This window comes from Chanos chanos, chromosome 2 (genome assembly GCF_902362185.1).
Source record: "Chanos chanos chromosome 2, fChaCha1.1, whole genome shotgun sequence".
NCBI classification, from domain to species: Eukaryota; Metazoa; Chordata; class Actinopteri; order Gonorynchiformes; family Chanidae; genus Chanos; species Chanos chanos.
The window spans coordinates 37,566,164-37,851,341 of NC_044496.1; the positions used below are offsets into that span (position 1 = coordinate 37,566,164).

Here is a 285,178-nt window from a genome sequence, read left to right on the forward strand (position 1 = left end):
GCTGCAGCAGTCCATACACACTGAGTGCTGCATTCTCTCCTTCTCCTGCTTGTCAGATTTTCTCTGGCCTCCACAAGGGCTCTGAATGTCCTCAAAATGTTTCTTGGCATGGCCATTTACATACCTTACATAAGACATGTTCAGTCTTTAGTGCATGAGATGATGATTCTTATCAAGCACGCATATTCACACACAAGACACTTGAGCCACAGCTGAAATCTTGTTGAAATCTTAACTGATATAATTTATACATACATACATACATACACACACATGCATTGTTTATCCTAAATAATACTAAAACAAGTAATGCTTTGGGTAAAGGGTTACAATGTATGTTCTATCTTATTTCACGAGTTTGTAATTTTGTGTGCAGACATTGGAGTTTACTGCAGTTACTTTTATCTGATGGAAGCAGTGTCCTCTATTGATCTGCTAGGCTACAGCTGCTGTAGAGTTGTATGAGGATAAACACAAAAGACTGGTTTCTTAGTGCCGCCAGTCTCCAGCTGGGAAATCAGTGCAGGCTACTTTAACCCTTATCTGACAAACTAGTGTAGCCGACACACCAGGAAGTGAGACACTCAGGAAAAACATTAAGGAAGTGCACCATGTCGTCTAACTGAGACTCACACTTAAATGGCATCAGGTATCTAAAACCTGCTCCTAGAAAAATCTGAACCACTCCTGCGCACCTCATAAGTTTCCGGGAAAACCGATTTCTCAATCAAATTACTTTCACACGATCAGTTTTCAAAAACTTGACCAAGATTACTTCTACCTGAAGACAAACGAATCATTACACAATGACACTGGAATAATGGCCACTTAGTTTTGTTTTTGTTTTGTTTTTTTCTGGACATGCATAGTTAGAAAGATATGAAACTGCGAAGTCAACAATTACTTACAGATATAGGTAAAACATTCTGGTGGAAGAGTGCATTCCAGCATGATGGGATTTAGCATATATTGCTATGTATTTGTCCAGTCAAAGTAAGCCAACACTTACCTTCCACAGTGGACATTCAAACAGGCGAGGCACACCCAAGGGCTTTTGTTCGACCGGCAAACTAAAGAGAAGGATAAGGAATTGACTTGTGTCTGGTGTCATAATGGTATACTCCCTTACAGAAAGATATACACAGTTCATCTTAATGACAAAGAACACAATAAAGGACAGACAAGTTGTGTTAATCTGACACTTTGTGTGCTGTTGAATGTCCTTATAATATAAAGATTCAGCAATAAATGAGCAAACCCACTAAGAATTATTAATAAATGACTTAACCTCTGAGTCTGTTTTTAATCTAATCCCTTGACTGCATGCTGTGGAAGAGCTTTGTGCTAATTGCCTTGATCACCTTCTCTCTCAGCACACATTGAGCATCTGAATTAGCTGTTGCTAAGGAACAGTCAATTCTCATGAATGCTGGCCTGTGCGTGACAAAACAAATGTGGAAAAAGTCAACACAGGGAATCTGTTTGCACCTGCCTAGTATGTAGGCCTACGAGATAAAAGAACGAGAAATGCACAAACGACCCTGTCTTCAATACACAGCCTCATAACTGGAATATAAATTAAGCAACTGTTTTACTCATTTATTTTACTGGAATTGAATTGTGTGCAAGGGTAAAAAAAAGATGTTATTACCATTCTTGTCAAGTATATTTGCTGCTTGTGTCTTGTAGCACAGGCTATAACCATTCAAATATAAAATTGGAGACACTAAATACTCGAACTTCACTAACACAAACTTTGGGTTGATTATAATGTAGCACATGGTTGGAGAGGATGTAATTGTGAACTAATCATTAAATCATTAAATCCGTGACAGATGAAACACATGATATACTGTTTGCCCCCATGAAAAAGAGGAAAATGTTAATTAAGAGCAGACGCACTTGCAAATTCTGACACGAGTTAGGAATCAAGCCTCGTTGATCAACACTACTTTAGAGACCATGAGGTGTGCTAACGTTAAGCACCTTTGTTCCTGTGTACATATGCGCTTTAACAAATATGGAAGAGAATAGAGCAGCTACAGGAGCATGACGTGTAATAGACATATATGTGTCGAGTTGACCAAAAATGTAAACGTGGGCTTCCTGCAGCATAGCTGAATTTAACGAGCTAGCTAAAATAGCTAGCTTCGTAGGATAAATGGGTTTCAACGCGATTTTCAATTCAGCTTATCGTAATCCTGGCTACCTTTCTGCTCTCAGTGTCTCAGCTTGGAAGAACATCATCTAACGTGGATATTTGTCACGAAGCACCAGCAAACCACATCACCAGAGTTGCCAAAGTTACACATTGAATTGTCGTTCGACTGGCTCGGTCAAAGTGAGCCCACATGCCCACAAACATTTAACTAATGCTATTTCTCTTTGGCTATTTCTGACCATGCTAATTTAGTAATTAACCATTAGCTAGTTGCGCCTGTCACTATTACTTTGTAAACACGTGATAACTGCATTCTGTAAGTTAGAGGTTTCGACGACCGGTGTTAATATCGGTTGCAATGTTACTTATGTTTTGCCTGTATTCATTGTAGTAACGTGGATTTGTTTAGCAGCAAGAGTTTCTGTAGTTCAGCATAGCCCGCCAGCTAACGAGAAACTAGCCAACATTGGGGTAGGCTAGCCACGTAGCTGTCTAGCTAAAAATGTCGAAACTGTGCAAAGACGCTGAGGTGAGAAACACAGAGAGTGTAATGTAGGCAAATACTTAACTTACCGCTACAGCACCACGTCGAAGGAGAACCATTCGGGAACCGGGATATGTCCATAACGACACACACACTGGAGTTCAGATGAGGGCACTCCATTACTTTAGTTAACTACTACTCATTAAACAATCCGCTAGCATTAGTCTTGTCTGACCGGTGAGTTCTAGTCTGAAGTTTAAATTATGTTGGTTTTGAGATCAAGAGCCGTTTGGGCAAGTAAATTAGGCACTTGTCGTTAGCTAGCGCTAGCTATGTTAGCCGACTATAGTGCTGTACAGCTCAGGTCCGGGGTCCGATGTTTCTCTCTGTTTTAATCTCTCAGAAGTGTTTAAATGTAGCACCTTCTTTGTCTCAAACCACACCGATGGATATAAAGCGATGACACCTAAGGAACAACCCAGTTTTCCTTTGCAACTGGGTTGACTCAATTTGAGGTCTAAACGTCCAACTCCAACAGGATGTACTATATTGTAGAAAGGACGTTATCTGCTTTAGTTTGAGGAAATAGTAAAACTTGAAGCGCAACTAAATGACGTCAACGGTTGAGTTGGCGGCCGCGAATTACGGAATTTGTTAAGTGTTGTTTACAGTTGTTATACACCGTTTATTTTGTGTATTGTTTGTTTCATGTTATAGTGAAACACTGAATCAGTCTAACAGGACGTTTTGATTTTTATACATAAAGACATGATTATGACAATTCTAACGACAGAAGACCAAAATAAGTCGTAGGCTACATTCTTAATGCCTGTCGCCAAATTCCAAATTCTTGAGAAATACTCCCAAATTTCTTTCTCTCTCTCCCTCTCTAAGTGTTAAATTAACCCATAGAGAATAAGACGCCTGACATTAGCTTGTGTTGGTAGGCTAGGAGACTAATGTGAGTTTTTCTCGTTTTACTTTATATCTACTCGTGAACATAAGGTTTAATAAATGTATATGTGTGTGTGTGTGTATATATATATATATATATATATATATATATATATATGTGTGTGTGTGTGTGTGTGTGTGTGTCTGTGTATACATATATAGGGAGAGCTAAAATCAGTCTTACCTTCCTCTCAACCTTCAAAAAGATGGTAAGCAATATACATGTATTTTATTATTAATAATAATAATAATAATAATAATAATATTTTATTCTTTATTTAATATTGAAAAAACAGTAATCAAGTGTAAAGGTTTTTTTTTCAGTAAGAATCTCATCACAGAGTCATATGAAATGATAACTATACAATTCCACCTTTGAGCCACTGAGGAAAAATTAATGATCATTTAGCGAGCCCCAGTTTACTTCTTCTTTTGAAAAGGTGAACGTGTCAAGTCTGAATTACTCTAGCCTTAGATCATCAAGCACATGGGCTCTGATTTAGTGGCAGATAAAGACAGATTTTTTACACATATATTTTTTTAAAGTGGGCCTCTGAAAATGGTTCAAATTCACACATACTTAGATCTGACTTCAAGACTATTTTACAGTCTGCATATTCGACAGTATTAGTCTGGATATTCAAGTAAACAGTTTGACAGTGTACACATCTTTTTTTTTTCTTTTTGGCCTGTCTGGCACACAGTATCATACTAGCCACGTGTGGTTTACAGACTTGTAGTACACATGCAGTGCAAGTATCCTGTAGATAAAATGCCGCCATTTCAATTGATCATTCAGTTTCTCTTTATGACATCTCAACTGCATCCGCCAGAGGAGTTTCTCGAGCGGCTCCTTTTCCACCTTCCTTGTGTTTTTTGTTAGCAGGTCTGGGTTAAAAAAAAGAGACGAATAATGGAATGAGGGAAATTAAGGAATGATTACTCCAAAAAATATTAAGACAAATAGTTTGATCTAAAAGGTTCACTTGACACACATGAAGCTCCATACAAAAAAAGCGTCCTTACTTAGCTTTCACTGCCACGACAATCACAACGATAAGGATTATGGCCCCTAGAATCCCAAAGATCACTCCCAAAATCAGGGCTGCAAGGCAAAAAAAAAAGGAACAGTTTGTGAAAACATCTATCAAAATGTCATTAAGATCTATTTCAGTTTAAATGTCATTATGTACAATGCTTACCAACTGGGGTGTCGTGTTCTAGCTCCTCGGGCTCATCACCATCAGCTGTTAATAACGCATTAATGACAGCATAGTTAGGATCATGGTGTTCATAAAAATTATGATGAATAAACAGCATTATGTTAACTTTTACATGGTGTGTCAGGTAAACAGCTTATAGTTCTGATTATTTTTCACAAGGGATAAAATTAAGGTTACATATTTGTGTGCTGCTGGGTTGTCCCTGCTTAGATGTGGAGGTTCTCTGATTGTTATGAACAAAGCAGAACTTCTGCTAGAACTACATAGACATAGAAAGCCCAGCACACATGTGTTTGGCTTTTGAAGAGCTGCACGTAATAGGCCTACACTGAATACATTTAAACATGTGGAATGTATCCCATGCGAGCTCCTGGGGTTAAGTTATTAGTTCTTACTAAGTTATTCTCAGGATGTAATCTATTGATCATTGATGACTTTATGTAATACTGACCAGACTTGCCAGCACATGTGGCATTGCATTGCTGAAGGTCAAAAAAACGGTTTCCATTGCCATTACAACCAGTCCAGTAGAATGATTTGCATTTTTGATGAACAGCATCATAGTAAAAGCGTATGTTAGTGCCCAAACAGTCCCCTGCTGCTTTTTTGAGGAGGCAACTTTTAGACTCTAGAAGAAAAAAAAAGTTTTATGTTCAGGTAAATGACGTCACATCCGTAAAGTAACTTTGCAAAAACAGTTTAAGTGCTCATCTCAGGTGTTGTAACATTTAAGATTAGCCAGTGCTCGTTGTCATTTTTTGACCACAAGATGGCGCATTCTACAAGCACATGTTAAATTAAAGTACATGTTAAATTAAAGCGGAAAGCTATACGCCCAAGGAATGGCTTTTCTGAGCACCTGGCCTGTGTTTAGAAAAGTTAAACTGTGATATAAATCCACAGACCTTATTCATAGAGAGGCGAAGTTAAAGGCATGTAAAAATGAAAAGCATTAAATGTAATTGTTTATTCAGAGGTTATATCAGAGAGAAGCCATGCAGTGTTACACATCATCTGTCATCTGTTGGAGTAGGGATGTAAGTTTCTGACATAAGAGAAGAATGATTCCCTGTCTATGGAAGGATCAAAATTCTTGTTTTGTGCAATGTTGTAACATTTTAAACTATTGCTGTTTTCTCCTACTCTTTATGCCAGTGCTCTTCATGCCATTATTTAGTAAGACACAAAATTACAAAATCATTTTCCCATAGGGCGCTATTGTGGGTTTCTCGCGCTTATGATATTTACTTATATTATTTACTAAGGTTTCATTAAGCAGTTGGTCATAAATACTTATCACTGTATTGGTTTTACACTGTAATGCTTTATTAAGAGGGAAGACATATATTCACCATCCATGGGATAGATCTCTTCAGCTTTAGATGAACAGTTCCTCATGCAGTATTTCTCAGAGGTGAAGCGGTTTCCATTTCCACCCATTCCAAAGTACCTGAACAGTTCGCACTTATCTGTAGAGCTGTTATAGTACATGTAGATCCGCAAGTTATCTCCTGTTCCCTGATCACTTGGCTGATCACAGACAGCTATAAGTTGTGAGGGATACAGAATACAGAAAAATTTTAATATTGCTAACTTAAATGATCAGTTGTCTGATCATGTGTCACTTTTGTCTGTAAAGAAAGTTGTGTGCAGAGGTCAGAAATAATAGGTGCAATTCAAGGTTTTCATTACCATAATATAGTGCATAATATAGTGCATAATATAGCGTAATAGTGTAATGACACGCTACATGAATATTTTACAAATTGCATTTTTCCGAGTGAGCTTCTGCACTGCACATACAAGTGCTCTCATCTGACTCGAAGTTGGGCCTTTTATATGTCAACTGCAAACAACGAACACAAGAGGCAAAGCCAGATTCTGCCCCAAGTTCTGATCCGATTCAGAAGAGTGTGGGGGCTGGTATTGTATCTCACTGTAACACTGCTAAGAAGTTTATGGTGTAAGAAACATTTACTGGGGTGAAAACTGAGTCGGCATGATACCTCAAGAAAACTAATGTTTAACTAGTTCGTTGAAAGAAATGGTCCACACCTAGTTTTTATGACTGTTGTAAATGTGTATCATTTATTACGATGGAAACAACCCATCCTCTCTTCCGTCTCCTTGTCTTCTCATTACTTTCAAACCAAAAATAGTGGAGATTCATTTGACAACTGCTCCGCGTAACTCAAAGCCACTCCCAAGATCTCTATTAAGAATGAACTGGATTCCGCTCATACAGTTTGCACAAAATTCTTCTTTCTAGAACAAATAATCTCTCACGGACCAACCTCATTTCAAATGTGTTATGAGTTCTTGCTAATATCATTTTAATATGAAGCTGGTTTAGTCAAGTTGTTTAGATTTAGTTATGTTTTTCCTGACTGAATCTGAAAAAAAAAAATGTAAATTAAGATTGATCTATTCTGAAGCATTTGTTGATATTGCCCCACCGGTTTGCATCATGTAGAGATAAGCTAATGAAGCATACATTCATATTTGTCCATTTTGTATTTAATTTTTACTCTCCTTTTAAAAACTCTGCATAATTAACAAACCAGTTGATCGTCTTGAATTCAAATTAAGGAAAATTGTTGACAATGCATCCATTTACTGAAACCTGTACGATTATGAGAAGATAAGAAATATGTAATAAACAGTACTCCCATTTATTCACATATTCATGTTGTTGCACCTTCAATTGCAGTAATGATGTTAAATGTTACTGTGTCCACCCATATAATTTGTGTGGTAATATTTTCTAAATACGGACTTCTTCTCTTGTCCTTTCATTCCCCAATTCGCCCCAGACAGCCAGTGTGTATTTGCACTGGGAAGTAGTTTGTCTCTAACATTAAGTACTGCTATTATGGGCAAAAACTTTTACAGATACACCAGTCTTATGGTAGTAACCGTTAAAGAAGGCTTAGGTTTCACACTCACAGGAAGTTCAGGTTCAGTCTGTCTATCCTAGCTGTTAATAACCTGTGCACTCTGGGTAATAGTGGTACCATAAAAAATTCAAAACTAACCTTTGAACTCAATGCTCGGAAATTTTACAAGTCTCAGTTTAACTCACTTGAATTTTTTTGAAAAGTACACTTATTTGTACATTAATTGTAAACACCTTGTTTATATCATTATCTAGTCCTTTTTTCCATTTAAATGTGTTGTTATCTAGTCTGAATTCCTGAAATCACATTTTTGTTTCTAATCATTCATGACACCCACAAGAGGAAGATGGGAACAAAGAATTATACTCGAAGTAAGATAAATTATCTGGCTAAACCTGCACCAACAGATGAATATGAACACAATTATTCTTTAATGGGAGACACCTTATCTCAGAGATGGTCGATCGTCCCATTAATCATAGTCAAGCCTTACTTTTCATCCCAGTTTAACTTAAAAATATGAATGGAATAGACTGAAGTAGTATGGAATCAGTGAACTTACGTGATCGCTCACTCTGTGTCTGAGAAAAGACGAGAACAGCAAAAATAACTGAAAATAAGAGGAGATCCCGCATGGTGGTCTGTGCTGTGCTGTTTTTTTTGCCAAAGTAAATGAAGATAAGTTTACTACAAAGCAAGTGGGTGGTGTAGAACGACCTCTGCTCTCTCTCTCTCCCTCTCTCTCTTGCTCTGTCTCTCGATAAGGGAGGTATGATTCAGGCCATTACCTGAACATTAACTGTCTTCGCACTGACATAATCTCAAAGCGGAATACCATATTTGGACGTCAGCCATCACAAAGGAAACCAGTACATTTTTAAATGCAAAATTCAAGGGGAAGATGAGCAGACATGCACACATATTAACATATATGTACACATGCATGTTAACTTCATGTTTATGTAAAATCACTGTTAAAAAAAAAAACAAATATGGTTAACTCAAACGTCAAATTGCACGTTGTGTTGGAGAATACCACTCCCTGTTACTCATTGGTGGCCATTTACCAGGCGTGTAATAGGACCCTGCCTATCTGAGGACAAACTGACATAATGTAGCGGTGCCCTGAGTTATTCAGGAGTTGCTTATGGTGACGTCTGAAGAAAAAAGAGGCGCATATTCCTGTATGGGCACAATCAAACTCATGGCAAATTGACTGAACAATGCTCGATTTTCACAGCACAGGTGTCAAAACTTATTAAACAAAGATCTCGCAGCCCAAAAAGGGTGCCTAACTGTAAATTGTTAGTCGCAGGATTTTAAGCTTTCCTAAATAATGAGGGGTATTCAGTCATGGATTGCCAACACTTTTTAAGCATATTTAATAATATTCTCTTATTAAGGCAACAGTTTTATTGTGCAGTTTTTGCGGGATATTTTTGATTCACCATTACTATCATGACATTCACCAGTGGCCCATAAAATATGAACAAATCATAATTTGATGACATATTTTTGAAGCAAAAAAAAAAGAAAAAATTACCTCAGGCGCTTCTCGTGAATTGTGCAGAGATGTGAGGTGCTTTTTTCCCCCACCACTGTACAAATGTAAAAGGTGAGATGTGACTCGTGTCGCTACAGCTATCAACCCAAAGGGTTTATTGCGGCATTTGACTTAACAAGCTTCAACTTCAATACGAAGGTTAAAAGTGCACGAAAAGAACGTGCGCACATCCCGTGTTCTGGTTGTTCGCGGTACATGCGACCTACTCTATTCCAGCTTCGGCTAATCGGAATAAAGGCTGATTTGGGGCTCATTGCACTCATTAAATACATGTTATCAACACGAAATAAATCTACCATGACTCTCTCTTACAGACATTGTTGTTTCATGCTGGCCACATCAAAAGCGCTGGGCTATATATGCAACTATTCATTCACTTCAATTTAAAGTCAGTTTAAAGATAGAATAAAGGCTCTTTCTTCGTCATTATCCGAACGCACTTGGCCAGTGTGTAACCGCGGGGACATGCATTTGTTTTAGTTGCACTGGTGTCGGGCTGCACAGTTTAAACGAGTACAAACGTGATAATGACTCCGTTACGAAAACTTTTAAACTTTTAAGCGACTTCTTTTTTTCACGCTGCATAACGTAAAACAGTTGAATTGCAACGTCACGCTCTTCCTTTCTTTCTCTTTTTCTGTCTTTTTTCGCACGTTACCACAGTACATTCCACCTGGACTGCTTTACCTTCGTGGAACAGACCAAATCGAACCTCAAGTTAGCTGGGTTCGGGATGCAGTAGTATGCCATCATGTCTTTGACGTCATCGTTGGAAAGAAACGAATGTGACATGCTTACTATAAAAGCCGGTTGCGAACGCAGTGTAAATGAGACTTCTTTTAGAGGGCTTTGAAAACGGATGAAGATGGTCATTAACCACTTTTCAAATCTGCATTTCTCTCATTTTTTATTTTTATCAACGCTCTTTGCCGTCTCTCCATCTCCTTCAAATGGTAAGCGTTTCTTTTTTTTTCTTTTAGCTGATGTGCCAACTTTTCATGTCAGTGTCGTACCACTTTAAGATTGGCTAATCATACGATGTTATGGAAGTAGGATGAAATGTCTCCTCTTCGTTATGAACTTTTTATCAGCTGAATGCAGACGTTTGGGTGTTTTTTTCTGTGTTGTTACTTCTACATCTGAGAATGAGATGACGGCTCTGTACATCATGAACATATTTTAAGTTAATTATATTTTGATATGAAAGAAAGATTTGTGATATTGTCATCTGATATTTAAACTACATTTTTTTTTACAGTAACCATGGAGACATGGTTGTGAGAGAAGGCATCCAGTTTAGATTACTGCAGGTCTGCAAAGGCGGGAAAGAGTTTAATAATATTGAAAGATGTTTACGCCAAACACGTTAGTTCTAGGCATGAGTCATCACTCATTTCAGTAACGTTTGAAACAATCAGTAATCAGTAAAATAAAAGCAAATCACTCCACATATCAATGCATAAAGCAAATCAATTGTCATATGAGTACTATATGGACGTGCCATAGTCTTAAATCTACAGTAAAATGTGTAATTTGCACAGATTCTGTCTTTATAAAATGGTAAAAAAAAAGGGGTTCATAGATAAATAGCTGAAAGCTCCTGTCAGTGTACTCTGTTGAGTACTATGCAATACTGTTATCATGTCTCAGGATCCTATCTGAGCTGCAAGATTGAATGGGAAACAGCGGCCCCCAAGGCAGAGGCAGGGAGAGGCTGGGTGTGTATTGTGAACGAAAGGGTGTGTGTGTGTGTCTGTGTGTGTGCGTGTGCATTTGTGTGTGTGTGTGTGTGTGTGGCAAATCCCTAGGGGCTTCAGAACAACATCCTGTTCATAAGACCCACTGCTCACAGAGGCAGCACATATTAAGAATATAATTGTTTTCTGCATAATTGCTGGAGAAAAATGTCTAATACTGCATTAACAGTTCCTTTCTAGCCTCATCCCAAAAAGCGTATTTTGCATAAGCTGTATAAAGATTCTGCATCTGAATAGCTACATTTCTGCATGTTATGCCTGGTCAGCGAGTGTTGACTGAATCTGCTATGAAGACACAGTTGTGAGTCTAAGCCCATTAGACAAGAATTTCCTCAGGTGTGGGCCAATCCGGTGTTTTTTAAGCTGCGAGGATATCATCACCTTCCTTGTCTGTGCCAGTGATAATCAATGATTATTGCAGTTTCATAAAAAGCATTTTCCCCCATTCTGAGAGCTTGGGAAGTATTGACTGGATTAGCTGACACTGACCAGTAGAGCAGGTTTCAGTCTGCCTCAGGCGGGTCTACAATGGAATGCATTATTGCCAGTGATTTAGGGCTTTAAGTGTCTACTGCTATTGATACAATCTAATTAGATGTGACTTACAGCACCCCCTATCCTTAGATATGATCATTAGATAGATTTTCTGTTACCCTATCATTTATGGACAGCAATAGTGTCAAAATAATCCTACAGCTTTTTTGTTTGTTTGTTTTCTTTCAGGGGTCAAATGGACGTATAGTGGTAAGTACACATGGGTTTGCATGGGTTTAGGCAAGCTGAAGTATCCAGCACAAGGGATAAGTGATATGTGTTCTCTGTGATAATGACAGGGAAAGCCGGTGCATAAGGTGTATATGTGGATATCAGGCTCAGGTTTCTAGGCATAACCTCTGATGCACCCATTGCTCTCTCTTTCTGTCTCTCTCTCTCTCTCTCTCTCTTTCTTTCTTTCTTTCTTGCACATGCACGCGCATGCACACACACACACACACACACACACACACACACACATACATGCATACACACACGCGCGCACGCACTCACACAAAAAATCTCACTGCATGAGAGCTTGCAAAGACTTAATTCCTTAAATAGTTCTTGAGGAACATGTGAAGAACACACTGTTCAGGAGAACACACAGAGTCCTGGAAGTTGAGAGAGAGTCAGCTGCGCTTTCCATGCTTCTGACTACGACCTATTCTAAGACCAGCGCTTGAACTGTTATCGACAGGATTGCGAGTATGCCATTCCAGAGTGGACACAGCTTGGCACTCACAATAAAAATGAGTAGCTCTTGAAGGAAAGTGACCACATGCTAGGAGTTTGACCATGATTTGACCTTATGCTGCCTCTTCGACCTGAAATCTATCCTTTTACTGTGCATGTGATTCCTGCCTGGGGTCTTGCTCGTAGCTGTAGCAGTAGCAGCAGGTCACGTGTGCTGGTGAAGCGCCCTGGGCTTCTGCCTCTCTGGCTGTGTGAGGAAGTCACTTAAATTATAACAAGCTCTTGCATAAACGTACTGAGCATTGTAATACAATACTTCTCAGATATGAATGTCACAATAGTCCCAAATTAAAGAATGAGTAAACATATAATGTATCAGTTCATTTTTAACTCTTAACATTTAAACAAAACAATAGTGACATCTCAGGGTGTATGAGAAATGTCAAGTGTCTCACAACATTTCCGGTAATTAGCAGATTTTACATTAAAATCAAAGAAATCCTCCCCCGCTAAACTAGCCCAAGGTGTTTCTATCCTCAGCAACAGGGTGTTTAAAGAATGGAATGAATTCTTAGTTCTAGCTCTGGAATTAGATTGCAACACAGGTGTTTTCCCTGCCCCCATCTAAATGTAATACTGAAGTTCTTTATCAAAACTGAGCTACTGGTTCCTCATATGTGGTACTGTCACTCCTTGCAGTGGAGTCAGTCTTTGAGATCCAAGACAAAAACTTTTTCGATGCCCAGTTCAAGCAGGTACCTTTTATTTTTGGCAAACAATTTAAACAAAGCAGAAGATAATGTGATAGAGACCCAGTTGTAATGATTTTTATTTTGAGAAGTGAATTGTTCCCCTGACATTTTTATTGTAATATGTGTCTATAATAAAGTAGTGGTAAATGTGCTCTCTTTAATTTGTCATGCTCTGTCTCGTCTGGACTAGGCCTATTGTACGCTAGTGTAATTTTCCCATCTCTAAAACAGTCCCCCTTTTGTCATGTGAGTTATATTTGTGACACAATTTTCATTGTGGTTTTCAATGGTGTTGCAAAACGGTGCTGTCAGCTGCTACGGTTTATCTAACTGACTTTTATTCTCCTCTACATTGTTATCGCACAGAGTGAAACGACTTGTTGCAACACTTGCTTTTCAATCATCAGTTTCAGTTTAATGAAGCAAATGGTCATATTTAAAATCAAAATTGGCAATTTTTTTTTTGTTTGATGTGATGTCAAAAGGATGCTGTTACTACCGGACTGCTGATTCTTTAAAAATCATTTCAGGGTATGCACGGTAAGTTTTTAAATAGAATATGAGTCAGCCAACAGAAAGAGACTGTGCCAGTGTGGAGCATGAAGTGAGCTGGGGCGGTTGTGCGTGATGTGACAGAGACAGAGGCTGACCACAGGGGTTGAGAATTAGCTGAATGTTGATAGCCAGCCCCACAGATAAAAGGATGCTCGATAACGCAGTAAGGCTATCAGCTTCGTTCCCGTCAGATGTCGCCGGGGCATGTTTTCTTCTGTGTGACTGCTTTGCCCTCAAAACCTTTGGCATTCTCTGCTGACTCCAGCTGAGTCAAGCTGCCTCTCTAGCTCTCTGTGTGGTCAGGGTGATGACAGAGCTCTCATTGCCTAGAGTCAGAAGAAAAAAAACAGATCAAGAACAGTGTGGCGTCACACCCGGGTTCTGATATTTGAACGAACTCCACCACAGCAGCAGCTACTTTCTCGGTGTGTATACCATCTACCTGAAATACCCCTAGAAAAACCAGTGGAGAAGTCAGAGATGTTCTCTGACAAGACTTTATGATAAGCCAGGCAAAAACGTCTGATGATGTAATTTTATCCACAGCTTCATCTGCAGGGCAGGTTTATTTCATGTGTTGTTCATTGTTGCTTTATAATATTTCTTTTTTAGAGTGCCAGATTCCATCAAACCTCATATTTGTTAATGTCAGCTGCTCTAGCTTCAGGCTGGAGAACAATATATAATTTCTCACCACAGAGTTGAGGACTGAAGCCGTTGACTTCTCATGACTAAGTAACTGGGTGCCAACGGTTAAGAGCAGTCAAGTTATGCCAGGGAATCCCAGGGGATGGCTATAGGCGCCAGCTGGGATTGTAGTGGCGAAACTGGTTCCAATTAAACCAGCAAATGAACTGGACAGTGAGCTGCGTGTGTCCCTAAGAGAAATGCTGTTTCTTTTTTTATAACGATGCATCGCCTAGCCTTAAGTTTGTGAATTTCCCTCAATGAAAGTTCTGTCTCTCTTATAAAAGGCACTTTTTCGAGGGCTATCCAGACTCAAGCATTCTCTGAGGAATTCTTCCGCTCTCCTGTTTCTTTTTGAGGCTTCATATCAACATTTTTGGATCCCTGCTATTCTACTCTTTAGAGCCATTACAGTCTGAAAATTACCTTAAATGTCATACCAACAAAAATGAGCACAGAGTAAAACAAAGCTGAATTTGGCTACAAGAGTGATACAAAATGGATACCTGCTCTCATATATAACTGAATTGTGTTTTTTTGTTTGTTTGTTTGTTTTTTGCTGTTTACAAATAAGGCATTGTGCGTTGTTATGGCGACTGGCAGGACATCTCAGAGAAACAGTGCCCATTTTGCTCACTCATCATTACAAAGAGTTTTGGATTCACACTGTATTGACTTGGACTTTCTCATCTGACAGACAGCTGTATTTTTAGTACATCAAGTACACCTCAAAGTTTCAACTAGAAAATTTCGTCTCAAGATTTTAGATATAGATATGCTTTCAAGACACTACAGAACCAAAATGTCCATACTTCTTTTGTAGTTCAAAATCCTTACAGCTGATTGTAAATGTGAACTCCTTCTGTTTCACATAAAATTAGCAGAGTTCATGATCAGTCATGGTGTGCCTTGTAGATGTCAAATTTAAATGACACAAATGTTATTGTTTGAGGTTATGGGACTATAATAAACAGATGCTACACATAAATCAATGTTTTTGAGGTTTTTTTTAGAGAAGCTACTACAATGCATTCGGTGCCAGCAGAAAGAGAGAGAAAGAGAGAGAGAGAGAGAGAGAGAAAGCATTTGAACACTGCCACTGAGAAAACTGAGAGAGAATCATTCCATTCTTTTGGACTGAATGAGGGCAGCAAAAATGAGCATGTGTTGGAGGAAGTGGTCCCACTGCGAATGTTGGAAGCACATCTCTAAACATTTTGAAGTGAATCCCATGTCTTTTCACAGAAGCTGACACCTACTGACATCAGACATCATAGAACAAACGGTTGGAGTCCCAGCTTATGTCAGTGACCCAGTAGGCAGTAGCAAGAACCCATAAAAATGACCATGGTTAAAGTCAAAAGGATTCAAATGGGCTGCCCAACATAATGTGGCTTTTTTGGTAAACTGCGAATTACTCAGACCTTTAATTTGGAATAGTTAGCAGACTCTCTCTCTCTCTCTCTCTCTCTCTCTCTCTCTCCCTCTTACTGTTGCATAACTAACTGCAGGCTGTTCTTCACACTCTCTACTTCAGACTGCTACCACTGCAGGGTTCAGAAACCAACGTCACGCAGGTCAGAGCTTAGTGTGCAGGAACGGAGTTCCGCTTGTGTACCAAAGGCCTGACTCACCAACAACTGTGTGCACAATTTTTGTTTGGCTTCTGCAAAACCAGTGGCATGATCAATCAAGGAAATTTTCATGTATTTGTCATTTGGTTGGTTTTGCACATTGTGTTGTAATGTCTACAAATGATGTTACTGCATTTAGCGCATACATTGATTGGAGGTACAGGTTTAATTACAGCAAAATTAATGTTCATCTCATGACAGTCATACTAGTTTTTTTCCAGACTGGGATTAAGCCTAGTTGTAGGCTAAGTTTCATTCTGAATGGAGATACATGCATTCTGAATGCAATAAAAGCCAGCGCTAGACTTAGACATTGCCTGTGAGATCAGCCAGAGAACTGAAAAAGTGAGGTTTGGTGTAGACATATGCATGGGTTTGAATTGACTTCTGGAAAATCACATATACTGAATTGACAGGAGTGAAACAGGAGGTTCTGTTGCTGTCTCCACATTTGTCTTTTGATTGGATCCAGGGCCAGAGGGAGAACACCATTGGTCCAAGCACTATCCATTCTGTGGGGGAGCCTTCCAGTCTCCCATTGACATCCAAAGAGATTTCCTGCAGTATGATCCAAACCTGCTTCCCATTGAGATTCAGAACTACAACCTGTCCTCCAGTGAGCAGCTCACACTAGGAAACAATGGACACTCCGGTGGGTGACATTTTCTCTGAAGTTACTATGGGGGTATTTTTACTGCAATGGTTGCTATGGTCGCAAAATATCAGTCTCATGTACAAATTACGTTGGCAAATATTACACATAGAGTTTGTTATTTGAAGCAAAAAGCTATGTACATATCCCAAAAGACTTAGTTGTGTGAGCTGGATTGAGGTAAATGATAAGAACCAAGAAGAATCCTCACACTGGTTAATGTCCTCCACTGCATATACATGAAACAGGACAAAACCTTGACCCAGCTGTGTCTTCGTTCTGACAAAGACTCAAAACGTGGATCAAAACATTGTTCTTATTCATCGTGGAGAACGTTAACCAGTGTGTGAGCTTCTTATTCCATACCACCCTCTAGGTGTTATTGGAAGAAAATTCTTCGACACATTGCAGGAATGTTATCTTAAGAATCAGGGTATACAATTAAACATTTACTTACTTAATGGAGTCTTGTTAACTGGCGTTCTTTTAACATATCATTTGGGGAAGATAGTGTTCTGTAAATGAAGGAATGTGTCAGACATTAAGATAAAGAGGGGTGTGTAGTTGTATCATGTCTGTGTTGTATAACCAGGGTGTCTCAGTGATGCCACTGGTCCTGAAACCACTGGAAAATGTTAATATGTCATATAATAAGATTTGGTGCAGTCTAAATGGAAACATGTTGTTTTATAAATGGTGTAATTAGTGGATTGTTTCATGTTAATCTAATAGGGACATATGCCACCTTCCCAGAAACAGTTTCTTTTCTCTAGTTTAATTTCTAGGTCAGGATACAGAAAATGATAGTTGGACTGTCTCTGTATGTGAACCACAGTCATTTTCGGTAATCACATACTTATTATAAGAATTGTCCGTGAACTCGAAAGTATCTATCGTCACATATTTTGGTCGGGAAAAGTATGGGGGAGCCTTAGCTTCGCAGGTAACATGCCAAAACTACAAAATAATGTCTTACCTCACTTAGTGGTTCTTTCAGTTGTATTTTTAGTCATGTTTCAAGTGTAGACTTGTTCTTAAACTAAGGTCTGTCTCCACAGACATAAAGTAATATGACAACAAGTAATGTGAAGTAATGCGAAAACAAGAGTCTTACAATTGACTCCACAGATTTTTAATGGGTGTTGTTTTTCTCATATGTTGTCAGATAGCACACATTTTAAGCAATTCCATCACACGCAGTGGGCAAAACAGTATGAGAATTCTGTGTGACTAACTGTGTAAAGAGCTAATGATTTAGGCTGTACTTTCTTAGACCTCTGCTGAAGCCCTCTCTGTATTGCATATGGGTAGCAGTGCGTTAAGACCAAGGCGGCTTGCAGTTTTGTGGCTTCCCAGAGCACAGCTGCACTTCTGAAACCGTCGAGAAGATTTTGAGTTAAAACCTACGTGGAGAGTGATCCTCACCAGGGTTCTGTCAGCATTCCTCTCACTAATCTGAGGGGTCTCTGGGATGAATCTCTTCACTGTTATCCACGGCACCATTGACGGCTCTGAGAAGACCCTCACGTATCATACCTATAAGACGTTTCCTTTTTAATCCCCCCTTTGAAAATGCAGAACTCAGACATGAAATGCTGAGTAACAGAAATGCATCTCTGTCCTTTCCTCTTATACCATGTGATTCCCTTTAAGTTCCAGCTACATTATGCATTGTTTACATTATTTACAGCTCTGTATGCAGAGGTAATCTGGTCAAGGGGGAGAGCTGAGGGTACATAAATGTCTCTCATGAAAAAACAGGCACTCTGACCGTGTTAGTGGTTTGAACTTCTTGGTCGGATGTGAATTTGTGAATTTGTCCAAATCTCAGCCTCAGGACTGGGCTTCAGACACTCCCCGCAACTGACCACAAAGGAACGCATTAGTGACACTTATGTTTTATGATCTCAATGTGGAGGTTTGTCCTGCCATTTCTTATACCGGTGGTATTGTGTGTTTGTGTGTGTGTGTGTGTGTGTGTGTTATGTTTGCAGTTCAGCTTTCCTTGCCCTCTAGTATGTACATCTCCAGCCTGCCTCAGCGATACTCAGCTGCGCAGCTCCACTTCCACTGGGGCTCCTCCACTCTCCCCTCAGGTTCTGAGCACACCATAAATGGCAAACAGTATCCAGCAGAGGTACAGCGCATGTGTACACACACACACACACACACACACACACACACACACACACATGCACGCAAGCACACCAAAGTATCAGTTATCAATTCCCAAAAAATGCTACTGCAAACACTTGGCTTCTTGCTAAGCTGAGGGACTGGAGATTTTTTCTTAATTATAAGAGTTCCCTCTCTCTCAGTCTCTCTGTGAGTCACACACACACACACAAGCACAAAACACGAACACACTCAAACATGCAAAACCAAGATGCTGGGAGCTTATTTGAATGTCATCTCTCATCTAAAAGCATGACAGCATATGTTTTCACTTACTGCGTGCTGTGATACAGTATAGTACCTGACTGTTCACACGTAACACAGCCTGATGTAAGACTCCATAATGACTGTCACCCTGCCAAAAATAAGCCAACAGATCATCCTGCGGACCATTCTGGAACTGATGTCTGACAAGTTGTGTGCGACATGCGCGACCAAAGTGTTTGAGAGTGCCACTAGACTATCTCAAAAAGATTTCAACCAACAGCACTGCCCTTTTTTTCTGTAGGTCAAATAGTTGAAAAAAGCACACACCCTTTGGTAGAGGCAGAGACAGCTGGGTGCGCCTTTCTGCATCATAACTGACTGCTCATTTTGCGTCTGGTCTTGCGGCTCGGACGCGGGGTTTTCTCATCCCTGTGTTTTACTGACAACTTTTGACTGCTTTTAGAATCTTAAACAATCACAGTTAAAGGACAGAGGACACAGGCATTTGTGTGCTCATCAGTGTCTCTGTGGGCACAGGGATCAGAGGCAAATTCATGTACATCATTTACATACATTCATATTGTGTGCATGTGTAAGATCAGTAACTTCACCAAGCCTACTGGGTCTCTTATTCACATATGTGTCCTCTCTTACAATGAGAAATTCATTTATGGATATTTATTATGTATTTATTATAACACTTATTGTTTTAATTTAGCAACTGTGTAATCATATGGTTGTTCAAAAATAATTTATGCATTATGTGTTTACCACAGTAAACAACTTCATTATGCAAAGTTGAGAAGCAGTGAGCCAATATTACAATACTCAAGTTTCAGTAAAACCGAAAGACATATTTTTATCACAAATATTTGCATATTTTCATGTTCATTTTCTCATTTGGCTAAAAGTGAAAACTTTCTAATAGAAGAACAGCTAAGGGGCATTTCTGTAGGACAGTCTTGATTTCTGGCTTATGGTACCCAACTAACTTCCAAACTAAGTTTTCCAACTAACTGAGAAATCCTGCCTGTGTTGTTTGATGTCTCTGGCATAATTATGTGGATAATAGAATAATAATGCCAAACCCATCATCTATTTTTGATCATATTCCCATACATCTGAACAGAACATTAACTGAAGACTTTTTCTTAATTAAAGAAATGAGACATGACTTTAGATCACTGTGTTAAAACAATTCATATATGGTTACGGACAAAGGTATGATGCTGTTCTCTGCGTCGCTGTCCGCTACTTCATTTAGGCTGTAACCTATCTCTCTTATTCATCCATTCATCCTACTATGGGAGGTCGGAGAGAGTGAGAGCTCTGTAACTGGTCCAGCGTGTTTCTCGGTACACGTTGAATCCGGAGGGCTTTTTCCACTGTCTCCAGACTCCCAAACCACACGTTTATTTCCTTGAAACTTACGTCTCTAGGTTGCACTGCCTTGAAGGAGCTAAGTCAAGTTCGAATGCCCAGCTCCCAGAAATAGAGGAATTGTCCCCCGTTTTCCCATCACAGGGTCCACACCCAGTCTTTAACTGTCTTTTCCAGTACATAGCATCAAAAAGTTGCCGTCCCCGAAGCAACGCTAGCAAAGCCACTGGACGCATTTTCTTTTTTTTTTATGCAATTGTGTCAAATTACCTAAGCTGGTTTTCCATTGGTATGCTCCTCAGCGTAAGTCCTTAACCTTGAGTTAAGTGTGAAAGTATCTAGAATAACACCTCCCACCTCCAAATCCATTATCACCCACGTAAAGAGCTGTCTGCCAGAGAATCTATTTACAGCAAGTGTGGTTTTGAAGACAAAATGTTTAACAGTGCAACACCACAAAAATAAACCTTCAAGTTGAGGATTAATTGCGTTACAGCACATAATCACACATTTATTTATTTATTTATTTATTCGAAATTCTTTCTAGATGCATGTGGTGCATTTCAACTCCGATAAATATCCCAACATTTCTATGGCTATGGACAAGTCTGATGGCCTGGCAGTGCTGGGAGTCTTGATGGAGGTAAGGGAAAATGATAACGATGATGATGATAATGATGATGATGATGATGAAGATGATGATGATGATGATGATAAAGGACAGAAACATTCTAATACTTCTGTGACACAGCTGGGTGAATTCAATCCTGCCTTTGACCAGTTCCTCAAGTACATCAATGGTATCAAGTACAGAGGTAAGTTTTCAGTCTTCATTTTCATACTGTCTCTCTGAATACATCTGCAATATACTGGAACATGTCTGTAACAGACGGTAATATTAATTACTGTAAAATCATCTATTATGTTTTTTTTTTTATTTTAATTTGAATCTTTTCCTCCTGGAAAATGCCATGTGTCTGTGTTTGACCTGCTAGATCAGAAATTGCAGGTTCCAGCCTTCAATATCCGTGAGCTGCTTCCGTCCCGTCTGGATGAGTATTATCGTTACGATGGCTCGCTGACTACACCACCCTGCTACCCCAGTGTCCTCTGGACAGTGTTCAGAAGACCTATCACCATCTCACCCAAACAGGTCTGTCTGAAAATAAGTTTGCTATGTTACAGCTCACAATGGCTAGAACACAAGTAAGAAAGCTAATTTCTTTGGCAAGGATTCAACATAATGCTGGTCAAACAACCAACATTAATTCTGTTCCTTTTTATGAAACTGGTTCATTAACAAATCAGACTCAATTAGACTAGTATTAAATTTAAACAGAGGGACGCAGAAGAGTGTAAGAGACACCATGATGGTTGTCTATTTTTATTGATGTCACGGTGTCTTCACAGTTCCAGACACTGGCAAGCACAGTGTATTCTTCTCATGCACAAGAGTCTGCTTCAGTTCCTCTCGCCGGAAACTACCGGAAGCCACAGCAAATGGACAACAGAGTGGTCTTGGTGTCCTTCCAGGAGGGTAAGTACCCTGTTGCATGCAGCCTTGCCATGCTGTGCTAGCTATTAGATGGCTAAACTACAACGCTTAGACAATGTGGCTTTTAGACAAAGTTTGGGCTGTGGTTCGAAGCTGCGAACTCAGTGGTTATTCGGACTGTCAGGCTGGCTTTTGCTTGTATAGTATCACCTGCTTATGGTTGCTGCTTAAAAACTATGAGACATCCACCCTGTGGAACCGCTTTCTTTAATCACTGTGTTGATGGACGTCCTTCTTCCATGAAAGAGCCCCACTGTTTCTTCAGAACAAATGTTAAAACTCAAAATTAGATAGTTCTAAGGATGTGACTCTATCTTATGTACCCTGGTGTTAGGCAGTGGTGGTTCACCACAGAAATACATGCTCAGTGCTATGTGCTTTAGTGTGAGAAAAGTTCTCTTGCTGCTGTCATCGCCAGGGAAACTCACCAGATGTAGTGGCTTGGCTATGAAAGATAAACTTGGCCTTTGTATGAGTGTTCAATCTGCCAAAATGTTTGCCCGGCCTCCTTCTTCTGTCCGTCATTTTTGCTTCACACCGATATTTCCTCTGAGGCTGAAGACATGCATGTCTATCTGCTAGCCGCAATTGGTTTGCATTATGGCTTGCATCGCTACTGCTTGTTAAACCTGGTCCATGAAACGCCATGAAAGCAGTCCAAGTCAGAGACAGAAGATTTCTCTTAAACTTGTGTCTGTGTAGGCCGAGGGCTGCATGGTACTCTCACAGAGTCCTGTCCTGTCCAGAGAAGGAAAGTCATTCATCAGCTGCTTTTGGGTGACCTAGCAGACCTGGCTGATGAACGCCTCCACCAGCCTCTGCCGATGGATACATATAAGGCCTCCGCAGCAAACCAGCAGGCAAACAAGAAGAGTCATCGCAGCTGGAGTCAGGCCACACAGAAGCAGCAACAGCAGAAGAAACACAATCCCTCTATCTGGAAGAATCCTCAAATTAGCCGCTATGTGAGGAAGAGTAGTCTGAGTTTTGTCTCCTTGGAGGAGAATGTCTCCTATCACCTGAAAAGATTTAACGCTGAAGACAAGCTAATCCAAACCTTGAGGGATGTTGCTTCACTTGAGCTGAATCTCAAGAGCTACCTGGACTGCAAATCCCATCTGAGCCCCCAAACCGTCAGGCAGCTTCTCCATGGCAGACCCTCAGATGAGGCAACTGAACTGTACCAGTCTCTGACCAAAGCCACGCTTGGGCAAAGGAAGAGGCCTGTGATACAACCACAAGGCTTAAAGCTGAACAATGCTCAGAGCACGGTCCACAACAGCCACAGATTTCAGCATGCAGAACGGGAGGATTAGAGGTCACCTCAGACAGAAACACAGCTCATGTTTCGGTGTCCGTTTCAGATATACTCCAAGACAGACTGACTGACCATAGTAAACAGGGCCATACCTTATTAGTTTTCTCTCAGTATACTGGGACTTGTAGCAATATTACAAACGGTAGCATGGCAGTTGGAAGTTCTATGTGATGCAACTGCATAATCAAATAAGAGACAGTATAATTAAAACTCATGAGCTGTTTCCAATGTTAAGCTTATGAAAAAGCCCCCCCTTACCATGCTGGTGGAGGGATACTAAGGGTGGTGAACAAAACACTAGCAGTGACATTTATTTTCCCTACAAACATGTACACAAAAGAATTTAACGCATCACAAAACAGAGTGTGGCAAGGAAGCACAAGGACTCGTACAGACAGCTTCACAGACCTCAGGAAAAATAAACTAAACTCTAATAAACGGCACTGTAAGACCCCACAAAGAAAAAAATTAAACTGACTCATAAACCGACACAATAAACAGCGAAACAAAGTCTTCCAGGGATCTCTCACTGTGCTTTCTAAACAAGTCTAAAAAAAAAAAAAAAACCTAACAAATTTCAAAAAACACTTTCAGTCAGTCAGTCAGACATTCCAATGCAAAAGTAACCATTTTGCAACCAGTGGTTAGATTTTATTCACAGCAGCTTTAACTGAAATTATGATGTTCCAAAGTAAGGACATGATTGACCCAGTCTCTTCTCTACCATTGCTTGAACAATACTGTCTCAAACTCTGTAAATGATGTCGTTTTCTTTTTTTTTTCTTTCAACTGTTTTTTTTTTTCACTTTTATCACTGTCTTTGCCCATACTCTGCGAGAACAGTTAAGAATCTTGAAATGACTCAGAATCTAATAAAACATTCCTCTGGTTCTGTTTACTCTTTAGGCTCAGACCATAGGTTTATATGGAGGATAGAAGTAATTCTGTCTGTGCCTTTGTTTGTCTAATGATGCCACATGCTCATCAGTACTAAAATACAGTTGAAGACCTGAGACTTGCTGCTCATATGATAGACTGTTTACATTAATGAATACAATATACTGCATGGTCTGTTATTTCAAGTGGATTTTGGAACGTTTCACACAATCACCATTCTTTTAACAAAGAGATTTTTGGAGGCCTTTCGCATTCCAGTAAACTGTTCTGTACTGGGTTTGACAAGGCCATATCTGTTCTGGGCCTTTGCATGTCTGGCTTGCGTAGGACCATGTAAGCCGAGCATTTAAGTGTTATAAATATATATATATAATGACTGCAAAGAAAAGAACCTTTACTGGCAAGATTTTTTTTTTTACATTTTATTGGGAAAATGTCAGTTCTGTGTCGAAATAATTATATATTGAAATGGTTGTGACCTTGCAAAATGGAAAAGGGTAGTCTAGCATGAATTTGAAAAAAAAAATAAATCAAAAAACACTTAAGTATTTAAACAATCCTGCTGCATTTTTTTTTAGCAGACTGTGCGTCTGTTTTGAGGTATGACTCCAGACTAGAGCAGAAAGCAGATGTTAGCTGACACAGATTTTTTTTATGTGGAATCTCTTGATCCTATGGAAAAATAAAGACATTACGTAAAGCATATTAACTCTAACAGTGTTTATTTTCACCATTGGTATGGCACAAACAAATTCTTTTATTTTCCTAGGAGAGAATGGTGTTACATGAATATCCATTGTTAAATTTCATTCTCATTTTATGGGTACAGAAAAGTCAATGTAAAAAGCCATTGTAAATCAGTCATTTTTATTTCAGTTAATGAATAGTTAACAAATATTGAATTACTATACTACTGCACAGAAAATATGGCATCATTTGTGCAGAGCGTGATAGATAATTTAAAAAAAAATGAAGGATTCAAACCTAATTTATTGATATTCTTGAGGATTATGATAAAAGTTGTTGTACATATTTGAGGGCACTTGTTAACAGGGTTATGTGTTAACAGAGGACAGCCTTGTCTTTATTTCCCCATCATTCTCTCAGGATTTTGGGGCAGTGTAATGCCATGTACAGTGATCTCTGTGAACAAAGACATCAACTGATAACTAGCATCATTTTCAAAGTAATGCCAATTACATCTCAAATGATCCTGCTACCAAAGAGTTTATATATCTCACACTGTTTATAATAGAGAATGAAATTCTCTAATATATTGGCCAACATTGGCTTGAAGGAGTTCTATATGGTAAATACTACTGGTGACAGAGTTAGATTATGGCTTTGTTTGAGAACACACTAACACTGTCTTTTTCCTACTTGAAGGCATGGTTTTATGAGGTCACTTCTATGTCTAGCGCGGTATGCAAAATGTATGTTTGTTCTTACCATTTCTCTGACACTGCATCTCCTTTCCTCCCTTCTCTCTCTCTCTCTCTTTCATCTAAGGTGACTTTACTTGGATAAGCTGGGGTATGTTGTACTCTGCAACACCAGCAGTTCTTGGGTGTTTGTGTGTGTGTCTTTGTGTGTGTGTCTGTGTATGAGTGGGTGTGGGTTTATGTCTGCATGGTTGCTATTTTACCCCTGGCTAACTGGCTTGTGTTGCCTCATACTAACACGCCAACCTCACATGAGCCCAGAGATGAGTAAGATAAATAAGTGACGTCTGGCTACTGAACTGCATCACGGTGACCCCTTCTCTTTTTTCCTTTTTTTTGCCCACAACGTAATTGCTCTTTTTCATCCATCTTCATGTATAGACAGATCATGTTTTGGACTCATTTTGGACTTATCCTTGACTTCTAACCTTGATCTCTAATTCTATATTTGACTGGCTTTCTCTGAACATGACTGAAATCTCAAAACAGAACTACTAGCTTCATTCTTGATGTCTTGTGTACATGTTTTTGTCCCTTTCATTTGATCGCATTGAATGCTTGTCGTTTTGTTGTTTCATGCATCATCTGGTGCTATTTTACCAAGCAGGATCTCCCAGTAAGTCAGATAACTCTAGTAAAGACACAAAGTTCTGAGGGAAAGATGAGCAGCATTCCTGTCAGACTGTTCTGACTATTCGGATGTCTGCTTTAGTAAAATTGCCCAGCTAATTGACAAATCTCAAATGCTGAGTGAATTGTGGTCTGAGGACTGTGTTTGTGATTTTTCTTTTCTTTTCTTTTCTTTAAAAAAAGACATTGCTGGCTCACCGTTTAAACAGAGAAATCCTTTTTAAAAATCTTAAAGAAAACATTAACAAGAAGCTGACTGTTGAGGGTGTTTATATTGTGCCATAACACTACATTATTAGATAGAAGGTCTAACATTTTTCCGAGAAGTCAACTGCATGTATGTGATCGTTTGTTGATTCAGTGATTAGAACTTTCTATATTTAGTATGAGATGTTTATATTGGAATGACAGCTAACTTTTTATTTCTTGTCTCCTCTGCAGTTATATAATAAACTGTCAATAATTTAACAGCTACACACCCACACAAATGCACACATAGGTGTTAACTACTGAGTTCTTTTTTCTCAGGTCTCCTGGTTTCTATAGCGGTGGCCACAGTTATGGGCCTGATCATTATTGTGACACTCATCTGGTGTCTTGTGAAGAAAAGGTATGTGGGAACTGTTTCAGAAATATGATTCCTCATTTTCAGGGCTGTGTTAGTGCCACTACATTTCTACTTAGAGCAGTAGAGCATGTTAGCTTGGTATATGTGATCATTTTCGTCTTTACTAAACAGATTTCTTTGGCACAGATATTTGTTATCTTGTCTATATCTTTGCTACACATAACTTCCCCTCGAGTTCTTTAAAATGGAAAAAAAAAAATTAACTGACAAAGTGAGACGGACAAACAGGAAATCTAAATTTATTAATGTATGAATTTTTAATGTGTGAATTTTAACCTCAGGGATTTGTCGTTTTTATTTATTGTATTTGCATATTTATTTATTCCCCTTTTTTTCCGCTGGGAAGTCAACCTCAGGTCATAATCACCAAACTTTATAAGCTAAACTTGGCAAAGTAAGAGCAAATGTGGAGACAGAGATGGATGTCTGTCAGACAAAAACCCTCATGTGTCACTTTATTTTAACAACAGAAGACGTTTATGACTGGTGGACACATAACTAGCAGACTCACAGTGTGTCAGTATCAGCGTGACTGACAGTCAATCTCTTTCTTTTCCCTAACTGAATCATACAGACCAATTACTTTAGAGTTCACAGTGAGAGCAGCATCAGCAATACTCATGCCATGGGCTTCATCTGCCAACTCGTCACAGCAAATGCAAAGCAAAGCATTATGATGACTTAAATGATGATGCTCTTTTGATACGTCATGTCTCTGTTTTGTATATGGAACAGACAGAATGCATTATATCTGACACGTGACACACAGATGGCATGAGAAGTCATTGCACAGTTTTATAAAAGTGTTCTTATCTATCTTAAATGCCTTGAATATTTTAAATTCAAACATCAGTTCAACCCCAAAAGCAACACTTATACATATGTAGTGTGTGTGTGTCTCTCTCTCTCTCTATACATATGTATGCATGTATATGTGTGTGTGTGTGTGTGTGTGTATATATATACACACATATGTGTGTGTGTGTATATATATATATATATATATATATATATATATATATATATATATATGTGTGTGTGTGTGTGTGTGTGTGTGTGTATATTTCATGACATTTTGTAATGCGCTGCTTTCAGATCCAACAGAGACGAGGAAAAGAACATAGCAGATGGCTTCACACCTGGGCTGAAAAAAGAGAAAATTTCCAGGGTATAGCTCATTCTATTCTTCCTATATCTAAGGAAACTTCAGTCTTCAAAAACAAATCTGGAAAGTTCACATTGAGGAGAACCTGGACCAAACAGCATAAATCTTTCACACTGGCGTGACTAACGAGCCGGTCTGGAAGTTCCCGCTTGGTTGCATGCATATGTATATATTTAGATCTGTTGGGATAAAGTGTGCATGGAGCTATCGTGACTTAAGGGCACGATTGTTTTTCCTTTCTTTTTCTTTTTTTTTCTCCTGCCATATTGCAGTTGGGTTTCCCTCTCTGATTTGACATTGACAGCAGCATTCCGAGCTTGAGATGTTCCCAGGGGAGAATGAGGAGAAAGTCGTTTTCACACGGTATGTTTTTCCATACCGCAGAACGCATCCCTGTCATCTCCTTTGTTTATTACCCATGGCCTTTGCAAAGCTGAACAGCGGCGACTGTCGACAGAGTGCCGACAGAGACTGCGGGGCAAACGGACCAGAATTGTCTTTGTGGTCCGCTCGCTCCATGACATCTGTGTCTGTAGACTGGCCAGCCGTGGTGGAAAAGTCCAACCACTGTCCAGGGAAAGCAGACATAAGGCTTCAGTGCAGATCTACCAATGGGCAGTGCTGGTCAAGATGGATAGTTATGGGAGTATCCACCCTGTATTTACTGTTGTGCGGCCGTGCATAGTGTAATAACGAAAGAGCACAATGCTTCATGCAAATGGAGCCACACACTTGGTTCCCACTGAATATCACTGAGAAAAGACCATTGTTTCTTAGATCAGTCCGTAGGCTGACCCTTGACCCCTCTTTGTCTGTCCAATCATGGGACAAACGCCCAAGCTCTCCCGTTGATCTCTATGACTAGAATGTACCTACAGTAGATGAAGTAGAGTCACTAGCTCACAGAGTTAGCATAAGACCTTTAGGTTGTAATACAAAAATCTCCCGTCCCTTTGACTTTTACTGTCAGAGTATAAAATAAATATATCTAAATGTTTCATTTAACATGCTGCTGTACTACTTTTCAACCAATAGTGATGTTAAATACAAACTACACAAAGAAAACAGCAACTGTAGTAAATCAATGCAAGTGCTTGATCTTGCTATTTAGCCTTAGTTTAGACTTTTTCTTTAGTACTTAACCCTTTTGTGATCTTCCCATTTTTGCTTCTCAGAGAGGAGGTAATGAAAGAGCACATCATTATGACAACAGGTTTTCATGTACACAATGTGTATTTCAGTAGTCGTGTCACCCCCTAAGACCTGAGTCATTTGATACAGCTTTGTGAAACACTGTCTCCACAGACATCCTCTCATAGCCATTGTCCTAATACTGCTGTAAATCCCCATACGATACTTGTAAAATGTAAACTATACTATATTGTGAGATGTAAATTAACTGTATTATCTGTTTTGGAAACAGATAGTGATTGAAAATGATCTGGGTGAATATATAATTTATGTCAAATAATCATCTGTGAAAATTGTGAAATGAGCACTGTGAGGGGTTTACTTATATGTTTTCCTTTTTTTTTTGTTCTCCTTTTTTGTTTGTTGTTGTTCATCGGTGATATAATTTTTAATGACTCTCCTAAATGTAGTTGAGACGTAATGTATGTCATGTTGGTTGTGTCAAATATTAAAGTGAATAAACAGATTGTATGGATGCTCTATGGGCGGCTGCTCTTTACACCGATATTCATCGTTGACTTTCGGCATCGTTAAGCATTGCTTTACAATTCTGAATGATCAAACACAGTTAGGTCAACATTTTATGTCCTCCTCTGGACTTCACCCAAACCGTTTCCTCAGTCTGAAAAATCTTAGTACTGGTTATGGATGGATGACATTTGAGTTTTCATCCAAATCTGTCCTCACAAGTTGCAATTGCTTAGAGGCAACCACCACAGGCACTTTGATGATCTTAGACCAAAACATAATCAGCGATATGAAGCAGATGGTGTTACATTTGCCTCTGAGGACAGGATGCTATAGAGTTAAAGTTTCAATGTTTTCCAAAGGGTAAAAGCCATGTCAGACAGAATATAGCACCAGTATCGAAGCCAGGCACATCCTCAAAACAAACTCAGGCAAATACTGTCCGAACAGATTTAGTAAAAAAGTTCATGGTAGGACAGTGTCAGAATGCAGCAAGCTCATATCTGGGCACACCCCATTCACTTCATTGCAGCTCTCAGTTATTAAAGACATGTTCAGTGAACGCAACATGCCTGAATGACAAAAAGTTTAAAAGGGCATAGTTTGTTGGATCGTGTAGCAATAACGTAATCAGTGACTGCTCAAGATATTTCAGTGCAACATTCATTTGTCATGTCATAGTTTTTCATGTGCAAGTACTGTTCACAGATCAGGCTCAGTGTAGTCTTATGAGAAACTATTCTAGAGTCTGTGCAAGACTTTGAGCCCTTTGTGGTCAGTAGCTCCCGGATTATGTAAAAAAAAAGGCAACAACAACGGCATTCTGTAAATGTTAGAGATGCCCTTGTTTTTTGTTTGTTTGTTTGGCTTTTTTTTTATTCTGTAAATAAAAAGTCACCTATTTTCTACTCTTGAAGGAAATATTACATGAGGCTGATATAGAAATATAAATAACATTTGACCATTACCACCAATTGTCCTCTGAAATTTTAAGTACAGTCATAAATGAACGGAACCCTGTGTAGTCTATGCTGCTGAACAGATGTAGTATGAATAGGTATGAAAGATATGAACGGTCTTCTATGGTCAATCTTCTCTAAAACGAAACCAAACGTAATTTAACGAAGTGCACAAAACTTTAGGATTAAATCAGCCCAACTGTGACACCAGTCTGGGGTGTCTTCTCTGAAATTCAGAAGATAAATTCTCAGAATGAAATGTAACACAAGAATCGTCAGGCATGTTATGGTTGTGAGAACTGGCCCCTGTATAAACAACGAATCTGTGTCACATTCGGCCGTAGTTCAATTTATGTTTTACAGTTAAAGCTTTTTCTCAGAGAATCACTGCTGACTTCACATGAAAGCGACATGTATTAAGAAAAATATCTTCACTAGGCAGCAAGGGAAAACATGTCATTTACTTCTCATTTGTTGTCTCTTACAATAAGTCATCTTTTAAGTCTCCAGAAATAAATTTCTCATTCAGACTACCACGGCTTTTTGCACTGAAAGTGTACTGACTGAACAAAGCTATGTATTTGGTAACGTACGTGAAATGACATCAAAGTTCAGAAATTCTCAGCTACAGTTCCGAAACTGCTTTGACCCAGTACTACCGTAACTGATTTAGTTTGTCCACAGAGTGCTGAGCCCTTGGATTTCTGGAGGTGTGCTGGTGCTTGAAATGAACATAAACGTGGGGTTATGCAGATCCAAAGAGCTTTGGAAGCAACGGTCCAGTTTACAGTCGTGGTACTACAGCGTCACCTATCGAGTAAATGATCTCATCGACGAGGACAACAGAGTTATATTTTACTTCCGGGTACACGCACACACTTGCAAAACACAAGTGAATTAAATTGTACTTGCGCTTCTGTTCATTCAATCCAGAATATTTAGTATGTATCATCAACCCGTGCTGAAGAACAGACGCACTCTTTTGGAACGTGCTGAAAAGTTCATTTCTGATGTATATTTCACTGACTGCAATCTCAGAGGAAAGTAAGTTACGCTTGCCGTCTGCAAGATTTATCTCATACTATAGCTAATGTTAGATATGCAGCACACTAATCCTTGTTGTCCCACCGTTAATAGGTTCCAAGCCTTTGCATTGCATTGAAAAATTGCACGTTTTCATGTGTTTGTATGTTTATACCGAGTTAACTTAACCGTCACGAACGTGGAAGACTTTGCCCTGCATTTTATTGAATGGAATTGCTCCTGTTCTTCACACTGATGTCCTTTACTGTTCTTTCCTTTTCACAGACTGTACGGAGATACGTGTCCGTTGGAGTCTATCTCAGTGTTTCAGTCCTCAAAACGTATTCCATTTGCAGAGGCTGTTCAGCAAAATTTCCAGCCATGTAAAGTTGGTGATAGTTTTGGACCAACGTAAGTAACCTACATATAGAACGTCTTGACCTTCAAGCTACGCCTCACCCGTGCATGTGTACTCTAACATAATATTCTATCATATCACATTGTTGCTAGTAGTCTATTCATTGCATAACTGTGAGCTACACAATTAGCGTACTCAAAAAAGGCCGTTGGTTATTATGTCATAGGTGGTGGACATGTTGGTTTAAAGTGACTTTAGAGATACCTAGAGGCTGGAAAGGAAAAGAGGTTCACCTTCGATGGGAGAGTGATGGAGAAGGAATGGTATGGAGAGATCAGCAACCTGTTCAGGTGAGACATCAGAAACATCAATCAAAAACACAATCGTGTTGCATCGCAGCTCAGTATTACTGGGCAACAGGCATCCTCAGTTTGTCATAACATTAAAAAAACACTGACGATAGAAGTCTGACTATCATCTACAGTACGCTGGTCACACTTGTTCTCAATGCTGCATCGTTTTGCATGAGCAAACGCTATTTTGTATTTACAGGGATTAACAAAAGAAGGTGAGAAGACCAGTTACATTCTGACTGAGAGCCTCAGAGAGGATGAGCCTCACAGGTCTGAAACTCTTTGAAGTGAACCCCTCAAGGTTTAGCAAGTTTTTTATTTAGTTACAAAGCCCCTGTTCACATTTATGGTATGAGGTATACCAGTGACTTCTCATTTGTTTTCTCGTTCTTTTTTTGGCTGCAGTATCACCCTCTACGTGGAGCTGGCGTGTAATGGGCTGTTTGGGGCGGGGCAGGGCTCCATGATCGCTGCTCCAGACCCAAACAGAAAATACACTCTTCAGAAAGCGGATCTTGTTGTGTTTAATCGTGATGTCAGGGAACTTCTGACTGACTTTGAGATGCTGGTGGATATTGTCAAGGTATGACGTGGATGATTTGAGGAACTTCAGTGTGTCGCATTTAACTTACAATAAAGCCTAGGTTCAGTCAAACTACCATAGAACTGCATCACGGTTTTCATAGTAATTCTTGGAAAGATGTGCCAGCACACGTGATTGACTGATTAATTAATTTGGACTGCTTTGCCAGTTAGTATTAAGGTTGTATATCCACTGGTGGTTCAAGCTAAAGTTTTTAATTCTGAGGCGGATGTCATAACTAATAGCTGGTTGGCTTTTCTCTTGGTTTCGCCCAGTTGCTGGGTGAAGGAGAGCAGCGTGGTTACCAGGCGTTGTTCACAGTCAATGAAATGGTGAATGTGTGTGACCCAGCCAATCCCAGCTCATACCCCACAGCACACGACTTGGCCCAGAGGTTCTTCAGCCAGAGGAATGGAGAGAGCCAGCACGTCGTTCATGCCATGGGCCACTGTCACATTGACTCAGGTGTGAACCTCTCTAGATACCAAATACCAGCCTCTGGAATGTAGATGAATTAATTTGGTTTTTTCTTTTCCTGTTATACAATATGCAGGTTTAAACAGTCTGGCCATTATACAAGTACCTGCCCTGAATGTTTTAGACTCAACTACTTGATATATTTGAGTTTGGTCTAAAAACTGGATGAAAGGTTCTGTCCACTTATAATGTGAATCACTCTCTTGGCAAGATATTTTTAAGTTACTGGGTTGTTGAAGTGTAGGTTTTTTTTTTATATAGGAAATTTATAGGCTATATTAAAATATGTATTTTTTAGAATTGTCTCAGTATTGAAAATATAATTCCAGTATTTTCATACAGTCTCAAAGAAGTTCTTTATTTTTTAACTTTAACTGTTTTCATTTGAATGACACTTTAGATGTAACTTTATAAGAAGACAATTTGTTTCATTCACTCTAATGTTGCTCTGGTGTCTCTCATGCCTTCCTTAGCCTGGCTCTGGCCTTACGAAGAGACCATCAGAAAGTGTGCCCGTAGCTGGGTCACTGTGATTCGTCTGATGGAGAAAAATCCAGAGTTTGTCTTCACCTGTTCTCAGGTCAGTTAGTGCTCACCTAAATTGTAAATCTCTTCCCATTGAACTTAATTGGCTGATACATCTTAAAGTAAAAAAAACAATGACAGTGAAGTATCTAAACATTCTGTGTGTGTGTGTGTGTGTGTGTGTGTGTGTGTGTGTGTGTAGGCTCAGCAGTTTCACTGGGTGAAGAGCTGGTACCCAGGCCTGTACTCGCAGATCCAACACTATGTTCAGAAAGGACGGTTTATCCCAGTTGGAGGCACATGGGTGGAGATGGTAATAATTTCATTCATATATATATATATATATATATATATATATATATATATATATATATATATATGTGTGTGTGTGTGTGTGTGTGTGTGTGTGTGTAATATAAATTTTCCATTTTCTTTCTTCATTAAAGTCACAAACATGCTATTAAAAAAATCCTAATGAATTATAAAATTAATTTTTGCAACAGATACATTTTCTATACACTTCAAAGGTTTTTATTTTGGTCTTGTTTTGTTCTTTCATACAGACTTTAATTGCCATAGTAAATAGATTTAGCAGAGGTTCTATGAATAGAGAATGCACTGCTCTGACTTGTTTCAGGACGGGAACTTGCCATCTGGGGAGTCCATGGTCAGACAGTTTCTAGAGGGACAGACTTTCTTCAAAGAAGAGTTTGGAAATTACTGCAAAGAGGTACAAAAACAGACAACTACGTACCCATTAACTCAAATGCAAAGTCTGAAGCCATCAGGTTTTTCTGAATGTAAAAAAGAATCTCCATACAGAATGTCATTTACCGTACGACTCGGTCCATTAGCAAAACCGACCCAAAGCATATTAGTAGTATATTGTAGTTACCATAGATTCTCAAAGTACAGTGTACAGATGTGAAAGTTTACAATTCCGGCTTGTTCAATTAGCAATATAACATCAATGATAAGCACTGATGTTCTGTGTTAATAGTGATGCACTACAGGGTGTTTTACCGTACCTGTTTGTTCTCTCTTCCTCTAAGTTCTGGTTGCCAGATACCTTTGGATACTCAGCTCAGCTCCCTCAGATTATGCGAGGATCTGGCATCTCCAACTTCCTCACCCAGAAATTGAGCTGGAACCTTGTCAATACTTTTCCAGTAAGAGTGTCCCCTCACAAATAATAACTGTTCATTATCTCATGTTAAATTTAGAGTCTGTAAAAAGATTTTGTTTATTTCTTTTTTAGCACAACACATTCTTTTGGGAAGGCATCGATGGCTCACAAGTCCTCACTCATTTCCCGCCTGGGAACTCTTATGAGATGAAGGGGAAAGTCGAGGACGTAAGTGAACCTTTGTATACGATGTCGAGTGTTTCTCAGTAACAGTCTTGTGAACGTTTTCGAAGTTGTGCTAAACCAACACTAACACACCTGTTTCATCTTATTTAATACTCTCCAGGGTATATTATATTTTCATACTCAATTCTTGATGATTAGATGGCGATTGAAGCCTTAATGGTTCGACAAGCAAAGTATATTGTGTAACTAGCAGCCCATGACCTAAGGGTCAGAGAAGCGGGCTTGTGACTGAAAGGTTGCCAGCTGGATTCCCAGGACTAGCAGGACCAACATCCAACATCCATGGCACTTAACCTCCAAATGCCCCCTGGGCACAGGTGTGCTGCCCATTAATCCTGCGCCAAGAGGTTGTGTGTGCTCATTACTGGTGTGTAAGAATGGGTTAAATGCAGAGGTCAAATTCACTGCTCACAGTGTGTGTTTGTGATCACAGAGATTCAGTCTTTCAGATTTAATCTTTAGTGTTTAGAAACAATGAAATGTTATATTACACCACCTAGTGGCCATGTGGATCATTACACATGTTTTTTTTTTTGTTTTGTTCTAATTGCAGTTAACAAACACAGTGAAGAACAACAAGGACAAAGGACGGGCCAATCACAGCGCAGCGCTCTTTGGATTTGGAGATGGAGGCGGTGGTCCCACACAGCTCATGCTGGACCGCCTCCAGCGGGTACAGGACTCAGATGGCCTGCCAAAGTCAGTTCCTGCCCCACCCCTTTTAAATGACACTGCACCCACCATTAAAAATCTCTGAGCCCACCCTCAGTCTAGACAAAACACAGTAAAACACAGGAAACCAGATGTCCCCCCCACCCAGAACCAACGAATGACACATCCTGTGTTACTGTTCTCAGTGACACATTGTTGAACTTAAATGGAATTCTGAAAGGATGAGATTTGACTGAATGTCTTAATACGTCACAAGCACGGCACTGTGCACACCCATTCTTCATTTTCAGTGTCAGTTAACGTCCTGTGGGATCATATTCTGGGCTGAATAATTTCTTACTTTGTTAAAATCTTCCTCTTACTCAACCTCTCACCAGGGTCAAGATGTCTAGTCCAGACAAGCTTTTCTCAGAGCTGAAAGCTGACTCAGGCCTGCTGTGCACCTGGGTCGGTGAACTCTTCCTTGAGCTCCATAACGGCACGTACACCACGCAGGCCAAGGTTTGATTACTCCTTTTCCAATCAATGTTTACTGTCATCCCAAAAACAGTTGCCTGTGGGTGAGAGGAAAAATAATCTGACTTGCCTGAAATTACTCCTTCATTGTCTTCTTGGAGATTATCCTCCAGGTTTGGGAGAGGGGTGGGGAAAAAACTGTCCTGTGTTTGTCTGTACCTTAAAATATTTATGTCTGGGGTTAATACAAAATACATCCTGTTGGGGCCAAATTTTACTACTCAGCAGTGGCTCTTTTGAAACCATGTGTTTACTTAATAGTATTGAATATTATCATATATAATATAAGCACTGATTAAAACTGAATTAATCAGGATATGATGGATCAGTACACCTCAGTCAGTATCAAGTATGAGATTCTACTGAATAGGTTCTCATCTACGCAACAGGTTGTTTCGTTACATGTGGTTGGGTCGTTTTCCTTTCAGTCATACAGTACATTTGTGTCGGGATGGCTTAATCACCTGAAAGATTATTTTTGCCGCATGGCGTTTAAATACAAGTCTTGTTGCCGACAGAGTGCTGTCAGTTCTTTATCACAAAATTTCTTGTTGTTTTGTGTTGGGGCTCAGATTAAAAAGGGGAATCGAGAGAGTGAAGTGTTACTCCATGATGTGGAGGTAGCAAGCTGTTTGGCTCTGTGCAAGAGTCAGGCTTTCTCTTACCCTTCCCAGAGACTACAAGAGCTGTGGAGGTAAGGTTATAGCACTACTTCAGTGGTCAAATAAGTTAACAATGGAATAGTTCTCAGGCCTCATATTTTCAGTCAGGGCTTCGTTTGGTTTTTCCAAGGTTCAAATTTAAAATCCCATGTTACTGGATTTGGTACTATAGCTAAATTGCAGTGCAGTTGCTGTCACACTGAATGTTTGATATTTAAGAAGAAAATATTTAGTAAAATAAAGTTCTGACTACCGGAACTGTTTTATCTGCATTGCAGGCTACTTCTCCTGAATCAATTCCATGATGTGCTTCCTGGCAGCTGTATTGAGATGGTGGTAGATGATGCTCTTGAATATTATCAAGGTACATTAATGCATCAATAAAGCTTTTTAGTTCCACTCAGATTCTCCAATAGATTGGAAATCAACTTCCAACAGTTTCTTCCTGTTGAGGAAGGCTTTTTCCCGTAGAGCTCCTGGCATTCTAATTACGAACTGTGTGAAACAAAAGTAAACAATGAAAGCTGTCATGTTAGTATTTCAGCTGGGCTTAACTTGCCTCTTTTATTTTATTTTTGGATTTGATTTTTTCTCTCAGAGATCCAGAAGAGTGGGATGGGGCTCTTGCAGGCTGCCTGTGTGGCATTGCTGAGTCAAGGCTCCGGTACAGCAGTGCTCAACACGCTGCCATGGGACCGCACCGAGGTCGTTTCATTATCAGAGGAGAACACTCAGCCGAGACTGGGTAATTTCCACAAAGATTAAAGGAATGATTTACTGAGATTCCTTCAAAAAAAGTGGTTTAATGAAGACTCTCTGTGACAGTTTAATGAAAATGTAAGAGTTCAGGAGACAAAGGATAAATCTGTAGTATATGCCTGATCTCCATCTGTCTTTGAACAGTGTTGGTAAAAGCCCCGAGTGTGGGAATAGGGTGTATTTCAGACTCCGTCCAGCCTGTATCCCCGGTGTCTGTGACAGTGCAGGTATTGTTCTCTTAGTTCTTTCTTATTTTAGTAAGCTGTTATTCACCATGTTTGTCGCCACACACAACAATATGACTCACCCCTTTATTACATACAGCCTGACGGAACCATCCGGATGGAGAATGGGATATTGCAGGCTGTTATTGACAAAATGGGATGCCTAATGTCCCTGCTTTTAATGGAAAAAAACAAGTGAGGTCATCACAGTGATAAAGCTCTTTTTTTACGAGAGAAAATAAAATTTGCTTTTAGAGATATAATATTTATGGTAACCACTTTTGGTATGTCGTGTTTCCAGGGAAACTATATCTGAGGGCTGCCTGGGGAATCAGTTTGTTTTATTTGATGATGTCCCACTGTACTGGGATGCCTGGGACGTGATGGATTACCATCTTCAGACCAGGTGAATGACACCATTCTCCGTTTCTGCATGTTAAATTCCACACAGTCTTCTGTGCACTTATGTGACTGGCATCTCTAAGTCTCAGACTGTGCCAATAGGAAACCAGTCGTGGATGTGGTCCAGCCCACTAAGGTTGTGTGTTCAGGTGGACTTCGGGGCAGTGTCACCTTTACACTCAGGATCAGTGGAAAGAGCACAGTCACACAGGAGATCATTCTGGATGCCAACTGTCCCTACATCAAGTTCAGCACACAGGTAGACAAAGAACACAGCCTTCTAACAAATGGCCTGGTCTCCAGACTCACCTTGGACTAAACAGGCTCTTCAGTCAAAATGCAGTTTAACCAAAGGGGAAGTTTGAAGTGATCCCTACATATCCAGCAACTGAATGTTACATTTCATTTCTGATTTCATATGTGAAATCGTTAGACTTCTGGACTTGAAATTGTTTGTGGAACCATATGCGAAGAGGAAAGTTGTTATCTTTTTCAGGTGGATTGGACAGAAGCTCACAAGTTCCTTAAAGTTGAGTTCCCAGTCCGAGTACGCAGCCCAAATGCCACTTACGAGATCCAGTTTGGCCACGTTCAACGACCCACTCACAGAAACACCTCCTGGGACTGGGCCCGTTTTGAGGTACCGATCAATGAACGTAACGCAATGAACATAATGCAATGAACATAACACAGTCAGTGAAAAGTGTAAAAGGGTGTTATTATGTTCTACATATTTGTTGTGATGCATTTGTATGAAAGTTCTCAGAACTTTATACTAAAATAATTGTGCATTTCAGGTCTGGGGGCACAAGTGGGCTGATTTGTCAGAGCATGGCTTTGGAGTGGCTCTTCTAAATAACAGCAAATATGGCTACTCCATTCACCAGAACACCCTGACGCTCTCCCTGTGAGTTAGCTTTATGTTTTCTAAAAACACAAAATATGCTTGCAACCGTCAGCTTTTCTTTTTGGAAACATTTGCACATTTCGAAACCATCACTGAGTGGGTTGTTTGGTTGATTTTTCATTACCACAAAGAAGAAACTAAATGTGGACACACTGAAGGCGTATTTTTCTTCCACAGGCTGCGTGCCCCCAAAGCCCCAGACGCCAATGCCGACATGGGACATCAGCACTTCACCTACGCAATCATGCCACATTCAGGTGCGTTTTAACCTCAATCCCCAAACCACTCTAAGAGATTTCATCAGAAACCACACTAAAAGGTTTTTAATAGAAAACTGCCTCTCATCTAATCACAGACTGTGTGGAAATGTTGTCCGTGTGTGAAGGCTCTTTTCAGGATGCAGCGGTCATTCAGTCTGCCTACAACCTCAACTTTCCTCTTCGGCTCATCCCAAATGTCAGCCTGAGCGATCCATGGAGTGCGTTTTCTGTCAGTTCAACAGCAGTTATCCTGGAAACTGTAAAACAGGTATTTTCACAAGAAAGTGACCTTGGAATAACCTTTTATTCCACCCGCACTGCCTTTACTGACAGACCCTCTCTTCCAGGCTGAGGGGAGGAAAAATGCATTGGTTGTTCGGCTGTACGAAGCTCACGGGAGCACTGGTGCTGTTATTTTGACCACCACTCTCCCTGTCCATGAAGCTTGGCAGTAAGTTTGCTCACTTTTCCTCAGTGCAGAATTATTCCATTGTTCCTAAAGCAGGACTCTCTAGCTCCAGTTTTGTATACATTCCTGTCATATGACTGAACTTTCTGTGGTTATGACAATTAATGGGCAAGTTGTACTAAGAGTGTCTGTTGTGGGCTAGACTGAAAATAACCTACCCCAGGAGTAATGTTCAGAAACATGAATACAACAGAAATGAAAACTTGTTTTCTTTTTTGTTTTTCAGCTGTGATTTACTGGAGCGTGCTAATCCCGATCTTCCAGCACCAATCACAGCCTCTGGGATCAATTTGAATTTCAAACCATTCCAAATTGTATCACTCCTCCTTTTCCTGAAGTGAAAACAAACACAGAAACCTTCCGTGTCTGGGGAGGAAACAAGAGCTTTTTATCAGGACTTCATGATCAGGACAAAATCACAGACTCTGAAAGTTTACACCACAAAAAAAGTTTTTCCAACAACAAATGTAATTGGCCTCTTGAAGGAACCGATTTCTTAAATGTTGTCTGAAATAAAATTTTACCAAATAATTTAACAAATGTAGACCAAATGCAACCTAAATTGGCATTTTCAGCCGGCTAAATTTGTGTTTTTGTATAATCTTGTAACACATCTGTTTCCAGACTTTGGTTAAAATTGCATTTACCTGCTACTGAATCAGTTCAAACCAACATCATCACATTGTTTTAGTAATGACATTTTATTTCAGCTTCTTTTTTTTCTTAAAAACAGTGAGTCTTGTAAACAGACACAGAGGTAAAAAAGTTTAAAAACAGCTGCAATGGTCCCATGAAACGAAGAAGAACCATTTTTCTTCCATTCCTGAGTATGTAAATTGAAGTATAAATTGGCCTTAGCTATTTCTTCTCAAGCTCCCGGCTATTATTCGACCACTTTTTCTCTGAGGCTCTGAAACAGACAACAGAAACAGACTCCATAAAAAGCTTGACTAATAAAACAGATCTTATTTTTATAATGGCACACACTGTAACTGGGTATGCGCCTTTAAAAAACAATGTGAATTTGTAGATAATCATAAAGACTAAGACAGACACTCAGATTTTGGAGGTGTGTATTCCTTACCCGCTGTGCTGCTCTTCCTGCGAGCATTCGGTTTCTTTTTGGCTTTAGGCGTGCTCACATCCTGTCCAGTCTTAGCTTTGATCTTTTTTGTAGATCTGTTCTGCTTTTGAGGTGCTTTACAGCAGTAAAGTAGTTTTTATGATTAAAAACAAAAAAGACAGACATATCTCAGTGCGCTGTGGACAAACTGAGGGTAAAGAATGCTGTATTCGAACAAAAAAAGGAAATTTTCACCTGCTGAGCTGCTTTTTCTGCGAGTTTTACGTTTACCGTCATCTGTCTGCTCTACCTCCGGACTGTTTTTCTGCCTTTTTGGCACAGTAGGTCTTTTTGTCCCTGTTTTAGGTTTGACTGGCTTGTCCTTTGAAAGGCTGTCTGTGCGACTCTTTTTTGCTCCCTGGTGAGAAAAGAGGATTGCAAAGGATTAGTTCCTTTATTAAAAGAATGGGACTTCAATGTTAGGTTCTCTAGACACAATGTCACTGTACCTTCTTTGTGTCTGTGTAGTCATGGTCATCTTTCTTTATTCTCCTCTTTGCTTTTGGAGACTTAGAATCTTAACCAAAAAAAGGTGACCAGTTATTAACAGTTCCACAGATACTTCACATATTCATCTATCAATTTTTTTTCAAAGCATCTTACCTTTAGGGGCCATTGGACCAGCTTCCCCCTGAAACATACATTAGAGGGAACATAAGATATGTGATTCACTTTTCTGTACGTTGATAAAAACAAAAGTACTCCATTGTCTCTGCTCTAATCCTCTTGGGTCTCCTCTAATGTAGGAATTGAAAGAACACAGACTTATCGATTGCATTTTCTGACCTTAAACCACATAGTTCTCCCATTATGGTCTCTCAGTGAGTTCATTCCATCCACATAGTAACACTGCAGCCAAGCCTCAAACACTGAGTAATCTGTCTTTTCTGGGTCGTAGCCTTTTCCTCCTAACACAAAGAGAAGTAAAACAAAGAAAAAGTGTGAGTAACGCCTGGCATGACCATTTTATATGCTAAATTAGTACTATGGAACTGGATTTCATTTCTTAATGATTTCCCAAGAATTATTCAACACTTGTCTCAAGTTTATGAGAACTCCGTGCAATCAAATGTCACATTAAATATGCCCACTCCACTGTGTACCAACAGCACAAATGGGTCACACCTAGTTTAACCACCTCCAGAGGCACAGTGTGACACAGAGAGAGGAGGTCTTGACTCTCGGCCTTCAGATTCTTTACTCCTCCTTTATGTGATGTCTGCATGCAACAGAAACAGAGCATTACTGTAATATAAGTGATGAAAGAAAAAGAGCAAAACAAAGCCAACCACATTCCCTCACCTCCGGTGGCTTGACCTCCTCTTTGATAGCCTTTTTGTTCTCTATAGGAACAAGTCCTTCTAGAACAGTCCTTGCCTTTACAAAAGGGGGGATTTTCAGTCTAAATAGAGAACACAGGCAAACAGAAACGTTATTGTTTGGGTTAATGTGTTTCTATGTGATTAAGGTTTGAAGGTCAAACTAAAAGAGAAGACATTATCATCTTTGATGTATTGTGCTTTTACTGACAAAAAGGATGACTGTTCTGCAAATTAAAAATCTTTTTTTTTTCCACAGGAAGTCTGCCCATGAGACCAAAGCAACAGCCTATGAAATGAAAGTTTGCAGTGATGAAAGAGACGTTTTGCTTAATGTCAGTTGTTCACCTGTATAAGATCTCTGCCCGCAGGTAGTTACCAATTCCGTTGAAGTATTTCTGATTCAGGAGAGCTTCACAGATGGGCCTATCAAAAGCTTTGTCTGACAGGTTAGACAAAACATTCTGCCTGTTGGTGAGAGAGAACCCTGTTTAACTCAAGAGCCCTTATAAAGGACCTCAATCATGGTGCAAACTCCCATTACCAAACAATATGATGAGTGGAAAAGATATAAAAGGTCAAAAAAGAGGAGCGTCTTTATTCAGTTAGATAAGGTAGTGCTGTAGGGACTGGATGTTGACACCACTCTGTACAGCACTTCAGCATTAAATATGCATGTCACTGTAGTTCTGATAAGTGTAACAGTTTGATTAGATGATGCCTAAAGCTGCCCAAACATCACAAAAAAGGTTGATATATAACTTTCAGGGCATACCTGAAGTCCTCATACTCAAACATGATACAAGGGCCTCTGTCTGCTTGCCAGGTTCCATTGGGTTGCCAGCTGCCAAATCTGCGTGCGTCAACAAAACTGAGAACTCTGCGCGGCTTTTCATTGGTGTAGAAGCGTAAATGAGCATGCTTGGGCAGCTCATCCTCGTTAGTAAACCTAAAAAATCCTGACATCCCAAAACGCAAGACCACATCCATAGGCTCTTGGTTTTGAACTCCCTTGACTTTTCCTTTGCTGTCGTCATTCTTAATGGGTGTGAGCGTGAGTCGAACTTCCTTGCCTCTGGATGTAGCGGTGATGCGGTACTCATCACAGGCAAAGTCCACCGCAGGACTTTTACTCACCTCTGACTTTTCCACACATCCTGAAAACACCAAACCTTCACACACCCTGTTCACAAACAGACTGGCCAAATGGAGTTCTGGACCCTCGGGCATTGTGTTTTGTCAGCGAGAGAGGAATCTAAACAGAATGACCGTATACAGTAAATTACAATACGGCAAAAGACAATGCCTCATCAGTACTAGAGACAAGACGCAACATGAGATAGGCTTCCCTCTAATGCAAGTGTTTGTTCCAGCCCTGATGAAACACATCTGACTGCAAAAATAGTTGAATGAGGTTTATGTGAGTCGTGAAGGTGGTACATGAGTCGTGACGGTGAACAAGCGTAGAAAAACCCATAGCAAATAAATATATATTCCTTGTTGAGCCTCAAAAGACATGCTGTCTCATGTCCTGTTAAATATGCAGTGATCAGAGTACAGGCCGGTACACCCTGTAACTGAAGTAGAGTAAGGACGATCAAACTTGAACCGAACGTGTTCAGTGGGTGCTCGTTGGGACAAGACCATTTTCTGAAACATCAGTTTTGAGGACTACACAAGACTCCACAGTTCACGCAAATTCATAGCATACCTGAGTCAAATGAGCAAAAGCTTGTCGATTACAGGAGTTACCTGGAAAGGCGTGTTATCGGTTCGCTGAAATAAAGCTGCAAAGCAATGCAAACTTTTCCTTGCCCATGAATAGAATTGAGAGGGCCTTGCGCTATGACCGTGGCACTATGCAGTACTGGTGCAGTGGGCATTTAAGAATGCATCCTTTTGTAAATGAGTCGTAAGAAATGTAATGAACTGATCCATTAAATCTTTAGGGCGCTCTTATGAAGTGTCTTCTTGGGTGTTTACATATATTTATGACCGCATATCTGAGACATGCACGGTTCATAACAGTTTATGATTTATCAGAAAAGTACAGTCGTAATTTGACATTCTTTACGAACACGCTGTTAAAACATTGTGTAACGTGCAGCTGCAAACATGTAACCCAGCATGTAAAATCAGTGCTTATTGTAGTATTGTTCATGACGAGTGCAAAGCTTGCAAAAGAAAAAAGAGCAATGCAAATTGAGACGTCAATGCATTTTGTTTAACCCTGACTATTTCTTATAAGTTGCCGAATTTTCACTTACCGAATCGCTTTAGCTGTTTTGATTAAGTTCAACTGCGAGTTATATCATCAAACAAGGAGGCGTGACATCGGTTTTTACGAAACGGAAACTGGTGGCCGATGGGACGTGTAGTTCATTTGTAAAAGCGTCCGTCAAAATCATGGGATTTTAACACTTAGATATTGCGCACTATTCGCTCAAAGAATATCACATTTCTGAGAAGTTGGGGTTAAATGCCTCGGTTTTCGTTGGAGATACGTGATGGTCTTCATAAGGTTTTCGGACTAAATTTAATTAGGTTTACCGAGTGTCAGCGAATCAGGATTGTGAATACTACAATATACAATACAACTGCACACACGCACTCGCTCAATAAATGAAACTCCATTAAGTATGACACTGCACATCCTTTGAGGCTAGAGTTAATCAATAAATGTAAAGCGTGTCCTGTCATGTGATTTTGTTCCAATCTAAACCCAACAAACTTGCTTCAACTGAATCAGGCCATCTGTGCTGCCCACATACTGGGTGCAAGTGTGGGGCACTGGGGCTGGTAAAGGATAAATTCTTCAGTAAAGCAGATCTTCAGGAGGGCAGTTTCCAACTAATGATTTACAGATGTACAAAAACAATGTAAAATGCTTCCACATGGATTCACCTGTACATGTTACCAAAATATCTCTGATCAGTTTACTTCTTTCACAAACATCCTCTGGATAAAAGCACTGCAACTGGTATATCAGTTAAACCCCCTGGTTAAGCAATATTCTTAACAACAAATAAAAATCACATTTATTAATCTCTTTAACAATATCAGTACATTAGCATACATATTACAACAAGATGCTGAAACATTTTAATCTGAGAAATTAATATTGTTGACTGGACTGGAAGCCACACTTCTATCTGTTTTCTGACAAATGTGCTGTTCATATAAAAAATTTTGGTGCTGTGAAGAGATGTAATGATACAGCACCATTCACCTTCATCTTCGTCAATTATCAAAATGATCACATTACATAAGAGTATGAATACTCTTTCATTCTAGATTAACAGTGTGGCGGAGTGTTTCACTCGAAGTCCATTAACACAACATATTTACAGTAACCACTCATCAGATCAATTTATAGGTTCAGTGCAGTGCATTCATCATGGCTTGAGCTTGTTTGAGTTCTGAAAAAATAATGGGAAAAGAAAACATGTTACTTAATCTCACAAGATGAAAAAAATAGATTAATATAATCCAACTATTATCTTACCCTCGATTAAACAGGTAAGATTTAAAAAAATGCATTCAGTGAACAAAGACTCGATATTTCAATCATTACTCACCAGTGAGTAGGACCCTGAACTTGTCTGCTGTCATGGAAACAACAGTAGTTTCTGTGGTGTCTGACTCTGCCCCCTGAGCCTGAAGCCGTAGTTGGATGGTGGGTTCATTCACTTCCTTCAGCTCGCTGGAGCTCAGTGTGTAGTCCACCCTCCAGGACACACCCTCAAGGCGACCCACTGCAACACAGAGTGTCAGCACCCATGTCCTCTCAGGATCAATTTTTATCATTACATGATGGAAATAAATAATGACATACTCCATCTTTAAGGATCTATATACCAACTAGTCAAACATAATTCCTTTAGAAAGTGTCTGTGATAGCGTGCATGCAAAGTCCTTATTTTTTCACAGTCTTTGTGAATATGGATTATTCTATGGAAAATTCAAAACTGTGTTAACATTACGGGAAAAAATTGCTTTGCTTTATGGCTGTGACTCTTTGAAGGAAAATATGTCTCATGACTATTGTCATGATGAAGTATTAATGTTATTGGGACCTGTGCTTGCTTAATTACTAAATGATGCGAAATGTATCGGTGTGTTACAACAATGATCATTTATTACGTGGAAGACAAGGCCTCTGTGTGTCTGCACCACGTGGGGAGCGAACACCAAGTATCCTGTGTTCCATGAGAAAAGTTATCTCATAAAGCCCCACACATGTTTTTGGACTTGTTTGTCTTACTGTATGAGTTCTTAACTTCAGTGAGGACTACACTTCACCTCTGAGGTGAGCTTCTCCCATGATCATGTAACAAAATGGAAGTGATTCATTACATCTGAAGGACATTCTTTGGTTCAATTTTGTGTGAAAAAACATCATTGGAACATGAAAACTAAATCTGTATTTCACTATGTTCCAGTACTTACAGCGCAAACTACTGTCTCTTAGTTTCTCCTGCAGGGCAGAGTGCTTTTCCTCATATGATTTACACAAGCCAGTTGTGTGTTCTGGAAGACACATAATGAATCAGAATGACTGGACAAGTCTAAGGCCAACAAATATTTTCTTAGAAAAACAGGTATAGTGTAGTGCATCTATGGTGATTACCTCATTCATTTTACATTTATTCGATTAGCTTTTTCCGGACACGCTTATTCAGAATAACTTGAGTAACTTCCTAAGAGGTTGCTGGCCTATAGAGCAACCATGAGGTTAAGTGCTTTCTAAAGATCACATTAACAGAATTTGGACTCAAAAACTTCCAGTTACCAGACTGTTTATTGAGTCATTAACGCCTCATTTAAAATAAGTATTAAATCAAGCTGAAGCACATCGATGCGTAACAGTTAAATGGATAAAACTTTTAGATACATGTAAATGCCATTTTTCAATTTGTGTAGTGCTTTGCCGGTATGCAGTTGTAAGATCCCTAGAAATTTGACTTTACCTTTAGGTAGACCCAGTTGCTGGAGTTCACTAGAAAGCGATGCACTATCTACATCATGCTTAGCTGCACTGGAGAGAATGAAGCTCAGTACAGCAATACTAGCCTTAATATCTCCAGCCTCTGGATAAACAGATAGAAAGTTGACTTTATTAGTCCCCGCAGGGAAAATAAATCGTCATGGCAGCCAGATACCTTAAAATACAAATGACAACAGGCACACAAACACAGTGTCTAAGGTGAATAAGCAGAAAGACAAATGAGTGGATAAGTGGAGTTATTGACTGACAGTTATAAATAAGGTGCAGATTAACGCATGAAGGTTAATAACATCCAGATACAGTCAATAATCTAAACAAACAAACACACACACACACCACACAATTGTAATTAGAAATAACAGTACATCTGGGGTGAAAACAAGTTGAAAAACTGAAGAGATTATTCTGAGTCTTAGAAAGCCTCCATGTCAAACATGTTATGCACTAAGAATTTTTAGTTTCTGTAGGAAGACACAGGTAGAGTACACAAAGTAACTTACCAAACTTTGCATCAGAGGTTAGCTTTGTCACCTTGTCATACTGGAAGGAAAAAAAAGCAAATGGTTTACATATATATTTGTTTTATATGTCACAGACATGTAAAAAATGTTATTTCGTTCACTTACATCAATGCCTTCATCAAGAAGATCTTTTATGACTTGAACACAGAGGAGTTTCATCTTGACACTGGACTATAAAGTAAACAGCAGTTTAAAGGTTGAGTTTAAAAGGTCGCACAGTGATTACACATCCACAACGCATGCATATACACTCCAGCCTTATTAACTCATTTTTTTGTCCGAATTCATTACTGAAGGCTACTGCACTGCAACAAATTAGTTACAGGACTCCACTGAAATGTAATCGAACAAAAATTCGGCGTAATGTTGCCTTGACAGCTAATAATCAGTCTTCTTCTGTGAATATGACAACACGTACTTGGCTGGTTATGGACAACATTACTGGACTGTGTATTTATTATACTTGCTAAGCACAAGATCAAACATGGCAATGTCAAACTGAATATTATATTCCAATAGCTAACTTAGTTAGCTCCACAAATGCAGAACAAGCTCAAAAAGACAATGCTACTTAACTATTCTTGCTAATGTGCTGATTTCAGCAAGGACCCAGTCTGGGCAATCCAAATCTCCACAAAAACGAAATCGCTGAACAGGACAGAGAGGGACAAAGAGAGAGAAAGAGAGAGAGAGACAGAGAAAGAGTTTTTTAAATTGATGGAGCAGCTTGACTCACATAGGATATCGGATGACATGCTTTAAAACTTAAGCTATCTCAGCTAGGACACATTAGCTACGCAAATTTGAATTTAGCAAATTACACATAGCAATTATTTGTACAGTGTACAGTTAGTTTCAGAACGTAGCGAGTAAAACGTCTGGAACTCTAAAATATGAAGAGTAATGTGTTTACTACCATTTTTTGTCGTCTTCTTCTTTGTTGTGTGGAGTTACGGTGCAACGTATTACTTCTATGTATGATGCTGCCACCTATATGATGGAGGTATTCAAAACACAAATTTACTTAATAAACGGTGAATGGAGGCAAGTTCGTATTAACAGTGGTTCTCAAAGTGGGGTCCCTGGATCCCTGGGGGTCCGCGAAAAAACTGCTATAAACTATAAAACTGTGCTGTATCATTAAAAAATGCATATGTACCGATGGGGACCATTTGCGCCAGTAAAACAAACATATTTAACATATTGAGCATACTGAATAATAGAAACTCTGATATGACTGTGACTCTTCACATCAATCTGTTATGAATCACTCACTTCACTCAGGGCGCAACAAACCGCTCCTGCTGCTGCTAAGCTTGGCCTATTAGCCAGCCGGCGAGCATGGAGAAATATTTGAGCCAGTCCACATCCTCAAGTGACGCTCAGCCCAACCTTGCTAAACTGAGAAAATATGAATTTGGTTTTACAGAGAGCAGCGATGGGAGACCAAAATGCGTCACGTGTCTACAGGTGCTAACGAACGAAGCCATGACGTTCCAGTGGCAATAGTTCCAATGACATCTAAGAGTACAAATGATAGTAATCTGTGTTATTATGAGGGGGTCCTTGGGAAATGTTCTTCCCTGTAGGGTGTCCCCGGCCCTAAAAAGTTTGAGAAGCCCTACATTATAACACATGCCTATACGTCTTTGTTACATAATGTCAAGTGAAACAAAACGTCCATCTGCCTCAGGTGTTTAATATTTTATTCACAGCCCTGTCACATTTCTCAAAGAGGTCGCGCTCCTGTAACATCAGCTTTGTATTTCAAAATTATAGTAAATGCAGTTACATGGACGAGGGGCTGTCTCGACCACAGACTTATCTGAACGCTCGATCAGTTCTGAACATCAACACTCCTCCCCCCCCCCCCCGCTCCGGATGGGCGGTACGCAGTACGCAGTCTCATAGGTAAAGAGCTTTGCATTGTCGGAATGATCGAAACGACCACTACCGTATGAGGACTCTTGAGTCATGAAGTGCTCGATGTAATAACATCATGGGATTTTTGTGGCAGGTGTCGCTTTATGTAACATACAATTTTTTGGTTGTTTGTTGCGACGCGATCGACCCCAGACTAAACTTGTACCAAGGTAAAGTGGAGTTTTATTCTGATTCGTCGTTTGTCGTTATATTTCCCCATTCTTTGCACGTCCTTATATTGTTACTATTTTGGAGTAATATTTTGGGTAGTACTTTTTTATGATTACTGTTCTTCAGTTCATTTGAAATATCAGCGTTCAAGTAAAGATGTGCCTTTACTGCGTATTCGAGAAAAAGGTTTAATTTCAGCTGCATTGCAGTCGATCCCGCGATTTATGTACAACTAGACATTTAGCTAATTTTATTAGTAAAATTGTTAGTTTCCTAGAACCATTTGCTGTATGAAAATGAAGTAACATTAAATATAGTCCTTTTAAGCTGGTTTGTAAAATTTGGAGAATCTGTGCTCAAACTCTTCTTTTTTTTCTGTTGTTTTGTAGATGTCCGCCTCACGTACAACAGAACCTTTTATCATACGGTTTTCTTTCACGAAGAAGGCTCCGATAGCTTATTTGTTGGCGGACCAAACTTTGTGATCCAGATTGATTTAAATCAACGTGAAATTGTAGAGGTAAGTGGCTTAGATATATAGGAAATCATATGAATTCGTATCATATGACTTCTTTTTTAAAATGTTATCTTTTAAATTCGTACAAGAGTTATTTTGTCCTCTCCTGTTCAGCGAGGATTATTTAAAATGACTTAAATTTAACTTCAACGTAGTCTCTGAAAGTTCATGTCAGGTTCAGTCTCTGTGTATAAACAGGTGTGCGCGCTGAACCCACAGGGGACGGAAATGGCAGGACACTGCTGTAATAATATCAAATTATATTTGTCCAAACTGTTTCCATTTTAATGCTTGGCTCTCTTTACAGCACATCAATCTGACATCAACAGAGCGTTCATGCAGCGAGGTTAGTTTTCAATCAATTTTACATTGTCAAAATGTCAGCCAAATTCCTCCGATCGCTATATTTGTTACCCTGTTAAGGATATCGTCTTTTGAACATTTCTGGATTTTCACACGAGGCACTTTTGTCTTATGAAGTATGCGTGTTGCCTTCTCACAGAGTCCTTGTGAAAATGTGATCACAGCGATAGAGCAATTCCAAGACTGCTTGTTTGTTTGTGGCACCAATGGTGAAAACCCACAATGTTGGAGGCTGGTGAGCAAAACACATAAAATGTCACAAATATACAGTTAGGACTGCATTCACAATCTGTGCACCAGACTCTATAAGCCAAAGCCTGGTCACAGTAATTGGGGTGGCCTAGTTAGTCTCAGTGTCTAGACACTTAGTCTGTTTTTTTGTGGTTGTGGCATCTTAAATTAGGTTTTAGACACAGAATTTTCTTTTCTTTTGTAAAAAAGAAAGTATTCATATACAAGTATTCTTTTGTCTTTTCTCTTTTCCCTTTTCTCTTTTTATGAAGTATCCTGAAGGAAAAAATTACAATACTGAACCTGTGAAGAGTTTTGAAGGCACTGGTATATCCCCACCTAAATATTGGCAAAATTCAATATCTCTCACAGCAGGTATGTGACAGACCTAGCCATATGCTAAAATAGACAATAGGCTGGCTTCAGACTGCTAAACAGGCTACTTCTCAAAGTCATCATGTTTACAAATAGTCATTTGTTTGATCAGAGATTATTTACCACTTTTCCAATACAAGGGCTCATCTCAGCTCAATTACACACCTGTTTAATGAAGCCTACAATACACACTGGTAAACCGAGGCCAGTGATCATCATCTAAGTATGCAAATTTGCAATAAAAGGATAATAGTTTCAAAAATGCTGTGATAGAAAGCATAACTCCCCTGAAAATGGGATGTTGTTGTTTGCCAACGGTTGCCAAGGATGTTTGTTGTTTGTTTGTACACCTGTCATTTGTTTTATCAGAGAGTGGTTGGTCAGAACTAGTCTGTGTTGGCTCATGTCTTTCTTTATTGTTTGAACTGTTTGGACAGATGGTGATCTCTACGCTGCAGCCCCTCTGTATAAAGATGGAACCTCTCTTCAGTTTCGCAGGCAGACTGGCAGAAGATCCAGCATGTGGATGTATGACAAATGGGTGACAAGTAAGAGGAATTCATGAACTACAATATCTTTTTACTCCTAATGTTTGGAAAATTGTTCTGGAAATGGGTTTGGAAACGGACTTATGCAGGAATAAACTGAGGGCAGTGAGGGCAGTGGTGCTGGGCTGGCACAGAAACAGTCTTCTAATCAGTCTTCCTCTGTTTTGCTGGTTATCAGCAAACTGAATTGCCCATTGGAGAGAAGTGTTGTGCCAACCACTCAAGACAGCCTCAAACTTAGACTGAGCTCTTTAACAGTGAATGCTTACTGTACAATTGACTAATGAAAACATCCTTTGTCCTGCACAAACAGTACTGCACAGTTCAATCAGCATTTTTCAAGGTGAATTTACAGCAGCTGGTGTGATATCTTGCTGAGCTCTGTGCTCTCAAGGGGTCTGACATCACATAAAACCTTGATACAAAGCAGAAAGTGATATGGATTGTGTGGACTGTAAGATCACTGAAAGCTGTAATTTCATTATTTTTCTTTTTTGGCCGTTTGCCAGTAAATCACACCCACAATATCCTCCTCAGTCTAACAGAGAGATTTTAAAGAATGTCTCCTTTAACATGTAAAGTCAGCATAGTATGGCGTCTTTCACCGTAGAAGCTGTGCAGTTTTCATCATACTACAGCACAAACCCAGAGGAGACTGCAGTCTATCTGCCCACGGCCTGTCTAAACAAGTAACTGTCTGGCTGATTAGTAATGGCTGGCAAGGAGACAAACAAGAAGAAGGAGCGTTGGGGATCATTGACTGTGGTTTGCTGTCCTAGCTCTGAGGGGCCTGTAGATTCATGCTTACCAGTAGATTTTAGAGCAGATGTGGCTTCATGACACCTGATGTTTAACACTTGGAAGACATACATACACTTTTAATACACTGAAGTACTGTACCTTTTTAGAACAAAGTACCTTGTTTTATGCTGGAGATGCAAGTATTTGAGATGGGCTGTTCAAATTTAAATTACACATTGCTAACTGGTTAAGGGAGTAAAGTGTGAAGAGAGCATTATGTTGAGGTTTTCTAGCTGCTGTCCTTCATACTCTGTCAACATATTATGTTTAGTTTAATCTGCTTAGCACCAGTGTTGAGCTGATTAACCTTAACCATCAAGTACTGGTCAGATCAGGGGTAATAGCAAAAGGCTATAGAGCAAACACTCTATCAAGTAAGCTCTCAGAGTCAGAGTAAGGAAACATTGGTTAACTGTGCGGATGACCTCAGCGTCACTCAGTTTCTCTGCAAATATTTTTTTCATCTACAGACCCGACCTTCATCTCTGCTTTCCTGGCCAAACGTACAGAGGACCCAGAGAACGAGAAAATATATGTCCTTTTCCGTGAGAAAAATCCAGACAGCAGCCCAGAGGCTGACCCCTGGATATCCAGAGTGGCACGAGTGTGTAAGGTGTGTCCATGATTAGAGGACAGATATGAACCCTTCCCCTTTCCCACTATAAATTAGAAATATGAGAGCCTGTGACTGTTTAATACAATGTGGTGTTTGTAGTTGTTAGCACAGGTCACCCCCAAGACTGTTGTTTTCTGTTATGGCTGATACTCGACACTCAGTATCTCTCCTTGCTGCTGGTAGACTTTAATAACCTTCCATGGTCCCACAGTTATTTCAGTTCCTTTTCTTCCATCAGTCTGACTGTTTTCTAATATTAGCACAGCTATTGACGCTATCCATTCACGGTCTGTCTAATGGTAGGAAATGACTTATTTTTGAGTGATAGGCATGAGAGAGGTGAGTCATGCTGTGGAAGTGGTGGCTGAGGGCTGAGTAAAACTGGGACATAGGAGTCTGTGTCTATTCTAAAAATGATTTTCTCTCTTGTTTATATATAGTGTTCTTGCATTGCTCATCTCTGATGCATTTCATCCATCATGTAATGTATGGACCACAGACAGAGCACATATAACGGTGCACAAAGGTGTAAACAGCCACTTCTTGTTTTTTTTTTTGGTTTTTTTTGGAAAAGCCTTGCTGGAGAGCTTCATTTGTTTTCTGTTTTTTCTAGGCTCATAAGCTGCTGTTGCAAAAAAAAAAAAAAAAAAAAAAGCTTTTATTTGCACAGTTTGTGAAACTGAGAAACTGGCCTAACAGTTCAATTATTGGAGTAAGACATTTTAACCTTAAAACAAAAGTAATGTTCATTTCACCCACTCGAGATGACGATAACCCAGTGCAGCTGGGCTTGCTTTGAAACCCTAGATCTCAGACACAGAGGTCAAATTTGGTTCATGCAGTGATGGAACTGCATGTCTTATCATGATGGTTATTTTACACCGCAGGTCGATGAAGGTGGATCTAAGAGATTGTTTCAGAATGTCTGGACGTCCTTCCTGAAGGCACGGCTAGTGTGTGGGATCCCAGGAGAGTCCCTGTACTTTAACCGTCTTCAGGATGTCTATGTGCAACACGGCAAGAACTGGAAAGAATCTCGAGTCTACGCTCTCTTCACGAGTAGTTGGTAATTGCGTTACCTGTACATGTAACTGCAGCTTCGACTGAAAGGCACAGGAAAAGAAAGGCTACTGCCGTACTGATCTGGGCAGGGGATGTGTGTGTGGCTCATTCTTGTTCTCAAGGCCTTGTAACCTCAGATAACCTTCTTAACAATAAGAGAAGTTGATCTCTTTCATTTTTGGTTCAACAATCTGATTCTCTGTGTTGCCCTTTTCATTTGGAAATTTGATAAAGACAGAGGTTACAGCAAAGAAAATCTGTTTTTATACAGGTCTCTTGTTGTGTTTTGATATTTGTTTACCCCTGTCTTAGGAACTCCACTGCTGTCTGCATATACTCATTGGGTGACCTCGATAAGGTTTTTGAGAATTCTTCTTTCAAAGGCTACAACCATGAGATCCCTCACCCAAGACCTGGAACAGTAAGCAATTATACAGTGAACTTGATCCCTTAAAATCGAATAGTTGAAAGCATTTCTGGGTGTTGTAACTTTTTGTGTCTCTCTGTTTTAAAGTATTATGTGTGAGTAGTGATAAACCAGAGTAAAGGTGGAGTATGTGCCATTTTTTCAGGCCATGGAAATGTTCTGTCAAAGCCATGTGTGGAAAATATGTGTATGCACTGGAACCTTCTGTTTATCCCAGACAATTTCCACACAGACATTTCATGTGGATCGTTGTCATAACGTTGTCTATTTTTTCAGGCTGCATCAACTGTCTGCCAAATAGTTTAATGTGATGTTCCACCACTGATATTGGTCTCATAGTCATTTATAACACACACACACACACACTCACACACACTTACTCACACACACAAACACACACACACGCACACACACACAAACTCAAAGCCCTTGGTTAATGCTGTAAAGTTGTATTTAGTGAATATCTTCTCTATGTTTCTCCACCAGTCTCAAGGGCCTTTGATCCGTAAAACAATGGACTATTGTCTCCCCTGTCACCATTTCTTGCTGGCATTGTATTCTACGTGAAATAGCTTTAGCGGATGTTGCTGGACATGTGGAGTTTATTTGCTGCAAAGAGAAATATTTAGAAACACTCACACAGTCAAATCCCACAAGGCGCCCACATGCACTTGACAGAACAAACATGCGTTTTACCCTGTTTTGTATCATGGAATGCTTTGAAGGAAGACTTTTTAGCAGGAAAAGCTGGTGTGTTGATGTTTGTTGTAATGAGGTAGTAATTTGAAGGCAGTATTGATTTTTCTAAAAAAGCTGGAGCCATTTGTCCTCTTCTTTGTTTGGGTTTTTTGCTCCAGTGTGTTGAGAACAGCAAGGCTCTGCCCATTTCTACAATCAGTATCATCCGGGATCATCCAGAAATGACTGACTGGATCCAGCCCATTCACAAAGAAACTCCTTTCTATACAAGCAACAACAACTACACTAGGATAGTGGTGGATAGAGTCCAGACTGCAGACAAACACATGTACAATGTGATATATCTTACCACAGGTATGACTTCTTTACTAATATTGATTTATGACTCATGGTACTACTGTTTATCTCCACTGAGCTGTAAATAATTTAGGGAGAATGTTTTGTTTTGTTTGTAAAGGAAATGACTTCAATAGCCATTAGCACACTGCAGATAAATCACACTCTGTTTATTTCATGGGATATAAACATGAGAGCTGATAGCATATACCTGAAGAAAGCAATGTTACTTACTGGTAAACATCCACTGTATTTCAAAAGGGATCTAGAGGGGCTATTGGTTGTGAAAGCGTGCATGTATGAAGGCTGCAAGCACGCATATTCTGAGGGAAACACGCACTTTATCATGGTTTCACTAATGCAGAGCAAAGAGAGTTTCACCACCCCCATTTCCTTCACTTTGCAGTCAGACACGTTCATTTTAAAAAAAAAAAAAAGGTGATGGTGGTCTGTGCTTTACCGCATGTAGTTGATATCTAAACTTAACATAGCTCGATGCTTTCCTCAGATTCTGGCAAAATACATAAAATATTGGAGAATAAAACAGAGGCCTTTATCATCTCTGAAACCCAGCTTTCTGAAGACCGTGCTCCTGTACAGTCTATGACATTAGACTCCAAAAAGGTGCATCTTTAAATCTTCAAACATTTTTTTGGAATAATAAACATGTCAGTATTGCAGTATATCACTGTGACCATTTGAGGTTTAGTACTTTGTACAATGAGTTACTTTCAAAGTGTGTTGTTTTGTAATGATTTTCATTGGTTTCTTTTTTTTTTCCATCATGTCCAGAGAAAACTGTTTGTTGGATTCTCTGAGCAATTGTCCATGATGGACTTGCACAGATGTCAGGATTATAACACATCTTGTGAGACTTGCGTCCTTTCCCGTGACCCCTACTGCGCATGGGCCGAAAACGGCTGCACCCATGAGATACAGTATGTTTGACGTATTTTATTTTCTATCCTATAAATACAGAAAGTTCACAGCAAGGGTTGTTTACGTATGTATGTATTTATTTCTTTACTACAGAGGAGGAATTCAGAATATTGCCACTGGTGAAACATCCATTTGCCGTAAAGTATCAGGTACGTTTTTTTTTTTCCCCACTCCACTTTAGAGAGAGGGACAGGATGCTGCATGGCTTATGCAACACTAATCTTCCAACCTAACTCTCCCTGTTCTTCCTCAGGATCAACGAGGCGCAAACGGGACACGCTGTCCCCTTCGCCGGAGCCTCGGAGAGCCAAGCACTCTGTTCCTCTGGGTTTCCCGTTTTACCTGACCTGTCCCATGGATTCCCATCATGCTTCATACATCTGGAAACACAACGAGCAGAGCAGCCCTTGCCAGCAGAGTGGCTCCAATTGCCTTCACCTCATTCCAGCCGTTGCAGAGACTGACTATGGCAGTTATGAGTGTGTATCTATGGAGCGTGACTACACCAGGGTAGTGAGAGAGTACCAGGTTGAGCGTCAGGTCGAGGCAAGAAGTAGTCCCTACTCCTACAGTCAGAGCAATGTTTCCGGTCTCAGGGTGCAAAGAACATGGGTTATTGTTGCAGTGGTGGCTTTGCTCATTGTTCTTTAATCTAGTGAGTTTAGAAATCTTTGCCGAGTGCAGTAATTCTTTGTACCATCTTTGAGCTTTTTGCTTTGGTCTAAGCTGATTTAAAACCATCTCTAGACGGGTTGGACAGGGAAGGTAAATATTTGGAATCCAACTAACATTGAGGTTAAGTCAGAAGAGCCGTTGGTCTTTTGTGGCTGTGGTGTCTCTTCCCAAGGCTTCACCTCTTGTCTTGTTCCCCAGTGTCAGCAAAAGTTGTCATCTACCTTCAGTTCAGCATGCTAAAGGGCTTAGCAGTTGTTTGCTTCTAACAGTTTATTTTGGTACATAACCCTGAACAGCAGTCTTTGTTGTTTATGTGAGGTCCACCTAGACCCAGAATGTGTTTTGTATTTTTAGAAGAGGCCAAAAATACACCCAGTTTCCTCCAATTCATTATGATAAACAGGACAGTTCCCAACAAGCCCAAAGTCAAATTCAAAAACAAACTATTCTGCTTCTAATTTATCAATTAAATTTTTTTTCATGCATCAGTGACTCTCCTTGTTGGCCTACAGTCAGAGTGGACCCTGGGATTGTGGGTTGCTCGTTGAGATCAAGGCTGGTCCCATATTTAAAATAATGGAGGGCACATTCCTGTTAACTGTTAGCTTTCATCCAGCGAGCATCTAACCAGGAAGAGTAATAGTAAAAACACAACTGTGACATAACATGTTTTTCTTTATGGGAGGAATTCTAAAACAAGCTGAAGTACTTCTGGGTGATAGACTTATTACCAGGGTGTTGCCGCAGACTTGTATACATCTAGGGTTGACTGTATCGAGGCGTGAAGGACACGGTGTTGCTAAGGGCCAAAGGAAATCCCTCTCACCTAAGGAATTTCCTTTTTTTCTGTTGGGAATGTGTTTGGGACAGCTGTGAGAATCTGTGATGGGAAGATTTTTGCGGGGTGATACTTATAAGGCAATTGTATGTAAATGTTGGAAAAGACAGTTTATAAATTTGGAGTAAAAAAGACAGTTTGTAAATTTAGAGACAGTTTATAAATTTAGAGTAAACCGTCTTTTGCGCAGTTATTTTTTTTTATTATTTGTTTTTAGGAAGGAACACGTAACGATAGGAAAGGAAGGTAGGGAAGGCGCCATAGCCTTAGACTTGGAGTCTTAAGAGGTTCCTCGGCCTGAGCGTGTGTGTCAAAAGAATAAATATGAAGTAGTGAAAAAAAAACGCATGCATTGCAACATCGGGACATTTTTAGTTACAGTGTGTGGGTCTTCTTCCCCTTTTGTGTTTTCAGTACCATACGAGGGGGGAAACAAGCATGTCGTTGAAGGGAGTAACTGAAAGTTTAAGATTTGTGACATTGTTTTACTGCGTCATAGCTGACCTGCACTACTTCTTTTTGCTACATCTACGCACTTTCTATAAATGATTTGGCTCTGGAAAGCATTGGCATTTCACTCTGGCAGTGTGTGTAATGGTAGGGGTTGACCAAGGGCAGAAGAAGCTGAGGACTTCTATTAAATAAGAGTGAAATGGCATTCTGAGCTGGGCACCCTGCAGGATGATTAATAACTGCAGGTATTCACTGCAAGAGTTTTTTATTCATTGTCGACCCTGCTTTTCCACAGCTGAATTTTATTTAACCTGTGTATTCAATTTATTTATGAAACTTAAATTATTCTACAATTCATTTATTTCTTTTGAAATAGGCTATTGTTTCCACTGCTGATTTCCACTGGCACTTTCTGAAAGTAATTGGTCAGAAGTTGCCTCTGACCATGAAGTTTAAAAAATGCAATCTGTACTGTTTGCACATTTCTGTTTAAAAAAAATATCATACATTTAGTGATCTGTGCCTGTATCGGTTCATAAATTAACACAATGGACACTGCCCTGAAACTCTCGGTTCCACTTCTTTGGAAGCTAACTTTCATTCTAGCTACTCCCCCAGGCAAGTGGCTTTGATCAACAGCCGGGGCAGGCTGAAATTACTGCAGTTCATAGAAAGGCTTGAATTTTCTTGCATACAGATATGGAATACTGAATTGAACCTATGTTTTATGTATTATTGATTAAGAGCATTCTATGATGGTCACTGTTAGATATGATAGACAGCTACAGAAAAGCTTTAAATGTCAAAAAAAAAAGCTTCCCTAGGTTTTCATGTCATCTGCTGGATGTCTTCACTGTAAAAACTGGACCAGGCATGAAAATATATCCAATGCCTTATCAGTGATGAAGTAAAACAAAAGATAGAAAGCATATTTTTTATAAATACTTATGAGAATGATATTACAGTTTTGTTATGGAATACAGATATATTTATAAAAAACTTTTGACAGCAAATTCATGTTTTTATTTAAAGATGCAGATTTGATACTGTTATAACCATAATAAATGTATCAATATTGTCAAGTTGTTTTTCAACCAACATGGCTATGTAAAGTGTTCTTGAAAACTTAAAGGCCTAGAGATACTATCCGCTATTTAGACCCTAAATTAGAAACCATTTCTAATAAGGCTTTCTGCATCATCATCAGTTTCTTTTTTTTCCTCAGAGGTGAGAAGTGAGAAAATGGAACATATCCATTCAGCTGTAAATATTTAAACACAGTCCATTCAGAGACAAATCAATTATTTACATGGGCTATTGATGCAACCTGTTTCCGTGATGGAGTTGCACACAATGGCAACATGAAGAGCGCCTTAGATGGAGAACATGCAAAGCTGTTTACTGTAACTGCTTACCGAGACATTTCCAGCGAATAGCAATTCTAATACTCAAATGACAAAGACAACAAAGGTTGTCATTGATATGTCCCCTGCCTTCAGTATTTCCCAGATATCTATTATGACAACTGAATTTGCAATGCATGCTGCTAAATGTGTGCTGTAGAGAGGCATTAAAGGCTTGTGGCTCCTGCACTTAAACTATTGACTTCTTGGACTTTTCTGTACCTGCCACATCACTAGTCTCTTGTCTCTGTGAAATGCTCCCTCCATTTAATGCTACTGACTTGTTTTACATGAAAAAAAAAGTCTTGCATCATGTGAGGACCTGCCCATGTATTCAGTTGGTATAACAAGTGGAAATTCAGGGCTGGTTCAGGTTCTTTGTGCATGATTAAGGACTAATTACAATCCCTTGTGTGATGAGGATTAGGAATGAAAAAAGAGCTAACACAGTTACAGTGCTTTGCCAACAATATCATTGTTTCATATTTTTTCTACCCACTTCAATTTATTATCTGATACCCATAACTCAACACTAGATAATAACTGAGTCTTGTCAGACTATTGTTACTGTCCTGCTGAAAGAGATATGCACATGGGAAATATGAAACACAGCAAGGAGGGAAATATATATGATGTAAATCATCAATATCTAGTAAGCAAGAAGGAAATACGGATATTAAAAGTTACCAGTATCCTCATTAAGCTTGCTTGCATTTCTTTTTGGGTATTTCTAGAATTTAATATGTCAACTAGGTACCCCATCCTAGATTTGGGGATATGTAGCTAAACTCTAAGTCTATATCTGTGCAAAATTACATTTCTGTTTTGTGGGAAAAATATCGCTTTGCATCATGACTGCAACTTTTGAAAGGAAAGTATGTCTCATGACTATTATCATGATGAAGTATCAGTATTATAGGGACCTGTGCTTGCTTAATTACTATATGCTGGAAAAATGCATCTGTGTGTTAGAACAATGAGCATTTATTATGTAGAAGACAAGGCCCCTGAGTGAACTGTGTGTCTGTACCACCTGGGGAGCAAACACTAAGTATCCTGCACTCCTTAAGTAAAGTTATCTTGTAAATCCCCACACATGTCCTTGGACTGGTCTGCCTTACTGTATGAAAAGCTCTGCACTCCTTAACCTCAGTGAGAACTGCACTTTATCTCTGAGGTTAGCTTCCCCCATGATCATATTAAGGTGAATGATTCATCACATCTGAAGTTTATTGTCTCTGAGAATTAGCAACTCTCATTACAGGGAACTCCAATTTTCCCTTACAGTTTTTTCTTTCATCCTGAGCTGAACCTCTTTTTTGAAATGCTAGCATTTATTGTTGTTGGAACTTATGATACCCACTGGGAGCACAAGTAGACACAAAGGTACAATGCATCATGGTTTTGTTTATGATGGTGAGGATGGTGGTTGTGAAAACACAGGGGACTATGTAATGTGGAAGATTTTTTTCTTTGGGAAGATCCCAGACCACTCAACCTCACTAAATCATCACACACGAAAGGCCATATTTGTCTGTCTGAGATTGGAGCCACGTCTCGTCCGGTCTCAGCTGTGTTTCTAATTATATATACTATGCATATGATTTATACAAACACTATGTTTCTGGATAACACAGGCAAATGTTCCAGGGCTTGAAACACAGGAGGTACTTAGGAGGAGAAGTCAGTGCCCTATCACACTCAATAGAAACCTCTCTTGTGTAGGCTATGTAATATGCTCTGGCTGGAGAACCCCAAAACCCAGAATTTCCAAAGGAGGACCTTATCCTCCTTAGCCTTAATCTGGAGCTAACAAAGGCTCACTTCCTGTGTTTTTAACGTGACCTTAGTCTCCCTGTCACTTAGGCTAATTAGGCTGGGACACAGTTGACTGGACAAGGATTAAAGGCCTTATTGCAGATCCTTGCAGCGAGGAGCCGTCTGTGGGTAGTGTGTCAGACTATGTCTCATTTGCTGTGTTGACATATGAACAGTGTGCTAAGTGTGCTGAGAGATCCTTTTAATAACACTCCCTCCCATTTCAGTCACCTCCTCTGCTCTGGTTAGTGTCATGACTCAACAAATTCCTGCTCTGCGTAATGGTATTACATCAGTACCACAAATCCTGCATTTTTGATATAGTGCCCCAAGATATACACTAAATATAAATGAATCATCACAAAAGTTTAAAGGAAAAAAAAAACTTAAATGGCTTGTATGTATCAAAACATTCCAAACACCAGCAGCTGCTATACAAAAAAAAGGGGAATGTCTTATTTTTATCCCACTTCCTGAAGGCAATACAACAAAGCTGATCCTACTTAAAATAGCACAGCATTAAACTTGGTGTGGCAGTTGCTGTGTCATGAGCTTAGCTGCGGTTTATCTGTAGCTTAAAACGGGTGCGGCCAAACTGGTCATTTTAGGAGTTTAACAAAGCAGTGGTAAGAGTATTCAGTATGGTACCATAAAAAATTATTGCTAAATGTACAGGTCGCCTGTTAAAAAAACAACAGCTGTTTGAGTCAAAGTCTTAAAATATCAGACCGTTAATGTAATTCACTTGTACTCCACCACAAGATGAAAAACATTCAGTAAAAAAACAAGAATACAACCAAATCTTCATAAGATTCAGTAGCGAGCTCTTGAAGACACCCCATTACAAAGCGGGCACTTCTTTAGCAGACATTTCCTTTTAATAAGGCCCAGGATGGTCTTCTGTGCAGCCTTTTAGTCCTGAGGTTGAGGAACTTGTAAGGAACTAACGAGTTCAAGAACTATCCAGAACCGGAACTACTTCAATGGCACATGCACTCAGCTTGGCAGTAGCTAGGCCTCTCAACTTGGCACACGTATACACACAATCCCTAACTAGTTTTTGTACATCCACATCAGAACTGCAACACTCGTTCAACTGAAAGACCACCCATGCTGACAAATAAGGAACATTTTAGAGATTTTTTTTAGCAAATTACTGTTTACCTTTATACTACATAATTTATGACGCAATACATGATGCATCTTTTAAGTGAAGTGGAGCCAGGTGCAGTGTGAGAACAGGCATTGCAAATCACAGGAGAAACAACATAAAGTGAACCAGAGTCTTTACTGAAACCAGAAAACTAGAATCAAATACTGAGGATGAAAACCTCTACAATGAGAGAAAAAGCTATAACTAAGGAAAATACTTGCGAGCTTCATGAGTGAATATTCATGTCTAAAATCTGAATACACAAAGGTCAGTCCAGAACTGAATAAGGAAGATTGTTAACAGAAAGATTTAAACAGGCAATGAGAAAGAGAATGAGAACTGAGAAACAATAGTCACTAATCTCAGTTCCAGGGGGGTATTCCAAGTGCGTGGTTTAGTGATTAACCCGGCTAAATTAACTCAGGGTAAGTAGTCCACCTCCTAATAGAGGAGCCCTATGGCTCCCCTAGCAAAACAAAGCCATAGGGCTGTTCTGTTAGGAGGTTTACTACTTACTCTGAGTTAATTTAGCCGGGTTAATCACTAAACCACGCACTTGGAATACCCCCCTGGAACTGAGATTAGTGACTATTGTTTCTCACAAAACCATATACTTCGAAAACCCTCCAGGTGTAAGTGATAAGTCTCCAGTTGCTGTGGAGATGACATTATCCTTCAGGATTCCATGGTGACATCACTCTGTGGAGTTCTGAGGCATCCCCTAACGTGTGGCACCCTCTAGTGCTTGCAGATGGCGTGATGTACCTTTCTGTACCAAATGGTTCAAACAGACCAGCACAGCAGTTAGGAGGTATTCTAGCCCATTCTTCTAGACTTAACTGTTTCTTGTATATTTATGGAATGTATTGCTTGAACAGCCTGCCTTATAAATGTGTCTTCCTAAAATGTGTCATTTCCTCTGCTTGAGCCACTCTGTTGTTGACTTACTCCTGTGTTTTGGCTTTTTTTGAGTTTTAGATCTCAGACAGACACCCTGACATTCTGCAGCAGAATTTCCTGATACTTGGAGTTCATTGCTTCCTCAATGACTTAAAGATGTCCAGGCCCCGAGGCTGAAAGGCAACCCCACACCATTACACTTCCACTACCATGGTTCATAGTTGAGATGAGGTTTTAGTGTCGGTATTCAGTGTTTTGTTTTATCCAAGCATAACACTGTTTGCATTTACCAAAAAGTTCAACTTTTGTCTCATCTGTCTGCAGAACATTCTTCCGGTAGTGCTGTAGAACATCTGAGGAAAGGTTTAAGAATTAAGACAGGCAGCAATCTTTTTTTTTTTTTTTTTTGGAGAGCTCTGGTTTCCACTGTGGTTACCTCTCATGAACACTGCTCTTGTTCAGTGCTTTCTTATAGTAGACCCATAAACGTAGATATTATCAGTGTGAAAGATGCCTGAACATGCCTAGCTTTCAGCCGAGGGCTCTTTGTCTCCTATATGAGGACTGTACAACATGGCCTTGCACCAATCTTTGTACGACACCCACTCCTAAGGAGGGCTGAAAGGGTGATGAATTTCTTCCATTTGTGAACTATGTACCTGAGTGTGGTATGATGAAAGCCAAAAACTTTAGAAATCCTTTTGTAACCCTTTCCAGTGTCAAAAGCTTCAACAACACTTCCTCTGAAGTCCTCTAAAATATCCTTTGATTTGGCTATAATGCACTTCAACAAAATTCTACTGTGAAGAGCTGGTAACAAAAATGATGTGTTAATATGAGTGGATAAAACGTAGATCAGATCTCTTTTCAAGATGTCTTGATCCTGGAGTCTTACATACTTTTTCCATTCATGACCTTGACTGTTTAAACAGTCAAAAAAGATGTGCAATGAAATATGTTGTTTGTGCTTTTTGGTGATTAAGACTGTCCTTATTTTAGTATCATGATTTAGAACAAGATCAGATCACATTTTAGGAGCTATTAATGCAGATATCCAAATCATTTCACAAGTTTCTTCTTACAACTGTAAGCCAGGGAGGGGAGAGTTACCACAGACATCAACAGTTATGTTTCAGATTAGGATCTTGTCCAGAGTTTTGATCAGAACAAATTGTGCACCAACATTCTTTCTTGGGGTTGTTTACTCACTGAGTTAAGGAAGAGGGCAACAACACAAATACAAGTAGGATATGACAAAGAAAATAAGACCCATGTCTGTTTTGGTAGGTGTTGATTCATTTTCTAAGTGACCATGTTGATATTCTTGTTCTTTCTAAGAACATACTATACGATGTAGTCTCAGAGTCTAGGGGAAGACATGGCTTTTTGAGGAATAGGGTTGCTTTTTTAAATTCAGTTGCTGCCATATTCAAAACTTGCTGCAGTGCATGTACCAAACCACTGCTATAATTTTTGCACAAAAACATCAGGAGGTATCTGTGAGATGATGTCTATAGCTTCTAAAGACAAACAAATGAAAAAACATTAGGGATACCTTTAGATGTTGCCTTCATATTACTGAAATACTGCTCTCTAACAAGCCAGTTGCCTTGACATCACATATAATGAAGACCTTGGAGTGACTGCTGCTCCATCTCCTTAGACTCCAGATCCACCATGCACTCGACCCACTGCAGTTTGCTTACCAGGAGAAGTTGGGTGTGGAAGATGCCATCCTCTATGTGCTACATAGGGCCTACTCTCACCTGGACAAGGGGAGTGGTGCTGTGAGGATCATGTTCTTTGATTTCTCCAGTGCTTTCAACACCATCCAGCCCCTCCTACTGAGCGACAAGCTGACAGAGATGAGGGTGGACCTGGTGACTTGGATCATGGACTATCCACCTCTGCCCCTGTCTTGTTGACCTTTTACACTTCTGAGTTTAAGTACAGCTCTTAAGTCATGCCACATGCAGAAGTTCTCAGATGACACTGCGATTCTAGGGAGTATTAGGGGTGGACAGGAGGGGGAGTGCAGGAGCATAGTGGAGGACTTTGTTAAATGGTGCAGGTCGAACCATCTGTAGCTGAACATCTCCAAAACCAAAGAGATGGTGGTGGACTTTTGAAGGCCCAGGCCCCATCTGCTACCGATCTCCATTAAGGGAGTCGATGTGGAGGTGGTCAGGACCTACAAGTACCTGGGGCTGCAGCTGGAAGATAGACCGGATCGGTCAGCAAACACTGATACTCTTTACAGGAAGGGGCAGAGCTGGCTCTGTTTCCTGAGGAGGCTGAGGTCCTTCAACATCTGTAGGAAACTACAGATGTTTTACCAGTCATTTGTTGCCAGTGTTCTCTTCTACGCTGTGGTGCTGGGGAGGGAGCATTAAGAAGGGGGATGGTATGCGGCTGGACAGGCTGGTGAGGAGAGCTGACTCTGTGGTTGGCACGGAGCTGGATTCCCTTATGTCAGTGGTAGAGAGAAGGACCCTAAATAAACTGTTGTCCATCATGGACAATTACTGCCACCCCCTGCACAGCACAATCACTAGGCAGAGGAATATGATTGGTGGCAGACTGCTGTCTCAATCCCGCTCAACAGACAGAACTGAAAAAGTCTTTAGCTCCCAGGCCATATGGGTATTCAACTCCTCCCAGATGGCAGGTTGCAACGGACTATTAGATGTGATGCTGCATCTCTGTTGCTACCCATGCTCACCTGCATTCTGTCATTAGGCTGCTGAACTGCTGGTGTAAGATTATAGTATCATCTGAACAGACATGGTTTAGGACAAGAGAACTGTTGAACCTGATGGTCTTATTACCATAGTTACAAAGAAAGCTTCACACCTCTGGCACCACATTACAGTTGGAGCCAAGAGCAACTGATTAAGCAAAATACAACCGGTAATGGGCAAATGGCAACAACCACAGACAAAAGGGGCCTTTAGCATTAACACCAAGATTCTGATTTGCATTATGCAATATTGTAAACCTATTGTCTGTTGCCATTTGTTTCATGGTATAAAAGGCCGATCACAGTAGCAGTTCTCTGAGTTAAGCTTCGCAGGCAGAAATACTGCTGGACTCCATCACCACCAAATAAAGCTTTTCTTCAAGCGCGCTTTTGGTCTGGTTCGTTTACTTGTAAAATTACAAGAAAATCCAACATTGGTTACTAGCTATGTTAGCCTTACGTACATTTGTTTTGCATGTTTGTGTACATATTTATCTTCAGTTTGTATTTTGTATTATTCACAGTAATTAGGTGCCAAGCACAGAAGGTGCAGGCACCTATTGTAATTGTTAGAACTCTTCACTATTGTTATTGTTTCTGCCATGGGAGTCTGTGGTAGCCCATAGAACCCCTTGGATGATTTTTGATGAAATTTGACAGTCTATCAACGTGCCAAATTAACATGCCAAGGTATCCAGGCATCAAATTTGGGGTCAATCCATGCATACCTGTAATGCCACCAACAGGACAAATTTCAAGGTACATTTTTGCTTATAACTTCTGAACTGTTTGTACTAGAGTTGTGATCTGTTTTTCCTGAATCCTTGGGTCTTGATGAGCCGAATGCACCCATTAGCGTTAATTTCTGCCATAATCCATTTTCTGCCTTTTTGATTTTATCGAAAAACCTACTTTTGTAAACTAGCCCTAGACTGTTGATCCCATCCAGAGAGCAGTCCGACCAAAAGTTATCAAAAGAATTTTGCTAGGACAAAAGATATAGCCGCTGTCATCCAATGAAATTCGATGGTGAAGACTCCAAAACAGGAAATGAGCTATATCTCAACCAATGCTGGGTTTGATTGATGCCAAACTTGGCATACTCAATTGCCAGGGGGAATAGTGAGTACCCACCATGTCTCATAAAATTTGGCCACATGGGGGCGCTATACCAGAAAAACGGTGAAAAACATATTTAAATACTCATTACTTTAGAACCAAAGCAGAAATTTCAACCAAACTCCTTGTACATTATCACAATAAAGGCTCTTAACTGGAACATTATGAAACCTTGGTGTTGGCTATTTTGCTTTTCGGCCATCTTGGCATTACTGATTTTCAATGGGTTTCTGTGGCAGCCCATAGAAACCCTTGGTGGATTTTGGTGAAATTCAGCACCCTCATAGAGCACAGTCCAAGTATCGAGGCAATACATTTTGGGTCAGTCAATCATTGCCTCTAGTGCAGGGGTGGGCAAATCCGGTCCTGGAGGGGCCACGGTCCTGCTGTTTTTCTTGTCGACCAACTAAATACAGTCTCTGATTGGCTGAGGAGCATGCACACCTGTTTTCAAAGTGAGAATCAACAGGTAGCTAAGAGGTGAAAACAAAACGGCAGGACACCGGCCCTCCAGGACTGGATTTGCCCACCCCTGCTCTAGTGCCACCAACACACCAAAGTTCAAAGTAAATTATTGCTTGTAACGTTTGAACCGATTGTCCTAGAGTTGTGAACCTTATTTCCCCTGAATCCCTGGGTCATGATGAATTGAACAGACTCATCCACTGTACTGGATTTTCAAAAAACCTACTTTTGCAAACTAATCCTAGACCTTTTACTGTATAACCATGAAATTTGGTATTAACTATCAAGAGAGGGTTCTGACAGTGGCTGTCAGTGTGTCTGTTGACCCTGTGATAGACTGGTGTCTTGCTCAGGGGTTGTTCTGATTAGCTATCTGCCTAATTCTTATATTATTCTTAAATTCTTATATTATTCTTTCATGGTTAATTACCTTGCATTGGCACATAATCTATCAGAGTGACAGCTCTCTGTAGTGGCTCTGGTGGCTAGACTATCATTTCACTGCTGATTTTTTGTTATTCTTATGTGTATTGGTGTTCTGTATGTGTCATATAAGCTACTGGATGCCTAAATTTCCCTTGGGACTACACACATCACCACCCTGGTGAAGAAGGCAAGGCTGCACTTGTGTCACCTCAGAAGACTGAGGAAATCTCTACAGTGCTGCAGAATGCTTCTACACTGCCACAGTAAAGTCTGTGCTCTCTGGGAGCATCACCACCAGGAAGGGCAATTGCAACTCTCTGGACAGGAAAGCTCTTCACGGAGTGAGCCGGTGTGCCGAACGCATCACCAGTGTAGGTCCAGGACATTCACCACCCCAACCACAACCTGTTTCAGTGACTGCCCTCTGGCAAGTGTCTCCGCTCCACCATGGCCAGGACTGAGAGGTTGAGGAGGAGCTTCTTCACCCAGGCCATATGGATCATAAATACTCATTAAACCACATAACACACATCCGACACATACTCTGCACCGATTTTGCACACTGCATTTTTGCACACTACATCTTTGCAACACCTTTACTTCACAACTGTTCATACACCTGCACCTTTTTGCACTTTGAATCATTTGTAGCACCTTCATTACAACTGTTTATACACTTTAGTGCAACTGTTCATACACTTACAACTGTTTACCTCCCTGTACATAGCTTATATTGTTATTTTTATTTTGTTTATATTCATATTACTCTTATATTGTTTCTCATTACCTGTATGTAGCTTTATATATTTTTCTCTTTTTCTTTATTTAAATTTATATTGAGATTTAGCTTTATTTTCACACAGTTACCAGAGTTTTTGCAATTCATGTCACTGCCATTGTGCTTGTACAATCAAGCATGTGACAAATAAATCTCTTGAATCTTGGATCAACAAAGTATCTATCTATCTATCTGTCTATCTATCTGTCTATCTATCTATCTATCTATCTATCTATCTATCTATCTATCTATCTATCTATCTATCTATCTATCTATCTATCTATCTGTCTATCTATCCAGCTGTCTAAACAGACTGCTGACTGGCCCTTTTGATTTTGTTTTGCTTTGTTTTTCTTTGAGCACCAGTGAAAACTAACCATCTGTTATATGAAATATATTAAGTGTTCAAGGCTTGTGTATTTCTGCTATTGTCAATCTGGATTCAGTCTCAAGTATGCATATCAGGTTAAATCTGACTACCTTTATTTAAGAACTCAGTCACATATGAAATGATCTTAACATGGGCTGTGGCTCAACCTCACTCTTATTTGTCAGATGATTGATAATGTTTACAATTAATTTACGTTTAATCTTTTATTTTTGCCATGGGGATGTGATGAGAAGAAAAGAAACACTGTTTTGAAGTGGGATAGTTAAAAACATCACGTGGGGTTTTGCTCAAGACAAAACTTCAAAGAAAGGGCCAGAGCACACACAGTTGGCCACCCAGACAGTGATCTGTTTTTGCTGTCTCATTTCCTTCCTTTCTGTTTTGTTTTAAATACAAATTCTCTCTGAGAGAGAGAGAGAGAGAGAGAGAGAGAGAGAGAGAGAGAGAGAGAGAGCGAGAGAGAGAGAGAGAGAGAGGGCTTATGCCATCTAGGTTACCGCAGGTGGAATAAGTCTCCACTCATAAATTGGCTCTATCTGAACCTACAGAGATAAGAGCCACCAAATAGGCCTAACTAATTCTGCAAAAGATAATAAAAGCAGGGCATTTTCCATTTAAATCTGTGACTATGTGCAGCACAGTCAGATAAATACTCATTTTAATGCATATACATCAAACCTTGTCCCAATGGAGTGTGAGAAGCATGCTACTGTCAAATGCATATGTGTCATTCTGAAAAGCCTCATCTGCACAAACCACAAGTAATAACACTGCTGAAGTTGCATGACTTTGTACTGAACATGGCTGAATTGCACTGCAGACAATTATTGAAAATGCTGAGGACCTCTTTAAAATCGTTGCCACTTGTACGTATAGGCTCACAGAGTTGCATGATTAAAATCTTTCTGTGCTTTGACCAACCCGATTCAGTTTATCAGCTTTTTATCAATCCCCTCATTTAGTAAAACGTGTGAAAGCAGAGCGAGCAAGACTTCCTGTAAGAGTCCCACGCGACAGGAGCCCCCCGCAAATTACGCTCACATTCAGGTTTGACAGAGCATGTCTAGAGCTAGACACAAGAGGGCAGCAACGAGCCAAAAATAAAATATGATTTCAAATTAATCATATTAAGCAACAGGGTATTTACTTACCTTGTATTTACTTGTGTTTAACGAATTTCCTATAAATTCGTTGGAAATGTAATAACACAGAGGATGTTTAAAAAGCCTTTGAAGAGTGGGTTAAAAGATCTCTTGAATAGAACTGTTCTATGGAAAGATTCAGGTAAAAAGGTTGGTATGGGCAGTTTGCTTGTACGCATAAGTAGCGGTATGATAGAGTCCCCGGTGAGAATTCAAACGGAAAACTGTTTAATTAAATATACTAAGTGGACGTGAGATGGTCCGTGGATAAACACCATTAAAGCTCAATTTTGCGTACGGGAGAGCAAAAGAAATGTGGAGGCTTAAATAGGCCTACGTAAAAAATACGCTTTGTCATTAGGCAAAAACACCATTCATACCGAAACAGAGTACATAAATTTCTTCGTAATTTAACCTGTTGTTCAAACAGGACTATTAAGGCTCTTTGACAGGACTTCTTACCTCTTCTACTTCCTTTGAAAAATAGTTCTTCTCTGCCAGTAATTTCTAAATTCTAGCTTTCACCCTCGTTTTGTTTATTAATTAACTTCATATAAAAGGATTTTACAGGTTTATACGAAGAGTGCCTTCTCAGGATTTATTATCTTGAAATCTCTCTATTTAACTCGAATTGTTCCCCCTGCATTTAACTATAATCCGTATCCATATGACACTGAACAATATATTACAGACCTTTAATTAATTCCACACTGAAAGTTAAATTGTTCCTTTCCATTTGAAATCAAGCCAGCGAAAGAAAAAATATTTGTCCTATCATTGTTTTCGCTCATATTTTACGTTCTCGTTCAGCTGAACTGAGAATCAGTTTAATAAAAGCGAAGCCAACATTGGCCTACTAAACGTCTTAAAATGAACCGACGCTTGGAACCCTCGGTGTAGCAAATTACTCAATGGCCTCAGCCAACTGACTCGTCTCTGTTCTGTATACTGACAAAAAGCCACGTGTTTTTGACTCCATTTACAGCTTTAGGAATCCAAACAGGATAAATCGGCCTTTGACGATAAAGTAGGCCTACAATATGTTAATACCGCGAATCATGTCTCCTGAGTATTTGGTATCCCGCACCTGTCTTATATGGTGACTGTGGGTCCACCTAAATAAGTGAAGGAATATCAAAATAGATCCTGATGAATATAACTGCTACAATTTTGGACAGAGACAAAACGGCAGTCGAAAGAAATCCTATTGCGCTGTCAGCGATTTAGGGTTTGTTGAAAACTGGCAGACGTATGTTTGAACCATTTAAATTCTTTCTTTCTTTCTTTCTTTCTTTCTTTCTTTCTTTCTTTCTTTCTTTCTTTCTTTCTAATACTACTACATAGAAGAGACAGTCGCGTATAATATTTTGATTGCCCTTCTATTATTACTTTGATTAAACCACAAAGAGGACTATTTGCGTTTCTACGATTTTTCCCCTCTCAGATGATAACCAGTAGCCTAACAGTTTAAAACTTTGGTGGCGTTATATAATAGGGATGTGTGTCATATGTGTAATTGTGTTAGAATTAGTAGTACTGGGAGAAATATCAATAAGATATTGTTTTGGGAAAGGCCGTTAACCTATTATGATACGTTCAAAGGCTTGATGAATAATACTGATTCTTTATTATTGGCTGATTCTCTCTCACGCGCCAGTGGCATACGATTCCTTCAGAACCCAAACGAACGGTCGCGACATAGCACATATAATGTGAACTGCACTGACTGCGACAGAGAAGGAAAAGGTTTTACATTTTATATATTACCACATCAAACAACCTGCTTCTCAAATTTCATCGGATCTTTTCCTGAGATTGTCTCAAGTTTTAATTACAACACCAGCCAAGCAAGGAGGAGAGATTATTTTGAGGAGCACAAAATAATGAATTAAACATTAGTATCTAAATTATAAACATTCCTCAGGGAAAGCAAAGCTCCTGTAGCTTTAATACTAAAGTAAAGGGAGAGGCTGCGCGTTCACAATCCCTCCCCTTCCACTATGGAGGCGGGAACGCGCAATGAATTCTGCTCAAACTCGATCGCAAGAGAACAGCCTTTGGATTGCTCAACATCACACGGAGACTAAAATGTCTCATCTGCCGTCCATCAACAACAATTTCTTCCTAACTCATACAAGAGGATTCACTATGTATGGGGACTATTCTTCGTGTGATCACTGAATATTTGTATTCAATTTCATTAAGTGTGCTGTCGATCTAAATTGCGGGGAGAGGAAGATTTCATGCCCAGGTAAGGTGATATTGACAAGGGCAGAGGTTAAGCACAACCATTGTAGAAGTAAAGTTTGTTGGTGTTGTTCTTTGTGTATGCGGACCATACATACAATTACCGAATCGACAACATCATTGATGCTTTATTTGAAACTTTGGAAATGAATTCACATTTATATGGGTGTGAATTTTATACGAACACGTTTGCAAAAACCTGTAATTTAGCAAACATGTGTCCGGTCTTAAAGACAATTAAAGTTTCTTTGAAAAACGGCACATATTGATGATTACGAACTAATCAGCACTATTGATATGGACCATATGGACCACAAATGAATGTGTGAGACTTTGTCCCAAACCGTCCAGCAGGGATCCAGCAGCTAGATTCGGGATAAGATGAGCCCAGATAATAAAAGCATTTCTCTCTTTCGGTTTTAATCAAAAGAATAATGTCTTAATGAGCTTATAACAAAAGAAGCGCATGGCGTTAAATAGCAGTTATGCTGTCTCCTCAAGTTCATAAATTTGATCGCTCATAAACAATTAAGTTGTTCCAGTTCAGTATATATGAAATGAAACGTATTTAGCTATCTGAAGGCGCCGGGTACACACAGCGATTTCTCAAGTTAGACACACTGTCCGCATACGGTTTGCATGGGCTTTTTAACAGCTTCAAGAGCGCGCAGTTTCCATATTGTATATCCCTCTAGTGGAATAGACTGATGGATGGTGATAATTGAGAAAAACACTTTTCAGCTCGTTAAGAACTGTTTGACTGCAATGATCACAGTTCTGTGCATTCTGTGACCAAGATCTCTGTGTCCTTCAGTGCTAACACAGTAGCCCACATTTACACAGATGATAGCAGGAGGTTAGAGGTCACATTGTTTCCTAAAGTAGAGCCTGCATTGTGCTCTTTGAAATTTGTATCTAAGATTTTCTCAGCATGCAGAACACTGACAACTGTGTTCTTTCCAGGTGCTGAAAATGGCGACTGGGTACCTGCTCCTCTTTGCTTTATGGACTGCAATGACTAGCATTGTCAATTGCTGCCCTGAGCAATGCACTTGCTCGGATAAGTACGCCCATCACTTTGCTGATTGCACATACAAAGACCTCCTGGTGGTTCCGGTGGGTTTGCCTTCCAATGTGACCACCCTTAGCCTTTCGGCTAACAAGATCAAAGTGCTGAAATCCAAAACCTTTATTAACGTCACTCAGGTGACCTCTCTATGGCTGGCTCATAACGAAATTGTAACCATAGAGAGAGACACCTTTGCCCCCATGATACAGCTGAGGAATCTGGACATCAGCCATAACAAAATTGTTAATTTCCCCTGGGAGGACCTGTCTAACCTCACTGCATTACAGCTTCTGAAAATGAGCAATAATGAAATGGTGAATCTGCCTAAGGATGCCTTCTCCACCCTCAAAGACCTGAGATCGCTACGCATTAACAATAACAGGTTCACGACCATCGTACAGGGTACTTTTGATGCTCTAACAGCCATGTCTCACCTTCAGATTTATAATAACCCGTTCACTTGCTCCTGCAAACTGGAGTGGCTACGGGATTGGATCACTGAGGCCAAAATCTCCATCCCTGAGCAGGAATCTATTGTATGCGAAGCTCCCGCCCACCTGCAAGGTGCACTGGTCACGAAAATGCCCAAACTGGAATGCAAGATGCCAACTGTCACCATAACCTACCAGCCCAACATTGAAAACACAGACCTTTATGAAGGAAATTTGGTCGTTTTGAACTGTGAATCTAAGGGGAGCCCTAAGCCTCAGTTAAAGTGGGAAATATTTGCTGGAAACCAACAAATGAAATTTCCTTTGCCTGTTGTTGTTGAGAACAGTGACATTCCCATCAATGGTGCACCCACCAATACCAGATTCCTGGTGTTTCAAAATGGCACCATGATCATTCCTCGCATGAGTAAAAAAGAGGAGGGCAACTACACTTGCTCTGCTGTTAATGAAATGGGCAAAGCAGAGAGCAGAGTCAAACTGGTTGTGCTGGGCACTCAGAAACATGCCATTAACTCTGTGCTTGATGCAAAAGCAGGCATACATCCACCTGTAAACAAACCTGGGTCTAAGGGTTCCAAAAACAATGTCATCACTTGGACCAAGTCCGAAGAGAAGACCAAAAGCATTCCAACTAGTTCATCTTCTGTGACTGGGAATTCTGAGCAAATTGATGCAGGATCTGCTAATTCACCTTTTGCCAGCAAGTGCGGTATAAATGATGGTACACAATACATATCTAACCATGCTTTCAACCTGAGTTTGGATGAGCTCAAACAGTACACATTTGATTTTGGAGTGATTGCTCTGGAGGTGTCAGAGACAGAGGCCAAAGTCCAACTCAACCCTCTGCAGCTGGCCAGAAGCAAAGCTAATCTACATCTCAGTCAGCCACAAGACCTGGAAATTGTGAACAAAGATGGTTTTAGTCTGTACCAAAACCCGGTCAAAAAAGCCACTCTGGACATGTTGTATCTTTGCGTAAGCACGGGAAATGGGCATTCAGTGGTTCAGTGGTCCAAGATAGAAGATGGTGTAAATGCTTATCGTTTCCAAGGCTTACAGCCTGGTACCAACTACACCCTCTGTCTCACCTATGGAGGCCAGGATTGTCAGGTCCAAGTTGTCTTCACGACTAGAAAAAAAATCCCATCTTTGCTGATCATTTTAGTGGTTAGCATTTTCTTGTTGGTTTTGGCTACCGTGCCCTTACTTGGGGCCACCTGCTGCCATTTGTTATACAAGTACCAAGGCAAGACCTACAAGCTGATTATGAAAGCTCAGAACCCAGATCAGATGGAGAAACACATAGCAACTGATTTTGATCCAAGAGCATCTTTCGTGGAATCTGACAAAAATTTCGACGCTAGTGAGATTGGAGATGGTGAGGGTGATGCTGAAGGCGAAGAGGGAGACGGGGAAGAAGTAGAAGGCAGCGTCGTTACGGAGTCCATTCCTGGCTCGCAGTCCAAAACTCAGGAGGAATTCGAAGTGGGCTCTGAATATAGCGATAGATTGCCGCTTGGCGCTGAAGCGGTGAACATCAACGAGGAAATCAACGGCAATTACAAAGAGCCAAGTCGTTGAGCTACTCTTTGCTAAGGGTCAGTGTGTAAAATAGTTACTCTAAATCACATTCCAGATCAGGTAAATGACCAATTATTTCACGTCATGTTAAGATAAGCCCTGATAAAGGTGCTTTTTTTATTTACCTCAACACTTTAGCAGTAAATGTATACCTATATGACTTGTCATATAACGTAAGATTTATATATCTTATGTACGATTCATTTTAGGCTGTGTGCAGACCGAACAGGATTAAGCTCGAGATAACTTGGAAATTAATTGATCGACGAAAAGTGAACTATAAAGAAACGGCTCCACTTTGCATTTAAGCATCTACTCATTCGAATCACGGTAGCTGTCATGAAAGCCTGAAATGTTCATTTTAAGCAGGGCGTCAAAGTGGTCACTTATCTGTTTCAGCATGTTTCGATGCTGGACAGCGACGCTAAAACGCATGAGTTCGTACATTGATTGTTGTTTTGTTCTTCTGACACCTGAAAGGACTTTAACTGTTGTCACAATATGTGATATGTGCCTGAAAAAATAGCAGGCCACTTTCAACTGACTTTGTTAAATGTAATGTGAGATTTCAAATGTGTGACCGTAATCTCTTTGACGATCGATGCGTGATATCCTTTCGCCTCTTTGGACTGGCTCTGAGCGTGTCCTCTCTCTTTTCTGAGATGCTTGTTCGTGGCATGTCACACATAAGTATTTTCATGTGTGTTTTATTAGATTATAGGTCGGTAGATATTCTCAATGTCGATATGTGATGTAAGCCCAGAAAAAAGATGTTCTCTTTTTATAAATATAGTCCGTTTCTACCAACCTGCGCACAAGAGCGTAAGGCGACATCGAGTGTCCTGTATATTGACGCATAGTGAGTTGTTTTGTGGCCAAGTGTTCAACTCTGTTGTAAAAATCTTCAGACCTTTTAAGATTTTGATATGATTTTATGTACGTGACCTTAATAAAAATAACGAAAAGCTGAACTGAATTACTCCGTGGTTATTGGATATAAAACGTAACAAAACTCGTTTCCGTTTGTTTTTGCTGAAAATGTGTGCGAGTTTAACAGAGTGCCTTATATTCATGAGTGTTGGAGGATGGAGATTTAGATTTGTTTTTAAAGAATATACTCACATCAAACGGTAGGCTGCTGTGGAGTTTTCTAAAGGGCGTTGGCCGGTTTAGAGGAAACGGTCCAGATGTTGTGAAGCACATTACTAAATCGCACAGAAAAACACGGTTTGCGCTGTTTAAAATTTTGTTTTCCTTTTTTTCATTCCAATTTTTTTTCAAATATCCCACATTTTACAAAACAACGTGTTGATAAAAGTATTGCCCACTTCCCCATTTTTATGGTTTGGAAACCGCGCATTAGTGGTTTAGATTACCACTTCCTTAAAGTTATCCGTCGCACAATGTAAAACAACGTCTGTCTTAACTGTATAGGTCTGTCGAACATAATGTGTAATTGGCCTTTTTAAACACACACTAGTCTCTAATGTAATTTATCTATGATTTTTTTATTGCGTGTGTGTGAATAAACTAACCTACGTGTTAGCGGTCGTTTTTTTCTGAAGATTTCGAAGTCTGTTTTCTGGCCAAAGGCTGCTTGCAAGGCCGTTAAATTTCAGGAGTCATTGTCAAATGAGTGTTTTCCAGCTGAATTTTAATATTCCTTGACCACAAAGCGGTTAAGCCACCTTTTCAACAGCCGAGCGTTTGGACAAAACTAAGCATCGGAGTTTCGAGGCTGGTTCAAAACCAGCTCTTGAGTACTTTTGTATTAAAAAAGTAATTTTATTTTTCTGTTTGATGAGCATAATTATAATTAAAATATAATAGTTCGTTTAAAGCTGAAGCAACGAAAAACAAACCGTATAACAGGCTTACTGTACATTCTGATAGGCTACCTTCGCAGTTAAAACAGATCTAACTGCATTTGTTACAAGTATAAAAATTTAATTAAAAAAACACTCTGTTAGAACACCGAAAATGTTGTTTCTCCACCTACGACAAGCCACTATGGCCAAAAAAGGGAGAGAAGATGTCAGCAAGGCTTTATGGATGATACGCAGGCTAAAACATCAGTGTAACGATGTTGCGGTAGCGCTCTCGGAGAAGTTCGTACTTGTAAAAAAATAAAAATAAAATACAAATGTTCCTAGACCGACGTGTTTCAGGTCTTAGTCTTTAATATATCTTTCATTTCAATCACAAATAAATTCATTCATTTTTACTCAAAAGCAGCATGAGGCATTTCTGAAGTTATGTATTATGCCTGTTCAGAAGGATAACAGGGTATGAAAACTACGAGTCCAACGAAGAGGACAGTGAAGCGGCCCCAGTGGTGTAGGCTACATTGTAAGTAGGTTCCATTTTCTTTAGGTTAGGAATGAAAAACAAAAACATGCTACCACCATATGATAAAATTACAGTAGATATGACATATAAACTCTCATATCAGACAGGGTCAGCCCATAATGAATACAAAATGGCCTACTTTGTCAGTACATTTCTTATTTTAAAACTTTCTTCACCACTGGTCCCAAACCAGTGCAAGCCTGGAAATTAACATTTTCTAAATCTTCAAAACATCACATCCTGTACATTCATAAATAGTCAAACATTCTAACCTTGCACAATTGGTTAGACAGGAGTTCAGTGCCACACTAATTTCCTGATGAACTAGTATTTTCGGACAAGAAACGAGACAAAACCACTTAGAAACACAAAAGCAAGGCATGGTCAATCCACCCCCCACCAGACAAACAAACAAATAAACAAACAAACAAACAAACAAAGAAACAGGCTGAGTTAACTTCCTGAGGCACTTAGCTGGAAGTGCACTTATCTGACAGTTCAGTTCTACACACAGACATGTAATACTATCTTCATGATCTGGCCACCAAGTTCCAACATAATGCAGTGGAGGCCTAATGGGAGGGAGGGGCCTCTTTCTCCATGGTCTTACTGTCAGTTCTCAATTGGAGGCACCGCTCTCTGCCTCTTTACTGGCCTCCTTAATGCTGGACTCCTTCACACTAGCTTCTTTTTTGCTCCCCTCTTTAGTGGACCGGTTGAGGGTCCCATTCAGGAAGCTTTCGGAACTCTGGCGCTGGAAGTGCTTCCTGGAGCCCACAAGAGATGGGTTGTTCACCAAGGTGTAGAGGAGCTGCCAGTGTCCCCGTGCACGTTTGGCGTTGGACACTTTGTTTTGTTTCTTCTCCTGCTGAACCAACTGGATTCCTGCAAAATGTTTTGGCATGCTGCTTAGTCAGAACACTAAAACATGTAACATCAACCCAGCAGTCCAAGTACAGCAATCTGGTTTATGGGCAGACAATAAGGAATGAATTTTACTTAGAAAAAGAAAAAGAAAATCAAGATTAACTCCATGATGTCAGGAGCACTTTATGGACTTCTCATTTTAAGTGTGTCTATACAGAAAACACTGTGCATTGACATTACGTTACTGCTGTGATATTAGCCATTTGGAGGATTGCATCTTTTGTTAAATCCACAAGAGTCCCATCCACTGCAATGCAGTGGTTGACTGAAGGTCATTGGAGACCTACCAGATTATCATAGACTACACTGTAATAACAGTAAGACACAATCTAATCTTTTGAGCACAGTTGGACCATATTGAGCATGCCATTAACACTATGAATGCTTAAGCCCTCTGGGCAACATAAATATGAAACAGTCAATTAGAGCAGTCCATCTGTGTAATCCTCCGGTTCTATCACTAATCTGCCCAGTACAACAGTCTTGTTCATGGGGAATTATTATTGCATCTTAACACAGGCAGAAAATTCCATATTCTAAATTCTCTTAAATTTATACAGAAGAAAAATCAAACCTTACCAAATTTGTAGATGTCCTTTGATGCAAAGAAAGATTAATATGCTTTAATTTTCAAACATCAGGTCTAAATATTCAATGCTGATTATTCACCATCTGCCACTAACTCCCTCATGTGCAGACAGCTGTCATCACCCTCCAAAACTGGATTATTACAAGAAAAAAAAACCCCTCTTCTTTTTTGTCTCTTTTCATACAGATGGGAAACAGGGAGTCATGTTTTTTTTTTCCTAACAGATTGCTCAGGTTTGGCTGGAATCATGTGGACGGTGAACTGAGGAGATGCTTTCACTACATGAACGCAGTTGATTAGTGTATGATAGAGTTGAGTGAGGGCAACAGTGAGGCCATGAAGAACTGCTGCACATTGGGACCCAATTTATACTGACAAATTTAATCAGGACGGATATGAACGCTGCATGTGACTTGGTGTGATGAATCAATTACATTTTCACCAAGGTTGGCCAACTGCCTGCAAACACTCCCTCGGTACCCCCGGGAGAAATCAAACACTATAAAAACTGCAACAACCTTGCATCTAAAACTAACATTTATCTTCCCCAGATCAGTGTCATGCCGCCAAAGGTTCAACCAGGAACAAATGATGATACAGAGCGTATTGCTTTATAACAGGGCTATTCTGTCTGATAGATGCAATAATCCTTCTGCTTTTTCATTTATTTCTCCACCAGCTCATATCACTCATTAACTATCACGGCAAATGCTTGTTTACCAGGTGCACTACTGCAGAAAAACACAAAATAGCAGGACTTCTTGGCCAAAATGAGGCTTGAGATTAGAAAAGCCCTGCTTTATGACTTAGTTATGTAGGGAAAGGGGACACAAACCTTCCTCAATGTCGCGGATCCTCTGTCCAGAGCTGCTGTCTTGGGTGATACTCTGCAGTAGCAGTCCACAGAAGGCCTTCATGACTGGATGCGACTGGCTAACCTCAATCTTCAGGTAATGAGCATAGCAGCGGTAACCTGCAGAGATTCACAGGGAGGGAATGATGTCAGTCTCACTGAGTCAAAAGCAATCACAGCTAAGATTACTACAGTGCTGCTATCAAAACGCTATCACCCCTAATGGTGATACTGCTGCGGTTACATCTCATAGACTGCAGAGCAATCATTCACATTGATAGGGAGGGTGCTCCGATGTAGCTTATCTTTGGAAGAAGTCTAAAAAGAATGTTTCTTTGAGACCAACTTATCACAAAAGAAAATATATGTATGCCTTATATGTGTTTATTTTATCATTTCTTTAAGTTAGATTGTATAGTGAACATTTCAGTTAGAGATTATCATCAATGCCCATATTTTAGGTCATAAAACTGATAATTTAAAGAAAAGCAGGAAACCTCACAGTAGTGTTTGTTTGTCACCTGCCCTTTCTTGCACTGAGGAAATAAGTCTCGTTATAGATTCAAAGATGGCTGAGCAATAATTCATGGCTTTATTTTTTTGTGTCTACTGGCAGAGTGAGCTCCCATTTGATACCAAAGCGTATATTCATTTTTTTTGTTTTATCTATGAGGACACTGCTGTGCTTACCTACCACTGGACAGCAGAGCAAGGCTTAAGAGAGACCATTGGTCAGACCTTAGCTATAGGTTCAAGCCTGAGCCATTGGCTAACTATTCCTATGACTATTCCCTTATCCACTCTTTTTCTGGTAATTTATATATCTGTAGCTATTAAGTTCTCTCCCTATGTAAATATATCAACATTATTATCAGTAGTGTCAAAGCTGAAAAGAAGATTTGTTTCACCTGGGTCGAACGGCTCCACATTGCGGTTCATGAGGCTGATGTCCATCCGACCAAAGTGGACGATGTTGAAGAGGGCTGTGATTACCATCCTCCAAATTCCCAGCAGCACACCCAGCAGAACATTGACTGGGAAGAGTAGGTATGTGAGCAGGAAGAGGCTGCCTCTGTAAAAGACAGGCAAACGGAGGAGCTTAAACCTCTTTTATGAATATCACATACTGCAGAATATACGACAAACCACTTTAGATTCGATTTATAAAAGCCTACAGTTTATTTTAGCCTCAACTGTAGTGCTAAATCAGTATCATGGTTAGTAAGTGGTCAGGGTATTCAAAGAGCACCAGTAATCACTCATATTACTGGCTTCGCACTTATGTGGTATTTTAACACTGGTGAATGAAATTAGCAAATCGGGCCCATTGAATCAAATAATACCTCAGTGACAGTGCTCTGCGGCAGCCAATAGTCGCATATACCTGTTATTCAAGTCTCGTGTCCCAGCATCCTTTTTAATGAACAAGAATCTGGCAGTCAAGTGCTGAACGAGCACAGCCAAAATCAGCATCAGCCAAAAGGGCCTGGAGTGGAAAACAGAGAGTATCATGACACTTACAGCAGGGAGGGGATCTGGAAGAGTGGTTTCTTATGGATCACAGTAAGTGAGTTTTTGAACACGAGGGCCCAAGAACCTTATTCAAGTGCCTGCTATTCAATGAAAAGTGGATACTGCTGTTGACTAAGCAAAAGTCCCTTAAAATGTGTGTGTGTGTGTGTGTGTGTGTGTGTGTATAAAATGGACATAAGATTAAAATGTCATACGGTCATGACTTGACCAACATGCAAAAGGCGGCAATGGCTTATGTCAACTCAAGTCCACTGAATTCTTTTTTTTTCCATCATCATTATCATCATCAACAACATCAACATCGTCATCATCCTTTGTGACAGTGACGACACTCACCACATGCTGCCAATGATTTTGAAGAGGATGAGGTTCTTGCCGTGGAAGATGGGGATGAGAACGAGGAACACGGCAAACAGAATGCAGATGAAGAACACCAGAGTCTGAATGATCATGCCTGAACACACAGACGTGCGCAGTAAAACAGTCATACACACAATAAACCAATCATACACGCAGACACAAACTGAACCCTCAGTCCTGGTACATGTTCTCACACATAAACACTGACTATGTCTTTAATGCATTATAGATTGTCTCTGGCTCAGCAGTGCTTATCAGCTCTGATCAGCAATGTCAATAAACATCACAGAAGTGGAGCCAGCAAAAAAAAAAAAAGAGAAGGACATGAGGGTGATCTGAGACTTGTCTGATGAGGGAACGTGTTGTATCAGCAATGATTATGAGTAACTGAAAATTTGTCCATAGTAAAATAAATAATTAAAAAAATAATAACATCAAAAGTAAATATGCTCTTTGAATGTTTGGACGATCACTTTGTAATCTAAAAATGCATATCTCCCTCTCTCACATGAATAAAGAAAAAAAATGTTCTCAGCGCATTACATTTAAGGCATTACATTATTTTATCACACAGAAATGCTTCCAGAGCTGGAATATTAAAATACAAACTGTCACACTCTCTTTAGTGAAGGAGAAAGAGTAAAAAAAGAGGCATATTTAGTTGTCACTTTAAAAAGAGAAGGAGAGAGAGCATTTTGAGGCAGTTTCTTTTGTGGAGAGTTAAAAGCAGGCTTACTCAGACAGATGAATGCAGCCTGGTAGCTGGTGAAGCCCATCCAGCAGACCAGGGCTGGACGAGATGGCCTTATGCTCCTCTGACAGTTATACACATTGTAGATGTCACCTCTATACAGCCCCTTCAGATTGGACCTGTCAAATGCAAGAAATAAAGAAAGAAGGAAGGAAGAAAAGTGCGTAAGAAAAATAAATATGATGGAGACGTCCTCCATTAAAAGCTAATCAGAATAAAATTGCTAGGCATTGAATTAAATGATCTATTCAACCTACAACCTCCATTTAAAAAATCTCATTATTTTTAAATCTGGTATTATTTGGAGTAATTACCCAATTTCAATTCAAGATAATGGCTTCTTCTACGGACAGAAACAGCTATCTCTATTATGACTGTAATAACCACGGTGATGAGTCACATTCTGATTATCAAATCTAAATAAGGGCTCTCTGTGTGTGTGTGTGTACATGCATGAATGCACGCTTTTCAAAGACAGCCAGAAGCTGAACATTTACAAATGCATCACCCTGAATAAGACAAGGCATTTTTGTTTTTCTACATTTAACTTTACTGTATATACGTAATGGATTTCTGTGGCTAAAACTCCTGCTTAAGCTTCCTAAGTGGCTATTATATCATTTAACTTCATACATCAATACACAGAAACAAGTCTGAGAGTAATTTTACCTAATACTCCAGGTTTGTGGTAGTGTACAGTACTACATAGTGTATTGTTTAGGTGCTTCTAAAATTCCTCACTGGCAGTCAGTTAAAATAACCTTGACATTTTTTAAAGTCTGTTTTTTTGCGGATCTGCACGAAAGAGGTCAATACATGTGAGCATCTCTTAAAGTTACAGGTCATCAAAGGTTTAAAGAGTAAACCATATACCACATGAGCCATACAGCATATTTTTGGAAACTGCTGCTGCGTGAGCAGATTATCCTGCCTCAGTCTGCATTTTTAGACTCTATTTTCATCCTCACCTATGCAAGACCATAGACCTCATTAACATGGCAAGGTTGACCAAGCAGGACAGGGTCATTGCTGAGACGTAGCACACTGCGAAAACAGAATCACATGACACATGAGTTAACAACCTGTGCAGCAAGGATCACCAACACCTTAAACTCCCAGCACTCAGTATTGGTAGATGGAACGAGCCTCTCCCCCTGCTACGGTTCACTGGTCGGCTCCCTGCTGACTCCTTCATGACTCACCTCCTGCCAAGCCGGTTTTATGGGGTACAGCTCCACACATATGGGTTTAGGGAGGAGTGACAGGGGGGCTATGCACTAAATATTGGATGAATATAGCGAACTGTGAGCACCATGTCTTCCAATATGCAGGCTGACCCATGCAATTAGGCCGTTACTTAATGAAATCAGACTGCATTCAGCAGGTGCTCAGATGCATGTATGCACTGAAGGCTGCTCTGGCCACATAAATCAATGATGGTTTTTCTGCTTTGTCATTTTGCCAATATCCCATTACTGATTCATGATAGTTGTGTGTGTCAGAGACAAAAACAATCCATTCTCTTCCATATGGACTTCAGATTCATGACATGCAGAAAATGTGTGTAGTGCGAAGGTCCAGCACTTTCAGGACTTACCCTCCACACACCACATGTAGTATACCACAATCCTGACCACCTCTTGTCGATCATCAGACAGAATAATGTTGAAGCCAGCTAAAAGAAAGGCTATGTCCTCATCCACTCCTCGACGGGCAATCTGCAGAGTTGGCACAACCCCAGTGACCAGCAAAAGTGCCATCTACAAAAGAAAAGGAAAATCTGAGATCATCTTGAAATTGCTATGGTGGTACATATAGAAACCCTGATGTAGTGACTGGTCATGGAGACACAATGAGGCTTGTATGTCATAAGCTAGGAAACACTTCTGTAATACATTTGAAACGTTATCTCTAGATAACACATGATCGTGATCAGTAGGCGATTTGATATTTGTTAACAGTGGTCACTGACAGTACTCCATAAAGTATATAGGGGGATGGCAGGTTAACAAGGGGGATGCATTTTGGTCATTTTGCTAACAAGGGGGATGGCATCCCCCCTTATTCCCCTACAAATCGCCTGTTGATAATGATATCATCAGTCTAGTAGTTGGTTTTATTTTTGATATTTGTCAGCCACATTTAACATAGAGAGACTGCTTCAAACACATTCTTTTGAGTACTCCTCTCTGTGTAGTAAAGAATGGGGCCATGATGTAATCACTGGCCATAAAATAACACCCTATGACTAAAGGTGTCTGTACTATAAACCTTAACCTATCTTCAATATTGATGCTTTGAAAACGTCTTATGATGTTTTCTGTTTCTTTTCTTTAGATTTTTTGTTGGTGTTCATCAGACATGTGTAATATGGAATGATTGTTTCAAACAAGTTCTTTTTGAGCACACATCACGGCGTTGTATGAACGTACGCACCTGGTAAAGAGCGATAAATGCCACGACCAGAGAAATGGCCAATTTCAATGGAAACCTGAAAACTGAAACAAGAGGCAGTCCACAATCACCAGCCATAAACATATAAAGATACAGATAAATAAGTTTTGTGAGAAACCAAAACCAGAAACATCCACACACTCCAACTGTCTAGGTGGCCATAGTTACCTTCCTCTGGTGTGTAAATATAAGACTTCACAGCATCAGAAATTCTCTCAGACAAATTGGGCTTGGAAGAAGTTGAACTGCAGGGAGAAAAAAGGAATCCACAAATTTAAAAAAAAATCAGTTCAACCAACTTTTCCCACTTGGTTTTGCATTAAATTGCTGACAACTTTCCTTTTCCTTCCCTCGTCATGCATATGAGGGACTGTTTTCCTTTTATACTGTACAACCAAACTTACTAATGTAGCCACAGTGTCTTTTCCTTACATTATAGCATCTTTCCCTATGTAATCATTGTTAGGCAAAGACCCATAGAAGTTTCCACAGAGGAGGAAGTGCCTACTCACGTGTCAGTGGATTAGGATTATGACAATTCCAAATGACCTTTCTCTCATTCACTGTGCATTTGCATAATTGAGATGTGTATCTGAGTTAGGTGTTAGCTCATTCATCTGGCCCGCAGACTGACACAGACTTTGTTGAATTGTTCAGTCATATGATAGCTCCTAAATGCTATCCTGAAAGATCTTTGTACGTAGGAGTAATTGCCTTTCCTGTCTTCTGTGATTATTAGTACTTGATTTCAGTTGGCTGCGATCCAATGGAGAGAGTTTTAGGAAGTATCTCTTCACTCTTGGTCAAAACAAGTGGCTTCATGCCAACTGCTCACTGTTGAGTTCTCATCATGGAAAAAAGGTTTTCCTTTCTTTTCCTTTCCTCTATGAGTAAAGGTACATTTACCTACATAAGTTCCTGGATTTCATCTTCATGACATTTAAATTTAGTGTATCGGGCTTTCATAAGGTGAGGGAAAATCCATTTACAGGCACCCCCACACACATTGCTATCATTTGAAGCTCAATTCATCTTTACATCAACAATGCAAATAAGCCACGTGTTGATGTCTGACCTGGCTTTGGACGGCTTTGTCTTCTTCAGGATTTTCTTCACATAGTCTTTGTAATAGCTGCTTTTCAGGTCCTGCAACAAATATACATCATGTATGAGAAATATATAGGCATTGTGACAAAACTGTCTGTTTTGAATCTGATCTTGAGTACTAGCACTTTGAGGAAGTGTGCACCTGTAGGAAAAAATAGAGTCGTTAAGTTAATCACAGAGTGTCACTTCTGTTCCAAACTGTTACATCACAGACTGAGAGCAAGACAAGTGAAGCAAAGCATTGTCAGAGATCTCTGTGGGGAAATAACACAGAATTTCTAGAATCTAATCTGTAGTGTGGCATAAACCATTCACATCAACCTGCTTACAAGATTAAAGGTTCTGGAATGCCAGTTTGGTGTTTCAGTTTTGTCCTTTCATTTTTGCTAGTGAAGAACCAGACTAAACACTATTCTGTCACCCATGAACTTGTATCCATTGCACCTGGCACTTAGCTGTGTATTGGGTTTTGAGCCATTCAGCATTGGGTATATTTAATACCATTTTTTTTTTCAACTCATTGCTATGGGCCTTCAAGCCCTCAACATTTTTAGTTCAGCCCTGCTCTAGCATGCCACACCATATTCGTCTACCTGGGAACGGGTGTTAGAACGTTGGGCTAAATTGAGAAAAGACAGAGAAACAGTCAGTTTAAACAGTCATTCATCATTCATTGATGTAAACACCTCTAAAATGGCTGGGACTTAAGCACATTCAACATCTCCGGCATTGACGTCATAGGCTCACCTCAGTGGTATTGGATTTCTCTGTGCTCTTCAAACCCTTGAAGAGAAGCAATGGATACTGGAAACTGAGGAAGGCCAAGCAAGCGATTTGAGGCAGACTGGTAAACAGAGAGTAGTACTTATAGATCTGCAAAGAAAAACAAAACAAAGACTCATTAGATCCTTCAATATGGCAACATAAAACAAGGTTTCCAAGTCACCTGGACAAGTTAAGTAAACATGCTGTCAAAACCTACAGTGATCAAAAGGACAAGAGATGAGGGATATTCCTACTAGACAATGCTGACTTTGATTTAAATAACCACGTAATTTTTGGAAGGAACAGACATGGGTACTAGCCTGTTTACACTGTATAAGTGGCATCATGAAAAATTAGGAGAGACAAAAAAATAAATCAAAAACTCAGGTGCCAAAGAAATCAGATAAAATACCTCCCAGGTTTTCAGAATACTTCAAATAAATCAGTGCTCTGGCTTTTGATTTAATAAAAAATAAATGCTACTATGCAGGCATATCCTTTCTCAACAAATCATGCGTTATATTGGCCAATCAGATAAACCTTAACAAAAATTTCTTTTTTTGGCTCCTGTACAATCCGAGAGCTTTATGACCATAACAAGCTTAACTGTCCAGAGATCCCTATGGATTTGTTTGCATCTGCCAGACTGGTAAGACAGTCAGAACTGAGCCAGATTTTTAAAGTAAGAAGAAAAGAGTTTCAGACAGTTAAACCTGTGTCTTTTCTTTCGTGTTGACAGAATCTAAACAGATTAGCTGTAACAAAGCAATTCCACTGGGATCAACCAACAGCAGAACAAATCCTGTTGAGGCTTGAACATCCATCTCAAGACTATGACCAGTGTAAGACTTGGGGGTAATGAGATGGGAAAGAGGATCATGAACTCCAGCTGGGTGGTACTAATGACAGACTAATACAGATGTTGATATACTGCAGAAAAAAAGACTATCTGAACCCTGCTTTAGCCCAGTTGCTGGTTCCGTTAAAATGTTTAACATGAAGTGTTGCCAACTGAAGACCATTACAGAATGGCTTGGGAATAAGAGAGGGAGTGATTCACAAGGCAACTGATGTGACATTCTTCAAATATCCCTTGTGTAAAAACAAATTGTAAAAAGCTTTTAAAAGGGACTCTAAGACAAGGGTGTCACTGTCCTCTATATCCCGTAATGCAGTTTTTCATATCCTGCACAGGCAACCAAATGGACAGAAATTCTTTGCTCTACCCCATCAATAAAACACACAATAAGGCTTTTTTGCCAAACAATATGTTCTTAACTGTTTAAATCAAGAGTGGTAGCACTATTTGGAAATGTTATTTTGGCCATTTTGAAGATGTGGTTTGTAGTGGGTCACCAGGACTGAATCTGAGAAAACACAGGGCCTTGTACATACTGTATGATAAACGTTTACCTGAGGGGTCTTGGGGCAGTCAACCTTCTGCCATACGAGTATCCCAAAATGTGTCCATGACAACAGGCTTCCCAGGACATAGCCCACCTGGTTATGAAGGGTGCCACAGGCCAGCAGGGGGTAGTATAGAGCGGGGTAGTAGAACAGGGATAGGATCAGCCAAGTCTCTGAGGTAACAAATAACAAGAAAGGTTGTCAGGAAACTGAATGCATTTTTAATTATTTTTTCTCCCACAAGTAATGACAGTGGTCCATTGACTGTATTTGCAGAACGTCGACAGGTGAATTTGTACGGTACATTGTACTAACAAGTGCCTAGCTCTTCCTTCACTGTTACAGGGGATTTGCTGAGATAAACATCTCTTGTTTGATCCAGCCTTACAGTTGGGTTAATGCAAAACTGTTATCAAAACACCATCATTACTATCAGCAACTTATCTGTCAATGGCAGCATTTCTCAGTGACACTGTTCCCAAGAGTAATGTTGTTTGTGATCCTTCAGCAAGACATTACACGTGACAAAGAGTGAACAGACCTATGCCATGTGCACATTATGCTACTGGTCCTCTCAGTAAACTCTGGACTCTGTATCCACATGCTCAGATAAGCACCTATTACAGCAGATTATTATGCAATGCAAATACAGAGACTGAACCATTGTTTAGGCCCCATATGTAAAAAAAAAAAAAGGCAGACTCAATAATCCCATTATACAACAAAACTAAGAATAGCTGACTATCGGAATAAAGAACAAAGAATTAAAAAAACAAAACAAAAAAAACCCCATCACATTGAAGGAAGGAAAACTTTTTCTCTCCGCTAGTGTTTAAATGGAATCTGTTTCTGGATGTGTGCCATGTATTGAAAAGAAAGACTGTTCATTTGATAGCTCCAATACCAGGGTGACTCACGAAGACCCTCCTTTAATATCTCTCCAAAAAGTCTGCTTCCCAGACTCTCCGGTGGTCCCTGACGCCTGAATAACATGCCAGGAGATGTGAAGGGTACTAGAAAACTATTGTACAGTCTCCAGATGCACACTCGAATGTTCCCCCAATACAGACCACAAAAATAACAGTCATTCACATTAAAGTCTCTCCTTGAGGCATTCATTCATCACAGATTTTATGGGACATCTGTTGTCTCCTATCAGAAGTTTAGACCTGTGTGGAAATGAATGGCCTCCTTACCTCTGTGGTGTGTATCCTTAGTGAAGGGAAGTGGGTTAGGGGACATGACCAATCCAAAGAGTTTGCAGAAAAGTACCCCAAACACAGCTACTGCTAGGCCTTTGTGCTGAGTATGATCCAGGAAATTTACAGGGCTAAGGAGAAAACAAATTGGAACTGTAAACTGAATGTAACCAGCTGGTCCAGACAGCCTGCAAACTTGTCAAGTGTCTCAAAATTAGCAATTACCCATGCATAGACCTGTACACATATCTCAGGCCTAATCTGACACTCCTGATTCCTTCCTTTCCACAAACACAACTAATTCAGCTGACAGACATCTTTATGATCTTCACCAGTTGAATTGAGTATGTTTGTGGACCGTTAAAGCACAAGAATGCATTGCTTATACAACTACATTACATTCTCCCTGAAATATAACATGTACCTATGAAGTAAACAAAATTACATTTAATATGTGTGTTGTTGTTTTTTTTTAAATGAACAATGTACAATTAAGAAATGGGATGACAGAAAATAGAATGACTGCGGTTGGAACTAGTGTTCATTATTTAGCGGTATCTAAAACTTCAAGAGTGAGTGTGGCTACTGACAGTGGGTCCCACATAGTTCAAACTTCCAGAATCTTCCATTCCACTGTTCTGTCTTTTCTGGTTGGAGTTATGGTTTCATATCTAGATGGATGAAAAAATTCAGGCTCACCTGAGTAAACCAAGAGCTCCCTTCTGACTGTCACCCATTTTCTGTCGTCTGGCAAGGACAGCCAGAACCAGCATGATGACAAGCTTGGGAAAGAGGACACATCTTAGTCAGCTTCCATCTGCCTGCTTTCTCACTGCTGCTCTCAAATGCCTTAGCTAACTCGTTTAGATTATGAGAATATTCCAATGACCCTGAATATTTTGGAGATAAATTTCTCTCCTCTTCCACTGAGGCTCCCAGAACACTGTAGCACTTGCACAACATTTACCACCAAGCTTGTAAGAACCCATACAATGTTCTGGGAATGTTCCCCACTAGCTGAGGGTCTACATGGGTCCAATGCAGCTGTTACCCCTCTGTCCTAATCCATCTCTGACCTCATTAACCCATCACTTGTCTATTTAAGACAAAAGGGATAGAAGCCCACATCAAACGAGGACAGAGGCCATTTCTCCAAATGGTCTCCACTGGTTCTGATGCGGATGTATCCCCCATTAGTTGTGTTCACTGACCAGCAACAGATGGGTCGGTGACCTTGCCATGACCTGTGACAACTTTGGTGTTAAGACAAGGCAAGAGGATCCCAAGTCATTACATGGGTCTGTCAGTCACTTACCATACAGCTCTTTTTAAATGGACATCAAAGGAGAGTAGAGGCAGGCAGAGAGGGACATATGTATGGGAATTTGGTGGGAATTCTGATAGTTTCAACACATTGTCAAGATGAGTGATAAAGTAGCACCTTTCCCTCAAATGTCGTGCACATCAAAGTTGTTTGTTTTGCTGACTATATATAGTGTTTATGAACAATGTCTCAGAGACAATCTAACATGCAATTCTAAAAAAATTGAGTATTATGGGCAGTGAAACTTATATCACTTGACACTAGGAACATTTAAACCAGTCCCAGATAATAAATTAAGTCCTTCAGATACACAAGAGGAGCAAGTGACCAGACATGACTGGTTTAGGTATGTGGATGATGACCTATATCAGTCAGTCAAAGTGAGAGAGAGAGAGGGAGAGAGAGAGATAGAGAAAGACAGAGAGAGAGAGTGTGTGAAAGAGGGGTAGAGAAAGAGAGTGAGAGAAAAAAATGCATGATATTACTGCACAGTAATTCTGTCAGAGAACACGTGGGCTGGAGAGTGAAAAATCTCAGACACAACTCACTGATATTGCAGCGATGCATATGTGGTATAGTCTGTCATCAGCAGTTGGGTCACACGGTGGAACGATTCTGGAAATTTCACAAATACAGAGGACTTATCATAAGCTGGTGAGATCCAGAGTGATTACTCATAGCATACTAGAGTCACAGAGAGGGGAGCACCACCTCCACCACTCCCCTCTCTCCCTTCTTGAGTCAGAGGGCCGTTTGTGAGAGGAGCACATTCACCACTGAAAACTCAAGGCTCAGATTAGGGCATTTTAAACCGATTGTTGCTCAATGTGACTGAAGAAAACAACACACGATCAAGCTCACGTTTCTTAAAAGAAATGCTGGAATGTTTCGGAGACCATATCATCAAGTAAAGACAGGATTACTTTGACTCAAAGTAAAGGTTAATGGGGATTTCAGGCTAAGTAGACAAACCAAAAGAATTGTGAAATTTTTTTAATGTACTGAATACACATTTTAGCAGAACAGCTTGGAGTTTGGTCAAAACTAACTTTCTGTTGTAGGGCTATCTGCGGAAGGGATCACCACTGTTACATTTACATGAAATCTGTGTTGGTCAAGATATTAAATCTAAACATTGCTTCAGAGGAGCTAATACTTGTGTATATCTGCATTCTCTAGGTCTTACTTATGCTTTGAGCGGCACCTGTAGTCTTGTTTCTATTGCATTGCCCTTTGAGCTGATATTGAGTGGTGAGTGCCATGACAAAGATCAGGCCTGATGAGATTGAGCAAAAAAAATTCTGGAAACTGATATTGTTCATATGTCTGAGCTCAGGACTCAGATTATCAGCTTTCTGCAATTGAATACTCTTTTTTATTTTCTTTTATCTTTATCTTCAGTCAAACATTTTCTAAGCAAGTTATGATAAGATTTTCTTTCAAAGAATTTATTTCAATTTTTTGCGTAAAATGAAAATAACAGAACTAAAAAGTTTCGTAAAATGGAATGTAAGTCGACGTTACTTACTCGACAGGGGGCTTGGTAGGCAGTGCATTTTCATACCAGTCTGAGTACTCGTAGTAGTCACTTCCAGTGTCTTCAGTCATTGTGCAGGTTTCACAGTGTATCAGGCAGATCCAGTGTCTGAGAGAGCAGTGAAGGAGAGTGGTTTCTGACTGCGCTGGGAGAGGCGACTCGGCTTCCTGATCAACTCAAAAAACAAAACAAAACAAAACAAAACAAATCCTCCAAAGTTGCGGTTGTACTCATGCAGTGGAGTCCTCTGTCACCCCGTGGTGTGTCTCACTTTCTTACTCCTTCTCTTCAGATGCCCTGTTGCTACTGTAGCAGAGAGCTGTGAACGATGTGACAGGTCCTAACTGTAGGTTGCCACCCCCAAAACTTCTCCTCTGTTCAGGTCTTTTTTCAGATGAGGATTACCTCCACAGTGCAGAGCTGAGGGAGGGAGAGAGAAAGAGAGAAGAGAGGGAGAGGGAGAGAGAGTGAGAGGGAGTGAACGTGTGAAAGCAGGGAGAGAACCGTTCCAGACAGGGGCAGCCAATCTGCCCTGCCACCTGCAGCTTACCGGGATTAGATTTGCTTCCAGGGGGCACCTTATCGTCCCTGTGGCTGGGATGAACTTGAGCAAGACCACTGGCCTTATAAAAGCCAACCTGAGTGGAAGTGTGTGGGATGGCAAAGCACAAATCACAGCCTATCAGGGAGTTACACTTTCCACAAATGATAACATGGAAATTCATGGAAATGATAACAGGGCTCTTCCCCCTCTAATATCCCAGCTATCTGTCTATCAAGGTTTCCAACGGTGGAAATGTAAAAGTGGAAGAAGAGGGTAACTTTAGACCACACACGAGCATGCTTACACACACACACACACACACACATACAGAGACCATCTGCAATACAGCTGGGGTACGTATCTCTGTGCCATACCACTCCGCACCTTGATCTGATAAGACATGCTGAAATGTTTTATCATTCAGGTACTTTGTCTGGGGCTAAAAGATAAAACAATTAAGATAAAGGTGAACTCACATACATAACAATACATATCATGACTTTTTACCATATACACTGAAGACACCTGAGTCCACTCACAGCTGTGTCCTTACTAGCTGGCTAGTTCGGATAGGTTTGGTAACCAGCAGCTTCTAAATGACTCAGCATGTGGTATTGTATTTATGGTATGCCTGAGACAACAGATCCTCCAGAGCATCTGAGGCCAGTTACAGATCTGTCCTACACAACATAGAATGAGAATGATTTCTGAACAGGGTGGAGGGATCACAATACATTATTTAAAGTCTGTGTTGGTACTCTGTTGTCATAATTGCAAGCTCTGAACACTAGCACTTTTCTTTATTTTTTGTTTTGTTTTTTTTTTGTTTGTTTGTTTGTTTGTTTGTTTGTTTATTCAGTCAACTGTTCTTACTTGTAATTTGGTAATTTAAGCTCCGAAAGTCAAAATTATGATCTCTGTTTATGATATTAACAAAAGTCAAAATACACTGAGTACATATCACGGTACATATCACTTGATGAAAGGAGACAGTTTTGCACAAGTTAAAAACTGTCATTTCTGTGATTGCCTTCTCCACCCCCCTCCTAACAACCCTTTACCCCCACCTTACTCCCAATGCTCAATGTTTCGCAATCTAATGCCAGCGTCAGGGATGGATAGTTTCTCTAATTATGCGGGGATTACAGTCAAAGATTGTTAAAAAGAAAAAAAAACAAAAATCCATTCTTAAAACTCCTGAGAAAACACAATGTCTTGGGGATTGGAGGGGTGCAACAACACTATGAGTCAAATTCAAGCCTTTGAGGGGAACAAGGAGCCTTGATAAATAGAGGTTGCCGAACAAAGAATGCTTTGAAGAGTTCTAATTACATCACTGAGGTGGTTACGGCATTTTGCCAGACAGGTCTTTTTTGTTGTTGTCTTTTTTTTTTTTTTGGAATCCAGTTAACATTTGGCTAAGCCAGACTCTGGCCTGGGGCAACCTCTTTTTCTCTTTCCCTATAATGTAGTCTATGACATAATATATAACTTATTTTCTGCACTTCTGATCAGTTTGTAGATCTGTTTAACCATGCTCAAATACTCAAATAACCACCTCCTCTCGGGGTACGTTAAACAACATCTAGCTGTGCTATAAGTCTGTGAAGGTGTTGCCTGATGTTTAGAGGCAGTTCTGACCTTAAAAGATACTCATCTCCGGTTGTGGCTGCAGCAGGTTCACAATATATACACATACATATACACACACAAGTATATATATGTGCTGGATTGTCTCAGGGGCGTCTTTGCACGGCCTGCACCTGGGGTCCTGCCTGGTGCTGCCGTGGTCAGTGCCTCTGTGCTATCCTTCAATCCAGCCTTGTCCAGCCACTGGTAGGACTTCTCGATGTCAGCCACTTCCTCTATTTGACGGTGGTACATGCCGTGCAGGGGCTTGTCCTTCCATGATGGTTCCTGCTCCTGGTCTTCTTCCTTCAGAGGTCCAGGTGTGAGGCATCGAGTCTTAGGCTTCCATGTTGTGCAGAGGCAGGATATCTGCCTGTAGTAGCATGGGACTGCTCCCTTCTGGGGATCCTTCAGGATCAGGACTGTCCTACCTTTGGTTAGCCATTCAGGGTGGGTCCCATCCATTATCAGCTGGTTCATCTGTGCAGCCAGGCGCTCATGGAGTGAAGTTAGCTTCTTTAGCCAGTAGGCATGGATCATGTCAGGGTCCAGTGCCATCCAGTCTTTCATACCTGAGACTATTTCTTGGGTGTCTGCCACTGTTCTCAAGTCCACTAGCCACTGAGCACTGGTGTTGTGTGATGCCTCTTTCTCCTCTTTCTTCCAGTGTTGTTCAGTCTCCAGCCTTGGTGGATCTACTCCCTTGTTATTACCCTACCACTGACGATGGTGCAGTGGAGAACATCCAATTTATTCTCCTGGCTTCTTCTATTTCTGAGGTGTACCTCTTCAGGTGGACAGAGCTGCAAGTCTTTGCTTGGCAGTGTCTAGGGCCTCAGTTATGGACAGCTTGTTGTACTTCTCTGGTAACCCTTTCTTGCTTTTGCCTTTCTGTAGTTCTGATATCTGACTAACCTCCAGTTGCTTCTTGCGGATATTGGAACATTGATCTACTAGTTGTTTCAATGTGAGTGTCGATGTTGGGTTTCAGTGTATCCATAGGTCCCACATCCTCGCCCCTCTCGCTGGGGTTACTAGTGTAGTAGCATTTCAACAGTTCTCTATAGGCCCTTTCAGACCAAGCAGTTCTAGGGTCTCATTCAATAGGAACTACCCCCTAGGGAGCTTCCCCTAGAACTACATACGTTCTAGGGCTTTTTTTCTGTTTGCATTCGCACCACTAGTAGGAACGCTGAAGTGACGTAAGCCGACCGATGGTGGTATAGCAACGTCACACTAAGAGCTGTTGTTTATACGGCTAACCAGGGTAGCTGCACATTTTTAAGTTCAAATTTAATGGCTTTTAAAACCTTTTAAATACATCTAAAAAGAATACCATTACTGTGGCAAAAGAAATCGACAAACTAGACTACAGTACACACAATTGTTGAGTTTCATTGAATTTGAACGACAGAAATATTGAGTGCACATTAGATAACATAACCTTCTCATTAACGAAAATAAAACTGTATGGAAATAGACCAAGTCCAGTCCAAAAAAACATCCCCCTGCATTTACCACTGCAGTAGCAGTGAACGACTCGATGGGCATAATACTTTTCGGGTGTGAGCATAGCGTTTGTGCCTGACGCTTGCTCGCATCATTGTGTTTTTGGTTTTGTCCTTTTTCCCTGCTGCGAAAGCGCCTTATTTTCTGCCCTTGTCCATGAAGGACTTACTCTTGTTCCAGTAGCCAACTTCTCATCAGGTTGCCCAGGTTCCTCAGCACCTGACACAGACTTTGTTGACCCGGGCCAGTGGTTAACTCTCATTGGTCCACACTGGGATGCCCTGGTTGGGATTCGAACCAGGCATCAATGGTGTTACCAGTTGAGCTATCTGGGTGCTGGTGGGTTGGCAGGTAGTCATGGGTAGCCTGATGGATTTATCTCCACCTGGATTCAAACACACAATGTTCTGCACTGATGGGATACAGAGGTTATCTGAGCTATCTGGTTGCTGATGTGTTATGTAGGCAGGTGGTAATGGGTAGACTGATGGTCACAGAGACTGTCTTTGCCTGGCTTCGAACCCAGGACGTACTGCACCAGAGTACAGTGGTGTTATATATATAACAGTGGTGTTATATATAAAGCATGTTTGGCAAGTAGTTTAGCTGGTCTATGAGCAGGCCAACCAATATCCCTATATGTGTGTGTGTGTGTGTCTATATATGACATTATTTAAAAGAGTAAAAGACCTGTACAAGCAAAGACACTGCCAGCATGTTGCGCACTCTGAGGTCTGAGCTGCACTGACATCATTACCTATAGCGTTGACATCACTGACTCAGTGTAAAGAAATTGATATTACTGAGGTAAGAGACCTAGACATGATCACACTACAAACTCTTTTCAGGCAGGACGTGGGCCTCCTTTATGAAACATGTTGAAGCGATCTGTGAAGCTCCAAAAAATGTACAGACGACCCATTCCAGCACAGAGAAATTGGATCTTGTCTGAGTCTAAAGCAGCCCTCAACACAGCGCGAGTGTGATTAAGGAGACAGTGGCACACTGAAAACAAGACAAGATTGATGCTCCTCATAATGACTTCATCTCCACTATCATCAGTCTGGACCTCTGGGGAGCACTTAAGCCTGTATCTGTCATTAAAAGAAAAACTTCACGGCATCTAACTGGGTGTCCAACTGACAGCGCGACGTATTTAAAGGAAGAAAAAAAACTGACATCAGTCTCCAGCCAAGGAGAAACAACCCCCGATATCCGAATCTACCAAACTCATAAAACGATCAGCCTTCGAAACAAAGACTGCATGATATCGAGTTAACTAGATTTAATTTACATCCTTGCATGTTCATTACACGTAAAAGGAGTGAATGATTGATATTTTCAATACATTCGGGCATAAACAACAGTTAAGACTTACAATTCATATTCTTCGGGCTTGGAACTACAAGATTAAAGATCTTTTGGATCACGCTGTATGAAGGGAGTACATTCCACCTGCAGTCTTTGAAGAAGCATACAGTTTGATATATCAAAGGACTGTAACAAAAGGTCTTTCATACTGAGCCGATCTCTCAGCTTACATGTTACATTGTCGAAAGAGTAAAGTGACCCGTATCACACGGATGAGCAAAGAGACGGTACACTTCTGGACACAATCCATCTATTGTGTTAATCCATCTATTTTATTAAAAGAAAAAAGAAAGAGAGAAAAAAGAGAAACAAATCTTAACATTTGCTGCATTACTTTTTTAAAACCTTCAGCGACATTTAAACAAACAGAAAAAAACACCAACTACATGAACGATTTACATGGGTCAGAGGGAGCTAATAGAAAACATATGTCCTTCGTTATGGAACCAGATTTCATCTTTGCTTTTGAGGAAAATTACCACAAGCCTGATAATTCACAATCGAAAATCTTCAGTTGTTGTAATCGGTTATTATTTAGGCTGTCCCCACCGCCTCTTACAGCTTAAACGATGGATGAAACAGGGCTCACATTCTCGTTCTCCTAAGTGTTTTCGCACGCTAAAATTGATCAGCTATTCATCAGAAGAGTTTACAGAAAAGCGGTCTACAGAATCAAAGATGCCCTTTTAATTTTTTTTCCATACTATGTCATCATACTGCAAACGTTTTTATCGCTCGTCAACGTCAGCTATTTGTCCTTCCACAGGACATTTCAGAGCAAGCCATGGAGAAAATTAGCAACACTTGGAGTTAAACGGAAAATACAGGTTATGGTTCCTGAATGCACTTATTCTGTGACGGTGTCTGAATTTCACTGTTGTTCGTGGTTTGGTTACCTGTTCATTCAGGTTGCTCCAGAGGTTGCCATGCACACACTGTCAGTAAGAAAAGATACAGCTTAGTTCCTCCTCATAGTTTCCACTTCTCGGTGCTGGCTTCATAAATAATGTTTGGTTATGTCACCTGCGATTTTCTCTTTTCCCCTAAACAGATATCCTATATTTTGCAAAGTGACAAGTGTTATCTGAACACAGCAGGCTATATAATCTTAGAAGACTTTGACCTGTTTTCATCTTACGGAGTCCACGGTATCTTGAACATGGACTTGGCAGAAAAAAACATGCTGAAAGTGCAGCAACGGAAAGTATTTTCCAGTCAAGTTCAAAAGAATGGCCATTTATCATTAATTTATGGCACTGTATAGAAAATTGATTCAGGAATGCTCTCTTCTCTACCTCACAGATACACACAAACACAGACACACACACGCAAGCCCACAAAAGCACACACACACACACGCACACACACACACACACACACACACACGTGCGCACACACACACACTTAAATGTCACACACAAAAAGTCTACATTTGCTGTTGAAATATTTTTCATCTGTCATTTCCTTGAGTCAGCCAATGAGTTCACATGACATGTTTACTTTAATGTTCAGTGGGAATGGTCTTCTATCAGTTGCTGTAGCAACATAAGACAGCCAACACAGACATTTAAATGTCACATCAGACACAGTGTGACTTTTGCCTCAAGAATACTCTACAGAAAATTTACTAAAAACCTCAAATCTAAAGGAAACAGTTTCATGTGATATGTTCTGAGACAATGCAGAGAGAACGTATCAAGATTGAGGAGAAAGACATGGACTTTGTGTTCGAAGTGGTTAGTGTCCAGTTTAACCAACTGGGTCAGTACCAGCTCAGACTGACTGTGGAGAACCCTCTTCTGGTAGGCTCTGGTACTGAGGTCCAACTGAGGCTTCAAGACGGAGAGACCATCCAGACCAGCTCTAGCTGTACAGATACCATTGAGCAAACAAGTTTGGATGAAGTCTACACTTTTATGTGCAATAAGTTTGTCTTCACCTTACCCAAAGGTACAGGTTTTATGTTAGAGTTTGTATTGTGTCCTATGACATGTAAAAAGTCTCTGTTAATATTTGTTATTGTGTGAATGTTTTTTTTTTTTACATGGTCGGTCATTTTAAGAAGTGGCTGTTTGTTTGACAACCAGCGGCTTTGAAAAGATGAATATTTTGCCTCCCAAGGTTTTTGCAAGAACGACAAAAACCATGATGTGCGTCTAAAAGTGGAAGCCCTGCGTCTAATGGACTCAGAGGTGAAGGCAGGCGAAGGATTCTTCGCCATCTATCCTCGCACCAACGCTCCTCGAATCAACCTTTATGCAGGGCCCAAAGAGGAGCTGTATCGTTATTATGGCATTATGGCTTTACTCCGGGTACAGGATGACTATCTGGCCATGCACTGTGGCCGGCTGGTCTACTCCGTGGCCTTCCATGAGGCCAGACCTTTTGTCCCTTTGCATTCAGCTCAAGGAGATGGTGGTCCTGGTGTACCCCCTTCACCAGGGTCTACAGCTCCTCAGGTGCCTTGCCTCATCCTGGGATCATCTGAAACCCAGGACGCTGTGACCGCACCGCAAGGTCTATCAGCACTTCAAGGACCTGAGTGTATGGTCAGCCCCTTGCCAGAACCCCAGCTGCCAGAGGTAAGACTCACTCCACATTTCTGAGTTTCATTTCCAAGTAGCATTTAATATTGTTAGAGCACATCTAGTCAACTCTCAATTCCCAGCTCCTAAAGTATTGCTTGTTTTCATCTCTGTTAAATGGCTAAATCACACTGATGTGTTGAACAAGGTGTGTGTGTGTTTCTCAGACAGAAATTGGTCTTAATTTGAGAGCAAGGGTGTGAAGGTGCATCATGTCTGTGTTTCAGGAATATAGTCTAATAACCCTCTAATGGGTGAAGGAGAGAGATTACTGCGCAGTCAATAACTTAAACTGCAAATGTGCTTCAGTAAGAAAAACGTAACATGCATTAACCTACATTGTGTTTCATCTTTGTTGGAAGCATGCCGTAAAGACAAAATCCTCTATGATGAGTCCACCATGCAGTGAGACATCATCATGCAGTGAGACATCATCATCTCCTGAGCAGTTATTTTATCGAACAGACACTCCTCCTGATGGCCTGCTACTCATTTCCCCTGAGGACTCCCCTTCACAAAGCCCAGAGCCCTTACCGTACATGAATGTGAGTAAAGGCTCTCCCACCTGTGTGGGGTTGTCTTTCTTCCGTTTCCTCAGCTGAATAGTTTTTCTGAACTGTTTGTGTTCTGAATGGATATTCTCCAGTCGAAATGGAGTAGAAAGCAAATAGTTCAGAGCTAGTCTTAAAAAATGAACTACTCCTGATTATTTGGATCCAGTGAACATGCTTGCCTGCCATGCTGAAGTAGTCTGATATCACACAGAAAGTCATCTTTTGTGACTCTCCACATTACTACCTGACACTACCTGAGTCATGTGACCAATTTCTGAGGTCATTTTGCTCTGTCTATTTCCCAGTCTCAGTTATAATCAATGAACCTTTCAATGCACAATTAAGGCCTAATTGGATTTGTGGGTGTTCCTGGTGAAATGCTCTCTCATCTAGAACACACTATTGCTCATCACAGCAACCAATTTTAATTATATTGAACCTGAAGCAGATTGTAGTCACTACAAGAAAAATGCTGTTCAGATAAGGTACCCCTTTGGCACTCGCTGCACACACACACACACACACACACACACACACACACACACACACACACACACACACACAAGTTTGTACTCACATCCAAGAAAGGAATTCCATTTAGTTCCACTTAACTATAAGTAAAGCATAATAACCAAGCCCCTAACCCTTGCCTTAGGCCTAACCAAAGAAATATTTTGCCACTTTTTGTTTTACCCGTGACAACAATTTCTTTCAGAAAAAAAAGAACATTTATAGTCGTGGGGACCAGTAAATGTCCCCATAGAACACAACTGGTCCTTTTGTCAGATATTTATATTGTCACGGGGACATTTGGTCAGGACAACATCACAGAGATATAGAACACACACACACACTCACATACACACACACACACACACACACACACACACACACACACACACACACTCACACACACACACACACACACACACACACACACTGTTCTAATGCATTTTGAATACTTTGGGGGTAATTTCTGTAGCACTGGTGCTGGAGGCCAGAGAGAGAAGGTTTATCACTCTGTTTGTGTTACAGTGAGGATGTGAGATGGGATGTTATGGCTAAGCTGCCTGTGACAAGTGCAAATCTCTCCAATGCTCATTAAATCCACAGAAGCAGCAGTAAGAGTGCATGCAGAGCCAGAGACACAGACGCATAGCATCTCTGTTCCTGTCTTGTCACGTTCACATGCCGCCTGTGCCCTGACACACGCTTTGACTAACACAGAACAACTGTCGCTGTCTGAGCAGAACGACAAACGATTTCCTTGGCTTCGCAGGCAAATAGAGATATCAAGCAAAAATCTTTTATTCAGGATGCGTTTCAAAGTCTTTCAGCATTCCTGTGAAACGATGTGCTATGAAATAGTGTGTTACCATTTCAGTTCAAAGATTTTATTTCAGGAGATGAGACTGGGATGAGAAGGGGAAAGATATAAGAATATGTAAGATGTAGATAAGAAAGAGGATTCGTGTAAATAATAATTCCGGTTTTATTTATGTTGCATTTCATTAAATAATCAGCTCATGAATTCAAAATCAAATTTTTTTGGCTTTTTTTTTTCATTACTCAGCAGTATGTAGGCTGAGAATATTCTTTGCATGTTTCACTGAAAAGTCAAAGATTTAAGATGGTGAAGCTCATCAGATACAGTGACAATGAAATCTCATTAACATTTCAAATAGCACATACCAGTGACATGTTAGTTTTAAATCAAATTTCGAAAGCAAATAAATCGTAAAAAGCAAATTATAGTCAAACACATAAAAGTGTCATGAGTGAATACTACTGACATTTATCACATTACTGTGATCTAGCCTGCAAATCTTTTGATGCCAGAGCTTATCAACAGTTTATTCACTCTTAGGTCTCAGGTCTATGTTAAGGAGTTGGTGTCTCCTTTAACACACACTGTGTTGAAGGACACACCTGCAGCCTGCTCACCAGCCTTGGGAAGGGTCCTGCCTAACTCCCAACCCCCTGGTCTCTAGGTCACTATGTAGATAAGGAAAGAAAGGAGAAAATGCGTAAGGAGAAAAAAAAACAGAGACACCTTTCAGTGCTTTTCTCGCAGTTGCACTAAAACAAATGTTCTGCTTTGCACAATTCTTAATGTAATATTCTATTGCCAGTGCAAGGAGTATTTTACATTATGTGAGCACATTAAAAATGGAATAATATTTAAAATACCTTTAAAATAAGTATTTATTTTAAGTGAGGCAATTTATATCACCCAATGTTACATTTTATTTTACAGAAGAAAAATGTAAATTATGTGAGCATCTATACATTCTTGACTTCTGCTGAAAGCGACTTTACAATTTATCCTTTAAAATGTGATGTGTTGGGGAGCGCGAGTGAGTTCTTTTTCCTGGTAGTCAACAAAAGTGAGGTGTTAAGGAAGTGAGAGTGAAGTAATGTGATGAGATTAAATGTGGATGAAATTGATGCATGGTTTAATTACTCCATGTTCTTGGCTGGGTGGTAAGCTGGGCTTAGACCTGTGGTATATTAGTGAGAGAGCTACGAGACACGTCATGCTGTTGGCAGTGCCAGCGCTACCTGGCAGGGTGCTGTGCATGACTGCATTGTGACAGGAACAAGACTCTTTTAATTAAATACAACACCAGGGTTCTGTACACATTCACCGCTTTAAATTAGATTGCAACAGTCATGTACATCGAAAAGCAAGTGTAAAATGATAAAGAAAACTTTATTAGAATGACAGAACATCAGTTATAATGAGGCAAAAGTGAGTCGTCCGTCGTGTTCTCTTTCGTGTCCTTCATATGAGCATTTCATTGAACGGCAGCGTGTTCTTATTCCTTTCGGGGTTTTTTTTTCCTCTTTCTTTTTCTTAGGACCCTTTTACTTCCTCGTGAGATGTCTTTGCTTTAAAAGGCTGAAACCGATTTGTTAAAAATGAGCTGGTCTGAGCGAAAAGAACAGACCCACTAAATGCAGTCATTCTCTCAGACTGGTGTACCTCTGTTTTAAATATATACCATACAAGAAGCTTTTTCCAGAGTGCCACATGTGCACACTACCTGATAATGCCAGGGTACACAGAACATAATAGGATCCAGAAGGGAGCCACTTTCTTAACTGCATAGAGGCGTTTTGGGCCTGCTTTATTAAAGCCTTTGGCTGGTATAAAACCAGGAATACAATAAATACTTGGTCAGTGTATTTTCTGATCCACCACTCATTGGTTTCATTTTTGGTTTTGTTGTCCTCTTTATTCACAATCTCACAATACAATCCTGTGGAGGTAAAAAAAAAAAAGATTGACTTTTAAAAAAAGAAGATTGAGCTGTGATAGGAATATGAATATTTTGCTTGTTCCTTCTTCTGCTGGTTGGCATTGGAACTGTGAGACTGTGGGTTTTTTTTGTGCTTGCTCCTTTCTTTTCGTGTGCTGCTGTGAGCTTGTTTTGTAAGATGATGCTCCCCTGTGGAAATATACATCCGACCTGCTGTGTGCACAGGGTCGCGGTGTCCTTGGCATCATGGCCTTCCTCCAACCTGCCTCCCTCCGAGCTCACACAGCCTTTTTTCTGTCTTTTGGGGGTTTTTTTTTCTTTTGGATGGGGCCCTCTGCTGTATGGCAGTAATAAGGACTGCTTTGAGACCGAGCATCCACAGGCTGTAAAAATGTACTCCCATAAATTAGTGGAGTAGTTAATGGCTTACATTATATATGGTTGCTTGGGGGAGTTTTCCATCAAACGGAAAATGGTCTCTGGACTAACTGTGTAAGGAGGGCTGTTAGGATGAGATTTTAGCCCTTGACCTCTCTAGTGTGTGTGTGGGTGTGTGTGTGTATGTGTGTGTGTGTGTGTGGGTGTAGACGTGCCGTGACTGGCCATTCTGGTGTTCTCTCTCAGTGTCATGATATTAAGATATTTCTGCTTGAAGCAAATTATTCTGTCAACTTCCACTGCTTTTTTTGTGGTGCATCTCCAGTGCTAATATAAGGCCTGAAAAGGCACCAAGGAAGTATTGATAAAATCTCAGTATCTAGTTATTTTCACGGGAGAAATGTTTCCCTATGTCATATTGCATAGCACAACTTGTAATGTTCATTGTTTTACAAGGGGGAAAATATGTCCATGTGTGTGTTTGTGGTGTTAAAGGACGGCGGAAAGAGAAAACATGCACTCTGATTTATGCTAATGCGGCTCATTATGCATGTACACTGCAGGTCTAGATAAACTATGAATATGAATTTCACCTCCTCAGCTTTGCTCATTCTTTTCATTTGAAGCATCAGGGCTTTCTCATTATTCTCACTAGACACATAGCGAAACAAACTCCAGAAGCAGCACTATCACAGACTTTATTTAAACCCGAAACAGTATTTGAAACAGTAATAGAAGTGGCAAGTCAGCAGTTGACTCATCGTTTATGGATATGGATATGTTCGTGCTGTGCCCTGTATGAGCGAGGATAAATAAATATTGAGCATATAATGAGAAATATAGAGAATATGATGAAGCACCCGAATATAGATTTTTTTGTTGTTTTTTGATTTGCTTTGTTTTCTTTTTTTTTGTTTGTTTGTTTGTTTTTTTGTTTTGTTTTGTTTGAGTGAATATGTGTGCGCTAGCTGCAGAGAGTGTAAGAGGTATGCTTACAGTCGACCATCTCACTTACACACACACACACACTCACACACACACACACACACACACATATATATATATACATATACACATACAGCCTTGTTAGATTTATACAAGAGGCCCCTAATTGCGAAGAGATTCGGTTAGAGATTTTAGAGACTTTCTTCTAAATAATAACAGGTCTTTGGCAGATTTGATCAGTGTTTTCACTGTCAACGTTAATTTGGTCTCTTTTTAATCAAATTCAAAGTCTTCAAGCTCTCTGAGGTGTAAGTCATACTGGATGACTTGGATTTGTTGTTGCTTTCATCAGATACCATTGGTGGAGTTCAACCAGGCGTGTGTGTGTGCGTGTGTGTGTTTGTGTGTGTGTGTGTGTGTGTGTGAGGCAAAAGATGTATCTCTGTGTTCAGAGACACTTGGCTTTGTAAAGACAGCATGAGGTGAAAGTGAGAGCAATATAAAGAGTGCTCCTTGGTTACCCTGCGTCTGTGGGGAACACTAGCTTACACACAAAGGAAACACACTGATCGTCTGTAGTATTTTGAACTAATGAAGACTTTTCCCTGTTGCTTTATTCCGAGTGATATGTAAGGGGTATTCTAAAACACTGAATGGTATTGTCAAAGAGACAAATACTGAATACGCAGAATCTGTTATTATCTTCCCATAACAACTGTTGACTCTCTGTTGCTAATGAAAGACTATATATAGAACATATATGTGTGTGTGCGTGTGTGTGTGTTCATGGCTACTGTTGATAATTATCTCCTTTGAGGACTGGTTAGAGAATATGCATGAAAAAATACATCTGCAAGAATATTTTGATATATTACCTTTAACACAAGTTTGATTGATATGCACCACCTTGGGATAAAAAAGTAACTATAAATACATTGAAGTATCTGTGATTAGCTGTAACATCAGTCAGCCAACTCTTGGTTCATGCTATGCCACATTTAGCCTCACCTGATTATTAAGGACACCTGTCTCTAATTCTCTCTGTTTGGTATGTAAAGGACTTTTTGTGAGGAATCATGATTTTCACTTAGGCTACTAACCTGTTGGTATGTGATTTCTAATGCGTTGTCATCTTTGTATGATGTCGTTCTGGATTTATTAGTTTGTGATTTTTGTCTCTCGTTTTCTGCTTTGGTGATTGTTACAGTTGCCTTTGGTTTATTGATCTTAAGCCGCTTTAATGACTTTGCTTTTGGATTGTGTTTTGGATTCACCGATTCTGGAATAAATCTGCTACTCTTCAGACGGATCTCCAGTCTGCTGCATCACATTCACTCTACTCCTCTGACATGTTCCTGTCTTATCAAAGTCTAAGTTCAGTCTGTCATTTCTTATTTGGGTTGTGGTTTCGGAGCTGGACTAATTTTAGATAAATCATTCTGGTTTTACCCACTTTTATTTTATAAACCTTCTTCAAAACCGCCTGCGGTAGAGAATCTGATCACACGAGACTGCGAAAGAGGCTCAAAATGAAACGCTTTGTTGAATTTTGTTAAGCGGAATTTCATTATCGGACTGGCAATACAGATGGGATATACAAATCTGAAGTGATTGATTTAGCACTATATTGAAAGTCCAACTGTGTCCATCTGGGACAGACATAATCAGTTCTTGGCATCAGTTTATTGTGAGGTTATTGTCATTTGAGGAAGGTTTAGTTTCAGGGAGATATGAGATCCACTGTACCCCCCACCCCCAACCCCACCCCCCTCAGCCTTATCTGTAAAGAGATTTCATCAACAGAACCATAAAGGTCCCCCTCCCCCCCGCCCCATTTCCAAGGCTCAGTGCTGTTGTGCAAACTAGTAACACTCAAGGGAAGAGATAAGAACCACACCTCTTCAAAGTAATACTACCATCACCTCCTAACGACTCACACAGGACTCTACAGACTTACACAAAAATGGACATTGCGCTGTTTGTGTAAAGAATTCTTTGTGGATAGGTGCAACACACAGACCAGGGATAGAGTGGGATGCCTGGGTGTCTCCACATTCCGCAAAGCTGACTGAACACTGCTCATAGAGCATGTTCTCTTTCCTGCTGCGGAGCAACTGTGATATTGATTTTGATGTTTTTGATGGTCTTGTGCATTTCTCTTTTTGATTAAAATGATAGATAGATAGATAGATAGATAGATAGATAGATAGATAGATAGATAGATAGATAGATGAATACAGATATAGATAGAGATATGAATACAGATATAGATATATAAATACAGATTAACACTGAGAGCTGTGTGCTTAATTACTCCATGTTCTTAGCTGGGTTGTGAGCTCGATCATAGTATAATCATAGTATACTTATTCCAGTACGTATACTATGATAATCAGGTGTAAAAAAAATGAAATTAACTCTCAGATAGTGCAATTTGGTTCACCATCTCATTCTCACTCTGTCAACCAGTTTAAAAGCAGAAAAGATAACTTTCCCATTGCTTTCATCAGCTGGGCCTTTAGGGAGTGGGGATAGATGAACTCTTCGGATACAGGAACAGGGCCAGTGCTACGTTTGTCTGAGTTAGTCTATTACATATCTCTTGGTAGCCTTTCTCTTTGGGTGGGATTTTGATTGTCACTGAATGAATAAACTCTGTCCATTCATTCAGCTTCCTGCTGAGATCACTGTGATAGGATCCCCATTAGCCAGACACACACACACACACACACATACACACATACAGGGTAAAATCCATGATTCAGTGTGACGTATGAGTGAAGGGCAAAGATTTATAGCTGAGAACAAGAGAATCCCTTTTTCAAACCATTGATTTATTAAAATATTGACTCCTGTGTTATTTGGGGAAGAGTGCAATGGTCTGAAATGGTGCCATGTGAATTTGGGTAATTTTGTTCTATTTTTGGCAGACATAAGGAAAACGGCATGGCGCTATAACTTCCCCCGCCTGTGGGAGTGACCATGCTGGGCTGGTCCTGGCAGCACATTCGTCCTGCTGATTAGACCCACAGCATTACTGCAATACTGTTACACAGTCCCTCTGACTGGAAGACACATTGATTTCAGACTTCTGTATAACGACTATATTAGTCTGACCAGTATAAGATATTAACCATGGCGTTAGATTCATGATACAGTCCGGATATTGTATCTCAGCTGTATGAATATGTTGCATGTTGTATGTTTAGAATATATGCATTTTTGATTTACATTCAGGTTAATCACTGAAAGGTTCACTCATGCACATAGGAAAGTCAAATGACCAGGCCAATTCTTGCAAGCTCTGTGAATCTGTTTCGTGATTGATTATTCACAATATTGAGCCTGTTAAGATGCAGATTGCAGGCTATAAATCAGACAACTTTCACGCTCCTGTCAGAAAGGTTTTAACCTGCAGCAGAAACATTCATCACTTTCTCACAGTGAATTTCATTAATGTTTACACTGCCAGTTCTCCATCTATCAGTTAACTGCACATTAAGCACTGAAATGCTCTTTCTAACCTCATGCTCAACTTTGAAACAACATCTTTGCATTGTCTTGTGTTAAATGGATGCTGAAGTTATTTGTTTTCTCAATGTTTTTTTTTATTATTTGGGTTTTTTTTTTTTAGCAAATTCACGAAAGAATTAGAATAGCTACTGATTTTGAATTACACATGCTAAAGGTCAAGTAAATCTGGAAAAGATGATAAACAAGATCTGTGTAGACAGTCAGAAGTAATGCTCGACTGGGTTAGGACTAAATAAGGAAAGAGTCAACCTTTGCAACATTCTCTACTTTACAGATATGGAACATGTTTTTAGAGTATCAGTGTTCATAAAGTCTTTGCTACTAACTGTAGCCTAATAACTTCACTGCTAACTCTGTTTTCCCATAGCAGACCAGTGCAAAACTGAATAATTCATTCCCATTCCCACTGCATATGGTGTGTTGATCTCCTTTCCCTTTTTCTCATTAAGGACAAAATGCATATTCAGACAAGGGCTGTCACTGAAATGACCGGTAAATGTAAATTAGTCTATGGTTAATTAAAGTTCACTGATTTTTTTTTTTTTTTGGCTTTGTAGATCCAGTAATCCAGTTTTCCAGTATTCATTTCAGTGCGTTGAGTAATTCTAAAGGTTCAGCTCGAAGTATTTTGTTGATATGGGTATAACAGCACCACAGCTAAACAATCCAGCCATCCTTAAATAGGCTTTTGCTTCCGTAAGGTGGAAGGCTTGTAAAATATCATTTATTAAAAAAGTCATAATGACTTGATCGAGCCTTTTTTGAGAGGTGTCAGCTCAAAAAAATATATATATATATTGTCACTGTTGTATTTCACCGTGGATCATGGAAAAAATGAGCCAATACACTGTAGATGAGACAGTGCTTCCCTTTATATGCTCTACATAATGTTGTGTGGTCAGTCTGCCCTTACTGATATGATGAGTGAATTAACAGGGATTCTGAATCATTGTCCTTACTGGATATGAACCCCATCCTCATAAAAAAAAAAAGAGTGTTGGACAGCTGACCCAAGCTTTCACAATGAAAAATGCCTTTGGTTTTTGTAAGAACGTGTGACTAGTGTATATTCATCAGCTGTCATTTGACACTCACTCAGGCTGTATTCTCCTCATTTCCTGGTCGTCCTCACACATCCTGTAAGAATGTCAGTTACTGAGAGGGATATTACGTAATGTCATCTCATGTTTCATATATTAAGAGGCTATTCAAGAGAGACCATGTATGATCATGTTTTATTACAGTTATTATAGTCATTATGTAAGTTGATATACAATAAAGAACAAACATTTGAAAATAGAAATATGATGAGGAAAATTTTCAATAATAACAGCATGGAAAGAAAGAGATTTTTGAAAATAAGATGTATTCCTCATTTACCCCTATAGACAGGTTATCTCAGTCTTTACACAGCTCACCTAATCCTGTCCTGTCTCACTCTAAAGAGGTTTGGATCAGAACACACAAGATGTTAAAACTACCACATTGTAGACAATTTTACTCCTCTATATGATATGACCCTGTGACTGTTATTGGGAATACAGTATATTGGAAGAAGTGGTACTTCTTGGGTTATGTCATGTTGGCGATTTGTTCAAAGAGCGAGTGTTTATGTCATATTCTGATATGACAAGGACATACACTATCTCAGGAAAGAACATTTTGGAAGTATCTCCAAATCAAGATCTGTATTACCTCTAGGACTCAAATGTATGGATGGAAACCACATTATGGACTTCTTCAAACTGCAGGCGCAGTGCCTTCATGCTTCTGTCTTTAACAGACTGACTCATGGACTGTTCAGTGGTAGCTGTAATAACTTGAAAATAATGTGGCAGAAAGACCTGGGGTGTACACTGGAAGAAGAAGAATGGTTGAAAATCCTATTGTGGGAAATATGTCAGGGAATCCAAAAGTAAATTTACTCGGTATAAAATAATACACAGATATTATTGGACACCAACCAGATTTCATAGGATGGGTTAATCAACTAGTAATTCATGTTGGAAATGCCAGACAGAAATAGGCACATTCTTACACTGTATTTGGGAATGCCCAGTTACTCAGCCCTTTCGGAAGAAAACTTTAATACACATGAGTGAGTGGCTGGGTAAGATGTTGCCAGTATCTCCAAGATTGTGTTTATTAGGAGACAGATCACAAGTACATAACTTATCAAGGGAGGAATTTTCGGTTGTTATGGCTGGTGTTACTACGGCTACTAGGACAACACTCGAGTATTGGAAAACACCTAAACCCCCAGAACTGAAAGAACAGGTCAATTATATGACAAAAAACCACCTCATATGAATCCATGCTGATCAGGATAAATGATAGAAACCGTGATAAGGGACCAATCTGGGATCATTTTTGGAATTATATGACATTGTTTGACGATTCTGAAATATGATTGCAGTCTTTGTTTGCCTGGGTGGTTGGGTCTTTTTATTTATTTATTTATTGATTTATTTTTTTTTTTCCTTTTGTATCTTCCTTCTATCCGGATTATGACTAGTGCTGTATCCTCTCGGATCCCTCTCTTATTTTATAGCCATTTTATTTCTATTAGTGGCATCACCGGTGAGAAGAGCTCATTCAGAATCTAGCAATAGCCTGCTTAATGGTATGTTCCTCTTCTTCAGCCTGTTCTCCGTGGAAACACTGAGCCTGTGGCGTGATCATACCCTTCAGTAGAAACACAACAGATTCCCATTAGCATGTGAAGATCCCTTAGATCCCTGTGAGACTGTGTGTGTGTGTGTGTGTGTGTGTGTGTGTGAGAGAGAGAGAGAGAGAGAGAGAGAGAGAGTGAAAAGAGAAGGGGGGAAAAGAGAGAGAAAGAGAGAGAGAGAGAGAGAGAGAGTGTGTGTGTATGTGTGTGTGTTTGGGGGGTTGGGATGGGACACTTTAGGGATAATCCGTCAGCAGACCCCTGAGAGAAAGTCACTGCAGATGTACTCAAATCATAACCAATTATGAGAAGGGAGGCAATCAAAGGCTTTACACACAGAAAGTGCTTTCCCCTAATGGAGACTGGGTCACCTGTTTTGTTTGTCACTGCATTATAAATCGTCTCACACACTGTTTGCTCCTGATTTTTTAATGCTCTCCTTTCATTTGTGGTGCATTTAATTTATACATGAACGATCACAACGAACTCTAGGGTCCTGCTCATGATGAAATGATTCAATGGATAGTAAAGTTTAGCTTGAGAAATGCAAAAAAAAAAAGAAAAAGAAAAAGATAAGATGAAAGCTTATGCACAAAATCAACTCACTGTTTTTTATCCTTTGTTGAGAGGTGAGTGCACTGACGCTGAACCACGCGTGGGCTTTACAGTAAGGTGACTCTGACATGTCGTCTCCCTGGAGACCGAGTTTACAGCTTACAGTCTGTACAACTGTGGTTTCCCCCAAGAACAAAGCAGGGCTACCTTTCAGAGCCTCCTTCATCTCCAGTCTCAAAGAGAATATGTTATTTTCAACTCGGCACTTAATTTTAAAGTTCATTTTTACCAGAGATGTTGTTACCTGAAAATATCTAATTTTGTGATCAAAGAGTCAATACGGATCTCCTCCAACAAATTTGATCTTTTGAATCTTTCTGCATTTGTTTCTCGTGCTTTAACTTGTTTTATGAAAGATGTCTCCACGCAGTAATTTGTCTTTATTACTTCAATCATGCCTGTCAGTAAAATTATATTAACTCAAGTTTATTTGTTTTTCTTCACAATTGGTTTTCATGAACAAAAACAGTCACACAGATGAAGGGTGGATTTATTTATTTATTTATTTTTTAAAAAGCTTCTTTGAAGGTTTTTACTTGCCAAATAACTTGCTCTGTAGTCACACTGATAGCTTCACAATGGCATTTAGTGGCATTTGAAATGTACAACTGATACAGAGAGATTTACAAACGAGTATGATTATTTTTCAAAGTCATCCCTCTGAGAAGCTTGTGATAATAACTGACTTTTAAATCCTGCTGGGAGAGTTTTGGGCTCTAGAGACGTGAGTCGCACAGCTCTGTCAGATTCTCTTTTATTTGAGTCAGACGCACTCACCCTCTCCGAGCTCACGGCTGTTTGCACAAGTTTTCAAACGTTCCCTCTGCCAAGTGTGTTCGGGTGGTTCTGCTTTGTTCTACTTTTATCTCTAACTGTGTGGCGTGTGTGTGTGTCTGCATTTTTCCCCCTTTTTCTTCTTTTTTAGTCCTCTAGCTGAATTTACATTTTCATGTTAGTTTTCATGCTACAGCTTTCGGTGTCTGCTGCAATTTGTTGTTATCAAAGAGATTTTTTTTTCTGTGTGCTGCATAGCACAGTACCATGTTTTAACTGTCAGTATAGACATTTGCCATATTAGGCAGTGCAGTCCAGCATCTCTCTTTCCCATGCATGTTTACAAGGTGCCTTGTGTGAGGTTCTTTGTATCATCTTTGAGTCGACCCTTTATGGAGCATATGTATACCACGGCGTAGTTTATACCTTAGCAGAATTATTCATTCTGAATGTTGTTTTAAAGAGGAAGTTTGTTTTTTTTATGATGTTACCATTGTTTACAGTGAAGCAGACTGTCCACATCAGTGGTTTACATTGCTGTACATATTAATCAAAACAAAAGCATTAACAGAGGTCCGTTTGTGGTATTTAACGACAATATTTCAACGTAACAGCACCATATCAAAGTAGACCTGCGTCAAACACCTTGAGAACTACTCTTTAGGCATAGTCCATATGTTTCACTTTTCAGCATGAGTCTAAAAAAAAAACAGGTGCATTTTCTTTTATTTTTGTTGAAGGAATCTTGCATTTTTATTCATTTATTTTTTCAAATCCTACATGTGTTCTCTTGTGTATTTAATACAAAGCACTGTACCAATGAATGAGAAAAAGTACACTGGATCAGCAGACCAATTTTAATATTAGTGTTAATATTAGCGCAACTGTGAGGCATATATAATCATTGTTCTCAGTTAGTCTCCTCCGTCCATCTGCCACTGTCTTCTCGTTATGTATTCATCCACTTACATGCACCACAACAGAATGAAACATTTAGCCAGTTATGAGGAATTAACAAATTAAATAATCTACCTTGGGCAGGGATTAAAACTTGGATGATACATAATGAAACTGTAAATTACATTTGCCTTATATTTGCCGCTGTCAGTCATTTTTTCAGACTAACCGAAGTAGTGCGGATACCACGGTACAAGCTTAATAACGCGTAAGATCAGCATAACTAATGCATATGGAGATTCCAGAAGCTTCTAATGAAAATATTTTCTGCAGGGATAATTAGGTTATGGATGAAGAGTGCAGAATGAAGGGAGGCTGGATATCATGCAAAGCAGAAACTGTTACTGGTGTTTTCATAGGTCTCAGTAACTGACACTATATTTATGACATACATGGTGACAGTCGCTTCATTTTATATATACATATCGGGTTGAATACCATTCACTGTATATTCTATATGGAAAAGGTGGAGAGCCACAGTCTGTCAGAACTATTAATGCTGAACAAATGGTAATTTTTTTTTTAACTTTTTGTATCATTTGCACTGGTCATTATAAATATTTGGATTGGATAGCAGGCACTGTAATAGATCATCTGAATCTAGGCATCACACTGGGTTGTTTGCTCTGTGTCCACTGTGGAGATGAAGAGAGGACTGACAGGCAGCTTTGAGGACTAGTCTCAGTCCATGGCCTTTGGCTATGGCTTTCTCATTCACTTCCTTCCCTCCTATCTCTGCTTTCCTCTGTCTGCTTCTCTCTCATATTTACCCTTTTTTCACCCCATCATCCTCTTTCTTTACACTTCCTCCTCCTCATCTCTCTCTCGCTCTCTCTCTCTCTCTCTCTCTCTCTCTCTCTCTCTCTCTCTCTCTCTCCCTCTCTCTCAGCTTCTTTCTGCTCATAACCCATCATCCAGTGCTGAATTATTGACAGGTCTGTTTTCTCTGGAGACGGGGGGAGGTGGACGGCTGTAGCCAGGCTTCGGTTGCACTTAGCCAGCCAGAAAACGCAAACCTGTTTCTCATGCCAAACAGAGAAAAAAAAAAAGAGATTTGGACATCAGCTTGTCGTGTGATACCATATATTTCACAAATACATGTGTTATGTAAATTTTTTTTTAATTATAATTTTTCACTGTGCTGGTATATTTGTTTGTTTGCATGGGTTGCATGGGAGAATATGGCCACTTTTGATTTTGTCAAACTCATATTGAAATTGAAGGTGTTCGAGCAGCGGGTAACTGAAAATACATGCCACTCTTAATAAAATAGTATGTATGTATGTATGTATGTAGGTAGGTATGTCTGTATGGATGTATATGTTTTGTTTTTTATTATTGTCTTTATCAGCTCTGGTGAAGTTTCAGGTGACTGATCCAACGTTTATGTTGTTACCAATACATCCTGACCCTGTAATTGTTTTCTTATATGGATTCAGACAGCAGATATTGATTTGTTGATCTTTTTTGTTTGCTTGTTTGTTTTGTTTATCTGCCTCAAGTAGAAACCATACATACCTACTTTTGTGCCACTGGTAGGTACAAAAATAGTGGGACGTTTGTTGACCAGTGAGACACCCTGAAATGATATCTGGAACCTTTCTCTTTAAAGAGTTTTACAGTTTCAGTCAGTTTCTTTGCTAAGTTCAATTAAACAAACTGACGTGATGATGAGATACTGCGCTAGATAAACCGACAACTTGTGATTTTCTTAACGCTGAGAATGTACAAAAATAGAAGAATGAACCCCCCTCCCCCCAGCCAGAAAATGCTTTTAACTGTCTTTGGCCCTTTCGGTTTTCCTTGTTAGTTTGACATGAAGGCTCTAAAATTCATGGGCAAAGAGAAAACTTAAGTTTTCAATTATAACTACAAGCGTTTGTTCCGTTTCACTGTTTACGCAACGCACTGAAAGGCCACATAAAACGGTCACATGACCTATGAGCGTGAGGGCTTAAGAACTGTGGTGACCTAGTGCCAAAATACGAGTGTTTCACAGAAAAGAATTTTGATTACGCAGCCCGGGACGGTGGCATTTCACGTCAATGTTGTGTAAGTCTGAATGCAATCTTTTGTCCACTGCTGAAACACATCACGATTACCTCCCATCGCTCGTTGACTGGCTGCTGTTATATGAGTCTCCACTGTTTGCTTTACCCCACCTGCCTTTAAGAGGCTTATTTTGTAAGAAGATGAAAAATTGAACTGGACAATGCAAAGCCTGTATTCCAACAAACCTGAGCTTCGTGCCGGGAAACGGCGCTCTCAGTGTGAAAGAATGTTGATTGTTTAGCCCATGGGAGAGGACTTTGTATCGAAGATAGATGCAGTCTTATTGTCTTGAAATTATTATTTTCCCTTGCTTTTATTTCACTTGAAAAGCGCTGGACGTCACCGGTGTGCTTTGAACAGTGCCGAGTTTCTCAAGGTTGCTGTGCGATGTATCGAGAAATTGACTTTTCAGTGTCAACCCTTTCAGCCCCCACTGTGGAAATTCATTTCTGTTGCAGCAGCAGGTATTGTAAAATTACCTGTTGCTTAGGAACCGAAGAAGTTGGCTTTCACTACAAGGTCTTGGTGATTATTCCTGAGAAAAGAGACCTTCATTATGCATAATCATTTGGTTTAGGCAAATTTGCAGCTAGCGCGTTTAAACTCATCCCTCTTACCGCATGCTTGGCCTGGATAACACAGACGCCGATGTGTGCTCAGGCTAGTGTTTAGACACATTCAAGTGACGTGTTAAGCATTTGGGCCATGCCGACAGGATGGCTGGGTGACTGATTCGTCTCGTGAATGCGTTTTAAGGCTTGTCTGAGATTATGTTTAGTGAGGCTCTTAAAGTGGACCATCTCCGGGTTTTGCTGCCATTAGTGTAGCTGCAATAAGGACCATTGAAAGCAATCTTGAAGATTACTTAAATTACGGTTATGAAGAGAGATTTTCTGATACTTTGTTGCGATTTCCCCTTAAAGTTTTCATGTAAAATATATCATTGGTTGTCATAGCAATGCGTACGCTTCTTAGAAGCTTTTTGTAATTGTTTATTGCTTTCAAGGAGTATATACATACATACATACATACATACATTCATACATTCATATATATATATGTATATATATATATATATATATATATACACACACACAAACACACACACACACACACACACACACACATACATACATATATATGTGTGTGTGTGTGTGCATATATATGTATATATATATATGTATGTATACAAACACACACACACACACACGGCCTATTTGTATATGTATGTGTGTGTGTGTGTGTGTGTATGTAACAGTCTTAATTCTTGTTCTACCTCTACTTCTGCAGTGTGATTTTTTTAATAATCTCTCCCAGTCGTTAAAATTGTTGATCACAGCCGTTTATCTGCAGTATCCTGGCAATAACAAAAACATTTTCAGGACCTTCGCAGACTCGTAACGTTAAAACACCGTACAAAAACACCCTGTGACATCGGTTGCAGACTGGAAAGAAGGGGCAGGGATTATATATATATATATATATATATATATATATATATATATATATATAATTTTATTTATTTATTTTATTCTATTTTTTTCCCAATTGAATTGAATCAGATATGGATACACTACTGACTGTGTTGAAATGTAAAGGGCTGAGAAGTGGTTGAGAATTGTAAGATCCAGGTGCCTGGGGTTTTTTTTGTTAGTTTGTTTGTTTGTTTTTTAATTTATTCATTTTTTGTTTTTATTTGCAGTAGTTTTAATCTCAAAATATGATTTTGGGTGATAAGGTACATTTGGTATATTTGAAGGACCTATAGATATTGTCTAGATTTCAATGATATGTGTGTACATGTTTTGTCAAATTTTTAAAAATTTTGAATATGTTTATGTCTCAGACAAATGAATCTCCTCGGAGAGAGAGAGAAGTCCTGACTAGTAGTGACAGTCATGTGTCCCGGCCAGGAGAAGAGACAATCACCGTTATTGTTCACAGAGCCACTAACTTACCCCCACTGAGTGACGGCCGGGTCCCACAGCCATTTGTCATACTGTGAGTAAATCATTCAAATGTAACTTTCACCTGTTGGTATCTAAGAGGTCAGATTTACATTGGATAATGTATATCATGGAGCTTTAAAGTACATTACAAACTGTAGAGCTCACACAGAGTCTTCACAGCTCTCCCAGAGTCTTCACACAATGTCTGTATATCATATTCTAAAGTCAGTTAGCCTGCTCTATCAATACAACGGCTTAGTCACTGGAATGTTTTTATCTATAAAATCTTTTTAGGTTCATGTTGTTGTTGTTGTTGTTGTTGTGTTGTTTTATTAAACTGTACTGTTGTCTTCCTGTGAGTATTGTGTTTTGTCTGAAATTTTCCATGCTGCTGCCCTTATTGGCCAGGTCTCACTTGGAAAAGAGATTCAAATCACAGTACGACTAGGACCAAGTTCAATAAAGGTTAAATTAAAAAAAAAAAAGTCACCTCTCTGATAACTCCCTAACCTGTCATACTAATATCTCAGCTTCTCATATGTGTATACAATACAGTCATACCACAATACATCTTAACATGTTTGGTTTCAGTTCACATTCCAGCCCTCTGTTAGAGCCCTGTGCTGTATGTCATATGGCACAGACTGGATTGAATTTACATAATGTAGATTGGAGAACATATATTCTAATCTACTTCAGTGGCATGTACGTTGTCATTAATAATTGCTGCATTGTTATTCTGATGCCTCACAGACCCACAGTGTCCAGTATACTGTAGATTCCCTGTGTTTTTTTTTCCTGATGACTTGGGCTCTGCAGGATCTGCCATCTGCTTAATCTGCAGTAGGGAGAATGTGTATAGAATTACTAACAGTCAGTTTTTATATAACAGGACCGTATATGAGCCAATGAAGACAAGTATATTTGTTCTCACTTTTTTTTCTGGCTGAACAGTCATTTTCCAGACTAAACTCATATCACAGATTTTTTTGGGGGTTTTTTTAATCGGTGATGTCGGAGACTAGACCTATTGAGCCCTGCTGATCGTCTCTGTTGCTTTAGTCCTGTCCTGACCTATGATAAACACAAATTTTTCTGTACCTTTCAAAATATGCCTGTCATGTTTTGAGAGTGTATATTTAGAGACAAGCCAGTAAAACTCAAAGTCACCCTGTTAATCTGAAATCTTTCATTTAATTTAAGATGTTCAGTCATAACATTTTGAGAATCAAGGTTTGAATCCAGATATTAATATACAAAAATATTTTTAGAGCATTGTCGCGGCTTCAAGTGTTTATTGCAAACTGACCTTTCTGTCCTCACACAGCCAGAGCCAGTGTTGGAAACGTTAGGCTTTTAGTAGGGGTGTGTTCAGGGTGAGAGAAGATTCACGCTACGTTTGGCAATCTTCACATGCCCAGCTAGTCTCATGAATTCTCGAAAAAGGGAGCAATCTCCAGTCTCTTATGGTCTGTGTGTGTGTGTGTGTGTGTGTGTGTGTGTGTGTGCGCGCGCGTGCGCACGCGCCTGCAAAGGAGACATGATGCACATTGTCCTTGTCATACTCCACCCTCTAACAGGTGCCACTCAGAGCCAGTTCATCTGTTTTTTTAACCTTTGGGGTGATTGTCCCTTTGTCTTCCTCATTTGAGTTGTCATTTGCTTCATTGCTTTGTCATAATGGGTACTGACAGGCAAATTTAGCATGCTACTGTCGGTCATTCTAATGATGTTACACAGAACTTGACTGAGAACAGCAATCAAATCCTGATAACAGAAGGAAGATGTTTTGAAGCATTTTTATCGACGACTATTTAATCATGAATTTGGGAAGAAAAAACTGTTGAAACCTTTAGATTTAACCCACCAGAAAGAGGTGTTCCAGTAAGCTTGACTAAGACCAGTAATCACATCCTGATAGCAGAGAGCAGATGTTTTTACAGATTTTTACTGATCAATATTTAATGATTAATTTGCCAAGGAAAATCACTGTAGGTTCAGAGAGAGTTCTTCCAATGTGCAGAGATAATGGTTTGTAAGCAAACAGAATACACTGCAGGAAATGACCAACCATGTTTCTGATCCTAATCTTGTTTTTCACAAATGTTGTTGATCAGTGAGGTGAACATGAAATTGAACTTTGTTCCAACAGATTGATTGCTGTAACTGAGCCAGTTTTGTAACAATCGTATTAGTTTATGGAATAATCTAGAAACGTCAGTATTAGTTCTTTCTTCTCCAGTTCCCACAGTGTACTGTAAATGCAGCTGCGTAAGAAGAGAGCCAGGTTATTTTCAGGACTGGATGGTTTTTAAATGAGATTATTTTCTGAGAGCTGTCCCTGTAGTCCTTCCACTGCCTGCCAATCAGGGTGGTTGTTTTTTGTGTTGAGTGTGTGACCTTTTACTGTTCTGTAATTCCAGAAACAGGTTGTGTTTCAATTTTAATCATGAAATAAAAGCCAACATCTCTGCTCTTCTCTTGTAATATGTACCATATAAGGAAATTATAGAGGAATCTGAAACCTAAGCAGTGTCTTTGAGATGAAGTGATACTCAAGTACTTCTGTAATATACAGAAACAAAGTATGCCAATATCAGCTGCACATTAAGGACCATTATCGTAAAAGACCACGTGTAATTGAGTTTGAAAACTGAAGAAGCTGTTCATCCGGTGCATATCTCTCTTGTCTGTCTGGTTTAACTAAGACAAAGCCTTGCAGATGGACAGCCTCTCTATGTCCCCCTCCATTTGGGTCACCATGGGCTTTCCCAGAGACAGAGAGAGAGAGAGAGAGAACTGCACTTAATGTTTTTTTTGCCTTTTGATCTGCTGCCCAAATAATGAGATCCTCATGAATAATAAATTTCATCGTTCGATGTGACCTTGCGGGGGAAATGTAACAGACAACTGAGAGTGCATGAGTGGGAGATACAGATGCATAAATTGGGGAGGGGCCTGTATGCAAATTAGTATAAAGAGTAGAAAGAGTAGGTGGTCTTTTCTCCCATGGCTTATTATCACAGTCACAACTAGTGACCTTATTGAAAGGTCTACCAATCAATACCTGATTACCAGATGGATGAATCAATTCCCAATTGCACGAGCTGGGCAATTTAGGGCGTTTTCAATCATACAAAGTTACCCAGAGTTCAAAACAAGTAGCTAAGTGCTAAGATGGTGGCCATCAGTAGGGGTTGCTTCAGAGGACGAGTTTCACTTCAAATGGAGTGGAGGGGTTTTCAAGGCACAGCATCATTCATTTTTCATCCGCAGCTGGCTTTGAGGCGGGCGGAAGAGGGGGCAAGCCAGTCGGGGGCAAATCGAAAGCTTCTAACAAACCTGACGCTTTCAGAGCCTAGAGAGAAAGAGATTGAGAGGAGGGGGAGGGATAGCATGAGAGAGAGAAAGAAAGAAAACATGAGGAAGATTATTTACAAAAGAGGAACAAAGACTCCTGCCTTAGACTGGGGTCTTTTTTAGACGTTGCTATGTTAACAAGACAGAGTCCAAATGAAAGGGAAACAAAGGAAAAGTGGAAGAGGATACTCTTAATAAACTCTTACTGATGAGGGCTCAAAGGTAGAGCTAGTCCACATATACTGAACTGTGCCATCACAACTGTTACCCTGATGACGCATAAAATCTGCCTGTATAAAGTAGTAAACTATAAAATATATATATAAAATATAAACTGGTTTTACAAGGACTATGTGTTGTTTTGGCATAGTCTGATATTTTAAGAATAAAGTCTCATGTTGACGTATTTGACGCAGTCTGATGGAAGAGATGAGCCATCAGACGGTTATAGTTATTGTACAGTACATCCGGTTGAAATCTGGCCCAGGGCAGGAACCAGACAGCAGAAAAGACTTCATATACTTCTCAAGGTCTCTGGTTTTGAATATGCCAGAGACAGTGGAGAATGGTGTAGATGCAATCAATATTCATAAGTAATTTATAAATCATTGAGGATTTGATATCATGTTAGTTCTCAAGAGCTTTCCAAGGTGCAACACGAAGGGCTGATTTATCATTTTTAGACTTTTTCCCAGTTGCTCATAATCAGATTTGATCTTTTTCATTTGATCTCTTCTCTGTTTGAGAAATCACATGAATTTTTAATTTTTGTGTTCTGAGAACGGTGTGGTGATGGCTAAGACCAGTTGGCAGAATCACACTCTCAGAGGAAATGTCGTTTTGAAATGAATTAGCCGCCGCTTTTGAGGAAGGCAATAAATTGTGGTCGGAAATTTGTTGATTGGATGTGATTTGTACATAACTGTGTGTGTTTGTAGGCTTCCAATTCACAGTAAAAGTAGATTTAATTCTTCAGCACTTCTAAAGAACTGAGATATGTGTTCGGTTTTTGTCTCCGCTAATAGCTGCCAAAAAGAGGCCAGAAAAAAGATACAGTGTAGCTTTACATATCCCTCCTAGCTTCAAATTCAGAAGTTAAAATCATTAGAAAGTTCCAAACATCTGTCAACCTTTTAAAGCTTCCATTAAAACTTTCTGAAGGTTTAAAACACAGTTAGAATGCATTAGATGTTATAGTCAGATATAGTTAGATGTGAGCATGGAGACTTTGAGATAAATCAGAGAGATGAGAGGGTCCGTTAACAGAATCGCGGAGAAGTTTTGGTCGGAGAGAGTCCGGCGTCTTCCGTTCCCAGCGTTCCCCGCCTTCCCAGCGGGAGCAGAACGGAATGGCTGCACACTTAATGAGAGATTTCTCAGCACTCCCCAGTCCTCTGTCTGCTGCTGCCGCTTCTATAACAATGCTAATGCAGACTGACGTTTGCAAGGTTGTTAAAGTACCAAGGATCACTGGGGATCAGCTGTGGGAAAAAGGGAATTGAAGACACAATAAGAAAACCATACAAGCCTTTGTTTTCAGTCAGCATCTGCTCTCCATGCACGTATTTATTCTCTATTTATTCAGTATACCACACTAGTTTTGATTGATTTTGGTCACATAGTACCGCAGACATTTTAGAACAAAATGACTGGGTACCTTTTTTTTTTTTGCTTGTTTTTCATGTTTTTTTATGGTCATACATGGATGTATTTTTAGTTTGCTGTTTGTAGTAGTTACTTGATTTTATCGTAGTGACATATCTGTGTCATGAGAACAAAAAAGGGTTTTGCTCTTTTTGTCTCTGCAACATTTGTGTGTTTGTATTTTGGGTTGTTGTTTTTTTTTTTGTAAATTGATATGTGATTCCTAACTGAGCATAATCCTAATGACTGAGTGAAACTCAGTTCACAGACTTTTAATGAATGGATTTCTAAATCTCAGCCCTTGAACTCTTTGTGAACTGGTGCATGAAAGCTGAACTTCTGTGCCTTCTGTGATGAAGAGCGGAGAAGCCAGTTTGTTCTCTTTGTCACAGTGTCCCTTAAAGAAAAACTTTTTCTTTCTTTTCACTTCCCTCCTCATAGCGTTGCGTAATGATATCGATAACTTCGGCTGTCCTTAAAGTATCCATTTCAAATGAGTCATTACTCATTTTTACCTACTATAGCCAGATACACAGATCATGTAACTATACTCCTTTTCCCAAGTAATGGGCAGACTTCACTAAACACAGACAAATCCTGTGTGCAGGTAGTTTCTAACAGTTGCTAGTGTGTCCTGTGATATAAAGAGTGCATGCACTTGTGCAAAAATTCAAAGGTTAAGTGTGGACTGTGTACCTATTCATTCTCAAGCCACCAGTCACAGGCACTTTCACCATCAAAATGTCAGGCACACATCACATGGTTAGAGGGACGCAAGGCTCAGATGCTTATGCAGATCATTAACCAAATGTATTTAGAATATACATTTAGCTTTATGTAGCCTAGTAGCCTTGCCAAAGGACTGGTGATATGATGATCTTGTCAAGAAGACACTGATCCCATAATCAAAGCTCTGGCCATGTATTTGGTAGTCTGTGTGGTCTTTGTTTACATAGAGGCTCCATTTACTTGCTCTGTCCATCTCAGACGTGTGTACTGCATCCAAAGCAACTGATTTATCAAAATCAGGCCCGTCACATCTCCTGACTGTCCATCTTATTGAATGTTTTCTGGTCCCAGCCTTCCATCTGGTACAGGGGAGTGTGAACTGGAGGTGGGGGCTTGGGAGAGGGGCAGGAAGCTATCTATGCATTCGACAGCCCGATTAAACTCACGAGGTTTGTCAGGCGCGGGGAAAGGACAGGAGGCAGGTGGCACGTTTTCTTTTAGTCCTTTTTAAGAGGGATTAGACTTCAGCCGCGAGAAAAAAAGGGGGGGTGTGCGCATTTTTATTAAATAGTTCAAAGGTTTTAGAAGAAGGAGGGAACTCATGTGATTAGTGGAGCATTATGATGCCTGTTTTATGTGTTTTATAACAGCAGGACTTGTTCTTTTTAAGGAAAGGGATGTTAGTGATAACTCTTAGACCATTGGAATCCCAGTCCAATGTTTTCTTACGGATTGCATTAATGTTATATTAAGGTTATATTAAGCTTTGAAGTTGTGAGGGGGATTTGTGACAATTCATTGTGTAATAGCAGAAATGCACACAAGTAATTATTTTGAGGTGTAGCAACACACGTAGTGCTGGAACTTTGAGAAAGGCCAACATTAAGCAATATTTAATCTGCTTAAAATTACTGAGTATTTATTGTGTGTGCTCTGAGTTTGACACACACAATTCAGGAACTTACTGTGCTTGGGCCATGTATTTGTGTGTGTCTGTGTGTGTGTGTGTCTGTGTTTTTGTGTGTCTAGGATGAGTGGAGAGGATGAGACTCGTGGGTGGAAGAGTCAGGGCGTGACCCACTGCCCTCCACTGCCCACTCATTGCCCCTCCTGGGAGGAGAGTGTCTCTTTGGGGCTTCAAGATCAGCAAGCGCTTACGGAGGGTGAGCCAGCTCACTGCTACACCACCAAAATAGGATCAAACGATTGGGTAATGTTGTGTGGGCTTATGTGCAGTCTGTACATTACAGGGGACACAAAAGCCTCACCCAGCGTCCTAAAGGAAATGTTTTTCTGGTTTAAAAAAACAGAAAGAAATAAAAGAAAAATGCAGTGTTGGCATAGCATGCGAGATTGTGGAGATGGTGCTTGGTTTAATAAGAGAAAAGCAATCCCACGTAAAGTGATTGTAAGACATTTCTTAAGGGTATTTATAATAATGTAGACAGTTGGCAGTTCTGTAGCAAGCAAATAAAGTACATATCTAAAAAAAAGATAGAAGCTAAACATTTGCTCTCAGGGTTCCTCATTTATCAGTCCCAAGGCAGGGAAGAGCATGTATAAGTCTGTGCAGTGATGTTTTTAATTGTGAGGAATGACATAACAGCAGTGTGCCACATTAATGGGAGGACATTCTGTTGATATAACAGATGCTTTCTTTCCATGACCTTTATCATTTGCCAAAAGTGAAACATGATGTAAAGATAGCTTTCTTGTCTGTGATACAGCTTTCTGTATGTGCTGCTTTATGGGTCCAGTTTGAATCTGACCTCTAAAACACTCAAGTACAAAGCCAGTGAGCACTCCTTATTGGTATTCACTCTGTAGTTTTGCTTTGAGGTGTTTTCCATTGTGGTGTGGAGAAGACATAAAAAAAAAGTAAATTTGGTGGATACTACCGAGCCATGGTTGCCACCTCGGTCTTTAAATGCTAATAAAAGAAGTTTTTTTGTTCCCTCTCTCTCTCGCTCTCTTTCTCTCTCTCTCTCTCTCTCTCTCTCTCTCTCTCTCTCTCCATGTGTCATTGGAGAGACAGAGTGATGGGGATGTGTGTATGTGTGTGTGTGTGTGTTTGAAATTGCTTTGCCTTGATCTGCTAGTCAGCGTTGTGAAAAGGCCTCTCTGTTGATGATAATTGCAGAGCTTGGGTCTGATTATTCCAACCGCATGGTCCCTGCCTGTTAACTGACAGCATAATTACACAGGGGCTTTAATGGTACTCCCCAAGAGTGGCGTGAATGATTGCTCTGCATGTGCTGGAAATGCTGATGGAATCGGGCGAGGTACAGCGGCATCTTAAACCCCTACGAGAGTCTGCTCGCCATCCCTTTGTTTGAGCACTCGTTTTTATGCTCTTCCCCTGGGCTGACGAGCACACCCATTGGCTGTCGACAAAGTCAGGGGGTTGGCTTTCAGTGTTGGGAGGGCTTTCGCGACACCTTGGCGATACGAGTGGGAGAAGGCTCTGGAACACGGTTGGGTTGTTTCTGAAGATAACCACCTTGGAGTAGCTGTTTAGTGGTCGGAAGGATGGCACAGATTCATTGACCAACAAGGAGATCCAACACCAAGCCAAGGAATAGAGTGAAAACCGTGCCTCCTCTTTCAGCCCGACCTTTTCACACCACCATACTGCTGATGGAGGATATGTGAACACACGTTCTGTTCTCAAAGAGATCTGCACATATACTCACTAAAGACGCTGTGTGTCTGAGTCACTTTGTCAGCAGAACACTGAGACAGGCTAAATTTGGGCTGAACAGTCTCCATGACTTCAGGCTCTGACTAGAGTACAAGAGTAGGCAAAGGGTCACATTAAGTTCATAGCATGCCCAGAGTCAAGAGCATCTGAGAACAGTGACAACAGTGATGGAAGCACGCAAGTTACGGGAGCCCCAATTATTCATCCACTCCTCTCAGATTTCATACTTTATGACACCCTTTTATTTCCACATAGACTGCTAGAATCAGACATACCGTAGCATTACCTCCTTCCGCCCCAGAATATCTCTTGTATAGATTCACACAGCTTTTAACATGCTAAAGATCTTCACAATACAGTGCGATGATTTAATCACAGTCTAAAGTTCCCATTTTACCAAAAGTACGGTCCTATTCACTTTTTCCCATCCTTGTTATCAGAAAGTGCAAGGTAAACAAATGTTGCCGTCTGTCCATACCAATCCTTTGCAGTGGTGATTCTTAGTGTGGCTGACAGTAGGACCAAGGAACTGCTGGCTTACTTTCGCCTTCCTGTCACACACCTGCAGCCTTTCCGGCACTACCACCTGGAGCTGGTGCAGGTGAGTGTATCCCATCTCTACCTGTGCAAATAAATCTTCTTCATCTGAAGCTAGTCCATAAGACCCATTCTCACCTTCCTTTTCGCTGTATGTAGTCTTGTCACCCTCCCTGCCCTAGACTGCAGCTCTTCAGTCATCCTGTTAGTCCACTTCTAAAACATAAGAGGTTTTCTCTGATTTGCTCCTCAACACCATACAGCCTACCTGGGGTACATGATTGCAACCAATCAGAGTGTACCACCCACCTTCCTTTCATTAACATGAAGCATCATATGGGCTGTTAAAATTAGCGCAGTTTTCTGTATGCAGTCCAGCTCTTGTCATCAGCTTGATATCTTACCTTACCACACCACCCCCAGCCACACAGAAGAGATGGGATTGTAGGTAAAAGAGAGAACAGCAGGGTTTCAGAGCCTGTGTGTGATTTGAACACTGCCCATCATCCCCCTGCTTTAGGGGGAAACTGCATGATCCTGGCAGACCTGAGTCTGTTGGTATTGAGCGTAAGAATCTGCCTCGGGCGTTGTCGTTCAAACAGGGCAGTGTAACGGGGCACTATGAATAAACCATGCACCCCGTACCCTTCCTAAAGCACCAGCACACTGCTGCTATCGCATTTACTTCTGACATGACTCTGGATTATTACTGTTAGATATAGAAAGGAAAATGTTGCATTCAGTTTTGTCTTTGAATAAACTGAGTTCATAATCTATAAGCAGGTTTTAGCAGGTCAGGTTTTTTTTAATCCCATTTATAGTGTATCGTTAATTATTGCCATACTTTATAAAACAGACACATCTATTTATGTTTATATTTGTTTATTTACTATCTGTATGTGTACATATCTATCTGTCTGTCTGTCTGTCTGTCTTTTTACCTTTTTAAGTCACTCTCCCTCCATCATGTATGGGTATCAGTTTCTCCCCCTATGCAACCCAAGTGTGTTTGTATTCAATATTGATTTTCTTCAGATCTTCAGAAGGCTTCTCTGTACATTCATTATACATTCTGTGTAGGTTTTTCTCTCAGCTGTGATTGTATCTGCATATAATCAGTAGGATGGGAATTAGATCAGTGACACTTAGTTAAATCAGAATAGCTTTTGCCTCAAGAGTTGTACAGCTACGTCGGCCCATATCGAGAGTAAGAGTGGTTTTGAAAAATGAAAAATGCATGGGCAGGATGAGTGCAGCAGGTTTTTTCTGGAGGACATCTCCACTGAACACTTCACAGTGTGTGTGTGTGTGTGTCTGTGTGTGTTTGTGTTTGTGTTTGTGTGTGTGTGTGTGTGTGTGTGTGTGTGTGTGTGTGTGTGTGTGTGTGTCTGTGTGCAGTATCTGAATCCTGTGAGATGTGATTTCTGTTTTTATTCCTAGAGTCTGGCCTCTCAGCTGTCTTTGTCTAGTCGGAGCTTTCCGGAGAGAGAGAATCTGGGTTCATGCATGATAGACCCTTTACCCTTCTCTTCTCTCCGTTCCCCAAATCAGCTTTCAGACTGAGAGACATCAATTATTCATAGTTTCTTCAGTGTCCACAGCACTGAAGGCTCTGCAGTAGCTTCTCCCCTTTGTTAGTTACTGCACTGATAATTACTGTTAATCTTTAGTTCATTAATGGTATTGTGCAGCTACATTTTATTCTTAATCGTGTGTTATATATCAGTTATCAACGACAAATTCATATGTAACATATGAAACTTTATTAACATGCAACTACAGCGCTGGTTAAAATTTTAAACTGCCTCCCAAAATTACCATCCTTTGCTATTTTATAGTTTGGGATTTAAATGCATGCAAATTAAAGATGCTGTTTTTTTCTACTTACTCAGCAACTTCCAAACGAAAAAGAATAGTCATTTAATAGGAAAACTCCTATTGCTTTTCCTCTCGGACAATAAAGACTTTTGGCAGAATGTTTACTCAGGCTAAATGAATCATATCAGATACTATGCTGTACAGCTGAATGGGGAAATTAAGAACTCTAGCTATGTGAAGCTGGATGGATTTCAGGTTCTTGGTGAGAGACTGGTTGTGATGTTGTGATGATAATTCTTGTCTTAGGCTTTGCCCAGCATTGGCTGGCTGTCATTTATGGGGGTCATAAAAATTGATCGTCCCTCGGTGTTGTTTTAATGGAAGAACACTCTGGAGAGTGTCCAGCTGTAATCACAGACACTCTTTGGCCTCCATGCTCCTCCGTGTCTCACACCCGGGAGACAAATGACCACATTTAAACACTTGAAGTCTGAATCACAAAACCGGGAACATGTTCAGCGTGAAAACCGTTTACGGTAATGATGATGACAGACTACTGCCTAAACGTGGCTCTGATACTTTAAACCAGTCACTAAAACTCCAAACCCAAACTCACACTGCGGTCACCTGCAGTCACAAACATCTTTTTTATATCTGATATTCAAGACATGGATTTTGTCAGGAATTTCATGGAATTCCTATGTAAACTACATGGAATATGTGTTGCATTATTACAGCCTCATATAAGTCTTATGATATGTTATTACTGTTCTTGGACTTGAGCTGTTTTAACCATATGTTGTATTTGTATGTATTGTATGCTCTGTGACTGCTGACTGCTCATCCCTGTTGTTACTGTCTGTTTCCTAGGCTCATAGGATGTCTCCCACAGGGGTGCGGCTCTACGTTACCATGGTACGCAAGCTCAGCCTTCTCCCCGGGCTGCCATGTTTCTCCTTCACGGGGTTGGAGGTAAAGGCTACTAACAGGTCTGCGGTGTGGCCCGTCGGTCTATCTGTAGAATGTGGCTGAGCTTGGTTGGACTTGCATGGTTACATAAAAAGATTTACAGTTCTCATGCCATGTATGATAATCTAGTGGATTGAACATTACACAAATACTCGCTGCTGCAAGCGGATTTGGTTTGGTCATTAATTCAGCATACACACACACAGACACACACGCACACACACACACTGATTGTTTTTTAAAAATAAAATGAGTTATTTTTAGATTTAATGTACGATAGAGTTTTTCTCTAATTACATTCTGCATTATTCAGCTACCTGATCTCTCTTTTCCTGATTCAGATCTTGTCTCAATATCATGAAAGCAAAAAAAAAACCAAAAAGGCTAACTTAATCTGCCTGTCTCAGAGTTTCCCATTAACTCAATCATGGCATTGATCTCATTCATGCCAGGAGGTATTGAATACTGATTGAGTTTAAATGCTGCTACGTGTGGCTGCATTACTTTTACAGACTGCTGAGTGTGTTCAGTGTACAGATTCACTCCTAAAAATAAGGAGCACCACTTTAATGCACTTCTCTTTCTCTCTTATTGTCCCCAAAACTCTTCCTTCATTATTTTTGTCTGTCTTTCTTTTGTTGTTTGTGTTCTCTTTTTTTGTTGTCCATCTAACTGTCTGGCACTCGGTCTCTCTCTTTGTGTGACTCAGGTGCTCCTTAAGGCCATGCGAGGCCCCCTGAAGGAGCCAGTGGGGCCCCTGGTTGCCGTGGCGCGTGTCGTTCCTGACTATGATTCGTACAGGTCAGCTCTGTCCCCGACTCATGCTCTGTCTCAGTATGAATGCTCATGCATGGAGTCATTGTGTTGGCTGAGATGCACTAGGAGTGGAGCACTCTGTAGGTCAGAGAGAGACAGAGAGAGAGAGAGAGAGACAGATATGCATTAATCGTATCTTCCTGCTGCACAAGCTAATGGACGTCAGGTCCATGACTTCAATTAACAGAAACAGCAGCTAGTGATCCACTGCACTGTAAGCTAAAAATAGCTCTTTAAAAGCTTGAATCTAGGGGAGGGGTCTTTGAGCAGAGAGAGAGGTAAAGGGGAAAAAATTGCCATAACTGATAAGGGTCTTCATAAGACCCAGAGCTTGGTTTGCATTAATTGCTTTTGTGTGATGGCCACTCACTGCACATTGTCATGGTTCACCACAGTGCTTCTGGGAAATGTCAGTATCCCTCGTCTCATTGGATGTTCACACTGTTGTTAGCTGCTAATTGTTTCTGTAACTGTATCACCGGAGTTGTTAATGAGGTTTAATGTAGCACCATTTGGCAAACTATGTTCAATAAAAAACTCACGAAAAATTTTGTCCCCGTCAGCAAAAATAATTATGCCGTTTTCTCTGATTGTCATTTCTCATTTTTTAAGGATTAATTTCATTTAATTCAGTTTGCAGATAAGTGTCCTTCGTTTAATTTAGATCAGTCAACCTCATTTATTGTTTTTCAGAAATCCATTAGCTTGATGTCAAGATGTGAGTTGTGTGTCTCTGTATATATGTCTCTCTCTCTCTCTCTCTCTCTCTCTCTCTCTCTCTGTCTCGCTTTCACTCTCTCTCTCTCTCTCGCTCCCTCTCTCCCCCTCTGTGTGTGTGTGTGTGTGTGTGTATGTGGAGAGCTGGAAGGTGTGAATGATATGCAGTCTGTGGGTGTGTGTTTGGACATGGGTGAGGCTCTGCCCGTCTCCTCCCTTCGACAGGTCTCGCCTCACGTACTGTGCTACTAATAATAGTGGAGCTGTTGCCAGGGCACAAATGGAAGTGCGACTCCATGTTTTATTTATTTTTTGCTCCAGACCCAAATGGATTTCCTCTGCCATGGCAGAGGTGTAATCTCCTGGCTGACTGCTGGACTGACACCTTCATGTTTTCATTTATCAGCAGTGTGTGCCTGAGCAACAGTTCTATCTCCTCATCATTCAGGCAATCTGCTGGACAAACTACTCTTCTTATGGAAGTTATGTCTCCCGTCAGTCACCCAAAAATGTATAGGATGTTTTAAGAAATGTATCTGTAAACACACACATGCGCGCGCACACACACACACACACACACACACGTACACACACACACACATACACACACGCAGACAAACATATGTTCTCTCTCTTTTGCTCCCTCTGTCTGTCTATCTCTCTCTCTCTCTCTCTCTCTCTCTCTCTCTATCTCTCTCTCTCTCTCTCTCTCTCTCTCTCTCTCTCTCTCTTTTACTCATTCTCATCACCTCCCTATCTCTTTCTTCCTGTTCTATGATTTATGTGTTTGTTTTTGATTTGTCTATGTCTGTGTCTGTTCAGCATATCTCTCCTAAATATCAAATATTATCCCCTCAAATGCAGAACAGAATCATGTCAGTGTCTAAGTTTAGGGTGGATCATATTCAGGTTGAATGAATAGTACACTGTTGGGTGGTTTTTTCTTCCTCTGTGTCGCAGGGACACTATGCTGGAAAGAAAGCCAAGATTAGCAGGAGTTTCTGTGAGCACTCTCTTCTTCCCCCAGTCTACGGAGTCAACTTTCACTGAACCGTCCCCCAGTGCCCTGGGTCAGCCACAGGTCAGCCAGTCTTACTCTGTACCTACTCATCACTAACTTGCTCTTTACTCACCACATACTCAACACTCATCCAACCCGCTAAGATCACTTACTCACCACATACTCACCACTTACTAAACTCTCCGTAACCTCTTACTCACCACATACTCAACACTTACTCAGTTCTCAGTCACCTCTTACCCACCACATACTCACCACTTACTAAACTCACCGTAACCTCTTACTCACCACATATTCACCATTTACTCAACTCTCAGTCACCTCTTACCCATCATATACTCAACACATATTCAACTCTCCGTAACCTCTTACTCACCACATACTCACCACTTACTAAACTCTCAGTAACCTCTTACTCACCACATATTCACCATTTACTCAACTCTCCGTAACCTCTTACTAACCACATATTCACCATTTACTCAACTCTCAGTCACCTCTTACCCATCATATACTCAACACATATTCAACTCTCAGTAACCTCTTACTCACTACATACTCACCACTTACTAAACTCTCAGTAACCTCTTATTCACCACATACTCACCACTTACTAAACTCTCAGTAACCTCTTACTCACCACATACTCAACACATATTCAACTCTCAGTCACCTCTTACTCACCACATACTCAACACTTACTCAATTCTCAGTCACCTCTTACTCACCACATACTCAACACTTACTCAACTCTCATTCACCTCTTACTCAACACATATTCAACTCTCAGTCACCTCTTACTCACCACATACTCAACACTCACTCAATTCTCAGTCACCTCTTACTCACCACATACTCAACACTTACTCAACTCTCATTCACCTCTTACCCACCACGTACTCACTGCATACTCAACTCTCAGTAACCTCTTATTCACCACATACTTACCACATACTCAACTCTCAGTAACCTCTTACTCACCACATATTCAACACTTACTCAACTCTCAGTAACCTCTTACTCACCACATGCTCACGCTCAGTAACCTCTACTCACCACATATTCACTACTTATTCAGCCCTCTATAACCATGCATTCACTCTATTCAGCCTTCATTCATATCGTACCTTTAATCACTCACTTACTATGTAACCTCATTAATTCTTCCTTAACTCACCCCTGGAGCAGCACCCAGCTCTAACTCACAGCTTACTCACCTCTAACTTACCACTGAGAGACCACTTACTCATGACTTACTCACCCCTTATTCACACCTGCAAACATCCCATTAAAACATGAATAGTAGTGTACAGGCAGACAGGGAGAAATATCAGCAGTGAACTCTTCCATAGTTAGTAAAATGCCTACAGACTCTAACACTGAGGGGATCAGAGAGGTCAGGCAGACAGGTAGAGAGAGAGAGAGTTAGATAGAGAGAGAGGAACAGACAGGACTCCTGTAATATTGTATCTGGTTAAGCTGTGTGTATCATTGTATGCCTCTCTGCTGTTCTCTGCGTCCCTTCACCCTCTGTTCAACAGTCTGCTCAGTCGTTAGGCACCAACACACACACACCACACACACACTACCTTTTCCCTCACACAACTTTCTCCCCCCCCACACACACACACACACACACACACACTCACACACTCACACAAAGAGCACGGTTGTAGGAGAGCGTGTCATCTCTTCTCTCACTCATGGTTAATGTGTATTCTACTGAGACCTCAGCCTTGCTTTGACCATATTGATCTTCCTACAGAACTGCTGGCCTGCATTTATCTATCCGTCCATCCATCTTCCTCCCTGCCTCTCTACACATCTATTCACCCCTGTGTCACCATCCTTTCATTAGTTAAACATCATTTGCTTTCACCTGCCTTACATACTTTACTTCACAGTAAAAGAGCTTGTCTTCATACAGAGTTCATCTTCATTAAGGAAATGCCTTGCCTTTAATTACATGGATAGAGGTATATGTACAGTGCTGATTAGCTCAAATGAAAGCATAAGTATTTTAGTGTGATAATGGTGTTTATACTGTGACTGGTGTAATGACACAGGGGATGAGGAGTGAGGTGTGATGTGTAGGGTTGAATCCACATTTACATTTTCTGCCCGAGTGCTACTGCTTCACCACCTGTCACGGAATGTGTATCTTGGCATAGGAGTGTGTGTGAGTGTGTGCTTGTGTGTGCATGTGTTTGCGTGTATGTGCTTGCGTGTGTGTGTGTTTGTGTGTGCGCGTGTATGTGTGTGTGCATTTATGTGCATGTGTGTTTTTGTATGTCTGCATGTGCATGTGTGTGTACACCCATATGTTTTTTTGTATGTCTGTGTGGTGTGTGTGTGTGTGTGCATGCATGCATGCATGTGTTTGTTTGTATGTCTGTGTGTTGGGTGTGTGCGAGTTCATACGTGTGTGTGTGTGTGTTTTCATGAGTGTGTTTGTGTGTGCATGCACCTATGTGTGTGTGTGTGTGTAGGTATATAAAAACATGAGAGACATGTGAGGGTAGATTTGCCAAGCTGCTCCTGTGCCATCTGTGCCCAGTCAGTGCTGTGGCATCTCCATGTGTCCCTCTCTTTCTATAGCCACTCCTATAGTGCACACTCAAATTTAACACCCGTTCACTCATTTTCTGTACCATGGGAAGGGATCATGACTTTCTCTGATGAAACGCCTCTGCCATCTAGGTCCTCCAAATATCATCTGTATTCTCATCAATCTGCAATAACATTCATCAGATTTGCATTTTGAAAAATAATTGAACATAATTTTGCACAATTTTCATGCAAATTTCAACATCTTAGCAGCTAGAAAGGCTGTTAAAAGATTAGCAAAATCACTGACCTTTCATCAAAGTATGCTCATTGTTGCTGGCAGAGGCGGGCGGGACAAAATCTTTAAATTCGGCATTAATTTCCATGATTAGAATGTCAGTTTGTGGTGTAATTGCCTTGAGTAATGACAGCGGAGAGGCAATCGATAAGGAGCCAAGGAGTTGCTGTCACTATTGACCTTTGTATGTGCTTAGGGACGCCGTGCCAATGACATTTCTGGAACATGGACCTCCAGGGAGAAACGCTTGTCTAGTGACAGCCCAAATTACACCCCATGTGTTTGCCAGGACACTTCGGCTTCTTCCTGAACAAAAACACACACTATAAACCAGCAGCCAACTTCTGTCCCCGTCTGTACTGTAGGAAGTTACTTTAAGAGTCTTGAGTCCAATGTTGAGTGGTTCTGTTGAAAAAGGGTTGTGCCCTGAGATGATACTGCCTCTTCCATAGAGATGAATTGTGTTTGTCTAATGATAGTAACAAATCTAAGTATCATTACTATCAGTGAATTTTCACAAAGCTGATAGCATTACTATTTCTGTGTTCTATTCCGGCTTTTGGAAAAATCGTCTGAGAACACCCAAAACAAATTCAAAACAGACTCTCACTTGCACCACTAACATCTGTTCAACCTCAGTTTGTCTAGACTCTCCTCTTTGACATTTTAAACCGCACTGTCCTCCGCCTGCAGCTCGGTCCCTGAGTTCAGTCTCTCACACTCCTGATCGTACTCGCCCTGCCTCAGGGCGCAGTGCCAAGGAGCAGAGCTGGGCCTGGTTCCTCCGAGGGTGACTGCCATCTGCCAGCTCTGCCCGCTGCCCCAGAGATCCAGCCAGGTGCTGGGCATGCTCACACCTCAGTCTGTCCCCCGGGGGGCAACGCATTCTGGGCCAACTGTTGATCCACAAATCTACAGAGCACCAGTGGAGCAAGGGATGACTTTCTTTAATTTAGACATGAAAAAGAGACAAGCGCAGATGCCCGCCGATACTCGGCTCGATGACTGCGATCCCGTTCACCGAAGATGTGCCGCGTATGCAATTTAATTAGCTGGAATAATGAACGGTTTATTGCACTGTTTATGTTTTTTGCATAATACAAATATACAGAGTATTCAGTGGGGATGGTAATGTGCAGTCGTAACGCAAACATAACATGTACAAATTTATTGAGCTGAATCCTAAAAGACCGCCGAGAGAGAGTGTGGCTGTGTGTGTGTGAGAGAGAGAGGGAAAGGGTGTGTGAGTGTATGTGTGCATGTGTGTACATGAGAGAGACTGAGAGAAAGAGAGCGAGAGAGAGAGAGGGAGTGTATGCATAAGAGATGAAGGGGTGTGTGTATATATGTGCGTATGCGCGTGTGTGTGTGTGTGTGTGTGTATGTGTTTGTGAGAGAGAGAGAGAGTTTAATATTTCATGCTGATGTGCTGTCTGTCTCACAGCACACCTCTCCCCCTCTGTGTGTTGTGCAGGTCTCTAGGGTGGGGTTGCCCCCGGAGCAGCCCGTGTGGAATCACTGTTTCCTCTTCCTGGGTCGAGACTGTGCCACCATTTTCACAGGAAGAGCTGCTCTGGTGCTGGAGTACTACCCCATCGGCACCGGTGATGAGACGTCTGATGATCCCTATCTCTGTGGCTGACTGGCATTTAGTATAGCTATTATAGTATCGTATACAGCATGAGTACATATTATGAAACTGAGAGTTTAATAAGAGTTTAATGAAAAACCGAAGTGCCAAATTTTGACCTTCATTTGACATTCATGTCAAAATAATGCAAATATGAATTTGAAGGGACATGTTACACATTTTAGATAAAAATGGAATGAAATAGACTGACTTACATCTCTCCCTCTCTCTCCCCTATGTTTCCCCTCTCTGTCTCTCTCTCTCTCTCTGTCTCTAGCTGTGAGCTCGTTTGCCTGGTACCTGCGGAGCCCCGTGGCGTTCTCAGGGCTGTGTCTGGATCAGCTGCTCTACAGGAAGCTGTTATCAGAGGAAGGCCTGAGGGTGGACAGACTGCCACTGCAGGTCAGACAGGAGATGGGTAGAGAATGAACCGTCTCTCTGTGCATTCAGATTGCATTGTATGTTGGTTTCTTTGCTCTTGCGTTAGTTCAGTCGCTTGCTTGTCCATTCCGTTCTGTATTGATGAGTTTACATGCTTCTGTCTCTTCAGGTAAGACAGGACAAGTGTGGAGGACAAAGCATGGTAGTTCATCTCCGTAAATGATATCTGATAGATCTCTGGGTTGGGAAAAAAGTGCAACCATTTTCTGACAGTAATGGAAAAAGGGCATTTGACAGGAAATTGGAGGAACTGTTGCCATCTGCTCTGTGTATGAGCAGTACATCAGGCCAGTAAAATTCAGATTGCCACTGATGATGTTATGGTAATATCGTGTTTTGCTCAGGGCAGCAGTCTCCAGACCAGCTCAGACACAGCCCCGTCCGTCAGCATCCTCCTTCGTCTCATTGGCTCGGAGGTGAGCGACCACGACAAGTTTCAGCCAATGAAAACAAACCTATTTTCACTTGTTCTTTTCTCATTTTCACTGCCACACGTGAGTCCTCTCCATGTGTTCTTTTGCTATGAAAAGAAAAAAAGTTACTTCCTTCACTGTGTCTCTACTCTGATGACCTCTGTTTGATTCAGACTAATGTTGTTATTGTCATAACACACCACAAAGCACAGACAGTACAGACGGAGAACAGGCTAAGTGAAAAAAAAAATCAGAATGAATGGAAAAATGAGAGTTAACTGATTAGTTGCTTTATAAAAGCATTAGCTGTGTTTTATAACAGGATCTGAGGCTCTGTATATGATTACAGAATCGCCCACTGTGTGGACAAATCCATCTCAATCCACCCTGCCCTGAGCTGTGGAACTGGCCACACATACACACACAAACACACACACACCTACCTACAGATACACACACACCCCTATACACACACACACACACACACACACACACGGTTCATAGTCTGGAGAGGGCACTAAAGCTATTTTATTGCTCTTTAATAATTACTATACAGTGTTATTATCTTAATGCAGCCAGTTTATGGGCACACAGGGACGGGAAGCGGTTTACCAGCCCTCTGGAGCTCTCTCCATCTCCATCTGTCTCTCCCTCCTCTTTTCCTTCCCTTCCCTCCCTGTGTCACTCCCTCGTTCTCTGTGCGACGGCTGATTCATTTTCCTTCTCTAACAGTGGCTCAGACATTGATTGTTACACAGTGATCTATGAGAGAGGCTGACCGTGTGTGGGTTGCGCTTTCCCGTACTGCAGGGATTCTGTGATTCTAACACGCATGCCTGTTTTAAAGGCTCTTTCAAAGTGATTTTTTGGACACAAGCACGACTCTAACAGAGGAATAGATCATACACCAAGATCATTTGTTTCTCCTGTCTTTGTGCTTTTGATTGTTAAGGAAGTATTAGTGTGGGATTTATGCTTTTCTTTTGGGTCATTCATATATTTCTTTTCTCCTTTAACCACTACTTCCACTATGTTAATTAATGATAATGTTAAGGAACCCCTTTCATTTTTTTGTTTTTTGTGTTTATCATTTGTACAATAATAATAGGTACACATGCATATGGCATGTAAATGCTTTCGTTTCTTGGCCCCACGGGGGGCGGCTGTGAGTTTGGGCGCTCCGGAGGGGTGTGGGGAAGGGGCTGGGCCGACGCCGCGGGTTTGGGCGCGCTGGTGTTAATTGCGTGCGAGTGCCAGTTGAAAGAGCAGAATGGTGGTGGTGTGAGGGAAACAAAGGGAGTGAAGCGGAGCAGATGAGCCCAGTGCCAGAGGCCTGCTCCTGGCTCCCACAGCAGCTCTGCATTCTGGAACCAAAGTCCTACAGGAATGAGGAGCAAAGACAACACAGCACTGAAGGCTTTGAGCTCCGGCGTCAGTGGAGGAGGGGCCCAGGCAGGGGGATAAAAGGGAGGGACTCAAGGGACTGTCTGAATTGGGAAGAGGGTAAAGGGTGTATGTTGAGGGAGTGGTCTTAGAGGATGACTTGGGATTAAAGATGATCATTTTTCAGACTTGGACTTTTTTGGATGGTTTTTTTTTAATGCTGGGGTTTTTCGGAATCCAGAATATAAATAACATAAACAAACATAAAAAGACACGAAGAAAATAAATGTCCTGTCTGCATAATTGGCGCCGGAGTTTTGCCCTCAATGATTAAAATTTTCTTTATTTTGAACTTCAGTTGTGAATATTTATACAGTCAGATGCAGAATGTATACTTTGAAAAGGAATTTTCATCTTTTATCAGAAATTGCACCAAAGCAGCGTTCAGTTTTCTCCTCTGAAAAGGCCGCACCTGTGATTTCCCTCCCCTGATGTTTATGTAAAAGCTTTTGCTGGAAGCCTTAGTAACGTATGTGTAATGGAGGGGGTTGGAGAGGTCAAACAATGTGCTGGCGACGTACAGTCAAATATGAGGCTCAAAGAGGAAAGGAGATACATTATTCAAAAGCGGGGGAGTTTAAGTGCAAAATTAATTTGTTTTTTTTATCCCCCCTTCTTTTCTTTCCAGTTTTCCAGACGATGAAATGAGTGAGTGCTCCCAGTCGTGCTGTAAAGTGCGGGGGAATTCATTGGCTTGAGTGTTATTGCTACACTGGAGCAGTAATGTTTTTTTTTTTCCCTGTGATTTTTTTGTTTTGTTTTGTTTTTTTCACGGCTGGCGCTCACTCTCTGTGTAATTATCTCCACGGCTGTTTCTGATGGCTATGATTGCGACAGAGGGCTGAGAGAATAGGGTAGGGCAGGTGTGTGTGTGGGTGGGTGTGTGCATGTGTGTGTGTGTGTGTGTGTGTGTGTGTGTGTGTGTGTGTGTGTGTATGCACTGTGTGCAAAAGCGTGTGTGTAAAACATACAGATATATGCAAGCTGAGAAAACCCACTTATCAGTGGGTTTGCAGTTTAATTGTAACTGACTCGATAATATATGTCTGGGTGTCTAATTTAGTTATGACATCTATATATCATACATCATGTTACCACCAAACTGGTTAAACCTGCTCATCGGTCCTACATAAAAAACACCCTTTCTTTCTCATCAGGGTTTCTACACCAATAAATTATTCTGACTTACAATCATATTTATAACTGACACATTTGTTTCCTTTCATTAGGTTACTTCTATATCATATCTACACATATAGTCTTTTACATTGTTATTAAAATGACAGAGAACAAACAGGGAGTGACAAGTGCACCTGAGTGCCAGCCAAACAGGTGTTCCTATTCTCTACACCATCAAATTCCTCTGTCCTTTCCAAAGTGATTCAGACAACTCACAAATGCAGAAACACAGACATCTGCCGTGTCTGAAAAGGCTGGCACAGCGAGCTTTGAATACAAATGCCGCAGGGCTGTGGCTACCCAACCCACAAGCTTCAGCCTCTCTGATACAACACACACAGAATTTCACCCCAAAAATTAAATAAATAAATGAACGCCTGGATTCCTCTGTATGAAACGGAGATGTGGGAGCGCTCTGAGGTGGGTCTTATCTGTTAGACAGAGCCGAAAGCATTTTGGGCTGGAGAGACAAAGGGAAGATAGGACACTTTCATTCCATGCAGCCCAGCCTAACCAAGTCATGTGTATAGTAGGACACTGATTGGTTGACTTTCTTTTGTGCTTTTGATACTTTGCTCTCTACTTTTAAATGTCACTCAAAGTTTACAGAATGCTATTTAATAGGCTGCGCATGAGCTGGAAATCGTTACAGAATATTATTTGAAAAAAAAAAAAGAAGAACAGAATGATAATTGGCTGTTGTAGTGGTCTGTGCCTCCTCTGAGAGTCAGTAGAATTGCCCGTCCATCTGATGTTTTCAGCTGTGTGCTCTACATCTCTGTCTCTGTATGTCTGTCTGTTTTTTCTCTCTCTCGCTCTCTCTCTCTTTTTCTCTCTCTCACTCTGTCACTCTCTCTCTCTCTCTCTCCCTGTCCGTGTGTGTATATATACATATATATATGTATGTTTGTCTTTCTGTGTGTGCGTGACTGTATGTCTGTTTGCTCATGTGTAGATGTGTGGCTCTGCGTATTTAATACACGCTTGCTTGACTAATGAGCTGGATTCAGCCTGAACGTGAGAAGTTGAGGGGGGAAAGGGAGGGGGGGGGGTGGCTGCATGTCTTTGTTAGGTGGGAGGTTCTGCTGCCCCCTCCCTGTGCTACCGTCTCCCGGGGGAGACCTTAGAAATGTGCTAATTGAATCAAGTGCACATGGTACCTCCACAGTTTTCACCCTCTGTGTGCGGGAAGAGGGGCAGAGATAGAGCCAAAAGTAGGCTTTGATGCTTTTGTTCTCCTCAGCACCACGGACAGCGCCTCAGGGCCCGCTGCTGCAACTGGTTGTCTGTTACTGGAGTGGTGAAGCATCCTGGTTTGTGGTGTGTTCTTTTTTGCTGTGTGTGTGTGTGTGTGTGTGTATGGATGGATGAGTGGGTGTGGGTGTGTGTCTTGTGTGGGTGAACAGATACAGAGTATAGATTTAGTCTAAATACAGCGTTAATGTTCACATGTGTGAGTATTTCCTCAGATCTCTCTTGTGAAGGATGTACTTTGTCTAAAGATAAATGACAACTAAACACGGCAGTGAAGAATCATCTGGAACAGTGGTCACTTCTGTCTCACAGTGCAGAGTGTTTAGGTCAGACACTGGTGCTCAGGGATCAGCCCTCAACATGGTGAATAATGGCCGCTTTAGCAATGACTGAATGTTAATCAGAATGGGAGCTGTGTGTGTGTGTGTGTGTGTGTGTGTGTGTGTGTGTGTGTTTGTGTGTGCATAGCAGAGTGGGCCTTGTCTCTCCTGCCTCATTACCCCAGTGACCAGTGCTCTGTGGTACTCTGTGTCTGCAGGCATGCACTTTACTGGTGTGGGGGCTGTTTTGCTTTCCTCCCCCTTCCCAGCATGGATCATCCCTAACTCACAAAGGAGAGAGAGAGAGGGACAAAGAGAGAGAGAGAGAGAGAGAGAGAGAGAGAAAGACGGAGAGGGAGAAAGAAAGAGAGGGTGGACAAGCCTCCTTCCATACAGAATAGTTATAATTAAATTTACCTGCAGATATGAGGGTAATGAGAGGGAAATCAGGGGCCAAAATTACTCTAATAGACAGTGGTATTGCCTCCCTCTTGCCTTTTTACCTCACATATTTTACCTTTCTCTTTGTCTGGACTCACCTTTCTCAAAGGTCATTCCTATAACATGCCTCATTTTTTTATCCCGATATTTAATGTCATTTAATGTTCTAATTGTTACATAAAATGAAGCAATGATCTGATAAATTACATACACTTAAGGACAATTAAAAACCAATTTTTTTAGCAAAATAAAATGCAAATCCCAATTTCGTTGTTTTATTTAAAGAAATGAAAAGTTTTAAGAAATAAGAGTTTAAAGGACGCATGGAAATGTGATGAATTTCCAATTTTTAAACTACATTGAAGGTTTTCTCACTACATTTAGGGAAATGTCTAAATTTATACACACCAGCAAACAAATATGTTTGAAAAATAAATAAATAAAGATGAATAACGCTGGAATCTCATTGTTAAGACAAATTAATTTTCTATTTGAGTGAGTGGTGTTTGATTTACTGTGGAAAAAAATCCTCATGCCTCATTAATTAACCAGTTAAGCTTGCCAAGAAACAAACTGCAGAGAATATTTCATTATTTTAGAGATTGACATTCTGCAATGTTCAATCTTTTGTCAGTTATGTTCTTCAACTTTTAAAGAGCCATTTATGAATATTTTCAGGTATGATTTCCAAATGAAATGGGCCAAATAAATAACATGTGCATGCAACAGTCATGATTTTTCTTGAATACAATTCCATAAGTCCTGTGTGGTAGGCAGAGGTAGAAACAGCCTCTCAGAATCTAATTCCTGCATTCATGATTCCAGTAAGGCTGCCCAGACGGACCTGTGTCAGATGTGTGTAAGAGGCTCAAATGTAATTGTGGTGAACAGCTGGATTAGTTTCAGTGATGTGTATCCGCTGGTAATGACATTAGTGCAGGGTCTGAAAAATCATTTCCAGTACACCTATCATGTTTAGAGGAAGGGAGAAGAACTGGCCGTGGAGCTGTTGTAGTCTGGCCTCCACACGGGCTAAACTCCACTCTGCTCACGGGCAGTAACTCTTCCATCTCTCCAGCGTGTCAATTAAAGCAGCCAGACCCCTGCCTCTGAAAGGCTTTTAGATCAAGGTTATTGAGGGTGCATTTTCTCTGAGTGCTCCTTATTTCCTCCCTGTCTTTATCTGTCAGGACTGTAAAGCCTTTACTGTCTCTGATTACAATTACGCCGAGTTGTGTTTCTTTTGTAACCACTTGATTCAACTGTATAGGTGGATGATTATGATTATTGTGGATATGATTCTGTGCATGCCTCTTGGTGTGTGTGTGTGTGTGTGTGTGTGTGTGTGTGTGTTATGTGGTCCTAGAGACCAGACACCATCCTCTCCCAGCTGGACATCACCCTGTTGCCCTGTTTGGATACTGACCTCCAGGAGGAGGAGCAAGACTCCCTCCTCACGCAGGAGCTTTCTCCATATCCTGAGACAGACATGGAGCAGACAGTTTTCCCAGCTCCCAGCAGCCTGCTCCTGTCAGACCTCCACATCCCACAACAGCTGAATGTGAGTCACCGCTGCAGCCTGGACTATGACTTGTAGTCCACATACATGTCCTCGAACGATGCAAAAAGAGCTAAGCAAATACAAATACAAATGAGCTCTATGAGGTTCTGTAACACAAATTCTGTAACATATGACTGAAATCATCTGAAAGACAATTAAAACTGGGGCAAAATCAAACTATTCAGTCTTTTAAAACTTTAACTGGTATGCAACAATAGAACTGGCGGGGGAAATATGTATGTATCCACATATCTAGTCACAAAACTACTTTTAAAGGACAACAACAGATGCATGTTATTTGTAATAATGTCACTGGTTTTAATTTTTGTAGGAGGCAACACAACTCTCAAACATTACTCATAACATTAATCATTATTCTATTCAGGTTATCAATATCACATACATGTCTCCATTTCTTTAGCTTGACATTCCTACAATACTTATTTGATCATTCAATTTTAGATATTAGCTCTCCATTGATTGTATACACACACTGGCTGTCAGAAGCCTTCAGACTGAAACCGATCAATGTTCACAGCAAGTACAAATTTCTCATTCATCAGGTCTTCTTATATGGTATTGATTTTTTTGGGATTGGACACGTAGAAAAGAATCTGATTACCCTTTTTCAGCAGTCAGACGAAAGTATAGTCCAGAGGAGAGAGAGCAGGGAAACTGTGAGTTTGGTGTTGCATTCAGAAATGTGGAGGAGAACAAAAGTAAGCGGGAGAGGGGAGAGAAGCAGCAACGGAGGCAGAATTAAGAGACAGACAGACAGGCAGACAGACAGACAGGAAGACAGGAAGACAGACAGAGAGAAACCTTCTTCCTGTCCTGCTGTTGATCATATGAAGTGTTCACTCTTTCCCTTTGTGCCTTTTAGTGCTATCAGCATCCAAACCAGATTACTCACGCACAAATAACAATGACCTTCTCCAGCAGAAAAACATTTTAAAGAGATTAAAAGCATTCAAGTCTGAACATGCTACAGAAAAAAAACACGCACCACATTACCCATGTGATGTTTTCGTTTCACTTCGTTTACTTCATATCTGTAAAACATTAGCCCTGGTGTTGCTAATAAGCGTGTCGGGCACAGATTTGGCCTTTTTCTTTGTGATAAATCCTTCATGTATTTTTTATTGGCAGGCTGGTGGAAATCCCTCTAGGAGGGGCCCAGGGTTCAGTTGGAGAATAATACATGCGGTCTGGCTCTAGCAGCACAGGAATTTACTGTAATTTCTGCATTCCCTCCGCCTGCCGCCGGGCACTGCTGTGCTTTGAGAGTATTGGAAAGACAGAGAAAATGAGAGAGATTGAGGGGGGAGGCAGAGACAAACATTGAATAGTAATAGACATATACATGCCTTCTATAGGAGCAGCAGAGCGCAGACAGTACAGCAGTGTGAGTGTCTCCATTAGACAGTGTGTGTGTCCTCAGAGACCTGCCCTACTACCCAGGGTGAGGAGTCAGTCATGTTACAGACTCAGGCCGCAGTGGTCCCACAGTGACATCTAGTGGATGGATGGTGTAATGATAAATAGTTAGTGCTGAGGATCTTTGTATGATTTGAATTTTTTTTTTTTTTTTTTTTTTTTTTTTTTTTTTTTTTTTTTTTTTTTTTAAATATGACCTGATTTTTTTCTCCCACCATTGTAAAAGTGGTTTTCATCACCATAACAGACAGATTTGCTCTGTGTTAGTGTTTTTATTGTTTTTCTCACTGGTTGGAATCTCTGTTCTTTGGGGTTCACACAGTCCATCACTTCATCTTCTCTCTCTCTCTGTCTCTCTCTCTCTCACTCTCTCTCTCTCTCTCTCTCTCTCTCTCGCTCTCTGTGTCTCTCTCTCTCTGTTTGCCTGCTGAGATTTGACTCATTACTACCAGATATTCTCCACCTCCTGTCAGTAAAAAAGCCTCTGTCTTCCTGCAGGTTCACAGTGTGGTGTAATACATATTGCCCATAGGTATCAGAGCCTGCCTGAGCAGTCCAACACAATAAAGTCTGTGAGTTTACAGTGTAGATAGAGCCAGCCCACCGCTGGCCTTGAGAGACAAAGCCAGAGATAGGCTGGCAGAATGAGGATCAGGTAGGAGGCGTCTGAGTGTTTGCATGTGTGTGTGTGTGTGTGTGTGTGTGTGTGTGTGTGTGTGTACGTGCATGCATGCGTGTGTGTGTGTGTGTGTGTGTGGGTGTGTGTGTGTGTCTATGTGTGCATGTGTGTGTGTGGGAGGATGCTGGAGGTAAGAAGCAAGGCCATCTCTGCCATGAACGCTATAGGAAAGCTGGCTGTTGAAAAGCTTCTTTTAGACAGTCAAGGCCTTTTCTATTTGACAAATAAAACACAACAGCAAATGTTTTCAGGAGCCAAGGTTCCCGGACTGTTGATTGGCACTTCTTGCCAATCATGACCTTGCATTAGCAGCACCTCTTTTCTCTCATCCAACTGAAAATGTTCATGAAATAGTCCTCAGAATTAATCTTGCAGAATACTGATATGAGCACTGGGGTAATTTGAATTCAAAACACCTGCTTTGTGAGGAATTGTAAACTTCTTGAAACTCTAAAACTAACTCAAGAACCACTGTAAAGAGTTTACGGTAGGTTAAATCACCTGTTTTATCCTGCTACAGACAAGGCAGATTTGATCATGAAAATGTTACCAGCAAAATGTATTTACCCAGTACCGTTTGGCATTTAGTTGTTAGACACCAGACCTGCATGATGCATTTGTCATGATGTGGCCTCTGCTTGGAGTGAAGAGACAGAGGACACACGGGAGATTGGAGTTTCACATTTCACTGCTCACAAACAGCTTCATTAGCACCTGTATTATCAGAGTTGTTTACTGCCTCCCGTTCTGCCTGCCTCTCGTGCCACCTCCTCCTCCTGCTGTGCTGCGATAAGGAGCTCCAGAGGCACGCAGAGGAGACGAGGACAGAGTAGAGGAGAGATCTGGCTCCCGCTCTGTAAGCAGGTTCTGTTGGATTGCTTTGAACCAGCAAGGAGGGTATTATATCTGTTCACTGCAGCTGGGTGTGAGTGTTTGGGAGAGAGCGAGAGAGAGAGAGAGAAGGAAGAGACTAAGTGAAGGAGAGTGAAAGAGAGAGAAAGATGTTTAATCCCTCATTCCTCCTCTCTGTATTCCTTTTTCTCTCCCTAATAATTTACTGCGTAGCCTTAGACTCACCCCATCATACAGATGAATTGTGGAGACATCCAGGTTTCTCCCACATTGTCCAGGCTGAACTGAACGAACTGGGTCTCCACTAATGGGCCTCTTAGCTTAGCTCTGTTATCTCCTCTATCTTAAGAGACTCAGCATAGTGTCAGTGTGCTGTAAATCAGGACAGGAACAGAATTTAAGCAGAGAAAGAGAAAGAGTTGAAAGGTTATCCGCCTATTCTTCAGGGTGATCAATTTTTAATCAGCATTAGGTTTGCAGCCGCCTGCACTGTAGAAAGGATGCTTTATGGCTTTCAATCTCAAATAAAATTCTGTCTCCACATCCATACACTCCACCTGTGTTCACAGATAATATTTATGGCAGTCATTTCGAGGTAATCATTTGTTTGTGTGAAGATAAAAACTGTAATGATGGAATATAGGATAGTATGTGTATTTAATACATTCTGAAATGTTCAATATCTATGTGACCAAGACTGCTCTGTTCAATAAAAATCTAAGTAACAATTGACCATTAGAAGATGAAGGTGATTGATACCACACACGGCAACTTTGGTTAAAATACCACTCAATATTGTGAAATGGTTTTAAAAAAAGCAAGTCACATTAATCATAAACATAATCATAGTCAACTGACCTTGTTCTGTGGTCATTCAGGCCTATTAGATTTCAAACAATCAATGTAATTAACTCTTCAAGGGCGATTTTTCATGCTAAACTAATTTCATTAATTGCATCTGCTGAACTGGTGAGCTCTAGCTTCTCCTAACTTTGCGTGACTACAGTGAGTGTGGACCGTAGTGAGCAGTAAAAACGTCTCTCTGCACTACAGAGATAGACCCAGCGCTTCACAGGCGATTTATCAGGCTATAACTTGGTCCATTGACTGTGCGCCTGTAGAGGTGATTGAACTATTGAATGACTTTGGATCCTTCCCGCGTACCTACATAGCCATGGGCGTACCAATCAGGAACCCAGAAGACAACACTCCCCCCCCCCCCCCCCCCCCCCCCCCCAATGTCTGTTTAGTTGCAGACCGTGGCATCCATTTCCCGTGAGTGATTGTTATGAAGAGGGACCGCATGCTGAATGCTTTAATCGAGTTACACATTGACCTCTGCATGTATGATCTGAGGGCTTATACCAGGCGGGGGGGGGGGGGGGGGGGGGGGGGGGGGGGGGGGGGGGTGTTACCATTAGTCTCAAAGCTCTGCCTCATCTCAAATCTAAATCCAATCCCACTGACAGACAACTCAAATGACAGACGATGAATCTTTCCAAGGGTCAGGCTCCCACCCCTTCATCAATCTTCACGACATTTTCAGGGTCCGGAACCCGGTCTGACCCGTGCGCTATTGACAGTGTTTATGTATGCGAGAGGCTATCGTACAGACATAGTCTGGACGTCTTCATTTATGGTCACTGGATTTGCCTTCGCACCAGCTTAATTTTCATTGACTTTTAGTTTGACAGATAAAAACACGAATAAAAAAAAATGACCCGAGAAAAAGAAGAAGAAGAAAAATGTTTTAAAATGAGAAATCTTTATATGTATTCTGCAAGCAAACATTGTCCCCTTTGGGCATGGCTTTTTTTTTTTTCAATCAGGGGTTGGCATGTTTAAATGTCAAACCTTGTGTAAACCATTAGAGTACAGTTATTTGCACTTTTTGAAAGGTCACAAATGCCCAGTGGGCAAAATAAATAAATAAATTTTAAAAATGCTTGCAGCAGGTGACTGTACACTGTTGACTGCGAGACACACCCTTCACAGTATCACACGGGAAAAGATTAACACAGCACATGCTCTCGTCTCTTATGTCTGGCGTCACTGGTCTTTTCACTCGGTCCAGTTCTCTGTCTTATCGCTCTCCGTGTCTTAAGTTGAGAGAGATATCTGTGACCCCCTGCAGTATCCAGAGCTGGATCAGTGTGCTATATTACTTTGTCAGCACCTCCATTCTGTAGCATTCAGCGTAGCATAGTATTCAGCCGCTGTAGTGATTTCTAAACCAGGGGTTTGCAGTCCCATCTCCTGTGGATGTACCTTACCCATGCACGTCTCCACTTAATCAAAAGCTGGATGAGTATCAGGTGTGCAGGAGCAAGAATGAAATCTGCTCATATTGTAGTTCTGCTGGAGGAATTTTATCAACCTAGATACAGACCAGCCGAACGAGTTGGTATAATTCACTTGCATTCTGGGAAATGTACTCAAGCTCAGATGTTCTTTTCGATACAGGAGCTGCTGCTGTAAGGTATATGTTTCTGCCCAGTTTGACTGCTGGCTTGTATGTGTATGAGTTTATGAAGCAGCCTTTTTTTTTTGTCTTAAATGTGTCCAGACAGGGCTGCGGTATCAGTGTGATTCTCTGTTAATCTTAGCAATGTTTTTATTTCCTGCAGGTGTGGTAGGCAGCGCTCGATATGTCCTTCAACGAAGGCTGCTGTCCTTGATACACACACACACACACACACACACACATATTCACATTCCACAGATGTGTTTTTCTCTTGCTGACAGGGCAGTATTGGGATTGTGCTGTGCCTGGGCTGCCCGCCCCTCAGGGAAATCCCATTAATTCAATTCCTTAGGTGCTATAGGACCAATCTAAGCCAAACAATTGAGTGCAAATGGATTTAAGTCATGCTAATGCTGTTACGACTTATTTAATATGAATAAAGATTTGTCACTGGATAACACGGTTACGATCACACTTCAGTAAGATCATTTCATAGGAAGTCAGATACAAAAATAAAACATTATGCTTCAGTCAGGACAAGATATGTTTATGCAGTATTAGCACAAGACTTGTGAATGTCTATTAAAGCATCTGTATTCTGTGTACACTTAATTTGGCTGTTTTTATGGTCTGTACCAGAGGCGCCCCAATTCCACTCCTGCTGCTTTTTTGTTTTCACCTCTTAATTAGGTGTCGATTTTTACCTGGAAACAGGTTTGTGCCCTCTCCAGCCAATCACGGACCATATGCAGGTGACTGAAAAGAAAAGCAGAAGGGCTTTGACCATCTAGGACCGGAGTTTTCTGTCAGCTCTGGTCTAGACCATTGAGTATGAGTCTAACCACCTCATCACATGCCTGAGTCTAATGAGGCAGGGTTCGGTACATCCGGAGTGAATTAAGAGATGAATATGAAAGCCATTAGATAATCTCTCCATCCTGTGGAAAGGAAAGGAAAGGAAAGGAAGCCATTTGATCTTCAAATGCATTAAAAATTAAACTTGTCTTCAGTGAGTGTTGGCCAGGCACAAACTTCAGTTCTGTTGCTTTTGTATGGTATACTAAATTAATGCTCTCTGACTTTACATGCCATGCCATTTGTATGAATCTGTATATTACACACACCAATACCGATGAGGCTCTCTGCCAGAGAATTGGTTTGTTCACTGGCGTTCTTAACCCTTGTGGGACTGCATATTTGCAAGTGTGGACAGCATGGATTTTCACATTTTAAATTAAGATTAGTTTTAGCTACTAAATAACAAGTGGTGATTCCTTGTTAGTATGCAAAACAAGACAGCTCTCTCATTGGAGAGATGAAACGGATCTCATTAGGGCTGTGAACGTGCTTCAGGCGTCTTGAGCCGCGCTTAAACTGCAGCGGAAAAGTCATTTTATTCTTGTTTTTTCTTAATCGACCATCTAACGTGAAACCCGCTGTTTTCTTTCTTTCTCTGAGTGAAAGGGAAACAGCTGCTGAAACCTGTAACCCCCCCCCCCCGCCTTTCTTTCCCCTTTCTTGTTGTGTTCAACCTCTCTCTGCCAACCTCTTTCATCTCTCCATCTATTACAGCTTCGTTTACACTGCTGCAGTTTCTGCTTCACCTGGGGAGAGAGAGAGAGAGAGAGAGAGAGAGAGAGAGAGAGAGAGAGAGAGAAGGGTGGCAGCAACAAAAAAGAGTGAGACTGAGAAGAGAATAGAAGAAGACCAGGCAAAGAATAAGGTGCTAACATAGAGAGAGAGGGCTAAAGAAAGGGAAATGAATGAATCGAAGAAGAGGAAGAAAAGAGAGAGAGAGAAATGGCATTTTGGCAAAAATGTGGTGAGTCTGTGATGTGGAATGGAGAGAATGGAATGGAGAGGAACACAGCTCCAGAGCAGGGACAGAACAAAGGAAGTAGAGTGGAACAAACATGAAAAGGGACACAGTGAGAGGACAGGAGTGTGAAGAGAGGCAGGGAAAGACAGAGAGAAGTGAAGGATAGGGGCAGAGAAAGAGAGAGAGAGAGGTTCAGTGGCGGGGGGGGGGGGTGGCTCTGGGGACATAGAGGCTAATTGAACCTCTGTGTGGCACAGACTCAGGCCTGTCAGTCTTCTGAGGATCCCATTTGCTGTGTTTTGCAGGGTGTGAGCTGAATACTGATGGAAGTACAAGTGAGTGCAGCAGCATAAACACCAGCCTGAAAGGCCACGCTAATCAGAGGCCAAGCTGGAGTCAGGGGGCACTTGCCCCTTCTGTCTGTCTCTCTGTCTAGCTCTCTGTCTCTCTCTCTCTCACCCTCTCTCTCTCTCCCCCTATCTCTCTCTCTCCCCCCATGACATATAGATTTGCTGTGTTTTAATTATCGTTAGAAGGCTTAGGAGCTGTATACGTGCACTAGTTTTTACAGTGTGCAGTTTTGTGGGAGCACTGGAATAAGGCTCATTTTCCCACATGAACTCGTTGCATTTTTATTTCACTCTAAAAATCCACAAGAGTTGATTCTATCTTTCAGAGCACATAGCTGCAAGGACAGAGTGAATAATTCATGGCGAATTAAAGCAGTTGGTTAGCTAGAGCAATATTTGTCTATTCAGAGATAGTGAATGCAGAATGTGGTATAATCTTAACCTCAAAGGATTTTCTTCTCTCTATCTAAACATTCCAATAATTAAACAAATGTAACACATTTGTGCAAGGTTAATTAATCGTAAGATGTTATAAGACAGCATTGTTATTGTTAGACAGCACTTTTTTCTTTTTTTTTAAATGTCTATACCACAAATACACTGTGTTCTCCAAGCAACATTGCTACATTAAGAAATGCTCCCATTCATCAGTGTGTAACTGAAAATAAATGCAAACAGCATGTATTTGTAAACAGAAATAATCAAAAAGTCATAATTCTGGCTTAAAATCTGCAGTATAATGTCACAGACTAATTTGGGCAGTGGGGAGTGAACTACAGTGGTTGCTGGTTATGACTGAATGGGAAATAATTGCTTTGTGATGACACAAACGTTGCTCATTTGTACCTGGAGAATGTGATGTTATTGTCTGACAGATGGAGCCCAGAGGGAGAGAGAGAACGGGATGATTTACACAGCAGAACTGAGAGGAGGTGCAAAAACAAACAAACAAATAAACAAAAAACACTGAGACAAACACTAATACAAATCAATAACCACAACAACAATATTCTGAAGTGGTAAAAGCAGCGTTTTATTATACATTCATGACTGAGTATTTTCTGATTGCACACGGATAATGCTAAGTGCTGAGGGTTGTAGTGTGTTAAGAACAGTAATACAGCCCTGTGAATACTGGCCTGGTGCATGGGAGTGGAAGAATTTTGTAGATGGGATGTGTCAGGCTCTTGTGCTGTGAAAAACAGTGTTCACATCCAGTAACAAACACCTCACAGCAGGTCACCAAGACATCAGCATTCAGCTTGCATCAGTCTAGCTGTACACTCAAACACCCTCAGCCCACCGCTGATGTCCATTCACTAAACTAAGGCTTTTCATTGCAAACTGTGGATTTAGTCTGCATTGTCAGAATGTATGAAAGAAGGAAACAAAGACACAAACAAAAACTGTGTTCCAAATGAAATAAAAGATTGATTGAAAATAAAATAAGGTACATCAAATTAAAAACTGTGGAATAGTCCAAACCATTAACTTTGAAATCTCTTTGAATGAGAGTGAAAGTGAAGTGGCCAGCCCTCCATCTGGCTCAGAGGTTGCTACGGCAGGTTGTGTTGTGGTAACAGTGCAGTTAGCTACATGCGCTATGAGAAGCCCCTGTGTTTCCTAGCTGTGTCACTAAAGCAGAAGTCCTCTTGATAAGAACTTATGATTCTTTTAACCCATGCAGGTCTCGGAACAGCCACAGCCCGGGCAGACCTCAGATACTGAACAGGTACTGAACACTCTCTCCTCACCTCAGTACCAGTCAGCACCGGGCACTGTTTGTTCGTTTGGGATGGGCTCTAAATAGTTACAGGGAGACAAAACATTCTCAGCTTTTCTGTTGCTGCTTTGTGAGTCGACCATCCCAGGCAACCGTGGTCGACTGTGCCGGACGGAAGATTCGGCACATGTTTTAACACGTAAACCAAAGGGAAAAACAGATTAGAGCTGGATTCGGTGAGTCAGGGTTGGATTTGAGGAGTGCTGTGAATGAGGTTACGGTCTCATAATGAAGAGGTATTACAGACCATACACAACCACTGTGAGTGTTAACAGCCTTACAAAACAGGTGTTGTTTTATGTGAGTGGAGAACTTATGAACATGCAGATTGGTCTGGCAGTTTGTTGTTATAGCATGTTTGCGTAATTTTCTAGCCCGTCATACACTTCCATATTTATCTCTTAGACTGTTTGCTTTAAAATGACCTATTACCTTTATTCCACCACAGACAGATTCTCTCTTTGATATTTTTGTCATATTACATTTCAAAATGGCCCTTTTTTGGCACTGGTTGTTGTTGTTTTATACCAGCTGTAATATAGTCAAACACTTACATACACTTACTGCCGCAGTCAGCAACTGATGGAAGTTTTTTTTTTTTTTTTTTTTTTTTGAAAAGTTGTGTTATTTGATGTTGTATGATATTGAAAGGCTATATGTAAAGCTTTTGGGGCAGTGGCAGTGGCAAATTTGCTTCACACTTTTCATTTCACGTTGCTTCACATTTCTGTCACCCCAGTGGTTTGATGTTTGCTTTCTCAAATCTCGTTCCCCTGATTTGTGCTTCCCTCCACAGCTCCAGAGAGATGACGACTATCATCTTCTGTCCCATGATGCTTTGGCAAAGATCCTTCCAGAATACAAGCACCTTTTCAAAACACCCGACACTCAAAATCTGAATGAAAAGGATGGAGGAGCCCAGAGTAAAAACCAGGAAGCCTCCTCTCAACTGAACAAAACCTTTGAAGTCCCCTCCTCATCTAAAAGGCAAGCTGTCTGAATAGCAGCATTAAGATGATCACTACTGACACGACTTTCAGCTCCGCTGCCTAAAACAGAGTCTATTTTCCACCACGTAAACCTTGATTTTTTTTTTATTATCTGTTTTCATATTTTTTTGTCTCTTCACTAGACCACAGATTCCTGATTCTGACGAGCCTGTGGGTGTCACTGAACGTCAAACAAAAGTGAGTATGACTGATTTCAGTTAACTGTTGCATTACTATTAAGTCCACCCATTCAATACAAGTTCCTGGGAATATTCTGAGGTGCTTTGTTGCCTTCTGCAACAGGTTTCAGAAATATGTTTTCTATCATAGCACCACCTGAACCACTGTTCATTGTGGCTTTCGAGGCTTTGTTTTGTCTCAGTCCCTCATCACAGTGAATTCTGGAGTACAGCACTACTGAGAAATAAGGACTTGCGTTGTCTCCAGGGTTTGAGCTCTGCTGGTGTGTGGGTTTTTTTCTTCTCTTTCTCGCTGTCTAATTAGGAACTCATTTCCAGCTTCGTACTCGTCAGCCAATCTGTGTCACCTATTGATTGGCTGAAACGAAAATCTGTGGGAGCTCTGAATTTGAAGGCCGGGTCTGAAAAGCCCTGCATGTGACAGGTCAATGAGAAAAGCAGCGGTGAGGTTTGTGGTATTGATTCCTGTGGAAAAAAAAAAAAGCTCCAAGCTTTGTCACCCTTCAGTACCATCCCCTGAGGGCCTCAGTGCCTCCCCAGGACAAAGCTTCCCGTTCTCAGTGACTGTGTGTCTCACAGCGGGAGCACAGCCACTGCTGGAATAGATTAACATTTACATCTAAGTCTGTGTTGCCCTACTGAAAACACACTGATCAGAATGATTATCTACAAATAACAAACACGATGATAAGTCAAAGATCATCGGATGTACTTTTGTAGTATGTGTCGTTATATAAACAGTAATTTGATAATGTTGTGGCTTTCGCTGTGATGGTCTGTTTTTCGTGTATGTATTTCAAAAACATTGCATTCATTCAAAATAACTGCCAGCGGTAGACACACATCAAGGTGACCTTCATTTGTGACTGAGAAGCAGTTTGTTTATAAAAGCTGTGATGGAGCATAGAGAATACATTCATTCCTCAGCCCATTTACAAACACCTCGTCTGAATGTCATCTCATACCGAGGGGGCAGAGAGAAAGAGAGAGAAAAAGAATAACAGGACTGCCTGAATAGCACTTACTGCTGCTCCAGGCACAGAGAGGCCTCCCCCTCCCTCTCTCTCTCTCTCCCTGTCTCTCCCTCTTCTTCTCTGTTCACTTATCTATTTGACCCAGATGATTGAGCTTTCTTCAGGCCTCATCATCAGACCCCTCCCCATCTCGTCCCATCCCTGTGGACCTCCCATGTCCCTCCCTTGCTGCCCCAGCAGGGCCCCTCCAGTCCCCCAGTCTCCCATCTCATCAGCAGTCATCATTCTCACCTTGCGTGCATGCGCCCTTTCAATTAGGCGCTCAATTTCATCCAGAGGACCCTGGGGAGTCACAACCACACCAGCCCAGATTGGAATCTCCTAATCGGTTGTGCTTTCCTCCCTCCTCCCAGCATGTTTCTGTGTGTCCCCGTCCCCCCCCCCCCCCCCCCCCACCTTACTTCAATTGTCAGCTTCCTTTTCTTACACACAATAATCCTGAATGACACTGCGAGGCTGGAACCCTGCACCTGCACGCTGCTACAAGACGCATGCATGCAGCTCAAAGACATTCCAGACAATGCTGTTCTGTTCAACAATGCAGTGGCATTGTCACTGGTTGTGCTCAAGGCTGAGGCAACATGTGTGCAACACAAAGACACGGCACAAACTGATGAATATTAAAATCATGTAGCAACAACTGCAGGCTCAAAAGGTACTGTCATTTTTAAGACGTTCTTTTTTTCGTTTTACTCTTGTGTTCTTTGAAATAGCGTTGATTTTGTTTTTGTTTTGTTTTGTATTATGTGCCTATTCTGTACTTATGTATGGAGTTGTTCCAGTGTGTGATGAAGCCTCTCTTGGCAGTAGCTTTGGTTGTGCAAATATCTGCACCTTGTTCCAAATGCCTTCCCACACTCCTCTTGGGTCCACATTCTGAGATGAGATGCTTGCTTCATTGTCTGTCTGTGACTAATAGGCAGGGCATTGATTACATTGTGCCTGTTGCCAGAGAAAATGGATTTCAGCTGGAGAAGTTCATTGTAATCTTACAGCATTCCTCATACTGTTCTATCATTCTTTCCTTTTTTCACAAGATTAAAAAGAAAAAGTGTTGGAAATGAATATTTGCTGGGTAGATATCGGGTCTTGTGACAAACAGCTCGGATGAATAAGACATGAAAAGAGTGTGGTTAATCCTGTTCTGGATCAGCCAAGCACGCTCGGCTTTTGTGACAGTGTATTCATTGAAGATGGCAGACGACTGTGGCGTTATACTGACCCCTAGTGGCAATATATCATAAATACCAAAGTTTTATGATTTTCCTGCCTCAAACAGGAGTGAATGGACTGTCAGTGGATTGTTGGACATCTGTTTTTTATGACATATAGTAGGAGATGAAAAGATTCGTTAGGTTGATTATTGGTGTGTCCTGTGTAAAACAGTTAGATTTACTGTTTACTGTTTATAGATTTACTGTTTACTGTTTATAGATTTACTTTTTCAGTATGTTCGTGGACATGTAGTCATACATGGGCGACTGTGAGTGTGTATCTGTATGTGTATATCAGAACAGAAAAAAGATACACACTGTACATGAAGTGAACTCTCTCTCTCTCTCTCTCTCTCTCTCAGGAGCTGGAGAATTATCGTACTGCTATGTGTAAGATGGCAGAGGATATCATTGCTCTGCGCACACAGGTGTCCAGTCTGGAGTCAGAGAACAGTCATCTGCGCAGTGACCTCAGCCTGCAGCACGACCTTGGCCGCAGCCTGCTGGATGAAACGGACCTCGACGTCATGACCAAAACTGAGATCGCAGACACAATTAGTACACCCCTCTACTTCTTCTCTACTACCTTAACTTTTGTGTTCAAAGTCAAACACAACAGAATGTCAATGCTTATATTTTGAATCATTTTAAAAGTTACCCTCAGGACCCTGTCCTAAAATGTTTGTTTTAACATAGCAGTCCTGAACCCAGTCCTTAATTGAGTCATCCATCAAGCACAGAAAAACAAGGAAAGGGGGCAGTGGAATCAGACTGAGTAACATAGACCAAATACAATGGGATTTTGTCTTTGTTAGTTTTCTTTTCATCTGGTTTCCTTTTCATAATATGAATCACCAGGGGTCTTAAAGGCAGGCGCTGCAGGAAGTAACTCAATACAATGTTTGTCTTTTCTCACACTTTTAAAAACTATTGGTAAGGTTTTTTCCTCTCCTGGAAATGCTGGCAAGGGCAGATATGATATTTAGGAGTAAAGTTTTGAGGTGTACGGGGATTTTTTGCACTTTGTTAATCCATCCGGGTGTCTTTATCAGGCCTTTTTGTGCCACAGTTTGATAAGATGAACACATTTAGCAGCATGGCTCCGATAAGCAGGCAGTGGCTTATCTCCCAAAGGCCGGTTTCCGACCCTCAAACACGCTGCTTTGGAATAAAGGACATCTAACAAGACTCTTTAAGGCCTTCAAAGCAGAAAAGTCAACTTCATTTTATCTCTATGGGAAAATTTGTCAGTGCCATTTCAGTGGTTTAGATCACATTTACATTGTGATTATTGTAAAAATATTTTTCCTTCGTCATGGCCATGCTTTTTATGGATATTCGATCTGCTATGGCCTGTCTCAGAAAGAGTTTCTGATTCATTCTCATTTCTCAGTGTGACCTCCCACAGGACAGTGTCATGGACAAAATGACTGCACAGCACTCAATGTTTTGTTGTGTTAAAATTCTGACCCAGTTATAAACTCTTCCATCAATTATAGTGATCTTAGAACTACTTTGTTGCGAAACTGTTGTATTTACTGTTTAAAAATCTGTTTCTGCTGTATTTATGATTAAAAGAGTCTGATGTTTATTTGCGTTTGTTTCGCAATACATTTGCTAAACAAAATCAATTTTAAGATTAACACAGAAGCATAGAAATGTATATCAGTTACAGTGTATTTGCAGTATCTAGTTCTGATTTGAATAAATAATTAAGAATTAAAAAGAAGACTTGGAGTTGATGAGTTGAAGAAGAAGTGCTCCATCTGTCGTTGTCTAACGCTGGTCTCGTTTAATGTGACAGAGTCTTTGAAGCTGAAGCTGGCCACTGAGAGCAGTAAGGCAGCAAGCCAAAGGGACAAGATCCAGCAGCTTCAGAACCAGCTCATCAGGGTGAGAATCAAACCACGTCTCCATCGTCATAAGCTCTCAGTAACTGCCAGATTCACACTTTCTACACCTTTCTGCTTTTCTGGCATTGGCCTCTAAACTTAAAAAAAAGCCAGTCATATGTGTGTGGATTTGGGGAGCGCCTCCTCTATATTTCTGGAGATTTACTGTGACATTTGTGTCAGATAATCTGCACAACTTCTAAAAAGTTGGCTCCAGATTTCTACCAGATTCCCTTCGGAGAGCAAATGACTTGAGCCCAATGAGGAAACATGCATTGGTTTGCGTGGTCCTCTCTTGCAGAAGAATGACAGTGAGAAAGAGCTGCTGAGGTTGAGGGGGGTCCACCAGCAGCAGCAGACTGTACTACTGCAGTACCAGAGTCGCATGGCCAAGATGGCCAGTCTGGAGACCACCATACGGCAGCAGGAGAAGGTATCCTAGTCTCACTGCACTCATGGAAAAAAATACCGGTCAAAAGTGGTAGTAAATATCCAAACTCCATTTCTTCGGCCTCACTTGATAGAATATTTCAGTTCTAGCTCATTTCCACCAGACCATATTTAGCTTGTCAAACCTGTCTACCAAGACAGTAATTCTCTGAGTTAGACACGTTAGTTCTGGGCTGGGGGTGAAAAAAAACATCTCCAAGTGAACCTCTTAGAGTTGAGAGACTCACTCTGTGACTAGAATCAAATGTAGCAGAAGTTATCTCTAGTCATTTGTGGTGTGAGGGTACACAGTCTTTTTATCCCTACTGATTGGTTACTTAAATGAAGTATTAAAGTATTACTGCTATTTGTCTCTCAATGAAGGTCATCGAGAGGATGGAGCGCATATTGGACACAAAGCTTAGAGAGATAAATAAAGAGAACTCGGAGAAGAAGAAGAAGATGACTGGACCACAGAAAGGTGACCTGAACATGATGCTCAATTATATCATCATTTTAATAAATACACATATATTTTATGAATAGATCAAATCTACAAACACATAAACATTACATATACATCTAGAAGTCTTCATCACGCATTTGACAGAATGTTTTGATTGTAAACTAATCCTGAAATATCTGATACACTTGATAGCTCATCACCAAGCTGTTGATTAGCTGGATAGGGTGTGTTATGGCTGACATAGATCAAAGCTGTGTTGTCAAGTGTAGCTTAGAAAAACTGATGGCAAGAATTTTTGGGTTACTGGGTTCCATCTGATTTGATTCTACTTGATTTAGTGCATATGTGTGTGTGTGCGTGTGTGTGTGTGTGTGTGTGTGTGTGTGTGTGTGTGTGCAGGTGAGGATGACAGCAAAATTAGAGAGATGGAGTCTGCACTGGTGGCAGAAAACTCTCGTCTCAGAGAGGAGGTGGAGCGCCTACGTGCTCAGCCTCCACCTGTCATTATTCAGCAACCCGCTCAGGTCAGCCTCAGACACCACCCAGGGTGTAGCCCACATCCAGACTGAAACATCTTCGTAAAAAGAAAGTGCTCTTAAAAGGCTTGTTGTTCTATATTGTTCTTTTTTTTACAGGGCTTTTCTCTTTGCTTTATATTTCATATATAAAACTGGTGTGTTTTCTCCAGCAGGCCCTGCAGCCTTTCTCAGACAGAGAGAAACTGAGCCTGTTGTGTCAGTTGGAGAAGGCGGAAGTTCGGATTCGCACGCTAGAAAGTCAGGTGAGACTGTGACCTTTCAGTATTGTCAAATAGATTTATTCAAGGTCGACAGAAACTTGGCACACATATGTTCTGAGAAACAGAAACAAATAGAAAGAACAGCTCTTTCTCTTTAGAGTGAAAAACACATGCACCTCATGGTTACGAGGGCATCATTACCAAGGCACTAGCAAGCCACTCAATAACCCCAATGACTTACAGTATGCAGAGTGTGTATACATGAAAACTATGTAGAATTTCACACTGACCAGATTTACTTGCACCATTTCCCTCTGGGATCAGTAAAGTATCTATCTATCTATCTATCTATCTATCTATCTATCTATCTATCTATCTATCTATCTATCTATCTATCTATCTATCTATCTATCTATCTATCTATCCATCTGATTGTAGCAAAAAGACTGTGAAAAAATTAGCATGTGAACAAATGATCGACGTTCTATCTTCACCAATCACTGGGTTCACGTGATCTAAAAAAATTAAGAAATGTGAGGCTGCTATAGGCCCTAATAAATTGGGCTGTATGACTGTGTTTGACTGTTTGTGTATGGCTGTGTTTGACTGTTTGTGTATGGCTGTGTTTGACTGTTTGTGTATGGCTGTGTTTGACTGTTTGTGTATGACTGTGTTTGACTGTTTGTGTGTATGGCTGTGTTTGACTGTTTGTACATGGCTGTGTTTGACTGTTTGTGTGTATGGCTTTGTTTGACTGTTTGTGTATGGCTGTGTTTGACTGTTTGTACATGGCTGTGTTTGACTGTTTGTGTGTATGGCTGTGTTTGACTGTTTGTGTATGGCTGTGTTTGACTGTTTGTACATGGCTGTGTTTGACTGTTTGTGTGTATGGCTGTGTTTGACTGTTTGTGTATGGCTGTGTTTGACTGTTTGTGTATGGCTGTGTTTGACTGTTTGTATATGGCTGTGTTTGACTGTTTGTGTGTATGGCTGTGTTTGACTGTTTGTGCATGGCTGTGTTTGACTGTTTGTACATGGCTGTGTTTGACTGTTTGTGTATGGCTGTGTTTGACTGTTTGTGTATGGCTGTGTTTGACTGTTTGTATATGGCTGTGTTTGACTGTTTGTGTGTATGGCTGTGTTTGACTGTTTGTGTATGGCTGTGTTTGACTGTTTGTGCATGGCTGTGTTTGACTGTTTGTGCGTGGCTGTGTTTGACTGTTTGTGTATGGCTGTGTTTGACTGTTTGTGTATGACTGTGTTTGACTGTTTGTGTGTATGGCTGTGTTTGACTGTTTGTGTATGGCTGTGTTTGACTGTTTGTGTATGGCTGTGTTTGACTGTTTGTGTGTATGGCTCTGTTTGACTGTTTGTGTATGGCTGTGTTTGACTGTTTGTGCGTGGCTGTGTTTGACTGTTTGTGTGTATGGCTGTTTGACTGTTTGTGTATGGCTGTGTTTGACTGTGTATGGCTGTGTTTGACTGTTTGTATATGGCTGTGTTTGACTGTTTGTGTGTATGGCTGTGTTTGACTGTTTGTGCATGGCTGTGTTTGACTGTTTGTGCGTGGCTGTGTTTGACTGTTTGTGTATGGCTGTGTTTGACTGTTTGTGTATGGCTGTGTTTGACTGTTTGTGTATGGCTGTGTTTGACTGTTTGTGTATGGCTGTGTTTGACTGTTTGTATATGGCTGTGTTTGACTGTTTGTGTATGGCTGTGTTTGACTGTTTGTGTATGGCTGTGTTTGACTGTTTGTGTGTATGGCTGTGTTTGACTGTTTGTGTGTATGGCTGTGTTTGACTGTTTGTACATGGCTGTGTTTGACTGTTTGTGTATGACTGTGTTTGACTGTTTGTGTGTATGGCTGTGTTTGACTGTTTGTGTATGGCTGTGTTTGACTGTTTGTGTATGGCTGTGTTTGACTGTTTGTGTGTATGGCTGTGTTTGACTGTTTGTGCATGGTTATGTTTGACTATGCATGGCTGTGTTTGACTGTTTGTGTATGGCTGCGTTTGACTGTTTGTATATGACTATGTTTGACTGTTTGTGCTGTGCTGTTTGTGCTGTGTTTGACTCTTTGTGTATGGCTGTGTTTGACTGTTTGTGTATGGCTATGTTTGACTGTTTGTGCTGTGCTGTTTGTGCTGTGTTTGACTGTTTGTGTATGGCTGTGTTTGACTGTTTGTGCGTGGCTGTGTTTGACTGTTTGTGTATGGCTGTGTTTGACTGTTTGTGTATGGCTGTGTTTGACTGTTTGTGCGTGGCTGTGTTTGACTGTTTGTGTATGGCTGTGTTTGACTGTTTGTACGTGGATATGTTTGACTGTTTGTGCTGTGCTGTATGTGCTGTGTTTGACTGTTTGTGTATGGCTGTGTTTGTGTATGGCTGTGTTTGACTGTTTGTGTATGGCTGTGTTTGTGTATGACTATGTTTGACTGTGTGTGGCTGTGCGTGGCTGTGTTTGACTGTTTGTGCGTGGCTGTGTTTGACTGTTTGTGCATGGCTGTGTTTGACTGTTTGTGTATGGCTGTGTTTGACTGTTTGTGTGTGGCTGTGTTTGACTGTTTGTGCGTGGCTGTGTTTGACTGTTTGTGTATGGCTGTGTTTGACTGTTTGTGTATGGCTGTGTTTGTGCATGGCTGTGTTTGACTGTTTGTGTGTATGGCTGTGTTTGACTGTTTGTGTATGGCTGTGTTTGACTGTTTGTGTATGGCTGTGTTTGACTGTTTGTATATGGCTGTGTTTGACTGTTTGTGTGTATGGCTGTGTTTGACTGTTTGTGCATGGCTGTGTTTGACTGTTTGTGCGTGGCTGTGTTTGACTGTTTGTGCGTGGCTGTGTTTGACTGTTTGTGTATGGCTGTGTTTGACTGTTTGTGTATGGCTGTGTTTGACTGTTTGTGTATGGCTGTGTTTGACTGTTTGTGCATGGCTGTGTTTGACTGTTTGTGCGTGGCTGTGTTTGACTGTTTGTGCGTGGCTGTGTTTGACTGTTTGTGTATGGCTGTGTTTGACTGTTTGTGTATGGCTGTGTTTGACTGTTTGTGTATGGCTGTGTTTGACTGTTTGTGTATGGCTATGTTTGACTGTTTGTGTATGGCTGTGTTTGTGTATGGCTGTGTTTGACTGTTTGTGTATGGCTGTGCTCTGTCTTAGCTGGAGAAGAATTCCATGCAGTGGGGGAAAGAAAGACAGGAGTTGCTGTGCAGACTGAGTGAACATGAATACGGTTTTGTTCGCACGTCCGCCATTTTCCTACACGATCCACCTGTGGTCAGTGCCCAAACGAAACCTTCTCTTTATCAACCACCTCACACACTACCATCAAATGTATTACTTCAGCAAGTACTTGACAAAACTCTCAGTTATAAGTAATATCTAGCGATAAACATCTCTCTAAATGTAATATTATTCTTAACTTTCTTACAGAAAAGTGTGTCTGATTCCATGCTTGGCCGTTTTCGACACAGGCAACTCAAACCTCTTAAATGATCCAACCCCTTGTCCTGACACCTTTGAATTTACATTTTATAATAAATATCTTAGAGTGTTTGTGTTTAATTTCTAATAAAGCAATATTCAAAATAATCTGTTCTTTGTATGTTTAAATAATTTAGTCTAGTCCTCTTTTGTCCTCTATTAGCATTTATTTATTGTTGTGTTCTATATATATTCCCAACACCAATACAGGCCAATAATGATAAGATTTTATAAATGTCATAAGTGTCACTCCTTTTAATGATTTCAAGTGAGATTACAGTATGTCAGATCAGTTTAACTGAACGAAACCTTGATCTTCTTTTGTTCTCCTCTTTGATGAGTGAGAGCTGAGTAGTCATCTCCATACCTTAGACTGTCCCTGCCCATTGCAGTCACTGTGCCCATTAGCTGCTGTGTAGTGGCTTTATGGTCAACATGATGGGTTTCTCAGGTAACAAGATGAGTTCAAACGTGCTTCTCACTTCCACCTGTCTCTGCTTCTCAAACCTGAAGTTCTCCAACATCTGTAATGACACAGGGCACACACAGAACGTAATAATGGAGGAGTTTTGTGTGTGTGTGTGTGTGTGTGTGGGGGGGGGGGGGGGGGGTTATTAGGTATAATGCCAAAGCATTGCACTTTGTTTAGTCTCATTTTATAATGATAGCACAATCAACCTAAATGATACACAATGAATCATTACATAATCATTAAAATGACACATAATGAAATAGTTTTATAATAAATAATAGTTATGCATGTAAGCATACACACATCTAGTTTGGCACAGTATCCTTACATCACACTACAAATGAGTTGATGATTACACATAGCTAAACTGTGAATGATTTGAATCCAATGTGTCTGTGCTGACATAGAGCTAATATATACCATGCTGTGGATGCTATAGGACTGAACCTTGAAAACACTGAAATTAAAATTCTGCCAAATTTGAATGAAGGAGACACATAGCTGTGAGGGTAACCTAATGTCAGTTAGTCCTTTTGTGTGTAATCATCTGACCATTAAGAAAAGCCTCTGATCTGATCATAAAAAAGTCAGCCAGCATTTGTGTGTAAACAGTGGAATGTCATGTGGTTATCAAGTGTTTATGTCACCTAAAAAACAAAATCTACACCCACGTATCTGAACATAAATGCCAGCCTGGCAGAAGGATTAAAAAGATAATGGAACAGAGAGAATCTTACATGGATGAGGAAGAGTTGCATCTCCGTTTCAGCAATCCTGCGGCCTAGGCACTGGCGTGGTCCAAATCCAAAGCCCAGGCTCTTAAAGTAATGATTCTCGGACCTCAGCCAGCGAGAGGGGAGGTACTGCTCTGGCCTGGGAAAGATCCGGTGGTCCCTGCCCATGGCATACAGTCCTAACTGGACTAAGGTCTGACCAGAACACACACAAAGGCAAAAGATAAGGCAAACAGCTTGTATATATAATGAAACTATTCCACGCCTTTTAACTCACTCTTGCATTTGGTTTGATTTATATCTTGGTGATAGTGAAGCACTGAGAAATATATTTAATAACGTGTTTATTGTTCTGGATCTATATTTTTAGTGTGAGTATTATTTTAATAATCAGCTGAAACTTACCCCAGATGGAATATGGTAATTTTGAATGATGATGTCCTCAGTGATGTATCTTTGCAGGCTGACTGCTACAGGATGTAACCTGTGTAAAGAAACTGAACTCTTTAGTGGACAGCTATTATCCTGGCCAGCAGGTGACACTGTTTTACTCTGTTAGTAGCCTTCACATTTGCTCTGCCCATCTCAAACATTTTGGAAATAGCTGTGTGTCAGAATATGGCCCTTTGTGATCTCGCTATTCAACAGAGCAGCGTTACTCAAGCACTATCATGATCTCTGTGTTGGTGGGTCTCAACGCAGCTCTTAGGTCTTAAAGATCCCCAGACACTCTACATTAACTTATTTTCAGCTCCAGCATGTTGGATTCTTATATTCATTTCCATTAAAGGTGCTGATTGGTTAAAACAGGGGTGCAACCGAGAAGAAGTCCATCGCTCTACACGAGAGCGTGTCTTTACCAGACCTGAGAGTTTCCTTCAGGGCTCCTTTGACGAGCGGCACCATTTTCAGCATTTCTACCATATCTCCCCGGGAGGCGGCCCGCGCTGCAGTGATCTCTGCTCTCAGCTCCTCCTGCAGGGCTGGGTGTCGTGCCAGTTCATACAGGGTCCACAGCAAGGTGATGGACGTCTGTTACATAAACACACACATTTCTGAATGAGGTCCTAATTCAGTTAAACTTTTATTATGAAAAAGAAAAATGAGCAAATAATTAGCACGTTGTCAGTAAAGGAGAGGTTTGTCACCAGCATTGTTTCACCATCACAAAGCCTTATGTGACATGAAAGTGAATCAGTTTTTCATTTTATTTATTTAGTTATTGTTAAATACAATTTCAGACAAGCTGCCAGTTTTAGATAAAGTTTTGTAACTGAGCAGAATTTAGTTATAAAGCTTCATGAAGGCTTAAAAAAATATCATTGAATAGCAATGTGGTCACGTCATCTCTAGACCAGTGTTCCTCAACTCCAGTCCTCTGGGCCCCCTGTCCTGCACATCTATGTTTTAACTCTTTATTATCACAGGTAACTGAGCTAATCAAGGGCGTGGTGATTAATTGATTGGTGGAATCAGGTGTGTCAGTGCCTGATAATGAGGAGTTGAAACAAAGACATGCAGGACAGGGGGCCCTCAGGACTGCAGTTGAGAACCACTGATCTAGACAATTCAATTGAACGTTTTCTCAGTGGGTCACCTCACCGTGTCCACCCCTCCGGCCATCAGCTCGGTGACGCTAGCTTTAATGTCCTCAATGGACAGGCGGTCCAGCATCAGCAGACTGGCCAGAACACCGGGGTATTTATCCCGGGCCCCAGAGTCCCTCCTCAGCTGTCTGTAGATGTTCTGGATGCAGCGGTCAGCTTGGCATGCCAAAGTAACAGAAACAACATGCAACAGGCACTCAGTATCAAAATAATAAACTCTACTCTGACTTTCGTTATAACGATAATAAAGGTTAGATTTCATGCATTGTGCATGACGCAGAAGACAGCCGTAGGTGCATAGTCTTGACAAAAGAGAGAACCAAAAAAGAAAGAAGAGATCAGAAAGAAAGAACAGAATATGCCTTAAAAATTGTTAAAATCAATACATAAACAGATCTGCTGACACTGTGAGGGTAGTTTAAGCCCAGCTTTACCCTGGTTGAAGATGCCATCCCAGGCTCCCACATGGTCCTTCCACACTTTGGCCCCCAGACGGCGGAGGAGGGCTGGGGGTATGTATAGCATGGGGGAGGTGGTCTTAAACATGAGGGAGATGCAGTCAATGAAGTTCTGAGCCTCTGGGTCAATGTAGTCCAACAACAGCCCAAACCTCTCACCGTACAACACACTGCCCACAGCTAGGAGGAGCAGAGAGCAGGAGAGATCAGTGAGAAGGTGTCAATATCAGACGTTCTTGGTTTTTTAGGTCTGTTTTATTTACTTACATTTCACTTTCCACAAAAGAGTTAAATTGCAAATGAAAAGTTATACCTTTTATAGATTTTTATTCATAATATTTTTTATACAATTTTCTTAACACTGTAGAGGTGGGAGAAAAATATGTAACTCTACAACGAAACTACTTCAGTTCAAAGTGAAAATAATTCAGAGTACCACCTCCATTTTCATGGCTTTTAACACCGTAAGAGGTGGTTAGATGGGGGAAAAAACAAAAGCGTACATTCCAGAGCATATTTGAAGAGTTCCTGGGACAGATCTGTGGTCCATTTGTTCTGTCCGCTCCGCTCAATCTTCTTATGCACACGAGCAACAAAGTCCTCGCCCACCTCATCCAGCAGAGGCACGAAATTCCCCAGGACCTTCGGAGAAATCACTTCCCTGTTCAGAATGACCCTGTTGGATTTCCAGTCTTCCCCCTCTCTGCACAGATCAGTATTAAATGACACTCAGAAAATGCTACAGATGAAATCCTGTGTCTGTATTCAATGTAAACCTCAAAACGATGCTTTGGCTACTTTCTGAGCCTTTACAAACAACAGAGGTTTATGCCATTATAACCTCATGTTATCAAAGCAAAATACTTATCATAAACATCACTACACACCTGATATAAAACTGTCATTACAGTAAACAACATTTAATCCATACAATATTCACGCCCTATTAGATGATAATATCTGTATTTCTGTTCATTGAAAGTTTGTCAGACTTGGGGTTATAATGGCCTCAGCCTTATGTCACTTTGAAGGCTATTATGTTAGAGCATGTGTGTGAGTAGTGCTGCCAGGACTATGGGTTGGAGTCAGCTTTAGTGGAGATCATACTTGAGCAGAACTCCGTATTTGCGGTTCCTGTAGTCCCTGTACGACGTCCAAGCTTCCACTCGAAGTCTCCTGGGATATTGTCCCTCTGCCTTAAACAGGATCGCCGCGTCCTCTGGCCTGATTATGTTTACACTCTCATAGTAGCCAATTTTCTCCCTGCAGGAGTTGGATAATATCATCATGATTTAAAAAAAGAAAAAAAGAAAAATAGTCAAAGACATCTGTAATTTCATTGAAAAATATTATTCGTAATGTATTGCTCTTAAATTAGACAGTAAAGTTACACAATTTGTCATTTGGGTTTGAAGTTCCACAACTCAACATTGGGTTTGAAAGGCTTTCATGACTTCAGTATATGATCAAAGAGGAATGTTTCCTTTCATGTTCTGTTAGTGTAATAGGATTTGAGCATAACATTTGAAATCAAACGTAAATGCCTCATTGGTAACTGGGGCATATGAAATGTATAGGAACAACAGCAATCATCTCCACTGAATTTACATCACTACACATTCATACTGAAGATGTTAGAGATAAATATGCTATTCCACTGAAAGACAACAGACATTTTAAATACTTCTTTTCAATTACATACAATGGGCACCAGTGTGATTTTTTCATTAGTTTGAACTGATTTGGATCTGAAATGGAGATTCTCTATGAAATGAAGTGCATCCCAGAGACTATACATGTCTCTTAACCAGCCTACAAGTATTAGTATTCATGTGTTCTTAATGCACTTTTTAATGGGACCAGCTCAATGTCCTACCTGTAGATGGGCCCAAATGTGTTAAAATTGTGCAGCATGATGCGGTGAATGTTCTGGAAGCCATCCTGTTTCCAGAAGTTGTACAGGTTGGCGATGCTGCTCTTCCAGAGCCCGGGCATCTCATTGAAAGGCCTCACATTGGAGACACCGTCTGGGTATGAAGACGACCTGGCCATCGCCGCATTGTCGCTGTGACACGCTCTAACAGGAGTCAGTCCATTGACTGGGGAGAGGGAAAGAGCCAGTGGTCTGCTCCATACATTCCACTTCGCCATCAGAACAGTCCTCTCTTTCCCTCTCTCTCTCACTCACTCTCCCTCTCTCTCTCTCTCTCTCTCTCCCCTCTCTGTCTCTCCCTTTCCCTCTCTCTGTCTCTCCTGTTCTATCTGTCACTCTCAGGGCCAGTTAGCTTCCCTTCCCAGGGTCTCAGAGTTTATATGTGCCCTTCCCTCTCTCTGAAGTCAAGGCCCAAACAGAGGAGTGTACGTTATCTGTAAGACACACGCCAAACTCAAGAAGGCACAACACCACTTCCAAACCAATCACACTGTTTTTGTCACAACAACACATTTAGACCCTCTGCTTTTCTCTTAACACAAAATCGGAAACAAAGAATATACTTGTCAATCTGCATATGCATATTTTAAAGGCATATTTTTCACAGAAACATCATATAAATCTAAAAAGAGAGAGAGAGAACAGAGAACTCATAAATTTGATCTACTTTGTCTTCTCCGCTTCGCAAAAGACTAAACGCATTCACAGTGTTTGTGCATTTCTTCTTTCATAAACAAAATATGTGTTCCTGTTGAAACACAGTGACATGAAATGACCTTGATTCATGGCAAATGCCTCTCTGAACATCTGTGTGGAGGCTTAGATCAAAAACTAAATAACCAATTGGCCCGTAAAACTAAGGAGATACCTGTAATTGAGGTATTCTCACTCAAAGCTCTGCAGGACAGTCCCAGAAGGCAGGGATGGGACTAAAACATCTCACCCTGATGTCCTGCCAACAGAACCACATACCACATAATGTGACTCTATCATTGTACCCATGTGTGTTTTTGTTTCCCTGCCATACTCTCTGAATGTGTTTGTCTATCTATCTTTCAGTCTATCTTTCAGTTTGTCTGTCTATCTATCTTTCAGTCTATCTGGCTGCTTATCATTCAGTTAGTTTGTTTGCATCTCTAGCATTTATAAGTCTGGGAAATCTTCTACTGTAAGATGGTTTCCTGATATGTTTGTTGTTAGTTGGGGTAGGGTGGGATTGAGAGAATGTTGAGTTCAGGTCAATAATTTCTTTTTAAAAATAGGGTTCATTATCATTCTTCTTTTTTCTGTAACCATTAAGGTCTTTGCTGCAAGACATAAGCAACAAACACAAATGCAGACAAGGCCGCAGCAATGAGGATCAGAGGTTAGCTGTTCATGTTCTCAACCTTGTGCCTGTCTGCACAACGATTGATGATTTAAAAACACATGCGCGCACACGCGCATGCACACACACACACACACACACACACACACACACACGCACATGCACACACCGAGAGCCAGAGGTTCAGTGCAGGAGGTAGCACTGGCTAAGGAGTAAGAGAATCAGTCCAGTGGGCAAGAGACTTCTAGCTTTGATTCTGAATCTGACTGAACCTAACTGTCAATGTGCCTTTTAGGAAGGCAATGGCTCCAAGGTTACTGCTGAGGTATTTGACCACTGACATGCAGAAATGTGGAGAAGAGCATCAGCTCAACGGATCCATGTCATATAAATTCACTGCTAACTGTTCACTGTGTGTGTGTGTTCATGGAGAATTAATCTTTAATCTTAATTTTTAATAATGACTAAGCTATAAATAAAGGATTCTTTCAACCCCCCCACCGAAACTGATTTTTAGAAATTTTACAGACAAAGAATAAATACGATATATGAAACGACTTCAGTCAATGGTAATACCACAAAGAGCAAATCTTTCAGTGTTTTTTTTTTTATTATTAAAGAACAGAATAAATCAGTCATGAATAATATCTTCACAGCAATCCTCACAAAAGAAGAAATGTCTCTCATTGTACAGACATACAACATGGACAAAGCAATAAATAAATAACCATTTTTTAAAAAAAATTAAAGGAACAATAAAAAACGATCTCTATAAAATCTCTGCAGTGCCCCAGTCATTGTATTGTATGGGGTATCAGTGTTGTAAACTATGAAATAATAGTTGAATAGGAATTGAAACTGAATTAATATTTCAAATAACCGCATTTTTCGTGAACATACCGTTACAAATCAGTTGTTAATTAGAGCCAACTGAGTGCTCAGGCAAACTGTATTTTCCTCATAATTCTAATGAAATGACTAAACGACCAGCTTCTGTAAAAACAACCACTACCTTCAGTTAAAAACTACCTTCAACAGTCATATGAGTTTACATGTGCATGTTTACAACAGACTATGCTGATTTTGTCCACTGACAATTTCAAGTAAAGCATTTCTGTGGCTTTGGAAGCAGGCATCATTGGGGTTTGAGGAGTTTGACAAGGTGCTCTAGTTTCATAGCGATGCTGAGATCTCCCTGGACTCTCAACCTCCCACTGCTGTAGGCGGCAAACGGACGCAGGCTCCCCTGGAACATGGCCTGCAAGTCCTCCTCACTCATACTCAGCGTGACGTCTGGATCCCGGCGTAGCATCCCCGCCCCACATGCTCCGCCCCCTTCACAAACAAACAGAAAACAAGCTTATTTACCTCAAAATCAACATTTCCTTTTTAATATGCACAATAACCTTTGTGCTGATCATCAGTGGCTAAGTAAATCACCCGAGGTTTTTTCTCCTGTAAATTCTATGCTAGCACAGTCCACTAAATATTCCCGAGACAGGTAAAACGTGACCCACAAAAACAGAGCAGATTAATGGAGCAGAGAGAAGTTGGTTACTCTAATGTAATGCCCTACTCTGTGGAAGACAGATTTGGGTCTCACCTTGGCTGAGGTCCACATAGTAAGCGCTGTTCTGTCCGCCGCCGGTGCTGACGTGGAACTGGAAACAAGCTCCCACCTGACTGACCAGGCTCTCCGACAGGACGAGTCTGACCCTGGACAGCAGTTCCTCCACACTTTTACAGCCCTCCCCACTCTCTCCTGTCACTGGCTCTGAGTTCACCTCATCTGTGAAGTTCACTGTGTCTGTCAAGAAAACGCACACAGAAATATACATACGCATACAGAAACACACGCAGTGATATAGACAGACAGACACAAAGGCATGGAGAACAGGTCAAAGTCAAACAGGGGGGAATCATATCAATTAGTTATGAACTATAAGATAATGTGACCACACTGAGTAATTAGATTGAACAACACAATGCACAGGCTCAGACATTCAGAAACAAGGACTTCTTACACTGAAAATCCACAGGTAGGGAGACGAGCACAAGAAGAGAACTTGTGGAAATGACAGGTACCTTTATTCAGAGGTTCAGGGGCGGCGGATTTACTGAGGAAGTGCATGGCAAGCTGCTGAATCGGCCCAGCGATGCCCTCAAGCCCAGGGACCGACGGTGGCACAATGAGGGGACCAGAGGGAGACTCATCAGGGCCCCGCAGCACACCCTCCAGGGTCAACTCTACACGGTCCACCTCCAGCCCCCAAGGTTTGGTCATGTCATTAATCTCCATCTGACAGACAGAGCGGACTGGGTTTCAGACAGGTATTTCATAAAGAGATGCAGATCCAAGAGATGCATAAAGAGATGCAGATCCAAGGCTCATTTAGTGGTTCAGTAGTGCTGTGTTGAGTTAATTTACTTCAGCCCTATTCTACACTTCAGAACAGTACTTCCCGGGTGGATGGAAATTAGTCGCATGCAATCTTAATCAGGTTGTTTTTTCACAACCTGTAGACTTTGTGCTGCATGAATTGTGCTGCTTTGTATGTCTGTCTTTTGCTTCCACTATTAATTCTGCTCTCAACGTATTACTGTCAATGTCGGTGTGTTTTTTATATACGAACAGTTGTTGAAAAATAGTCACATTACTTATTCTAACCGTACTGTTATGATCAGTACTTCAGAATAGAATAAAGATAAATAAGTAAATGTAAACAAATAAAAGAACTGAATATGTTCTCTTACCCCAACGTACTCTCCCAGTCTCAGCCTCTCAGTCTGGATCTCTCTGAGTGTCTTCTTGCTCAGATTACGGGTCATGATGTTCTGCGCTGTCAGCCGAGTCGAAGCGTTCAGATCCTGTACGGCTACCACAGACATCACTGGACTCCAGATACGGAACTGAATATCTGCCCCAACCGACACCAGACCGCCGTCTTTAGTATTTACCTGACAAAGTAAGAAAGACAAATGACCAAACATCAGCAGCAATCAACTTGAATGTCTGTGACAACATGGTGAAGAGGTATTCCTCACACCACCGACAAATCACGCATATAGATAGGTAGAGACATCTATTAAGCTTCATCATGCGGACATAGCAAGCTTTAGTTAAAGCAGCGCAACCGGAATGACCAAAGAAAGTTGCGTAAGACAGTAATTAATAGCAATCAAAAAGGCAAAATCAGGTGAGAGTCACAACCTTGCAAGGTGGGATGTTGAAAGCCCTGGTGCGAAGATCCACTTTCTGCCACTGATCAATGAAAGGAAGAATCAGAACCACACCCGGACCTTTAGGAGGTCGTACCCGCCCGAGACGAAACACGACGATCCTCTCGTAGTTTGGGACTGTCTGAACAAGGTGCATTGTTTCATTAGGACATTTTTCTCCTCGAGTTTCTGTGTTAATACAATAGCTGAAGGAAATTATATCGGAATTTAGCTTACTTTCAGTACAAACCATCCAGATATTGGGAAGGTTAGGAGGGTACAAACAGAGACCAGAAATACGACAATCATGTTACAAATCCACGACAGCCATCCTTGAGATCTGTCTGAAAAAGTATGACAAAAAACAGATATTTATACGAACGATTATCGCAGCTGGAACGCATGTAAACAGCGACTTTTTAAATTAACGCTACCTGTGAAGTCGTTGTCTGCGACTTTGGGAACATAGTCAAAAGAGTGGCCACTTGGCTCATATTGGTTTCGTGTAGAGTTTTCCGACGACACATAAAGACCAGGCCTTTCCTTCTGGTGAAGAGACTGATACTGGTATTCAGAATACTTCCCAAACATTATTAAATACGATGCAATTCAATTTAATTATCTCTACATGTTATTTTACTTCCATACTGCGTTCTTTACGTAGCTTCCGTATTTTGAAACGCGCTTGTACTTACGTCACACAAGGTCTAAATGCGTAGTGCCAGAGCTCCCTCTCTGGGGCAGGAAGTGTAACGCAACATAGTACAATAAATGTCTCAGGTTTTCATGTGAAGCTCTCGATACATGTTTTGTTGTCTCATTTTATCATCTGTTTATTCCTTAAATGGCTGTAAATACTGTATTATGAATGTCAAACCTCCTTCAATAGAGTGACAGAAAAACAGTAAAGGTTAGAGACTATTTATTTGTGTTCTTACAAATACAAACAGGCATCTCTGTCAGATTTCTTTTTACTGTACAGCTCTTGAGATGGTAATAATGGATTAAATAAAATATCTGACACACTCACAATATAGAATTTAATACATTTTCTAGAGAATAGTAGCAATCTGTGCTTTACTGTATCAAGAAGTATGATGCATAGATTGGTAAACAAAATTGTATTAAAAGTACAAAAAAAGCTCATGCAAAAGCATATCTTAACAGAGCAAATAAGCCAAACACATACATAAAAAATGTAATACTCTTTGGACAGAATTCTTAGAGCATTGATTTCATATTTCCAGCTCTTTCTGTTCCTCAAAGCAGACAGCATCATAACTAAATTAGTTGAGGAGCAAAGCATCTGAAGGGTTTTTTTTAGATAACATTTTTGAAGATCTGTGGGGATAAACCCCTTCGCTCTTTCAGTTCTTGAACATGTCACATAGCAGCTTCTCCATGGGAGTGTTTCCAATGGTCCGGTGGAAGAAAAGCAGTTCGATCCTCTCTGAGCTTATGAAGTGTAAAGAGGGAAGTAGCAGCAGTAGTCTCCCGAATCTGAGAGGAAAAAATGACAGAATTCGCCTTTATTCATCTGTGATTTTTATAGGTCAGCTAACTAAATAGAATACGAAAATCTAAACAGAATATGAGTTGTATGGAACAAAGAACTACAAGTTTATCATACTGATTGTTTGTTTTGTTTGTCTTTTGAATGGTGCAGTGTAGAGGGAGAAAGGTGTGTGTTCTAACACACTGACCTGGCAGCCTGGCTGGAGTAAAGGGTGTGGATGTGCTGACCCAGCATCACCTGGGACTGGTCCTGCAGATTCTCCACCTGCTCTGGGTCTTTGAGTCCACGTGTCTCTGTATCAGAGAGAGAGACCACATGAGATGGCTGCCATTCTACTTTATGGAACTTGTAACTAGTAAAATAGACTGAGAGTAGTTGTGGAAAAATAGACTGAGAGTAGTTGTGGAAAACACTCCCACTCTAATCCATGTGTTAGCTGTTTATACGGGTAATCAAAGCTCTGATGACCGCTATAGTTGGGCTCAAGTAGCTTCAAGTTGGGTACCTCTGTGCCACACTAACCAAACTGCATTATACATACAGGACAGAGAAGATGAACAAACCCGGTTTGAAGAGGACAATGGCTTTAAGACAGGCAAATTCAGTGGGATCCACTGCCAGAGCCTTGAAGCGACTGAAGACTTCCTGCAGGATCCTGAGGTCTGAAGCAGAGGGACTGTTTTTGCTCTGCTGGGGTGGAGACAGGTCAGGGAGAGAAAGTAGGGGACAGCTGTCCAGGGGTAAGGACCACTGGATGGCACACAGAAGGAACAGTTCACTCCACGCTTCCTCCAGCAGAATCACCTAGAGACACAGGAGATGGTTTTATTATGACAATGCCGATGAAGTCCCTGTTCACCTCTCTAAGAGAAGTCAACAGCTCAGTATAGCAGGCATGTAAGTTTGCCTAAGTGATCTGATTAAACATCTGTGATTCATTTTCAGTAAGCGATACTGTTCTCTTTATGTATTAATACAAATCAGAGCCACTGTGGACAGCTGTGTGATAAACCAATAGTTCTAAGCCCTGTCCTCTAGAACCCAAACACATTCCACACATGTGTTGAGTTTTGGTCCCTGAACACATTGGTTAAATTGACTAGTACATCAGTTAAAACATTCTCTAATTGTTTCTTCTTTCATCAGCTGAAGCAGTCAAGCTAATGGCAGAAAACAGCAGAAAGAAAAGAAGACCAGTTCTGACCTGATCTCTGAAAGGCAGGTGTGAAAACACAGGTAGGTTCTTCGCCCATTTGACAGACATGAAGAGCAACCGAGCTGACGTCTCATACACACTCTCTGGGCCGCTAGAGGGGTAGAAGGATGTGCTGTACTCTGGAGAGCTCCTCTCTGGTTCGTTACTGGTAACGTCAATATTCTCATCAACTGCAGGCAAGAATAAACCACATGAAATACATTAGAAACGTGATTTTATGTAGAAGACAAGTTATTAGAGAGGGAGACTGAGCAATTTATGTATTTAGGTATTTGTGGTCAGTTTTATTAGTGTTTGTGAAGCTTTTGCCAATCAAAGAACTTCGATTGTGTTGCAGCTATTCTGTATCTATCGCCCTTTTTATACCATTCTGTCTTCCATTTTTCTTTCTACTTATTCTTACCATCCTCTGGTTCCAGCTTGGCACACGTTTCTGCTGTCATCAGACTGGCCATGAAGCGGTGGCCGTTCTTCGGGCTGCCGGAGCGCTGGGTGGCTCCTGATGAGCTGATGGAGGAGCTGATAGAGGAGCCCAAGAGCGGCCGACTGATAACGGAGCAGGTGGAGGAGGAGGTGGGCTCCCGGGTGGTGGCCAGGTGTTCCTTTTCCGTGTCCACGTCCAGGGCATCCAACCGCACCTGGGCAGTACTGCGGGGCTGACGCTCATTTTGTACAGCTGTGACCGAGAAAGTGAGAAGAAGAGAGACTTGATTTCAAATTCCTCTTCAGAACTGAAAACAACTGCACCAAAGAAAATCGACAATCTATCTGACATTGCAATTCTCATATAAAAATGAGAGAGAGAGAGAGAGAGAGAGAGAGAGAGAGAGAGAGAGAGAGGCTTCAGAGATCATTTTGAAAATGTATCCTCACCGTCTTTGTTCATGCCAGCCTGAAGACACTTTTTGAGTCGGCAGGCCTGGCACTGGTTGCGATGAGCTTTGTCTACAGGGCACATTCCTGTGCCAGCCTGGCACCTGCAAGAATGTCAAACATTCAGATTCTACGCTGAGCACCAGTTAAGCACAAATATGATTTTTAAGCAGCAGACATACAGACATGAAAATGCTGTCTGCATAACTGAGGAGAAACTGATGGAAATGTAGAAAAATAGAGCATGTATCCATATAATATTTTAAAAGGGTTTGGCGTTGAGAATGGTTTGAAACACTCAATAGTCATTCTATAGGTGGTTCTGTATAGACAAGGGTCATAAAGAGTCTTTATCATATTGGCTCCTGACCTGTATATGAGTTTACGCCTCACACTTCTCTTGAAGAAGCCGCTGCATCCATTGCAGGCATAGATGCCATAGTGTTTCCCACTACTGGTGTCAGCACACACTTTACACAGCAGGCCTGATGTAAGGATCTTCCCTGAGGATGGGCTTTTGCCTGGAGGACATACAGAGCACAGTTTTGTTTTGGCTGCTTTGTGTTTCCTGACAAAATCCCCTCCACAGCTATCTTTAAGCTCTGGAGTAAATATCAAAGTGTGTTTTACCTTCTGAGGGATGATTAAAAGGTGATTGGGGTTTTAAGCATAAATGCTACAAACGAACAGATGATCAGGTCTAAAATTTAATTGGTTTAAGCTCTTGACAGTATGTATCACAAAACCTACTGTTCAGGGTGTGTAGTTGTGGTCTGGAGTCCTCAAATACAGTCTTTTTGATTTCTGTGTTGCAGAAGAACCAGTAGAGGCTAAGACACCTGTTGCATACCCAGAGTTGGTGAGAGTCATGTGGACACTTACCTCCTTGACTGTCCTCAGTAGCACTGCTCCCTGCAGAGTCTGTGGGAGAACAGGATTGCACCATGGAGATTTTAGAGATGGGATCCTCCATTAGCTGTGTCCCTGAATCAAGAAGAACGGTGGGGTGAGGGCAGCCTTTTTTCTCTCTTTTAGAAAAGTTGTAGCTTTAAACGCTGTCCTCCAGGGGTATCCTGTCAGTGACTTGATTTCAGTGAGTAGATATAACACGTTTCTTTTCTCAGTCTAGAAAAATCATCCAAGGTGATCCAGAATAAATCTATGACCACGAGATGTTCTAGAGTTTATCTAGCTGTTTTTGGATTGTTCAGTACATACAGGAGATTTTGATGGCATCAGAGCCTAGTTGAGGTTCTCTCTCAGGTGCTCACTGCTTCAGTTCCTCCTTAAGGTTGAGTGTGTTTGGTTCTACCAGAGGTCTTGGACTGCAAACAGAACTCTTGGGCCCCAGAAGTTGCCGGCTGAAGTTAAAGGCAGTGAAGTCTGTCACCCTGCTGTCTTGTCTCTGACAATGCTTCACTGTGTCTGTGAGTCGGTGTCCAGTTGGGGCTCCCTAAAGGAAGACAAGGGGATTAGCACCAAGCGCTGTGTAAGCAAATGCCTATTTGTCAGCCTCTTAATCTTTACTGTCCATCTATGGGTGGATCAATCAGTCACACTGCTAGGTATTAGCCCCATCCACAAGAAGTGCAAAAATAAAAGAACAAACAAAAGACTTAGGTTTTAGTTACAGGTACCTGTGTCCATTTTTCACCCACTGCTTTCTTGTCTCCTGTCACTGATTAACAACATCTCATGTCACTGAATATGAACTGATATCTTTTTCAGCATCTCATTATTCACTTCATGAAACAGCTCAGAACATGCTGATATATAACAATCCATATATCATCACAAATCTTGATATTAATTTCACAGAGATTTTGTTCTGAGTGGGCAGAGATTATTTTTCTTCATTATTTTGAGAGTATGCTCTCTAACAGAGTGTATGCTGCTGAAGTCACAAGAAATGACAAGACATAGAATCAATGTGGAACATGTTTCACGAAATTGCATCATGATTTAATCCCATCCACCAACACCAGGGATTCATGTTAAGCTGGCCTAACTTGAGGATTCTTTCCTCTCTTCGGCTGCTTTAAATAAAAGTATTTTAATTTATTGATGTACTATGCTCCCTTGGGCAATAATGTGTATGTTCTCTTATCTTTTACAGTTTGTCTGTTGTCGGTCACCAAAGAACTTTCAGCAGTGTCTTTCTATTAGACATTTTAATGAAACCAACAGCTCATTTAAAAAACTGGTCAGTCTTGTGTATTATTTCCCATTTTAAAAAGTGTAAAAGACATCAACCCCAAAGACTACGTAAAGGTCTTGTCCTGTTCAGACACACAAAAAACCCCCCAACCATCTCAAAACAGCTAAGCTGCTTAGCTTACCATGAAAACGTGGACTTCTAAGTCAACAAACGCTCTTGGGGGGGGGGGGGGGGGGGGGTAGAAGGGAGAAAAACAATTAGCTTTTAGACTGAAAGAGCAGAGAGGCCCCCTGTCTGTGAGTCCTTCCTTATGCCATATGGTGGCTGCTCTCTAGATCTCTGTCTGCCTAATTAGTGACCCCTGCGTGATTTACTGGTAATTAGGCAGCTGAGGTCAGTGATTTGCTTTTTCTTTGATTTGTGGATTTGCCTTATTAAGGACTTTACTCAGTGCCAGGTCATACACTGAAGCCGATGCATCAATGCCATCTCCATCCTTTCTACAGTGTTCCCATGATGCTGTATCAGTAATAGTCTGCTGTCAGTGCTGCTAGCTCAAGAGCTGTTACAAAGTATTGGGTGAACAGTATTGTGCAATCATTGAATGATGTAAACTGGTCATGTCTTGGTCATGGTCTAAAAAGTTTCATCAAATACGCTTTTTGACCTTAAGTGAAAGGTTTGCCACTTTTTTCATTCACTTAAAGTTACTGTAGAAGAGGGTTTGAAAATTCTATAAATTAGCTTCTTTGGTGGGAGGCAATGGATTGTTCTGTCTTATATGCTTTTGTAATTAGAGAGGCTATTGTTGGTATCCTGATGTTGGTAACCTTTTGTAATTAGAGAGGCTATTGTTGGTATCCTGATGTTGGTAACCTTTTGTAATTAGAGAGGCTATTGTTGGTATCCTGATGTTGGTAACCTTTCACAGACTGTTGAATACATCAAACTCCATAAAGCTACTTTAACACAATAACACGATGATATAAAGAAAAAGAAAAAGAAATGAGCGTTTCCCTTTCCTAACAGTTAATCTTCTGTTTTTCTTTACACAGCTCATTTTCTAGTTGTTTTTTGAAGTATTTCTGCCAGCAAATCAGAGGGCAGTATTTAAATCCTCAATAACCAGGGAATAGTTTTGGGGAAAGCCTGTCTGACGGTTACTTATTAATGCCCTTTTCGTTTTAGACTGAGCTCTCTCCATCGGAACAGACCCCTCTCTGTTGGTCAGAACTAGTGTGTAAAAAGATTAGGTATCCCGATTAGCCAGAAGGGCTTGTCTAGGAAAACAGTCAAAACCATTTGAACCCTGAATTGAACTGTCTGCCGTAGCACCGTACACCCAGTGGTCTGAGCTCAGTCACCTGAACACAGGATTCCCAAGACCCTTCACTCCAATTATCTCTCACTTCTCCTGTTACCATGTTAGACCTAGCATCCACCTGACACAGCTCAATTAAACACGTGGTGTGAGAAAGTGATATTGTTTTTGGTGATGCTTCACTGAAAATCAGCACATGTAATGCATAATGACATTATCAAAATGTATCGCAAGGTTTGCTATAGGGAGGCATGATCCACCATCAGCCCTTTTCAGTGTCTCAGTATTATCTTAGCTCTTAGCATTATGTTATAAGACTTAAATCATTTAAAATGATTGTTTGGTCTTGGTCAACTGCATGTTTCAAAAATACTTGTTGCAGGACACATCCAGAGCTATACACAGTTATTCAAATATCTTTGTCAGCATTTTACGAATCATTTCATTTTCTTATATTCCTGCATAATGAGATAACTGACATATCAAAAGTTATAGATAATGTATCCCGGACTTGGGTTGGCTTACATGACAAAGTACACTGACAATGTGACTAAATGGAAAGCGGAAACATAACAAACATATGATGTGTCAGTAGAACAGCCAGGTCACATGCGTGAGTGGGTGACATGTCCCAGCAGCTTACTGCTCGTATCAGTCAGGATACTGGCAGTCAGGGCAGGTCTGCATTAGATGAGTTTATGTAACAGGCAGGTGGCTGCCGGAGCTCAATGTCCTTGGTGGCTGTTTCTAAAAGAACTTGCTTAGATGAGCATACCAGAGATTATGGTAAAATAAAGTGATTAAGAGCATGTGACAAATTACACGGTAATAATTGACTGTAGTCATAATGATAGCAACAGTTGTGAACAAGAAAATCACAGATGGTGTTTTTGCATTCTGACCGGATAGATTTCACACATCAAACAGCTGAAAGAATCAAATTGTTGTGATTTTGGATGACGTATTTGTCTGAGGTTTCAATAAACTGATTTTTTGACCTCACCCAATATTCACTGTAATATATTTTATATTACAATAATGCATTGAATAATTTCATTGTAATAAAATCATAAACAGCAAAGCAGTCACGGCAGATTTGAACTGTCTTACTACAATGAATCCACCAACTTTTACCATTCATTCAAACAAAGAATGTCAAAAAAGGAGTCCAACAATTACACAGTCTCTTGAAGCTTAACGTTTATGGGTGTGTGTCTCACCCCTCTTTTATGAAGAGGAAACTTTGTTGTTATGGTGGACAGTGATGTTACCAGGCAATTTCATTTCCTCGGGTGAACTCTTTTTGGTTGTACGTATGGTGCATAAGGTGTTTAGGTCTTATCTGTGCAGTGCTGACAGTGTAACTCTACAGTCTCTGTTGGTTACATAACTGAACCTCAAAGCCTAGGTCTCAGCTAGGCTACCTCAGAGACATGCGCTTGGTAGATTAGCGTCTTAGAGCATCTCCACGTCAAGGGAAAGCTGTTGATGTCAGTCTCTCTACTCTCCACTCTATCCACAATCCATCCAAATGATGAAGCCTGTGGCTGTTAATGTTATAGACACATTTCTCTATTTTGTTGCTTTGTTTGAGAAGCTGAAGGATAGGGCTGAATAAAGTATATAGGCTATGGACAAGAGAAATTTGTTTCTTTCTCATTAACAACACACTCATAGTGGTTTTAATTATTTTCTAAAGCCAGTTTCACCCCTAGACATGTAGATATATATGGGATTGTTACTGACAATATAAAATGTTGGCATTTACACATCATACTATTCAGTTAAGTAGAGGTGACCGGGAGGTTTCTTAGTGACAGGAGAAGGAAAGATTTTGATAGGTGACATGAAAACTGAGGAGGGCTGACTCCGATGGGGGCGGCTTCTCTGAACAAAAGTTTGGCATTGCCAGCAGGGGAGTAGCACGCTTCACGGCCATGCTGTCGTCTTAACCACCCCCCCCCCCCCCCCCCCCCCCCCATGCTCCGGCTCACCGTGACCTAGATCTCTGACAGTAAACAGCTGCCGCCCAGGTTGAGGTGCTGCTGCCATCAGCAGAATGTGGCCGTGGGGCTGGGCCTGTGGGGGATAAGTGTCAGATTGCTCTTCTCCTGAGCCCGCTGATGGGGCTCAGCAGCCCAGAGATTGGTCATCTAGATCCAGCAGCACTTAAACAGACCAGCCGCCACGAGCCGTGAGATTAGAGCTAATTGCTGTATGCTAGCAGAAATATTTTCAGTGGCAGCCGACCAGTGTCTGGCAGCCACGTGTTGAATGGTGAATCACATATCATGTGTTGAGTGCTTTGTGAATGGACTATACAGGTTCATTAGATCTTGGATCTCAGACTGTAGTTTTGTGGAGACTTCTTGTGATGTATTGAGGAAGTTTGTAATGGTTTATCAAGAAAAGACAACAGTAAACAGTCCTTAAGTGTGAACATCATGGTCTTAGGCTCTTGGAACAGGAAGATTTTGATCTGTTTTAAAAATCTCAAGTTTTCTCTGAACCACAAAGTGGTCTTTTTTCAGATATTTCTTTGGTGGTTAAGATGTCCTTGAAGGTACACTGACATAAGTTCACATCTCCGTGCATTGGTTTAATCAGCTTTCTGTATAATCTCTTTGAATGTCAGCTATTGTCAAAGAGTGAGATTAACTTTTTAAGAGTGTGGGGATGCTTAGCCTGCACGGAGGGAAGGAGATTTTTCCAGGCGAGACACAAGTCCGAAGACTTGCCTCGGAATGATGTGATATCCAAAACAAGGGACTTCACCATCATGTCGCTTTCCTTAGATGTTAGATGTGATTGATCTCATTGTTTGTATTGCCCAGGTAATCAAATTTACAGTAAGCGTAATGTAGAGCTGCGTAATGTTCTATGCTTTCAGAGCATTCCAGTATTTAGTCCCCTGGTTACATAAATTTAGTTATATTGCTAAATAACACTAAATAACACCCATTAACTATGAGGTCCTGTTGAGATCTGTGAAATGTTGTTCAGGTTATTTCAGCGTTGTTGGTTTCAGTGCTAGGAGGACCTCGTGTACATTGTTAGCAGGCAACATACTCATTTAAGTTCATGGGAGTTTTGTCATGTTTTTGCACTGTTAATGGGGGTTTAGAAAATACAGAAATGAGTTTTCTAGGAAACACTTCATCATTAATCAATGGTGCTATATTGTTAATCATATTTTCATACCAAGAGGTAAACACCCCGTGACTCTCACATGAGTCATCCTCTCTCATATGACAGAGATTAGACTAACCAAGTGCTCTTGTCCTAACAAGCATATAACCATGCATTTCTTGTTGGATGCCATTCTATCGTTTTTAGCACCAGGAGTAGATGAACGTCTATAAAACATTTTAAGGTTTGTAAAATACCAAACATCGGAAATGCCTTACGTAAAAAAAAAAAATTCCCCAGTTTGAAAAACAAATTGTTATATCACTGACAAATTTAAAATTACCCTACAATTCAATTCTACATTACATACCTGAAGATGACATAGGGGTTTGTGTCTGGAGAACACACATTGATAGAATTCATGAATTTAATGGTCCAGTCACAGAGTTAATGAAATCCCAAAATCTAATTAGTCCTTGCAGATGACATTCGGTGGAAAGAGCTAATACCCTTTCACATTTCTAAACCTGTGTGACTCATCGTCGTCATCATCATCATCATCATTACTTGTCTCTGTGTTTAAGGATTAAACACATAAATGTATTCAGGGTGCCATATGTTGGCCTGGGTTATCCTACACTTGCGTGAATGGAAAACAGAGGACACTCTCCTCTTGGCAAAAACAACAAGCTTGGCTTAGACAACTAATTACACCACTAACTAGATTGTCCGATCTATGTTGATTAACAGTGTAATTTCCATATTTCCATCCGTTAACAATGCAGTAAAGTATGAGAATAGCTTACAGATGATAAGCTATGTTTATTGGCATTTAGTTATTTCTATCAGTTTTGTCCTTTTTCATCCTCTGAAGCAGATATTGATCTGATAGATTCCTCGTATGCAACTTATGGCCAAAACTTATATCCTAAGATCTAATATATTAAAGGATTTTTTTACAATCTAAAGCATGTTATTGGTTACTTTAGTTGGTCTAATACCAGGTAATATGAGTGAGCAACCTGACATCACCATATGTTTTAAGATGAATCATTCATAACCCAAGAAGGATCACACATGGTCTAACTTACACAAACAAACAAACAGACAGACAAATAAACAAACAAGTATGCAAATGAATAAACGGCACAGTAACAATCTTTACCCAACTTACACAATAGAGAGCAAACCTCTATGGTTGGTTAAGGCTAAAAACACATGAGGCAGAAATTGGGGACTCCATCTCACCATTACAAAACCTTACAAACACTTACACCAGGGGTCATCTGGGGGTGACTCCCTTGCTCTGACCCTGTTGTCCACACAGTGAGGTGAACTGCTTATGACTGCTGAGGAGTTCACCATAAGGCCCCTCAGTTAAAGAAGTTGGGGGGGAATGGGGGTGATGGTTTGGGGGAGGTTGTAAGGCTGTGGTCAGCACCAGTATCTACTGGGATTAGCCAGCCTCTGCCATCTGCTGCCAACACCGTAATCCCAGCAATGAGAAAATCAATTGTCTAAGTAAATATCAAAGAGATGTAAGCTCATTTCTGCAAGTAAATTAAACATTAGGACGACTTAAGTTAAAAACCATGTTACTGCTGAACAAGGGATAGGAGGCTTATTATACATGGGGGGATACTTGCTGAGTTGCCAAAGAAGGATCAGAAGGCCACTTTTTTACTGCACCGAGAAACAATGGACAAAGAGAGGAAGAAAAACAACACTCAAGGAACCGAAAAAAGGTCATTTTATTTCAGAAGACAGATTTAACTTTTAACTTTATATTAAGCGAGAACTATCCGTGACCCGTATAAAAGTATAAAAGAATTCATTTTCAGGCTTTTCGTCAAAGGACACTTCCCGAGTGAAATAAAATTCACTCAAGTTCAACATAAAACAGTGCCAGTGTCAAAACTTAAAAACAGCACCAAATCAATCATAATCAAAGTGCATTGAGGATAAATGGTTCACTGTGTAGCGAAATGAAACTGCTCTGTATTTTCTCCAAGTGTAGACAGTATGTGGCCAGTGTGTCCTTTTCAGCTCAGGTGTAAACCCTATCAGAGTTAATAGGATCTGCTGCTTTGTGATCAGTGAAGACAGGATTGGTGTAGCAGCAGAGGACGATATCATTAAATGTATACTTCCTTAAACTTCATCCTGAATCTCAACCTGACACTGCACTGAATACCTGAGAGCTCAATTCCTTTATTCAAACCCCACCAACCCCCAGGAAAAAAAAAAAAAAGACACCACTTCAGTGAACACAAGCTTCCCTTTCCCGGTCTTACAAGTCAAAATGAAGTAGCTGAAGTAAGAGTCCCTTTCTGTTTTTCATTGTTTCTTCACAGCATTCTCAAGTTTCTTTTGAGGCACTCATTATCAGACTGCCATTTGTGCAATTCATAGTCTGCATCAAAACAAAAATCCAGATTAAAGCATTAGAAAATTACATGTCTTAGAATGATGTCACCATGGGTTGAGTGATCCTCAACATATTAAATCAAAAGAAAGAGAGAGAGCTTTTTTGTCCCCACAAAGCAAAAAGAATCTGCATCCACGATATTTCGCTGAGAAAGTTCTGGAAGTGTAAACCACTCGTTCAGGATCCCCTCTTCTTTTTCCTCACGCACCTTGATACTCATGTTTGCAGTGGCCTACAAACAGAGGCTCCGCCTGGATCCCACGTCTACGGACAGAGAGAGAGAGAGAGAGAACAAACAGATGTGATTGCTACTTTTATCTGCTTCATTTGTTATGACAATAAAAAAAAGCAAGACAAAAACAGACAGCAGCATAGCATAGATCCTCAGTGAATGACGCAGTACCTGAGTAGCTTACAGCGGAACTCCTGCAGACGAGGATAGGCCTGTGCTACACTGGATGTCTGCTCCTCATCACTCCACAGGCGCTCTGCGGCTGCACACGCCCTGGGCCTGTATATGTACACACAGACAGACAGACAGAGAGAGAGAGAGAGAGAGAGAAGCAGCTCTGAGTTTTATATATGTTCAAACAAAAAACATAATGCCTTTCCTAACACTACTTCAATGCCCTAGTTTTTTTTTTTTTTCCAGATTTTACCATAGACGTGGAGTGAGATTTGTGGCATCCACGTACTCTCCCCACATGCACACTTCACCGCCAATCACAAGCTTCTTCTGTGCCTCTGTACCTGAATGACAGAATCAAACACCAATAGTAAGTCATCACCAATAGTAAGTCAGCACCAAAAAACACAATCACTATGTGCAGCTCTTCTCTCAGCTTCATCTCACAGCAAGCTAACAATCACTAGCTTCATTCGGTGCTTGTTTTGTTTTGCAAGACTTTATGGAAAGCCTGGTTTTTGACGCTAGGCCATTCATTTGCAATCAATTGCATGATTTTTTGTCCTGTCCTCCAAGCAGACACAAGACAGTTCCTGGCATGCAGGCACCAATCAGCACTAACATTACAGAGCTCCCAAAAGCAGTCACCAGTGAACATTTGCAGGTATCCAGCTCCCAATCCAGCACCCCACACCAGTCCACATAGGCAGAAACTGACATCAGAAGCCTCCTAACCCTAACACCCATTCCAGCAGACAGAAAATACAGCGTGTCTCTGACGCGTGGCTTCACACACCGGAGAAGTTCCGCGGCGCCACCAAGTAGGCATTCTGCCAGTCCTGGCCATAGCTGATGTGGTTGAGGTACCAGGGAGCAGAGAGTAGGACCCTGTGCCCAGCTTTGGTGATCCTGCTCAGCTCCTCACGATACTTTGGAGGCGTACCCTTCCATATCTCCAGCACAGTGTCCTGAGGGATCTGAGTAAAGCGACAAAAAAAATAGGCTAGTCTAAAGAGGCCAAAGGCCAAAGTGGCCATATTCCTTCCAGCTTTCAGCGTCTTGTGACTTTTGCCGTTCTGGCGGGGGGGGGGGGGGGGGGGGGGGGGGTAAAAAAGGCAGTGGAGTCACAAGGCAAACCTGTTCTGTTTGATTTTATTCTACTACAAATTGCCTATCCCTTGCAAGGTATCAAGTGTTTGTCTCTGTTTATGCGAGACCAGAGAAAGAGCCAACCACGTTTCCCAGAGCCTGACACATTTGCCTCCACACAAATCATACCTCATCATCATCCTTCCCGTTGTGAGCATTTTCCTAATTTCCAGAGCTCACAACTCAAGTCTTGTGACTGTTTCCCTTAAAGAACAAATGATTTTTCTCTCTTTACATTCTTCATAAATCAAAAATATCAACATAAATCTCAGTTTTACTGAGTCAGAAATGTAATTACAGTCAAAATCATGTAATAGTCAAAGTGTTTATGTACAAAGTGTTAATGCACAACGCTGACCTCAAAATAGTTGATTCAATGCTGACACCTGGTGGAAAGAAGTGCACTACACACAAAGCACACAGGAAAACCCACTCAAAGGAAACAAACAGGTGCTTTTCTGGACACAAAGCTTTACTCTACACTAAATCTCTCCGTTACTGTGTATTCTCCAGTGAAATCCTAATTTGTATCTAGAGAATCGGTCTGATATTTTAAAGAAACAAACAAGCTATTATTTGTCAGTATGTCATCAGTCAAAGAGCCTGATTTGTCTAAAAAATGATATTTTTCCTCTCCTCTGATATTAAGAGTTTGAATATTTTGAGCAAGCTGCTTCCTATTCTAACACATAAGAAAATGACAACAACACTCCAACCACTGCACACGGGGGTCTGACCCGTAAAAGCGAGGGGCCGCACAATGTAGTAACGTGCCCAGTCCTGGGTGGGCACCGGCAGGTCCAGGTACCACGGGGCAGCCAGGATGACTTTCAGCCCAGCCTTGGTTACTTTACGCATCTCACAAAGGTAACATCCTCCCTTCCACACCTCCACCACATGACAAGACCTGATCTAAAACACAGGCACTCGTTCACATCAGACTACACATACACACACTCAAGGCAGCTAGAAGACACCAAGTAAGGGTAAGTTACAGTCTTGAGTGGTCCTATCCTCCGATGGAAAATTCTGGAGGATAGGACCACTTTCTTTTTACGGTGTACAAGAAATAGTCATCATGAATCAGTGAATGTGAAAAAGGGACACAAAATGGGGGCCAGGAAGCCTAAATGCTACTGACTGACTGACCATTTTCACATTTACAACTGTCTATTGTTATACCTGCCAGAGCAGCAAAGTCTATAATAGGTTAAAAAGGCCATGCAACAGTTACAATTCAGCATTAAGTAAGACTTGTAAATAAAGACACAAGAGAAGAGACAATTCCCGTAGCAGACAAGCAGAGTTCTACCTACCCTTTCATGGTAGTCAAAAACATCCTGCCAAACAATGGAGGTTTTGTTGAGTGCCGCAGTCATGTTCATAATGCTGGAGAACAAAGACACGGACCAAAAAGAAAAAAAGGCATCAAAGCTGGATTCTTTATTCACTTCCTCTTTGGTGTCAAATTTTTTATATGTCTGATGGGCTTGAGTCACCACATCCTTTTTAAAATATCACCCCAACACCAATAAGCGGTAGCTTTCCACTAGGACCTCACACCCAGTTGTTTCAGACTGTACAACAGTGTTGCAAGTGTGTGTTCTGAGCATGCTCAGACTTACTATGTGAACTTGGGTCATGTTATCAGGTAAAAGGCAATCGTAAAAGCGTGTAGCACCTTCATTTTAAAGGGTTTAAAAACCACTTACTTCTCCATGTAGAATGACTCCAGTTTAGTGTAATCACTACCAAAGCCCATCTTCGCCATAAAGGCTCGCACGTTTGGGTTGGACTTCCTGACAGACACAAGAAGTGATATGTGCAGTTACAATAGTTTGCTTCAAAACTGTAGGAAAATCAACAATTCCAAAACAGCTTTTTAAATCACAATTTCATTTACCTAAGTATACCAATGTACTAACTTCAGTCATGAAAGTCATTTTAATAATGAATCGATTTATTGTATTTCCCTGAGAACCAGGATTCCAGCACAGGGCTGAACTGACTAAAAGGCTCAGACTTAAAGCTCCATGAACTCATACCAGCAGGTGAAGCTGACCTCATCCCCTCCAAGGTGAACATAGGAGTCAGGAAAGACTAAGGCCACCTCCTTATACAGCTGGGCCATGAACTTGTAACTGGAGTCAAGAATGGGGTTAACTGGGCCATACATTCCAGAGGGAACATCTCCTTTGTAGCAAGGAGTCAGTAGATCATGCTGCCCTGAAAACAATGCCAAAAAATACTGTTAACATCTATTTACAATAAAGACAACAAACAGATCGTACTGCTGTTTATGCAAAGCAACTGCAAAATTTGTAAGATGTTGCCACAGATAAACAAACAACAAAAAAAACCCAGACAGAAGTAAGAGACTGTTCTTGAAGAAACTCAAGCTGTGCTGCTCTATGAGTGTAGGTGCCAATGTGCCATGTGTTTGAGATACCTTTACCCCAGGACTGGGTATGCCCTGGTGAGTCAAACTCTGGCACCACTCTGATTCCTCGCAGCCTGGCATGTGCTATGACCCTCCTCACGTCTGTCTGGGTATAGATGTGCGTCAGTGGGTGGAAGGCACCCTGTAACAAACGTGCACAGTATGTCACATGCAATCAGTAACTCCAGAAAAAAAAAAGAAAGAAAAGAATGAAGAAATAACCTTTTTAGCACATGACCAGACAAAAAAGGTCTCCATGCTGCCAGAGAATTATATAATGTTTATGGCATGAGAGGGTCTTTGATTAAAAGCACTAACTTCTTCAGTGCAGTCCGCATGACCTAAGCAACATACTTTACCTTGTTGCTGAGATCAGGAAATGTGCGACTCTGGTAGGGGAAGGAGGGGTCATCCACAATATGCCAGTGAAACACATTGAATTTACTATAGGCCATAGCATCCTATTAAAACAAAACAAAACATTACATATTGCGTGCAGCAGTCAGAAACTGTATGACATGTCAGCAGAACATCTTCTGTTGAGAACTCTTAAATAAAATTGTTGCTTAATGATTAAGCAAACACTAAAGAAAAAGAAAATGGTACCAGGGTCTTGAGTATGGCCTGGACAGGTAAATAGTGCCTTGATGTGTCCAACAGAAGCCCTCTGAATGGGAAGCGAGGAAAGTCCTCAATTTCTGTCTTATTGATAAAATACTGTGGCAGAGAAAGCATTAGCGGCACATGTTTATATGAGCTTAAAACACAAGACGCTGTTTTTTGACTCTTCCGACAGTTTAGAGAATAATGATGACAACTGAGAGGTTGTTTTCAGTTTCTGAAACAGTCCCAATAATGTCTTTACATGTTAATGGACAATGATATACTACTTACAGCACCATAATCATCTTGGTACACCAGCTGACTAAGTGACTCCAAACCTGACCAGAGAGAAAGGATAGCATCATAAAGTCGCAAAAGCTACATACTAGTTCTCTTTTCTTATGCTCAAGCTATGGTGCAGGCTTAACAGATATTAGAGATGTTATGTTATAAATGAAAACAGCAGGAAAGATGTGTGATATTGTGTTGATTAAAGATTATTATTATTATTCATGTTAACGACCTCTTACAGCACTTGTGAAATCAGTGGATGTGTTACTTGGCCTGTTGTGTGGTGTACTACAATGTAAACCAATGTACTGGGTTGAACAAAAACACACAACAGACCCTGTAACCTGTGAAACTGCTTTGTAAAAAAGCACAACGCAAATGTGACTTGATCAAACTCTGAACCAGTGAACATGTGCTGTACCTCTCAGTGCTCCCCACACTGTCTCTGAACTCAAGACTGCTTGGCCTGCAGATATACTCAATTTATCTGCATAAAACAAACACATAATGAATGAGACAGATTTACAACTGACCTACATCAGCAAGCATTGAACAAATATCTTCCATTCACAAAACAGTTTCATGTAGCCACTTGAAAAATGATCATACTATTAAGCACATGAATGAAATGGGAATTTAAGAACCTTCTTGACTAGCTTAGAGAAATGATAAGTTAAGTTATAGTTCTTACAGTTCTCTGCAGAATTTTCATCAGGGTAACCGTCACACTCATCTTTTTTGACATCCACAAAAACTGTGAAAGCCGCGGGCTCAAACCAAATGTGATAACTGTTGCGTCCTTCGCCTAGATTAAAAAAAGAGGAAATTTACATTAGAGATGCTATGTCCGTCACAAATTTCCCTCACAAGCTAAAACTATATAAAACGACAAAATAAAAAGATTTGATTTGTATTCATTAGATTCAACTGGCTGGGTGGAATTCATTTCACTAATTTCACCAAACTGACTGTACGGATTTTGTTAGTTGTTAACTTGCTCATAACATGACCATTGAACAGAAATATACAGAAATATGCAGATAGTTCAGCTACTTCAGCGCAAATAATGATACTAATTTTCTCCTGTGGGTGAAATTCTCAGCCTGGGCGAAATGAGACTGAGTCTAACATTGAGTCAGATGCAGTGTAAGTTTATTGTATAATTCAAAAGGCATACAATAAACTGAGTCAGGTCCCGGGGAGTGACTGACGCCTCTTCACAAAGCACCGGTTTTTATACACGTTTTCTCAACAAAAAAAAAGATACACATTACCTTATCTCTTTGTATGTGGGGCGCCTCTGCCAGCCCATGTTCACAGTGGAGTAAGATATATCATGAAACCTGGAATGTTTCAGCCTCTCCATATATTATGACTGACCACAACACTCTGGCAGAGGCGCCGTCCTTTCCCCATATATTATGACTGACCACAACACTCTGGCAGAGGCGCCATCCTTATCTCACATGCAGTCCCCTAAAGGGCCACACAGGCCTCTTCTTTTTGAACAAAGAGAACTTGATGTTTCTTACAATACAAAGGATTGTATAGTTATAACTGTTAATATAAACGATTACATTGATTCACCCCTATAATAATGAATACATTATTGTTACATTGTTTATCATTGCTACAGTGGTTATCTTAAAGGAGAGTAATATTTCTCCAACACTCCCAACATCAAACCCAAAGCACAACACCGCTAACGTTACGCAAATTAATTAGCCTGTGTGGGGCAGTTGCAGCATAAGGAGGGCAAGACAAAAGCAAAACATTGATCAGTTCACTAAGACAAGATATTGAAGCACTATAATCAAAACAATTATAACAAATCTAACGCAATAACGCTATGGACACACGTGTTTTCCCCCGTTCCAATAGATTACTTCATGCGTTATCTAACTTTCAAGGAACGGATTCGGTCGTTAAAATAAGGTAGAGATGAACTTATAACCCAAGACTCCATGCTTACCTGTTACGTCAGGAAAGATGATAGCAAAGTATCTTTTAAAAGCTGTATCAAGGACAGAACATCCGGGCTGAACTACCGAACCATTACTATACTGGAACAAGAATGCCTGCGGATTTAGGGTATATTGCTGGGTGGACTGACTTATCCTCTGTGGCATTGGCCAGACTGCATTCACCTGTTCCGCATCGTTGAATAAAATAATGACTAGGAGCCAAAACCGTAAATCAGTAATACAATACCACTTTCCAAAGAACCGAGCCATTTTAGAAAATGTCTACTGCTCTGTCATGTACCATACGGCTCTCTGAACAGGTATGTTAACTCTATGCGGAAAGGGCTGGATTTCTGTTGTGAGAGGTCATGTGACGAACCTGTTCAAAACTGTCGGAAGGAAGTCAGGTGACCACTAGTTAAAGGCCAATGGTTGTGTTCGAGTGCCTTATCTTCGTAAATCTACGCAACTCAAGTGAACGGTATATTTTGAGCTCCCTCGTCATGAAGCATGGGGTCGTTTTAACAGTTGAAACGTTTGAGTTTTGAAACGAACACTTACATTATCCATGTGTTCCCACAGCCATATACTGTCGGTATCAAAAACGTTGTAAAATACGACCTTGATTGATTCACTGTGCCAACACTCATGACTTCGCGAACAGTGAACTTGCGAACAAACTATTTGAATTGTAAAATGTTCAAAAAAGGAAGAAAGAAAGAAAGAAAGAAAGAAAGAAAGAAAGAACGGAAAGGAGAGAGAGACACAGAAAATACATCATACCACCAATAGGACACGGGACGAGGCATCTTACGTTACGATCTTGAAGATGAGATGTAAAGCTGTTTGCTCGCACGGACGCGCATTGATATATAAATGTAAAACAATAAAAACATTGTAAAACAATATTGTAAAACAATGGAACACATTCATGAACCGAGGGATTATTATTATTACAGTATTATATAATATTGGTGTCGTTGTGTTACACTGAACATGAAACCTGATGAACTACAAGAGCGCCTCACAGTGACACTGATCTCAAGCACTTCTTACAACAACGTTTTGATGAATAACATTAAGAATTGGTTTAGTGCAGCTTTTCCCAGATAACCATGCAGAGGCAGTTTCTTAAATCAGCTTAAATGCAAGGGGAGAAATCCTTTTCTCTTTGAACAGATGTCAGTATGACTAGGAATTGAGCACTCTTTACAGAGTGTATCTTTCAGTTTACTTGATCCACCCGGTGCGCGTTTAGTGCACTTGTTATGCTATTTCAAATTTTGGGAAAGGGCCGCAGTGTTGGAACTGCGCATTGCACTTCAAGGCCTAACTAAGCAGTCACGGCAAGATAGCCAAATTATAGAGGTGTCAACTCAAAATTGACAGGATTCAACACAAAACATAAGGGGTTAAGGTGGAAACGACGACGATAACAACAACAACAACAAAACATGTATGACATAAATATTTTAAATGCCTAAAATAGCACTTTTTTGCTTTTGTCTTTTATAGTCTCTATTACTCATTGACGAATGTATTGTTTTATTGAATTATTACATACATTTTTGCCTCACTTTTGCGGTAGTCTGTATATTACGCTTTCCATAGTACATATAAACAGAACTCAAACAATCGATTTATTCAAATGATTTCCAATTGATTTTGTCCCAAAAAAGTAAAACAATTTTAGGACGATTTTTTTTCTCATGCGTGCGACGTAACGCGACGTCAGTTCGTGACGCTGTGTCTCTTTGTTGGCTCGAGAGCAGCGACGCTTCTGTTGTTATTTTCTCTGCAGCTGAAGATACGGAGAGCTAAGGCTAAAGAAGGATTTCCCCTGGCTGGTTTTGATTCACCCTTACCTAAATATCAGTCAAACGTGTATAACTTTGTTTATCAGAACACATAATTTAACAAAGTAATGGACTCGGACGAGGGTTATAATTATGAGTTCGAAGACGAGGAGGAGGAATGCAGCGAAGATAGCGGAGAAGAGGAAGCCGAGGACGACACCCTGGAGCTCGGAGAGGTGGAGCTGGTTGATCCCGTTGTGGCCGGTGGTGAAAGAGATGAGTGTGGGGAAACGGGGGGTAGCGGCCTCGGGCCTGGTCAAGATGAAGAGGACTACCGTTTTGAAGTACTTACTGCCGAACAGATCCTCCAGCACATGGTGGAGTGTATCAGGGAGGTCAATGAGGTCATCCAGGTAAAGTATTTGGGGGGCAATTCAAGTATTTGAATCTATCTCGAAGTTATTAGGCGACTAATTTATTACTTTGTATTAATTTTGAAATTTGTTCTTATGACAACTGCAAATGGAAGGCACAGCCTGGTCGGGTTCCTAGTACTGGTGTATATGTTATTATAAAAATGTTTATTTTGAAAGAAATGTCCTGTTTTAGGTACTTAATTGGATCATCAGTGTTCAGTACAGGTAGCTAGCTTGCAGGCTAGCTATCTTTAGCCTCCAAGCTAATCTATTGACACTATGATAGTGCATAATTCCATCAAGCCGTAAATAGATATCAGCGGTAAATGTCTGATTACTTAAAAATGAATTTAAATAAAGGTTTTGTTAAGAGTGACACAAATTGTGTTTGAGTCATCGAACTAGGTTGACTTTAGATAGTCGGTAACTTTTGCAGCTAACAAGCTAACGTTAATGTCCTGTTGGATAGTTACCAAACAGCTAGGTTAGATCTCGTTTACGTATTAGGATAACTAACGTTAGCTTGGTCTTAGCTTTGGTAGCTTATTAAACTGTTGCTCGGCGACATTTTGGATAGTACTTGTCACCGTCGACTTAGCTTTCTAAACTAATGTCACAGCAAGTGAACTTAGCTATGGTAGGGAAGGATATGTAGCTACACCTGGACAAGTTAACATTAGCTGGCTAAGTTATCTGCTCAGGCCTGTCAACAACATGGCGGAATGTCTCCTCATCATGGCTGTTTTTGTCTGATAAATTATTTGAAATTATGCGTTCAAATTCTGTTTCAGTATGCACACACACAATTCAAACTAATGTCGCTAACATACATCGATAACGTTCGGGCTTTACTTCTGTGTGAATTAAATGTAGTTAACTGGCCAGATAGTATGGTATCAGTAAGGTGTCTTAGCAACAATCCTTAAACCAGTCCTGTCAGTTTCAACGATGGCCTCATACATGTCTAGCTGCAAATATTCCGCAAATTAACTACCGAACTAATATTAAATATTCAAAGTTGTATCGATTATCTTGTTCCTGCGTGTGTATCTTGTAAATTAGTGTATGACTGGTTTGGTAATTTAACCCCGAGGAAATTATCTCATGGTTTCGATGGCTTTTCACCAATACCAAATATGGAGTTCTGTTAGCTTCGTCAAATTTACCTACTGTGAAAAGCTAACCTCTTGTAAGGCGGAAATCAGCTTAGTAACCTGTACCGTAAAGTTAAGGCAGTACCGAAAGATTTCTGGCGATGAATTCATATGACATTTGACCAGTTGATTTATGTGACGACATGATGCACCTAATCGAAGTTGGCACCTAAAGTATCATTTCAGCGTTACACTTAAGTTGGCTTTTTTCGCTAGTCATGACTCCAGAGCTAGCCATTTAGTCATTTTAAGAGGATACCTCAATGCTGAACCCTTACATATATTTCTGTGGCGTGCATTTGTACTCGTTTAGCACTCTTTTACTACATTTAAAATCGTTTAATTTGCTCGGCAAGTCCACGTTTCTTCTCTGTGAACTGATACGTGTAGATACGGTATACCAGTTTTGGTTCAGAATTCATATCTCGAATAGGGAAGGCAATAGTTTAGATTGACATGGATATTGCAGAAGTTTTAGAGGGGTGGTGTCTTTCACAGGTCCATATTTATCACCAGCGTACACCAACCAAACGATCGACCAAACAATGAAATTTTACATGAAGTCTGTTTGAAAGTTGTGTTGAAAGTAGGGATAGAATTGTTGAACTATATTTTCCTTTCATGTGCAGTGTTCAACAGAACAGTTTCTTGCTTGGCTTACATCATTTATATCATAGTATTTGTGGCAGCACTAGTGCTAGCGTGCATGCTCTACTTCAGCTAATAAAGACATTACATTAGGTCTGTACTGGTACAAAACAGTTTTGGTAGAAATCAGCAAAATATTCCCTATCATTGAGTTGTACGGTTTCTCGGCTTTAGTCTTGCTGGCCCACACTACTACAGGTATTTGGTCTAACCAAGCAGTAACTCACTTTTTCCACTGTTCATTTAATCTTTAAGTCTTTGCTGAGTTGAAACACATGGTAGTGCTATGGTAGGTTGGGTCTCAAGGAAAAGAAGAAAAGTAAAGAAGCAGTGGCTAATTAGGCCACGATTTTTCATGTATTGTTTTCTGTTCCAGTTTGTCAGACATTATCCATAGGAATATCTCTGAGCTCTGATTAACGTGGTAACAGCAAGTTTTTGTTTCAGCTCAGCAACACATTTGATTCAAGTCCAAGTTGAAGTTTCTGTATAAATGCTGGGTAGAACAAACTAAATGGCCCCTTTATTCTCTAGGATTGAAATTAGTTGATAATGTCAGGAGCACAAACTGATATGCTACTGTATTATCACTGCTAATATTTAATAAACGTCTCATGCACTGACTTTACCTTGCTGTCCATAGGTATCCAATTAAATCACCATGCATATAGGCCTGCTGTGTCAGATGTGTATGGGTATTCTGTATTTTGGAAACCATTTGATTTTCATCCTGTTGGCACTGGGCAGGGACACCGGAGACTCTGACATGACACATGGCTTTGGTGCTGATCTATTAATAGTATGTAGTTCATTGCTCTGTCTTTTATGCGGTATGTCCCCCAAGCACTACAAAAGAGAGGAGGGCCATAAACTTCTAGTGAAAATTTCGTTAAAAACGTCTTGGGAAAATTGGGTCTCTTTTTTGGAAAGGGGGGTGGGGGCAGTCTGAACCCAATAATTTAGAAAGGAACAGAGGGATTGTACTTTATCGTAGACTTCTTTCTATAGGAGCCCCCCTCTGGAGAGATGGACAGGAATTTAGACCAAGTGCAGAGGTATTGACTGAGATTAATTATTGATATTGTTAAACTCTGTATCAGTTTGAATCTGATGATTGCTTTCAGAAGTCACATCAGTAACCTGGATAAGAGAATCATGCCAATAAGTGTCTTGACATATAAGAGGAAGTAACTGTGAAAAAAATCAAGAAATGAAAAATGGGGTGTGGAGAAATGGAGCTCTGAATTGTTTGTAATGAAATGCAAGCATAGTGGTAACTCCAGTGACATCATGATAACAGGTTTTTATTTTCTTTTGGCTTATCAGCTGATAATGAGAATGACCTCTGATGTTGAATCACACACACACTGAGTAATCAGTCAAAGGAGAGGTTGTGCATTTCCATTTCACCCTGTGCGTGATAAAAAGGAGCACACTGTCCTAACCACTCACATTAATTTTGTCACAAATAAAATCCAGGCTGCTCGCCATTGTGATTATTCGCTGTCAGTTAAAATGGGAAGTCTTTTCTCTACATAATGAGGGTATGGTCTGACAGTTTAGTTTCATTGTATTCATGAAACCCTTGTTCAAAGAGAAGAGTCTGTCGACATCAAAGATTTTTTTTTGGCAGTGCTGATAGGAGCTCCTGTTGGTGAATGCTGAAAATACCTACTAATCTGCTCTAGGAGGAGAAAAATGTAGTACTGCTCTAAGCAAGCAGAACATCATCTGCATTTGGCTTCACACAAATCTCAGTATAATGCTTTTGTTGAGTCTGGTAAACAGAATCAAATTGTTTCAGTTTTGCATGTTTGTTGAACTGATGAACTGATAATGGTACTGATGTTTTGTTTTGGGTTTTTTTGTTTTCCCCCCTAGAATCCTGCCACAATTACAAGAATACTCCTTAGTCATTTCAACTGGGACAAAGAGAAGCTAATGGAGAGGCAAGTTTTTATTTATTTGTTTATTTTTCCACCCTTTGTGCTCTTTTGAAGCGAACAGTTTGTGTTTGAGCAGTCATAGGAAATGTCTCACTGTCTCCCTTCCTCCCTGTTTATCATTTGTAATTACAAGCAATATGCTGTTTCCAAATTGATTTATTTAATTTTGTTAAATTTCTGCAGGTACTTTGACGGTAACCTGGACAAGCTGTTCTCTGAGTGTCATGTTATAAACCCTAGCAAGAAGGCCCGGACGCGTCTGGTGAACACAAGATCGTCAGCGCAGGACATGCATTGTCAGATCTGCTATCTTAACTACCCTAACTCGGTCAGTGCCTTCAAAATGAAGTAGCTCTTCGTACTTTCTGTCTAACCCGCACTGCACTTTGTACCATGCACTGATCATGGTTGAGAATACAGGCCGACTTTCCAAACCCGCCTTAGCTTTTCATAATAGACGCAGAAGCAAGGAGTGTCTGGACTCAGTCCACTCCAGAGTCTTTGGTGGCTAAACGGGAAATTCTCAGCAGTTCAGCTTGGCTTTGTTTCCTACATGGCTCCGTGCAGTTGCATGCTGGGATATGTGTGCAGAGCACAGTAAGCTGCTTCATACAGCCGTCCCTTGGCCATCGGGAAGGATTTCTAATTAGCTGCATTCACCACTAATCTCTTCACGAGATTACTAAATTTGTACACAAAGCAGCAGAGCAACAGAGGAACAGGCGGCTCGTGCCGTCTGAATCCAAAGAATGTGTTGGAGAGTGAATATGCATGTATGTCTGCTGGATCAGCTGTGTCGCGTGGGAGATTTCACAGGATGAATATGAAAACATACGGCTAAGTTTCTGACGTATGCTCTTGTGTGTTGCTCTGTCGTTAGCCTGAGCATGAGTCAGCGGTCAGAGAAACGACCGAATGTTTGATTTTCGCATGATTTTGTACATTTTTGGTCCTAGCCATTTCACAGACAGTTATATGACCCATGCAGAGGCCTGAATTTGTACCCATGCGCTGTCACTGACATGGATTTTATTTATTTATTTATTTTTGTTAAAGGGAATTTGCGTGCTGATCTGCAGGCTTCGAGGTTGACATGGCATTAACTGTAGAAGGAAATGGGCATGTGTGAAAGAGAAAACAGGCCATTTCTCTGTCTTGTTAGCCACCTTTTCAGCTATGTGTGAAGTAATTTGGTACCATTATTCTTTTGTTTGTTTGCAGACATGAGCCTTAGTAGAGGAAGTGATTTTGAGGGTCGTGCCTCTGATGGAAAGGTTATCCATATGTTTGACGAAACAGAAAACATTTTCATTTGACCCAGAGCTGTGCAAAAGAAGTGAGATTGTGTCACTGTTTAAATAAGTTTGCTAAATGCTGAAAGACTGGCTCATACATTTCCGGTTACAGTGGTAGCCTATTCAAAATAGAGGACCTCAGGACATTTGAAAGAAGACACACACTGGTATTTAACCATATTGATTAGCTGAGAGACTGAACAAGGTATCTTTGTTTTCCTATGATACACGCCCAGACGAAGCGTTTTAAGTCTCTTTGTGTAGGGTTTTTCTTTGATGGTTCAGAGCAATATGAATGGTGTTCGTTAGAGTGTCATGGCTCTGAATGATCTCCTCTTGCTGAGTAATATGTCAGCTGTTTGGATGAAAACCTAACCATGTTATTGTTTTTTGTTTTGTTTTTTTTCTTTTTTCACTGCAGACATAATTTGAATTAGTTCTGTGTTCACATTGTTCTGGTCAGTGCCTAAAAGGCTCAGAAAGTTTTTATCAGCAAGTCATTAGAAAAACTGAACCGCCCAGTTAAAATGTAATAACAGTGACTCAGACATCCATAAAGACTGTCCATAAGCCATGGAAGGTAATGTAATGAATGTATATCATATTTTTCCCCCCGTAGTATTTCACTGGCCTGGAGTGTGGACACAAGTTCTGCATGCAGTGTTGGGGCGACTACTTAACCACCAAGATTATAGAGGAAGGAATGGGCCAGGTACTGAAATACTCTCTTATATTCACACGCTCTTTTGTATTCTCTTATATGCAAAACACAGCATGTCTGGGCAGCTGGCAGGCAGTTATTCTAACCATTGTGTTATATGAATTTATGCCTCCACTGATTGAGTGTACATGTAAACATCTTAAGAGGTTCTGGATTGGATGTTTTTACCTTGTAGTTGAGGATGTTGAAATAACTTTGATGCCTGGTCCCAATCTTAGACTGAAGAGAATGGAGATTGCCTGATCTGTTTTAAGTCTGTGCTGTAAATGTGTTTGTTGTATTAGCACAAGTAGTGTAATCCTGGGTGGTACCATTCTACCTAACATTTTGTAGGGCAAACTAATATGCAGCGTCATTCGCCGCTTTTTTTTTTTTTTTTTTTTTTTTTGTGAGAGTTGTTCACTATTGTCTGTGGTTTGTAGAGCAAAAAAAAAAAGAAGAATCTTGAATTAAGATGTCTAACAAGCTAGTGTTTCGTGTTGACATAACAGAGATAATGATCAGGTTACAAACTATGCCCAGCTAGAAATGATGTCATGTTTTTTGAGTGTGTTAGAACTCAGGAGATATCATAATGTGGTTTTCCCTCTGTAATATTGTTACCTTTCTTTAACCACCTGCACACTTTGGCTGCTGTGTTTTTAATGTTTTTGACAATATTTTTTTTCTTTTATCTTTGACTCTAGACCATTTCCTGTCCTGCTCATAGCTGTGATATTCTGGTTGATGACAACACTGTCATGTAAGTGCATTTTGCTGGCACTGGGGTTTTAGTGGGAAGAGAGATTACATGTCTTGGGATCAGGTGTCCTGTACAATAGCAGCTCTGTGCTCAAACAGCCGTGTAGTGTAAACTCTTATCTAGCGTGTAGTGAGGGCTCCTCTTGAGCTCTGTGCAGCCAGCAGCTGCTCTGTGGAGAAAACGAGGAGCAGTCATGCAGAGGTGTGACCAGCAGCGTTTTATTGGTTTCAGCGGAGCTGACATAGTTTACACACAGAGAGAAGTAGGACACCCCAGTCAGCCATCAGGCATAGCTGGAGGTGGGAAGACTCCTTCCACCATTCTCAGTTGTGGAAACGTTTAACAAGATTACAGCAAATCTCTCCTGATGAAGTCTGTTCCACTGCTCTCCTTATGTAGCTATAATGGTGGGAAAAATAGCTACAATGTGTGTGTGTCAAGACAAGACTAAATGAGAATAATTTTTCCCCTTATGGTAAACAGTGATATTGATCTGTCCTTATGTCAGTAATTGTCTTAACCTACATACTGATCTAACTACCTGCTTAATGGTGACCTGTCTCTATCTAATCTAATCCCGGCAGAGATGAGTTTGACATAGCTACTGTTCTCAGTTGTGGAGAAGAAGTCATACTATAACAGAATATTGCAGAGTCAATACATTGTCTGTACCAGGATGTCCCACTTTATTTGGGGCTTTTAGCTATGATAAAGCCACACAGTTGATATTTCTACAAAGCGTTTTTCAACAAAACAAATTAGAAGTGAGATTCTGATATTTTTTTCTCATTTAGTGGTGTAAATTTGGGAACATCAAGTGTCTTTAATGATATTGGCAGCCTTCACTGAACACAGATATAACTTTGTTTCAATTTTTTAGGCGACTGATTACAGATTCAAAGGTCAAGCTGAAGTACCAACACTTAATTACCAATAGTTTTGTAGAGGTAAGGCTTTGATTTGAGTACAAATTATAAAATAGTAGTTGTCTTTGAAATGGTCGCTGCTAAAATGCTTTGTTCCTTTTTGGCATGGTAGAATTGTTTATGTCTTCGCCTTCTACCTCAAAAAGAACAACCAGTCTATCATCTTTTGTTTACACACAAAAAGTTTAAAACAAACATGCCAAGTAAATGTTTATTTAAAATCGTGATATTCTCTCCAAATAGCTTTGCACATCTCAAAATCAGTTTATATATTGCACTTCACAAACAGTTGAGAAATGTTTAGGGTCAGTTTGATTTGTGTTCCCTCATAAGGCCCCTCTCTCCTGTTTCCTCTGTAGTGCAATCGACTGTTAAAGTGGTGCCCAGCTCCGGACTGCCATCATGTTGTCAAAGTGCAGTATCCCGATGCCAAGCCTGTGCGCTGCAAGTGTGGCAGGCAGTTCTGGTGAGACATCTGCCCAGCTCTTCTCTCTCCCTCTAGTGCTCTAGAAAACAGATACGGGGTGACTGTGCTTTGGTAGGCCCTCCCTCAGGGGACCCACGGCTGCTGGCAGCCAACGCAGCCTCGGGCCATCCCCGTTATCTTCTGGCTGACGCCGTGGAGACTTCTTCTGGAGACAGTCACAGGACACCTCGTCCTTTGATTACAGTTTCCTGTTTATAGTTAAAGGTCTAATCCTTCCTACTGGAGCACGCTGCAGTTCTAAACCTATTACCTGCAATCTCCTTCTACTTGCTAACAGATTACGGCCCACTGTCCGTTACTGCTTCCTATAAACCTGTGCTCAGTTATGTGTATTGCAGTGGGTATCTGATGGGGTTGTGAACCGTGGCATATTACTAGTCATGTATTTCAGGAACCTTGTCAAAAGGGTCTGTGTATCGCTGTTAAGCATGTTGTGAAGAGTGAAGTTACTGATACAGTGCAGTTGGCAAAAAAACAAAACAAAAAAAAACCCAGGAACAGTTTAATTATAGCTGTGCCCTGCAAGCGTGATGAAATGACCAAAAATGTCTCGAGTAACGTGTGTGACAGAGCACTATTGTTTGTCCTACTCCTCTGGTTGATTTTTTTGTATCATTAAAACCATTCAAGGCCAGTGTGAATGTATCTGTGTAATTTGGTGAAGGCAATCATGAGTTAAATGTCAGCATTGACCTTGGCACCGTGTTTGATTTGGTCTATCTTTGATTCAAGCAGTTCTGTTCTTTCTTGCCAGTGTAAACAGTGTTGCTAGTGAGAAACAGATTGGTGCATGGGAAATGCTTGGCGGTTTTTGAATGCTGTGTCACATTCGTTTACCCACGTTTTGATCGAGCTGTCCTTTAAAAGGATGCACTACTTTGTTCTCTGGCTTATCAGAGCAGTTTTCAAAGCTTTATTTACGTCTGTGAAAAGCCAGCCTCAGGATGATGCAGTTCTAACATAATTTCAATTCTCCCTGCAGCTTCAACTGTGGAGAAAACTGGCATGACCCAGTAAAGTGTAAGGTACGTCCGGTTACATTCTCAGTATTGTCCTAGCATAGCACCAAAGGCATCACGGGTCAGAGTGAACACACAGGGATTTGTATATGTAGAAACAGAATGACTAATGACAGTGCGCGTGTGAAGTTGTGCATGAAAACAAAATTATGAAGTTATTTTTGTCTGCAAAACAAAACAGTGTTCTTGTATGCAAACCAAGCAGTGATTCAGTGGTTTACAAATCTGTTTAGTCACTCTAACTCTTAACTGGTTTTGGATGTGCTAAAACAATAGCTCCAGTACACCAACCCTGTGCTTTCTCACGTTCAAACCTGAGAGAAAAACTAAAGAGTTTTAGTGAATTTCAATAAATTTGTAATTGTTTGACTTGTGGCACACAAACCCTATGGGAGTCATAAAACTATGGCATAGTTTGGGAGATCATTTCCTCATCTAAAATCACTTCCATACATTTTGCATCCAAACACACAGGTCTCATTTAAAGACCTGTTCCTTGGCATTTTAAATGTTCATTGCATCCAGTCTACTCATTCAGTGTTTGTCATGGAAAGAAGTGTGAAGTCTATGTTTGGAAGAGCTTGTTCTTTAGTCTGAATGAAGAACACAGGAACAGTCTGCCACCTTCCTGCCAGCCAAGCCGACTGACTCTCCAGAGACTTTTTTGTTATTGTGTGGGTGGTCAGCAACAAAACAAAAGAGAAACCAAACAAAAAAAAACCCCTACCTCTCATCCTCACTGCTTCTTTTGACAGGGATTACAAACGCCTTATCCTTTGCCCTCTTTCAATACAGTGTTTTTTCTCATTTTATCCTTTTTGTTTATGTTGTAATTTGAAGGAGGGGAAATTTTTAGTCATTTGCCAAAGTTTGATTTTTTTTTTTTTTTTTTAAATAATCTGGTCTTGCAGTGGCTAAGGAAATGGATCAAAAAGTGTGATGACGATAGTGAAACATCGAACTGGATTGCAGCGAATACCAAGGTCAGTGTTTTTACCAAGCTTTCAGTATCTAAGCAGCATTTCCTCATCTCCATGGTCTTATGATGATGTAACCCTCCTCATATTTCAGGAATGTCCAAAATGTCACGTGACCATCGAGAAAGATGGTGGCTGTAACCACATGGTGTGCCGGAACCAGAACTGCAAAGCTGAGTTCTGCTGGGTCTGTCTGGGCCCCTGGGAGCCCCACGGCTCTGCCTGGTGAGTCTGGAACAGAATCTGTCCTTACATACGGTCATAGACAGATGAAAGACTGGGCACTGGTCCAAGAGAAGTGAATGTGGGTTTTTGGTCTCTAGTCCCAACCTGTCTTAGAACTGCGCTTTGTTCTGTGAGGAATTTGCTGAGTGCTCAAAATCCATGAAACAAGAGGAAGCTGTAGCATTATCACAATGGATCTGTCTTATTAAAAAGAAAACCGTGTTTGTCATGTCGTTTTTATATGCTCAGACAGGAAAAAGTTGAATAAAGCTATTTTCAGGAGAAAATGAGCCATCAGCTCATTGAAGCTGACATTTTAGTCTCGCTTAAAGAGCTTTTGTTGTTTTTGGCTTGAACTGTTTCTCACTCACTGTTATTATCGCATGCTCACAAGAGATGGATCATCTTGTGGCAGCAGATGACTTTTTTTTTTACGTTTATTTTTCATAGGTACAACTGCAATCGTTACAATGAAGATGATGCCAAGGCAGCCAGGGATGCACAAGAGGTAATTTCAGCTGTTTCAGGCCAGGGGGCGCTGTTCCATCCCTAAGCATTTCAGTTATGACTAGAACTGTTCAGCCAGGGTGTTTCCCTGCCTTTTGCCCAGTGAGCGCTGGGATAGGCTCCAGCACCCCCCGCGACCCTAAGCAGGATAAGCGGCTTAGAAAATGAATGAATGATATATTGTATGCAGTGCAAGTGTTAAGGATAATTTTGCAAAGATTTATTTACTTGGGACTAAATTCAGCTTAGATACATGTCAGTTTGTTCGAGCAAGACTAGATCATTATACGTCAAGTCCTTAAAACACAAGTGATTTGGTCAAAGTCATCCAGAACGTATGAATGTTGGAATGTATTGGATTACTATTGAAATTTCACTGGACAGGCTTTAACACATCTTGTAGTTTCTTTGTGGTACATAGAAGAAAACTCAATCAACTTAATCAAAATGCTTGCCTTACATGCAAGAAAATGGGTAGTGAAAGGGTCTTTTTTTTTTAATCAGTCATCCAAAATTAGATGTGAGTTTAGACAGGAAAGTAAAGCTCCTGTGAGACACTTGTGACACCCTGTTCTCCTGCGCTGAACCTAACTGTTTTTTTTTGTTTTGTTTTGTTTTTTCATCGTCCTGTCACAGCGTTCGCGGGCGGCCCTGCAGCGGTACCTTTTCTACTGTAACCGTTACATGAACCACATGCAGAGCCTGCGCTTTGAGCACAAGCTGTACGCTCAGGTCAAACAGAAGATGGAAGAGATGCAGCAGCACAACATGTCCTGGATCGAGGTGCAGTTTCTGAAGAAGGCCGTGGACGTGCTGTGTCAGTGCCGCTCCACGCTCATGTTCACCTACGTCTTCGCCTTCTACCTCAAGAAGAACAACCAGTCCATCATCTTTGAGGTAAAACAGACTGCAGGACCCCCTCCTATTGGGGATCCATTCAGAGATGATATCAGGAACAGAATGCATATATACTACATTTGCAAAGTATGTAAAGCTGTTCTCAATGCTGAATGGAAGCATTGAGAAAGCACTTGTTCATATTGTATATTTAATAATGCCTTGGCCCTTTTTGCCTGATGAAGTGCATTATAAATAAACAGGATATCGTTGGCTGTGTTTGTGAGGATAATAGCCCACACAGTGCATGTTTCATATTCTCTCTGGATTAATTTACTTTGTCATACAGTCAGAGTAATCTGCTTCTAAAAGCCATGTTTACAGGTTGTTTCATTTCACGCGTGTTTTCATTTTGATGAGTAATAGACTGTGAGATGGTGTGCAAATGCATTCAGCAGGGAGGAGATGAGAAACTAGAGCCTCTGCAAAGATTGTCTCTGTTTTTCGTGTCAAACTCCCAGCTAAATATAGCAGAGAGAATATGTTTTTACTGAGAGATGTGCTCAGTGTGGGTCAGTTTTGTTATTTGGTTTGTAAAAAAGTTTTGATGTACAAAAAAAAAAAGAATTGTTTGTGTCCTCTTAGAATAACCAGGCAGATTTGGAGAATGCCACTGAAGTGCTGTCTGGATATCTGGAGCGAGACATCTCCCAGGATTCTCTGCAGGACATCAAGCAGAAAGTACAGGATAAATACAGGTGAGAGTGCAAACCCACCTCCTAGAGGGTTATTCCGAATGAGAACAGAGGTTTAAAAATGATGATTTTATTCAGTCTGTTGGCAAAGGATACACTGTTCCAAGCGGGACTAATTATATGAAAATGCCCTGCCAAGCCTGTGACTTTACAGTACTTGTGGAATTGCAAATTTCACCCCACTTTTGCTGTTTTTATTTGAATTATTCTTGTTCTTTAATAACATGAATATTTATGATGGCATTGCCAGACTATTCTGCCAAAGGCTCTGGCCTAAGTTTTAAAGTAATTGCATTTGGCAGGAGCATTGGACTCTCATCTCAACGTGTTTTCAAAACGCTCTTGTTTGATTAAGCACGATCCTGGTTTGGCTTTTTACGCGGTAGTCCTGTCCGTTACGCTCTAACTCCTGTGTTCTGCTCCTCAGATACTGTGAGAGCAGACGGAGAGTGCTGCTCCAGCACGTACACGAAGGCTATGAGAAAGATCTGTGGGAGTACATCGAGGATTGAGGCTACGTCCCCGCTCCATAGACTCTGTGAGAGTAACTGAACCAGCTAGAGCGCTGATGCAATTCAAACCAAGCAGCACGGGCCTCCCCCTGTCTCCTCTCCCATCCGGCCTCCTGCCCAATATTGCCTCATTTTCCCTCCTTTCTGTTTGACGAAAAAAAAAAAAAAAAAACTAAAAAAAAGTAAATTATATTTAAAATAAAAAAGGTAGAATATTAAAAAAATAAATAAATATTACTTGTACAACAGTATTGTTAGCAGCAGTGTGGAGTGTGAGAAGACAGAAATCCAACAAAAGCATCCTCTCTTGTCTTGTGTTTGTAATAACTCCCTTTGAAATAACTCCCTTTTTTTTTTTTCCCTCCCCATATCATTTTTTTGTGGCTGTTTTTCTGTTTGATGTTGTTTTATATTTTCTTTTTTTTGTGTGGGAAATGAACTTTGTTCTTAACACAGCTTTAACCGTATGGGCCATGTCTGCAAGACATGGTGAGATTCATATTTGAGTAGGTGAATGTTGATTGTAAGGGGCAAAAAGTTCTTGTTTAAGAAGAAAAAAAAGGGTTAGGAAGAAGTCGGTGAAGTAAAACAAAAAATCACAAGAAGAAAGAGCAAATTGGTATTTTTCAATTTGTAAATAATGCATATGCATGGAAGTTAAAACAAAGAACGAGTGGCACGTGTTTGCATAATTTTTAAATTTAAAAAAAAAAAAAGATATTTATTCTTTACAAATATTCAGAAAAAAAAGATGTATATTTGCTGTGTAGATTGAGTGTCTTTCCCTGCCTCTGTTCATCCCTCTAGAGGAGGATTGGACTTTTGATGCTCGACCCAAAGCAGGGCTTCAAAGCTCCCCATGTCCTCTTGTTATCCCAAGACCCCCTGCCCTGCCCCCACCCCCTGGTGAAAGAACAGCGCTTTAGAAGTCGGAGTGTGAACCCTGCCAAATAAACTATGCCAAGGAGGCACGTTTAGTGGACTGCAAGACAAAACCTCTTAAAGCTGTGACAGTCAGTTGGCATGAACAACTTCAGAGACTTCTTAATGGCATCATTTTCTTATGCCAAGTTACAGGAGGAGTTCCTTAAAAGGCACTAAATCTGCACATGCCACAAAGAAAGAGTCTGGTGTTAAAGAGACTGGATGCACTTGGCCAGTCTTGCCCTGGTCTAATCCTGTTCTCTGTCTCTCTCTCTCTCTCTCGTTTTCACTCTCTCTCTTTTTGCCCCTTTAGTTATATATTAGGTATGTTTGGTTTTAAGAGTGATGCTACTAATTATTTCTGAGAGCCAAATTGAGTGACATTCACTCCTGTGTATCGTTTTATTGTTATTTTTTCTTCATTTCATTCTCTGTTATTTTCTCTTTATCTCTCTCTCTCGCTCTCCTTCTAGTTTCTTGTTCTTCCCAGACCTGGCTTGAGGTGGTCCTCTTTGAGCCTAGCATGCACCTTTTTAGGGATGGTTTGCTTTGAAAGTAAAGGAATGTAATGACAACTGCTAGACTGCCCCCCCCCCCCCCCCCCCCCCCCCCATGGCCATTGTCTCGACATATGCTCTGGACTGAGTTATTGAACAGGGTGAAGATCTTTTTTGTTTGTTTGTTTGGGTGTTTTTTAATTTTAATTTTTTTTTTTGGTCCTTCACATTGCTGATATCGCAGCTTTTTGCTAAGCTGGTAGATGGAGACTTTTCAGTGTCTCTCTTGTGTTTGGCTAAGAAAGCAGAACATCACTCTCGCAATGCTCTTGCTGTTGGAGCTCAGGTGTGCTTGCCAGTGGTTTTGAAAGAAAAAAAAGAAAGAAAAAAAGGCGTTTGTAGGCAGAATGCCTCAGGAGAACCTTGGAAAAAAGAGTGAAACCTACAAGCTGATCTTTAGCATCTGTCCATACTCCGCTTACACATATAACCACATCACAGACGCAACTGTCCCGCAAAATGCACTGTTCCTATCTTAACTGCTAGTCTGCCGGAGGAGTATTTTTTCAAACTCAGTCCTGGGTTTCCATCAGCAGTGTGCTTTACATTCAACTTGCCTTCAGTTCTGTCCATGTGTGCGCTCTGGCATTAGTAATCCGATTCAGTCCGGTTCCTCTATGTTAAATGCTCCTTAGACGGTGGATCCCCAGGACCGAATCCAAAAAACATTCCTCGATACCAGTTTAAGTGCGAGGCTTGTGGTGGGTGTTTTTTTTTTTTTCCTGCTTTTTTTCTGGGCATGTTTTTCTGAACCTGATGCTCAGGGCGATGGAGACAGACTGCACATGTACAAAGCACTAGTGTGGATAAAGTCAGATAAGTGATCAGACGACACCAAAGTGTCCATCTCTCAAACAGAGAACTTGCCCCTAGTGTCTCACCTTTGTCAGTGAAGGGGCTTTCTAATGAGTTATCATGTTGGGATTTGTTTTGTTTTTAATGAAAAGCAAAAATGTATAGTTGAAATAAATGTCCCGATGAGCATTCTCTTACAGAGACTATTGTGTTGAGTCACTAGGGTAGTCTAGCTCTCTTGTACATGCATTATATTAATCACTGAAGAAAAAAAAATGTATGAGCATCGCTTAATGTGAGCCTGGTCCCATGTGCATTTTGAAGTTTATTCTACAGACTCCCTCAGCCTCTTTTGTCTGAGGGCAAAGATGGTCTTCCAGATGTACATGTGAAGTAAAAAGACAACTGGACTGTCGAATCAACAGAGATGGACGCACGTAAACGAGGAAATTATCAGCAGGTTTGGAAACAGCAGGCAGGAGTACACGACCATCTGCTGTTTCCATGACTGAATCTTTGTCGCTCCCTGTTGCACCTGGTTAATAATTTGGAGTTGAGTGGGGTTTTATTCTTGTTTCTTTTTTTCTTTTTTTTAAAGGAAAGATGCACAGTGGTCTTAAGGCTGTCTCTTGTGCTGCGCTGTGTGCTATTGTCATGACCTTGAGGCCTGTTTGCATTTTGAGGCTCCGTCTATTTGATCATGTTTCAAAGTTTACGAACATCCCAATTAAACATTCACAGTAACAAAAAAAAAAGCAGCTACTTTCATTTGGTTGAGACATCCAAAAAAAAAAAGAAAAACCTTTTAATACTTTTCTACATATATCTTTTCTTTATGCTATTAAAATGTTTGATTTCTTATATACATAGTGTAAAAAATGTGGAAGAACTTAGTCGTCTGTTTTTGAGAAAACAAACTATTAAAGTGCAAATTGTTGCAAATGTCCATTTGGTTGTTTGTGCATTTTCTGTAAGGTTTTTCCCTCTACATCTTGCTGTCTGTATCATCAGCTGAACCTGAGATTATACAAAAATTGTCCATTTTTAACCATTATACTTTATTACAAATGAGAGCCATCCAATGAAATAATTACTATAAGTTCATTCATTTGATTTCATAGAAAAAACCCGAGGAGACAGTTGAGTGTAAAGCAAGCCAAATCTTGTCAGTGTTGCCTATTTGAATTTCACTAGGTGGAGCAGCAGAACAGAGTCTCACACTGTGTATCCCATGACAGTCACAGCATGGGCTGGCAAAAGCCCAAAAATAGGACAAGGAAACAAGTTAGAAATGATAAGATATTATTGCTGCTGTCTAGGTGCTCCTTGGCTCCAAAACCTCGCCCTTCCAATCCTAATAACACAAATTGTTTTAAGGTTAGTTACTGGTAACAAATGTATATGGCCTGTATGGCTAGTTTATCATCCTAATGCGGAATAATGGTGTATTATGTCTCTGGATTAGGATTTTCATCTCTTAGCTGTGAGAATAAATGTCACAGCACAGACTTTGTGAATTCAATGGCACAGCTTTTCATAATGGCAACTTTTCTACATACAGGACAAAATTCCCATCACAACTTGAAGTATCCTTTTACACCACACACAGTCTAGTACCGATGGTTTAAAAAAGAAATAAAAATGAAATCCTGTCATATGTTTAAAAATACAACAAATTATTTTAATTGCTGGACCAAACAGTGGGCTGTGTCAAATAGTAATCATGTTAATTTCGTGTGGGGGAAAAATGACTTAAAATACAAATATTTATTTAGAAGACACATCAGAACAAATACACATCACACAATTGCCGCTGAAGGTTGTCATGGTTTGATAGAGAACTGAAGCAAAACAAGTTCAAAGATCAAATGTCCTTGAGTCCAAATCAGATTCCATGAAGATATGCACCGGGTGCACTGTAAACACGTTTCACAAGACCATGACATTTACCTTAAAGTTCTTCAACAGTTAAGCTGAGGTAAGTCATTCACAACCATTGGCAAGAATTTGTCATGTTGTTTTGGAAAAGTTTTATCTGGAGAATTCACTTCTTACAGGCTGATGTCATACATTCTCTTGGCATGCAGTGCATTAGAATGTTTTTTTTTCCTTCCCACATGAGGGATATACATGACTGCTTCAGGTTGTGACATATTAATGAGCAGAAACTCTTACAACAAAAGTGTTTGTTTCATGACTGCTGGGAAACAACAGCAACCCCCTAAAAACAGCATAAACCACAGCAAACGATAAGATGAAGTGAAAAGAAAAAAAAACAGGCTCAAGCATAAATCATAGGACAGCAATGGTTCTGAAAACACTCTTTGTAAACAATGAAAAAAAATGCTTTGAAAGTATGGCCTTTGACCACCCAGATTACTGGAACTGGATGTGAATAAACGGCATTTTAATTTTTCATTTAACTAAATCAGCTAATATCAGCACTCTTGGTTGATACTAAAATATTCAGGTTCACAACAATGGATGTGGTGTTAAGTTTGAACCATTAGAAAGCAACACTAAACATCAAAAGACCAATGACCACTAAAAATACTCACACACATCCCCCCAAAAGCACTCAGTCCTCGACTTTAAGCCATCCCTTTTTATAGTCTACCAGCAGCTCCAGGTAGTACTGCCATTCGGGCTCACTGTCATACTTAACCTCAAACACGGTCTTGAGTGGGTTTGGATGGGGCTCGTGTATCCGCAGCACCACCCCCTTATACCACACCTCGGTTTTGTCTTTCTCCTCATATAGGTGGCGGATCCTCTTACCCACCAAGTCAGGGTAACGGTTCTTCATGGTGCGTCTCGCTGTCTGCACTGCTGAACGCAGCACCCACCTCCTCCTGTGGTCAGTACTGTGGCAGGTGGAGAGGTAGGAGCAGTACTTTATCTGTGCAAAGGATCTACGCAGGTTAGACGAGTGCAGAGCTGGAGAGAAGACCCGCGCTCTGAGTCTCCCCCCATGCCTGGAAACGTTATGCCTCTTTTTACCGTCTTGTCTCTGGTCTGTGTTCTTGTCTCTGGTGCTTCCTCTCTGATCATCAGAGACGTCTGTAACAGCTTGGTAGTGGTGTGTCCCCCTCCCTTTTTGGCCCTTACTGTGAAAGACCTTCCTCAGCTTGAGAATCATGCCTGAGTGACCCGTGAGCTGGCTCTGGGTTTCGTTTGAAGAACCCCAGAGGCGGCTCTGATAGGACGTAGATGAGCTGCTCTCCGTCTCTGTGTCACTGTTTCCTGAGGAAAGGTCATCAGAGGTCAGGGGACACCCCCAAGAGTCCTCTGGCTCCTCCTGGATCTCCCAACTTTCCTCCCGTGTCTTGACCTTGCTGTTTTTGCCATTCGCATCTTCCCATTCCTCTTCACCATGGGAGTTGACTATGCTCCAGTTCTCTGATTCTTCAGTCAGCTCCTCCTCTGCTGGCAAATCGTCCTTTTCTAGAAACATCCTCTTCATACGCTCCTTTTTATGACTTTTCCTTTTGTGCCTCCTCAGGCAAGAGCTGGTCTTCAGGTCTTTTCGCCATGATCTCGCATCTGGTATGGAGGAGCTAGAGGATGTGCCTGGCATGTTGACAGCATTGTGTGTGTCGTCCAAATGTTCTCTCTTTACTGTCAGGTCCAGCTCTAAACCTACAGGCAAAAACAGGTTTGGTCTTTAGTGCTGACATACCTCTGAGTAATTCATACACAATGATAAAAACCAACTACAATGAACAATGAACTACAAGGATTAAAAAACGGTTCCAAGACAGTAGGGTTTGAATGTTCATAAAGACTAATAATGGCCATACATCTTAAAATGAGTACAGGAATATGATTATATATGATTTTATGCACAACATACTAAATGTCTTTCACTAAATGTGATGCTCAATCACTCTCATCTTTGCAGTCGAAGAGAGGGGTAATCACTCTCCATCAAGAGCACTAACTAATTCTGTCTCTAAGTGCAGTTCTTGTGTCTTATCATAGAATCCCAACCCTGGGATTAAACGTGTTTCACACTTGCCTCCAGAAACGAGGGAGTGATCTGAACAGCACTACTCTAGTCCAGCTAGTGTGAAGCAACATAATCCTTTCTTTCTCTTTCTTTCTTTCTTTTTCTTTGTTTCTTCTCTGTCTCTCTCTCAAACACACTCTCTCTCTCTCTCTCTCTCTCTCTCTCACACACACACACACACAAAGAGTGCCAAAAAACTCAGTTCAATACAGTTCAATAAACCATGCCAACTGTATAGCCTGGATTTGTTGACCTTGAGTCTGAAAGAGAAAGAAAGGGAACAGCGATAGTGACCAATGTGCAGACTAAAGCAACCAGTCACTTCGATCAATACTACCAAAAAAAAAAGAAAAAAGAAAAAGAAAGATGTCAAGTTCTAAAACATATTAGTAAACACATATGACATCTTAACAGGACTCCTGTAATCTAGACCATGTGAACACTACTGGCATCAAGAATGGGTGGGAAAATTTTAATCTTACTTATTTTGTTACTTTAGACGAATGGGAAAACTTCAAGAAGAGAGTGAGTGAGGCAATGTACACAGCACTGTAAATCTGTAAAACTGCAAATTCCCAGTATCACACTTCATTCGGGTTTTTTCCCTTACATGCGCAAGTTTGGCCAACTTATCTTTTTCAATACTACCGTAAAACTCAACCTGGATTCGCTAGTGAGTTAAATTATAAACCTTAGTTATTGAAATTATAAATCGTCGATTCAGCCCGATTTAAACAGAATTCTCCACAGAGGTCAAATCAAGCAGATAGACAGTTTAAATGTTTCATACAAAGACAGCATGTCTGAGTACACCACCAACCCCCTTCAGGATCCCCAGACCGGTTACCCAACACACATCCTTCCCCAGCGGGAAGTGTATGACGGAAACTGACAAAGATATCCCAAACCGACACTCTCTAAACTTTCTTCCGCCTCAGCCGTATGCGAGGTCACATTGCGCAAGCAAGAGAACCCATATGCCCCCAGATGAGACACATAAGCATGAAAGAGGGTCCTAAAATTGAACAGAAAAAGTCACTCCTAACATCATTATAACTACAAAGGCTCTGATTACTTAGCAATGAAGCAGAAGAGGCTGACAGTAAACTGCTGAAATCACAGCTTGAGAATTCTGCATAGAATGCTGCTGCTAACACACGCAGCTGTGCTGGGCAGCAGAGTAAGACAAATACCTGGGCTGTTTTTTGGACACCTTCTGTGGGATTGGAATCTGCAAAAAAATAAATAAATAAAATAAATGGGATTCAAAATAAAATAAGTGTGACAAATAAAATATGGTGACTAAGAACAGAAGGTAATGGGAAATGATTGAGTTTTTACATGCACGTTTTGATGTGTTTAGCCAGTGATCCTAACTTTTAATTCTAATAGATTTTTTTTTACAAGAGATAGATAGATGGATGGATGGATGGATGGATGGATGGAACTGTAAAACCAGATACTGTAGTAAATATTGAAAACAAAAACATACTCATCAAAAATGAGATCCAAAATTAAAGCTGTGTATAATTGTCTGTCAATATGCATAACTGCTGTGAAGTAAAATGTCTGTATTGCCTTGTTTCAAACTGCTTTATACTAAAGGCTATGCATAAAAGATTGAAGCGAACTTTCTGGGTTGGTGTTGGAGGAGTACTCAAGAGCTGTTTAGATTTATTAACAACCAGTGAACAAAGTCCAGCACACTGATGAATCACTTTTAATTTTTTTCAAGATCCTACAAAATGGTCATGGACCGATCATGTCCCAGTCAAAGTTTGGCTAATGTGGCCAAAATACAAACATGTCTACAACATGAATGACTACCTTTGCAGATAATTCTGTGTTTCTGATACTACCTACATGGTGGTCACTGATAAAGATATCTGACTTTTCAAGGGGGTCTTCACACACAGATGTTCACCATCACTTTGTTTACAGAAAAAACAAGGTCTGCTCTAAAGTAATAAGTTTTTTAACAACAGATTGTCATGTGCTAAATCATGTCAGATGTGGGCCACCTTTTACATCACTGAGGTGAGAAGGTAGCAAAACACAATATTTGCTTTCTCAACTCAAATTACGGCATGGTCTTATTGGCAACTTGACTACTATTATTGATAACTTACCCAGTAATTTGGAGACACAGTCATGGTAGTGAAGGTTGAGGACATCAGGATAGATATCTGGCAAGTGTTTGAGGGACAGAAGCTTCCTGAGCTTAGAAGAGCAAGCTCGTCTTTGGAGCTGCATCAGATGCCTTTCCTCTGAGAGAGTGGTTGGCCGCAGTTCTACACGATGTTCTTGTAGAACCTGATCAATGAATGAGCCCTGGACCTGTGGAAACAGGACCTCCTTCACCACCAGCATTGGGATGAACACCGCTCCAGCCCGGATGACATGCGGAAAGGGGCACTCGCAGCTTCCGACATAAGTTTCGAGCTGGATCAACACCTTTTGGAGTGCCATTACAGTCTCTTCGTCTTTTAGCCACATTTCTCTGGCTTTGGACCCCAGGAGACATGAGATTTTTGGGGCTTTAGCAGAGGGGGAAACTGGCTCACCTAGGTCCATACAGGACATCCATGTTCTGAGCTCTTGCTGAGGTGTCTGGGAAATGCACCTGGAAATTAGTCTACACAGCGACTGGTGAAGCTCCATAAATTGATGTCGGGCCTGCCTACTGCTCTTGCCAGTGCTTGGTTTTATTTCACCAGGGGACTGAGGGACCTGTTTAACTCTAGGTGCAGAAGCTCTGAGATTATCAGGCATGACAATGTTACAGGCAGACAGTTTAAGGCAATGAGGAGGGATTTTTTGATGGAAAAATTTGGTCTCTGGTAGCTGAGGTGGGCTTGAGGTTTCAGGAGCATGTGTGGCTGTGAGGGGAGAGAGTTTATTGACAGCTCTGGGTGATGAAGAATATTCCCTTGAAGGCATAATTGTTGGCTCAATCTTACAATCAGTCAACCGTTCTGATTTTTCTGGTGATAGTGATTTCTTCTCAGCTTCATAATCACCCTTTATCACAATTTGGGGGAACATAGTATCAGCCACAATATGTTCTTCAGACTCCTCTGGTTCCTCTTTAATTCTTCCATTTTTAATGCAGTTACCTAGCTCATTGTGGTTCTTATCCTCTCTTTCATGACACAAGATTTCCTGTTGGTCTATCTTTTCTTTTTTTATCATGACAGTTTCTAGCACTTCGCCTGCAGCTTTACTCTGTTGTTTCAAGCCCTTTTCATGTTCATCTAAATTTTGTTTGTGACCTCTGTTATGAATGACTGATTCTTGTTTAAGCTTGTTGGAGTGGTTTTGCTGCTCACCACCTTTGGCTCCTGTTGCAGTTGGCAACATTCCAGCAGCTTCTAGGTATGCTTTGTAAGGAGCTAAGCTAAATACGTTGTTAATTACTGGCATTGGTGGAGAAGGGGCTATCTGACACACATCTGTCCCTTCACCGTTTTCCCTCTTTTGTATTTTGCTGACTGTCTTAAGCTCATACACGTGACTATTTCCCTCACTTTTTCTTTTAGATGATGACTCAGCATTAGCTAGTGGGGTGTTCTTGCTAGTCTGCTTATTTGATATTTCATCTGTGTGTTTGGCACCCCCAAAACCTTCTTGATTATTCCGAACAGGAGAGTCAGACCCTCTCCAGTCTGAACAATTAGAGCTGTACCTTTGAACAGCTGGATGACTGTGGCTACCAAAGTTGGCTTTAGACTGCCTAGGCTGGAAAGCCCCCGGCTGCCCAGAAGCCCCCTTTGGAGCTCCTACCATATGTGCTCTTGGCATAGAGAAGTCCAAAGGTCGATCTGAATGCTGAGTTGGTAGAGGAGGGCAAGGTCTATCAGAAGGGGATTTCATTCGGCTAGCATTCAAGTGCATTCTGTGAGCGTGATACCCAGGGAAGTTGCTCACGAATGCATGGCTCCTTGGAGTCACAGGGTAAGGATTTGGCAAGTCACTAAAAACTGGCTGGGGAATATGGCACTGCTCTGGCGGACTCTGAGGACTATGAGGGATATGAGGGGGGTGTTCATCTCTACACACATCCATATTATTGTGAGGGTAATAAAACATTGAATGCTGTGGTATTTGGGAATATTTGGGTACATGGGGATGGTCATGATAAACCTTTTGAGTGATCCCATGGTGTGCTATGGTTACTGGCTCATAAACTGGAGGATGAGATGTGGGTAGAGGTTTATATATTTTGGAAGGGTTTTGAAATCGTTGACAGTGCTCCGAAGAGGGGGCCATGAATGAGCGAGGGGAGCTACAGGGGTGGCTGCGATGGTTTGGTTCAATAAAAGAGGATACCCTCTTGTGTCCATTTGTGCCCATGCCATGGTATCCCTCTGTGGTGACGTCTTTCAAAGGTACTCTTTCACCACTGTGCTCCACTTGTAAGGCTTTCTTCTGCATCGACGCCTCCTGTTCCTTTTTGTGCAGATACGATAAATGTCCGTATTGTGCCATCCATTCATCCTCATAGACATGAGACGGTATCTTCTGTGATCCTCGATCAACTACATATCTTGGTCCTGTCATGCAACCAAGTTCAGAGCAGCAGGGGCTATGGCCATACACTGGTTTTGGAACTGCCAAACCAACAGGGTTTGGCATTGGGGGAGATATGCTAACAGGACCGACAGGATGCTTCCTAATAGCGACAGGCATGACAATTCCAGACGCAATGGCACTGTGCTTGCCAGGACTGCTGTCATAATAGGCAAACCTCTGCTTTGCTGTTTGCTCATGTGCTGTTAAGGGAGAGCCATCATCCACAGGGAAAACCACATTTTCAGGCCTGTAAATGATTGGATTCGTAATTGACCCCTCTGTGACCAACGAGGGAATTACAGGGCTCCTACCATTTCTCAGACAGCTCCCTGACTGACTCCAGGGACCAGAAAGGTCCATCCCCTCTTGTCTGCTCATGGAAAAAGAGATGAAGTCTTCACTGTACGGCACAGATTTTTCATGGGAATATCCTGACAGGCTGGTGGATTTCAAGAGTTCCCTTGAGATCACAGTACCAATACTGCCCTCTGGTCTGGGCATCTTGCTTTGAGACAAAACATCCATAAAGCTTTGTGCCTGCTTGCTACTGACTTTGGGTCAGTCCATTCACAACAAATCAGCCCTGCAAGACAAAATAAGAAAGAACAATAAAGCACTGCATTTCAAAATGGACCGTCCAACAAATAATTCAGTAAAACAAAACAGGGTTCTGGGAGGGGTTTGTATTTTAGAAGAATTTCAAGTGGTGATGATGATGATGATGATGATGATGACGATGATGATGACGACAACAGTTAAATGCAAAATTACTTTCATATCACCCTACATTCTCATCCTACTTTTAAGGACTCGCAGTTCAAGGCAAATACATTATGGTTCTTGCTCTTGATGTCTTCATGCCTCCTTAATGACTTACAACCTTAAACCATTGGGTATGGCACACGGCATCTCTCTTGAGGATGAAAGTCTAAGAATGAGCTATTGCCTAATATAAGTGTCCAGTGCCTTTGCTACTATTGGTGTGTTATAAAATCTCAGCTTCTGTCATGTCAAATCATCTCTGTTTCATCTGCCCATTTGTGTGATCGGCAGATCAGAACTGAATTTGGTCACATGCCAGTGGTTTTGGCCCATTGCATGTGCTTGTAATAAGCCCTGCTCAACTGGGTCTCTGGTCTGACTGTTTTTTTCTTAGTCATTTCCCTTGATTCAAGTGGCTCTTCGAAGCTTCTTCCCTTCCTACATCAATAATTAAGGAGAAACAAATATAAATTATCAGCACAGGCCTCTTCTGTATCACACAAACAAAGAAAAATAAAATTTTAACTAAGGAACCAACTTGTGAACTTTTGGAGCGCAACATCAGTAGTATAAATGACAGCATAATGAAGGTCCTGTGAGAGCTTGTGACCTCTACCTTATGACTTCTTATCTGACAGTGAAACTACAGTTGAAATTCTTGTATTCAAAATGAAAACAAATGCTATTTTCAACAAAATGAGAGAAAGCAATGAAACAGATTCAGTGAAAAGTATGATAGACAAAGGCCTCCACCATTCAAATTCAAATATGCAACAATTTTTAATAAACACATTTAAACACAATGTGGTGAAAGAAATTTATTTCATAAAAGAAGACTGTGTCCAAGAAAACTCATTTCCATTTTGCATGCGTTATGGAGTCTGATCAAAAATCCTCCTAAGAGATGCATGACATTAGGAGATTAGCTTACCAACACCACACCCCAACATGTATAGCAGTGCAAATATTGACTCTGTATGCATACTGCACATATTGCTTCAGGGGCAGCACGTAACAATAATCTCTTCCACATATATTTGTATTTACTTAGCCATTACTGCTCCTCCAGTAAAATGCCACTGTGCAACGTCCTGTCTAAAAACGCCTTTTTATCAAAAGACTGGTGCGCCTGGGTTAAAGGGTGTATACTGTGTTGAAAACATCCAGACAGAGTTAAGCAAATGCAGAGCACACCTGACATTTAGGCGTGAGTTAAATCTGTAATGTAAAGCCAAACCGCAGTGAACTGAACCGGAAACACAAATTCCCCTGCTCCACAAAAGGTGTTATTTCCTCTACATGACAATATATGTGTTTGTAGCATCACAGATTTAGTAAGAACAGCTGCATAGCATCACCCAAGTATCATTTTGTATCTTGGTTACATAAGTGTTTTCGATCCACCCATGAGATATAGACTGTATCTCAGCAAATGCTGCACTGCACTAGTACTGCACGTGAGTTTGACAGTGTCTGTGTGTGTATGTAATGCCATGTCATGGGCTCCAGCATGTCTGAATATGTAAACCAAAAAGAGGATCTATAAACAAGAATAGGGAAGAAAACATAAGCAAAAGGCTGCCAATTATTTCATAAAGTTATAAAACACATGACTGTATTGAGCTTTGTAGTTTTGTTTGAAGAACAATAGAAAAGAAATTTGACTGAGTCAGGCTGTGGGATTAAGATGTAGCTAAGTGCTCCTGGGAGCCTGAGCTTCAGTACCTCCAGGGGTACTCAGGTCTCCTCTGTAAGGTGATGAAACAGTCCAGAGAATAGTCCTAACACCCACGTATTAGAGACATACTAAGTACCAAATCTGGAGAAGGAATATTTGTTTCTGCACTTTAATTAAAGCTAGTGTGAATTTTATCAGCAAATCATGAGATTACAAAAGCAGTTGAGCTAGGCAGCCTTAATTTTCACACTTCGTGTAGAATGACGACTGAAAGTAGAATGTAATGTGCTTAACTTGATAGCAGCAGGTTCTGTTAAAAATTGAGTTGGAGCACTCACTGCAGGCCACGCTGCTTTACAGCAACTTGATTTTTATCTGAGGGGTTGTAAAGCCGAATATTCAAAACAGTCACGACCTACATAACATGCTTTCAAATATCCTCTCTCGAATGCGTTAGACCTTAAATTTTTTTTCACTTCCCTGGCGCAATCTTTGGGCCAATACATGCAAATAAAAATGCAAATCAACGAGGATACGCTTACAGGTCTATCGTTAACAGATTCAACATTTGACAAAAATGATGGGTTTTTTTCGGGAAAACTTCCGTGAGTAAGACTGTTAGTTTACTGAAGAAAGAAGTGACTATCTATTCAGATATAATTACTTTTAACGTTGATAACTTGTGCTTACTAATACAATAATGAGTCATTTCATTTTTACCATTCAACAAACTTACGGATAGAAAATAACTGTTTGCTGTCATCTTCTGTCAATCTGACATTCACGATACAGTGAAATTAAATCAGTTTTGACAGTACTGTTTGTCAAAACAACTCCTCACACGCTGAAACAGCAGCAACAGTTCCACTCTCACGTGGTCACAATGCATAACTGATAAACTGCAAAGTTATGATTAATGAGATCAGTTCACTTATCGCCAAACTGAATGTTTGTCCGTTTACAGAGTTTGACAAGTCAGTCGTCGTTATCGCCTCTTTATATAATAAGTAAATCTTACAGAAGATGCCAGTTACACTTACCAGATACAAAGTGTAACTGAAGTTTGTCAAAACTAATCCAAGACACTCCCGATTCATTCTTCCGGAGGAACACCGAAAATTAGCCTGAACCTCGCACCAGTGTCTTGGTGTACATGCAGTCAGCTAAGCTGAATTCGCCTCATGATAAATTACTTCCTCTCGCACTGTTTTGATCAACACGCCAAGCTCTCATGCAGACTTACACTCGCCTAGCCAATTAGAAAGAAACAATAAAAAGAGGGCGAGGCTTTCTGGAGATGGGCGGTATGATTTTCAGGACGCAATCAGAATCCATGAAGTGTGCTTAACACAAATATAAAACGAGACAAATTCAGAAAGCCCCTTCGTAGTGCATCATACTAATCCACTGACTTCGGGGATCATGTAATATTACTAAAATCAGTGTCGTTTTGTAATGTTTTATGAACGGGTTATCTCCTGTCAACCGAAGAACATTAGATTTATTTGTGCGCAACTTGGATAATGATTAGTTGGATACTGATTAGAGGGCTGTGGTTGTAGATTGCCGAGATATCTGCAGGGGTGTTGAAACTCTGTCCAGTGGTAATAAAGCTCGAGTTTACTAACGTAAAAATGAAATGAAAGGTCTTGATAGAAGCTGATTGCAGATGGAAACCACACTGACGATTTAATCGTAGCCAATGGAATGATGGCATATGTGACTTGTTTTTACCAGTATCGCCTAGTAGTGAAGTCATCAAAATGACATGGACTCACACGCCCGAATGTGAGTTATGTGAAGTGTCAGGATGACGGTGCTAACAATGTTTGGCAGAAGGGACCTGTTCTACGTACTGCACAGCTTGAGAAGAAAAACCTGCGTGGGGAGGCAAAGCAAGAGCGACTTTGAGAAAGCTACATTGCAGAGTTGAAAACGAGGAAAGAGCTGCCGCTGAAAATGTCCAGGAATTTCATTGTTGTAACTAAATATTACTTGAGATAAGGCAAAAATTGTTCAGTGTCCCGTGGTCTGGTTAGACTAAATTTGTGTTGTCTATGTGGGTGAAATTCTCAGCCTCGGCCAAATGGGACTGAGTCCCAACACTACACCTTACCTGTTCTGAGACAAAACAATAGGAGTCTAATATTGAGTCAGATGTGGTGTAAGTTTATTGTATAGTTCAAAAGGCATACAACAAACTGAGTCAGGTCCTGGGGAGTGACTGACACCTTCTCACAAAGCACCGATTTTTATACACGCTTTCTCAAAAAAAGATACACATTACCTCATCTCTTTGTAAGTGGGGCCCATCTTCACAGATCCCCTCTCATCTCTGATTTACGTTACTTCACTATTGCTTATTTCCTTTACCTTTAGCATACGTCGTCACCAACATTTACTGCCCTGCTGATTAGTGGAGTAAGATATATCATGAAACCTTAAACGTTTCACCCTCTCCATATATTATGACTGACCACAACACTCTGACAGAGATGCCGTCCTTATCTCACATGCAGCCCCCTAAAGGGCCTCACAGGCCTCTTCTTTTTGAACAAGGAGAACTTGACATTTCTTACAATACAAAGGATCGTATAGTTATAACTGTTAATATAAATGATTACATTGATTCACCCCTGTAATAATGAATACATTATTGTTACATTGTTTATCATGGCTGCTACAATGGTTATCTTGAAGGAGAGTAATATCTCTCCAACATCTACCATAAGTATTGGTTTTGTGAAACAAAATTTAAAGGGGTTTGTTTTAAGATGAAGGTGGCATTTTGGACATGGAACTTCTGATGACGTGTTATCTCAAGCACTGTTCTTTACTATTCACATTCCCAAAACATCGTGGGAGTTTGTGGCAGCTTCATCTTTGTATCTTTGTGTTCATTCTGGCAGTTGGAGAAATTCACAGGTGTGTGGGGCAAGAGTTTACCACTGGGATCCTCCTACAAATGACATGACATTTCCACTTCTGGTTCTATGTCATAGTTGACCTCTGGTGGCAAGTTCCGAGATGGAGCCCTCTAAAGTGAGGCCAATTCCTAGTATTAGGACCTCCAGGGCCTTACTGGCATTTCCGGCTTAATGAAATGGGACCTCCTGTCGGATATAAAACGTGGATGTGCAGCCTCAAGTCACTGATGGAGAAATGACTCGGTCACTTGCATGTTATCTTGTTCTACTCATCATATACTCTGCTTGTCCTCACCCCATCACGTCAAGGCTCAATATATGATTTAAACAATGTGGGACTGACCCAGATTGTCTGTTGAATAATGTAAATTTATATTTAGTCTCATTTAGCTAACTAATTTAGGCTAGGCGCAGGAAGGTGTGTTCTCATTTTTGGAATGGTGGCTGTGGTATGCCATCATCTAAGACCACCAAGAGACAAAGAAGTACATTCAGAGTGCAAAAAATGTGCTATTTACCTTTAACAACAGCACTATCACAAGACTGAGGAATTCTGTGAGAACTGAACATGCCTCTTGTCTGTGTGTCACATAACCTCAAGGTCAGCAGAAGCAACTCGTTCAAGACAAGATAAACTGAACGTTTTTCTTTTTTTTCTTTTTTTTTGGTATTATCCCATGGTCTCCCAGGTGCTTGTGTTTGGATGTAGATGAATAAATATTCCTTTTGTTGTACGAAACAAAGAAGTGGTTGAAAGATTTCAAGAGCATGTTTGGTTCTCTCCGAGCACCATAATGTGATAATGAAATTATCAGTATCCCTTCATAAAAAAAAAAAAACACATTTAAGTTCCGCATCTGCTTAATTCAAATCGCCTCAGGAACACTTTATCCTCAGTTTGTAAACAATGTTCATAAAGGTCGAGAAAGGCTGCTTTTATTACAAAGCATGTACCTTTGCGTACTGGAGAGTGAAAGCTTTTTCTGTGGTATAAACAATGTTAGCAAGAATTGGATAAAGATCATTTAACGAAACATAAGTTCAGCATTTTAATAGAGCAAGTTCTTTATGTTTCATTTGAAATAAAGCTATTTAAAACATGTACAGACCTATGTATAGTACATCATAGCATGCACAGACACAGAGTAGTCCGAAAACTGAGGAGATAAAGACAGAATAAGGATGGAATTTGGAAGGTAATGCAAAGTGTGGATGTATAGATACTTCTATTAAATTAGCTTGTACTGTCCTTGCCTTAGCACACAGTTTTGGCCTCTTGCCCACTCCTTCAGTCACACATACTAAATCTGTCTGCAAGAAGCTTCGAATGTTCCCCTGAAAAAAGTAAGAAACAGATTCCGAACCCAACATTTATTTAACCGTGGCTTAAAGTGAGAATGGACAAAACACATAAAAAAAAGCAGAAAATATTGACTACCAACCTAAATTTGTTTACATCATGTAATATAATATGATATATATTCAGATATATTTTTGTGTGTCTCAGTATTGTTCAGTATTGTTCAGTGTGTGAGAGACAAGAAAGTCAATCAAGCATTGCTGCTGGGAGCAGTATATGAAGAGTTACATACTGTTTAAGAGAGCAGTTGAATTGATATATGTATGCTCATGGTGATTACATACAAGTAACAAATATATATTCAAACACACTAAACATCACTGTGAAATCTCTTTTGGTATGGTGTGACTCTCGATGCATGGAGTCATACAGATTGCATACCTCATGGTTCATTGTTATGTTGACTGTTTAGGATGGGATGGTTCATCTATCTTTTTGCTCCGTTTGTTCAGGCTTCACACATGAATAGATGTTTTCACTTGTTCATTGAGTTCATTCCCCTACAGGAGTTCATAATACACTCTGATTTATGGATTCTCCTGTTTGACCAGTTCTCTTTCTCCTTATCATCAGGAGTCCTGGTTATTCTACAAAAGGAGTCTGCTTACATAATCATTTACCTTTCTTTTTTTTCCAGAGGAAGATATGAATCTGTGCATTCCATCTCAGGCTCGAAATGACCCAGAAAAGACTGACAAGGAAGAAGCCAGGACATTTCAATACTCTTTTTTATTATTATTTGTTCCTGACATTCTGGCCTTGTTAATGGTTGACCAGGACTGGTGGAGCAAACCAGTACCAGGCCACTCACAGGCACACACACACACACACGTGCAGTATTTTTAACGGTCAGATACGACCTGTGGTTTATGAGGAAGCCAGTTCCAAACAAAGACATAAATCAGTGAGGAATTTGAAGATTTATGGGTTGTGCCAGGTTTCCCTTCTAAGGTCATCCTCCTCCAGTTCAAAAGGAAAAAAAAATAGAGGAGTGTATTTGTTATTTATCTAGAGAGATTAAAAAATATGTCAGTTCCTTTCGTCGCACAGTACACTCATGGGCTTTGGTCTCCTGAGACCACCCTTCTGTTCAAATGCTATGTCTGTTATGTGCACCAGTCTCCACTGTGACACTCTACATTACTGGTTTGTCATTAGTTGTTAAAACGCTCAGTATTTTAACACACATGATATCCAAACATGAAAAATTTTCTGAACTAGAGAACAAAAAACAAACAAGAACAGATGCAGTATACAGTAGCATGAGTCTGAAATTGGCACATGGCACATCTTGTGGGAAATTACATTTCAGACAACAGATACCACACCACAGAGTCAACATATCAAATGCAAAGATGTGTCTCTGACATGTTTACTTCGGTAAACCCTCAATGCAAATATTTTCCTTTACATCTTAGCAGGGTAACCATATAATATAGTGATACATGGAAAAACACTTGATCTACTTTTATGTCATCCATCATGTGCATCCCTATATCATAATTGTCATTAAGGAAAATAAAACTTGTGTGTGGGAAGCATATAGCTGTTTTGTTCTCCTGTTGCTGTGAAGAACCTTGTGTTAAGTGTATATGTACTCATTTTCCAAAGTTCCCCACTGCTATTATCTTAAATTGGTCAGAAAGAGATCAGATGCAGATATCCGTAATTTTCTCCATAATGTTAATTCTGTCACATCCAATGGAAGAGGCTGTTTACCCTTCTCATGAAAGTAACACAAGGTTTATAATAAAGAACACACCGAAGAAGACCCCAGTAAATGCTCTCAGTATTGGACTGCAGTAGCTCTAATGCTAAAACAAACTAGGCTTTATATCAATTTCAAAGAAGATGTGGAGAGACATATAATATTTTAAGCCCCTAAGATTGTTTCCATGCAAATATAAAGATAATATGGAAATCTAACTTAATGATTTTTATGGTTATTTGTGCTGCATCAGTTGAATATTAGAAAGCCCTTTATCATTAAAACATCCATTGTAAGGGCAATTCGGAGTCCCCTGTTACGAGAGTTGCTAATTTCTCAGAGATGACAAACAGATGTGATAAAACATTTACCTTTATTCCATGTACACGGGAGAAACACACCTCGGAGCTGAAGCACAGTTCTTTCTGAGGCTAAGGAATGCAAAGCTTTTTATATGTTAAGATATGTTAAGACAGGTGTCTAAGGACATGTGGAGGGCCCCAAGATGACCTTTCAGGGAGCACAGGATAATTGATGTTTGCTCCCCAAGTGGTACAGACACCCAGTCCACCACTCCCTGAGTGGTACAGACTAAACACTTTACTCAGGCCATGTCCTCTACATGATAAGTACTTTCTGTTCTCCTGCACAGAAACATTTTTGTAGCATATAGTAATTGCTCTAACATACAGATCCCTATCATATTAATGATGATAGTCATGAGGCAGTTTTTCTTCTAAGGGTTACAGCTACAAAGCAAAGCGATATTTTTCCCACACTATCCAACAAGTTTCACAATGAAAACAGGTGAAAGTTGAATTGTACCTATAAATGAAATACAAATAAATCAAGAAAATGATTTTTATTAAAAAGTGCTTAGATTCTCAAATGTCACAGAAATATGCAATATGCAAAAAATTGTAAACATGTTTATTTAAAAAAAAAAAGTTAAAAGCTTTTCCCATATTTTGCTGGATCTGATGCTTACATATTTTGTCCTTATTGCATCATGCTAGTCAGCGTACATCTGTTAGCAGCATGTAATTGTTGGTCCTTTGAGGTCTCTACTTCGTAGTCTAGACAAAAAGGTGGCTTCCTTCACTCCCCATTTTCTTCTGGGTTTAGGATGTTACACTGGAGGGTGGTTTTTGAAAACCATCTCCCTGTAGAACATGCCCTAAAGCTTCCTACATTTTTAGTTTCCATGGTAACAAATCATATGGCCAACCAACACACAGAGCACTGGAGAGGCACCACAAGGGCCCCACAATTAGTGTCAAATCCCTGGCCACCCTCTGAAAAAGAGGGAAAAAACAGTCAGTATGAAATGAAGAGATGAAACATGATTTATAATTTGCATTATCATGCTTAATCATTTTCATAGATGTGAAACTTTAACGATAATCAAAGGATTCTTACACAGTGGTTTCCTTAACTGAGACCAGTCTATGGTCCACCTGTTTCTACCATCCTCTCTCTTCCAAACCTATATAAGGAAACACCAACATAATAAGTCTTTCTAGGGCTTTGGGTGAACTCAAACCAGCTTCTGTGGACCTTAGCATAAGCTCTAGAAGCTTTTAAAGACTCCATTAGAGAAATTTCTCCACGAGAACTTCCGTCATTGGGTGCTTTGGTGGTGGTGGAAAATGCTGGGCCTGTAGTATGAAGCGAGGTAACTGGCTTATCCAGGTAACTTCTGGTTAAGTTAACTCAGAGTAAGTAGTAAACTTCCTAATAGAAGAGCCCTATGGCTTCATTCTCTTAGCAAAACAAAACCATAGGGCTCCTCTATAAGAAGGTTTACTACATACTCTGATTTAACTTAAGCAGAAGTTACTTAGATAAGCCAGTTACCTAGCTTCATAGTACAGGCCCATTGTCTGAATCACTTCTCCAGAGTCTCCACTGAACGTTCAGTTGGTAGCTAGTGGCTGAAACAGCCAAGACATATAGTTTACAATTGTTTTTGTCCTCATCTAACCAGTCATGAATCACTCATGCCCTCTGTTTCTTAGAAGAAACCTCTCCCATCAGGATACAAGTGTTTACTGAGAAAGACTGGACTGACTAGAAACCCAAATAGTGGAAAACAATTACTCTACCCTGCAGGTTTCTTTTGATGTTAGCTACTGTATGTTCATTCATCTGTTTGTTGTTAACAAAATTAAGGATAACTAGTCTGCCTTTTCTTCCCCACTGTTTCCACTGCCTGTGTGCTTTGCACCACTTTATTTTCAAACATGCATTTTTAGCTGTAGAGACAGGTATGTTTACTGCAACCCTATGATGATATCCCTTTGTGTAACGTTATCAACAGGCTGCTCTTCCTGAAACTGCCTGCTTGTGTCCTGGTTTGATATATGCCATCAGCCGATTCAGAGCTGTTCATGTCTGTTACTTTGCATTTTTTATCCACAGACATCGTGTGCCTTCATCCACGGTTAAATGGAGATGTCTTACTCTCATATGTCTGCATCAGAGTCACTTTTGTCACTGTTCCTCACAATCAGCAAGTTGACTGGTCTCCAACATTGAATCTCCAGCCAGATGTTCCCCAAAATGTGTTACGTTTTCAAACTCACGAAGACTTCTTCCTCAAAGTAATAAATGGCTCGTCATGCCCATTGTCAATACATAACCCCAAACATATGGGAATGTTAACTGCCTAATTAGCTTTAAAAACACAAACCTGAAAAGGAGAGCCTGTTTTATTTGGGTTTGTTTTATTTAGGGAGCTGCCTGTAATTCTGTGCTAACGAATAACCGATAACAGAAGCATGTTAATCCTGCCATGATACGTGAAAATCAGCTCTCCGTTGTCTCTTTTTCTTTTCTCAACACACTGCCTTTGGTATTTCTATTTGATTTGTTGTCTGAGGATGTTAGACTTAAAGGAAATTTAATGAATTATATTACCAGGAGCACGCACCCTCATGAATCTTGTCAGTTCTCATATCCTTATATGGTACGACTTCGAGACATGATCAAACTTGCTTCATAAGCCACTAAACGTGTATATAAGAAAGAATGCTGTGGAACAATCTTTTCAGTGCAGGTAAAATAAAGTTCTGTTTCCATATCTGTATATAGTATGCAGTGACGGCTGGTGGTGATATTGGGTGGGTGGGCTAACAAGTGGATTATACCCATCAGTAGTTTACACTGCAGCAACAGCAGCATCACATCCGAGATACCAAGTCACAGCAAGGACAATATATACCTTGTTATAGCAAGTGCTCTACAACAACACCATAGAGAGGTACCCACAAGAATGGCCTGATGCCAACAAACTCTGTATCTGTCTCCCCCCTCCTCTCACACACACACACAGGCTACATACCATTTAACTATTTTCCTCTGTACACATTAACACATGCCATTTTAACAAAAACAAAATATGCAAGAATGATGGAATGATAGGCTGCATGATAGAACAGAATGCTCCACATTGTCAGCCTACAATGTCAGAAAAGGGTCTACCTAGGGATGCACTACAAAACGTGTTCCAACTGTTATGATTGCCCATAGATACTGCAACTGTTGTCGTTTTTTTTTTTTTTTTATCACAACCGTTTTGCAACACAGGGCCATGATTTAGAGGGACAGCCGGGGCCATCCGTACTGCACATAGGTGAAAGCATTTGCCAAGAATGTTTTCGTAAATCAAGAACGAAAGTTGGAGGATCGAAGACGATCAGAAACTATCCTAGTCCCGACCGTAAACAATGCCAACCCGCGATCCCGCGGCGTCCCCTACAACCCGCCGGGCAGTGTGAAGGAAACCAATGAGTCTTTGGGTTCTGGCAGGGAGTGCGGTTGCAAAGCTGAAACTTACAGGAATTCACGGTCCAAGCCGTGTCTCCTCCAAAAAGCAAGCATGGGAAACAGAAAAGCGAATTCTTAGCTACTTATCGCTAGCCAGTCCTTTCGTTAAAACCAAGTTTCAAAACTTACGATTTTGTCGTTTGTCCTTTTGTGTTATTTGAACGTCGTTTAGACGATGTGTCCCCAGTCTCCTCACTTCCAATTTTTCCACCAACGACATCGAAGAAAAGGGATGTGAAAGTAAATAATCCGCCTCGTTCATGCTAACGCCCACCATTGCCACAGTCGCTCACTTCTTTCTCCCCACTCTCATACATGCAGGTGCTACAGTAGCACCTCACTGTATGTACCGTCTGTACAGTCGCTGTCATTGGTCAAAAGTAAATGGGCTGTGGGCTGAATTAATTTAGCCCAAATGATCAGCAAATCAAGGGGGCGTGGCATGACACCTGTCACTCACTTGACCCTACGAAGATGAATGGTAGCTGATTCTACTGTGTTTGGGCTGTAAAAAATAAGCCCATTTGGGTATATCCTGCGTTTTTCTTGCGACTGTTTGGTGCTGTTGCTGCTCTAGGTTCCACCAAAATGTAAAACAGTCTGTTATAAGTTTTTTTAACAATAATTTTCTCATCTTTATTGTAAAAGATAGGGAGGGCTTAGCCCTGCTAGCCCATTTATACCAGCCGTCCCTGATAGTATGTACATAAAAAATCTGGCTCAAATTAAGATGGCTGCATTCCGATTGTTGCTTATCTCCTGTACTTGCATGATGAAATGCATAAAAAATGCAAGGAGGAAGAGAATCCCGTAACAGAAAAAAAAAAAACTTTGATAGCGCCAGATGCTCAGAATACAATTGTCAGTTTCCAGTCTTCCAGTAGATCAGAATATCAGTGTGATTAGTTTCAGTAAGGGACAGGGAAATGGGTCCAAGTATGCAGCCAAGAATGGCAGGCAGGAAAGAGAATGGCCATACAATGGACTTTGGCACTGTAGGTCACGAGATGATTTATTTAATGCCCATAAAAAAACTGAATCTTAACGTGTTTCCTAAAGACCTTGTAAACAGTGCTATTAATGTCTGTGAGCTCATTTTTGTACAGATCTAATAAGATCTTACAGTCATTTCAGTTATAGGTTTAGATGTGGTTTAATGTTTACTTAGTATTAAACTGCAGCTTAATGTTTCCTTTAAATGTATGGTTGATGTTTATTTACCTATAATATATGACTCAAAGGACACAGTGCAGTCCTATTAAAGATCATGTACTAGGGCAAATGATATTATGCCAAACCGGATATTTTGAAAAGCAGCCAAGAACACGTAGGGGTTTTTTTTTGTTTTAGTTTTTTTTTTCCAGTTAACTGAAGGAGGATCTACATCAAGTGTTTTCTTGGTAATGTGGGGAGAGATTTTGGCTGCATAACTTGGATGCCGAGGATGAGCAGAAGGAACCGGCCAGAGCAGAATCTTTGTTCATCATGGACAGGTGAAAATAAACATGTGAGAGTGAGATTATGTCTGCCTTTAACAAAGCTCCCACAAAGAAATACATGAAACAACACACACACACACACACACACACACGGACTGCAAAATCTTATAGAACACTGCACCCCATGACATTCTTTATGTTATTACATATTCTGTCATTTCTCAATTTCTCAGATGATATCTCACAGTATCCGCGTGAATTACAATTCATCATTTGACTGTCCTGTGTTATCCAAGTATATGGTGACAAATTAATCATGTAGAAGATGGGAATGTACGCATGTCCCTCCTAAGTCCCCATGAATCCTTTGATAAGCCCACAGAGCACCTCACGACTTTGCGCTCAGGATTCAATGTGAATGAGGGGCATAGAGAATTCATTCACATTAGCAGCGCGTGTCCACTACACCGCTCTGTATGACTGAACAGGCTCAACACTTCCTGCTTCCTGAGGGACCAGTTTCTTCACAAAATATTGGCTTGAGTTTCCTGTAAATGCAGACATTGTTAAAGCTTGAAAAGCAGTTTTACACATTTGTGTTTGAAAAATATGCTTCACAAGCACAGAAAATGCATTTGTATAATGTACAGTACATCCCTTACTGTGGTTGAAATACCTTAGTATATGATAAAATATTTCAGGGCAGTTTATATATATATTCCTGAAGGCTGTAAATGCTCACTAATATCTGTGGAGATCAAGCACTGTCAGTGACTTCTCTTTTCAGTTTCAGATACCCATATGGCTAATATAGAAAGGTGTTGTGGTTTAGTTATAATCGCACTGTAAACAGAGACTGTTCCTGGAAAGTCTAACACGTGCTTTGTTTATGTCACAAGAACGAAAATGTGATGTATGTGAATTGTTCTATACACACAAAGCTGAACCACTTATCACAGTGCACTGTATTAACCAGTAACCAGTACTACACAATAATTCATCGTTTTTTACTTTAAATAAAGAGAAAAATAAGTCTTTCATATCATGTTTTGTAGGCTTGCTGTGTCTATACATTTGACTGGAAGATACAATCTGATGTGCTTGCTTATGTTGACACAGAACAGGTAATGTATCTGAGTAAGTAGGATCTGGAGAATTTCATCAGAACTCCCCAGTGCAAGTGGCTGATGTGAGTTCACCCTGTCTCACAGTTACATCAGCCACAGCTCTGTCACTTTTTTTTCCACTAAGGGAGGACCCGAACGAGGCAATTTACACCCCCAGAAGAGGGCAGGAGGAAGTGTCAGTTGTGTTTTGTCCAACCAGAATGTGACATCTCAGCAACCAACCGTCTGCTGGGGAACACTACAGTTCTGAAAGTGTGTGTGTGTGTGTCTGTGTGTGTGTGTGTGTGTTTTGCTCAAAGGGCGCTCTCCTTATTCCCATGTATGGAAAAGCATTGTTTAATAGTCACTCAACAACTGAGAAGTGCACAGGTTCCTAATGGGAAACTCAGCAGATGGATTCAGGTCAGTTACAGGGCCAGATTCTTTTCTACGCAGCAGTTTATGTCAGATGTCAATCAAACTCACAGAATGCTCAAATAAAATTACTAGCATTCACAACCTCTCAAATGCCTGTACTCTGTTAAGTGTATTGAATTTTACCATAGCAGTATATTATTGTATGATTTGCTGAAGCTCTAACTCGAGTAAAGCAGTTTTTCCTCAACACTGGTTCTGAAGACATCTCAACTCCATTTTTTTAAACACAGGCACCAGACAAATAATACTCCTCAAGGATCTTCATGGTTGACAAGCGGGCAGGTTGAACCAGTCAGGTTTGTGTTTGGTCAGAGTCAAAAATGTTTGCCAGGACTACAGTTAAAACTGAGGATCATCACTGGAAATGACAAACTTTTAAACTTCTTACATCGGCCAATTGACTTTCCTTTGATCGACTGTCTGAAGCATCCCTCCTGCAGCTGTGAAGTGTATACTCCTATTCTCCAATCTAACAAGCATGATCCTCCCCCAGTGTTTTCAGATCTATGATGTCACGCCCTTCCCCTATCTACTTGGCAAATGCTTCTCTGTGAGCTCCGTGGTGTGCCTTTTTCACACAGCATTTCAGCAGCCAATGACGAGAGGCCATGTCGAAGCTTTGGGCTGGGGGACCAAACACAAAGCAGCACGCAGCACCCAGTTCCCAAGAGCACGATAAAGACAGCTTTGCAAATCAAATGAGGATGAACAAATTTTCTATGGTAAAAGGTGAAAGGAGACAGATTAAACAAATTTTCTCATTTGGATACAGTGGGTCACCAGCATGTTTAATGCTTTTTTAGGAGGCCAAGTCAAATAGAATAAGATCACTGTAAAAAGAAATAACAGTCCGCTTGAGATTGGTTATCACATATGTTCAAGAAAAGGAAAAAAAAATGTATTTCAAGATAACGTCGGGATATGTACAGAGATTTTGACGTCCAAAGGTCTTTGTAGAAGTTAACGTTCTCCAACAGTACACTGTCAGTTTCATTCCTCCATGACCAGGTTTTAAAATGCACAAAGAGAAGAAAGGGAACTGAAAACAAACTTAGTATACACTTCCTTGAAGCATAAAAGAAGAAACATGGACTAGTGACTAAGACTATATCATATTACTTCCATCTCCACGAGAAGCTGATCTCTCCGATAACTGAGCCTGGGCCTTATCTGTTACAAAGTAAGAGTTCATTAGAAAGAAACATTTAACATTACAATTACTATAGTAACTTATGATCTTTTATTAGCCCTGGATGCTGGTGCTACTTCTATACTTATTCCACTTGATCTGAGTGCAGCATTTGACACGGTCGATCACACTCTATTGTTAAAGCGCCTGGCAAATCAAGTTGGCATTCTATTTTCTCAAACTTATGAATAATATCATTTTGATTTGACTTTGTTATAGACATGTAAAGTTCTTTAAAGACAATAAACAGTGATATTGGGCTCTAAATAAACTTGTACTATTATTATTAGTAGTAGTAGTAGTAGTAGTATTAACAAATGTTTAATATAGGATAACTGTTGTAAAAAATGTATATGTAGCTTATGTTTTCTTTTCTTTTTTTCAATTTCTATTCTGTCATTTGTAAGGGAAATTTGGAGTCCCGTGTGATAAGACTTACTAATTCTCAGAGACAACAAACTTCAGATGTGATGAATCATTTACCTTTATTACATGATCATGGGAGAAGCTCACCTCAGAGATGAAGTTCTCACTGAGGTTAAGGAATGCAGAGCTTTTCATACAGTAAGACAAACTTCCAAGGATATGTGTGGGGGTTTACGAGATAACTTTTCTCAGGAAAAGCACAGGATACTTGGTGTTTGCTCCCCAAGTAGTACAGACACACAGCTCACTCAGAGGCCTTGTCTTCTACATTATAAATGCTCGTTGTTCTAACACACAAATACATTTTGCAGCATATAGCAATTAAGCGTGCACAAGTCACTATAACATTAATATTTCATCATGACATTAGTCATGGGGTGCATTTTCCCTCCAAACGTTGCAGTCATAATGCAAAGCGATATTTTTCCTCACACGTTACAGAACAACATGCACATACCACACACACATTTACACTCATGCATGTTCTGTTGTGATGCCTTCTGCTTTGCGTGATTATGCATGACATATGATTATACTTATATTCTGTTAAGGGATATAAGTATAGATATATGATCCAACATGAAGGCGCAATTACCTTAATATCATGGAACATCAGCTGTGTTCTGTTACAAAACAAAAATCATCTACCAGACGGATGACATTTAGGTTTGTTTTCTTCCTTTTTCTATGTAAGTATAGAATGACTTGAGTTTACTTTGTGCTGATACCTTGATAACATCTTCCACCTGCCATGAGTGGAACCATTACTCTGAACTGTGCTTACAGTGTCGGTTTGCATTCCGTGCTCTTTGATGGTTGTCTCTCAATGAAAAAGGCCAAACTAGGGGTGAACGACGACCTCTTTACAGTCTGGCACCACATAACCTCTGACGTAATGGAAATTCAGTCATTGTTTTTAGGCCCTCTTATTGGTGAACCTTTGACCTTTTATCCTGTTTTTTCCGCTCTGTGAAAAAGAACTACTGATCATAAACCTGTGTTCTTTCACACCTGATTCAAAGCTGCAAAGGGGGAGGGAGGAGGTGTACAGGAAACAGTAAAAGACTGAAGTATCTGTTAGCCTTTGTCCTACATTAATTTGAGTGAGGGCCCCACACATGTGTCTAAGGTGAGATAAGCTTGTACTCATATATGACAACGCGTACTTTGGAGAGTCCATCACAATACAGTTATGAACTCTTTTTAACTGAGCGGGACTTTAATCAAACGTACTGAGACATTCAAACAGTCAACTGGGCTTTAGATTTCCTCATATGAATATGAACAAGACACATGAGGCCATAGACTGTCATACAAAAGCTTCTGTTTCTGTACACACAAACTGCATACCAAGATTAAGAAAGACAATGAATAAGGAAAGTAAAGAAATCTACTCCAATTTTGTTTTTATTCTTCAAGTCGCTTTTAATTATTATTATTATTATTATTTTTTACATTCTTTTGATGCATTTACATGAGAGAATTAGAACTCTAACACTGAAAGGTTAAGAGTGCTTCCACTGGAACAATTTAGAAATGCATAACTTACAAAGAACAAATATACATTTCAGTGAACATGAATTCACACTTGATATCACACTGAATAATAATTGTTAACATTCAGTGGAAATGATGTGTGACCTGTTGTAAAATGCTGATCCAGTGAAAATTTGGTGAATTCTGCAATTCCAGCTCTTGCTCTCTGCTTTGTATTACCTTATCTCTCCGACGGTAAAGGAGATCTCTGAAGGTGTTGTTTGACTGTATCAACAATGGTTGAAACCTCTGCCATGGCCCCTTTACCTAAGAAGAGACAATAAACTTCAGGTCAGCAGAACTGGAATGAACTGAAATGATTTGACTATCAAAGGACCACTCCCTGTCTCTTTAGCTCTATGCTGGATGACAGAAGGGAAGGTTATGTCTGTATCACATAACCTTCCTTTGAATCAGGCATGCAAGTTAAGGATATCTCATTACACCTGAGGTCACAGACATTCTTTCGTATTGCACCTTTAACTAAGCTGTTTTTGTCGTTTTTGTCCAACTATTCGCATGCCCTCTGAGATACAATTAAGACCTAAGAGTAATGTAATCTTACCCTGTCTAATGATTGCTCTCTCAAGCTAAAGGAATTTCAACAACTTTTCAAGTCTAGAAAACCTCCAAATTCATTGGCTTCTTCTTAGAGCTGAATTTCTACTATACCTTCATCTCCACAGACCAGTTTCTTGGCGATACAGGGGATCTCGACATAGCCGAAGCCTTTGAGAGTGGACACTTGCTGGGCAGTGATAGGGTGTTGCCACATGGCTGTGTTCATGGCAGGGCAAAAGAGAAGTGGACGACTTGTGTCCCAGGCTCGCACTACACATGTCTATCAGAAAACCATCCAAGGAAAAGTCGGGGGAATTAAAGAATAGTACAGGGATAAGGCATTTTAGACCATTTCAACATTAAAATGCTGTGGTAAATAAATGAGTGTGAATCCTGATAAACTCCTCACCAAGAGATTGTCACAGATCCCACTGGCAATCTTGCCAAGTGTGTTGGCATCCAGAGGAGCAATGACTAGTAGGTCTGCCCAACGTCTAAGCTCAATGTGTAGCACAGGGTCTGAACGCTTGGTCCACATCTGAGAGAGACACACAGACTTCCTTTAGTTGGTAGTGAAAAAACGCAGCTTATTACACTTAACTGGATCTTTTTGGGCAAAGCCAACGTCACGGTAGCACTGAATGAAAAAACAAAACAAAACCTGAGGCATCAATATGTTTTGTTAGGATAACAAAGAGATTGTCTGAGGAAATGCAAAGACATTTGACCCTCACTGTACTGACCTCCCACTCATCCTTGTCCCTAAAGACTCGAACAGGAATTTCTGCAACATTGTAAAAATGAGTGGCATGGTCAGTGGTTACCACTCGCACGTCAACCTGAAGCACAAAAAGAATAAAAAGAAAAAAGAAGAGAATTTACTTTTTAACCTTATGTGATTTTAACATACAGGTCTTTAAACAGAACAGGATTCTCTTCAGGGATAGCCTCATAAAGCTAAGATGTTCACTTACTCAGCATTTACATTTTCTTTTTTGGGACTGTTTATCTCTTGAGAACAAGCATTGCTCAGTGAAATCGTTAATATTTCCTTGTATGATGGTGGTGATAAGAGGAGATATAATTATAACAGATCCATTTAAGGTTTGCAATCTCAAATATCATATTTTTTAAGTAGCCAAGCCAGGCTCTGAACAGAGCAGGCCAGTGGTGTGACATTGTGTTCAAACACGTTTTAGGCAGACAGCACCCTCTAGTGGATTTAGCAACCGAACATAACATTGGTCATTTGCAAGGACATTTTAGTAACAGTTCAAATTGGTCAAAATATCTTATGATGACATGTAAGTATTAACACATACATGGATCGGAAACACTTAGCTGTTCATAATTTTGTAGCTAGTCCGATTAACCAGTCACTTACTCAACTTACCCCTGGTATCTCACGTAGTTTTGACACCAATGTAGGAACTTTGAGTGCCGCTACACTACCAGTTACCCCAACAAGAACACGGAACTCTGAGCCATGTGTAGGTAAGAAGTCGAAAGTTGGACTATTTGTATCAGCATTTGTCTGCATTTTACATCACAACTAACAACACCCCGCCTTCGCTTGTTTAAAACTCCGTAACATCATAACGCTCTTACAGCCGATAAAACTAAAATGCGGAATAACATATAAACTAAAGCAATAATTCGGTAAAAAGAAATCGCAATATTCGCAGGTAACTACATATGTAAAAAAAAAAAAAAAAGTCACTAATACTTCCGTAAACATTCACACGAGCTGTATATTAAAATTCTCACAGCGCTCTTACTGGCGTGGAGGTGATATTAATTATGAATATCAAACTTTACGAGTCTCCACAACGGGATAAATCTGTGTGGAGTACCGGACTCTACATATTTTATTCTTTTAAGACGATTTAAGGAAGAACTATCGTGAATATTTGTGAAAACCCTCACGAATGGAGTGGCACTGCTGATACAACGTCACAGCTTTCCCCTGCTTCAGTTTGAATGGTACAGCCTATATACGTGCACGAGAACGCCCCTTACCATCTGGCTGCACGCACGCGCACGTTTGGAATATTCTGGGCAAATTACTAGATCCTTGAAATACGACTTCCGGTTGTTGCTACGTGATGTTTTGGCCCCATTCATTGTGACTTTTTGATAAAGACCGGTAGTAAGCTAAACTTTTTATTTTATTTTATTTTTGGCAATGCAGACTCTCACGCCTCACGTGTACTGGGCCCAGCGGCATGGAGAAATATACCTGCGAGTGGAGTTAAGTGATGCACAGGTAGGTAGTGTGTTGTAAAATGTGTCAAATGTCAGTACAGCAATGAAACTTAAGTATTAACGTTGCCAGTAATCACGGTGTGTTATTCCACGATACCCAAGTACTTTGTGTTCCATCCATTGATGTAGTTCGCGAAATCGAAGTTATTTAGCTGTGAGCTCTGGTGTATTTTGATTCCAATCAAACTCTGTTAGGTCCGCATCCGGAGCTCGGACACTGAACATAGAGTGAGAAATACAGTCTGGGAGGCGCTCATGAAACCAATAAGGCAAAATTACTTTTTACATGTAATATTTTGTGATCAAACAGTCAAGTAGCCGAAGTTTGTCATAGTAGCCAAACAGACCTGATTGTCATTCAGACACCTGAGGATCAGGACATGATCCTACTGGATTGCCACCTGGTCGAAGCACAAAGAACAGCCATGTATAATTTACTAAGGGTTTCAGGCACAGGATAGATTAGGTTTTATCGGGATGGGATGTCTTTCTAATGTGGGGTGCGCAAATACCATCTCGATTGTCCTCCCCTATCTATATCTATATCTATCTATCTATCTATCTATCTATCTATCTATCTATCTATCTATCTATATTGTTTAGAAGAGCAAGTATGAATACCCTCATCGGTTAAAGAACTGCTAAAAAATGGTTTAGCTGTTTGGATGCACAAGGCTCCAGAACAATGGGGATATTTGTATGGACATGCAAGTGCTCTAAAAACAGATTTTATGCAAATTAAGAAGTGGCAGAGGCCACTGGCTTACTGTTACTTCAGTGAGCCAAAAACGACATTTTGCCTCAGCTAAAACCAGTGAACAGGAAAGACATTGGCTGTTTATTTAATAGAACCTGTATTATTCCCCCACTTGTTTATCATTTGAGTTGTGTAGATAGTAACCACAGAGATTTCACAATGATTATTTACCTCACATATTTCACTACTTTACATCCTGTGTTTTAAGTGCGAGAATACCCAAACAGTTATACAGCAACCCAGAGTGACAAGATTACCTCTCTTGACATTCTGTGACCTAACTTAACATTTTTGGTTGTCATTTTTATTTGAATAACAAGACTGTGTAACAGGCTAGACACAGATATCTGACACCATAGCACTGAGCTGGACTGGATTTTAGATACACAATCTAAATTTACATTTTACATCACTGTTCTATGAAATTTTGGAGTATCAGAACAATAACCCCTCATACACTTTTTAAAAATTAACCCTAAGTCCACTTCCTGCATGCACACACATACACACACACACAGAAAGGGGCAAAGCAGTGTACCAACCCACAAATTTTCGGTTGGGGAGGGGCTTTGTAACTAACGTTGTCTGTTTCCTCTTTTCTCTGCTCTGCAGAATTTAGATATTGGCATCCAAGAAAACGCTCTCCACTTCAAGGGTACGTTTTCACCATTAGGAGTGTGTGAATTAATACAATTAATGTGCTTGTTGTGATGACAGTTTTGTTTGTCTGTTTCCAGGACAAGGTTATGGAGCAAAAGGAGAAAATGAATATGAGTTCAGTCTGGAGTTCCTGAAACCTGTGAAACCAGAGGTTGCTTCTTTGTTTTTTTATAACCATGCTTAATATCTGCTAAAGCACAATTCATTTTTAATTTTGACTTAATGTGCCTTCATTGCATGTGTCCAGTACGTCAGACTGAAGTATGTTTAGCTTGGTTGAGTTTCTGTCAGAAATGTTGGCAATTTATACCAACTTGTTGTCTGCCATGTGCAGGTCAAACATAAATCTACGCAGCGTCAGGTGAACATAACGGTGAAGAAGCAGGAGCACTGCTGGTGGAACAGGCTGACCATGCAGGAGCGGAAACCTCTGTTTTTGGCCCCTGACTTTGACCGCTGGCTTGACGAGTCTGACGCTGAGATGGAACTCAGAGAGAAGGTAATCTCAAAAACACTGAGGAAGAGGGATTAAGGATGACTCAGATGTGATCATACAACTTGTGTATGTATACGTGTGTATATACTACAAAAACACATACATACACGTGCATATGTTTTCCCACTACTAAATTGCTGTGAACTACATATTACACGTTATAGAAAGAATCTTATTATTGTTTGTACAGGAAGAAAGAATAAACAGACTCAGCATAGAGTCGAGGATCCCCAAAGACCGTGAGTATACCTCAGTTTATATCTTAAAGCGGGAAAATTAAATTTTTATTTAGTTAGGTTATCTAAACAGTAATTATTTACTGTCTCTACAAATATATTTAAATATAATTATTTTCTGTTTGCATACAGCATACTTAGGCTTGAAAAAGGGTTATCTCTTCATGTATAACTTGGTCCAGTTCCTTGGGTTCTCCTGGATTTTTGTCAATATGACAGTTCGTCTGTTCATCCTGGGGCAGGGTGAGTGTGTCTTTTATAAGCTTTAGTCGTGAAAACACAGTAAGAAAAAAGTCAGGGCTTATTCTCTGTTCATATCTTGACGCGAGAGATTACTGGTTCCATAATGAATTCTCTGTGTGTACATATTGTTGTCAGTAAGTGTGAACCACATCTCAAACGTTGTTTATCATTTGTTTATTTTTCTGTGCTGCTGATTAAGATCTCCATGTCCGTTAAGGAACATGAGGAATAGTGAAGAGTAGTGCATTGATCAGGTCTTTATGTGTGTTCTATGCAAATTTGTATAGATTTGTCTTATTTATAGTCAAAGGCAGACAGTGGCATGCAAATGAAAGTTGATGCAAATGCCTTTATGTCTTCACTGTGCTGAACACACCACACCTTTTACTTTCCTTCCTTTTATAAAACAGATTCTTTCTATGATACATTTCACACCATTGCTGATGTGATGTACTTCTGCCAGTTCTTGGCTGTAATTGAAGTGGTCAATCCTGCCCTGGGATTGGTTAAGACTGGGGTCATGCCAGCCCTCATTCAAGTAAGTGTGTTCTCCCTTTTGGGCCCCAGTGAGACAGCCAGTCAGAATAAATTCACGTTGTTGTTTCTCTGTTTAGATGGGTCATCTATTTGTTTAATTTAATGTCGCTAAAAGAGAATTTTCTGTGCTTTCCTTTCATTTTCAATTTAAAGGTGGTTGGGAGAAACTTCATTCTTTTCGTCATCTTGGGTAGCTTGGAAGAGATGCAGAATAAGCCTGTAGTTTTCTTTGTCTTTTATCTCTGGAGTGCCATTGAAATATTCAGGTGAGTCACTCATCAGCATTGGCCTGTAAAAGCCCTGCAGACCTACTTGTTCATAAGTGTCTGAGAGACATTTTGTGTGGCAAGAGACTGAGGCATTTGTGCTGTAATTTGCAAGACGGCAACTTCTCGTTTCCAAGAAGTGACAAACATGGTGATAATGTACAGCCTCAAGAGAAGAACCTCCGACTGGACAGTTTGACAAGATTATACAGCTTACATACAGGACTTCCTCTGCTCAGTTCTTGGTTCATTTCTGTACAACTTGTGAAAAACAACTGTACATTTATGTGCTAACATACGTAAAATACATTTGAATTGACTGTCAAGAAACGGATCAGCTAAAATGATACAAGTCGTTAGATATAAATGCAAGACATAGTAAACAGGAAATGGCTGATCAGCGATCAGCAGAGCTAAAAGCTGTGAAGCCACAAAATAAACGTCTTTTCACTCATTCTATCACCAGATATCCTTTCTACATGTTAACCTGCATTGACACAGAGTGGAAAATCCTCACTTGGCTTAGGTATACCATTTGGATACCTTTGTACCCGCTGGGAGTGATGGCTGAAGGTTAGTTTGCATTTGTGCTCCAAATAGGTGTGTTGGGATGAAAGTAAAAAAAAAGAAAAAAGAAGAAGTAGCATTGGCCAATGGAAAGAAATGAGACTTTATGACCAAGAGTTATAAAGCCCTATTTGCTAGAAAACATATTTCAGTGATATAGTATCTGAATGAAGATTCATATAATGATGGATGAGGCTATATATACTCTATTACTGGTGACTAGTTTAGTATTCAGTCTACTTTGTGAATTAAATATTAGAAAAACTTGATTGGTCCAGCTCCGTCTTCATTGGGTTGTCTGAATTTAGACTGTCTCCAACCTTCTCTGACTAGTTCAGTCTGTTTTCTCTCTTGTCACCTGTGCACGTAATGACATAACATTATAATAACATAGCAAAGTCAGAGGTTGTGGGTTGGCTTGCTGTGATGACTGTAGCAGCTAATCTGTGTCTGTTTTGTAGCTGTAGCTGTGATCCAGTCTATTCCCATCTTTGATGAGACAAAAGTCCTCAGCATCCCACTGCCCAAAGCCCTGGGCGCCTCTCTCAGCTTCTCCTATGTGCTTCAGCTCTACCTGGTGCTCATGTTCCTGGGTACGTCTGTCCGTCAATACAGCCGTTACACTTCCCCTTACTGGGACATTCTCTGTCATTTATTCCGATTTATCATCTTTGTATCAGAAAGGGGGAGACTTAATCTTTTTAGTTCACTATCTTACTGTTTGCTTTCACAGGCCTTTTCCTCAACTTCCGCCACCTGTACAAACAGAGGAGGAGAAGATTTCGTACAAAGAAGAGGAAAGCCAACTAAACTCTCTATTCATCTCCCTCTTGCCCCATTCCCCGACCTTTTCTTTCACTTCAGTACCAAAATCATCCTTTTTTTTTATCTCTCAGCTCTCACTTCATCTCTCCATTCCTCTCTTTCACAGAGCACTCATTACTGCAGCAGTGACCACCGTCCCATCTCCGACCAAACCAAAAAAAGTGCGTTTGTATCTATGTCTCAGAGAGAAACTCAGCTGTACCATCACTTTCCTCTGTTTTGTCTGAAAAAGAGGCATTCCTGGTACATTAGGCTCCTGTAGACACTGGATCAATGGATGGCATTTTCTAAGCTCATTTTACAGTACATGCAGTATGCTGACGTGTTTAACATACAATGCATAAAGCATTGGGGGACTTTTTTATGCGGTGAGATGACTCAGCTATACAATGTCAGTTAACAACAAAATCCACATTAATTTAATAGGAATCCTTTTTCAGGTCAAACCTATTCCTGGTCTAAATTCCCCTTATTCTCCATTGAAAATCCATTTGTCTTGGATAAGGTTTAATCTGGAAAACAGGCCAATATTTTTCTCCTACTGGACAATCCTCTGACTTGCGTTATTCAGCATGCTGGGAAATCTCAAATGCCTTACAGTGCAACATCCCCAGGTAAAATGACCAACCTGAATACAGAATCAGAGGCCACTCTCCTCTTTGACCATTCCACCAGCCAAATACTTACTGCATCATCTCTGCCGAACACCCCAGAGCCTCAGGGGAAGTGAAGTTTTTAAACAGTTAAGAGAAACCCTCTGTGGAGTACGTGTCATGTTATATAAGGAATATGTGAAGTGTAGACAATATTGAATGATTCATACTACTGATATTTGTGTTGAAAATAAACTTGTATTGTTGAAAATAAAGCTTTCAAAGAAATGGACTACCTTGTCAGATTAATGACTAATGCCATTAAAACACAGATTCGTTTTAGATTTAAAAAATGTGAAACACTTTTTTTTAATTTATTTATTTACGTCATCAGAGTATCAGAAAATGCTACGTACAAAAAAACTCACTAACTAGAAATTGATTCCTTGGCCTTTCAGTGTGTCTCCTTGGAGATACAGAATTGTTTTTTCTTCCCCCCTTACCCAGTGAACAGTTCAGAGTGAGCAAACACAGCCTGTAACGAATGACTTCTTCCCCAAATGACAGGGTTCATAGTTCGTGACTGAGACAAGCATGACTTTGTACTTTGGCTCTGGCTGGGATAAGATCCAATGTGTGAGACAATGAAAACGGCACATGTAAAACTCCACAGGTCATTCAGTCTCTACCCAGTCTAGAGATGCCAGCCTCCTTGGACCCAGCCTACACTGACCCAAACAATCTTCAGCACTGTGTAATTCGTCCAGGCATTGGTTCCTACATCCTCTCCACACCACCTCCACCCCCAGAGAAGTCCGTCTGCATGGGGGCGATGTTGTGGTCGAAGGCTGCAAACTGGGAGTCTCCCGTACTAGCCAGTTTGAGCTGCTGGGCAGCATGGGAAAGCTGAAAGGCAGCATCGGGGTGGGCGGAGTCGGGAAGCAGGGTGCACTCCCTCTCCAGCAGCTCGGCCACACCCTTCAGCAACTCCCAGAAGCCAAAGGCCAGGGCCGCCTTTCGGAGACGGTTCAGCTCCTGCAACAAACAGAATACACAGTTAATGGACTGTATATCCATTCAAAGTGAGGAATAACCCCACTTATTTTGACCCCAAAGAGTTTTTGGATGTATGCTCGGTCGAGCTCTTTTTCACCTTGTAAAAGGTCTGGGTCTTCTCAGGCAGTTTCCTGGCATTCCTCAGGATTTTCTGCACGTCTGTCTGTGAGTTCGAGATAAAGTCAGTCAGACAATATTTCAGTACAGATTGGCAGGATTTACTTTACACAAATCACTGAGTTTATCAGAGATTCTTCCCACGGGGTCAGTACCTGCAGTCCACTGGCCTTGATCCAAACGGTGACGTTCTGAGCGTAGCTCCGTTTGTTTTTGGGCTGAACGGGGAAGGGGCTTTTGCTGTCATCCTCCCCATATGGGTTTTCTGCAGCATCTGGGAGATAAAGCACAAAAGAGATTGGTCAGAGTAAAAGAGCGAAGAGCACTTGTGGTAAAACTGGTATACGACAATCCATCAATGTCCTTCTTCTCACATGTGAGAAGTGCTGAGTATACATTTAACCATCTGATTATTCGCACTGAAATTTGCTTTTTCTTCGCAAATATACCGTACGTTAAAAAAGAAAAGTTAATCCACTCAAGCATGATGAACACACAAAATTCTGAGAAACAAGTACCCTCCAAATAGCCTCTGACTACATGCCTTAAATAAACAATGACTGACTGACAGTTAGATGATTATCATAATTACAGGATCACAGCTAACTGAACACAGTCTCAGTCAAACATGTCTGTATGTGGACTCTCTCTGCACTGTTTCTATGCAAACAAACTCCAGGTACCTGAGCTTGGCCCCAGCAGGGAGACTTTGCCCAGCCACGGCAGCGGTTCTGGTCCCGGCTCAAACAGTGACATCATCAGATTGGATTTCTTCTTACTGTCCGCCTGAGAGTACAGCATGCCAAACCAGTCAGGCCTGGGATGGGAATAACAGACAAAGCCTGAGAGACTGCACTGACTCAAAATGTAGTAATAATAGAGCACAGTAATTGATTGCTTGCTTTAATTTCTACTGGAGATAAAATATGCGTACACTGTAATAGGGAAGTAAGTGAATTAGTGAAGTGGGATAAATGAATAAGAACCAACACACATGACCTGTTCAACATGCAAAGATCGACTGCAAATAAAAGCATTTTCGAAAGAATCAAGTGCATAGGCAAAATATTTTCTCACCCCAGCTGTACCAGGGCCACCATGCCTTCCACTTTGAGGCTACCATGCAAAAGAACACAGAAGTTGGGGCTTTTTCCTGCCATTTGATTGGCTGAGGACTCCTCCTCTGTTTCATCAGCAGCTCCAGCGCCCACTTCATCCACCTCTGTTGTCCCAACACAAAAATCATCACAGGAGCTCCGGACTCCTCAAGCTCATTATGTAGAACAGTAGAGAAAGGATATCGTGGTAAAAGAGATCCTCACCTTTATTCACTGCAATGGGTAGGACCAGGTGTCTGGACAAAACAGGAGGACTGGATATATCAGCAATCTCAATAAAGCCCACAATCTCCAAATCTGAGAAAAAAAAGAGAAAAGACGAAGAGATATAATAATGTCTCTCTATCTGGCTTTTATGTACTAAAGTGCACATATTTCAAAAGTAACGAGATAGTTAATCAAACACGGTTTTGAGCCTTTTCCTGGACTAAAATGCCCTCTGAATGGAGATGAAATGTCAGATTGTCCTGCATGAGACATCTTTGTCTAGGATGTTAGTCATGTCAGTCTGAGCAAGCCCAAACACAAAAACGATTATAAAATCAACTAAACATAAACAAAGCATCATTTAGTAAAGACTGTGTTGATTGTAAAATAGCACAGAGAAAAAGCTGGAGCGTTTACCTGTTTGCACAGTCTTAGGTATGGGATCCACCTCCTCATCCACCAGCACAGGCTCAGGTCTGGGGAAGACCTGAACATCAGAGGACAGGTTCCCACAGCGCAGTACAGCGTGGAAGGGCGAATACGCCTGATCGATGAGCTTCCTGCAAACATACAAACACATGAGCAACATCAGAGTAGTCATCAGAGCATTCAGTGCTGTGGATACATACAAACAGATATCAAATTAAAATTCACACGTTACTGAACTTACCCAAACATGGACTGCACACTCTTCAGACACAGTGGGCCCTCCATGGTAAAGATCTGGCCTTCTCCACCATTAAGACTAAGCAACTGTTCCAAGTTCTCCATAGCATCAGTAGCCTGCAGCTGTATACACACAGATCACTCAGATAGATAGATACATGCAAAGAGACAATCTGTCATCTAAAATTTAGAGCACTCTTGCAGTTTAATGTTAATATCATTTCAGTGAAGCAGTAAAGAAGGTGTAACAGTGAGAGTGTAAAGCTGACACAACATATATGATACCTCCTCTGCATTGGCAATACACATGATGTAAAGTTTAGATGGAAACGGGAAGGGGAGGGGGAACTTCTTGTCCTCCCCTCGTTGTTTCAGAGTGAGAAGGGAGTGGCGCAGAGAACCTCTACCAATCCCAAGAGCTCCATCTGTCACCAGCACCACCTACAGGCCAGACACACACAGTTACAAATGCTCTCAGCATGGCTGCACACAGAGTTTATAAAGCTTTCATCTCATTACATGGCTTGTGACACAGTTTCTAACATAACATGTACACCTGTCAGAGTATGCCCAACGTCTGAGTAGTGGTCTAAGCGAGAAAAAAAAAAAAAACCCAAAACAAAAAACAGTGGTTACTTGCATAAATGGCTTCTTTTAGGTCAATGTCCAAATAGAGAATCTGGACCATAACTACCAATCTTAGATTTGCATCTCTTCAAGATTTTGCAGTGTTGTGTTGGGAACCTGTAGATATTAGAGCCACATTACCTGGCAGGGGCAAGCACTACTCCATTCCTGCTGCACAAAATTACTGACTCCCTGTAAGGCAGACTCCAGACAAGTTTTGTCATAATCCTCCAGGTTACTCAGAGCTTCCTGCAGATCAGTGAGTGAGAGATATACATGCCTTAAAATTACTCCACAAGAACTGAATTCAAATCAGATCAGTGACTGAGACATAAATATGCCAAATAATTATTCCACAAGAACTGAATTCAAATCAGATCAGTGAATGACATACACATAGCTTAAAATTATTCCACAAGAACTGAATTCAAATCAGATCAGTGAATGAGACATACACATGGCATATAATTACTCCAAAAAAACTGAATTCGAACCAGACTCTCACAGACATGTAGTACTTAGACTTAATAAAACTGTGAGACTGACCTTTTCTACAATAGTTATTAAAAAAGACTGGGATTTTCAGTGCTGCAGAAAACGACCAGACTCATACCTGCAGGGCATTGTAATCTCTTGTAAACGGCACCATGAGTTCATAGAGGGAAGAGAAAGCCACTAGTGCAGTAAACTCCAGTCGGTAGTTGGTGGCCATGTGTTCAAAAAGCATGGTGAGACCATGGATGGCCAAATTCTTCCTCTGAAACTCCTCACTACCGTCCGCCGCCACCGGTCTCGTCATGGACAGAGACACGTCCATCAGAACCACGGAAGGCATGGTTACGTCCTCAGTCCTCTATACTACAATTCTGGTGAATTTATGGAAGTCTTTGGGATTCGTCTGTAAGAATAAAAACTCGTTAGTGAAACGGTTGAGTTCCACAAGCGATGAAAGATGGTCAAATGTACAGCTAAACAAATGAATCGAAAGCTTCATTTGTGAGATGACCTGCATCGTATGTGCAGTTTTGAATAAGTTAGCTAGCAGTTAGGTTTCATGCCTATCAAAACTGAGTAAACAACACATAAGAGGTTAACGCCCCCTACCTCCACCCCCAAAACTGTTTAGATAATTAGCAAACACTCTTTGAACAACGGTCGAATTTAATAATAATATTTGTATGTCTAATCCATGAGTTAGCTAGCTTGCCAGTAGCTGCTAATGTGCAGTCTCGCTTGGGTATGCTTGTGAAACAAATGTGAAAACCAAATCGATTCTGTAGCCCTCACACTTTTATGTATTATAAATAAATAATAAATATAGCTGACATCTCAGTATAAATCATAACTTCTGAAGTTTCCCTACCCATCATTGTCAATAGATGCATAGCCATAACAGAATACGTCCTTTCATACAACAGCCTGGTGGAACACTGGACCGTCGAATATTGGTTCCTAGATGGCACACCAATCGTCTCATGACTAACAAGAACGAAACGAGCCACTAATAGTTTACATTTTCTCTAAAACGCCATTTAAAATAAAATAAAACCAAAAACAACAAGAAAATATTAAAAGCACAAATAAAACAGCCCGACATTGGTAATCGTAATAATAAAATAAGGTAACGCAATATTCGCTGGTTTAATATAGGCTATGTCCAATAAAATGGATGTCAGTAACTTCTTCCACACATCTTCAGTATGTGTTTTCGATACAACAGGTATACACTTTGATGGGTCGAGGAAAAAATGGACCGTGCCACTATCTCACCGTCAGTATTTTTTAAAATGCCTCAGTGAGGCGTTGATATCAGATGTCAAACGTGTGGTAGACTTCATCATGTAAAAACACAGTCACTGTACTTACGGGATTTTTCCTTCCACAAAATGTCTATTCATAGCATTACTTCAGAAATGTCTACAAAATTTATCGGTGCACTGGTCTGTTTTAAGCACGCTTTAAAATACAACACTGGAGAATTCGTCTTAAATTACTGCGAAAAAATATTCGGCAGGAAAGGTGTACGATCAAAATAATTGAATTTAAAATGGTTCAAGATATAATGAGAGTGTCGAGAGAAAGTGTACATAATCCTCTTAAAAGACTTCAGGTATTAGGTATTATGCTGATCCACAGTGAAGACCTGTCCTGCGGTGCGTCCTGATTGACCTAAACTACTGCCCACGGCATGCAGCGTCTCCACCGTTGGTTTCAGTGCAGCCCAGCTGTGTGCACAACGTCGGCTATCCGCAGTCTCAACAACAATCGTATCATTACTGGTAAGGCTCAATATTTTCTTTTCTTAATAAAGTCATTACTAATAGAAATAAACGGAAGTGCTTTTCCATGTATTTTAGCGTTTGTATCGTTTGAAATATCATAATATATACAGGTAAAGTGGGATACACTTACTTTTGTAACAGACAAACGGTTACATTAACTTCAACACCAACTTTTTGGTCATTCTGAAGCCATTTCAGGAGACTTTAAACAGGATAGCGACACGTTAATACATTCACTAATTTATGCTACGATATTTTAATATTGAATGTTAGATTTGGGGCAGCAATGTTTGCAGCAATGTACGCTAATGCCAGACAGTCGTGTCCTCTCGTCCTCTCGGTGAATTTTAGACATTTACTCAGAAAATAAAGATATGGCAATTACGTATCCATAGCAACAAATGCCTCTGTCTCAAATTCCAGCTTTAAAGACCCACTTGTACCATAAGTGGTTTTATATCACGGTGACATTAGAGGCACAGTGATGTGAAGAATTGTTCCAACTGTTGCTGATGCTCAGGACGAACGTTTGAACTCCGTCTTCCCTTTCATTAACAGCAAGACGCTGGTGAGAGGAGTCATCAACCGCCGAGGAAATGAGATGAAACTCTTTGCGACGGGGCCCAGCATACCCCTGCATTTTCTGGGGGGGAATATTTGGACTCGCTGGTTGCAAATCCCATTTAAACAGCTGTGCACACTGTAATTAACCATCTCCATTTTTGTGGGAAAGATGTACCTGACACGCAGAAAGAGACTTCACCTGAGCAGGATTATATTTCTTCTCTCTGGGATTTTACTATGTTGCATTTATCAGCTCACTCTCAGAGCCAGACTAACAGACCCCTGGCGAGAGCCTCAGATTGGAGAAGTCCCTGGAGATCTTCAAGGAGATGTGGGAAGTGGGGAAGTTTTGGAAGTGACTGAAGCAGTGAATGAATTCACCACTGTGAATTCATTCACATCTGAGCCAACACCATCAAACCAACCAGAGACCAGCACTCTATCAGAGACAACTACTGCTACTACTAGTACTACTACTACTACTACTACTACAACTACTGTTCCATCAACCACTATAGAGACAACAGGCTTACCTGTAACAACAGCAACAACAACAAACCGGACAGTTATCCACTGTATATTTGTGGATCAAGACCTTGTAAAACCAACTTCAGCACCCACACTACTACCCAGTACCACCACCACACCAGCACCCACCACTGTTCCTCCTAGACACGGAGATGCTCCTCATATGAAAGGCGAATATCCACCCGATATCTTCTCAGTAGAGGAGCGTCGGAGAGGTTGGGTTGTCCTCCACATCTTTGGAATGATCTACATGTTTGTCTCCCTTGCCATCGTCTGTGATGAGTTCTTCGTTCCTACCCTGGCGGTTATAACAGACAAGCTGGAGATCTCTGATGATGTTGCTGGAGCGACCTTCATGGCAGCTGGAGGGTCAGCCCCTGAACTTTTCACTTCATTGATTGGTGTGTTTATCTCCCATAGCAACGTAGGCATCGGGACCATCGTGGGTTCGGCGGTCTTCAACATCCTGTTTGTGATAGGGATGTGTGCCCTGTTTTCGCGTGAGATATTGCACCTCACCTGGTGGCCTCTCTTCAGGGATGTTTCCTTCTACATCCTGGATCTCATCATGCTCATTATCTTCTTTCTGGACAACCACATCATGTGGTGGGAGAGCATTATGCTGGTGACTGGATATGCTACCTACGTCTTCTTCATGAAGTTCAATGTGCAGATTGAACGTGCCTTCAAGGCCCAGCTCAGCAAACACAAGAACATCGTCAAAGTCATTGCTGTGGAGGAGCCTGAGAAGGTGCGTCCCCTCTGTTGGTCTGTTTTAGTCCAGTCTGTCCAGCCTTTTCATAAAATAAACTATAAAATATGTCCACCAACCAATGACACTGTCAACCAATCTGATTCTGAGCTACAGGGAGTGATTCAGAACATTATTTGTCCAAGAAGTAAATGGGTTTATAAATCTTTTTTTTCTTTTATAAAGCCTGTGAAGTGGCAGTTGTGATATGGCCTTTGGCTAAATACAAGGCTCTGCTGTGGAATATTTTAACCTCCAACCTGAGGTTTTGTGCCATGATTTATATATGTGATTGATGATAGTGAATCTACCAGCTGAATTTCTTTTAGACTTTTTCTTACGGTAGCATTGGGTTCCAAGTGAAGGAAAGAAATTGCTTTGTTAGTGGAAAGTGTTTTAAAATAGTATACTTGCCTTGCAAATACTCTTAAAACACAGGACGAAGATTCTTGAATGTGCTGTAATTTATTTTAATGGAATGAACAGCACAGTAGTATTGTTGCATCCCACACAAGCAACTGTTAAATGTGATTTCCTCATGTTTATTCATTAAGTAAATACGCACATGCGAGCCAGCCTTTGATAAGATGACATGAAAAGGACCTCTTGTGTCTGCAGAACCCAGACAATGCTGATTAGTTGTACCGTAATGTGTGACGTGTTTAAAGGGCTACATTAGGTGGTGTAAAAAATCCACACCTTGCATGTCATATGTTAACTACATGTTTAAAATCATGTCAGATAACTTGTCTTTAATAGGTGATGGCCTAAGTCAGTTTGTAAGCTCTTTCCTCTTCACTCTGTTGCCCTCAGCACAAACATTGTGATGACTGGGAGGTTTAGAGAGATCAACACTTACATTAATCCATCATAATGTCCCTTGTACACACGCATGAGAAACTTAATGCCAGTGTTGAAACGCAATATCTTTAATCTGTGAAACACAATATCTTTAATATATGAAGCACACTCTCCTTAACATATGAAACACAATATCTTTAATATATGAAACACAGTATCTTTAATATGTACTGAATATGCAGTAACAAGATGGGAGAGCCATCCTTATTTAATTTTTGATTTTACAAACGAATTTCCAAGTTTTCCTCCAACTTTTCCAATAGGATTTAGAGCCTTATCAGCTATGAACATTTGTTTCATTGCTTTTCACTGAATATCCTCAGATGTGAACCGCTGACCTTGGCGGGGTGTCAACTGATGCTCTAAGCACTTACAGTAGAAGAAAGCATTACAGTTGTCTCAACAGCAGTAGGTTCATTCAGGGGCCTTGCTCTGTCACATAGCATTGTAAGAGATGACTGTCTTCTCCAGAGCTTCATGCCCAACACCTTACTTTCAACACTATATCCCATAATCCTTTGAGGGTCTCAAGCACTGTACAAACTGTGTAACATATAGAGTGTTTAAATCTGGTAAGTGTGATTGAAGCTTATATGGTGTAAGAAGGCTTACTTGATCCAAGAGCGCTTTATGTACCTAAAGGCCTAGATCTGAGGCAAACTAAAGCCCCTGGATTGAGTGTATCTTAGATAATCAACAAGTAGTCTGCAGTTGTAATAAACAAGTTGGCAAATGTGGTTTTGAACACAATTTCATACGTGACACAGTCACGTCACTCTGTGGTGTTATTGTGACTTTTGTACAATTGTATGATCAATCGACTCAACATTTGATTGATACAACATTTGATTCAAATAAGCGACTTATTTAACAATGTGAAAACGAAGGGTTTTTTTTAAAGGCAGATATAGCAAGTAAATGTGTCCCAGGTTTTTAAAGGATTATTAAGTTATTTTAAATGAAACACTATTTGATCATTATCTGTTTAATGAAACTGTTTACTGGACATAAGCACTCAAGTGCTGTCAAGGTGTTTAAGGTTAGCCCTCACTGTAATGTTCAGTTTAACATATACAGTGATCCCATTTCAGTCTGAGAGGACATGTGAATTGCTTTACTCATCGTAATATAATATAATGACAGAAACATCTGTAATCACCTTTAAAAGAACGGTAAGAAAACAAAATAAGGGAAAACACAGAGATGTGACTTTAAACGTGTTAAATGCTTTCCCACCCTGGGGAAAAAAAAAGAGATCATTATTTTTAACTCCTCCCTCAGAAGCTCCACAATGTTCCTCTGTGACGTTTTAAATGATTGTTGCACACAGGACACTGATACTTCAGGTGAAGGTCAAGACAATAACCCGCCTGACCCAGAGGACAAGAATCGATTAAAGGTAAAAAGAAAGAAAAGAAAAAAAAATCATACTCTTTCTCTGGTCCAATTTATATTCACACATTACAATACACACACGCAATTAACAGCAAACACCATTTAAACTCAGCTTTGATCTGATGATTTTCACATGTCCTGTCATAGGAACATGGGATTCATAGTTAAAACTAGCACTTTCATTTTATTACTGCAAAATTACCCACAAAGGCAGGGCACAATAGCTACAGACCTGAAATGTTTTTAGTTTAATTTAAGAGTTTATTTGTCATATGTAGGTTAACACAGGGTCAACGGTACAATGAAATGTGTGAATGAAATGTAATTAGCAGATGGAAAGTGTTGCTCATAATTTACTGCTGGTCTTCCTGAAATCACTGTGTGCTTGCTGTATGACTCTAGGACTTTTAAAAAGAAACTTTAAAAAGAATATTTGTCTGACTGTCTATCTGTCCCTCTCTAGCTGAAACCTGCTCTTCAGAGAGGAGGCAGCTCTGCATCTCTTCATAATAGTACCATGAGGAGCACCATCTTCCAGCTCATGATCCACACTTTGGATCCTCTTGGAGAGGGTGAGCACATATTCTCCCCTGAGTTTATCAGCAAATATGGTATAAATCATAGAAACACTGCCTCCGTCTTATTCCATCTCAAGCATTCTGACCTTGCCCACATATCTTCCCTGAGAAACAGGTTTCAGCTCAAAAGGAGAAGGTGCTACATACAGACAGAAATTTGATACTTTTGTTTTCTGTATAGTGTTCCATGGATGTTTTGGTTTGCAATGTGGAGAAATTTTGTATGAGTTGAATGCATTTGAGTGTGAAGGATGTATTGTATTTATTCATTTTTAAACATTAAACATATTTATTTATATACAGTTATCTACTGACAGAGTGCAACATGCAAGATCATAGCTCATTTCATATAAGACATATGTGATATATATGATTAAAAATGGGAAGTTTGTTTATTTATTTATTCATTAGTTTATTAACTTGTTAAATGTCTTATTTTAAACTTTTTAAATTAATTTCATTTATTAATACTACTTAATTAACTTTTTGTAATTCAAATTGGGTTCCAGTTCTGCTTTTCTCATCATTAAACATCCCTGACCATGTCACATATGACTGCGGATAAATATATGAAATGTGGACATTTATTAGGTTTTCATGTAAACAGTATAAACAGTATACGTTACATATATGATGTGTGAAAAGGATCATAATTACATATGATGAAAAATACTGAAATCTGTACATTCCTGAGTTTTTCCTCTCACACAAGTTACACAGACATTTTAGTGTGTTAATCTTGTGTTAAGTAAGAAGGTTTAAATTCCAAACAATGGGTTGCTTCTCGTCATATTCTTTCCAAAGGGTAAAAATATACTTTTACTACCAATTCAATGACAGCAATCCTGATATTTTGCTCTTGATGTTTTAAATAGTGTTCTCTCTGACATGAGATAAAATGTTGAAAGACAGTATGATATAGCGGAGTCCCTGTGTCCTTCCACCCAGGTAAAATGGATTAACAAAGTGTTCCAAAAGAAGGTATCACTAAGTCCAGATTGATACTAAGCAGATAAATGCCTCTCTCGATTTCTCTCTCTCTCTCTCTCTGTCTCAGTGTGTAAAGTGATTCAGTTGTGTAAGGAGGAATGGGAATGACTTACATGGCGCTCTGACCCAGAAGCCATTTTGTCACAGTCACGACACTTCACGTGTCACGCTACTGATTAAACATTTCTCGGAATCTGTTTTAGGAAAAAGTGGTCTAGGATGTCTGCTTAGGAGCAGGATGTTTGGTGTTGGGAAAGAAATACTTCCTTCAAAACCTAACAGTGACCTAAAGCCAAAGCGAAATTTTGCCTCAGTATCAAACATTTTATAACCAATATAATAACTGACATTATTTACTGTTGTTGAAAGTAACTGTAATGCAACACAGTAGCACATGGTCTACACGAACTGTGCCATTGTGTTGCTACAATCTTTATTAATAATTATGTGTTTTCTCATGATCACAGTGAAACATGTAAATGTGTCTTGACAGTGTTATTTGAGGGGAATGTGAACTGAGAAAAGGAGAACATGAAATGGAGCAGAGCATTCCACCCTTCGCCCTTCTCTCCGTCATTCCATATTGTTTTCCAGCCCTTCTTTTTTTTGAAAGATGAATACTGAAATAGAATGGGTTCTGTTTACATTGTAAAACATGTAGGTATTGAATATTTATCATTTATACCAACACAGTAGACCAAACAAGGTTTCATGTCTTGACTTTGACCCCCATTCACATTTGTCACATTCAATCTGTGTGCATGAGTCTATGTGATTATACATGTCCTTAAACGGTTAAAGATAAACCACTAAAAACACATGAAATATGTTCTAGTAAATGCACTTGAAAATGATTTACTACAACTAAATGTACTTGAAATTTATTTACTATGGAAAATTGATTATATCTAAATGTATATGTGTTCATATGCGGATTAAACAAGTATGAAAGGGGATTTAACCACAGCACAGAAGGTGTGTGGACTTCAATGCCAGAATGTAGAAATCATGTTCCTTACCTATCACATTATAATTTTTACATCAGGGGTTTTTTTGTAAATGGTTGGTGGTCTGGGTGTAGGTGATGACCTTCAGTCTGTCCTAAGGGTGCCACAATGCACCTGTGGCCCAGGGTCCCAGTTCAGATTCACAGCACTTGGCAGCTCCGGCTAATTAAGCTGCTTTTGAGTGAGCTCATAAAAGCTGGATAAGAGCCAGCCCCTCCAGTCCAATCCCTTTATCTCAATAGGCATCTGTCTCATTCAGTAGTGCTGTGGCCACTGTACGGCAGGCCACTAGGCACAGACTGGCTTACTCTGTTGCCTAAGGCCTGCCTCAGGCTCCTGGCTTGGATCTTTGCTCCAATGCACAGTCTGTAGGGTTTAATAAGACTTGACTGATTTGACCAAAACAATACAGGACTTCCATTTGGGTGCATGGCTTGCTACACCTTTGCCATATTTTAGCGCATCAGAAAATTGAACCATGACACGCGATTTGTTTGTAGCACAGACAGCGTAACTGGCTTTTGCTTGAGCTGAATTGTTTTTGCACATACTGTATGTGTAAAGCCATTTGTCCCACGATGTTGTGTTTCATACTTGCCTCATTTTTGTCATCCAATGATGCTATGGCTAATGGCTTAGGTTTAGACACATAGAGTGAATATGATATCTGAGACTGAGATATATTACTAAGGCAGTTATAAAATCCTTATTTTGAATTTCTATTCGTCAGAATCAGTGATAAACGGAGATACAAAAGCTAGCAGCTCTTTTGGGGGTAAAGGTAAGAATAATGGGTGCCCATGTGGCTTTGTGTGGTCCGCTGTCTCTTTTGATGGTATCATTTTGCTGTTCTAGCTTGTGATATTTAGATGTGGTCATCAGTAATCCAGTGTCTGACTGTTTTTATGTTGTGTTTATGTATTGTAAGTGAAGTTGCAAGTTGTGGTCCAGTTGTTGAGGAAGTAGACCCCTCAAAGCTCATTCAGACCTGAATCACCTGAGAGTTTAACACACATCTTCCAAGTGTCAAGAAGAAACCCATTTACAATCAGCTTTCTTTTCTGGTTTGCAGCAAAGTTTAAGGACAAAGCTCAGATTCTGAATGACATGGCCAAGGGGAAAGTTGAGAGCAAAGGAAAGGAAAAAAACGAAGGTGAGTAACGGTAACGCAATTCAGCGTTTTTAGTCGTTTTAGTCTTTCCTCCTCAACGTTACGCTTGCACAGAGCTTTGTAGACAGCTCAATGCATTGTCTTTTCTCTGTTGCATATTCAGAACGGTGATTAATGTAGTGTTTCCCATTTTGGTTGCACACCAGCTGCAGTAGTGGATGAAAGGTGTTGATATGGATGAAGGCTGCCAGTAGCCTAGCCTATTGTGTCTGCTATAAAGCACATTGCATTCCATGTTCCATCTCTTTTGTGAGGAACCACAACCTCCTTTACACATTAGCTACCATAATGATCATGCTCCACCTTATGAATAAATATGAGATGTGGGATCACCGAGGATAATCTGATACAGTAATCGAGGGATTTGGATTGGATTGTGGTATTGTATAATTCTGAAACACCAATCATATGTATCTTCTACTCCCAAGAGAATTGTTTACTTGCATTCTTGAAGGGGAACTTTATACTTTTCCTTGTTACAATTCACAAGTTTTCTAACTATAGTTAACTAAATAACACACACAATGTTAATTCAGCTTGTTTGTGTTCCTTTTCACACTACTGTTTTCTGCCCTGACATACCATTCTAGATGATGGTGGTAAAACTGAAAAAGACAAAGAGATTAAAGACCAGGCCCCAGCTAAGGAGGAGGACACGAAGGAAAAGCCAGAGGGAGAAAAGGTGGGCGCACTGGAGCATCCTAACTCACTACGAGCCGCACTCAGGCTTACATTTTCATGCCATTTGTCAAGGTCCATAAATGAATGAAGATTTACTCATCACATTAAGAATAATATGTATGTATCTCCATATGTGAGCTAAGTCTGCAATAATGAGTCCCTCCAGGTTTTTGCTCGTGCCCATAGACAAACAGTGTACTTATAGGCCTTTGGAATAGTAAAGTCACATTTGTTAGAGTAGGACTGGAACAAGACCCTGCAGTAGTAAGGAGAGGAGTTTCACACTGCCGATTTGAATCATCCTCAGCATACCTAGTTTCTCTCTCCTATCGCCAATTTTCTGTTGTGACCTGCTGAAGGAGGAACAGGAGGGGGACGGTGAGGGTGGAGGATCTGAAGGGTCGGGGGGCTCAGATGACTCTGATGAAGATGATAGTGATGATGACAGTGATGATGACAGTGAGGACGAGGACGATGAGCAAGAGAAGGAAGAGGAGAACGAGTTAGAAGAAAACGACGAGCCTCTGTCATTAGAGTGGCCAGACACCAGACGCAAACAGGCCACCTATCTCTTCCTGCTCCCCATTGTTTTCCCGCTCTGGCTGACAGTCCCTGATGTCAGAAACCCAGTAAGCACACACGCATAGCACCTGACCCAAAACGAGTCTTAAGACACCACACTCACTATGGTTCCCTTTCTTATACATTTATACATTTCATGTTACTTTGACTTATGAATATGCTTTAAGCTTGATTGGATACTTCACCGAAGAACATGAGCTTGGGTGATGTTCTTGTTCTCCAGGCATCCAAGAGGTTTTTTGTCATCACCTTTCTGGGCTCCATAGTGTGGATTGCGATTTTCTCCTACCTTATGGTGTGGTGGGCACATCAGGTCAGTGCCACTGCTTTTCATTAGAGCCAGAGGATCTGTAGCATCATTAAAATGTAAAGATACTTAGTGTTTGATAAAGCACTAAAGTATATTTAGACAGCTGGTCCTCAGATCAGGTCAGTGCACTGTTTTTTTGTTTGTTTGTTTGGCTGTTTTGTTTGTTTTTAGCTGAGAAGCAGTTGTTACTTTTCTGTAGAAAAAGACACAATTTGATCTGAAATCACAGACTGGCAGTTTCCTCCGAAATGGTTTACTGAGGTTATGGTTGACACATTACAGAGAGACCCACTGTTTCATCATCAGGGCCAAGGTGGTTCTGAGATTTGTGCCCTTTGTGATTGCTTTACACCACAGTGGTCTTCAATGGACTGAAAGCTGTGCTGTGTAGTTGTAAAAGAACTATAAAAGAAAAAGAAAACAAAACAATTACGTTGATTAGGATATTCTCCCTCAAAATAATGAAATAATCATTTAGATCACTTGGATCCCTGAGGCTAGGGCCAAACTGTCAGTCAAAATACACACAATCTCCACTCTTTCAGGTGGGCGAGACAATTGGCATTTCAGAGGAGATCATGGGTCTCACAATTTTGGCGGCTGGGACGTCCATTCCCGACCTCATCACCAGTGTCATTGTAGCCCGGAAGGGCCTGGGAGACATGGCTGTGTCCAGCTCTGTGGGCAGCAACATCTTTGACATCACCATGGGGTAATTTTCTCTCTGTGGTATTCTGACCACATACTAACATTAAAATAAGACTGAAATAATACAGGCATGGCCTTAGTTGTGTTTTTGAAATGAAACACTGCCTTCTAGTGTTTTGTTTCTGTATTTATGTTGTTGAATGGTTTATGCTGTGTTTGTTCACTTTACATGACTGATCAAAGAAATGATTTTTGCAGTATACATATACTAATACTTCACTTCTCTTCTCCTCTCTTCTCTTCTCTTCTCTTCTCTTCTCTTCTCTTCTCTTCTCTTCTCTTCTCAGTCTTCCAGTGCCCTGGCTGTTGTATTCTTCTTTTCACGGTATGGAACCAGTGACTGTAAGCAGTAATGGGCTCTTCTGTGCCATCGTCCTTCTCTTCCTCATGCTCCTCTTCGTCATCATCTCCATCGCTGTGTGTAAATGGAGGATGAATAAGATGCTTGGCTTCACCATGTTTGTGCTCTACTTTGTGTTCCTGGTCCTGAGCGTGATGCTCGAAGATCGCATCATTATGTGTCCTGTGACAATATGACCGCTCCGTTCGCCAACATCCATTTAAAATTCACAGCTCTGATCCAATCAGCTCTCGGTCTTGACTGTGAGGAAATACCGCGAACACAGTCATTCTCAGTGTGTCATTTCACATACCCAGGAAAAAAACTTGTGCATCTAGAGTGTCCTTGGCTCTAGTTATATCACTTTACATTTCAGTGCAAGCACATTATAGACTTTGATATGGCCTGTCAATGATCAGTGTATAGCTAATGCTGATTACAGTAACTCAGACCCATAAGTAGATTAATTGTGTCAGTATACTATGTGTCACACATACAAGAATATCTATATATTTGACTATTACATCCACAGTCAGTTTCGGCAAACACTGATGAACTGGTAAATTCAGTTCAATCCTCAAAAGTAAGAGTAGTGTTCTGTTTGACCACTAAACAACATGCTCCAAATGTCTTTTACTCAAATTCGTATATTAAATCAAATCTGTAATTTGCTGTCGAAGTTTGATCCAGACGTTCTCAAGAAGATTTAATAGAGGGGAAAACATCTTCCTCTCAAATGTGCTTTGCCCTTATTTACAGTCATGGATGGAAATTATAGTTCTATTATGTATTATATTATAATAATATTCTTAATTATACATTAAACATACCGCTCTTAACTGCTGTATGTGTTTATGGTTTGGGTTAAAGGTACAGATTGTTTAATATTGTTTCATGATAAAGCATATGAATACATTTCAGGATTTTCATTGGAAAGAAGCAATGCAAAACTAAACCAAACTTTGAGAGGATAACATGCTTTGTTTCACCGATGTTTCACTCTGATGTGAGTATTAATCTGTCTGATATTGTAAACATTGAAATGTCAGAGTGAGAGATATAATTTGAAAAAAGAAGTAGAATTCACTGAAATGACAGTTAAAGTGTGCTAAAAATCAACAACTGTAAATGATGTAATTTAAAATAATACTGCAACTGAATTATTTTTGTAATACTGAAAACTGAATGTAATATTAGTCAGCTTGCAGTAATTTGAGTATTATGTATTTTCTTTTCTTTTTCCAACTTCTTTTTTTGTTTTTCCATCTCAATCATTGTAAACCACATTTAATTAGATAACCTTCAACCTACTTTGTTGGAAATATATTTGGGGATGCCAGGGTTTTTTTCCCTTTTTTTTTATTTGAATACAATTGTTCAAGAGAATTTCAAGGAATTGTTTGCAAACAGAAATACACTGACAGAGAGTGAATACATAAAGAAAATGAAGGAACAGTCCATTCTGTAGACATTTGTCAATATGTTTGTCACAAAAAGTAAATGAAATTTCAAACACTGTCTTCATTGTTATTTCCTGTCTCTCTGAAAAACAAGTCGTAGGAAGCCAGTGATAGTACCGGATGTGTTTATTTACAATAATAAACATTTTATCTGCACACACAGTCCAGATATAACAAATGAACAAATATACAAATATAAATAAAATAAAGACAATGAGTGATATGTGTGAAGTACATTGGGCTAAATAAATTTTGTTTATAAAACTCACATAAGAGACATCATCCTTCAATCATATCTAATTTAAGACACGTAATTGTTTAATTAGCTTGCCATACAAAAAGGACAGTTGTTTATAATTGTCATGGTAATTGCTTGTGTGGATTTAATTGGCGAGAAACAGTAAACAGCCAAAACATCTGCATTCAGTAGGGCAGTGTCTTAGGATATTTCACTCTATGGTTGTCTGCAGCAGCAAGTCAATACATCTAACAAAATGTAAGTCTCTGGAGAATTCATAAAAATTCATAAAAGTTCTGGTGGTATTTTTGTTGTTGTTGCTGTTCGTTTGTTTTCATGAAGAGACACAGATTAGCCATATAGAATAATTCAAAGACTATTCTAATTGTTTTGTGAGTGTTAAATGCTTGACCATAAGAAAGCAGCAGCATAGCATGCTTGACGAGAAGCATTAGACTTGGAACAAAGTGCGTAAATTTTCCAATGCTCCCAAGCACATAATTGTCAGCACTGAAGTTTTGCAGTCTCTATATGTTATTCACTCTGTGGCAGTTCATCTGCTAGTTAGTATGCTATTTGTTAGTTTATATTGTTAGAGCTCATTTGTTCTTCCTCTGACCTTCAGTATATTAATCATAACTACAGTTCAAGTACCTTCATAATTATGTACCATTTCTGACTCTAGTTTGATGTTTATCTCAATTGAATGGACAATAATGATAATAATACTAATGGTCTGCATAAGAATTATTGCAGTTAAAAGTCAAATTCACAATTCAAATCATTCACAATAACAGTCTATCTTTTCATTGGTCCTTTTTTGTGGCCGCTTTCCACACTTCATATACACAGGGAAATGCCATTTTCCAATTCCATTTTTTTCTGGTATCGGTAAAATAACATAATAAAGTCTTAGTAATAACAACATAACCGTCATATAATGTGTATGACTCAGTAAACATTTGGTCCAGTTTCCATCGCAACCCATGGGCTATATAGGAAAGACAGCCCATCAGCACCCTAACACACATCTTACCAGGAATGGTCTCCAGCACCGGGCGCACAAACGTCATTCCCCCAGCACAAAAAAAAACCCCGAACAAACAAAAAACTAAAAACAAAAAAAACACAGCGACTAGAATCTTTACAGACAGGGGAGAGGTCGATCATAACAAAAACGCCATCTTAAAATAGTCCCGTGTAATACAAATATTCTTAATAATAGAATAATAGACTATATACACAATATAATTTCTTTGTATGTGACATTTAAAGACAGGGGTCCCTGTAATATTCTCACAAGGAATGTGTAGAGTCGGTGTGAGGAGGAAGGGGGATAAATTTCGTGATGGTTAGGGGAGGGGGAGAAGCTTTGTGCTTATCTAGTATGTGCCCTGTATTTAAGATTGTTCTGTGTTTACCTGTTGATTCTATTGGTCCCCATATCACCCAATGACAGATGCAATGTGTGTGCAATCTACCAGTGGGTGATGTCTGACCTGAGCACTGTGCTATTGCTCCTACTTCTAAAATGACCTCTGTGGCCAGGACATTACCTGAGTGGTTATAGGGTTTCACTGTGGGTTGGTGTGCTCAGTAAGATGAGGGCGGGGAGAATGAAGGGAGAAATGTCGGAGAGGACAATGCGAGAAGCAGTGTTTGTTTTGCTCACACGCTGCTCTTTAACGTCGGGGAAGCTTTGCAGTTTTCAGAGAGGATGATAATAGGTGAAGTTCACTGATGCCAGCCAAAGAGAATCTGAAGCTGCTCTCATCCTTTACATTCATTGCTTCATTATCGCCACGGTTTGTCAATTTGGTGTCAACTGGCCTCTCTAAAAAAGTCGTTCTTTCCTTCTCTCTCAAGTTTAGCAGAAGTTGTAAACACAGTGGCTGGCTATCAAACATTAAGGGAGTGGGTTAACAGACAACAGAACTTTGTGATCACAGACACAGACGAGTAAAGTGTCCACAAAGAAAGAAGCAATGCCACAGAATACTGGTATTATAAGTCTCAAGAGTTGAGTCTCCCCTCTGGAATGCAGTCCTTGCTACAATGAACCTCATAGAGGTAGCTTTGGTTACATTGAATATTTGAGATAAAGTTTGCAAAATTCTCCTTCCTTGGTTGAGTTCTGAGACTCTCTATCTCTCCCTTTCAGTAACGGAATAAGAGAAACGGGGGACGAAAGAGGGGAAAGGGTGCATGAATCACAGACTGGGCAGCCCAAAAGTCCTCCTGCATTCCATGACCCCAGCGCTGGGCGGCCGGTCACAGTTGTGCGTCAGTTTGACTTGGCAAGGGGTCAGTCGGTCGTAAGCCATCTTGTATTCCCGGTCAAAGGCATCTGGGAAAGAAGAGCATAGTTAGAGTTTGTTAGAACTTGTTGAAGAACGCAAATGTTATGGTGTACAAACACAGAAAATTCAAAATTATCTGGAAAAAAAAAAGACAAACTCACCGATGTTAATGTTGTTTTTGCCTAAAGCCACTAGAGACAAGAACAGGATATCTCTATATAGGCTCCTGTGAAGAGAAGGAAAGAAAAAGGAAATTTACCTCACACAAAGTTACACCATATCAGTCTTGAGTTTAGCACTGGTGACTGCCACAGTTTTTCTGTCACTGTTCTTTTGTCGTGTTCCTGTCTCACCTCTGCCTGCTGATACCCAGCTTGTTCCCCAGCAGCTGTAGTATTTCACTCATAGGCTGGTACACATCATTTTTCTGAATACTCTTCACCAAACTCCTCAGCAGCTCCACACTGATGGCCTGCTCCTCCTTCCACAGCGGAACAGACACAGCTGGACTCACACCTGCACAGACACAAAGAGGAGCAGCATGTCCATGGTTATATACACACAGGGTTAAGGTTTAATCTAGGCCATGCCTGTGTATCAGAGAGAGATACACGTACAAACGCGCGCGCGCACACACACAAAACCACAACCACAACCAGATACACATGCATATAGACACATAACTCACAGTACGTGTTCCAGAGTGTGTAGCAGGATGGGATGGGGTCCTGGTGCAGTTTTGGATTGTCCCACAGGGTCTGGACCAGAACGTTCTTGCTGTCCTCGGAGGCACCGCTCTGTGCAAGCTACAGGACAAGCATTGAGACATGATCATTGAACAGGAATCTGAGTAAGAACAAAAAAGAATTGTGCTTTGTTCAACTGGCTCTTGTCAATTAACAGTACACACACACAGTGCCAGCTGTGCCAGCTGATGGGTGCCAAGAGATGTAATTCAATTTAGTTTGATTTGCATAATCCTTTTTACAAGATCCACTGATGCACACAGCAGCATTTGATGAAAAAAAAAAAAAATCCCAGGCCACAGAAAATTGATGTGTGCACATTTTGTCGAGTTATTGTCCCACCTGTTCAACAGAACTACAGTGCTGGGAGGAGAGGATGAGTCCAGGAAGGCTGCTGGGCAGGTCCAGCCTGCGGAAGAACCACACCAGGTTCCAGTACACAATAGGATGATGATCCACAATAGCAGCTGAGGACACAGCCTGTTCACCCTCGTTCTCCAGCAGGCTCTCCAGCTCCTTCCACAGCACCAGTGGGCTCAGATAGGGCACAGTCACTGGCTCCTACAGCACAGAAACCAAAGGCTGGTAATTAGTCTATCAGTCTCAAATTAAACAATACTGCAAGAACGCTGTAACAGAGTGGACTCATATGGGAAACAGTCTGTCTTGTCTGGAACGGAACAGAGTGTAGGCTTTTTGTTCCAATTCGCTTCTGCAAAGCTGTCTCTAATATTCAACTGTGTTATCAAGCCCTCGCTGACCTTGGTCAAGGGAGAAGACTATAATGCAGGATCTCTCACTTAACTGACTAAAAAAAACAAGAACAGAGGTCAAATTGAGGAGTAGGAACAATCCTGGTGGACAGTTTTGACTTTTGTCTTCATGTTACCCAGCTAATTTTGAAATCCTGTTTTGTAAGTTTAGCTCTCAGGTGTGTTTGAATATGGTAGGAGGAAAAACAATTGCAGATGATACTTTGTATCTTTTACTCACACATAGACCAATTACTGCACTGTGGATGAATATGCCCATGAAATGACTCACCCTACTTCTGCTGGCTTGGCTATTCGAGCTGTCTGTGGGGTTAGGATCACTGGTCTTGAGTGAGTCCTCCTGGTTCTCTTGACTGCTGGAATCGAAACCTGAATCTGGTCCTTTCAGTGTGTCACATGTTGCCGGCTGGCCTTGATGCATCACTCTACTGACACAAACAAGGAAGAAAAGAAGTTCACCAGTGCACAGAGTATATGTATATGCTCTGTATTTTGTGTTTGTGTGTTCAGGTTTTACATATTTTACAGAGCTCTGTGTGAGAGCAAATTCACATGTGTGGAAGTGTTTAGTGGATGCTGTGCGTGGTAACGTTCTTTACCTCCGCGGGCCGCTGGGGTCTCTGATGTCCACGTTAAGGAAGGGCAGGAAAGGAGAGCCACAGAAGGGACAGGTACTGTTGAGGTTGGAGTCATCGGCTGTCCATCCGGCCATGATCTCTTCATCATACACCAGACACTCACAGGTGTTACAGCGCGAACAGCTGGACATCCGCACCTGCACAGAAAACCTTCCCATCAGCCCTCTTTTTTTCTGTCCTTTGATCTCTCCCTCTTTGTGTCGCACAATTCAGCTTTGCAGAAATAGCAGGAATCATATGATCACTGACACTGACAATAGTGACTGCAATCAATGTGAGCTGCATCTGCATATTGGTCCTTTCATTTTATTTATGTGTCAGAATGTGTCTAACTATGTGTTTGCTCTTTTTAGCATTTTAATCATTACTGTGATCTTTCCTAGAAATTCAGAGTAACTTTTGAGTTAAAAAAAATTAACAGGCCATCTTAGATGAAATGACAGTTGTGTTCAAGTGTATGCACGGCCGTGAGATGATAGGTGTGTTCAAATGTATGAATGACATATACCTAGATTTTCTCAGTGATCTAAGTGACTAACTGTGGGCTGTTAAATCCACTGAAACTATGTAAAAATAACAATCAGAGGGACTGTGACCCGTCTCTTGCAGCTGATTCTGATTTGGAGCTATTTGAAGGCTGTGCTCTGGTGGTACACAAACCTCAATGGCATAGCTTTGTAGTGTGAGGTTAGCTTCAGACGTGTCTGGGGTCTGCACTGGTTTTGAAAGTACCAACGAAGAGCCTAAAGAACGAGAGAACAAACAGCAAACATGAGATCACTGTTTTTAGCATAAGTTCCAAACAACAGCTGTCTTGTAATACTTTGGACTTGGACATTGTACACTGTGAGCCTGAGAGTAATTTCCCCGTGGATCACTCTGGAGGCTGGACCCATCTGGGGCTGGCTTTTTCTGAGGACGCTGGCGCACTCAGAGAGAGCTCCTAAATGCCCAGTGCTGTTAGTGAGGAGAGGGTCTCTACAGATGCCTCAGATAAGAGGGGAATCTCATCTGGCTGATTGCTAAGGCTGTGCTACAAACAGAATCCAGCTGATTGAAGAGCCTTATTCAGGGCTTTGCATTAGAGCTAGACACACTGAGAACACCATCAGACATACAGGCTCTGTCGGCTGGCCTACTTCGGCTGTTCCTGCAGCAAAAAAAGCCCCTCATTTCCACGATAAACCACCACACCCTCTTACTGCGAGAAAAGAACCAGTAGACAACAGAGTCTCTGTGTCTAATAACATATTGTACTTTCCATTTTTGTTATATGAATCAATCAGATCCAGATGAAACATGCTTTTAAATATTTGCACGGTATATCTTCCCCTTATTTGTTTAAATTCCTTTCTCAGTGATATAAATACACCAAACTAATCCAAAAGGTGTCTATAATCTTCGGTAAAGAAAGAGAACTTTTGGTATTAGACATGACTTGTCTTTCGAATACTGGTTCTGGCATTGGTTCATGGTCTAGACAGCTGGGTCATCACCCAGATATCGGTAAAAGTTTTTGTATATTTCTTTAACCATAGTCTCTTTTTACCACACCCATCACCAGTTTATAAAACTGGATGAAATCACTGTTCAATACTCAGAGTTCTTTCTGCTTAGTGCACACACGCACCAGTAAGGACGGATTGGCTGTACAGCCGTGGTGGAGCACATGGGCTCTCCAAACAGCGGCCTGCCTTCCTGGGGCTCCTCCTGGGCTTTGTGATTGGCTGCGCCACATCCCTCTGGGGCGAGCAGAGCCCCTCCGGATCTGGGCAGGAATCTCCGTCAAAGAGAGAGGAACAGTCAGGGTCCCCAGATCCCAGAGACGAGACACTAATCTGGTCAGCATTCACCTCCTACAGCAGGATTGCCAGAGAGAGGGGGATAACAAAGATATAAAGAGGACTTAAATACACAAACACAATAGCTTCCATCAGGGACCTAAAAGTTCAAAGACTTCATCTTTTGCATATGAAACGCTTTTCTTTCCCCCCAGCTGACTGGGATCTTACTTACTGATCTATCTTTTAACTGCCTCTCTTAATGATTTAAATATTTGCAGAAATCTTTGGCTGGCCTCTGGTAATGCAAATTTAATTCAATGAGGTCATGAGTTTCATGTTCTAGAAAGCACAGAGCCATCCTTTTATACATTCTACAGGGACCAGGATCAGATACTAGTATCTGAGATCAAAACAAAAATCAACATTGAGGAAATGTGAATTTGCCTGGGTTTGAGTGCATAAAATGTATTATCTCAGTGGATTACATTAGTATTGCTAGAAGCTCTAACAGTCCTCGGCGCTTGAAGAAAGGATTATAAAACGATTTAGACTGATCAATGGCCTACTAAACTTGTGTCAAAGAAACAGTGTCGGGCGTAAACCATCATCTTTTCCTAGTATCAGCCACAGGCTAAAGATGTGTATGAACTGACCTGTGCTGTGGAGGTTTGGGAGGACAGTCTTGAGTAGAGTCGGCTGGCTTTTTCCGCCACCCCCTTCCCCGCGGAGAGGAAGCTGCTCTTAAACACGTCCAGTGTGGGAGTTAGGAGTGAGTCCATGGAGAAAGATGAGTTGTATGGGGTAGGAGAGGAGGGGGAAGCCAGGGACGCGGGTCGCTCCTTGTTCCGGCGCGGCCGACCTTGGGGGATTGACGGGGAGGAGAAGAGGCGACTGCGAGGCAGGGGTTGGGTGGGGGTCTGAGGTTGGGTATGGGGTAAGGTGGGGGTCTGGGCCGGAGTCCGAATGGGGTTCTGGTTGGTACGGTGGCTGCACATAGCAGAATGGCGTGGGGAACTGTGGGGGGACGGAGTGTGGAGGCCTTTCAGGTCCATACTGAGTGAGCGGTTGCAGACCGGGCTGCTTAGAACGTCCATGTACAGCTGGATCTCTTCGGCCAGGTGGCGGCTGGCGCCAGGGGTTTCGGCTGTGCTCTTGCCCTCATTCTGCATCGGAGTCTCAGCGGCCATGAGTGACAGGGGGTCAAACCCTGCCTCTATCCCCGTTCTCTTCACCAACCTGCTTAGAGCTCCGCTGCAGCTCATGCTCCTCTCCATGGCAACATGCCCACCAACGCTCGTCTCCATGGCAACGGTGCAACTGATACTTCTCTCCACGGCGGGCTTCAGGGGCTTCAGGTGGTCTCCTGCTTCCTCTTCCTCCGTAACTGATTCCTGTTTCTTACAGACGGCAGAGCTGTCATTGCCTGGCATCATGCCTGGCCTTCCTTCCCATGTCTGGCTGAGACTTGACTGGTTGAGAGATTGAAGATTTAATGTGTTGGGCCTGGCAGGCTTGGAACCAAAAATGTCCAAGGTGTTTGGTCTCTTGCTCTTGGGCAGAGTTCCTGAGAGGACATTAGTGCTGTCTGTTGTGGTTGAATGTGGCAGTGCTCCAAGCGCAGGAGATGAGTCCTCAGCTTTCTCTGAAGATCTAGACACTACATGTACAATGCCATGTGCACAAAGTTAGAACACGATATAAAAAATAAGTCACTAACCAAAACAGCTGATACAAATTCTGTATACAGGAAACATTACATATGGCTAAATGATGTTTACACAAGGGACACAAATCCAAGATGACCTTCAAGCAAGAGAGGGCAAATTTTCTACTTATTCTTTAGAGCACCTGTAATTCCAAGTTAAACAACTTGGTGGCAGCAAAGAGCCATTTGGTAAATGAGCCACTCTCCACTGAGTCGTGATTCAGTGAGATATTATATAAAACTCACAAGGACTGGAGTCTCCTTGTTTTTTCTCAGATGTGTCAGGAGAGCATTCCTGTTCTTCACCTCCTCCCATCCTCACTTCCTCTTTGGACAGAGAATCGTAACCCTGGTCAGACTGACCACCTGGGACAAACACAAAAACACACACACACACACACACACTCAGTGGGAGGTATTGCTTAACAGCCACAGAAGCAGATGTGATTCACATACACAAACATGCTCACACGCACAGACACACATGCATGCAAACACAGGGAAACACACAGCCTCACAAAAGATGTTGCAACAAACTCTTTAAAAAAAGACCCTTCAACTGCTTCAAACAGATTATGACTGATTCTGAAAGAAAGAAATTGTTCTCACTGTGTAGGCTCTAATAGGACTGTCTCTCTCTCTCTCTCTCTCTCCCACCCACACACACACATATACACACACATAATCAGAATGCACTTCTAAGCAACACAGAGGAAGCTACTGGAGCATAAGGATAACTTCGCAGTCATGTGGGGCCTCGAGAGGTGAGCTAAAATAACACCATTAGTCACTCGCTCGCTTCTTCTCGTTCTTTCCTCCACCTTCTCTCGCTGCGTTCTTCCCTTTTTCTCCTCTCTGTTCCCTCTCTGTTCTATCCCTGTCAGACTCCTGCTAAGCCACAGCTGGAGTCTCTCCTGTCAGACCTCAGAATCATCTCCTTTCATCTCCTCAGTGAGAAACACTGCCTATAGCTTTACATTCCTCCGAGAAGACTCTTATACGCAGTCTTTCTTCTTTCTCTCTCTCTTTCTCTCTGTCTTTGTGGTGACATCCCCATTTCTAAGAATGTTTTTAACAGCATACAGAGAGCAGATGAGCTAGCGTCCTAGGATTAATGAGCGGACCAAAAAAAAAAAAAGAAAGCTGTCTAGCAAGAAGTAAAAAAATCTCTAAGAGACCCCACTTTTAGTCTGAGTTTGAGAGCGAGAGCAGAAAGGGAGTAAGAGAGAGAGAAAGAAAGAAAGAAAGAAAGAAAGAAAGAAAGAAAGAGAGAGCTGGAGGAAAATGGCTAATGACAGGTGGAGGGGATGACACAGAAATGAAGGACACAAACAGTACCTGTACTCAATCTATCATCGCCAGAGTCCATTTTAGCAAAGTCCGTGTCAATGGATCTGCGATCTGCCAAGTCATTGGAACTGTCCAAGCTGCCGTGGCTGACACTGTCAAGATCACTGGCATCTGTCCACACACGGACGACGCAGAGTACAGAAAACAGATGAGTCAGGACAAGAATAAGTGAGTCCATAACTGAGACAGGACACATCACACGTCTTTACACAATACAATTTACAATTTGGCATTTAGCAGACGCTTTTAACCGAAGCGACTTACAGTAAGTGCAACAATACCTAAATACCCTGTATCACACATTGCTTCTACATCTATGTACAATCACTAGTCAATCAGGGTTGGAAAATATAGTACATACTGACAGTACTGTACTTTTTAAATAGTTCTTATCTGTAGTTATAGAAATACTTGTAGTAATACAGATGCTGCACAATCTCTTTGAAGTACATAAAAAAAGCAGTGTGCCGAAGTATTTCTCTCATTTCCCCTCCATATTCAATCAGTAAATACAATCTACCCTTTATTCACCTTGGCCAACGAACAAACTGTTTCTTTGGCTGTAGAGCTAAGGCAAAGTGAAAATGACTGAAGGCTCTCGTGTGTTTCCAGTTCTGAGTGATTAAAGTGAACTGTGGGAACGGGAGGAGATCGCATTGAGAGCACTTTGTGAACTGGGACAGCTGGGGAGGCTACTATCGCCTGGTATCTTAATTAGGTCCATTAATTTAGCCCTGGGAATGCGGAGAGACTAGCAGAGGTTGTATCCGTGTGTAGCAGTAAGGAGATGAGGGACTCGGCGATACTATATCTGTCTTAGGGACCAAAACCCGCTGAGCAAGACAGCTACTGGTTCAGTGAAATACGTGGCAGAGCAGCAGATTGAAAAGTCAGTTGCGAGGAATGAGGCATACAGTGGCTAACATTTGCTATTGTTTGCTAACCTTTTGTTATGTTATACATGAACATTGTTGGAAGAAACGCGTTACTGTAATTCCACTTCTTTTGGTGGTAATGAGTGATGTAACTGAGTACCTTTTCAAAGTAAATAACGCAATTACAGTTACTGAAATCGAAATGGCCTCGTTACTCGTTACTGTTGTCTTGCGTGAAAATATTAATGGACAACTGCAGACTACAGCAGACACAATGTACCTTATTCCCGCAGTTTCCTGTTTATGATCTAACGTCACCCGAACTTATGGTGGTGCAATGAATAAATGAATCAATCAATCTGCATTAGCCCACACAATAGCCAACAGTTCGGGCAATGAGAGCTTGCTGTCCTGGAAATATGGACATTAGTTTTCCCTACTAGAGATGTACAAAAATATACTGGAGAGTTGTACCCTAGTGGAAATTCCAGTTGAAAATCCAGTCTATTGGAATGAACTGGTCTCAAATGGTCTGTACTGGTCTCTACTGCTTCCAGTTGGGTTTTCAGATTCTAATGGTTTGCCCAGTTAAAAATACCAGTTGAAATCATTTAAAACCCATTTAGACGAATGTGCAGGTGTGAGAACTTTATCCACATCAAAGAATAGTAGTTCTAATCGTCTGAAGCACATGGTAAACCAACATGCTTCTACAAAGCTAATCGTGAAAGATTCCAGCGGTAGCGCAACTCTAAAATAATATAGCAACGTATGCATTAATAAGAGAATTGAGGCAAACATTTAGAAGTAATGCAGAAGTTACTTTCCCTAGTAGCTAATTACTTCTATATGAAGTAATTGGTGAAGTAATTCAATTACTTTTGAAAGAAGTAACTAGTAACTGTAACTAATTACTAATACGTTAGCACTAGTCAGCCATCTACAATGGCTATGTGTGATGAAAAAAAAATCTCAAAACGGTCTTTGTTATCCTTGTTGCTATGTCCACACATAACTACGGAGGAACATTGTGGTTGAGGAGTCAGGTACGCCTGTTCCTGAAAATCACTGTTTTTAACTGTCTGAACACTATGGAATGTTCTGTCTGGATCGCCAAACAGTGTCAGCTGTGAAATGTCACAAGTTTGTCTGGTTAGCTGAACTTATGTTAATGGAATCAACGCTTTAGTGAATGAAAAAACTTCTGAATATTGCTGTCTCCCCCCAGAAGAGACCCTTCCCTTGATGAATGAACAGGGTGAGCGAACTCTAATGTATGACAGTAAAACACTCTGAGTAAAGGAGAACACTGACACTTGACTCGTGAGAGATAACATCAGTGCGTTCAGGATAGGACTAGAGTCCGAACAATTTGTACTTCTTTCTCACAATTTATGTCTCGACATATTGTCCACTGGCTGTCATCCAACCATTATTGCTGAATGTAATTTTTCTAAATTGAATCTATCCATTTTTATTGCGTTGTAAATTGTCACTGTATATTGCTCTGAGAGGGAGTTGTGCCGTGGGGTGAAAACCATACCAGATAGATGGGCTTCTTTGGAGTGGTTCGGCTGTCTCCTCCAAACCTTCTTGAACTGGACCACACCCAACAACACATTCCTCAGCTTCCCCCAGAGGAAATAGCCCCCTCTGGTTGTGGAGGGCCATGTACTCTCCAACACAGCCTGGAGAAGCCAAAACATACGGATACGGTGAGGAGGAAAACCCACTCACATATATGCATACTCTCTTTCTCTCTCTCTCTCTCTCTCTCTCTCTCTCTCTCTCTCTCGCTCAAGCACAAACACACACACACACAGATTAATAAAGTAATATATACACACAGATTAAGAAAGTAATTCCAGTGTGACATCCCACTCATTATCTTAAGCAGACTGTGTTTTCTCTCAGTAACTGGCTGTAATTACACTGAGAGAACTGGAATGACTCTCAGCAGTACAAGCGTGTGTGTGTGAGCATGTGTATGTGTGTTTCAAGCTTTCTGAGACTATAAATGAGGCAGAGGGAACATCCAGCCCTCTCTGCTGAGGTTGTCTGGGAGGACATACATTAATCATACAGTAATAAGTACATTACATTTATTGCTTAAGCCCACACCGGTTTACGAGTCCTTTGAGGAAAGAGATTATGACAAACACTGGAACACTGCAGTGCAGGTGTCAAATGAGCTTGACTGGCATTTTCAACATGTTTCACACTCTGTTCCCTTATTAGTGAGGACACAAGAGCATCCTAGAACATTCCTTGGAGGACAGTCAGATGGATCGTTATTTAACTGGGAGATTCTTTCACTAACCAGACATTCCGTAGATAAGACCAAACTGATGTACAATGTGGTACAAATTTATATACATACATACACACAAACACACACACACACACACACATATAAATATATATATATGTATGTGTGTGTGTGTGTGTGTGCCATATTCACACACATATTCACACACACACACACACACACACACACACACATACATATATATATATATATATATGTATGTGTGTGTGTGTGTGTGTGTGTGTGTGTGTGTGTGTGTGTGTGTGAATATGGCAACAGTGCAATACCTTACCCTGTTATAGTATCCATAGGTTATGGCATTGGGTTGTACCCCAGCTTTCTTCATCTCAAAGAGAACCCGTACAGCCAGAACCGGCTGTCCATACTGGCCACAGAGTTGCATCAGAACCCGGTAACACACCTACAGAGAGAGCGGAGCAGAAATAAACTGAATGTCACACAGGTTCGTTGACCGTGAGCGAGGCCTTTCGATCAAAACGACTGGACCAGCTAAGTGCTTACAGTACGAGGCGACTGAACTCATTGTTCTGCAACAAAACGGAATTGATCCGGTCTATTCTTAGTCTCCTACCTCGTCAGGGGGCTGCAGATTCTTGTCCTGCGTCTGCCTCAATACTTCATAGGCTGTGTGCAGCGCCCGCACCTTTGAGTGACAGGCACTGACGTAAGCCGGCAGACAGATGAACCACAGGCCGTGGCAGTGTCTTAGCAGGCATTTGGACCACATCTGAGGGATGGATGAATAGGTCTTCGCCATCTTCTGCGCTGATTTGATCTCCTGATGGGAAGCCAAGTCAGAAAGGGCAAGTTATAAAACCAAAGTCTTGAAATAGCCTATGCTTTTGTTGCATGTAAGCTTTAAAAAATGGGTTGTTAGACGAGAAAAGTGAACGCAGGCACACCTGTTTGGAGCGTCTAAAGATTGCAGTGATGTTTGTGGGGCTGCCGTGCTTTGTGGTTTTGGCGGTCGTGTTGACCGTAGATCCCTCTTGGGGCTCACAGAGCTCAGGGTTTAACACCGGAAATCCAACGTAACTGTACAACACACACACAGAACTGTTACATACTCTATTATGCTCTTGAACACACACACACACACACACACACACACAAAAACAGTGTGTCATACACTGCTGGATATAAAGAGGTCTTATCAAATTAAAAAAATAAAAAGGAGTTTTTCAGCTCTGAATTTCAACATTTTAAAGAGAAGCATCAGTAGTAGCGTTCTAAGGGCTTTATTCCATAAACTTCTGTGAAACCTGTGAGTCTGGATTGCCAGAGGAGGCCTGGAATTAAGTATGTTAGCCTAACACAATATAGGATTGAGTTCAAAAAAAGCACAAAGCTTTGGCCTTGATGCACTGGAACTTTTCAAACCCCAGTATACAATGGTTGAAAGCAACCACATTGCAACTAGGACAAATCCTAAAATAACAGAAACACTTAATTTGATCTTGTTGGAGAGCTGCATTGGAAACTATGAGTTGGGAGTGTGTAGTTGTGAAGGCTCAGGTCCCCTGGTGAGATCTGTTGTAGATTCTGGATCCCTGTGAGCAGATTATGAATGCCTGGAGGTTTTTATTCATTAGAACGCTTTTGTAGTCCAGCGGGCTTTGTTATTGTCTTTGCATTTCTGTGTGTGTGTGTGTGTGTGTGTGTTTATGTGTGTGTGTGTGTGTGTGTGTGTTTATGTGTGCATGTGCATATTTGTGTGTGTATGTGTGCATGAGTGTGTGTGTGTGTGTGTGTGTGTGTGTGTGTGGACGCATGCATAAATGTGTGTGTACCTATACTGCATAGTGGGCTCCTCTCCCTCAGGCAGTGGTGGTAACTCAGGCGGGGTGATGTAGACCGTGTGCTCACTGCGGTGTGATTTGTCCAGTTCAATGAGTCTGGCATCCTCTGGCCTGTCGCTGTCCACCTGGGGCAGATACACACACACACACACACACACAAACAGAGTTACCTTCAATTTGTGTCAGCCCTACTGCATGCATACACTCCACATTAGAAAGAACATACTGGATGTGCTGCCAAGGGATTTGCAGTGTGTGTGTCTGGGCAGCCATTTGGCCCACAGACAGCCCTCCAGCTATATATGTGAAACGAGGAGGATTTCTGTGGACTCAAGCTCATTCATCTTCTCTTCATCACTGCATCCAACTGGGGGCACGTCTGTACCAAGCAGCCCTAGGTCTCCACGATTCCAGCCAAACCTCCCCCATCTCTCTGTCTCTCTCTCTCTCTCAGACATGCACACACACACACACACACACACACACTCAGAATGCACTGACCTGAACTTAATTCCGTAATGTCACATTGCTACAGAGACACAAAACCATTACTAGGCGCTGTATTGGCAGCAGACTAGCCAGTGGCTGGAAAAGCCTCTAAGCATTTAGCCCCAGACATCTCAGTTCATGAGGCTTTAACCTCACACCAGAGACACGACGGGGGAGCACGTTCAACAGAAAACGTGCCTGAGTTAAGCTTACAACTGGGTCAAGTTGACAAGGAACAATATAGGTTTATCATTAAAAACAAACAAAACTGTATCATAAATGCTGAACACGGTTCTATATTCAAATTGGAACATCTGTGTTTTGTACCTGAGAAATTGCCCACCATGACAAAAGTTTCAAAAAAGAATCAGTTCCTCTAGATGGTTATGGAAGGATAATTGCAGCAGTAATAGCCCAGGAGCACACGGGTGCTCTGGGCTTGCTGCGTGAGTTGAGCTAAGAATACAGCGAATCAATCCTCATCCATTCAGCAGGGAGCTACGGCATTGACTCAGACTGGAACAGCAGTGGTCTACTGCACATGTACATCCATGGCCTCAAACCTCAGCTCTGTCACATAGCTCCATCGTTCACGAGGTTCACATTCCACTTGACTGACTGGATGATCTGATCAACTTTCCTTCTGACTGAAATATCCAGCAGGCCTCTCAGTATTACACTGTTCTCTCACTATCCTCCCATAAACCAGCCATCTCTCTGATCCTGCCCAATGGAGAGACCTCAATCTCTGTCATCTCACACGACTGGGCTCATTTTGACCAAGGAGCTAAAGCTCTACCCACACACGCATTCAAACAGAGAAGGGCAAGATGCAGCACGAAAAGTGAGACAAATTATTTAACACTAACTGCATCCTCATTTAGAGTTAGAGTCTGGGGACACACTGTCTGGAGCCCAGAGTAAAAGTAGAAGGGCAGGTGAGGTTTGACAACAGCTTTCTCACATCCGGAAAGAAGCAATGAGCTTTTCATCCTATCACTGTCAGAGCACGGACACATTTTTCATAAACTCACAAAAAAAACGCTACTCACAATTTAAAGTCAATTTATATGTGGTCACTGCTTTGAAACAACAAGCAGTTCACTGTAATTACTGTTCAAAGTGTACAGGTTGCCAGTTTCATGAAAGGTTGACAGGACCAATGGAGAACATAAGGAAATGCTCTCTGACATACCGGACTCATTTATGAATTATTCATCCACAAGGGCTCTGACTGTCTTTGCGGTTATGCAGAGAACCTTCTAGGCTGGTACGGTAATGGTGCTTCAATAATGCACATCAATAATAAGAGTACACTGGGAGAAGTGAAAGCGTCAGAGCTTTGCTGCTGAAACAGGCACTGCCAACACTGTGCACTGTGCAGAGTGTACTGTGCCAACATAGCACAAAAGGGAGATCCTTCAGAAAAAATCACCATTCACCACTTATTCACATCACTTATTTTGCTTACAGGAAAGGCACTCCAGAAATTTAATCTTCCAAAGCCTCAAAAAGGTTTTCACAATGCTGTTTTTTTTTATTGAAAATGTGCTATTTCTGGATTTTACAGCTAACAGATTTCTTCCAAATATAATATTTATGTCTCTTAAGACAACTTAAGAATTCCTGAAGGATTCTAAAACCCTAGCTGTGAATAGGATCAACAATCTTTATTCATCTATGAACAATCCAGGCTTTTGCAAAATGTCTTGGTGATGTAGGGAGAAAAAAAAAAGCAGCACATTTCTACATCTTACCTTCCCACTTTTCTCTGAACTGAAAAGCTTTCCACGCAAGCAGAGTGAGAGAAGAAAGAAAAAGAGCAGAGCAAAGCAAAGACAGCGAGAGAGAGAGAGAGAGAAAAAAAGAAGAGAGAGAGGAGAAAAAATGATTAAGAAAAGTGTGGAGGCCTGAGAGCAAGTGAGACTATCTCCCAGAGAAAAAAAGAATTAATTGACATGAACAGTCCCCCGGGATCATAGCAGCACAGCTAATAATAAAACATGTCCTCACATTGTTCTTTGAATTATCCAGTTTTCTGCTTGAGAGTACTCTTTTGACTTTTCATATCATTTTTCCCTACGCTTAGCATTTCCAAGCGAGAAAAAAAAAAAAAACATTTGAAAAGGACTGCGGCAATTTATTCCGTCTCTTTTTAGTGTTTCTAACTTGGAAAAAATATGCTGATACAGGGGCCAGTGTATAGTGGAATTAAAGGTACCTTGTCCACACAGTCATCAAAGAAGGCCAGACTTGCATCCTTATCACTGACAAAAGAACACTCCTCTATGAAACGAATAAACATCTGAGTCTTGGTCATGAGGGAGTAGAACTTCTGATGGGAACGATCACGGCTCTTCAAGAACCCTGCAAAAAAAACCAATTCCCCAAGTTTAGAGCAGGAAAATCGGAAAGGACTGGGAATGTTGAACAAAGAGAGACTTGTGTTTTAATAAACATGTCGTGTCAAAGTCATTCACAAAAAGTACGATGACCAACAGAATTAGTCCTGATTTTCTTAGTGGGACAGACTTCATTTGAATAACAAATTTATCAAAATAATTCTGGCTGACTGAAATTTCACTTTATTAACACCTCAGCACAGGGCTGCTGCTTTGATGTAAATTTCTCATTGCAGTGACTGACAGACCGGTTATTTACAATCAACCTGCTGCCGTGATTAAACATTCAATCAATCTTCACAGTCAGAGCTGACATTTACTAAATGATACCGAAGTAACAACACTGCCTGACTGCCTGAGACACACTCCTCCACCTCTAAAACATTATGTGAAGAAGAGTGGAACCGATTTCTTTTTCAGTGATTATATAAGAGCCTGCAGATGTAGGCTGAGTCTTTCTATTAATCATTTAAGTTTGACGGACATGTCAGCAATGCTTCATTTCCACTGAGGCTTTAAGAAAATCACCACTCTAATTTCAGGGCTGATTTAAGCCAGACTTGGCCGGCGAGGTTCCAGGAAATCGGCATTCTGACCAGCTGCGCAGTTAAATCTCCGGACTAATGAACTGCTGTGGACCCTCTGAACACCACTGGTTCAAAAACAGATCTCTGGGGACTTAGTTCCTATTGTTCTTCACATGGCTTTTCCATCGCTGCTAATGAAACACCGCAGTGACAGTCTGCATCATTACAGAATGGCTTATGAATAATGAGTTGCAGTTTTTATTACGGACAAAAACAACACAAAACCCCAACCCCTCCTCTTGTATTATTATTCAACAGCTCAATATTATTCAATATTATTCAACAGCTGAATTGTCTGGAAGTTTCCGTAGGGTTCTATGAGATAGAGAGCTGAGGAGGCAGTACCTTGCAGGTCAAAAAGGGAACTGGCATCTGTGGCTTTCTCAGACGGGGCTTGAGTGATGGGCAGCAGGTAGGAGCGGTACCCCTTCAGGATGGCTGCCATAAAACGGAGGAAAGCCTCCTGGATCTCCAACTCTAAGGTCTGCAGACTCTTTTCACCATTACCCAGGTCTCTCTCACACAGGGTGGACTCCATTTGCCCATCCTCAGGGGTCATCTGATGACCTGTGGGGAATTTACAGTCGTGTTACATAAGAGACAGTCTAATAAGTAATATCAGAGACAGGCATGTCCACATACACCCCAAGAAACATGCTATTCACAAAGTCATCATTATGTAAGCACAAAGAGTACTGATAAAAACACAGTCTACAGGGCTATGAACAAAACCATACATGGTAGCAGCTTGCACTAGCCCGTGCTCATCTAATGGCCATGTTTTCGTGCTCAGTCAAGAGTAATGGTCAAAGCTAAGTTACCCAGACAAAGCACATGAAGACACAAGATCCACAAAAAGCCAGCTAAACACGTATACACACAAAGTCTTAGCAAGAGACATAAACATTTCTGTCACAAACGTATCATTTTATCGTAACGCAACTTTGATAACTAGTATGTGTTAAAGCAGCTTTATACACAAGATAGGAGATCTAAATAAAATGTTCAGGCTCAGCTGAAGCTCGCTGTCCTAAATGCAACCATCACTCAACACACAGGATAACATTTCACCGCCAAACGGGAATTACAAGCATCGCCGCATCTCAGGGCAGTCAATTTCTCTGTCTGCAAACCTCAGAGATTCTTAAGGCTGAATACCTCTGCGTTTTACTTTGTCAACCTCTATTAAACCGATGGGTAAGTGATAAAATGATTTTGCCTCAGTCCACAGAGCAAAGCAAATAAAAAAAAGATCACTTCCACTAGAGGGTCTTTGTGTAGTGAACTGAATGAACTTGCTTTTGAATGGGAACCTGTGAAAAAGAGCTTGTCACTCTCGATTCAGAGGGAGGGGTTAAAAAAAAAAAAAAGATATATTTCTCTCCTGCACTGATGTAACATTGATTTTGTACACTTACACTCAGCCAGCTGCTTGTGGAGGTTACTAAGGGTGTTTATCAGATGTTTACAGGCTTTTCTTGGCAGGATCTTCCAGGTCAGAGCCCTCCGTTCCTCTTTACTGAAAACACCACACATGTTCATCATTAGAAAGGGGAGAAACCGCAGGATAAACGAAAGAGAGGGGAGAGGATCGAGCCAATCCCTCAGACACCAGTGTTGAGAACTACATATGTGTTTGCTGTGGCCTTCTTGACCCCTTTAACTTTTGAACATCCACAGACCCAGAGAACGAGAGCATGTGGTAGACATGTGTGATAGTGGTTATCTCATCTTCTGCAGTACATTCCTCCAGATCATTCTTCACAGATATTATGTTATTGTCATTTAAATCATCCTAAACATCATCATTATCATCTTGGCTTGCAAAAGCATTGAAGAACTATTTCCCCACATACTCTCTAATCCCTGAAGACAAACAAAACACTCGCTAAAGTAAACCATAAAGGGTATTTTCGGGAAAAAAAACTGATTGAGTTTTGATCAAATATTTGTTAAACATTCTAGCAAGAGGTGTTTGTTTGTGAGGGATCTTAATACCATTTAACGTTTGAGAAGATGTATCACTACCTCTTACGGCAGATGTCAACAATGCACAAGTCAAAAGGTCACTCACTGGGAAATGGTGTTGGTGTCCAGGTCCACACAGCTAATATCAGCAGGGGGCTCATAGAGGTCAAAGTAACGGGAGTCGACCCCCACAATGAACGGGCACGGGGCACTGAGCACGTCCGCCAAAGCGAGCGGGCACAGAGGAATGTACGGGCACGGCCAGTGGAAGGGGAAAATCATCTGAAGGACAAAGACATAAAAACATCAGTGCATTAATGGCTCCACTCACTGAAGCTGAAGGCTGAATTAAAGAGTCTTTTTCTTGGAGAGTCTAAACATATCTATGCGATTCCACTAATCAAGGCCCTGATGAGCGCCAAACATTAAAATTAGATGTGTTAACTTAGGATTCCAACAAAATTATCCATGAATGCAGCCTTTCAGTCCAAGGACTGTAAAACCCAGGTTTGGGGAGAGAGAAGAGCAAATAAGCAAAAAAGAACATCTATGATCCTGTCAACCGAAACTCATGCACTGTCTCACTGGATTATTTAGCTGCATATGGGAGAACTGACTTGAGCCAGTTAAATTATAGATGCCATAAGGAAAGCAGATCTCTTCAGCAACATCACTCTCAAAGACAGAGCACGTGGCTGGCTGCCTTAAGAGACCCAAGCTGTGTCAGCAGACTGTCTCTGTGAGAGAGGGATGCACAGGTAGACAAATGGAGCCGTGTCCAGAGGGACTCACCGACACCAGAGCTTCAGTCACGCTGGTC

At 40.7% G+C, this 285,178-nt stretch overlaps 20 protein-coding genes across 27 annotated transcripts in view; 8 read left to right on the forward strand and 12 right to left on the reverse strand.

Moving 5' to 3' along the window:
- usp3 (ubiquitin specific peptidase 3) overlaps positions 1-3,013 on the reverse strand; it is an 11,721-nt gene extending 8,708 nt beyond the window's left edge. For 2 of the 3 annotated variants that reach the window (XM_030765849.1, XM_030765850.1), the window contains exons 1-3: positions 2,735-3,013; positions 1,010-1,070; positions 1-124 (exon numbers count right to left, since the gene is read on the reverse strand). The exon at positions 1-124 is cut by the window's left edge and continues 14 nt beyond it. In XM_030765849.1, coding sequence (XP_030621709.1) covers positions 1-124; positions 1,010-1,070; positions 2,735-2,825 — 276 coding nt within the window. In that variant the 5' untranslated portion in view covers positions 2,826-3,013. The remainder of the gene's footprint in view (positions 125-1,009; positions 1,071-2,734) is intronic. The other variant, XM_030765851.1, reaches the window with a different exon arrangement.
- A 7,945-nt stretch (positions 3,014-10,958) lies between these two features.
- ca12 (carbonic anhydrase XII) lies at positions 10,959-23,183 on the forward strand. Its single transcript, XM_030765311.1, has 9 exons — positions 10,959-11,001; positions 11,764-11,784; positions 16,371-16,550; positions 18,545-18,687; positions 20,860-20,955; positions 21,064-21,127; positions 21,308-21,465; positions 21,723-21,849; positions 22,570-23,183. The coding sequence occupies exons 1-9, from the start codon at positions 10,959-10,961 to the stop codon at positions 23,181-23,183; spliced, it is 1,446 nt and encodes a 481-aa protein (XP_030621171.1).
- An 8,325-nt stretch (positions 23,184-31,508) lies between these two features.
- On the forward strand, positions 31,509-40,468 carry man2c1 (mannosidase, alpha, class 2C, member 1). The gene is made up of 26 exons (XM_030765040.1): positions 31,509-31,609; positions 31,874-31,999; positions 32,173-32,296; positions 32,499-32,569; positions 32,705-32,882; positions 33,158-33,347; positions 33,833-33,939; positions 34,087-34,197; positions 34,522-34,614; positions 34,937-35,053; positions 35,143-35,238; positions 35,810-35,955; positions 36,306-36,429; positions 37,017-37,138; positions 37,385-37,470; positions 37,705-37,851; positions 38,010-38,092; positions 38,190-38,284; positions 38,391-38,495; positions 38,594-38,750; positions 38,988-39,131; positions 39,289-39,398; positions 39,576-39,655; positions 39,784-39,926; positions 40,006-40,109; positions 40,354-40,468. Exons 1-26 carry the CDS (start codon positions 31,509-31,511, stop codon positions 40,466-40,468), a joined length of 3,075 nt encoding a protein of 1,024 aa, XP_030620900.1.
- A 427-nt stretch (positions 40,469-40,895) lies between these two features.
- Positions 40,896-44,888, reverse strand: neil1 (nei-like DNA glycosylase 1). Its single transcript, XM_030765041.1, has 11 exons — positions 44,837-44,888; positions 43,345-43,824; positions 42,918-43,037; positions 42,553-42,652; positions 42,376-42,469; positions 42,037-42,158; positions 41,854-41,881; positions 41,700-41,767; positions 41,446-41,608; positions 41,212-41,325; positions 40,896-41,037 (listed from the first exon to the last, which is right to left on the reverse strand). Exons 2-11 carry the CDS (start codon positions 43,797-43,799, stop codon positions 40,982-40,984), a joined length of 1,320 nt encoding a protein of 439 aa, XP_030620901.1. The 5' UTR covers positions 43,800-43,824; positions 44,837-44,888; the 3' UTR covers positions 40,896-40,981.
- Positions 44,889-45,644: 756 nt separating this feature from the next.
- commd4 (COMM domain containing 4) lies at positions 45,645-49,029 on the reverse strand. Its single transcript, XM_030766228.1, has 8 exons — positions 49,015-49,029; positions 48,675-48,746; positions 48,204-48,269; positions 48,078-48,117; positions 47,540-47,659; positions 47,019-47,099; positions 46,148-46,324; positions 45,645-45,988 (listed from the first exon to the last, which is right to left on the reverse strand). The coding sequence occupies exons 1-8, from the start codon at positions 49,015-49,017 to the stop codon at positions 45,948-45,950; spliced, it is 600 nt and encodes a 199-aa protein (XP_030622088.1). The 5' UTR covers positions 49,018-49,029; the 3' UTR covers positions 45,645-45,947.
- Positions 49,030-50,077: 1,048 nt separating this feature from the next.
- Positions 50,078-60,646, forward strand: sema7a (semaphorin 7A (JohnMiltonHagen blood group)). The gene is made up of 14 exons (XM_030765981.1): positions 50,078-50,191; positions 50,582-50,712; positions 51,017-51,055; positions 51,212-51,307; positions 51,576-51,678; positions 52,116-52,226; positions 53,498-53,640; positions 54,531-54,709; positions 55,018-55,126; positions 55,990-56,185; positions 56,676-56,791; positions 56,960-57,105; positions 57,200-57,255; positions 57,360-60,646. Exons 1-14 carry the CDS (start codon positions 50,098-50,100, stop codon positions 57,755-57,757), a joined length of 1,917 nt encoding a protein of 638 aa, XP_030621841.1. The 5' UTR covers positions 50,078-50,097; the 3' UTR covers positions 57,758-60,646.
- A 13,980-nt stretch (positions 60,647-74,626) lies between these two features.
- On the forward strand, positions 74,627-76,787 carry islr2 (immunoglobulin superfamily containing leucine-rich repeat 2). The gene has a single exon (XM_030766807.1). The coding sequence runs from the start codon at positions 74,627-74,629 to the stop codon at positions 76,757-76,759; it is 2,133 nt and encodes a 710-aa protein (XP_030622667.1). The 3' UTR covers positions 76,760-76,787.
- Positions 76,788-79,694: 2,907 nt separating this feature from the next.
- Positions 79,695-93,985, reverse strand: stra6 (signaling receptor and transporter of retinol STRA6). The gene is made up of 17 exons (XM_030766397.1): positions 93,906-93,985; positions 92,926-92,992; positions 91,753-91,835; positions 91,051-91,184; positions 89,861-90,027; positions 88,430-88,555; positions 87,651-87,721; positions 86,744-86,820; positions 86,558-86,619; positions 85,719-85,881; positions 85,090-85,165; positions 84,107-84,240; positions 83,347-83,464; positions 82,862-82,963; positions 82,386-82,549; positions 81,460-81,597; positions 79,695-79,993 (listed from the first exon to the last, which is right to left on the reverse strand). The coding sequence occupies exons 1-17, from the start codon at positions 93,983-93,985 to the stop codon at positions 79,728-79,730; spliced, it is 2,028 nt and encodes a 675-aa protein (XP_030622257.1). The 3' UTR covers positions 79,695-79,727.
- Positions 93,986-100,646: 6,661 nt separating this feature from the next.
- ccdc33 (coiled-coil domain containing 33) lies at positions 100,647-164,921 on the forward strand. Its single transcript, XM_030765312.1, has 22 exons — positions 100,647-100,917; positions 101,089-101,549; positions 102,500-102,591; positions 126,007-126,140; positions 128,170-128,279; positions 130,904-131,005; positions 131,712-131,803; positions 137,149-137,416; positions 137,876-138,005; positions 138,309-138,433; positions 138,817-138,888; positions 144,913-145,083; positions 155,264-155,454; positions 155,600-155,654; positions 158,267-158,462; positions 159,709-159,797; positions 160,098-160,229; positions 160,610-160,706; positions 161,091-161,215; positions 161,380-161,472; positions 164,586-164,702; positions 164,859-164,921. The coding sequence occupies exons 1-22, from the start codon at positions 100,647-100,649 to the stop codon at positions 164,919-164,921; spliced, it is 3,186 nt and encodes a 1,061-aa protein (XP_030621172.1).
- A 392-nt stretch (positions 164,922-165,313) lies between these two features.
- LOC115805206 (cholesterol side-chain cleavage enzyme, mitochondrial) lies at positions 165,314-170,331 on the reverse strand. The gene is made up of 9 exons (XM_030765722.1): positions 170,057-170,331; positions 169,288-169,443; positions 168,684-168,883; positions 168,157-168,360; positions 167,718-167,878; positions 166,981-167,147; positions 166,521-166,599; positions 166,119-166,310; positions 165,314-165,433 (listed from the first exon to the last, which is right to left on the reverse strand). The coding sequence occupies exons 1-9, from the start codon at positions 170,329-170,331 to the stop codon at positions 165,314-165,316; spliced, it is 1,554 nt and encodes a 517-aa protein (XP_030621582.1).
- A 1,893-nt stretch (positions 170,332-172,224) lies between these two features.
- Positions 172,225-175,269, reverse strand: stoml1 (stomatin (EPB72)-like 1). Its single transcript, XM_030766191.1, has 7 exons — positions 175,094-175,269; positions 174,897-175,003; positions 174,652-174,801; positions 174,195-174,398; positions 173,526-173,739; positions 173,044-173,247; positions 172,225-172,775 (listed from the first exon to the last, which is right to left on the reverse strand). The coding sequence occupies exons 1-7, from the start codon at positions 175,248-175,250 to the stop codon at positions 172,576-172,578; spliced, it is 1,236 nt and encodes a 411-aa protein (XP_030622051.1). The 5' UTR covers positions 175,251-175,269; the 3' UTR covers positions 172,225-172,575.
- A 757-nt stretch (positions 175,270-176,026) lies between these two features.
- nr2e3 (nuclear receptor subfamily 2, group E, member 3) lies at positions 176,027-179,237 on the reverse strand. The gene is made up of 8 exons (XM_030766567.1): positions 179,147-179,237; positions 178,635-178,785; positions 178,265-178,368; positions 177,795-178,067; positions 177,380-177,561; positions 176,739-176,979; positions 176,363-176,468; positions 176,027-176,159 (listed from the first exon to the last, which is right to left on the reverse strand). Exons 1-8 carry the CDS (start codon positions 179,235-179,237, stop codon positions 176,027-176,029), a joined length of 1,281 nt encoding a protein of 426 aa, XP_030622427.1.
- A 7,880-nt stretch (positions 179,238-187,117) lies between these two features.
- Positions 187,118-194,443, reverse strand: hexa (hexosaminidase A (alpha polypeptide)). 3 transcript variants are annotated; one of them, XM_030764997.1, is made up of 15 exons: positions 194,137-194,443; positions 193,623-193,626; positions 192,881-192,959; positions 192,611-192,676; positions 192,190-192,236; positions 191,902-192,012; positions 191,655-191,756; positions 191,305-191,437; positions 190,901-191,081; positions 190,568-190,654; positions 190,172-190,244; positions 188,503-188,683; positions 187,960-188,050; positions 187,704-187,811; positions 187,118-187,564 (listed from the first exon to the last, which is right to left on the reverse strand). In XM_030764997.1, exons 1-15 carry the CDS (start codon positions 194,421-194,423, stop codon positions 187,501-187,503), a joined length of 1,614 nt encoding a protein of 537 aa, XP_030620857.1. In that variant the 5' UTR covers positions 194,424-194,443; the 3' UTR covers positions 187,118-187,500. The 3 variants fall into 3 exon arrangements, with proteins under 3 accessions (XP_030620857.1, XP_030620856.1, XP_030620855.1); XM_030764996.1 differs by lacking the exon at positions 193,623-193,626 and having other exon boundaries at positions 192,881-192,988; positions 194,162-194,443; XM_030764995.1 differs by lacking the exon at positions 193,623-193,626 and having other exon boundaries at positions 192,881-192,994; positions 194,162-194,443.
- A 1,518-nt stretch (positions 194,444-195,961) lies between these two features.
- arih1 (ariadne ubiquitin-conjugating enzyme E2 binding protein homolog 1 (Drosophila)) lies at positions 195,962-209,275 on the forward strand. Its single transcript, XM_030764801.1, has 14 exons — positions 195,962-196,362; positions 200,049-200,116; positions 200,297-200,441; positions 202,028-202,120; positions 202,816-202,871; positions 203,752-203,818; positions 204,157-204,263; positions 205,267-205,309; positions 206,215-206,286; positions 206,375-206,505; positions 206,956-207,013; positions 207,649-207,909; positions 208,495-208,607; positions 209,032-209,275. Exons 1-14 carry the CDS (start codon positions 196,078-196,080, stop codon positions 209,114-209,116), a joined length of 1,584 nt encoding a protein of 527 aa, XP_030620661.1. The 5' UTR covers positions 195,962-196,077; the 3' UTR covers positions 209,117-209,275.
- Positions 209,276-213,151: 3,876 nt separating this feature from the next.
- c2h15orf39 (chromosome 2 C15orf39 homolog) lies at positions 213,152-223,589 on the reverse strand. 2 transcript variants are annotated; one of them, XM_030765680.1, is made up of 3 exons: positions 223,454-223,589; positions 217,531-220,556; positions 213,152-215,031 (listed from the first exon to the last, which is right to left on the reverse strand). In XM_030765680.1, exons 2-3 carry the CDS (start codon positions 220,496-220,498, stop codon positions 213,971-213,973), a joined length of 4,029 nt encoding a protein of 1,342 aa, XP_030621540.1. In that variant the 5' UTR covers positions 220,499-220,556; positions 223,454-223,589; the 3' UTR covers positions 213,152-213,970. The 2 variants fall into 2 exon arrangements, with proteins under 2 accessions (XP_030621540.1, XP_030621541.1); XM_030765681.1 differs by lacking the exon at positions 223,454-223,589 and adding an exon at positions 216,595-216,632 and having other exon boundaries at positions 217,531-217,619.
- Positions 223,590-238,313: 14,724 nt separating this feature from the next.
- Positions 238,314-240,607, reverse strand: ppcdc (phosphopantothenoylcysteine decarboxylase). Of its 3 annotated transcripts, XM_030766225.1 has the most exons (5): positions 240,325-240,607; positions 239,675-239,770; positions 239,341-239,469; positions 239,043-239,211; positions 238,314-238,637 (listed from the first exon to the last, which is right to left on the reverse strand). In XM_030766225.1, exons 1-5 carry the CDS (start codon positions 240,469-240,471, stop codon positions 238,552-238,554), a joined length of 627 nt encoding a protein of 208 aa, XP_030622085.1. In that variant the 5' UTR covers positions 240,472-240,607; the 3' UTR covers positions 238,314-238,551. The 3 variants fall into 3 exon arrangements, with proteins under 3 accessions (XP_030622085.1, XP_030622086.1, XP_030622087.1); XM_030766226.1 differs by lacking the exon at positions 239,675-239,770; XM_030766227.1 differs by lacking the exon at positions 239,341-239,469.
- A 423-nt stretch (positions 240,608-241,030) lies between these two features.
- On the forward strand, positions 241,031-246,668 carry hacd3 (3-hydroxyacyl-CoA dehydratase 3). Its single transcript, XM_030765916.1, has 11 exons — positions 241,031-241,197; positions 242,566-242,608; positions 242,691-242,764; positions 242,948-243,112; positions 243,300-243,348; positions 243,478-243,588; positions 243,999-244,126; positions 244,279-244,391; positions 244,858-244,964; positions 245,420-245,551; positions 245,692-246,668. Exons 1-11 carry the CDS (start codon positions 241,117-241,119, stop codon positions 245,766-245,768), a joined length of 1,080 nt encoding a protein of 359 aa, XP_030621776.1. The 5' UTR covers positions 241,031-241,116; the 3' UTR covers positions 245,769-246,668.
- A 99-nt stretch (positions 246,669-246,767) lies between these two features.
- Positions 246,768-251,580, reverse strand: ints14 (integrator complex subunit 14). The gene is made up of 12 exons (XM_030765897.1): positions 251,531-251,580; positions 250,781-251,065; positions 250,309-250,416; positions 249,826-249,981; positions 249,545-249,663; positions 249,292-249,434; positions 248,872-248,964; positions 248,627-248,771; positions 248,233-248,366; positions 247,705-247,823; positions 247,530-247,595; positions 246,768-247,411 (listed from the first exon to the last, which is right to left on the reverse strand). The coding sequence occupies exons 2-12, from the start codon at positions 251,000-251,002 to the stop codon at positions 247,154-247,156; spliced, it is 1,563 nt and encodes a 520-aa protein (XP_030621757.1). The 5' UTR covers positions 251,003-251,065; positions 251,531-251,580; the 3' UTR covers positions 246,768-247,153.
- A 1,602-nt stretch (positions 251,581-253,182) lies between these two features.
- Positions 253,183-263,112, forward strand: slc24a1 (solute carrier family 24 member 1). Its single transcript, XM_030765842.1, has 10 exons — positions 253,183-253,398; positions 253,444-254,292; positions 256,484-256,552; positions 257,012-257,120; positions 260,196-260,276; positions 260,885-260,976; positions 261,335-261,604; positions 261,781-261,870; positions 262,413-262,579; positions 262,863-263,112. Exons 1-10 carry the CDS (start codon positions 253,183-253,185, stop codon positions 263,110-263,112), a joined length of 2,193 nt encoding a protein of 730 aa, XP_030621702.1.
- A 3,711-nt stretch (positions 263,113-266,823) lies between these two features.
- dennd4a (DENN/MADD domain containing 4A) overlaps positions 266,824-285,178 on the reverse strand; it is a 22,374-nt gene continuing 4,019 nt past the window's right edge. The window contains 23 exon segments of the mRNA XM_030765635.1: positions 266,824-266,960; positions 267,075-267,139; positions 267,267-267,429; positions 267,602-267,719; positions 268,002-268,220; positions 268,704-268,788; positions 269,023-269,207; positions 269,731-269,813; positions 270,701-270,926; positions 271,508-272,511; positions 272,806-272,925; positions 273,898-274,020; positions 276,328-276,472; positions 277,385-277,513; positions 277,685-277,891; positions 278,016-278,148; positions 278,904-279,037; positions 281,159-281,185; positions 281,623-281,768; positions 282,736-282,957; positions 283,809-283,909; positions 284,465-284,640; positions 285,151-285,178. The exon segment at positions 285,151-285,178 is cut by the window's right edge and continues 117 nt beyond it. Coding sequence (XP_030621495.1) covers positions 266,824-266,960; positions 267,075-267,139; positions 267,267-267,429; positions 267,602-267,719; positions 268,002-268,220; positions 268,704-268,788; positions 269,023-269,207; positions 269,731-269,813; positions 270,701-270,926; positions 271,508-272,511; positions 272,806-272,925; positions 273,898-274,020; positions 276,328-276,472; positions 277,385-277,513; positions 277,685-277,891; positions 278,016-278,148; positions 278,904-279,037; positions 281,159-281,185; positions 281,623-281,768; positions 282,736-282,957; positions 283,809-283,909; positions 284,465-284,640; positions 285,151-285,178 — 3,976 coding nt within the window.

Excerpts from the sequence above, each read along its gene's own strand:
- ca12 (XM_030765311.1), top strand. The coding sequence starts at position 10,959 with ATGGGAAACAGCGGCCCCCAAGGCAGAGGCAGGGAGAGGCTGG. Across the intron at positions 11,002-11,763 it reads CAGAGGCAGGGAGAGGCTGG|GGGTCAAATGGACGTATAGT; the intron begins GTGTGTATTGTG and ends GTTTTCTTTCAG. Across the intron at positions 11,785-16,370 it reads GGTCAAATGGACGTATAGTG|GGCCAGAGGGAGAACACCAT; the intron begins GTAAGTACACAT and ends GATTGGATCCAG.
- man2c1 (XM_030765040.1), top strand. The coding sequence starts at position 31,509 with ATGTATCATCAACCCGTGCTGAAGAACAGACGCACTCTTTTGGAACGT. Across the intron at positions 31,610-31,873 it reads GACTGCAATCTCAGAGGAAA|ACTGTACGGAGATACGTGTC; the intron begins GTAAGTTACGCT and ends TCCTTTTCACAG. Across the intron at positions 36,430-37,016 it reads CGTACACCACGCAGGCCAAG|ATTAAAAAGGGGAATCGAGA; the intron begins GTTTGATTACTC and ends GTTGGGGCTCAG.
- neil1 (XM_030765041.1), bottom strand. The coding sequence starts at position 43,799 with ATGCCCGAGGGTCCAGAACTCCATTTGGCCAGTCTGTTTGTGAACAGG. Across the intron at positions 42,159-42,375 it reads TCTGGAGGTGGTTAAACTAG|GAGGAAAAGGCTACGACCCA; the intron begins GTGTGACCCATT and ends TCTTTGTGTTAG. Across the intron at positions 41,768-41,853 it reads TGGTCCAATGGCCCCTAAAG|ATTCTAAGTCTCCAAAAGCA; the intron begins GTAAGATGCTTT and ends TTTTTGGTTAAG.
- commd4 (XM_030766228.1), bottom strand. Across the intron at positions 48,118-48,203 it reads TTCTTGATGAAGGCATTGAT|TATGACAAGGTGACAAAGCT; the intron begins GTAAGTGAACGA and ends TTTTCCTTCCAG. Across the intron at positions 47,100-47,539 it reads GCAACTGGGTCTACCTAAAG|AACACACAACTGGCTTGTGT; the intron begins GTAAAGTCAAAT and ends TGTGTCTTCCAG.
- sema7a (XM_030765981.1), top strand. The coding sequence starts at position 50,098 with ATGGGATTTTTGTGGCAGGTGTCGCTTTATGTAACATACAATTTTTTG. Across the intron at positions 51,308-51,575 it reads ACCCACAATGTTGGAGGCTG|TATCCTGAAGGAAAAAATTA; the intron begins GTGAGCAAAACA and ends CTTTTTATGAAG. Across the intron at positions 56,792-56,959 it reads TGACATTAGACTCCAAAAAG|AGAAAACTGTTTGTTGGATT; the intron begins GTGCATCTTTAA and ends CATCATGTCCAG.
- islr2 (XM_030766807.1), top strand. The coding sequence starts at position 74,627 with ATGGCGACTGGGTACCTGCTCCTCTTTGCTTTATGGACTGCAATGACT.
- stra6 (XM_030766397.1), bottom strand. The coding sequence starts at position 93,985 with ATGACTGAAGACACTGGAAGTGACTACTACGAGTACTCAGACTGGTAT. Across the intron at positions 91,836-92,925 it reads TATGCATCGCTGCAATATCA|CTTGTCATCATGCTGGTTCT; the intron begins GTGAGTTGTGTC and ends CTCTTTCCCAAG. Across the intron at positions 79,994-81,459 it reads GATCCGCGACATTGAGGAAG|GAATCCAGTTGGTTCAGCAG; the intron begins GTTTGTGTCCCC and ends AACATTTTGCAG.
- ccdc33 (XM_030765312.1), top strand. The coding sequence starts at position 100,647 with ATGCAGAGAGAACGTATCAAGATTGAGGAGAAAGACATGGACTTTGTG. Across the intron at positions 102,592-126,006 it reads AAAAATGCTGTTCAGATAAG|GATGAGTGGAGAGGATGAGA; the intron begins GTACCCCTTTGG and ends TTGTGTGTCTAG. Across the intron at positions 164,703-164,858 it reads TCCTACACGATCCACCTGTG|AAAAGTGTGTCTGATTCCAT; the intron begins GTCAGTGCCCAA and ends ACTTTCTTACAG.
- LOC115805206 (XM_030765722.1), bottom strand. The coding sequence starts at position 170,331 with ATGGCGAAGTGGAATGTATGGAGCAGACCACTGGCTCTTTCCCTCTCC. Across the intron at positions 167,148-167,717 it reads TGGCCGGAGGGGTGGACACG|ACGTCCATCACCTTGCTGTG; the intron begins GTGAGGTGACCC and ends TTTATGTAACAG. Across the intron at positions 166,600-166,980 it reads GCCCTGAAGGAAACTCTCAG|GTTACATCCTGTAGCAGTCA; the intron begins GTCTGGTAAAGA and ends TTCTTTACACAG.
- stoml1 (XM_030766191.1), bottom strand. The coding sequence starts at position 175,250 with ATGTTTGGGAAGTATTCTGAATACCAGTATCAGTCTCTTCACCAGAAG. Across the intron at positions 174,802-174,896 it reads CTGGATGGTTTGTACTGAAA|ACAGTCCCAAACTACGAGAG; the intron begins GTAAGCTAAATT and ends CACCTTGTTCAG. Across the intron at positions 173,248-173,525 it reads CCCTGAACCTCTGAATAAAG|ACACAGTGAACTTCACAGAT; the intron begins GTACCTGTCATT and ends TTTTCTTGACAG.
- nr2e3 (XM_030766567.1), bottom strand. The coding sequence starts at position 179,237 with ATGGAGGATCCCATCTCTAAAATCTCCATGGTGCAATCCTGTTCTCCC. Across the intron at positions 178,786-179,146 it reads TACTGAGGACAGTCAAGGAG|GCAAAAGCCCATCCTCAGGG; the intron begins GTAAGTGTCCAC and ends TATGTCCTCCAG. Across the intron at positions 177,562-177,794 it reads CAAGCTGGAACCAGAGGATG|TTGATGAGAATATTGACGTT; the intron begins GTAAGAATAAGT and ends TCTTGCCTGCAG.
- hexa (XM_030764995.1), bottom strand. The coding sequence starts at position 194,423 with ATGGCTCGGTTCTTTGGAAAGTGGTATTGTATTACTGATTTACGGTTT. Across the intron at positions 191,757-191,901 it reads AGGCCATACTCAAGACCCTG|GATGCTATGGCCTATAGTAA; the intron begins GTACCATTTTCT and ends TTGTTTTAATAG. Across the intron at positions 188,051-188,502 it reads GGCGCCGCGGAACTTCTCCG|GTACAGAGGCACAGAAGAAG; the intron begins GTGTGTGAAGCC and ends TCTGTCATTCAG.
- arih1 (XM_030764801.1), top strand. The coding sequence starts at position 196,078 with ATGGACTCGGACGAGGGTTATAATTATGAGTTCGAAGACGAGGAGGAG. Across the intron at positions 196,363-200,048 it reads AGGTCAATGAGGTCATCCAG|AATCCTGCCACAATTACAAG; the intron begins GTAAAGTATTTG and ends TTTCCCCCCTAG. Across the intron at positions 208,608-209,031 it reads AAAGTACAGGATAAATACAG|ATACTGTGAGAGCAGACGGA; the intron begins GTGAGAGTGCAA and ends TCTGCTCCTCAG.
- c2h15orf39 (XM_030765680.1), bottom strand. The coding sequence starts at position 220,498 with ATGGATGTTTTGTCTCAAAGCAAGATGCCCAGACCAGAGGGCAGTATT. Across the intron at positions 215,032-217,530 it reads CTGTGTCTCCAAATTACTGG|GTTTAGAGCTGGACCTGACA; the intron begins GTAAGTTATCAA and ends TTTTGCCTGTAG.
- ppcdc (XM_030766225.1), bottom strand. The coding sequence starts at position 240,471 with ATGCAGACAAATGCTGATACAAATAGTCCAACTTTCGACTTCTTACCT. Across the intron at positions 239,771-240,324 it reads AACTACGTGAGATACCAGGG|GTTGACGTGCGAGTGGTAAC; the intron begins GTAAGTTGAGTA and ends TTTGTGCTTCAG. Across the intron at positions 239,470-239,674 it reads GGGACAAGGATGAGTGGGAG|ATGTGGACCAAGCGTTCAGA; the intron begins GTCAGTACAGTG and ends TGTCTCTCTCAG.
- hacd3 (XM_030765916.1), top strand. The coding sequence starts at position 241,117 with ATGCAGACTCTCACGCCTCACGTGTACTGGGCCCAGCGGCATGGAGAA. Across the intron at positions 242,609-242,690 it reads AAACGCTCTCCACTTCAAGG|GACAAGGTTATGGAGCAAAA; the intron begins GTACGTTTTCAC and ends GTCTGTTTCCAG. Across the intron at positions 243,113-243,299 it reads AGATGGAACTCAGAGAGAAG|GAAGAAAGAATAAACAGACT; the intron begins GTAATCTCAAAA and ends TTGTTTGTACAG.
- ints14 (XM_030765897.1), bottom strand. The coding sequence starts at position 251,002 with ATGCCTTCCGTGGTTCTGATGGACGTGTCTCTGTCCATGACGAGACCG. Across the intron at positions 249,982-250,308 it reads GTAGTGCTTGCCCCTGCCAG|GTGGTGCTGGTGACAGATGG; the intron begins GTAATGTGGCTC and ends TCTGGCCTGTAG. Across the intron at positions 249,664-249,825 it reads GTATTGCCAATGCAGAGGAG|CTGCAGGCTACTGATGCTAT; the intron begins GTATCATATATG and ends GTGTGTATACAG.
- slc24a1 (XM_030765842.1), top strand. The coding sequence starts at position 253,183 with ATGTACCTGACACGCAGAAAGAGACTTCACCTGAGCAGGATTATATTT. Across the intron at positions 257,121-260,195 it reads TTTGGATCCTCTTGGAGAGG|CAAAGTTTAAGGACAAAGCT; the intron begins GTGAGCACATAT and ends TCTGGTTTGCAG. Across the intron at positions 260,977-261,334 it reads AAAAGCCAGAGGGAGAAAAG|GAGGAACAGGAGGGGGACGG; the intron begins GTGGGCGCACTG and ends GACCTGCTGAAG.